This window comes from Anoplolepis gracilipes, chromosome 16 (genome assembly GCF_047496725.1).
Source record: "Anoplolepis gracilipes chromosome 16, ASM4749672v1, whole genome shotgun sequence".
Taxonomy (NCBI): Eukaryota; Metazoa; Arthropoda; class Insecta; order Hymenoptera; family Formicidae; genus Anoplolepis; species Anoplolepis gracilipes.
This window is the reverse complement of record NC_132985.1, coordinates 8,999,262-9,287,619: the sequence shown is the minus strand read 5'-3', so window position 1 is coordinate 9,287,619 and position 288,358 is coordinate 8,999,262. Positions and strand designations below refer to the sequence as shown.

Genomic DNA, 288,358 nt, shown 5'->3' with positions numbered 1-288,358 from the left:
TTTCACCTCCTCATCATCTCCTCTAACCCTCTCTCTTCTTTCCTGTCCGGAGATCTAGCCGTTTTTCTACTTTTAACAAATATCTGCTCCTCATTTCTCTCCCACTCCTCTCTTTTCCTCTTTATCCAATCCTCCATATTCCCCTCGCTCCCTCTTCTCTCCTTTCCCAGCTTCCCGATTCTCCCTATACCTTCCGCCATTGATGCTTTCTTTTTCTCGCGCCTTTCTATTTTCTCCTAACGCCCCCTACGTTCACGCCTTATCCCCTTATGATCCGTCTTATCCCTCTGTCTACTCCTTCCTCTATGCCTGAGCTCTCTATGCCTCCTTCCTCTTGCCCACTTACCCTTCTTCACTATTCTATTCTCTATACCTAATTGTCACTATTTTCCTTGCCTGTTGATCCTCTCTTCCTCCCTATATCTCGCTCCCTCTGCTCTCTTCACATTCACCCGTCACCCTCACTCTTCGTCTTTCACCCTCACACACTCTCAGCCCTCCTCTCTTACTATAACCTTTGTACACTTCACTTGAAGAAATCTCTCACTCGCCACGTATCACCATTGAACGCACCGGAAGCGGAAGTCCCAAACGGCCAAATGTATTTTCTATTTTATCATATACTCTAAAATAGCTATATAATTTTAAAGTATTTAGATTACTACTTTTTTTCTAAAAGTAGTAATTGGCATGTTTCACATGTATGCTTTATAAAACAGCGTTTTAATAAGTATCCACAAATATACGTAAATGCATTTTCTTCCGTTATTGGCATAGAGCGATATTCATAGTTATCTATTTCTAGATTAACAGAAGAAGCATTGTTATCAATAGCTGTCTGAATTTCCAACATATCTGTTTCATCAAGTTTGTACATTTAAGTAATATTTCATCTTTATCAATGTCACAGTTTCCTGTATTAACCTGACAATAATTTATACAAAATAATTTTTTAGTAATAATTAATATTGCCAGTGATGAAATGATTCGGAAGGTTTGATATTTAAGCGACCAAACTGGCAGAAATAAGCTAAATTCATTTATTCAAAGTTAGAACAAGCTTTTTATGATGACAACGTTTCGATCTTTGGTTTAGGTTCTTTTTAAGTCTAAAACGTAAAAATCAACAATTTGCATAAGAATTGACATAATACAGTATTAAATAACTTTAATAATTATTAAGTTATGTTTGTTAACATTTATCTTACTCTAACAACAGAGCTCGCAAATGAAACGTATCTTTCAAGACGTTAAAAAATTAAAGCGTTGTAAGTTAAACATCACACGTACACGTCAAAAAGTAGACTAAGCATATCTTCGAAAACAGTGACAAACAAAACGCGCCTGAGATCAAAGTTCTTTAAAAATAACTGAGAATGTTATTATATAAATCGGGTTTAAATTTTTAATGTCTTTTTTTTAAATTAATTGTTATCATAAAACTTAATAAAAAACATTTCTGCAATTTCTCTTTTTTTAATATGCTTTTCACAATGCAATATTGTCGGTGTTGACCAGTTAAAATTATGCATGAAATCTGTCCTATGTTTGCTAATGACCGAATGATTGCTAGCGTGCATTTTTATGTTATTTCTGTGTTCTTTTATCCGTGTGTTTAAATGTTTTTTAGTTTGTCCGATGTACGTTGCGTCACAGTCATTGCAGTCAATTTTGTAAACAATCTCAGTCCTATCAAGTAAATTCTGTCTATCTTGTAGCGCGCGAAGTTGGTTGAGCGGGTATAACACGGCGGTGTGAAATAAAATAAGGCGGCATTACATAGATATAAAAAAAAGAAAATAATAAATGGACGTTATACAATTTAAAAAATATAAAAGATTCTTATAAAATTTGAGTTGTGTTTATTTGCTACAAATTCAGAAGTGGGATATAAGAATCTAGTACTGCTATGTGCGTACGAGACGAATACTGCTGTGTGCATATTAGCATTGCTGTGTGCGTGCAAAAGGAAGAATTTATTGAAACAAGTATTGCTGTATGCATACAAGGAAAATCTATTGTACTAGTTGTGACAAAATGGATGCAAATGCGCTTAGTGTGATACAATTAAAAGATATTTTACGACAACATCAATTGTCTACGTCAAGATGTAAGGCTGAACTGATTGCAAGGATACATTAGGCAGATCCTTCTGGGGCCTGGATTGGGGACTGAAGTAATTCAACAGCAAATATTTGAAGATAACTCTGAGGATGGCGATCAAGAGGAGACTGTACGAGCAAGAGAGATCATTCCGGAAGGTGATAATTTTTTTCAACGAGAAATTGAATTATTATCAAGAGAACGTGAAATAATGCAAAGAGAGATCGAACTATTACGTCGGGAAAATGATTTATTACGAGCGTCACTAAGAAATAGCCCAAGAAATAGTTTGTCTACAGTTTCCCGAACTACATTGAATATCAAGAATGTCAGCAATCTTCTCAGTGAATACAATGATTCAGGCGATGATTTTGAACGTTGGAGAGCTCAAATTAATTTACTGAGAGATACATATGAGCTTGATGAAAATGCTGCAAAAATATTGGTTGGGTCGAAATTGCATGGGAAAGCAGCCGATTGGTATTTTTCTCTAGTTGAACATTTGTCGATGAAGGTGGATAGACTTTTGGAGAAAATAAACACGATGTTTAACCAACTTTTAAACAGATTAGAAAGAAAATCGAATGTGGGAAAAAAATGAATTATTTAGCGACTACTGCCACGATAAAATGATTAAAGGAAATAAAGTTCCAATTGCAGAAGAAGAAATAGTTGATTATATAATCGAAGGAATACCATCGAAGACATTAAAAAATCAAGCGAAGATGCAATCTTTCAAAAGCATTTCAGCGAATTAATTTAAAAGATATCTTTCAAACTCATCGTAAAAATTCTAAGAACTTCAAGTCTAATACTGCTTCGAAAACAGTCTCAAAAGACAGTCCAAAATTAAATGCTAGAGGCATTATAAAATGTTATCAGTGTGGAGGCAGGCCATTACGCGAAAGACTGTTCTGCAAGAAATAAGAAAATCAAGGAATCGAGTTAAAAAAAAATTTAATTCGACTAATCGAAAGGTCGACGGACAAGTAGGACTAATTAAAGAAGATAAACAATCGGTGTCAGAGGAAAGCAAATCCGACAATTACGAACATTCCGAAGAGAACGACGAGGATGACGAATTCATTTCGTGAATGTGCACGGAGAGCATCGAGATGAATTTCAGAGAGTGACTGATTTACAGGTTCAAGGAGGCATATCATTTTCATGTATCGCTCAGATCGACACAGGATGTCCAATTACTCTGATTCAGGAAAGTTTAATAAATAATAAAAATTTGCAAATTCCAGGACCGAAATGGAGTAGATATCATGGTATTAACAATTCTAAACTAAAGGTAAAAGGAATAATTAAAGCTGATATAACGATGGATAGATATAATAAAACTATTGGTGTAGCGTCGGATAACACGATGTCTGTTACATTATTAATAGGTAGAAATGCATTAAAATCTTTTAATTATCGTTTGACTAATAATCCAGATTTTGATAAAGCAGTAAGCGAAATATTACTTATTTGGAATGAATCAGAGTACAATAATATCAATGTAAGTTGTGATATTTCGGCAAGTACTCGTAAATTATTTGAAAATATCTTTCGCGACTATTATGTAAAACCTGTTAGACCAGAAATTCCTGATGTTAAAATAGAAGCAACTTTAATTTTGAAAGATGATAAACCGGTGCAATTTGGCACTCAAAGATTAGGTTTTTCAGAAAAAGAAAAAGTTCAGTAAATTTTAGATGATTTATTGCATTTATTATATAGAAATATAATAAGAAAAAGTATTTCAGAGTATGCTTCCCCAATTACGTTAACTCGGAAAAAATCAGGAGATATTAGGATGTGCGTAAATTATCGCGCGCTAAATAAGATTCTGGTACGCGACAATTATCCATTACCCTTGATTGATGACCAGTTGGATGCATTACGGGGCAAACGATTTTATAGTTCAATGGACCTTAAAGACGGTTTTTACCATATTGCAATGGCGTCAGAATCGATAAGGTATACATCATTTGTAACTCCATTAAGTCAGTTCGAGTATTTACGAATGCCTTTCGGCCTTAAGATTGGACCACAATTGTTTCAACGGTTTGTAAATGAAGTCATGTCATAATTAATAAAAGATATGGCAATGTTGTAATTTATATAGATGATATTTTAGTTGACTGAGACATTGGAATTACATCTTGAGATTTAAAAAAAAGTTTTTACAGTTTTAATTAATAATAAACTCGAATTGAAACTGGAGAAGTGTGCTTTTTTATACTCGGAGGTGAAATATTTAGATTATAAGGTATCGAAAGAGGGAAAACAACTTACAGATAGGGGTGTTATAGCAGTACAGAATTTCCCTGAACCCAAGATAATTAAAGAAGTCCATTCTTTTGTTGGATTAGCTTCATATTTTCGAAGATTAATTAAAGATTTTTTTATTATTGCGCGACCATTATATCACCTTCTAAAAAAGAATATTACGTTTAAAATTGAAGAATGTGAACAAAACGCATTTGTAATGTTAAAAAATAAATTAGTAGAAGCGCCAATTTTAGCTGTATATAATCCAAAAGCTAATACGGAATTACACTGTGATGTATTCATGGGTTCGGAGCAATTCTGATGCAAAAGCAGAATGACAATAAAATGAATCCCGTATTTTATTTTAGTCGAAGAACTACTGAAGCTGAAACACGATATTGTTACATCAAGCGGGGTCGCGGCTCCAGAGAGTGCTCGGACCTTTCACCTGATCAGTCGCTTATTTCAGAAGCTAAACTTCTGGGGATTCCCCGCGACTAAGGCTATCCGAACGATGAATGTTTCACCTCTTGAAGGCGATGTATTAGGAGGTGTGATGGTGCGATGCGTTGTGTTTTTTTTTATTGTCGGCGGTGGTGTTACCAGATGTCGTATATGTAGTGATACGGCAGTGGCGAAAACGGCGATTAACGATTAAGAGAAGTCTTGCAATGTGAATCTCTCAAGAATAGTTTCACTAACGAATACTTTAATCGGGTCCGCTAACGAATAGTAGGAGATATTTCTATTTCTAAACCTCTGAGGAAGTCGGCGTAGGCGTTGACACACAGTTTGCAGTCGAATGGGAAAAACTCCGCTAGGTTACGGAGACAGGCCATGCAATATACACCAGTATAGCGCGTGCTGTCGATGGCGAGGTGTACGTTAAAGTATGCGTAAGAGTCCCTCTCGATATTATCTGAATTCACGAAGCAAGACGCGCAATACGGAGTAAGTTCTGATTTATGAGCAAATCCTGAGATGTAGGTGCAATGAACGTTCTCTAATCGGTGCGTTTCGACGGCTGGAGGGGAGGGGTGGCCCTCCTGAGCGGGGCGCAGTCGTCCGTAACACATGTAGATGTGTTGTTAATAGGTTATAGTTAGTTATTATTATTATTCGTATAAAACGTTATTGTTAGTCGCAGTCGAGGACAGGGGAAGGGGTAGCTAGGACTACGAATAATCAAATAATGAAAAGTAGGTTTCTTGTATTTATTTATCAGGTTTAAATGCTGGTTGTTTACAATTTGTCGGATAGAACAAGCGCGCGTTATATATTATTTGAAACGAATATTATTTTGAAGCCAAATATTCTTTTCGGGAAGACCTGGTCGAGATCGAGACTGGTCAACGCAAAACACAGCAAAAAAAAAGGTCAATCGTAAAACGAACTCAGCAACGCGAAGGAAAAATACTATTTTGAAAGGGTTCGGTCAGGAGTGAGCTGGCCCAAGTGAAACGCAGAAAGCAAAAAAAAGGGTCGGTCGTAAAAGGTATCTCTCGTCGGCACGAGAAAATGTGCACGTTTCCAAGTTTTCGTGTTTTACGTAGTTCTATTACAGGATATTGTTACGTTTCGTTCCGTGTAATATTAATCTAATATTATTGGCTGTTCCGCGGAACCCCAATGCTCGGGGGTGGAATACATAGTTCAAGTATAAAATCTCGTCGCGTATCTGGAGGTAACGCGTCCTCCTTGGGTCTCCCGGCACGTAATTCGGAGGCGGCAGAGGGGGGAACAGTCGCTGCGTGTCTAACAGTGTTAGCTTGCACGGCCACCGAAAATATCCTATGGATTTTATGCGGATGTCTTTCCTCAGAGGTTTGGCCTCCTTCGCTCGAAAGGCGGTGTTGAAGTACGCCTCGTACTCTGTGTCGAAATAGAGGCGTTCTGTCCCGAGGAACTCGCTATCCGCTTCAAACGCCGCGCGTGATATTTGTGTCCGCCTCTTCTTATTTTTGGCATCTACGAAAAAGATCGAATTAATTTCGCGTACTTATTGGGTTCGACCATTGGTTTTGAGATAGGGAGGGGGCATGTGCAGAATCTTAGCACGATGCTATCGGGAGTAGGTGTAAACTTTGGTCTTAGAATAGAAGTGTTGTATGTGCAGAATATTAGCACGATGTTAGCAGGATAGGAATAGTAATGAGCGTGCAATCGTCCGCACCGCTGTGTTGTTGGTCTTTGTTAATGGTCGAAACCAGGTTTTATCGGGGAATCGGAGTAGCACTTAATATGACGCCGAACGTAGATGCGAACTGGCTTTAGGTACGTTTCAGTTATTAGTACATAATGAAATTTCATAAATATATGTATATTTTTAGCTACACTTACATTGAATGGTTTACAGAGGTAACGCGTGAATAAAATCTGAGAGCTATCGGCGCGGAGAGTTGGTGTTGAGTGTACAGATGCAGTATAATGAAATAATAGTATGGAGTACGCTCGTGTGAGGTAGAATAGTGTTGAGGTGGAACTGTGTGAAATAGGATCGCGTACTGAAATAGAAACGAATATGGATATGGAAAAATGTGTTGGAGTGGAATAGTATTTGGAAATGGAATCGCAAGAATGAGGAGCACTTCTAGAGAAAGAAGTGCATCGCTCAAAGTCTTGAGTTAAAGTGTCGAATTTCGAGACTGTTCCGTTCTTTAGTTTGTGCGGGTCAAGGTTGAAGAGTGGGGTGGATGCGTAGAAAGGGTTATCTAAGGGTTCGGAATAGCGGGGGAGTCTCATGGTGGGAAGGCGGCTATTTACGATTAGCGTTTTTGAACTATCGGCTAGAGTCGGTAACAAATATAATAAATAACTTATATAATGAGTAACTTATCGGCTAAGATGTAGTCGGTAACTTATTACTTAGACTTAGATTATAGGTTTGGTGTTTTCTTAAAGCTAATGAAAAAATTTTTGGTGCTGGGACGTAACAATATGATAGTTTTGAGTTGGAAACTTTAGTTATTGTGCATGTTTACGTAGATTTCGCATTTATTTACAAGACATACCTTTTGTAATTATTTCTTTTGTAGTTATAGCTTTATTAATACGAAGCTTTGTTTTAAAGTGACTAGGCCAAATACATGTAAACGTATCTGCGTTGTACCATGTAGCAGGTATTAGCTGCAGACCATCATTAAATTCCGCAATGATATATTTTTCGTTATCCATTTCTGTGTTGCGCAAAATAAACGAAGATCATGTAGAAATTATGTATACATATTTTATTATAAAAATATGTATATTATGTTACGCACAAAATTATATTTCATGACATGGTGATTTATATAAATCTTTTACATATTTCAATTTTGTACCAATAACACAAATTTCTTTATTTTTTGTGTAACATTTATAATCAGAATATATTTACCGTTTTATAATAAGCAGCAATTATTAGAAAAATTTTTACAATTAATAGTAAATTTTTCATTTAATATTTTGAGATACTACAATTCAACATCAACGTTATCAAGTATTGGACCGTTCTTGTGTAAATTTGTACATGAATATATCTTATTATTATTATTATTATTATTATATTCTACAAATAAGAAATTACAATTTTCAATTTCATTATACCTTTTAATCAACTGTTGCAATGGCTTTTCATTTTTCCGTAACTGTCTTTTTATAAATGTCATAAAATTTTCGAAATTGAACGCACTAAAATTATCAAGTGGACCATACAGTCTTACATCAGAACATATACGTAAAAGATTATGCACATTATGCGATATGTACTGTTTATCGTATAATATTTCAATCGACTCACAAAATAATGAAGCAAAGCTTCAGCAAAATTTTTAATTCTTCTTGACATAAATTTCGACGTGTAAGAATTGTTACAGCTACATGTAATGTGAGAAAATGAGTATATATTTTTTCTTGTAATATATTTCTTAATACAACAGGATTGATTATAATAGAAAATTTCTAAATTCTGCTGCTTTCCACTGCTTAACGTCTCTTATTGATCTAGGTCTTCTAACAAAATCAACCGGTGTAGTATTTCTAAGTAAAATCTGTAAATGTGATATTTTATTAATAACTCTTGCATTTAAACATATAGAAGTTGGACCTTTCGTCCACAGTAGTATCATTTTATCATAACTCCTAAACAGATCAAATGCATATAATCTAACGGAGTGTTAGTTATAGGTAAAAAATTGAGAACATTATGTAGAATAGAAACACTAATTTGAAAATCTTTATAGGTATTAATCACAAATAACTCATCTGTTCTTAAAGTATTGTTTTCTTTTTACATGGAAAGCAGAGTCTATTATTTATATATTTGCCCTTGATTAAACCACTGTTAAACCCGGTATGACTTTTTATAGATAATGTAAAAGATTTGACAGGTGCATCGCTTTATTAAAGCAAATAATGAGACTTTAATAATGTCTTCGTTATAAATATAACCATTAATAATTAAGTCGTTAACTTAAAGGTGCAAAAAAAGAAAAAAAACATTAGCATTATTAAGTTTCTGATATCCAAAGTATGCACCAACAAGATACTGTCACATTTACAGTTAATGTGTGATGCCGTTCCCACGAATGGGAAAGGCCCGTGCTACCTCGCCCTTTCAGGCATACGCCACATTTTTACATCCACTGTCTATCGGAACCGCCCCGAGACGGGCGATGGAAAAATCCAGTAGCGCCTGCTGGTTCGTGTGTGCAGGATGGACAGTTTGGCCACGACGAATAAGCCCATCCTTCCTTCCTTAGGGTGACATAAACTCCGCCGGCTGGCATTCGCCACTATCCGACTCCTTCACCCCGCTATCTTATCCGTCGTGCCCACGGGGACCACGAGGAGGCCTGTCCATTTGCATCCCGACCTGGATGAACGCTTCTGACCCTGTCGGGCGAAGGGAATAGTGGGATAGGTGGGCGTAATAAGGTAAATGGAGTCCTACCTAATTTTATCTAACGCGACGCGAACGCTGCTCGAGAGCGTGGTTGTCCCGAGAAGATTACGGGCTCACACCCCCATACCCGAAGGCTCCGACCTCTTCGGTTGAACAACGCGCCTACCTAATATTTAATCTACGTTTTGTATCCCTTCAGCCAGAGGGATTCTCGGCAAAAATCGGTGAATACGGAAAGGGCCTCTGGGTTTGACACGAAGAAGCGTGCCACATCCGGCCACTGCCATTCACCTTCCGGTACGACGCTTCGCAGTATCTCTCTCTGCGCGTCAAAGAGGGGACATTCCAGCAAGAAGTGCTGGACTGAATCAATTCCGCCTCCGCAAATGTCACATTTACAGTATATTTTGAAAGAGCATCCGCATTAGTATTTTGTTTCCCTTCTTTATGTAGAACTTCGTAATCGTATTCTTCCAGTTTTAATCGCCAACGCATTAAACGAGATGACGGATCTTTAACATTAAAAAAGCCAAACTAATGGTATATGGTCAGTAATTATTTTAAATTTTTTACCATATAAGTATGGTCGAAAATGCTTTGTTACCCATACGATGGCTAAGAGTTCTTTTTTCGTAGTGTCGTAATTACGTTCTGCTTTATTGAGCGTTCTAGAAGCATAGACGGTTGGAAGATCATTTCCTATCTTTCCTTGTGATAAAATTGCACCGATTCCTTCATCACTAGCATCCGTAGTTAATATAAATTCTTTATTAAGATCTGGATATTGCAAAATAGGCTCACTTGACAATAATTGTTTAATTTTTTCAAAATTTATTTGCTATCGCATTTCCCATTTAAATGGTATATTTTTCTTAAGAAGTGACGTAAATGGATGAGTAAGCGAGCTAAAATTTTTGATAAAACGTCGATAATAAGAGAATTGTCTAAGTTCTTTATGATTTCTTGGAACGGGATATTGTTTTACTGCTTGCACCTTTTCTGGATTAGGTTTTACCCCTTTGTCTGAAATTATATGGCCTAAATAAATCAATTCCTTTTTGAAAAATTCGCATTTATCTGGTTGCAAGCTAAGACCGGCTTCTCTTAATCGTTCAAAAAGTTGATTAAGTGTTTATGTTCTTCTAAAGATTTCGCATAAATGACGATATCGTCTAAATTGTTATAGCCCCAGAAAAGGCTATATATTTAATTAATGAATATATATATATATATATATATATATATACATATAATTATAAAGATGCAGGAATGCATCGCGACCGAAGCGATAATCGCGCGAGTCGCTGACGCAGCGAGCCACGCGCACCCGAGACCGAGCGCGAACGCGAGACCGGAAAGCGCTCTCGGAGACGCACCGGAAAAATGTCGCCGAATTGCAAAAAGTACAAGCGAGGAAATTTGATTTTGAACTTCCTCGCCTGCACTAAAACGCGAATTCAGCAACATAACCATATTTGGTCATGTTGCTAAGGGACCCTCTCCGAAAAACCATGCAGTTCGGAGAAAAGAACAGCACCCGCCGCGATGAAGCGACGGGCAGTCGTAAAAGAGATTCTAACGAGTAATAATCGTCACGAGCAGCTGTTGACCAGATTCAACAGAGTCATACGCGAATAACTAAGAGATATACGCGCGTCGGAGATAAGTCATCGCGTATCAGACTACCTGTGCGACAGAGCATACGAGAGATACCGCTCTCTCACTTTAACCGATAATAAACGCGAGTGACATAACGTTCGCTGGGAGCAGTGACTTAATATCATACCAGAGAAATATCACACTATAGACAATAAAAATGTTATTTATTATATATAAATAAAGAGGATACACGATATTGCAAAGGAAGAGAGATTAAAATAAAAAGAGGCCACTGCCCGCCGTATCCCCGGCCTTCCCTGAACGAATCCTGAAAAAACTCTGTGCCCCCTCACGGAGGCACAACAAAATAAACAAAACAAACATTTCCTTGTAAACCTGCTAAAACATAATCCATTAAACGTTGGAATGTTGCAGGGGCATTCTTTAATCCAAAGGGTATCTTTTTATATTCAAAATGACCGTTAGGTGTGCTAAAAGCTGTTTTTATTGAATCTTGCGGACTCATCGGAATTTGGTGAAAATCCGACGCTAAATCGAAACACGAAAAATATCTTTTCCCAATTGATCTAAAATGTCTGTTATATTAGGCAAAGAATAAGCATCGCCGATAGTTTTATCATTTAATTTACGAAAATCTATCACTAATCTCCATATTTTGTTACCATTAGCATCCGCTTTCTTAGGTACCAACCATAATGGTGAATTAAATGATGAAAGAGACGGTTGAATAATATCTTGTTCAAGTAATTTGTTAATTTGTTGTTTAATCTCTTCCTTGTGAATAGGTGGGTATCTATATTGTTTAACGGCTATAGGAGCGTTATCCGTAGTAGGGATAGAATGTGCGATTCGATTTGTTCCTTTTAATTTATCTCCCGGTAAATGAAATATGTCGTTATAATTTTCTATCGTAGGTAATATAGAAAGTTGTTCTTCATTTAGGTGATTTAATTTTAGATTTTCCTTCAATAGTATTAATCTATCTGTTAGATTATTTGAGATCACCAAATTAATTACGCACGCAAGGCTGTCCCTCGGGCTCGTGTTGATTAACACTGGCTCTACGTCAATTATGGGTGTCTCGATATTCAATTCTTTTTTTGTCGTGTTAATTACATATGTATGTATATTACCGTTAATTACTTTTACGATGCTATCTATAAGAAATACGCCGTTTGATATTTCTTGTCGATTTATTAATCCGTCATTAATATTATTTTTTTTTAGCTTTAATTATACATGGGCATATGCTTCTAGTCGATAATGTTGACATATTACTATATTCTAATAAATATACTTTATTATTTCGTATAGTAACCGTTTGTTTTTCAAAGTCTATTTTTGCATTTTCAAGACGTAAAAAGGTTGATCCGATAATTCCTTGTTCTGTCAATGGAAATTTACTCGGTACTACGTGAAATTCATGATTGCCGTTTTCTGAATTTAGATGTACAGTTCCGAGAATTTGTTGTTTTTCTTTCGTTATGCCCTGTATTTCGACTTTTCTATCTTGATATACTAATGTGTCTCGGAGCAAGGCATTCGCTTTAATAATGTTTATGTCAGCACCCGTATCTAATAAGAATTTGTCCGTTAGATTTCTGAGCTCGCCGAAAGGGATTGAGATGACGCTTTGGGAATTTGTTCGGATTGTGTATGTTCGAGCTCTGTTTTGATCAGGTGGATCGGATTTGCACGGCTCAATGACCCTAGCGTTGCACGCCTGTCGCTTGGCCTTGATAGTTTAAATTATTGTTAGGTTGATTATTACTATTATTATATTATGGCGATAATTATTTGAATTACCTGAACTATACCGATTATCGTTATTTTGCTCGTTATTTATTTGGTGTCTATTGGTTTGTACATTAAATCTATTTCCAGAATTATTGTCGAAATTTTGCACAGGATTAAATTCACGTCTATTATAATTATATTGAAAATTTGGATTTGAATTTCCGTTTTGGTTCTGTGTATGAAAAATTTTTCTCCTGCATTCATTTTTAGAATGCCCAATTTTTTTACAATAATTACAAGTTATAGTTTGAACATTAGATTTATTAACTTTAAATCTTTCTGCGTGATATTGTGATTTTCGTATGAATCTAACTGCACTTTCTATTGCTTCTTCTAATGTATTAAATTTCTGTGCTAAGAGATGTTGTCCGATATGTTTGTGTAATCCGCAGAAAAAGTTATCTATTAATTTATTAATAGCAAAAACTCTTAATCCTGTTCTTGCTGCTGGATCAGGATAATTAGAAATTGCAATAATCATTTCAGAATTTAATTTCCTTACTTTGGTAATATAATTTTCAATGGATTCATCTCTATTTTGCCTGAGATTATTTATTTCGAGTTCCCAATGATCAAAAGTTTTGCTATTGCTGAATTCTTTTTCCAACGCGCTACATAATTCGTCGAGATTCGTTATCGTATATAAGGATCTAACTAGTACGGCTTTGCCTGTTAATTTTGTTTGAAGGATTGCTCTGAAAAAGAAGGTTCTTTCGACCAGTTCGACTAATTCGAGAATTTCTTTACAGTCGGATATAAATTGATATGTTGGGATATTTTTGCCGTTAAAAACTGGTAAAAGTGTTAAATTATTCCGAACAGAAAAATAACTATTATTTGACGAAACAGAGGATCTACGACTGTGGCTCGTCTCGTCTTGATTTTGCGTAAAATCTGCCGCTTGATCGTTTATGATTATCGATTTTACCTTAATGTAAATTTAAATTCTAAGCTGCTGTGTTTCTTAAACTACTATTTTCTAAACTACCTTCTTCGGAACTATCTGTATTATAATGCGTTTTAGGATTTCTTGTAGTTCATTAGCTTACAGTAATACGGCGTATAAAATCATTGCTGGGGACTGAGGAATGTTTGATGCTGCTCCAAGATGCTGTTGACTCGAAGTCCGATGAAGTAGCCCTTTTACGTGTCGGCTATCCACGGAGTTTCGTTGTCGTTCTCTCGGAAAGGTTCCGGGATGCTTCGTCTTCTTCTTTGCTCGTTGTATTGTATTTCCGCAGCGTCTGCCTGACCTTATACCTTGTATATTAAGCAGTTATTTGCCAAGGTTTTATTGGTGAGTAGATTTCGAAATTATTGCACCTATTGCTGCACTTGTTAAACAGGAACAGTTAGCGTTAGTCTTCGGTCTTCTACCTCAATGTTGCGCTGTACGGCTTGTAAGGTTTTCTTGAATTCAGACTTCTCCGCTCGTATTCTTCTTTCGTGCTTTATTTCGACTTCATACTTTATGTAAATAACGAAGTGAAAATGTTGGTAACGATTTGTCTTCTGGATAACTGGGTACCGCTGCCACCAATTGTTACGTGCTGAACGTGTAATGAATAAAAAGGTATAGTTATCTAGTTACAAGACTTTATTTGGCGCAATGCTACAAGTCGAAGGTGTTTTCTCAGAGAGAGACGACTTAGAACTGACTACTTTTATATCGCTGGACCTTCATTCTCGGAGGTCCCCACATGCAGATAAAGTCGTGTGGCATCTCAAAGTGATGCGCTTATCGCTTAACCGAAAGAGATATCTCGCGAAAAAATATTAAGAGTGTCCTGTGGCTTATGCACATCTAGCGTGAGAAACTGCTGTCTCTTAACAAGATATCTATTCGTGAAATATTTGCGTGGGAAAGTTGCGGTACGTAACACTTTCCATATGAAAAGAAAACAATACTTTAAGAACAGATGATTTATTTGCGATTAATGCCTATAAAGATTTTCAAATTAGTGTTTCTATTCTACATAATGTTCTCAATTTTTTACCTATAACTAACACTCCGTTAGATTATATGCATTTGATCTGTTTAGGAGTTATGATAAAATGATACTACTGTGGACGAAAGGTCCAACTTCTATATGTTTAAACGCAAGAGTTATTAATAAAATATCACATTTACAGATTTTATTTAGAAATACTACACCGGTTGATTTTGTTAGAAGACCTAGATCAATAAGAGACGTTAAGCAGTGGAAAGCAGCAGAATTTAGAAATTTTCTATTATAATCAGTCCTGTTGTATTAAGAAATATATATTACAAGAAAAAATATATACTCATTTTCTCACATTACATGTAGCTGTAACAATTCTTACACGTCGAAATTTATGTCAAGAAGAATTAAAAATTTTGCTGAAGCTTTGCTTCATTATTTTGTTAAGTCGATTGAAATATTATACGATAAACATAAATACATATCGCATAATGTGCATAATCTTTTACGTATATGTTCTGATGTAAGACTGTATGGTCCACTCGATAATTTTTGTGCGTTCAGTTTCGAAAATTTTATGACATTTATAAAAAGACAGTTACGGAAAAATGAAAAGCCATTGCAACAGTTGATTAAAAGGTATAATGAAATTGAAAATTGTAATTTTAATTATTTGTAGAACATGATAATAATAATAATAAGATATATTCATGTACAAATTTACACAAGAATGGCCCAATACTTGATAACGTTGATGTTGAATCGTAGTATCTCAGAATATCAAATGGAAAATTTATTAATAATTGTAAAAATTCTTCTAATAATTGCTGCTTATTATGAAATGGTAATAATATTCTGATTATATAAATGTTACACAAAAAATAAAGAAATTTGTGTTATTGGTACAAAATTGAAATATGTAAGATTTATATAAATCACCATGTCATGAAATATAATTTTGTGCGTAACATAATATACATATTTTTATAATAAAATATGTATACATAATTTCTACATGATCTTCGTTCATTTTGCGCAACACAGAAATGGATAACGAAAAATATATCATTGCGAAATTTAATGATAGTTTGCAGCTAATACCTGCTACATGGTACAACGCAGATACGTTTACATGTATTTGGCCTTGTCACTTTAAAACAAAGTTTCGTATTAATAAAGCTATAACGGCAAGAGAGATACTATGAGAAAAGTCAGATTGAAAGGAGTTACCAGTAAAAATTTTTGGCATTGCGAGTAAGTGAATAATATAAAACATAAATTTGTATATATTATTAGTTACATGTAATATTGCATATATTATTAATAATTTTTATAACTTCTTTTACACTTTTATTTTATATTATTCAGATACTTACGAAGAAGGTATACAAAAATTAATTTTGGCAGAAGATACATCAAATAATGATACAGGTCTCGCTTCAAATGAATTACAAGAACGAGAAAAAAAGAAGACGTATAAGAACCAAAAAAAATATTTATCTTTCTCTTCTGAAAAAAGATGTAGATTTCTTTAAAGAAAAATAGTGTTACGCAAGAAAAAATTCTGCCAGCTCTTCCACAGAAACAAAATTTTGTGTTGTATGACAAAGAGTTACAGAGTACATCTAAACATATTGGAAGAAATATATTAGACGAAAACATATTGTTTAATGTAGAAGCAAAAACGATGAGCATTAGCTACAATTTATTAACGTTATATGATATTTGTAAAAAAAATACTAATACTTAGTTTCTTTTCAGATATTAATAATAACAACAAAATTGTTACAGATAGTACATCTTTTATAAAAATAAAATTCTGCTTTACGTGTAGAAAATGAAAATCTATGTTTTTATGGTAAGTTTAAAAAATACTAATATTTTTATATATTTTTTATAAATAAAGAAGTATGCAAAAATATATTTGTTGCATAATATAGAAAACACAGGAATTATATTCATATTCTATAAACTAAATAATATTAATTTATTTTAGAATTTAAGGAACTAATCTTAGGAAAGTTAAATAGAATATTATTTAAATTGGACGATTGAAAATAAATTCGAATCTACTATGCATTGTGTGCAATAAACATATAAAAATTGCGCTTTACAAAATGTATTCAAAATATTCAATTGGTGGTCGAAGCATTATTATAAAGGTTTGATCAATCCATATTTATAATAAACTATTGTCAAAATACATATGCGTATATCTTTTTTTATCCTCTCCTTATAGCAAGTATTATATACCTTATCCTTGTATACATCTGTGTGGTGAATATTATATTACAGTACGTGATGCATTTTTCTGTTAGTTTGCATTTTTAGCAGACAATAGATGTGGAATATTTAACATCTTTAAACAAGTAGTCGATCAATGACAGCTGATTACGAACCGATCATAGTTCGTTTTAATGTTGATCGAGGTTTGTTTGATGTTGATCGACGTTCGTTTGATATATGATAGTGGTTCAAACATGGTTGAATCGATGTTTCAATCGATGTTGATCAATGTTCGATACAATGTCTGTTTAATGTTTATTTGATTGTGTCGTGATTCAATAATCGTTTTATTATAATTATCTGTATGAATACTGTGTAGAGCGACAGTTGTCTTTTTTATTACTGATTTTTATTATTTCTTTCTTCGCCTATTCTTTATAAAATGTATTCTGTGTATAGTTGGATCTACATTCATTCTGCTAAAGATGTTGAAAAATGCTGATTTAGATGAAACGTAATACTCGAGTTAGAAGAAGAACGGAGATGTGAGATTAAAATATATATTTGGGAGGAGTGTGTATCATAGGAGAGTTTGCGATCATCCTTGTGATAATCTTGTCATATCTGGTGAAGAAAACGAGAGCTTACGATCATCCTTGTGACATTCTTGTTATATCTGATAAAGAAAACTTTGCGCTCATGGATGACTTGATGAACATTTCGTCCGATTCGTCTGAATCGGATATAGAATCCTTATCAAATAATGCCATGTAATTTTTGCCCGTTTTGTACGAAAGATTAATGTATGAAATAAAACTATTAGTGGTGATCTATGAAGGAACGTGTATAACCATCCTTAATACGATCTTGTTATAGCTGATAAAGAAAATTTCGCGTTATGACTGTTGCACAAACTAAGATCTGTGTCTGAAAAATAAACTATTATTTTGCATGTGTGGTGATAAATATTTGAACTTATTATTTTTATAGACATTTCTTATGACTGTTTTTGTCAAAGACAGAAGAACAATATTACTTACAATGGGGCCTTTCATAAGAAAACTCGAAAAACATGTGAAGGAGACATGTAATCACTCTTGTTCGAGACGATGACAGTGAAACGAAGACTTTTTCACGAATATCGATACCAAAATTTATTCACGATCGAGAAGTAGGCATGCAAAATGTAGATGTGCAACATTTCACCCGCCAAGCTGAAGCTGTTGACTGTGTATGATTGCGATTATACAGAATGACCGGTCGATTTACAAAGAAAAATTTTCCGTCAAATTTGTAATAATTATAAATCACCTCTCGAGTATCCTAACAATGAACTTTATTCCAATGAACGCAGTTTTACTCGATTTGTGGATTCAGAAGATTGTTGGATAGATCAGTGTATCATACGGATGAAATATACAAAGCGAATAAGGGAATACGGATGTGGAACCAGTAGACGTTATCAATGTACAGAATTCAATTATGGTTGGGTAGCTGAATGTATCCGCGCTTGTACATATCTGCCGTGTGTGTATATATGTATCCCAACACGTATAAACAATAAGTGTTTAGAATTTATACTTTCGATGGCTTTTTACCATAATATTGAGACTGATTTTCCTGTCATTCATTGCATAATTCACCAAGAAGCATTATGTGAGAAAGTTGTAAAACTACGTACCGCAATGAAAATTGTAACAAAAATTGTTAATACAATTAAAGGCGGTCACAAATTTCTTTCTCATCGTAAGTTTCAACACTTTCTCGAAGAGCATAATGCAACTTATACAGATATACCTCTGTATTGTGAAGTTGGGTGGCTTAGCGCAGAAAAATGTTTAGAAAAATTCTTTGCAATAAGAAAAGAAATCTTCCTTTTCTTACAAGAAGAATTTCCTGCAAAATTTGATGAACTTAAATTTTTTCCGAAGATTTAGATCCTCTTTGTGAACTTGCTTTTATAACTGACATGACAAATCATTTAAATATTTTAAATTTGAAGCTGCAAAAGACCAATCAAATAATTTCGCAATTAGTTATGTCGATTTTTTTCGCAAAAAGCTGCAATTATTTAAAAATCATTTAGAAAATAATATTTTTCATTTTTTTCCATATCGAATTCTATCTATCACTTTTAAAGACATTTTATCTTAATTTTCATTCGCAGTAAATTTATCTCTATCAACAATGTAAGCGTTATATCTTTTCTTCTCCAGACAATCAGATTATTATTAATGCCGCCTATCTAATATCGTTTAAGCGTCCGAAACCTGTCCGCGCGTGAAATTATAGTCAAAGAAAAGTTCTATTAACTAATGTTATAATCCTAATAATATTGTAGATCCACATTTTCGTATACAACCGCGTGGCAGTGTGTTCCCCAGTGGTTCCTGTAACACATAATAATTTAGTGAAGTGAGAACGTTGTCGTTATTATTAAGATATATTCATGTGATCATTAATCATATTGTGTACGTGTAATTTACTCGAAATATACATACCTGTGTCAGTTCGCGGCCCCTGTCCATTCCGGGCGTCGGTCATCTTCTCGGTGTCAATTCTTCTCGCCATTAATCTCTCGTGTCCACACACCTGTAAATATAGAGACAAGCTTTCTATTCTAATTTTAATACTGAAATTATCGGGCTAATTAGTGCTACTTATCTGATGAGGTCATCCTTCCTTCACGCCTACATCGGGCTCTCTCTTTCTTCCTGTGGCGACGCGCGCCTCTCCCAGGGCGTTCCGGTTATCCTGCGTCGGTGCGCGCCTCCTCCAGGGCGTTCTTGTATTCCTTATAGCTTCTTCTTTTATTTTTTTTCTCTTTTCTTTTTCCTTATCCGCTCACCTGTGGCAAGGTCCGCGATGTCCGCCTTGACATACCCAGAGCCTTAGATATCTGTAACATATAATTGAAGAGATTAATATTTTATTCGGACGTCTTCGTAGGGAGTGTCGTTAGACAGAGAGCGATAACCATCCTTACCTAAGTCCTTACCTAGTCTCGATTCGGTCGAGAATCCCTCCATCCTGCGGGTTAGGAAAGGGTTCGCGGAGAACTCGCGGGGAAGGATCGGTCGACAACGAAAACCCTCGTCGGAGGCGGCTCACTTTCCACCCCGAGACTTGATTGTCTCCCGTGTTCTGGATGATCTGGATACGGGGGAATTTACTTGCGGCAGTGGCGATCGTCGAGAACGCTCGACCGAAGCGGAGTACTCTCCACTCGCAGATCGTTCCTGCTACCAGAATAATAATAATACACATGTATTGTAACAATAGTTTATTATAAATATGGATTGATCGAACCTTTATGATGATGATTCGACCACCAATTGAATAATTTAAATACATTTTGTAAAGCACAATTTCGTACATGTCTATCACAACGCAGAGTAGCATCTAATTTATCTAAAGCAGGAACGTCATCATAGTCGTTATCCAATGTCTCGATAATAAGATCGATTCTCTCATCGTCTTCCAGTAAATTTGCCAACCATTCTCGTTTTTCATGTCCTTTGACATACACTCGAGAAGATGCATCTTTCAACGTCACGGCGTCGGTGATTAAACTTTTGGCCCTGTAGTACGGAATGTTTCCATTTTCCCATTGCAGATTGTGATGTTTTCCAATCAACCATGCAACTTGAAATCTCTCAGATCTCTTGAGCAAACGGAATGGTGTAAGACTCGTAAAAATATAATGAGAGAATACAGAACCCTTTGTCAGAATCGCAATTTCTTTCACAATAAACTTTCCTCCAACGATAAATCCTTGCAGATCCATAAACGTTGGCACAACCATAATGAAAGGATATTGGCGAGAACTACGACGGACGACTAATGTCGATCATCGAGTATCGCTAATTTTATAATGTTATAATGTTATAACATTGGAGGGGATTATTCCTGATTCATGTAATTTTGCGGACAACATTTGTCAACGGGTTACATTCGACAATGTGATCGTATAAGATGAGGCAATATGCGGTAATATTTGCGGGTACGTCTAGCTTACATTCAAATTCTATTCTTACGTCCACGGTAGCATTTTTGACAGACTCATTTTGTCGCGAGCAGTCAATGACCGTGAGAGGACCGCACTCTAGAAATTTTGCCATGGTAAATAATACATTATCGTTATTGCATCCGTAATAAGATTTACGAAAACTCGCGTACATGTCGAATAGGATAACGTATCTCTTTTTATCAAAATCCAAATTTAAATCATCATACAGATAAAAATCAAAGTTAGATAGAGTTTAACGTTTGTCAATTTGCAGTCGTCGAATTTGGTAATATCTTTCGACGCGACATTTTTTCTATCAGTCTGTAATGCAAAGATTACGTATCGCGGTTTCTCCAGCTGAGAGGCAGTTTTCACAGTCCACGAATGCTTGGTCGTACTGTGTAGCAAAGGAAATTCGTATAGCTCCCACAAGCGGAAACTCATGTTCAAGTATTTACCGCTCTCCAACGCTCGTAGCAAGGACAGTTTACTAATTTCGTTCAATATTACGTGAGGCATACGCCATTGTATTTTGTGTAATTCAATCTCAGCTTCAGCAGCCTGAGCTCCAAATAGACAATTGTTGTCGTTGCGTGAACGTATTAGAATCAATTCATGACGAGCGTTAATCACAACGCGCTTATAAGCCTCGCAAAATCCAAGCAACAGGTTGAGCGGCACGCAAAAATTGATGTAACCTTCACCATTATTTGCAACTATATTCCACGCAGCATTGTGCAAGATTTTACTTGTCTTGTGTGTAAGGGAAATGTAGTTTTTAATCGTGCAAATTATTCCAACGTTTCTGTTGCGATCAATTTCCACACCGTTGAGTTCATATCGAAGTTCATCAAACATGAATGCAACACAATTATTTCCCAATATCATTAGTTCATCCTTTTTCCCTTATCGTCAATTTTCCTTCGACGTAAAGGAAACTCTCGCACGGCAACGTGTACAAATCCTGATGCTGTATAGGTATCCGTATCTCATCGCTATATCCAAGTGTTGTATTTGCGTATGGATTGTACGTATGAGTTTCAATTTTTACTATATGGTCGTCAAAGATCGGTTCGTTTCCAATGTTCAAAATGTCAATCATTCTTTCAATTATTTCGTACGACAAATCCCAAAGACTTTAAAAATTCACGATTCAACGCTGAGCTTCTTTTTAGCGTAACCAGACATCTGATTATTGTCACCAGACACTGCTCGCCTCCTCGCAAAAGTATTGTCCCTCGTAAAAATATTGTCTCTCGCGTGCTCCGTTTCATTCAACACGAGCATACTATTTTTGACGTTGTCGTACGTGCAATCGTACGGTAATTTCCTCTCCTCGAAAATCGAGCAATCGACCCTCCTGATCCACAACACGTATCGTTAAATCAGTAATGTTTCGCACGACGATCGGTAGATAAATAATTTGCGCGGGCGTTTCCGATATCTTATATCCTGGTGGTACGCTCGGAGAAAATTCATGTATCGTGTGTACACGCTTACTATTGCTATATGCACCAGCGGTCACACTGCATTCTATACGAATAATCTTTACGTTAATAATATTTATCGGCTGATTCGTACTACTTCCGCGGCTGCAATACACGATTGGAGAATCCCAACAACGATCCTATGTTGTTAGGCTTATTAAAATTTATTCTGTATATACATTTAATTTCACTTTTCAACGTATTATGATTAGCGCAAATCACTATTGGATATTTCTCATCATTGTTATTAACAATGTTGTGGGAATCGTATTGTAAAATTGCATGCGTTAGATATTCATTTATACCATGCAATTCGTACGATCCTTCGGGAATCGTAATTTCCGTGTCGTCGTTGTCAAAGTAAAATTTATTATTCGAGGAATTCACGTTCGGTATCGTATGATAAGTTTCAAAATCCGTTAAACCAAGTTCGTAATCATCATCGTTCAAATCTATGGCTGGAAAGTAGCTTACGGCAAGAATGCTACTCTTACCAGTCAACGTAAGTGTCAGTGACATGTCGAATACTGAGTCACGACAGTAGAATGTTAGGCTTTAAATTTAATCGTTTGAAGAAATTGTAGACACAATTGTCCGCAAATACTCTGATTATAATTTTGATAAGACGCATGATTGTATTCAATTTTTGTTACATTCTGTCCAAAATATTGCACCAATTCTTCGGGCGGTTGAAGATTTCCAAAACTGTCAAAATACACAACATTATCTCCCCTCTTTGCATATGCTACCCAATGAGTACCAGGAGCCTCAACGTCGTCTAAATTGACAATGTAGCTCTCGTTTCGTCGCACGCCGCTTATCGGTAAATTATTGCGCATGAAAACACCTCTAAAGAAAGGAATGCGCATACGTCTTATAAGTTGTTCCAATTGTACGTTAGTTGTTACACCCGCAGGCATTTTTAACGTTTTTTTAACGTTTTTTTTCTTAGCAGTCGTTGAGAACCACCGTCCACGCTTGTACGGAGCGAGATAAAGTCCACGACCTTCCATAGCACGATTGTGACGTTGCATTTCTTCGAATTGGCGTTGCGCGGCCTTGCTATCGTTTACAGCCTTTGCGATTCCCGCTGCTCCACCAGCCAAAGAACCGACTACTCCCAACAATGGTAAAATCGGTAAAATACCACCACGCTTTGCTATTGGAAGTATTCGTTTTTTCAACATTTTTTTCTTTTTGAATGATTTTTTCATCTTCATTCCCATACCAAATTTCGTTTTTGCCTTCATGGCCGTCCAAACAGTCGTAGCAGCCGCTCTTTCACCAAGAGTCGAATCCCTCGCGGTAATACGTTCCCGCGCCTTCACAGCTAGTATACGATCCGCAACGTGTCGTTCGCCGAGGTCGTTGCTTCGCGAGTAAGCTATATCGTGGTCGCGACACGCAGCGTCCAATGGATTGATACCTCGATCGCCTCTAGCCAATTTTTCTTTTAAACGACTTCCCGGTCCGCAAAACTGATATCCAGGAATATGTAATTCGATAGGAAGCGCGTTTATCGCACGATTCAATAGACCACTACCTCTTATAATTCTCGCTGACATTCGTAGCAGTCTTTAATAAATGGTGCTGGACCGTCGATATGTGTTTACTGCCACGGTAAATTATAATGTCGCAAACATCTACGATATCATTGTACTTCAGAATCAGCCTTTATATGTTCGGGAAGTTTGTCCCACAGACGTTCCACGTAGCGGCTAAACTGTCTCAATAAAATAATCTTTGGTATATATTGCAACTGTTCAGAGGTAAGCTCGAAAATATGACTGTCGTCCGACAGATGAAAAAACATTTTCAATACTGAGCGATTTCGATTCGATGCACATCTATAAATAGGTCTCATGACTCATTCTCAAAATGCGGTTTGTGCGGCAAGCGACGATAATCAAAGTTATAAACTTTGATAATAGACTAATGCTTGAAAAAGAAATACGCAAGCATGGAAACATGTTATCAATTACTATACGAGGTATTATTTGCGGTCCTTCAAATTGTGGTAAGACTAATGTATTGATAAGTCTAATTGAAAGTCCGTACGGTGTTCGCTTTGAGAACCTGTTATTCAAAATCGCTTCAACAACCGAAAAATCAATATTTATTGACACCGATAGATGAAATTGGTTATTCCACATTTTCTAATAATAGTGAAGTCGTTGCTCTAAGCGAGGCGCTTCCGAATTCCATTTTTATCTTTGATGACGTGGCGTGCGATAAACAAGATACGATAAGAGAGTACTTTGCAATGGGTCGACACTCGAGCGTCGACTGTTTCTATCTTTGTCAAACGTATGCCAAGATATCCAAGCATCTTATACGCGACAATGCGAATCTGTTGATTTTATTTCAACAGAATAGTACAAACCTGAAACATGTGTACAACGATCATGTAAATACTGACATGTCATACGACGATTTTCACGCATTATGCCAGAAATGCTGGCAGCACAAGTATGGATTCGTAGTTATTGATAAAGACAGCTCGCTGACCAATGGACGATATAGAAAAGGATTTAATGAATTTGCAATACCGTAGAGGTTAGTCGCTGTCGACACATCAATCTAACAACGTCTACAAAATATCCATCATGATAAACAACAATGATGCTGATGATGAACGTGAAAAGATTGTGAGAGATTGCAAAAACGAGCGAATCAATTTGCAAAAAATATCACGCTTTAAAAACTGGTAAAATTGAGGAAGACGTCGCTTTGGAAACATTTTAAGTCGATCACTGAACCTCTAAAACAAATTATTGAGAATACCATCGATGTAGAATCTGATGCATCGAAAGTGGAGTCGTTTGGTATACCCAGAGAAGAAGAAGAGAGCATAAAGCAGAAACGATCAAACACTGACTTATGAAAAAAAATCAAATGGAGGACAAAAACGATCAAACGATTCATTGATAACTTCTACACCAAATCAATCAAAGCGAATGAAACAATCGACTCCGATAAAAGCTGTACAACAACCTCAAATAATCTTGTCTCCTTCCATCGAAGAAATTTTTGAGACCACACCCGAAACGGTTGTGACGTCGGTTCAACGTCAATTACAAACATCCGAGAGTCAGAATGTTGTGAGAACATCTTGTTTTGCTCGGACAAAGATATATCGGAGCAATTTTGGGTCAAGATGTAAATAACGAGATGGATTACGTATATGGTGTTAAATTTTCCGACAAAGGAATGATACTCGGCGATAAACATTTCGAAATGGATAAGAATGATAATATAATTATCAATGGAGTAAAATATGCGGGGACGCCGGGTCTCTACGAATTAATTTTCAAGAGAATTCCCGACGATGCTGTATATACAGAGAACGATATGCATAAATATAAAAGTATATTACTGGCGACAAACGCGCATAGACGTGATAGCAGTGTGCATAATCCAGTATTAGGTAACAAAGGATACAAATATAAATATATAATCGCTTCATTATTTCCTATCAAAAGAAAAATTGGAAAAGGTATAAACCTACCACGCACTATGACACTGAGTGAGAATAATATTGAATACGTGCATTGAAACGATCCCAACGAATTGGTAGATCGTTTGCGGCTGCTGGAAGCTTCACGTCGAGCAGCTAACAATGCTCATGGCAATGAAATTATGTCAATTATCCAAGAGTTTTGCGAGGCAGGTCTTATTATAAATTAAACATGTTGACGATACTAGTCATTCTGTCAAAACATTTCGTATTGAAATGTCAATTAATAAATTTGGAGTATCGCTCGGTACGTCGAATAATGCATACTATGAATGGAACGGATTACTAAGAACGTATGTGCGAGATAACACTCTGTGTCTGATTAGCGCCGGTTTTGACGCAAGGTTGCGCAAGATACGATGTGTAGCGCAACCGGAAGATGACAACGATGCTGCTAACAAACGGTACGTTGAAATGAGTGTTGAACTTTTGAGTAATAGACAGAAAGAAATTGAGGAAACAATTATTGCGCTCGAAACGCGCGTGCAAACGCTTCAGATAATGATGCATGAAATGCCGAAAATGCTTCAGACACATGTGCAAACTACATCCGACTCAGGAAAAGATACATAAAAAATTATACATGAACTTTTACATTATTATGAAATATGCCACGATCAAATATACAAGAAAAGAAAAACAACTCTGAAAAGCGAAACTCGTGGAAGAATTGCACGCTCCGAGAAAAAATTTTCTGCGTAGACGCGTCATAGTACGCGGATTCGATGATCTGTGGCAGGCAGACCTGGTTGAGATGCGTCTTTATGCACGAGTCAACAAAGGTTTCAATTACATACTTACTGTTATCGATGTGTTGAGCAAGTATGCGTGGGCCATATTGCTCAAAAGTAAGAGCGGAAACAAAATGTCTGAAACGATTGCGAAACTAATTCGAGATGGTGGAAGATGTCCGAAAAATTTTCAAACAGACAGAGGAAAGGAATTTTATAATGCAAATGTGCAAAAACTCATGAAAAAACATAACATTAATCATTATTCAACGTATTCCATCATGAAAGCCTCGATCGTGGAACGATTCAACCGCACTTTAAAGAACAATATGTGGAAATTGTTTACGCTAAATGGTAATTACAAGTGGATCGACGCTTTATCCCAACTCGTTGCAGAATATAACGCGCGAAAACATCACACTATCAATATGAGACCTATCGATGTCACTCCAACAATCGCTGATAGACTTTTAAATACAGTATACAACAATGTAAAAATTGCTGCTCCAGCGAGATTCAAAGTGGGTGATTCAATACGTGTGAGTAAATTCAAGACCATTTTTGATAAAGATTACACACCAAATTGGTCAGCCGAAGTGTTTAAAATTGTCAAAATACAAAATACTAATCCCGCGACATATCTACTCGAAGATTCGCGCAGAAATCCAGTAGCCGGAGGATTCTACGAATACGAACTACAACGTGTTGCTAATCCCGACGTGTATCTCGTGGAAAAGGTGATACGCAAAAAAGGCGATGAAGTTTTTGTGAAATGGCTGGGACTTGATAAATCGCACAACTCTTGGATACATAAAAATAATTTATTATAAACATATAACATAATAAAAATATACATAAATTTACATGAATGAATATATATATATATATATATATATATATATATATATATATATAAATATATCTTAAAAATAAAACTGATAAATAAAAAATAAAATTAGCTGTATTTTATTTTATTTGTGCATATATTAACACGTGTGGCACTATCATATATTTCGTTGAAGACACTTGTGTTCTCTTTAATTTTAAGTTGTCATATTCATACTACGAGACATTAGTAAATAATAAAACTGTAATGTTGTGCATGATTTATGTAATTGACGACTCCTCTTAATGCGTATTTGTTATCACGTATTATAATGTTTTTTGCAATACTATGTAAACTATAGCTTTTAGGTTCTAATTCTATATTTTTTAAATAATTTTTGTCTATTAAAATACTTGTATCTATTATAATCTGCGGACCATATCTTTCTGCAATGTAGCATGAATTATTATATTTTATGCAAGTTTGTTTCGACATAATTACGTCATCAATGGCATCTTGGATATCTTCAAGCCCTTTATGTAATAAGACATCCACGTTAATACTTATAGTCGCGAAGTTTCTCTCATTGGAGTAATTACAAATTTCCCATTTTTTGCTTCTGCAAAGACTGGGTTACAAGGCGAAAGTATATTCGGCTAGGTGAGCAGCGTTACACATAGCGTCTAACGATTGGAAATGTCTAGTGTACTTTGTTTGTTGGAATAATAACAAATTATTGAGGATGGATGCTCTTTCAGTGTACTCGTTTTTAGTTATTTTTCCTTTAAATACAATTTTTGTTGCTAACTGCATGAAAGAATCATCCATATCTTGTACAATACGTTTGTACTCTGTATGACACCTATCATGTGTGCAGTTATATGTAAAAGAGAGTTAAAAGCGTATGTATTTTGTATCATTATAGTGTCTTTGTAATTTAACTGGCTGGCATAAATTACCATTTTTCATTATTGGGATAAAAATCTGTTGATTCGATACTTTCCCACTCGGGACATTTGTTCAAGTATGATTTTTTTAATGTTGGTAAATTTATCTTTGTTTTTTAAACCCCTCCAATTTTCTTAAAAATTTAATGGATTACAGTGTCGTCAGAAATGGAGCATATCGATGCTTCTGAATGATTCTTTTGTATATCGTAAAAACTGTCTGTAATAGGAGCGTCCGAAATGGCCACGGTTAAATTTGATCACGTTCGAAACGACCACATTCGGCATGACCACGGAAAATATTGCACGGAGTTCAATTTACCCACGTTCAAAATGGACACGTCCGATTTGGCCACGTTCGAAACGGCCACGTTCGAAACGGCCACGTTCGAAACGGTCACGTTCGGAACGGCCACATTTGGAATGGCCATGTCCAAAATGGTCATGTTCGAAATGGCCACAGGAAATATTGAATAAAATTTGATTTGATCACGTTCGTGATGGCCACGTTTGAAACGGCCACGTTCGAAATGGTCACGTTCGGAATAGCCACGTTCGAAATGGCGACAGTCCCGATTGATCACGTTAATATTGACGTACGTGCAATGTACGTTGCAAGACAAAGCAAAGTTTACATGGGTTGCAACTTTCTACGCGAAGCGAGGTGGGCGGGGTGGGTGTAGGAGAGAGAGAGGGCCGGAGGCCCCCCTTGCACCTCCCCTCGTGTGTGTGTATGTGTGGTCAATATTTACGTGGTCAATTGGGACCGTGGTCAATATTTACGTGGTCAATTGAGACCGTGGTCAATATTATTGTGGTTAATATTAACGTAGTCAATCAGGACCGTGGTCACTTCGAACGTGGCTATTTCGAACGTGACCAAATCGAACTTTGTGCAATATTTTTTGTGGTCATTTCGAACGTGGCCATTTCGAACGTGGTTAGGTTATTCTAAACGTGATTATTTCGAACGTGTCCGTTTCGAACGTGGCCATTACGAACGTAGTCGAATCGAACTTCATTCAATATTTCCCGTGGCCATTCCGAACGTGGTCATTTCGAACATGACCATTTTGGACGTGGGAAAATTGAACTCCATGCAATATTTTCCGTGGTCATTCCGAACATGGTCGTTTCGAACGTGGCTGTTTCGAATGTGGTCAAATTTAATCGTGGCCATTTCGAACATGGGCAAATTATATCCACTCTCTAATAGAATTTACGCTGTTTGCAATAGTGTTATCATTAATGTTAGAAATCGATGTTGAATTAAAATGCGACTTACTGGAAAAGTCGGAATATTTATCATCCTCAGATTTACAATTTATTTGTGTCGATCATTATTTCGGGGATGTTTTGCATTCTTGTTCTGCAGAAAAAGTATTTGCAGCATTATCCAAACATAATCTGCCGTCGAGATAATCCAGAAGACTGGCTACAAATTTATCGACCCTCATCGGTATGCATCCTTTGAAAACTCGTGTCTTATATTCAGCAAAAAGCGATTCGATTGAAGAAGACGTTGCAATTTCAGTGCCAGTTTTAAAATGTAACAGAGTGTCTTCAGAATTGAAATAATCTAAATAATTCTGATGTATCTTTAAGATCTTGAGGATTAAAATCCTCAACATGTACACCTTTAACACAATTATTTACAGATCGTAAGCATGTCTCAGCTGGAACAGACAGCCATCAGTGTAACCAACGTCTTCGCTCAAAGCTACAACAAGTACGGAGGTTAAAAAAGAACATAATTCGTCCAAAGATTGCATTTGGTATGCTTGAGCAATGCATCTCAGAAAAACTGACGTACTTTATTAGGCAAATGTCGTAAATATTCCCAACTACTTATTATTTTTATTACATGACTAACATCCAACCTTAAATATGAGGCTGGTAGAGCCACATCTTTATTATTTACAGCGATTTCATAACAACGCTATAAATAATGTTTAAGGTCAGTACTATCCGCAAATGCACGTGCTAAAGTAACTAGTATTGCGCGACTAAAATTTGTTATTATTACAAACGGCACTGTAGCACCCGCTCTCCGAATTTCCAGTAGAAAGTAAATTAAAAGAGATGCATCTTGTTTTGCAGATATTATTTAGAAAACTGGGATACCACGTTTGTCTTTCGGCACAATTACACATTGGTATAGAAAAAGATGGGCAGATTTTGTGCTATCAGGCATTGACAATTTTTGCGCTATATTGCCTGTAGCGTCCATGGTAAAATATGTATTTTTTTAACGATTAATTATTTTGTATAGAGTCATTTGCTCTTCAGACCAATACGTAATATAAAATGGATCTAAGCCTATTTCCATGTATTGATGAACCGGGTCTTTTAGTGTATTTATATATTTGTAAATTTCCTATTGGATTACAATCAGTAATACCTAAACGATTGTCTAATTCATTTTGCTTGGCTTTACGTAAAACACGAAGTGAAAATAAAACTGGTGGCTTTTGATCACCAAATTTCATAATTTTATTTGCCTCTTCTAAACGCCATATTGTTGCTGGTTTTCTTGCATCTATTAAATGGCCAGCTATTTTTTGCCGAAGAGAACTTTTTAATTGTTTCTCTAACCATTATATTCTTGCAGATGTACAATCCCTATTACAGTTAGGCCACAATTTTAATTTACCTGAGAACAACACAAACAAACTAATAATTAAGTACATAAAAGATATAGAAAACAATTTAAAAAAACTCTCTGTAGAAAAAAGAATGTTAGTTAGAAATAAAGCTAGGAAAACAATAGTTAAACTTAACAATTACCAGGCGGCCGTCCTCTGTTTCGATATGCTTCTTGTGTTGGACGCCATTGTGTTATCTTCTTTGTCCACCTGCCATCCGTCATTCTGGCGACATGTCCTGCCCAGTTCCACTTTGAATGCAAAATAGCCTCGACAGCATCTCTCACTTTTGTCTTGAGTCTTATAGTTGTATTCGAGACTCTCGAAAAGTGATTCCTAACATTGATCTTTCCATCCGTTGCATCACTTGTATTTTTTTGATGTTCCTCTTTGTCATTGTTAGTGTTTCTGCGCCGTATGTCAATACGGGAAGGACGCATTGATTAAACACTTTTTTTTCAAGCATGTTGCGAGATTGGACCGAAATACTGATTTTAATTTTCCAAATGCTGCCCAAGTCAGACTCACTCGGCGCTGAATTTTGTGTGTCTGATTGTCTCGCCCGATACTGATCTTATGTCCTAAATATTTGTGTATAGATGTGTCTGTTCTATATTTTTGTTGTTAATTTTAAGGGGGTTGCTTAGGACCAGATTTGTCATATATTGTGTCTTTGACAAATTTATTTCCAGGCCTACCTTTTCTGCCGCTTTATGTAGTTTTGTAACATTGTTTGTGCCTTAGTTATATCGTCTGTTATTAGGACGATGTCATCGAAAAAACAAAGGACTTAAATTTTCTCCATCGATATTAATTCCCATGTCATCCCAGTTTATTTTGTTCAGCATACTTTGCAGCAGAGTAACGAACAATTTAGGGGAAAGCGCGTCGCCTTGTCTCAGTCCTCTCTCGATTTTGAACCTGTCAATTATTGATTGTCCGTTATCTTTACGTGTGCTGTGGATGTCATGTATATGTAGTTGATAGCTGTGGAGTAACGGTGATCGATTCGACATTCGGCGAGTGCCTCCAATATTTTCTGTTGGTCCACTGTGTCGAACGCCTTTTTAAAATCTATAAAAATTAACATGAATGGTTTATTATACTCTATGCATTTTTCGATCAACAGTCTTATTGTAAATAAGTGATCATTGATACTGTATTTTGTTCGGAAGCCCGCTTGTTCTCTTGAAAAAAAGAATTCGAGCTTATTCGTTAGTCGTTATAATCTTTGTATAGAGTTTGTATATGTGACTGAGAAGACTGATTGGTCTATAGTTTTCGAGGTTGGTGTTATCCCCTTTTTTGTGTATAATGACAATTTATGCGCTCTCCCATTGAGATGGTGTTGTTCTTTCGATAAGGCATTTGTTAAATAGGATTTTAAGGGCTTTAATGATGTTTCGTCCACCCATTTTGAGGCTTTCTATCAGGAGGCCGTCTTCGCCAGGTGCTTTATTGTTTTTTATATCTTTTAAAGCTGATGTAATTTCTTCCTCACTGATTTCTTGAAGATCTTTTGAGCCTTGATTTAGAATTTTCGGGATACTGACATTTGGTTTTTTATTCGGTGTTGAGTATAACTGTCTATAAAAAACTTCTATGGCTTGTGTTATGTCTTTTTTGTTCGTTACCGTGCTACCATTGTTTTTGACTCTATATTGCTTCTCCCTATCGCGTTTTTTCTTGCTAAGACTTTTAAACTTTTATTTTCTTCTATTGTAATTTTTATGGTTTCTGTATTCTTTTCTCTTTTGTTTTTTCTTATTTCTTTAGTTATTTCCCTATTGATATTTCTATATTCTTCGGTAGTCTTGTCTGTCATTTCTCTTCTCTGTTTTATTAAAGATTTTGTCCTTATATTTAGTTTTTGATCTTTGTCTCTGCTTTTGCAGCATTTTTCGATTGCTGTATTTACGCTTCCTGTAATGTTTTCATATATTGTGTCTATAGTCGTATTGTTATTTACGTTTAGGGACTTAGATATTTGTTCTTCATATTTGTGCATTCAGGAGCATTGTGTTTTTAGAAGCACTCCACATTTTGCGATTCTTTTTAAGGACTATATTTTTTTCTTTCTTTTCTTATATTTAATTCTACTTTGGCTATTACGATGCGATGAACTCTGCCTGTCGAGAATCTATTCAGGACATCCACGTCGCTGACAGTATCTTTCCTGTTGCTACATATGAAGTCAATAGCGTTTTTAGTTTTACCGTCTGGGCTTGCCCATGTTCCACTTTATGTTGTCATTTTTTTGAAAGAAGGTGTTCATTGCGTAGAGGTTGTTACTGTGTAAAAAATCTATTAAAGTGTTTCCTCTTTCATTTCTCTCGCCCAATCCATGTTGTCCTACCGCGGTTTCAGCTTCATCAATTTTACTTCCGATTTTAGCATTAAAATCTCCAATTAATAAGGTGTAGTGTGATTTTCTGTCTTGTATAGCTATGGCTATATCTTCGTAGAAGCATTCGATCTCTGAGTGATCGTTTGTAAGTATGCGTAGGTTTAAATAACTTTCAGAGAGTATTTTTTGTTGAGTTGAATGGTCATGTATATAACTCGGGGGCTTATTCTTTTGATGTCTGCAATTCTTGTGACGTGTCTTTTATGGACTAAAAATCTTATCCCTCTTACTGCCTTTTCTTCTCCTGCATAGTAGAGGATATTCCCGTTATTTAAGGTGACTTGGTTTTCTCCTATGCGCTGGACTTCGCTTAAGACTAGTATGTCCCATTTGATATTTGAAAGTTCTTCTTCTAGTTTCAGTAATTTGTCATCTGTTGAAAGTGTTCTAGCATTGTATGTTGCTACATATATTAGGTGTTTTTTATGATGGTACGGTTTGGTATCTTTATGGTAAAGGCGACTTTTTGCCTCCCCCAGAATCCTTGAGGCAGACCCTTTTCGAGGTGTGGGATTTATCATTCTTTGATCCACCCACCTAGGGTATGTTTCCTTTTCTTTTTAAAATCGCCATATTGAGAGGTTTTTAGCCAGTTTTCTTCCACGTTGGCCGGACGGGTTGGAAGAGTGGTTTGTGATGGGTAGGGATGTATGTGGTGGTTTGGAGGAAGGGAGGTTGGGACATGACTTCCCTCACGAGGTATTTGGTGTTGTGAGGAAAACCATGGCTCGCATAGACAGGGGCGTGTCCCTAAAGCAGATCTACTCTCTACCAGGACCGTAGAGGAGTATCTGCCTGCTATCTGCCTCATTGCCTCTAATTCCTCGTAAATCCTGCTCATCACCGCCAACATTTCCACCATACACTCTCTCATCTCTTTCACCTCGTTCTTCATCTGTCTTAATTCCTCCATCTCTCTTTGACCTTTTCCTCTTTCTTTCCACTTCCCTTCTTCTTTCTTTTACTCTGCTCTCCCACTCTTATCCTTCCTTCTCTTTTCCTTAACCACTTTCTCTCCTAACCTGCACCTGTTACCACGTGCACCTCCTTATTACGCTTGCTCGCCCCTATCAAATCGATATCTCGGCCAGCCTCTTTTTCCGATATTGATCTATCAGTTATCTTCTTCGACGATACGCCTTCCATCTCCCACCTGCCGCCATCTGTCACCCTGAACTCCTTTCTCTCTGCCGCCCGCTCCAGCACACCGCTCTCGGCGTACCGACCGCTCTCTGCCATCCACTCCACTCTCTTCGTCACCCCGTTCCTCCACTTATTTCCTTTATCACATCATTCACTATTTTTTTCTCTTCCTTTCTTCACTGCCTCTTTCCTCTATTCTCTTCTTCACTATCGTCCCTCCGCCTTCTGATCCCCGTCTCTCTCCTCGCCCTACTAGCTTTCTCATTCTTCCCGTCACCAATTCTCCCACGTCATCCTCTCCCATCTTTTCATTCCAAATTTCCAGACCTTATCTTGCTCATCTCCGTTCACCCTCCTCCTCCACTCCACTTTTTCACATGACACTGGCCCTCCACTTTCCCTTCCACCCTTTCTTTCCACTCACAACTTTCCCTTTCCTCTTAAAACACTCCAAATTTTCTCCACTCTCTCACTATCGCTCACGCTCTCTACCCGTCATCTTTCCTTCCCCACCTTTATATATGAAAATACGCGTTTTTCGGGTATAATAATTAATTAAAAAATTATCCAAACATTTTAAATGTCAGAACTCTTTGAAAAGGCATTGTACAAGCCCAGAACTATATGAGAACTATTTTATATTGAGCAGAACTCTTGATAATCCACCGGCATCTCATTTTTATATATGAAATTATGCGTTTTTCGGATAAAATAATTAATAAAAAAATTATCTAATTATTTTAAATGTCAGAACTCTTTGAAAAGGCATTGTACAAGCCCATAATTATATGAGAACTGTTTTATATTGAGCAGAACTCTTAATAATCGACCAACGTTTCACCTCGATATCTGTATCTATGGGACTTGTTTTTTATTTTTATTTTATCTTTCAATTTTTTATAATTACTGATAGCGAAAATGTCGTAGGACAAAGTGAGATGCTGCGTGAAGTTGGCATCTCAGTTTGTCCGAAGGCATTTTTTTTGCTTTAATTGCCAGGACTATTTGTTTAAACTATCAGGAACTCTAGAACTATTGAAAATAAAGTCAGAACTTTTAATTATTTATGAGTTTCCACGAAATAATACGCCAGCTTTATACACACGTGTTTCCTTCATTCTATGAGCAAAATTTTCACACATAAAAGAATTGTATCATAAAGAATGTAATCAATTACTTAAGTTAGCACCTAAATTGAATTTTAAAACTATTTTTCCAAGTACATTAGAACGATAAAAAGTAAATTTAGTAAATAATGTATTTCATGAAACTACACTTGCTGCGATCAATCAAAAATATGGTTTTGAATCAGCAAAATTTTTGGAAATTATATTAAAGTGGTGGACAATAGTGAATGTTAATACCCAATAAGCGCATGATGGTATATTAAGCGTTTATTAAACATAAAGTTAGTATAAAAATGGTATAGGTATATTAGATAAACGTTAAAATTTTTATGGTTTTTATACTATTGTATAATATACGACAATGATATATATTTATATTACGTTTATATAATACAAAACGGAATTTATACGTTGAAAAATAGTATACGTATATACGAAAAAAAACCTTAACTTTGTACACTGAATCTACGCCTATTTTATTTCTTAAAATCGTATATATGTAATTTAAAAAACGTTTATTGAAAACGTATATAATTTATAAAAAAATTTTATTTATAAACGTTTAAAAAATACTATTATACAAATGGTATAATTTATGTTTTTAAAACGTTAATGAATTGCCGTTTTATAAATATAAATTATACCATTATCGGTTTTTATTATGTTTATATATAATACAAAACGGATTTTATGCGTTGAAAAACAGTATACAAGTATACGAAAAAAAATTTAATTTCTAGACTGAATCTACGTCTATTTTACTTCTTAAAATCGTATATTTATGTAATCGTATATTTATGTAATGAAAAAACGTTTAAAAACATATGTAATTTATAAAAAAAATTTTTAACGCATACAAGCGAGAACAATAATGCACAGAACAGTTTGTCGCTAGGCGCCATATACGCGGCGTACGCAGTTTGCTGTGTGCGTTATTCTCTTGTCTCTTCCATATCACAACGGCAATGGTATTAGCACGGCGGCTTTGCGTTGTAAAGGTAGAGCTCAGAATCTCTGCATCGAAGTGTTCCTAAAGCCTAAAATTTTGCTGGATTTTATATTTTATTTTGTTTAACTGTGTCGTATAAGTGTATTTGTGCATTTTGGCATTTTCCATTAATATTCGTGAAGTGAATTGAGAGTGAAGAAATCGTTTTAAGCCTATTAACCTATTAAGACAAGGAACGAGTGAGTTTGCAGCCATTGTATTTGTTGGAGATTCGTACGATTCTCAAAAATCAGAGTGATTGAGTTTCAACAGCAGTTCCAAAGGTAAAAACTTATTATATTTTTATATTTAGAGTTTGGAGGGGGGACGTGTTGCTTTGCTCGAGTTCGGACGTGTCCAAGCTCGTCATGCGTACATCCAATGTTTTAAGTTCATTCCTCCTTGAAAGAATTTCTTAGCATTTTATATTATTATATCTTCTATTATTATCTATTATTCTTTATCATCTTACTCTAACGTCATTTATTTAATGAGCATTATTATTCATAATGGACGCATAGAATGGATTGACCCGAGCCAATAATGTAAAAAAAGAAAAAGTAATTCGATATATTTTGCTTTGCTTCTTTATTTTTCATTTTCTGTAACCACAGTGAAAGTGTTTATATATTACAATATTTCATATTAGCCTAATTAACGGTTCTAAAGTTTGTTTTATTACGTAAGAGATTTTTTATGATTTCTTTTTCAAATTATTTGAAGATTTCTTAATTGAAAAGACTGTTTATTATGTACGCATCCCAAGTGTAATTAAATTTTAAACATTACAAGTTCTCGTGCAATGACTTTTCTTCATTTTAATATTATCATTGCTTACAAATAATACGTAAATTAATTTTATATTATTTAATATTTGCTTTGTCTAAAGTCTCTTACATATATTCGATCTTTTATGATCTCATCATTGATACAAAATGTACAATTCGGATGGGAGCTGACAGGCGCAGATAGGAGATGCATGTGATGAGAGGTTATGAGGAGCGGTAGTGTGAGAGAAAGGGTGAGAGGGAAAGAGGAGAGAAGGGAGGGGAGAAGGGAAGGGATAGAGAAACGATAGAGAAAGGGTGGGCCGAAGGGAGGGAGAGGGGATCAGTATGTAAGGTCGAAAAAGGGCCAAACACGGAGAGGAAAGGGGCGTAATTATGGTTTATAATGGGCAAGATAGGTGAACGTGAGGATGAGCTAGGGTAAGAGGGAGAAAAAGTGAGAGAATGTGGAAGAGAGTGAGAGAGAGAAGGAGAGAGAGGAAAAGGAGTGAGAGAGGGTGAGAGAGAGAGAGAGAGAGAGAGAGAGAGAGAGAGAGAGAGAGAGAGAGAGAGAGAGAGAGAGAGAGAGAGAGAGAGGGAGAGAGAGGAGGAAGATGGGATATGAGAGAGAGGTTTTCTAGAGAGAAGCGGGTAATGCAGGGGGAGAGGGTAGAGAGAGGGCCGAAGAGCGAGAGGAACAGAACGGGAGTAGAGAGAGGGGTTTTCAAAATGTGAGGTCGCTCAAGGCCAGGACCGCGTGGGGAGATTTTAAACGTATGTATGTATGCAGGAGTGGGCGGCTAGACATAAGAAAGTATGAGAGAGAAGGTAAGAAGAGGGAGGGTATATAGTGAGAGGGGATGAGGTGCGAGGGGGATTTATGAGAAATAGAATTATACATAGATGTAAATAGGACGAGGAAATGTATAGAAGGGAGAATAAGAAGGAGGTTGTAAGGGGTTGGTGTTCCCCAGAAAACACACATGTAAAGTTGTATGAGTTGGAAACCCCAAGGGGACCCAAATAAGCGTCTACTACTAACTACTACTACTATTATATGCTTATAACAGATGACCTTCAGTATACTATTGGGACGTTGAATAAGTTCTCGCTGTTTTCCAACTGATGGCGTTACCAGAACTGCTTGCGTGTAGTTTAAGATGGTGACGCATCTATATAGAAGTACTAAAAGCAAGCTTGAAATTCAGTGTATGTCATCAGTGATGCCAGAAGTCCGACGAGAACAACGCACAACCACAAGCGAAAACAGCGTACGTGTGAGCTCGGCGCTTCGGCTAGCTTCGGATCGTAGAAGAAGACAGATATATCGTTTTCTATCTCCTTCTTACCAAGCCGACACGAAAGCGACGGGCGACGCGCGAAGGCTTGGTAAGAAGGAGATAGAAAACGATATATCTATCTTCTTCTACGATCCGAAGCTAGCCGAAGCGCCGAGCTCACACGTACGCTGTTTTCGCTTGTAGTTGTGCATTGTTCTCGTCGGACTTCTGGCATCACTGTATGTCATTTCGCCAAAGTGTAAACAACTTTGTTTTTCATAGTGTTAAACATGTAAAATTTCGTGCCAAAAAAAGAGTATTTGCGGTGAACTTTACTGCACTATTTTATTAAAAGAAAATCTGCAGTTGAAGCACACAGAATTCTTGTTGAGACTTACGGCGACCATGCTCTGTCGGAAACAACATGCAGAGATTGGTTTAGATACTTCAAAAATAATGATTTTGATGTTGAACATAAAGAACGCTCTGGCGCACCGAAAAAGTTTGAAGACGAAGAATTGGAGGCATTACTTCATGAAGACTCATGTCAGACGCTAGCTGAACTTGCAGAATCATTAGGAGTTGATCACACAACAGTTTCTAAACGTTTGAAAGCATTAGGAATGCTTCAAAAGCAAGGTCATTGGGTGCCGTACCAGTTGAAGCCGAGAGACGTCGAACGGCGTCTTTTCACGTGTAAACAGCTGCTTCAACGGCAGAAAAGGAAAGGATTTTTGCATCGTATCGTGTGTTACGTCCTGGATCGCGAGCGAGGTGCGGTTGCGGTGGTTGGTGTACGCGGATCGCGGTGGCCGAGCGGTAAACCTGTCACGATCAGCGTTGCACCGGAAGCTAGCGGTCGGGACGTAATGGGTAAGGATGGTGAGGAGGATGTGATGTGAGTAGACAATGAGTACAGATTGTTTACGTATACTAATTTAGATGTATTTATCATTATTTTATACTAAACATACATGTACAGTTATATTTTCTTATATTTTACAAGACGAATAAACAACTAAATCACGGGCGAATATCGGGAGGCGAACCGATAGGTGCTTCAGCGGTTCCGAAATCTATCAACGGCGGGGACACGGGCCACGGACGGTATTCAATAGGCGGTAAGGGCCTATATGAGAAAGCGACGCTTTGGCCCCGCTACTGGATGCCGGTGGAGTGACAGCGTCATGGAACGAGTCAGGAGCTGAGGACTCCACTGTATGGTTTCCCAATGGAGGGTATGTGAAGTACCCGACGGATGCTGGGTTCTGGCTATCTGGTAGAGACGCGGCCGGTCGGACCGTTAAATAGGAGCCGCCTTGGTATAGTGACCGGTTGAGGCGCTTCAGTTGATGAGCACGCCCTGCTCGACGTGACCGACCCATGACGCAGCTAAGGAGGTAAGCGAAATTATAATCAACGCCATGGTTGAATACGCGGAGGGATATAGACAGGGATTAGCAATAGTAACGCGAGTGATGAAAAAGGAAAAAGAACGAAAAAAAAACATATACGCGTTAACGTAAATTGCTAAACGAGTTGACTTGACCTTATCTGACGGGTTGCGGGGACAGGGTGAGCCTTAGTGAGTTTACTTTAATTTAATATTTATTTTATATTTCAGACCAAGAAGAGCGATCGGAGGAATTGTGAGAGACGCCCTGAGAGAGGCGCGGTGCACGCTAGGAGGCGGAATGCCCTGAAAGAGGCGCTCCTCAGAGATGAGAGTCGTTCGCCCTGAGAGAGGCGTGCGACGTAGATAGAGGTAGTCCAGCCCTGAAGGAGGCGCACTACGAGGGATGAAGACAGAACAGCCCTGAAAGAGGCGCACTGCTAGAAGGGACGTAGAGTCGCCCTGAAAGAGGCGCACTACGTAGGAAGGATGTAGATCGCCCTGGAGGAGGCGCACTACGGTGTAGGTAAGGATGGTTATCGCTCTCTGTTTAATGACACACCCTATGAAGACGTCCGAATAAAATATTAATCTCTTCAATTATATGTTACAGATATTTGAGACTCTGAGTATGTCAAGGCGGACGTCGCGGACCTTGCCACTGGTGAGCGGATATGGAAAAAGAAAGAAAAAAAAATTAAAGAAGAAGCTATAAGGAATACAAGAACTCTCTGGAGGAGGCGCGCACCGACGCAAGATAACCGGAACGCCCTGGGAGAGGCGCGCGTCGCCGCAGGATGAAAGAGAGAGCCCGACGTAGGCGTGAAGGAAGGATGACCTCGTCAGATAAGTAGCACTAATTTGCCCGATAATTTCAGTATTAAAATTAGAATAGAAAGCTTGTCTCTATATTTACAGGTGTGGACACGAGAGATTAACGGCGAGAAAAATTCACACCGAGAAGATGACCGACGCCCGGAATGGACAGGGGCCGCGAACTGACACAGGTATGTATATTTCGAGTAAATTACACGTAAACAATATGATTAATGATCACACGAATATATCTTAATAATAACGACAACGTACTCACTTCACTAAATTATTATGTGTTACAGGAACCACTGGGGAACACACTGTCACGCGGGTGTATACGAGAAGGTGGATCTACAATAATGTTAGGGTTACAACATCAGTTAATAGAACCTTCCTTTGACTATAATTTCACGCGTGGACAGGTTTCGGACGCTTAAACGATATTATAGATAGGCAGCATTAATAATAATCTGATTGTCTGGAGAAGAAAAGATATAACGCTTATATTGTTGATAGAGATAATTTACTGCGAATGAAAATTAAGATAAAACGTCTTTGAAAGTGATAGATAGAATTCGATATGTATTGTGAGCGCCGTGAAAATCGAAAAAGAGAAAGGAAATATAATAGTGACAGTGGAAACAATTAATCAAGAATAAATTTATACGACAGTAAACGCAAGAAACTGAAAGCTAATTAATAGTATTTGCGATATGCTAGTCTCGAGGTCTCTCTGAGTTAATGATTTTGTGTGAATAATACCGAGTAATAAACTAGAAACACTGATTCGAAGACATAATATTAATTACACTGTGTGAAAATTTGCAAGAGCGTATGTACGATCGAATGCTATTAAGATAACCGATTATTAAATCGTATGAATGACTGTCTGTACGTACAGTGAATTTACTGAGTACTGTATGAATCGAGTATGAATACTGGGTAAACTGATCGAATATTGACTGCTGATCGAATACTGACTGAGCGAAAACTGAATTGTCAGAACGAACCGTACAAACTGATTTTACTGTCGGGGCAAAAGCCGAATACTCAATGTTGAGCGCACGGTGCTCTCGTTTATATAGCCGTGGTCGCTGAGGGTTCCCACCTTCTGAATTGTAGCGCGCGCAACGTGGTCTGATCCTGGTCACGCTTGTTTGTCACGGATATCACGCGCCAGGCAATAGTAAGCGATCACGGTGTTTGTCCGAAATTTTCACGTGATCCGGCGGTTCCTGAATGTTCTAGAAGCTTCGGGACTAGCATTATAATATAATATTTACATCGTTATTTCTAGATATATCGCAATTATTACTAGCGTTACGATAACTTATCTGATTAATTACTTATCGCCGCATTGTATTATAGCGTTGTACTTAAATAATTGTAGAGATATGAGAGCATTTCGCTAATTAACTTATTAATTAACAATTATCTATGATGTCGCATAATGTTATTCGTGGATTACAAGGTCTAAATTAGTCTACAGACGTTAAACTCGCTATTATATAACTATATGTATGTATATCATTATAACTAGTAGTAAAAGTTTATATATATATATATATATATATATATATAATATATATATATATATATATATATATATATATATATATATATATACATATATATGTAAGTAATAGTGGTATAAATGCACATGTAATATGCCGGGATATATTTACAATGAATGGATGAGGAGTGTGTAAGTGTGTATAAATGCATAAATTTATGACAAGTTTATATTGTGAGAGATTGAGTGTGTAATTTAAATAATGCGTATGGAATATGTATGAATTAGCTATAAGATCCGGAAATATTGTGTTACCGTGTATATGATATGTTGATTATGCGTATGTTAATATATGAGTATGCCTGTAATAAGTTTATAATAGGTTTATTGAGAATGCGTCGTTTGTGCGTACTAATGCGTCACTATGTATATAAATTATTTATAGGGTGTGTGTATTTGCGTGTTACTGGGTGGATAATATGTCTATAATAGTCAGATACTGATTAAACATTGTGTAGATGATAAGTTTATAACGCGCGTATTTTTGTATCACCGGGTATATTAGGTGCCAATTGTTATATAATTTTATGGTGTGTTTATTAAGGAGCGTGTATCTATGTAATTATTTCTGGGTGTTCATTATGTGTTTATACTTGGTTTATGTAGTGTATGATGTGTGTATTATTGTACCACCGTATATATATAGGTATGGTCATTTTGTTTATTATGCATATGTATACTGTAATTATCATTCATCCTCAATAAAATGATAAAGAAGTTTTGAGAATATTATCACGTTCAAGTTATTTCAGACACCTTGTATAAGTAAGAGTTAATTAAGTAATTGTATATATTTGAGTGTGACTGTCTAACTTTCGTTATCTTCCAGAGTTTTATTCGTTTTAAACTCTTTATGGGATGTTTATATTGTTTTCACTATAATATGTATATATATATATATATATATATATATATATATATATATATATATGATATGTGTATGCACCGAGTTATCTTCATGGTTGATATATGAAATAATTATAAATGATAGCTGACCGGATTTTTATTGGCAAACCAAATTGGATTCATGGTAAGGAATTATTATGCAGATGATGGGTTTAATCGAATCTTTTATTGTTGTTAAAATTTGAATTTACTGAAATCACTGTGCTGCGGTGGAGTATGAGTAAAATTGACAAGTTATTATATTTGGGTGACAGAATCATTAGATATGTACGTTACTGTGGTATTAATTCGGCTTTGGGATATTAAACTGCATTTAATAGTGAAGGCATAATTATATATTGGAGGTGCGGATTAAAATAAATGAATTATTAAAGTTGAAAATATGAGGTGTTCCTGGAGTAAAATGGGTCTACAACAATGTGCGCTTAACTTTTTATGGCGGGGCTGTAGCCCTATAAGTTGCTACTTTTTTTGGTTCTTTATGAGTCAAGGCGCCAGGAAATAATTAATTAAGGTCACTGGGCGGGTTTTTTATGTGATGTTTAAACCGTTAAAAATTGGGTGCTTTTCGATGTTGCGACAACTTTTGATATATTGAGAAAAGTGATTTAGACTGTGCATAGGAAGTTACAATTGCACATACGAGTTACTTGGCTTGCTCAGTTTTAATAATTAATGAAAGTTCATATATAGGGTGTCCCAAAAGTACCGATCGGAGTTTATTATATGAAGCTTATGGAATTTAACCAAATGAATCGGTCGGTTGTTAAACACTATTTTATACTAATGTTTGGATAATATGACAATGTTAGTTTATATACCGGGTGTCAATTTATTAAGGTGAACATATGTCGGGAGTTGTATTTCCGCTTATTAGTTGTGATCTCTTTCCTTGCGTGATTTTAGCTTGTTATATAGGTTTTCTTTATATTTTTGTTATACCGGGTGGTGGTTAATTTTCGATGCGTGTGTCTATGGTGATGTGTACGTATATGTTTGTGTTTAGTAAGAGTGATGACGGCGAGGTGGAGTGAACATTGACTTATATTATCGCTATTACTTAATTTATGCTATTCTATTGACGCGTACTTAATATTATGTTTCCTTTTTATTTTTCAGGTACTTCAACTAGAGTGACAAAACTAAATGGGTAATTATAATAAAATTAAGATGTTCGACCAATTTGGTAGGCCGTTTCTCTTTCCTTTTTCAGTTGCTGAGGATGCGAACCAGAAGGTGATATACCAGGTGGCCGGAAAATAGGTAAGAATTTTCATTGGACAACTAATTAATTATTTTCCTTTATTTTTAGGTAGGTAATAGGGGAGAACCAGTGATGGGGATAAAACAAGAAAGAAAGAAAAAAAAATGTTTTAGCCGGAAACATAATAAAAAGGTATTTATCGGCTTAATCTATTTTTGATAATAACTATATGTATATATATAAAAAGAAAAAAAAAAAATTTTATAGGTGCTTAACGTTTACTATGTCTACTTAACAGGTGACGTATGGAGTCAACGGACGGCGACTGGTGTCAAGCGGAGGCGATGGACGTGACACAATGAAAAATGGATACACTACGATAATTCTAAGAAAATCGTGGGGTAAGCCTGACCATGCATCAACATCGTCGGCAAAGCCGAATATCCAAGCTTCTGCTCTGCATTTGGTGGGATCAGCTGGGTGCAGTTTACTATGAACTGCTCAAACCGAATGAAACCATCACGGAAGATCGCTTCCGACTACAATTGATGCGTTTGAGCCGAGCATTGAAGGGAAAACGGCTACTATACGAGCAGAGACACGACAAAGTGATTTTGCAGCATGACAACGCTCGGCCATATGTTGCAAAACCGGTGAAAATCTAATTGGAAACGCTTAAATGGGAAGTCCTACCCCACCCGCCGTATTCACCGGACATTGCCCCTTCCGACTACCACTTGTTCCGATCGATGGCACATGGCCTGGCTGAGCAGCACTTCTATTCTTATGAAGATGCCAAAAAATGGGTCGACTCTTGGATAACCTCAAAAGACGTATCGTTTTTCCGACGTGGAATTCAAATGCTGCCAGAAAGATGGGAAAAAGTAGTGGCTAACGATGGACAATACTTTCAGTGACAGGTCTTTTACTGATTTTTTTAAATAAAGCAATAATTTTCACGAAAAAACAGCGAGAACTTATTCAACATCCCAATACAAAAAATTAAATGTTGGAATAATTATTTAATTTTTATATCAAAATGTTGAGTAAAAATTTCTGACTTTATATATATATGTTCATAAAATAACTGACAATTACTTTAATATAAGAAAAAGAAAATTAGAGTTATAAAAACAACTCACATGCTAAAATATTATATGCTTATAACAAATAACCTTCAGTATACTACAAAACATTAAATGTCGGAATAATTATTTAATTTTTATATCAAAATGTAGAGTAAAAATTCTTGACTTTATACATATACATATATATATTTATAAAATTATTAACGGTTTCCCTGCTAATACAAAAAGAAAATTAGCGTTATAAAAGAAATCATGTATTAAATATTATAAGGCCTTAGTGCGAGAAAAGGTATCAGGTTACATGCTGCACGAGCATTATCTTGCGAGATTGATTAGACGGCGGCATCCCTTTGTAAGCTGCCGCGCTTAGTCCTAAGAATTACCTCTGCACATACCGAGGGGCCTACAAGCTCGCGACCCTCCGATCCCCGCGGCCTACACTTCATCTGAATATAAGGCGTGTCCGCGGACGGCCAGAGCATTCAGTCGGCAAATTTTGAACAAGGAACAACTAGGAAGAACATTCAGTTGACAGCAACTAAGGAAGAAACACCTAGCCAGAACATTCAGTTAAAAATTTTCAAGACAGCAACAACTAACCAGCAGCAGTAGAACTCTCTTAGCAGCTAAATACTTGTAAGTAAAATTGTACTAAGTATTATACTGAATAAAGACTTATAAAATTTTCATATTTCGAACTTAGAAATATTTTGATACTCTTCGGACTTAGAAATATTTTATACTCTTCGGACTTAGAATATTTTCATACATGCTAATAGTTATACTGTTTTATGCCACTGAATCCATTGAATCTTATACTTATACTATTTGACTGACTCCTTTGATAAAATAATTCTGAGATAGAATTATTTCATGAATAATACTTTAATTTTATAGATTCAATGTTACATTTTTACGATTAATACTTGTATTTTATACCGATACTTATATTATTTTATTCTTTACATCATACATGATAATATTTCAGCCTTCACTGATCTTCAGTCGATACTTGTATCCTATACTCTTATCCTATATTACCATCTACCTTATAACATAATATCACCTTCTTTTCTTTTCAGTCGTTATAACATAATTTCAAATTATTCTGGTTTACTTTAAATTATTTCTCAGTTGAATATAACTCAACCTTTGAATTATTAAATTATTTCAATGATATCCTGTCTTAAGGTCACTTCTGTGCGTCCGTTCATTGTATATATGATATTTGTCATGGTGTTATGGAGTTCCTAGAACTTCCTCAGCTTCTCGTTAGTGCCAAGTGAATTGTATTCTGACCACCCTATATCAAACATACAAAAACGAGATTTGATTCAGCGTGTCGCATCCACATAAGCAATAAAAAGGTGTAGAGTAAGCTCCTACAGTGGCGTTGCGCCTGCAGGCCTTCGAGATACTAGTTCCTGAATCGTTACTGACTAGCAGTGACTTACGCTTTTCCTCATAGGGTCATCTTCTCTATTTGGTGATAACAGAGATTTATTGCAATACCGAATGACAGTGATTTTTCTTTTCTAAATTCTATTATTATAACACGTACTTATCAAATAATTGAATATTTGATTTATACTTATACGAACTTATCCAACTCGTTCAAGATTAACTAAAATCATTTGACTAGATTTGCGCAGTAAGTTTAGATGCTGAATAAGGATACACATCCAGGCCGCACGATCTCACGGCATATTCAGCCTTAACTAGATAACAACATTAAACCGGATTTGCGTAGTGAGTTTAGATGCTGGATAAGGACATACGTTCAGGCCGCACGATCTCACGACGGAAGCAAGCTTCAATCAAATAGTTGAACTTGTGAAAGCACATAATCTCCGGTGATAGAATTCGATTTGTGATCGCCAAAGCAACTTCGTATATAGAGATTAGCGGAAGCAACATAAACCAAAATTAGAATAAATAATTGCAACAGAATATTCAATCCCTAAATTCTTTCAATCTACCCAGTTCATTCAGCTTATTGAATCAAATGTATTCAGCAATAATAAACCGGATTTGTGTAGTGAGTTCAGATGCTGGATAAGGACATACGTCCAGGCCGCACGATCTTACGACACACAATCCCCGGTGTTAAATTCAGATTGTCTGCCGAAGCGAATCTCATACTAAAGACTCGTGAAAGCAACACCATTAAAAGTAGTTATGCCAAAAACCCGACGTGCTGGTAGGAAAACATTTAATGCAAAGAATAATCGCTCAATATTTTAATACTAAACAAGATTCTGAACAAACTCCCCTTATCGAATCTTCCTCTTCTAATCAAGATTATCCTTCTTATATAATAGATTGTAAAGACAATTCCATACATCCTATCGATACCGATATAGGTCCCCGTTCCTTAGTAATAAATCCTGCTACCATCAGAGAATTAATAAATAAAAGATTTATAGCCAACCCCTCCAGAGATGCCAATTCTTGGCTGATTGCCTTCAAGCGGGCCGCGTGGTAGGGCCACACACACAACAAAAGAGTCGTGTACGTGTGTCGCCCGGCGCTTGGCAAACTTCGAGAAGTAGGAAAGGACAGACATACGATCTGTCCTTTTCTCTCTCTCTCGAGAGAGAGCTATAGCTAATGTCTCTAGAATGATGTTAGCAGTAGCGGCTAGTGGCTCGAGATTCGAGAATTTATACATGTACATACATACACATATTATTATATTCACATAATTTGAAAAAATATATTGTATTATTATCATAATAAATAATGTAATAAAATTATTTTTTATTGATATAATAAAATACAGAAAATATTTTTTACCTTTTATACTTTTTCTTTAGACATTTTTAAAATTTATGTAATTGAAACTAAGATTTATTAAATATGAGATTTTGATAATTCTAAGTTAATTAATTATAATGAAATGTTACTTTGAACAATGTTTTTGCCCTCCCAAAGTAAATTTTTCAACTATAATTAATTAAACTAGAATTAATAAAGTCTCAATTATAAAAAATTATTTTTAATTATATATATAATAATAGAAAAATTAGTTTCACTTATGCAATATCTTATATTTATCAAAGTTTTAATTGTATAAAGATTATAAATAAATATGTCTGAAGAAAGAGTATCACGATAAAAAAAATGTTTTCCGTATTTAATATATATTGTGACGTGACGTTTTCTTTCGTCCATCACAAGAGTCGAAAGGCCCGATCGGGAAGGATTTTCGCGGGATCTGCGTCCTCGAATAATAGAGAGAGCGCCCTGCGAGATTTACTTTTTATTTTCGCGCGTTATTTGCGAGTTTGGCGACAACAACCTCTAGTCGACAGCTACGCGGGTCCGAGGAGCCTGGTTATGACGGCGAGTGGAGGTGAAGGAATGCGGAGAGATCACGCCCGGTAAGGACCGTACATTTTATCTGATAATTCATAAATCGGCGGAAACATCGACTGCCGTTAAAAGGTTTAAATCTGCAGGAGCATACCGAGAGCGAAGGACCGGGAAAGGCACGGTCAAGGGGATGGCCACTCCCGATATGTTGAACATCGGAGCCTCGACTATGGAGCTAGAAGGTTGGACTCAACCATGGGGTCCGGGGAAGCCAAGGGCACCGGACCGAGCCGACCGGAAGCTACTGGTAAGCCGCACCGAGAAGTTGTCTCGCGGAGACCGAAGGATCACAAGGTCGATAACCCGAATCGAACGGGCCGCGATAAGGAGCGGCCGCGATTGGCCCTAAGGACCACGATAGCGCCGCAGGTGGCCTGATTACGTACGAGGTCACCGGCGTGTCTCCCGCAAGCCTCACGCTCGTCACTGTTCGGCGAGCGATCGAGGACGACAGGCCTATCGACCCGACTACCCAAGATCATCGTGCGAGACCGGATGACGGAGAAGAAGAAGGATTGAAAGACCGCCAAACCGGTAGCTCGTACGATTCGGACGAAAGCGCCCTGTTATAATTATCGTAATTTTAGTTGTCGCGATTCACGGGGAGATTTTATTCTGCCGTCGCGTATTTGTTGCCGTATCGTTGTTGAGATTTGTGAGGGCCGCATTTCGTCCGAGTCGTAAAAGGGCATAACGTCTCTCTCAATAGTCGCCGCCGATAGTCATTATTGTGTTACCGTATTACGTATCGTTTAGTTGTCGAAATTTGTTACCGCATGATAAATTGTATCCGTCGGGAAGCGAGCTCGTATACCGCGTGTCGCGTGCGACTTTACGTTCCGCGCCATTTATCGACTTGTGATCCGGGAACAATACACGTAACGTAATTTCGTCGAGTATAATTTTGTGTACAAGGACATCGAATCTGCATCCCGCTTATTGGGAGAATTTCCCACGCCGTATAACACATGCTATAAGTACCGTGGTGATCGATGGCGGAGGTCGATGCGTGCCGACCGCGCATGTTTACGTATGTTCCCGAAGTTTTAGCGTAAATCGATTAGCGCGATTAGAGGGCGATTCGTGGTCGAGATCTGCCGCATATTATTGAATAATGTATCTTTACGATCGCCACGACCTTAACAAGTCGCGAGCGATCTGTGAAGAAGTCTAAATTCCTCTGAAATCACGCATAATTCGATACCTCGGTCGCGACATCGCGCCGTCACGCGCCCTTCGTATGCGACGAGCGTGCGACGTACATGTCTAGTTGTCGCATTTATAATAATTTCTCCGGAAGGCTTTCTTGTTCCACACCGAGAGTTTTCTTGTATACTATATTTACTTCCCGAATGCTTGTCAAATATATTTATTCTTAAATTTAATAATTGTGTCTGTTTTCCGGGAGATTTCCTTGCTTACTAAATATCGATTCTCGATCCCGTTCAGCTCCTACGCAACCCCCCCCCCCTCTGCCGCTTAAGTATCGACTAGCCACTTTAGTTACCGTCGCGATCGTAATTGCTTCACGATTTTGAGTTACCTGCCAATATTGTCTTAATTGGAGACGGCGCGAATTTTCGCGCCTGGCGCCCAAACATTATCGTTCCGATAGAGCCGAACTACGATCAATTAAGCGATCGCGCCGAAGGTGTGCCGTAGGCCAGTCGGCCAAAAATTGTATCAAGGAGCGTACGCGGTAATTAACCGAAAAAGTCTACACGGTCACAATATATATAATAATATATATATATATATATATATATATATATATATATGTACATACATATATATAAAAGAAAGATGTAAGTTAAAGAATAAGAGATTAAATTTAAAAAAAAATTTAATAATAAAAATCCACTCTTGGCCAACATATACGTTTTTTTCTTGTAAAAAATTATTTACAAATAATATTAATAAAAAAATAATATTAATAATAAATAATCTTAATAATTTCAATAACAAAATTTTTCTAATAATATCTATCAATTTTATATGGGCAACAACGTATGTATATGTTGTTGCTCAACGGAAACCGCGAGAAGGTGGTGGTTTTCTCCGTCAAGAAGAAATGTAAAAAAATGTTTCCTTCAATATTATATTAAATATAATAAAATTACACACACACATACACGCACGCCCGCCCGCCCGTGTTTTTCAGATATGTGTCGATACTCGTCGAAAAATTAGAAAAACATTTTAAAGCTTGAAATTTCAGTTTTAATGTGCTATCGATAGTTTTTAAAAATTTTTTAATCTTTTTAGTATTTATATACTGTTAACAAAATAAGAAATACGAAAAATTTAAGGGTGCCTAATAATTTTATCAATAGCTGTATATATATATATACTAGCTTTTCGGACCGCGCTTGGCGCGGTCCTCAAAGCCTTTTTATTTGGACCGCGCAAAGCGTATAATATTTCTCTCTATATTATATATTTTTATTATATTACTATACTATATTATATTATTACTATATTATATTATATTATTATATATTTCTCTCTATATAACATATTTTTTAAAACATTTTTCACTTGCTTTAATTAGTACAATTTTTTTTAATTTCTCAATTTACAAAATTTCTCTGTATCTTATATTTTTTGTAAAACATTTTTCACTTCCTTCAATTAGATGTCCTTGATTACTCAATTCATCAATCTTAATTTTTACACTTCCCTATTGGTTGCTCTAGAAAATGCCACATAAAATTGACCATGAGCAAATACAGGATGTGGTAAATAAATTCCAACTTTTTCTAAACTTTGTCCTTGGGATTTATTTATTGTCATAGCAAATGATAATCGAATAGGAAACTGTCTTCGTTTAAATTTAAATGGCAGTTCAAAATCATTTGTAATTCAATCTATCCTTGGAATGATAACAATCTGTTCTCGAGCAGGACCTGTTAAAACTTCCGCATAAATTAAATTATTTTTCAGATTAGTAACAATGAATCTTTGTTCCATTACATAATCCTTTTTTAATATTTAAATTCCTTAATAAGATTATTGTAACACCGATTTTTATTTTAAGCCGATGAATTGGCATTCCAGAAGGTGTCAGAGTTTAAAAATTCAGTTGAAAAATTTAATTGTTTCTGTGGATCATCACTTACAATAGAGTCAATTGATAAATATTCTTTTTTTCTTCTTCCATTAGACAAAGAATTTCGTCATTAATTATGAAAGTATCTTCATTCTTAGGACAAAGAATTGCTCGATCTGGATTTTCTCTAATACGCTCCATGGTGATTCTATCACCAAAAATCTCAGTACTAAGAGATTCTTTTGATATAAAATCCTGGAGTATTTCAATTGTATCGAGATCTAGTCCATCAATATTTGATAATTTACCATCTCCGAGTTGCATTAGCCAATATGCAAAATCTTTTTCTTCTCCAGTTCTCTGCTCTCCATATTCTGCTCTAATTTAATCTCAGTTACATTCCTCCATATAGGATTGTATTTTACAGATTCAATTATAACTGCTTTTTGTGCATGTGGCACTACGGGAAGATTTTGTCTGAAATCTCCTGCAAATAAAATTACTTTTCCTCCAAATGGTCTTTGATTCTTCATTAGATCCTTCAAGAGTTTATCAACTGCTGTTAAGGCATGTCCAACAGTCATATTCACTTCATCCCATATGATGAGTTTTGCAGAGATCAATTTTCGTGCAGCCTGAGTGTTTCCTCTGATATTTGATTTAGCTCCATCATCAATTGGAATTGAAAGTTTAAACAGAGAATGATAAGTTCTTCCTCCTTTAAGAAGTGCAGCAATGACAGTTGAAGCACATGGAATAATCATCTCGTTTTTTCCTCGAATAACACTCAAAAATGTGTTAAATAGATAAGTTTTTCCACTTCCTGCAAACCCGTCAATATAAAATAACCGCTGAGGTTCGTTCTCATTGTAAATTGCTCTAATGACTATATCATATACGTGTTTTTGTTCATCATTTAATGTTGATAATAAATAATCACCACGTCTTTTTTCTTCATCCACATTATATTCTGTTTCGTAAATATTCACTGGAATTGGATTTGGCAATTCAAAGTTTTCACAACTACTTCCATTATTTTTCAGAATTTCTTGTATATGATTTAAAGCCATATTATCAGGGTCGACAACATTGTTGTTTACAATCCTCCTCATTCATTTGATCTTTGTATTTATTCCAAAAAGTTGGTACATCTGTTGGATTTCCAAATATGCAAATATAGGTAAATAGCTCTCGAATTTGTGCAGGCATTTTTTATTCTGTTGCTTCTTCTAATGTTTGTGCCCATAGATCGTCAGTTTCTATTAAATTCTTCGCAATTGCTGCATCTTTAAATGTTTTATATATAACTCTGTTTACAGTTCTTAAATCTTCAAAACATTTAGCTCCACTCACATGTAGGAGAAGGAGACGTAGATAAAATCTTTCATTATTTTTTATGCTCACTGTATATAGCCTTGAAATTATTTTCTCACCACCTTTTTTGTGTGGCTTCCACTTAGTAATTTTCTTGTCATAAACATAATAATAAAGAATATCTGTGTAAAGAAAATGCATTGCATTTTCATCATATTGATTCAGTTTGAACCATGCAGTCAATGTAGTATCTCGATTGAGCTCTCTTTGAACAGCTTATTCCTCATTTCCTGCTCGGAAATAAACTATTTGGCGATCAGGCAAATGAACTGCCAATCTTATTACTGTGTGAGACTTCATGAATAGATCGTATCCGTTAAATCTCCACATTGCTTCTGAAGCAACATATCTTGCATCCAGGAATGAGTTAACCTCATCTATTCTAATGAATCTTGTACCATCTCGTGCTTGCACCTCAATTGCAGCACAATCAAATCCTTTATGAATATATTTATATAGATATTTTACGCTCTTCACTGATGAACATATTTTTAAATTGATATGTCGATTATATTTCATGATTAAATATGGTGAATATGGCACCACTCATCGATTATCAATCTCTTTATTTCTAACGATGTATTTTTTTCTAGTATTCCTACGTTGATACATAGGATATCCATTTACATTTACATTAGTTTCATCACAAAATTCTTTTGGAAAACCGTTAGAACATTTTCCATCATCCCCAGTGCAAGGATATCTCCTCGAGGGATCTCCACATGGACCATGAATCATGTGTTCCAAAAGTTTTTTATTAAGTTTTCGATATTTTTTTTCGTTAGGAATTTCAGCCCATATCATCAGTCGATGACCTCTTGAAGTCAAGGTTTATCTTCATCGCTTAACATTGCAAGTAAATGCAAATGTGGAAGTCCTCTTTTTTAAAATTTAATCACACCTGCATAAGCTATAATTTTTCCAAAAATTTTATTTTGAATTAAATCTTTTAAAACCTTTTTTACATTCAAATTAAATGTTTTAACGATTAAATCAGGTCGAAACTCTATTAGACATCCATCAAGGTTATCCTTAATTTCGGGACATTGAGGATTGCAAGTCATGGTTAGAAAAATGTCTGGTTTATCAAACTTTCTCACCAAAGACATGGCATCTTGGTAACTTTCTTGCATGTTCCTTGCCATGACTACCCATAAATGAAGATAATAATATTACAAGTACACCAATTTTAATTCCCTCATTTTCTGCTCGATTATCAAGGCAATCCATTAATCCTGAATAAAGTTCTGTTCTTAATTGAGGTTGATTTAATTTAATATAATTAAGTCTATTGGCTTCAGTTTTCATATAGGCATCAAGTATAAATTGATACCTCAACTTCCTGCTTTTTTAAATGATTAAATTGACTAAATTCAGCTTTTGGTGCTAACAGGTGAGCATAATAATCGATTTGAGTTAAATTCTGGATATTTAGGATTATATGATTTAAGTTCTGAATACCATCCGTATGGATACAACAACGGATAACCTAACCTAACCTAACCTAACACATTGGATCACATCTTTTATCCAAAATTGATATTTGTTGAACATCGTTCGAATTTTTATTATAAATCCGAATGTCTCTTTCAAATGGAGGCTCACCATCTACATTCTGAAAAACTACAGCTATTTCATTAACTTGTGAAGCATTGTATCTTTTTTGATTATTTTGAGGATTTTTCGAAAGGACAACATTAAATTTATTAAATAAATAAATTCAGTGCTCTCTTAAATATAAACTAAAGTATAAAATGTAAACGGCGATAGAGAGCAAAAATGTGTCCTGACTAAGGTAAATACACTCAATCTATGATAAAATAAATAACAAAGTTTGAGTATAATGGATTATTTATCCACTAATCTTACATATATCGTAACATGTTCAAGTATTAAATCACTTACAAAAAATTTTTTGAAAAATCAGTTATTCTGTGCATAAAAGTATTAGAGTAAGATAATCAAAAAATGAATATTTTATGAGATATCTTGTATTTTATGTCAAAATACTGCAACTTTGAAGCCTTATAACTCAAAAAATACTTAATGAAAAATACTTTGTCATAAATGTTTTGGAAAGCTCTCGAGATGAGCTACAAGAATATGTAAAAATATATAGGGCGTTCCATTTAAAAAACTTAAAGTGACCTTTACATGACCTTCAAATGACTTTTCAAGGTCAAACCAATGGTACCATCTTATGGTCCCCTCGAAACCACACAACTTTTGTCTGAAACATTTTTCTCTCCCAAGCTTGGTTTTCGAGATATTCGACTGGATGGATTAAAATGGTCCACCCTGTATATATATATATATATATATATATATATATATATATATATATATATATATCACATTTTAATTTTTATTCTAATTTTTATTGTTATAAAAGTCATTTACCATTTTTATATTCGTCTATTTCTTTTTGCTTTCTATTTATTTCTGAATGATTTTCATCCTCAGGTACTAAAATTTTAAAGAATAAAAATTATTATAGATTTAAAATAATAATTATTAATAGTTATTAATAACAATTAATAATAGTTTACCTTTTTTTTCATCCACTTCTTTCCCATGTTGTCCATTTATTTCTTTTTTATTAATCATACCGTTTTCCATTTTATTTGACTATTCACTTCCATATGACAGTTAGTATTGAAATTATCAACTGATATTTACTGTCTGAATTTATCAACTTGTATATATACACTTTGTGTATATACACTTATATATACATATAATTATTTATGAAATTACTAATCAATAACTGATATCATCTATATATACAGACGTTATTTTGTGCCTTAAATTTGTGAGTGCTTAGAAAAAATTTTTTTACAGCCTCCTATAATTAAAAAAATTAAATAAAAAATTATATATATGAAAATGTGATATATCTCGATATTTCGAAACATTTTAAACACATCTGCACAAAAATCTTTAAAAAAATTAAATAAAAAATTTTTTTTGAGGAAAACATAAATATGGAAGTAGTTCGTGGATGCGCGGGTAAAATGAAAATTAAAAAAAAAAACCACATAGCAACCTTCTAAAAATTTGCAAAATTTTGGTACCGATTTCGTACAAATCGGTAACATAAATGCGCGCTCGCTCGGTCCATAAATATGCGAGCGTAGGTGGATGTGTGGGTGAACGCGTGGGTTGGATGAAAATTAAAAAAAAACACACAGCAACTTTCTTCAAAAAATTTGCGAAATTTTGGTACCAAATTCGCGAAAATCGGTCCATAAATGCGCATAGGTGGATGCGTGAGTGGACGCGTGGGTGGAATGAAAATTAAAAAAAACCACATCGTCATAATCCCAGAAGAATTAGGAACATTTTGACACCTGTTTCGTGGAGATCGGTCCACAAATGTGGAAGTAGTTCGCGGTCATACAGACAGACAGACAGACGGCACTTACATATATAATATGTGCGTGCGTGTGTGCGTGCGTGCGTGCGTGTGTGTGTAATTTTATTAGATTTAATATAATAATGAAAGGAATTTTTTTTATATTTCTTCTTGACGGAGGAAACCACCACCTTCTCGCGGTTTCCGTTGAGCAACAACATATACATACGTTGTTGCCCATATAAAATTGATAGATATTATTAGAAAAGTTTTGTTATTAAAATTATTAAGAGTATTTATTATTAATATTATTTTTTTATTAATATTATTTGTAAATAATTTTTTACAAGAAAAAAACGTGTATATTGGCCAAGAGTGGATTTTTATTATTAAATTTTTTTTAAATTTAATCTCTTATTCTTCAACTTACATCTTTCTTTTATATACAGGATGTCCCGAAATGACCGATAAATATTCTAACGGCAGGTTTTTTAGAACATTTTAAAACGAAAAGTTTAATACAAAAATGTCGAGGCTATAATAGTTTTCAATATAGAAAGATTTAAAGATTACGAATGACAGGAGTGCTTCTATGAATATATCTAATTTATCTAATTCTTTTATCACTTGTTATTTTGCCGTACCTGAGCGCACGAAATTCTAGTCCTGTCATTCGTGATCTTTAAATCTTTTTAATTTGAAAACTATTGTAGCCTCGACATTTTTGTATTAAATTTTTCGCCTTAAAATGTTCTAAAGAACCTGCCATTAAAATATATTACCGACATTTTCGGGACACCCTGTATATGTATGTCACGTCCAGCGCCTCCGCTTGACACCAGTCGCTGTCCGTTGACTCCATATGCCACCTGTTAAGTAGACATAGTAAGCGTTAAGCACCTATAAAAATTTTTTTTCTTTTTCTTCTTATATATATATACATATAGTTATTATCAAAATTAGATTAAGCCGATAAATACCTTTTTATTATGTTTCCGGCTAGAACATTTTTTTTTCTTTTTCTTGTTTTATCCCCATCACTGGTTCTCCCCTATCACCTACCTAAAAATAAAGGAAAATAATTAATTAGTTGTCTAATGAAAATTCTCACCTATTTTCCGGCCACCCGGTATATCACCTTCTAGTCCGCATCCTCAGCACCTGAAAAAGGGAAGAGAAACGGCCTGCCAAATCGGTCGAACATCTTAATTTTATTATAATTACCCATTTAGTTTTGTCACTCTAGTTGCAGTACGTGAAAAATAAAAAGGAAACATAATATTAAGTACGCGTCAATAGAATAGCATAAATTAAGTAATAGCGATAATATAAGTCAATGTTCACTCCACCTCGCCGTCATCACTCTTACTAAACACAAACATACACGTACACGCACCGGCATAAATGGTGTCCGTCGGTAAATGTGTATGTACGTACGTGTATGACAACCGAGAGCGTTACATACACATGCAGCGCGTACGTACGTGTCACTTGAAGCGCGGCAGAGTTCATGCAGCGGAGGAGAAAAAAGTGGGAGGCAATTCGATGTTGCATCCTTAGCGCAAGCCGCACGATCGAGAGAGAAAGCATGACAAGACGTGATGCCGATTAGTGGTGTCCTGTAGCACTGCCTCACTCACTCTACGCTTGAATGCAGGAGGAATGAGCGAGAGAGCTATAGGACACCGCGTTGTCTCTATATGCGTCTCGTTCGCTCTCGCGCTTATATCATGCTTTCTTTTTTATTCTTTCAAGAAACGTGGCTGAACTCTGCGCATCGAATGCCGGCATTCGTAAAATTATAATTATATTATATTAAAATATTAGAAGTTCGGTTTCACATATATCAAAAAAATATGATTATTCTAATTAAATATTAATTTATTTATGATTGCGTATTTTTTTTTCTATTTATGTAAAAAAATTTGCTAAAAAATATATATATACATGTATCATTATGAGTAATTTTGAGATTCACTAGAACAGTAATTGTAAACTTGCATCCGTTTGTAATTAAATTTATAATTACTTATAAATAAACGTGTAGAAATGATAATTCGTGATATAAAATATTTTTCGTAATTGTATTATTACAAAACTCAAATTTTAAATTCTCGATAAAAAATTTCTTATGTATAGTTATACAGAATTGAATATTATTATACAGGATTCAACACAATTGTGTAAAAATATGTATAATTATTATAGATGACACCGTATAAAACGTTACGTATATTTATATATAAATGGATTGATAGCTACAATTAGAATTATGTATATGTAAGCTTATACATACTTATACACAATGCCTGCAACATTTTATTTATAATTATTAATAATTATATATAATCATATATAAAATGGACAAATTTCGTATATAAATTTGTATAATTAGATACGACTATTTTTGTCTGATTATATATACAAATTTTTTACCGGGTTTATAACACAATATCGATATCTGATCGAATTCATGGTTTGTCACAAATGAACCAACGAGCATTTAACTGTAAATTTACAATACTTATATAAAAATGTAACTAATTTAGGAAAGATAACGTTATGCTGCGTAATATTACAAAAATTCAGATATCTTCATAAAAAAGTTTTTTAAATATTAATGATTAAATTATACATATATTAATATTAAATATTAATTTAAAGTAAATTAAAAACTCTATTTATTTTCTCTCTTTTTTTATTTATTTTCATACATATATATATATATTTTTACATATAATTATATATAAAATATAAAATAAAAAAAAAAATATATATATATATATAGAGAGAGAGAGAGAGAGAATTTATATATAAAAAATATTATATATATATATAATTATATAGAATTATATATACTGTTACGTCCGTGTCAGCTGTGAGGTAATCGATATATCGATCGGTCAAAAGTTTGAAAAAAAACGAGCATCGCAAGAAGACGAGTCTGCTTTCGGACGTAACACTATATATATATATATATATATATACATAGAGCATATACATATATATATATACTCTATATATATATATATACATATATATGTATATATACAGAGCATATATATATATATATATATATATATACAGAGCATATACATATATATATACTCTATATATATATATATACAGAGCATATACATATATATATACTCTATATATATATATATATATATATATATATACAGAGCATATACATATATATATATATATATGCTCTGTATATATATACAGAGTATACGCGTCCTATAGGCGTCTCACTCGTTCGTATACTCTGTATATATATATATATATATATATGCTTATAACTCAAAAACTAAGCGTATATATATATATATATACAGAGTATACAAACGAGTGAGACGCCTAGAGTCCATACTTCACATGAAACACGGGCATGGTTTCGGGATCATCCGGAGATTCAATTGGTCAACTGGCCTGCACGTTCACCAGATCTAAATTTAATCGAAAATGTCTGGGCACAAATGGTTCAACGATGGGAACCAAGACGGGAGAGGACGGTAGCAGCGTTAGTCAACCATGCGAGAGAAGTCTGGGAAGGGCTTCGGCATCGACCAGACTTTCTCGCAAACTTGATTGATTCGATACCAAATCGACTCAATCAAGTTATTGACCGGGACGGATACTGGACAAATTACTAATGAAATGCAGCTTCCGCGCTTGTCCCACGATCGGCCCTTTTCAGGGCCAATAAAACTTTCACACCGCGAGGAGAAGCGTCTATAGGCGTCTCACTCGTTCGTATACTCTGTATATATATATATATATATATACAGAGCATATACATATATATATACTCTATATATATATATATATATATATATATATATATATATATATATATATATATATACAGAGTATACGAACGAGTGAGACGCCTATAGACGCTTCTCCTCGCGGTGTGAAAGTTTTATTGGCCCTGAAAAGGGCCGATCGTGGGACAAGCGCGGAAGCTGCATTTCATTAGTAATTTGTCCAGTATCCGTCCCGGTCAATAACTTGATTGAGTCGATTTGGTATCGAATCAATCAAGTTTGCGAGAAAGTCTGGTCGATGCCGAAGCCCTTCCCAGACTTCTCTCGCATGGTTGACTAACGCTGCTACCGTCCTCTCCCGTCTTGGTTCCCATCGTTGAACCATTTGTGCCCAGACATTTTCGATTAAATTTAGATCTGGTGAACGTGCAGGCCAGTTGACCAATTGAATCTCCGGATGATCCCGAAACCATGCCCGTGTTTCATGTGAAGTATGGACTCCGGAGTTATCCTGCACTAACCGGATAACTGGTACATCCTCTGCGGGATAAATTGCGCGTACTGAAGGAAGAAGAACATCCTCCAGTATGCGAATATAGTCCGCAGAGTTCATCCGCGAGGGAATTTGCACCAATTCGCCGATTGCAGTTCCCGAAATCCAGCCCCACATTCCACACGAAATCCTTTCACTTTTGTGAAGAGGCACAACATGGTTCGGATGCAACCTTTGATCTCTTGGTCGCCATACATGAGGTGTGCGGTCGACAGATGATACAAAGACCTTTTCATCGGTCCAGATCACAGCCTCCCACTCCTCACGGCTCGTCACCAGGTTCTCCAAAGCGAACGCGATGCGCTGCTCCCGATGAACAGGAGTCAGCGGAATTTTGTGGGCTGGACGGTAACAATGTAACCCAGCTTCGTTCAGACATCGCCGGGCGGTCCGATCCGATACTTGGACGTTTGCCGCGTTGAGAGCCTCTTGGACAGCGCCGAAGGGCTGCTCAACTGCTGCGGCAACGATAGCCTCATCTTCTTCCGCCCTGGTTTTACGAGGCCTACGATTATGCTGACGATGATCATGCAAAGCATGATCACCACCATCGGCAAATCGTTGTATCCATCGTCGAACAGTTTTGTCAGAGCACGGAATCGCAGCAGCGATTTCCGCTACTGTTCTTCCGGCCTGCCACTGTCCGACGATGCGACCTCGTATCTCAGGACACAAGTTTTGAGGCATCGTAACACTTATCGCGATAATTAATGCGTTCTTCGCTATGGCACCACGATAAATAATTTAATAAAACAAAAATAGAAAGGAAATAAAAAGTTGAAAAACGCGGTCTCCTAGTAATGCATCAATAAAGAAAGAATAAATAAAAAGAAAAGAGAAACGGCATTGTTCGTATGAGTGAGACAAATATAAAGACCTATTTATATATATATATATATATATATATATATAATATTACAAAAATTTAGATATTATCATAAAATTTTTTTAAATATTAATGATTAAATTATACATATATTAATATTAAATATTAATTTAAAGTAAATTAAAAACTCTATTTATTTTCTTTCTTTTTTATTTTCATAAATACATATATATATTTTTATATATAATTATATATAAAATATAAAATAAAAAAAATATATATATATATATATATATATATATATATATATATATATATATATATATATATATATATATACAAGGTGGACCATTTTAATCCATCCAGTCGAATATCTCGAAAACCAAGCCCGGGAGAGAAAAATGTTTCAGACAAAAGTTGTATGGTTTCGAGGGGGCCATAAGATGGTATCATTGGTTTGACCTTGAAAAGTGATTTGAAGGTCACGTAAAGGTCACTTCAAGTTTTTTAAATGGAACACCCTATATATTTTTACATATTCTTATAGCTCATCTCGAGAGCTTTCCAAAACACTTATGACAAAGTATTTTTCATTAAGTATTTTTTGAGTTATAAGGCTTCAAAGTTGCAGTATTTTGACATAAAATACAAGATATCTCGTAAAATATTCATTTTTTTATTATCTTACTCTAATACTTTTATGCACAGAATAATGAGACGAATCAATTGGTGTAAAGAAAACACATAATTATGTTAAAGTAAAAATGTGTAACTGTAGTTGCAAATTCAGATTTTTACTTTAACATAATTATGTGTTTTAATTATGCCAATTGATTCGTCTCGTTATTCTGTGTATAAAAGTATTAGAGTAAAATAATAAAAAAATGAATATTTTACGAGATATCTTGTATTTTATGTCAAAATACTGCAACTTTGAAGCCTTATAACTCAAAAAATACTTAATGAAAAATACTTTGTCATAAGTGTTTTGGAAAGCTCTCGAGATGAGCTACAAGAATATGTAAAAATATATAGGGTGTTCCATTTAAAAAACTTGAAGACCTTTACGTGACCTTTAAATCACTTTTCAAGGTCAAACCAATAATACCATCTTATGGCCCCTTCGAAACCATACAACTTTTTTTTTTTTTTCAAACTTTTGACCGATCGATATATCGATTTCCTCACAGCTGACATGGACGTAACAGTATATATAATTCTATATAGTTATATATATATATATAATATTTTTTATATATAAATTCTCTCTCTCTCTCTCTATATATATATATATATATTTTTTTTTTTATTTTATATTTTATATATAATTATATGTAAAAATATATATATATATGTATTTATGGAAATAAATAAAAAAAGAGAGAAAATAAATAGAGTTTTTAATTTACTTTAAATTAATATTTAATATTAATATATGTATAATTTAATCATTAATATTTAAAAAACTTTTTTATGAAGATATCTGAATTTTTGTAATATTACGCAGCATAACGTTATCTTCCCTAAATTAGTTACATTTTTATATAAGTATTGTAAATTTACAGTTAAATGCTCGTTAGTTCATTTGTGACAAACCATGAATTCGATCAGATATCGATATTGTGTTATAAACCCGGTAAAAAATTTGTATATATAATCAGACAAAAATAGTCGTATCTAATTATACAAATTTATATACGAAATTTGTCCATTTTATATATGATTATATATAATTATTAATAATTATAAATAAAATGTTGCAGGCATTGTGTATAAGTATGTATAAGCTTACATATACATAATTCTAATTGTAGCTATCAATCCATTTATATATAAATATACGTAACGTTTTATACGGTGTCATCTATAATAATTATACATATTTTTACACAATTGTGTTGAATCCTGTATAATAATATTCAATTCTGTATAACTATACATAAGAAATTTTTTATCGAGAATTTAAAATTTGAGTTTTGTAATAATACAATTACGAAAAATATTTTATATCACGAATTATCATTTCTACACGTTTATTTATAAGTAATTATAAATTTAATTACAAACGGATGCAAGTTTACAATTACTGTTCTAGTGAATCTCAAAATTACTCATAATGATACATGTATATATATATTTTTTAGCAAATTTTTTTACATAAATAGAAAAAAAAATACGCAATCATAAATAAATTAATATTTAATTAGAATAATCATATTTTTTTGATATATGTGAAACCGAACTTCTAATATTTTAATATAATATAATTATAATTTTACGAATGCCGGCATTCGATGCGCAGAGTTCAGCCACGTTTCTTGAAAGAATAAAAAAGAAAGCATGATATAAGCGCGAGAGCGAACGAGACGCATATAGAGACAACGCGGTGTCCTATAGCTCTCTCGCTCATTCCTCCTGCATTCAAGCGTAGAGTGAGTGAGGCAGTGCTACAGGACACCATTAATCGGCATCACGTCTTGTCATGCTTTCTCTCTCGATCGTGCGGCTTGCGCTAAGGATGCAACATCGAATTGCCTCCCACTTTTTTCTCCTCCGCTGCATGAACTCCGCCGCGCTTCAAGTGACACGTACGTACGCGCTGCATGTGTATGTAACGCTCTCGGTTGTCATACACGTACGTACATACACATTTACTGACGGACACCATTTATGCCGGTGCGTGTACGTATTGAGTATATTGTAGATATTGAAATTTTAAATTTCTATAAAATCAATGATTCTTAGACACCCGGTATATAAGATGTGTATATAGAGTGGCTTTAAAGTAGGATTTTGTCTTTATTATTTAGTAATGACTGTTAAGAATTATCCTAACTTATTATTTAAGAAATTTTATAACTCTTATAATTAATTCATTTAATTAATTATTATAGGGACTGATTTGGAGAGGCGAGATTAAGGACAGATTATCACCAGTTCAAGTCTTTTATAATGGAATTAGTCTGGTCTTCTCAGGATGAACCAGTAAGAACAAGATGGCTGACGTCTTATAAGCAAATAGAAATATTTGGTAACCGATTAGGGGTGAGTTTACGAAATTTTGGTTATAAGATCTACAGGGAATACTGCATAAAATAAACTAGTTAAAGTTGTACCCTTACAGGTGCAAAATTGTGATCTATTGAATAGCAAAATTCTAAAGTTGTCTTTGTTACGTCCTGGATCGCGAGCGAGGTGCGGTTGCGGTGGTTGGTGTACGCGGATCGCGGTGGCCGAGCGGTAAACCTGTCACGATCAGCGTAGCGGTGCACCGAAAGCTAGCGGTCGGGAATAATGGGTAATGGGGAGGATGTGAAGTGAGTAGACAATGAGTACAGATTGTTTACGTATACTAATTTTTATGTATTTATCATTATTTTATACTAAACATATATGTACAGTGATAATTTATTATATTTTACAAGACGATTAGACAACTAAATCACGGACGAGTATCGGGAGGCGAATTGATAGGTGCTTCAGCGGCCGGCAGGATGCATACTCGCCCGAAGAAAGGCCGGAAGGAAATGATCCTCGGTTGCGTAATCCCGAAGTCTATCAACGGCGGGGGTACGGGCCACGGACGGTATTCGATAGGCAGTAAGGGCCTATGTGAGGAAGCGATGGCCCCGCTACTGGATGCCGGTGGAGTGACAGCGTCGTGGAACGGGTCAGGAGCTGACGACTCCGATGTATGGTTTCCCGATGGAGGGTATGTGAAGTACCCGACGGATGCTGGGCTCTGACTATCTGGTAGAGACGCAGCCGTTCGGACCGTTAGATAGGAGCCGCCTTGGTATAATGACCGGATGAGGCGCTTCAATTGATGAGCACGCCCTGCTCGACGTGACCTACCCATGACGCAGCTAAAGAGGTAAGCGAAATTATAATCAACGCCATAGTTGAATACGCGGAGGGATATAGACAGGGGTTAGCAATAGTAACGCGAGTGATGAAAAAGAAAAAAGAAAGAAAAAAGAAAAAAAAAACATATAGGCGTTAACGTAAATTGCTAAACGAGTTGACCTTATCTGACGGGTTGCGGGGACAGGGTGAGCCTTAATGAGTTTACTTTAATGTAATATTTATTTTATATTTTAGACCGAGAAGAGCGATCAGAGGAATTGTGAGAGACGCCCTGAGAGAGGCGCGCTGCACGCTAGGAAGCGGAATGCCCTGAAAGAGGCGCTCCTCGGAGATAAGAGTCGTTCGCCCTGAGAGAGGCGTGCGACGTAGATAGAGGTAGTCCGGCCCTGAAGGAGGCGCACTACGAAAGATGAAGGCAGAACCGCCCTGAAAGAGGCGCACTGCTAGAAGGGACGTAGAGTCGCCCTGAAAGAGGCGCACTACGTAGGAAGGATGTAGATCGCCTGGAGGAGGCGCCCTACGGTGTAGGTAAGGATGGTTATCGCTCTCTGTCTAATGACACTCCCTATGAAGACGTCGATTGCTCGGTATCCGATCCCGAGCATGTCTTTCGATTTTGCTTTGGCATCCATCATCTTCGACGTACTCTTAGCACCCTTTGGGATCACCCGGGGGTGGATCTTAAGACTCGACAACCACATCGGGATCTCCCTCCAGGTGAGCCCCCTCCACCACATCAAGGTGGTGCGTCGTCAGAGGGGTCGCACACCCAACTTAACCTTGCAACCGACAGGTGGTCGCAGCCCGGATTGGCGGAAATCGCCGAGAGATCCCGATCCAGAAACATATTCTTATAGCTTACCTCAAAAGCTTTCCAAAACGCTACAATAAAATATTTTTTTATTAAATACTTTCCGAGTTATAAAGATTCAAAGTTGCAGTATTTTGACGTAAAATACAAGATATCTCGTAAAATATTCATTTTTCGATTAACTTACCTTCCCAGATAGCAAAATCTGTTCTAACAGACGTCTGTTATAAATTTTTGTCGGCAGAAAGATTGCAGATTTAATACAGAACCTGTTATATCAGACACTGATAACAGAATGTCAGCAGAAAAATTATAAAACCTGCTGACATAATTGATAACAAATTAGTAGCAGAAACCGAGCAGAATTTGTACAAAATTATAAGAGCCAATTTGTTAGCAAAAAGAGGATAAGATATGCATAATTTAAATTAAGATAAGATATGCATAACACAGATTTGATGTCAGATTGTCACCAAAAATCGAGCAAGATCTGCGCGCGCGTAATTTGACGTCAAATTGGCAGCAGAAACCGAGCAAGATCTGCTAACATGATTTGATTTCAAATTGTTACCAAAAATCGAGCAAGATCTGCGCGCGCGTAATCTGACGGCAGACTGGCAGCAGAAACCGAGCAGAATCTGCTGCTTTAGACCATTTATAAAAATGGGACATTTAAATATATTTAAAGGGTTATCCTCTAGATTATTTTTTTTTATTTAAATTAAGATAAAATGCAAAAAATTAAAAATTTATTACAATATTTTTATTAATAATTTTTATAATATATTTTACTATTATATATTCTACTGCGCTCTCTCTATTTATCTATCTAATTTTACTAAATTATAACTATATTTACAAAAGAGATTATACAATATAATAAATATAAAATTCTCACGTACAATTAAAATTAATATTAATTAAAGTAAAATATAATCTAATTAATCTAATTAATCTATAATTGAAATTAAATCTAATTTTAATTGTTTTAGTGTTTAAAGAACGGGAAAATTGTTTATGTGTATTGAATGCTTATGTGCTATTTATATATAGCAAATTCGGTTGGATTGCACTAGTGCGCACTGATACACACAAAGATTATCATACAAAAATTTACATTAACAATAAGTAATTAAAAAAACAAAACAATTTTTACAACTATTATTATTATTATTATTACCCAATACTAATAAGAAAAATATGTATACTACTACAATTATCTTAATGTATTTTAATTATTTATATTTATATTGTAAATTTGTGTACGATAATGCTTTAATGTGTACCAGTGCGCACTAGTGCATCCAACCAAATTTGTTCTAATTTAAGTGTATATGCAGAGACGATGTGTGACAGCCGGATTGTTGGATTTTCCGATGAGCGCATTTTGATAAACCTAAACAGAACAGAAAATTAAAAATTAATACGGTACACAATTCACATAATTTCACGCTGTAATATTTTTTTTATCGCGCGTGTCAATATTTTCAAATAAATGAGTATATATTTAAAAAAAAAACTATACTTATTTATTTGTATTTGCGACACACGATATAAAATATATACGAGAAAACTTTGATAATATTAATATTATAGTCGTAGAACACTATGAAGAGCGTTACGATTATAATATTAATATCGAGAAAAGAAAAGTGTCTAGCACTAAAAAGTACCGATTTATATATGTGGGAGATAGTTCCTGTTAAAATTTTTGCGCTGAAAAGTGCCGATTATTGCGAAATCTGGATGATCCAACTTGGATAAATAAAAAAGGTACTGAAAAGTACCGTTTGCTCTTCTTGGGAGAGATGTGACCTACTCAACGACACACACACATATATATATATATATATATATATATATATATATATATATATATATATATATATATATATATAGACTAAGAATTCTATCCAGCAAGTGAAACCGAATAAAACTGAGATAGATAGTTGTTTTATAAGTGGAATGAACACATAAAACAGCTATTTATTTTAATCATATCCGGCTTCACTTTTTTACCGTATAGAAAATATAGAAATGTTATATATAATATATGCCGTTGAATCCACTAGTCACGTAAAGAATATATTAATAGGTCTTCAATTGCATCTTCTTCGTTCTTCTTTCCTTTTCGATCTTATTTTTTCTATTTGCGTTCGATTTGATGCTACAAGTGTTTTTGAAAGCGCTTCAATTAGTTAAAATAAAGTCAGTTAAAATAAAAGGAAAATTCAAATAAGAAATTCATAAAAAAATAAAATGCAAATAAAAAAATTCATGAAAATAAAATTTAAAATAAAAAATAAGTAAAGCTTACGTAAGTAAATATAAAAAAGAGAATTATTTATTTTAAATAAAAAAATCAAACGCTTTCCAGCACTTGTAGGACCAAGTCAAACCTATATCCTCGATCCTTCGTATGACAGCATCTTGTTTCAGTTTCTGTATTATCTAAAGATGTACATAAAAAGTTATATAAAATTATGACAAAATTGCAAGAGAATTAAAATAAATAAGGACACCGACATTATTTTAGATTTAAGCGAGAATTAAACATGTGTCTATCTTTATCTTTCTTTCTAAATAAATAAAGACAGACATATTTAAGTCTCGTTTAAAGCCAAAATAACGTTGGTGCCATCGGACCTAAGAAATAAATAAATCAAAGTTATTACATACTTTTTCTAATCGTTTAAAGGTTCTTGATCCGTATTTTCTTCGTTCGACCACTCGTCGTTCCATAGGTTTCGTCGGTCCCGCTGATTCTTTGCGCCGCCGTCACGTGCAACAATATTCTTGCGTGATCTGCTCCTATGTCTCTCCTTCGACATTCTCAGCGCCTCCCGCATTTGCGCTTGAAATTCAGAACGCGTTGGCTTCTCAAAATGTTTGTTTTGGCACACACCCTCTAAAAAAATAAACACAAATTGCATCGTTAACGACATGCAAAGTAATACCAACAACTATGCGGAAATAAATATCTTAATCGATTTCGTACTCGTACCATAAATCGCCATGATAAGACGAGTATCATATAACGACCGGTGTCCTGCACGTCTCCACCAAATAAAAGACGGCGTAATGGAATCCTTTAAACTTTCCTTCAGACAGACGTTCACAGCTTCTCTCAAATTGAAAAACCACCGATGTAGCAGAAATAATTTACCTATGTATCGAAGAAGATAAATGCAGTTGTATATAAAAATAAGTACAATTTCTCTTTTCACTTACGGCGTTGGAATATCCATCTTCATCGATCCTTTCAAAAGCATCCATGTTCGGAGTGATGCTATGGGGAAGATGGCCGGTTTCCGTGGTGCGCAATGACGATCTTGGACGCATCTTAAGATTTTGTCTAGATTAGAATTCACTCGTCTGTAAATAAAATGTGAAAACAAATCAGTATACGCATGCGCGCACGCACGCACATACAATGAAAATGTCACTGTATGCCAGTGTATTAATAAATATGATATTAACATCTTGACAGCATACATACCCAAAAGACGGCCTCTGTGAAGTTGGCATCGCATTTTTTAAAATCGTAAATTTCAGCGAGAGTTCCGTTTGCACCCCAAGTAGTTCTACAGTTCTTGATAGGTTTTAGAAATAGTTCCGGCGAAATACCATAAAAAATAGCATTTTGAAAATATGAGGTGGTGCTAACTTCTCGTGGCACCGCAACATGCGAAAAATAGCATTTAAATCATGCTATCTTATAATTCTCGAAGAGTTCTATAGTTCCTGATACTTTTTAACAGTGGTTCTGACCGTTAAATATTAAAAAAAATTTTTTTTTAACTCGAAAACGGCACCTCATTTTTCGATAAAAGTGGTCAAAACTTTTTTGTTCTTGGTTCTACAGATTCGAGCCTTAATAACTTTCGAGAGAACTCGTCGGGGTGCAAACGGAACTGTCATCAGAACGCCAGAAATGCGAAAAAAATTTCACCCCCTTAGGGACTTAGAAATTTTCGGACGCGTATAACTAAAAATGGTCATAACTTTTTTGTTCTTGGTTCTACAGCTTCGAGCCTTCATAACTTTCGAGAGAACTCGTCGGGGTGCAAACGGAACTCTCATCAGAACGCCGGAATTGCGAAAAAAATTTTACTCCTCCAGGAACGTAGGAAATTTTTGCCAATCTTAGGTACTACATTTAAAAAATAAACTAAAATCTATCTTTAAATCTTAAAAATAATATATATCAAAATAATGAAAATAAAAATTTTTAACTAAGAGATAACATAGTTATAATCTAATATATTGCGTACTACTCTTACATGCTAATTTAAAATATTAAAATTTATTTATCTAATCTTTGGTATTAAATTTAAGAACTAATCTATCGTAAATAACTAAAAATCTATCGTAAATTCTTTAAATCTTAAAAATAATATTAGTTAAAATATAATAGAAATAGGAGTTAATACTAATTATGAAATTTTTTTAATTTTTTTTAGAATTTTGAATATTATAAAAAATTTTTTTTAAATTTTATGTTTGATTGGTATCTATACCTACTGAAATATTATGGTTTTAAAATTAAATAAAACTTAAATTCTGCAATTTTAAACAATCAAAATAATAAAATAAAATCGTAAATATTTAGTCACATCTCACATATAGAATCACATGAGGATTTATTATCTGGGTAGATTTTGCAATCATGCGCTTCTTTTGCAGATCATCATATTCGTACCATCGCGTACCTGCAAGTGCAAAAGCGCTATAATGTCCATTTTTATCACTGTATTGTATGTAGTTTACTATACCTATCAAAATATAATTTATGTTATTCAAAACAATAGTTTTCGCTAATGAATTTAGATCATGCCTAATGTCCAGTCGTCGATTAGTATATTTATGATTTGTAAATATGGATGTGTCAATTATTATATGTTTTCCGTAGGTAATATTATATTCTGCTGCGGCATTACATGTACGACATTTTGATTTCAAATCTTTTGCGTCGTCAATAGCTTTTTGTATATATTGTAAACCTTCTTGTAAGAGTACGTCTACGTTGATACTGCACGTAATTGTCTGACGAGTATTTACAACATTGCAAGAGCAAGATTTGTTGTAAGTACAACTCGGTTCGTTATTGAACAGATATTCTGCTAAATGAGCAGCGTTACAATTTGCATTTAATCGTTTAATACCACGAGTGTACGTCGTTAAAGCATCGTTAAAGAGAGATAAATGTTGTAAAATTGTAGCGCGTTAATTATAACGTATCGATAATAATCTGCCATGTTCCAATATAGATTTTGCGAATTGGAAAATATCATTCGAGGATGAATTAATTGTATCGCGATATGTTGCATGGGTTACGATTCCACTGATAACAAGTTGTAAAATGGAATCGAAAGCACATGTTTCTTGAAGATTAATAATTAATTTTCCTTGTTTTACAGGCTTACACTTGCTGTCGTTAATAATAAGTGGTAGATTTAAAGGAAGACTTACTGTTTTTTATGAAATCCCATTCAGAACATTTGTCTAAATAAAACGGTTTGGTCCGTTTCTTTGGAACATTTTGTTGCGAACATTCGACAATATTAGATGAGCTTGTCAAACCGTGCCAGTTCTCACATACATTCCAAACATCATCCTTTTCATTTAAATTATTTAATTTACTGAGATTTATTTCAGATAAACTCAGGCTTGTCTCGTGTAAATCTGCGACGTATTCAGTGTCAATACTTTTTACTGAAATTTCTGATGTACTTTTAAAACTGTCAATTATGTCTGAAATATTTTGTAAAGGTGGTTCTTTATATTTATTATTTTCATCTTCAGATTTTTTTGTATTCTTTGTCTATGCTAAGTGTACTTGAATTAGTTATATCATTTTTACTAAAATCGTCATGTGTGATGTTTTGCTCACTTGACGTGAGTAATGTGTTATTTGATATATTTATATTTGATATATCTTTTTTATTAGAGGCTAAGGTAATTTTTGCATCCAGAAGATCCAAATGTTGTATGACAAATTTGTCGACTCTCATGGGAAGTTGACCCTTAAACCCTCGACTTTTCATATCTGAGAATTCTGCCTCGATTGCAGAAGAAGTAGCAATTTCGCCAGATCTTTTAAAAAATGGTCGCATTACACCGATCCATACAGGTATATATGGCAATAAACGTATTTTCATTTGTTTCGCAAATTCTGGGTTGTAACACGCATTTATAATATTGCCATATGCCGATTCTTCGGCGATTTTTTATGCAAATTTTAAAACAGAATCACTCCAATGTGTCCAATCAGTAATATCGGAGTTTCTTTCGTAGTTATTAAAATTATTGATAGAAGGTTCAGAAACTTCTTCGTTTGTATCATTATTTACAATTGTTTCTATTTTAATATTCATATCATTTCAAAAATGTTACAGTGTAATCACAGGTAACATCAATGTACTTCCATCTTGTTACATCAGACTAGATGTTAGTCATCTAGTTCATATGGTAGCAAGGTGGAAATGCCTCAAGGGCAGAGAAAAAATAATGGTGCGAGCATTTAATCTCCGCTGCATTAGTCAAGTGTATCAAATGAATACTTTTACAGAAATAGAATATGCAATAACATCATTATTATGCGTAGCACTCAGTAAAACTGTAGGTTGTTGCACAATAAATGAAAAACAATTAAAATCTGATATCTGCATGCAATACTTTGATAAAAAGTAATATTACAAATGATATGAATATTATATATGAAAATACGTTTATTGCCACATATACCTGTATGGATCGGTGTAATGCGACCATTTTTTAAAAGATCTGGCGAAATTGCTACTTCTTCTGCAATCGAGGCAGAATTCTCAGATATGAAAAGTCGAGGGTTTAAGGGTCAACTTCCCATGAGAGTCGACAAATTTGTCATACAACATTTGGATCTTCTGGATGCAAAAATTACCTTAGCCTCTAATAAAAAAGATATATCAAATATAAATATATCAAATAACACATTACTCACGTCAAGTGAGCAAAACATCACACATGACGATTTTAGTAAAAATGATATAACTAATTCAAGTACACTTAGCATAGACAAAGAATACAAAAAAATCTGAAGATGAAAATAATAAATATAAAGAACCACCTTTACAAAATATTTCAGACATAATTGACAGTTTTAAAAGTACATCAGAAATTTCAGTAAAAAGTATTGACACTGAATACGTCGCAGATTTACACGAGACAAGCCTGAGTTTATCTGAAATAAATCTCAGTAAATTAAATAATTTAAATGAAAAGGATGATGTTTGGAATGTATGTGAGAACTGGCACGGTTTGACAAGCTCATCTAATATTGTCGAATGTTCGCAACAAAATGTTCCAAAGAAACGGACCAAACCGTTTTATTTAGACAAATGTTCTGAATGGGATTTCATAAAAAACAGTAAGTCTTCCTTTAAATCTACCACTTATTATTAACGACAGCAAGTGTAAGCCTGTAAAACAAGGAAAATTAATTATTAATCTTCAAGAAACATGTGCTTTCGATTCCATTTTACAACTTGTTATCAGTGGAATCGTAACCCATGCAACATATCGCGATACAATTAATTCATCCTCGAATGATATTTTCCAATTCGCAAAATCTATATTGGAACATGGCAGATTATTATCGATACGTTATAATTAACGCGCTACAATTTTACAACATTTATCTCTCTTTAACGATGCTTTAACGACGTACACTCGTGGTATTAAACGATTAAATGCAAATTGTAACGCTGCTCATTTAGCAGAATATCTGTTCAATAACGAACCGAGTTGTACTTACAACAAATCTTGCTCTTGCAATGTTGTAAATACTCGTCAGACAATTACGTGCAGTATCAACGTAGACGTACTCTTACAAGAAGGTTTACAATATATACAAAAAGCTATTGACGACGCAAAAGATTTGAAATCAAAATGTCGTACATGTAATGCCGCAGCAGAATATAATATTACCTACGGAAAACATATAATAATTGACACATCCATATTTACAAATCATAAATATACTAATCGACGACTGGACATTAGGCATGATCTAAATTCATTAGCGAAAACTATTGTTTTGAATAACATAAATTATATTTTGATAGGTATAGTAAACTACATACAATACAGTGATAAAAATGGACATTATAGCGCTTTTGCACTTGCAGGTACGCGATGGTACGAATATGATGATCTGCAAAAGAAGCGCATGATTGCAAAATCTACCCAGATAATAAATCCTCATGTGATTCTATATGTGAGATGTGACTAAATATTTACGATTTTATTTTATTATTTTGATTGTTTAAAATTGCAGAATTTAAGTTTTATTTAATTTTAAAACCATAATATTTCAGTAGGTATAGATACCAATCAAACATAAAATTTAAAAAAAATTTTTTATAATATTCAAAATTCTAAAAAAAATTAAAAAAATTTCATAATTAGTATTAACTCCTATTTCTATTATATTTTAACTAATATTATTTTTAAGATTTAAAGAATTTACGATAGATTTTTAGTTATTTACGATAGATTAGTTCTTAAATTTAATACCAAAGATTAGATAAATAAATTTTAATATTTTAAATTAGCATGTAAGAGTAGTACGCAATATATTAGATTATAACTATGTTATCTCTTAGTTAAAAATTTTTATTTTCATTATTTTGATATATATTATTTTTAAGATTTAAAGATAGATTTTAGTTTATTTTTTAAATGTAGTACCTAAGATTGGCAAAAATTTCCTACGTTCCTGGAGGAGTAAAATTTTTTTCGCAATTCCGGCGTTCTGATGAGAGTTCCGTTTGCACCCCGACGAGTTCTCTCGAAAGTTATGAAGGCTCGAAGCTGTAGAACCAAGAACAAAAAAGTTATGACCATTTTTAGTTATACGCGTCCGAAAATTTCTAAGTCCCTAAGGGGGTGAAATTTTTTTCGCATTTCTGGCGTTCTGATGACAGTTCCGTTTGCACCCCGACGAGTTCTCTCGAAAGTTATTAAGGCTCGAATCTGTAGAACCAAGAACAAAAAAGTTTTGACCACTTTTATCGAAAAATGAGGTGCCGTTTTCGAGTTAAAAAAAAATTTTTTTTAATATTTAACGGTCAGAACCACTGTTAAAAAGTATCAGGAACTATAGAACTCTTCGAGAATTATAAGATAGCATGATTTAAATGCTATTTTTCGCATGTTGCGGTGCCACGAGAAGTTAGCACCACCTCATATTTTCAAAATGCTATTTTTTATGGTATTTCGCCGGAACTATTTCTAAAACCTATCAAGAACTGTAGAACTACTTGGGGTGCAAACGGAACTCTCGCTGAAATTTACGATTTTAAAAAATGCGATGCCAACTTCACAGAGGTCAAAAGACGTTCAGAGGACATTCTAAAGACGTCTTCTCATTCAAAGACATTTTCGGGATGTTCTCTGAATATCTTTTGGATATGCATGTCTGGCTAGATATGATTCTTACTTCATTTCTGCTTCTACGCGATCTAAACGTTCGTGTATTTTCCTGTAAATATTAAGTAATATTTAGTAGTAAGTAGTTTAGTAGATTATTCATGCTTCTATAAAGATATGCAATTTATATATGCCTTATAATATATATTTTTTCACTATGAATGTATTTTTAAGTTATTTTAATTAGTTATTTTAATTTATAGTAACAAGTAGATATATATAGAGAATTAATCTAATACAGGGATCTGAGGGAGGTGAGGTAAGCGGGGGAAACCGTTTAACTCACCTCCCGGTACTGATATTTCCGGGGAGGGGTACCAAAAACCCCCTGATTGAGGGGGGGTATACATATGGTTCCGCACGTTGAGGAAGTGTCCTCTCCGACTGATTGCGGAGGTCTGATGGTGAGAGAGAGGAATGTTAACTGTTATAGATATAAAATATTCATCCCACTCTGTTTATCCGTAATGTATATTTGCAATAAATAATTAGATTAATATTAATAAATTTTTATATCCCCATGGTAACGACGCGATAGACGTTCGCAACGCGGTAGAGAGAGACGGTGCTATAGACGTTCGCAACGCGGTAGAGGGAGACGGTGTTATAGGCGTTCGCAACGCGTTAGAGGGAGACGGTGCTATAGGCGTTCTATATAGCGTAGAACAAGGAGAGTATGATGGTAGGAAAAAGGAGAGCATGATGGTAGGAAAAGGAGATATGGGTGCGAGAGAAAGAATAGAGAGAAAGGAGGATAGCGAGAAGGAGAGCGTGTTATGGGGTGCGAGAGAAAGAATAGAGAGAAAGGAGGATAGCGAGAAGGAGAGCGTGTTATAGGGTGCGAGAGAAAGAATAGAGAGGAAGGAGGATAGCGGAGGCTAAGGCGTACGCAAGAAAAAGATAATTTTTGTATGTAGTTAAGTTTTTTTTAGAATGTTAAATGTTATCTTATTATATATCTTATTATCTAATTATATCTAAAACAGTGGTAGAAGGATGGGATAGATGATGAAGGTGGAAATAAGTAATAAATATATATAAGTTTAACATACATTTTTATTTAAAAAGTGTGTATGTGTATACATAAAAAGTGTGTGTGTGTGTGTGTGTGTGATTTAAAATTAAATATTTAAAAAGATATAAAAATTTTTAAAAATATAAAAGATATAAAAATTTTAAAAAACTAAGTTTGTTGGGGCGAGGCGCCAGGGGCGCTCCCAGTAGTTGCGTCTGTAACAGGAAAGAACATTTTTTATTAGTATTTTTAAAAATATTTAAAATTTGCGCATACTTACATTACGAGGGGCTCCTCTTCGAATAGCATGCGGAGGCCGAATATATCCACGTATAAATGCTGATACTCCACGTCGAGATCTCAGACCCCGGAACATCATCACGCACCCATGCGTAACAATAATAGTTTTTGATGTTTTCACACATAAGTCCTCGGTGTATGTGCGACACTTACACAATAATAGTTTTTGTAGTATTCACACACAAGTCTTAAGTTATACAAATGGGACACATATTACAAGGTAATATTTGATATAATGGATTTCGACACTCGCTACAAAATAGTCCGAGAATTAATGAAAAAATATTAATTGAGTGTTCCCGCACAGCACGAATCTCATCAAAAAGTTCCGCCACTCATAAAACATGATGCGCAGAAGTATGTGCCATCTATAGTTGCACAATAAAAATATATGCAACACATCCTTTTTAGTCCATCATATGAATTAATTTCCGGTAAGTCTATATCACGATAGATTCTTTCCTCACAAAGTGAAAGTGACAAAAACACTTTCGTCACTCTCATAATCACTGTCCTCTAAGGGTGGCACTTCAATGTCCAATCCCTCTTCGTCAGAATTGTCCATATTATTATCATTATTTTCAATATCATCTAAACCGATATTTCCAATATTGTCATTATTTTCATCATCATCACTAGATAGTTCTAAGAGTGGCACTTCAATGTCCGATTCCTCTTCGTCAGAAATGATCATTAAATAATCATCACCATTATTTTCATCCATATTCGGAAGACACAAGCACAATGCACAGATTTACTCGCGACACGAGCACAATGCATAGATTTACTCGCGACACGAACACGTAATAAACTTTTTCTTAGAGAAAAAACTAACCACGCGCCACGCGCATTTATCTCAAATATATAACACGAGATCTCATATCTCATCTCTTTCTAAATAGAGTATCTCTTTCTAAATAGACTATGCATATGATCCAATGAAAGGTATACGTCTTTGTTTGACTGAGACTAAGATAGCGCGAGGAGGAGGAAGAGTCGTAGAAGAATAAAATAGTGTGAAGAGAAACATTAATGTTAATAATTTTTTATTTTTTTATTTGTTACAAGTATCATAAAGTATATCATTTATAGCACACGCCAACAATTCGCAATCTACGAGTGATCCACTATCGAACGCGTCACTCTCGCGAATCGCTTTCACAGTATCATTTACATTAGTAATATTGTTACGTTGCAAAACGTTACAAAATTGTTTAAACTTTTCATTCACGAGATGTGTATTTTGACACAACCATGAATGCATATGATCGATACAATCTTCAAAATCGAATAAATGTAATAATGTTTGAGGTTGCATGTACAAAGACTTATTAGATAATGTTAATTTAATAATCCTCGATCCGTTTAATTTAATCATTTGAATAGATAGATCGCAGATCCATAATGGTTGACTTTCAGTTGATTGTACATGTCGTTCAATGTCTGTACGTTTCTGCATCAATGAGTGCCAGAGTACGATAGGCAATACTAATCGATTGCCTCGGTTGTCACCAAGTATCAATTCCACATAAGACATAGCTCCAACGCTTATTCCAATCTCCAAATATTTGTAAGATTTCGGGGTTAAGGTATACCTTCTCCCAAGTATGCAAACCGCACGACGAGATGAAACGCTATATAAAATATTAAAATATATTAAAAAATAATATTTAGAAAATAATATTTAGAAAATAAATGAAACTTACATTTTCTTTGATTGAATTTCACCGTTCTCAATCGGAATGTAAAAATTCATCTTGTTGGTTTCTTTTGTGTACATTTTTTTTAGCACAACCTTATGCATGAACAACTGATGCGATACTAAACTATTCAAAGTACTGCGAGCAATTTGTAATATCGCAAAACGTAATGAGGAGGAAGTATTTGTGACGTAATTTTGCAAGCGCCAATGTAAGACTGCGAGTAATATCGCAAAACGTAATGAGGAGGGAAGTATTTCTGACGTAATTTTGCAAGTGCCAATGTAAAGCTGCTAGTAATATCGCAAAACGTAATGAGGAGAAGAGTATTTCTGACGTAATTTTGCAAGCACCAATGTAAGGCTTCTAAAAATCGCGTCCCCACGTGCTTTCTTGAGCGCCGTGTGTGGCTGCCGTATGATGAAATCGATTCAAATATTCAAATGTATATGATGATTGAAATATTCGGTTACAAATGTATACGACAAAGCGTGAGATAAAATTTTTGCTAAATGATAACATAAACAGAACGTCGACAGTACGGATGTTTGCGCTAAAGAATAACGCGCCTACAGTACGAATGTTTGCGCTAAAGAATAACGCGCCGACAGTACGAATGTTTCCGCTAAAGAATAACGTTTCGCATAGTGGCTGGGCATTATCATGTATATTTGACTATAAATATAAATAATAAATATAACCCTATGCGTACAGGATGTCATATTATATTACATTACCATGAAATATGTGTGAGATAAAGAGATATGATATTATAGAAATGACGTATGTTTACACGAAAGAATAACGTTTCGCAACGCGAAAAGAATATAACGATTAGATATAAATCAGAACAGAGAGTCACATCTCGCCATTATTGTCGAAGCTTGCGCGAGTGTACCTTATATGTAAAAAATGGAGCAGGTTTTAACACATCAATCCACCTTGATAAATTCGGTGGAGGAGTACTTTGCGTGGGAGGTGCGATGCGATGATTATATCAAGTCGTTGAAAGAACAGAGTCGAATTAAACGACCGCGAATATCGATCGGATATCAACAATTGTTGATCGCAAAGATCGCGCGACTCGAAGGACTGAAAAATGCGTTGCGCAAACGTTTCGTACACGTGGGTGCCGGACACAGCGCGCATCAAGCTGCACTATTTTGGCGAGAAATTGATACAGCGTTCGAGAACCGTATATCGACTGGTGCGATAATCAATATCAATTATATCGAACCTCGCCAGTTTCTCGAAGACGCGAGTGATATCGTGCTCGAACATGTGCGAGACGCAATCAAAACACACTGCAGTGTGAAAGTGAATACTGTGTTTAACGGTGAGTTTGTGGCGGGTGAAAAGCACGACAATAAAAGTGTAAGTACAAAAAACTGTGAACTCTTTCGTACATCTGATTTACGCGAATGGTACGAGCAACGTGTTATCGAGCCCACTTTAGCATCTCTCGAAGAATTTCAAGAACGTGATAGTGGGTGGGCATTATCGCGTATACTTAATTTGACTGTAAATATAAATAAATATAATCCTATGCGTGCGGGATTTCATATTATATTACTGCGAAAGATAATGATGAAATGAGCGGTAGTTAACGTGCGATCCAAAGACAATGCATGTTTTGCATGGACAGTGACTGCTGCTATGTACCCCGCTGAAAGAATCGTTGAACGAGAATTATCGTACCCGCGTTATACATATATGCTAAATCTTCGAGACATTGAGTTTCCAGTGACTCTTAATCAAATTAAAAAGTTTGAAATTAACAACAATATTTCAATCAATGTGTATACCATCGAAAACGAAAATATTGTTCCTGTTCGTCTTTCGGAGCAAAAGAGGGACAAGCACGCCAATTTGCTCTACATTCAAGATGCGCAAGATATCGGACATTTCGCGTGGATCAAGAATTTATCCCGACTCGTGAGTTCGCAACTCAATGGACAAAAATATATCTGCGATCGGTATGTATATTTACTATTATTGATTTTTTTCAAAATAAATATATAATTATTATTCCTATTTTATAGACGTTAAAATATATATATAATTATTATTTTTATTTTTTATAGTTGTCTACATTATTTTTATTCGAATGAGAAACTACAGTTACATACTGTAGACTGTGGGAAGATGAATAACTGTGCTATTCGATTACCGAGCGATAAAGATAAGTGATTAGCTTTTAACAACTATAACAGGAAGGAGCAGGTTCCTTTCGTCGTGTATGCCGACCTGGAATGTGTTTTGAGAAAGACGGACAAAGAAGAAGCAGAAAAAAATTTATACCAGCATCATCAAGTGTTTAGTATCGCTTATTATGTACATTGCTCGTACAAATCGTTATCCGCGTATCATTCATGTCGGGATAATAATTGCATTGCATGGTTTGCTGAAGAATTTAAAAATTTAGCAACGCGCGTGAAAACAATTTTATCTACAAATCTTCCCATGATAAATTTGACGCGTGAAGAATTGGAAAAGTTTAACAGCGCTACTCAATGTCATATATGTGAGAAACCATTCGTGGAAGACGATACGCGTGTACACGATCATTGTCACCTCACTGGGCGGTACAGAGGTCCCGCGCATTCAAATTGCAATCTAAATTATAAGGAATCCTTTTATATTCCAATTATTTTCCACAATTTATCCGGTTACGATTCACATTTTATCATCGAGGAAATAGCCACAGCGTTCGAAGGAAGAATCGATCTACTTCCGATAACTAAAGAAAAATACATTTCATTTACGAAAGATGTTAAACTTACGGAAGACAATTCGCGAAATCACATTAAATTACGTTTCATCGATTTTTTTAAATTTCTCACAACAAGTCTCAACAAATTAGCATCTTTTCTCAGTAAAGATAAATTAAAAATTTTACAATCTGAATATGAAAATTTGCGTGTAGAAGACTTTGATTTGTTAACGCGAAAAGGTGTCTTTCCGTACGAATATATCGATTGTGTAGATAAATTGCACGATACATGTTTACCTCCGCGCGAATTATTTTACAGTTTCTTGACCGATAACAGTATCCGAGAACGATTACGCGCACGCCGAGACTGTTTGGAACCGATTCTCCATTAGAACGCTAGGCGAATATAGCGATCTATATTTAAAAATTGTCTTGTTAGTCGATGTTTTTGAAAATTTTCGTGACAATTGTATCAAGAGTTGCTCGATCCTGCGCATTACTATACTCTTCCCGGATACACGTGGGATGCCATGTTGAAGCATACAAACATTAAGTTTGAATTGCTCACTGACATCGATATGAAAATGTTTATAGAACGAGATATACGTGGTGGTTTGAGTCAATGTTCCAACAGATACGCGCATGCTAATAACAAGCACATGCAGTCATACGACCCATTGAAACCGTCATCGTATCTAATGTATTTCGATGTAAATAATTTATACGGATGGGCAATGTGTCAACCTTTGCCTTACGCTAATTTTCAATGGGTCGACAATATATCCAATTTTGATCTATCATCGATCGCGTCCAATTCGCCTACAGGCTATATCCTCGAAGTCGATCTCGAGTACCCGCAACATCTTCACGACGCACATACTTACTTACCGTTTTGTCCGACACGTAACAAACCACCCGGCAGGCGAGAGAACAAGTTGCTCGCAACCTTATACGATAAGAAACGATACGTAATACACTACCGCAATCTGCAGCAATGTATGCGACACGGTCTTCGCGTTACAAAAATTCATCGCATATTACAATTCGCGCAATCTCCATGGTTACGTACATATATTGAATTAAACACGCAATTTAGAACAATGGCGAAAAATGATTTTGAAAAGAATTTATACAAATTAATGAATAATGCAGTTTTCGGCAAAACGATGGAAAATGTGCGCAATCGCGTAGATGTTAAACTTATAACAAAATGGGACGATAGGCGCAGAGGCGATGATCGCGAAACCAAATTTTAATAGCAGGAGTGTTTTTTCGGAAAATTTAATCGCTGTGGAATTGCGTAGACTCGAGGTGAAGTTTTACAAACCAAATCTATGTAGGTATGTGTATACTTGATGTATCCAAGATGTGTTTGTACGAATTTTATCACGATTACATGATTCCAATGTATAAAGAAAAATGTAAAGTCATGTACACCGACACGGATAGTTTCATATATCACATTGAGTGCGAAGACGTGTACGAGAATATGAAACGCGACATCGGCAAGTTCGACACGAGCGACTATGCGATAGACAATGCGTACGGTATACCGCTCGTGAATAAAAAGGTACCGGGTCTGATGAAGGATGAAAACAACGGTATGATAATGACAGAATTTGTCGGGCTTAGAGCAAAAATATATGCGCTAAAAGTAGATGGTAAAAAGAATACGTAAAAGGTAAAAGGTGTCAAGAATAACGTTGTCGCGAAAACGATAACATTTGACGATTACATGCAGTGTCTGAACGAAGGAATTAAAATGACGCGACAGCAATCGACTATAAGATCAAAAATGCATAAAGTATATACCACGCGGCAGAAAAAAATTGCTTTAAGTCCACACGATGATAAATGGTATTTAATACCTAAAAATATCGATACGCTACCATGGGGGCATTACAGAATACCGTTGTAAAAAGAAAAAAGTGTATATAAGTAGATAGGATAAGAGAGTTCTAATCCAGGGATCTGAGGGGGGTGAGGTAAGCGGGGAGGAGACGAGGCGAGGTACCTCGCCTCCCGTACTGACCGGGGGGGAGGCCAAATGTCCCCCTAGACTGAGGGGAAGGGGGAGGTACCAAATGTCCCCCCCAGATTGAGGGGGAAAGGTTGGTACCAAACACCCCCCTGATTGAGAGGGGGAGGGGGGAAGGCATACATATGGTTCCGCACGTGGAGGGGAGTGTCCTCTCCGACTGACTGCGGAGGTCTGATGGTGAGAGAGGAATGTCAACTGTTATAGATAAAATAATCACCCCACTCTGTTTATCCATAATGTATATTTGCAATAAATAATTACGTTCGCAACGTGGTAGAGGGAGACGGTGCGATAGACGTTCGCAACGCGGTAGAGGGAGAAGGTGCGATAGACGTTCGCAACGCGGTAGAGGGAGAAGGTGCTATAGGCGTTCGCAACGCGTTAGAGGGAGACGGTGATATAGGCGTTCTATATAGCGTAGGACAAGGAGAGTATGACGTGGTGTGAGAAGGAAAGCGCTGTATGTGTATGACAAGAGAGTGCATGATGATAGGAAAAGGAGGGCATGATGGTAAGAAAAGGAGAGCATGATGGTAGGAAATGGAGATATGGGTGCGAGAGAAAAGAATAGAGAAGAAGAAGGATAGCGAGAAGGAGAGCGTGTTATGGGGTGCGAGAGAAAGAATAGAGAGGAAGGAGGATAGCGGAGGCGCGATAAGACGGAGGCTAAGGCGTACGCGAGAAAAAAGATAATTTTTGCATGTTAAGTTTTTTATAATGTTAAATGTTATCTTATTATCTAATTATATCTAATACAGAGGAAGAAGGATGGGATAGATGATGAAGGTGGATAAGTAATAAATATATATAAGTTTAACATAAATTTTATTTAAAAAGTGTGTATGTGTATACATATAAAGTGTGTGTGTGTGTGTGTTTTAAAATTAAAAAAGAATAGAAATTGTAATAGAAAATTTGCAAAATTAAAATAGTTATATGTTTAAATATAAAAATATAAAAAAGAATTAAAATTATAGTAGAAAATTTAAAAAATTAAAAATCTGTAGGGGCGATGCGCCATGGGAACTCGTCATAGCTGCGTCTGTAACAGGAAAAAAAAACATTTTTATTAGTACTTTAAAAATATTTTCTAAAATGATAAAAATTATAAATACTCACAATCTATTCGGAGTCTCTCTCATCTGACGACCTGGAGTCCTCCTGCAGAATTTCGGGGAGCCACGGTTCCTCTGTCTCCCACACCTCATACGGAAGCTCACCAAAGAGTTTCCGCAAACAAAGACGATAGATAAAAGATCCTTTGAGCCTTTTTCAGTTTTTTTTCAACACATGTGTGTGTGTATTAAATGAGTTATGTACAAGTCGCTTTCTTCTTTCTTCTAAAAAGTCTATCCTTCTTTCTTTTTTTATCTGTAGCAGCCTCTCTTTTCGAAGATACTTTATTTCCACAACAACAGGATCTTCAAATTGCATAAGTTCTATATCGGTATTTTCATCGACCACATCACATAAAAAATCTATATCGTCACGGATCTCGAAAAACAGTTTTAACGATCTTGCATAAGTCTTTGGTAAACCAATTTTACGATTTTGTAAAAATTGCACTACAGAATTCATGGCACTACCGAAGGCGTTGTAGTTTATGCGATACTAAACTATTCAAAAATTATAGCACCGTGTGTGCGGCTGTCGTATGATGAAATCGAATCAAATGTATACGACGATTGAAATATTCGGTTACAAATGTATACGACAAAGCGTAAGATAAAATTTTTGGCTAAATGATAACATAAACAGACCGTCGACAGTACGGATGTTTGCGCTAAAAAATAACGCGCCGACAGTACGAATGTTTGCGCTAAAGAATAACGTGTCGCATAGTGGGTGGACATTATCATGTATATTTGACTATAAATATAAATAATAAATATAATTAGGCGTTCTATAGTACGATGTGGTGTATGTGTAGGACAAGGAGTGCATGACGATAAGAAAAGGAGAGCATGATGGCAGGAAAAGGAGATATGGGTGCGAGAGAAAGAATTAGAGAGGAAGAACAGCGCGCATGGTGAGAGAAAGAATAGAGAAGAAGGAGAGCGCGCATGGTGAGAAAAGGACAGCGCTATAGAAGTAGGACAAGGAGAGTATGATGTGTAAGGAAAGGAGAGAGCATGATGGTAAGGAAAGAAGGTGACAGTAAAAGAAATATAAATGTATAAAAATTCCAAATTTATTTAAAATTAAAAAAATTTAATTACAGAATATAGAAAATAATACTTGAACTATAGTTTTTAATGTAAATATGGGTTGATTAAACCTTCATGATGATGATTCGATCACCAATTGAATATTTTAAATACATTTTGTAAAGCGCAATTTCTTACATGTTTATCGTAGTGCAGAGTAACATTAAATTTATCTAAAGGAGGAACGTCTTCATAGTCGTTATCCAATGTCTCGATAATAAGGCCGATTCTCGCATCATCTGCCAGTAAATTTGCCAACCATTCTCGTTTTTCATGCCCCTTAACATACACTCGAGAAGCTGCATCTTTCAACGTCACAGTTTCAGTGATTAAACGTTTAGCCATGTAGTATGGAATGTTTCCATCTTCCCATTGCAGATTGTGATGTTTTCCAATCGAAAACGAATAAAACGAGCGTTTCTGCTCGGTTTAAGAGCGCCTTATAACTTCATATAATATTCGGCGTACAATTTTGGTTGTAGGATAGATTTTTCTTGTATCGCAAGTTTTAACATTGGAAGGGATAATTGCTGATTCATGTAATTTTACGTACTACGTTCGTTAGAGGATTGTCACATTAAAGAATAGGCGAAGAAAGAAATAATAAAAATCAGTAATGAAAAAGACAACTGCCTCTCCACACAGCATTCATACAGATAATTATAATAAAACAATTATTGAATCACGACACAATCAAATAAACATTAAACAGACATGTATCGAACATTGATCAACATCAATTGAAACATCGATCCAACCATGTTCGAACCACAATCATACATCAAATAAACATCAAACAAACATCTATCGAACCGCGATGAACATCGATCCAACCATGTTTGAACCACTATCGTACATCAAACGAACGTCAATCAACATAAAATGTATCATGATCAATTATAATAAACAAAAATCAACTATTTGTACTGTTTAAGAGACGTTAATTATTTTAATATCGTGAATCGAAATGTAGTACCAGATGCAACTGCATCACGTACTGAAATATAATACGATATAATACTACAGAGATGGACAAGAAAAAACTCTTATTTTCTTCTAACTCGAGTATCACGTCTCATCTACATAAGTATTTTTCAGCATCTTTAGCAGAATGAATTTAGATCCAACTATACACAGGATACGTTTTATAAAGAATAGGCGAAGAAAGAAATAATAAAAATCAGTAATAAAAAAGACAACTGTCGCTCCACACAGTGTTCATACAGATAATTATAATAAAACGATTATTGAATCACGACACAATCAAATAAACATTAAACAAACATGTAACGAACATTGATCAACATCGATTGAAACATCGATTCAACCATGTTTGAACCACTATCATACATCAAACGAACGTCGATCTCAACATCAAATAAACCTCAATCAACATTAAAAACGAACCATGATCAGTTCGTAATCAACTGTCATTGATCGACTACTTGTTTAAAGATGTTAAATATTCCACGTCTATTGTCTGCTGAAAATGCAAACTAACAGAAAAATGCATCACGTACTGTAATATATTATTCACCACACAGATGTATACAAGGATAAGGTATATAATACTTGCTATAAGGAGAGGATAGAAAAAAAGATAATAACGCATATGTATTTTGACAATAGTTTATTATAAATATGGATTGATCAAACCTTTATAATAATGCTTCGACCACCAATTGAATATTTTGAATACATTTTGTAAAGCACAATTTTTATATGTTTATTGCAATGCATAGTATATTCGATTTTATTTTCTATTTCCACTTCTTCAGCATCCATTTCTTCATCGATCTCTTCTTCATCGTCCATATCTTCATCACTGTTTTCGATGATAATCACATCTTCGTTGTTGTCTTCGATGATAATCGCATCTTCTGCTTCTATTCATTTTGCACTTAACAGAACGACGAACTCGACGACTGCTGAATACGTTTTAACGCGGAGACAGATTCACAAATTCGAGCAGTCGAACGTTGGCGCTGATGCGTTGCATTCTTTCCTTAATAATTAGGGAAGATGTTTCGCTCTTTTATGGGAAATTTTCCACGAGGGCACAACAGCTACCGAACGTCGGCGCTTTTGCACCTATAAAAAGACCCCCCGAGTTCACACCCCGTGGGTGAGAGGAGGGGGAAGACTAAGTCTTACCCTCACCTGCTCCCCCACATGACCGTCATCCTCCTTTCATGGAGGATGACGGAGAGAGAGGTTTCTTCCACCTCTTTCTGCCTACCGCCCTGGGGAGGATGGAGCACAACTCTCCCCCACTCAGGGTGTGACCGTCATCGACCCCCAGGTCCCCACAAAGGGGGCAACTGGGTGCCGATCTGCATCCCGCTCTGGAGTAGCCCGGTGTACCACAACGGTAACACTTGTCACCGCGGTCTACTCCAGAGCAGCAGGAGGTGCTCAGGTGCCCGATGGCCAGGCACCTGAAGCATCTCAGGGGCGGTCTTTAGGATCTTAGATCCCACCACCCTTTTTCCTCTCCTTTCCACCCTTTGTGCTCCCGGTTTTATCCGGCCGAGCTTCTCCCTTTCCCTTCCCTGACTTTCTCTTTTTCACCACACCCCATTCCTTCTCCTGTCCCTTTCTCTCCTTAAGCTCCTTTCCTTCTCTCTCCATTGGAACCCTAGTAGAATCCTCACATCCTGAATGACTCGGACTCTCATAGAGAGCCCGAGCCACCTCTTCTCTAATGAGAGTGCGTAAAGCACTCAAGTCAGGGAAGGGTGTGGGCGGGGGTGTAACTTGCACCCCCGTATCCACACCTCTCTCTGGAGTGTGAGGAGCTTCCAGACATGTTCGTCGCAGCGTCGGCCAAAAATTTCTATCCTTTTCCCACGACATCCTAATCATAAAATGTTCATAAAAATAAGAAACATTATTCTAATGGATTCTAGAGCACCTATTTATATATTCGAGCAACCGAACGTTGGCGCAGTTGAATTCTTCCTTAAAAAAAATAATAAGGAAGATGTCTCGCTCCCGTTTTATGGGAGATTTTCCGCGAGGGTGCAAAGCTGCCGAACGTCGGCGCGTAAATCGTAATGATAAAATGGTCATAAAAATTAGAAAAAAGAAAATTTTATGGCCTCTAAAGTACTCCGGAAAATGATCATAAAAATTGGAAAAAGAAACATCTGTTTTCGAATGTAAGTAGGACCCCTTTCCCCTTCCTGTAACGTCAGACCCCTCGCGCCACCGAGATCCCCTCCCCCACCCCGCACTCCCCTCAAGCTCCTGAGTTAGAACTCCCCCTATATCACTACTTGCGCACTGCGTCTCCGCTTTGGCCCGGTCTTTATTCACCGGGCCGCGGACTTCCGACGGATGTTCAGTCGGGTACTTAGTAACGGAGGGGGGGGGGGGTGTCTCGTTGCACTATTTAGCAAATGACTTTATCATAAATGCATAATACATAAAATATTTTTTTGTACATAAAATATAAAACAAGTTTGTGGATGCCATTTTTAATAGTTACAACAATTTAGAGAGAATTTTACTCATTAAGAAACTTAATTAACTTTATTTAATTTTTCACGTTTATACCATTCAATAAGAGTTATACATATATGTTAGGTTTTCGTAAGATGTTATATGAAAAATCAATTTCCGAAATTGAAGTTTATTCTTAATTTTTATAATTTTACCATTGATTATATTGTTTTGATTTAAAAATATTATTATTTATTAGCAGCTTTAAATAATTTTTTTTTACATTTATAAAAGTAAAAAATTAGAGGTATATTCTATACAGTTTATAACATTACATATACATACGTCATATTATTTTTTTATTTACGATAGTTCATACATATATTAAGATTTCATCATGTCTTTCAAGCAATCGTATAGCTACAAATTTGATATATTTATAAAGGTTAGAGAGAGAGAGAGAGAGAGAGAGAGTCATAATTTAAGAGATCATTATAATTTAATACAATTATATCGTTACACTCTTACGTTAATATGTCTCTGACGTTTCGACGCGTCGGCAGCGGCAGATATTCGTGGTTTATCATTCTTCTTTTTACGAATTAAAGCGAGAATTTTTCTTTTTTCTCTATTTTGACGAAGCGCGTACTTCTTTGATTTGCTGCTCGTCCATCGCAACAGTCTTCTTCTGTGTTCTTGCTCATATTCAGATATATGTTTCCAGTTATGACTAACCATCGCAACATGTTGGAGAGATCTCGAGTCTAGCATCGCCATTATGATACACGATATTTCGAGAGGTAATTCTGTTATGAAATCTTTTTTACTTTCGTCGTACAAGCCGAAAGTAAAATCGTAACACAACAGATTCACCAGCAATTTTCCCAAAGTCTCCATTTTTTTCTATTAGGTAACGTTTCATGGCTAATACTAGCTTTATATAAACTTTAAAAATGGTTTTTTACTTTCGAGTAAGATTTCTGGCATGTAGCCATCTAGCGGTGCAAGCGCGTATTAATCAGGTGAGTGTTCTAATATTAATTGTGTAAGTATTATTAATATACTTACAGATAGATAAGTAAATACTTCGTACTTCCTTTTTTGGTTTTGGAAGGTGGTTTTACAAAAACTTTACAATTATAGTAGTGTCGCACGACAATATATAAGTTTTATATAACAATATCTCTTACTTTCATTAATCTTTATCTTGTAATTTGATATGATAGTTAACTTTCTGTAATAATTACACTAGAATTAAATTATTTCTAAGTCTTTAACTTTAAACTTATATTATTTCTTTTCTAAGTATATTTTCTTTGCTTTTTTTCTCTTTCCTTGCTCTTACAATTGTAATCTATTATTTGAAACTCCTCGTCCGTTGTGCTGTCGAAGAGGTAGCTAAGTATACCCTTAGTTTTCTACAAAATCTTTCGTTCTTTTAAAATTACTAAGCCACTTATTTACATTCATTTATGTACATCCTTGAGATTCATCAATGCATTACTCTGTTTCTTTCCTAAATTCCGATTTTCTGTTCTTTGCGAATACCTGCGTGTTTTTGCAGAATCAGTATTTCACATACTGATACAAAAATACGCATATAGATAATACTCTCAAAATCCTGATTTTTTTCTCTCCTTTTCTTTTCTTTCAAATAATATAGCGATTTATTAAAATCTCAATATCCTCTTCCCTTTCCATTCTCTATTATAGAATATCAAGATAATTAATAAAGAATTGCTCGAAGAATATATAAAATTATCAATATAAACAAATAAATTTAATGGCTCGGGCTTGGTGAATATTATTTTTTTTATATTTAATTATTATTCAGATGCATGTTTTAGTTATCCCATATATTTCAAACACTTAATTTTAATTTAACGTACATGCGAGCGGTGAATAGACTTCTGACCATTATCAGTATACACTTTTACATTTAGTCACTTCTACGTTTTGATATTACTTTAATTTTTTCTTATTGTATTAATTATACCATTATAATGTCCAGTCAGAACCTAAGATTTAACGTTAGAATTTCTTCCGCATTTTTCTGACTGATGATTTTCGAATTTTTATAACACCCGTGTTTAAAATTAAATAAGAGCTAGAGAATAACCCATCCCTAAAAGCATATTCTTTGTATGTTATCACAAAGAAACACGCAGGCATAGACCGACGCGAGCGCTAAAGTAGTTCCGGCCGGCGTAGGAATACATAAGTTAATATAAGGAAGCGACGCTATCACGCAGCAGGCAGTATCAAACGGGATATCTCCCTGTGAAGTTTGTCAAAGTAAAGTTCGTAGTGACGCGTAATTATAACGTTCTTTTGTTCATCTCGGTTTCTTAATTACGGTATAAGGTCCGATAACAGTTTAAGGGACATAAGAGTCCCAGTCACATACAGTACCTTACAGAATCAAACAGAAAAAGGACATTATCCATAAGGGATTATCGGCGGCCGCCATAAAGGCGAGCATTATAAGGACCCCTCACCCGTATTATCATCCCAGAGCGTATTAGGCATCTATAACCGACTCTTACTATGTAAAGTATTAATAATATTTATATTAACCATAATTGTGAGATCTACAGGAGATCGGTGAGTTTCTTATGTACTTATCATTTAATTGATTATCCGTAGCATAATTTATATGATGCAAATTATTATGATATTAGTATATTATATGCATTTTTCAAGGGCTTAATTTCTAAAGTGATTAACATATATGATATATTACATTATCTATTTTTTTTTTGATTATAATTTTTTTCATTTAAAGTTTATTTCTCAAGTAATTTCTGGCCTTATTTATATTATTTTATAACAATAGCGGTTGCAATACGTAGTACTTTGAACAAAAGCACAGATAAATTACACGATTGATTTGTATTTTGCAATCTATCGTTCAATCGTTAATGACGTCATTACAACAGGGTGATCCACAAGTATAATATTAAATATTAATTAGTTATTATAGTTTAAGATTATTCTTTTGAGTTCTATACATTTGGTGTAGTTCTCAGATTAGTTATTATAGTTTAAAATTATTCTTTTGAGTTCTATGCATTTGGTGTAGTTTTCAGATTATTAATTAGTTATTATAGTTTAAGATTATTCTTTTGAGTTCTATGCATTTGGTATAGTTCTCAGATTATTAATCAGTTATTATAGTTTAAGATTATTCTTTTGAGTTCTATGCATTGGGTAAAGTTCTCAGATTTTGATATATGTATGTATTGTTTCTTTATATATTTCTCTGTTTATATGTCTTGTATTTTTATATGTATATGTTTATATTGATTTATATTGTGTTTTTATGTTATACGTTAATCGCACCATTTCTGCGATTCTATTTATGTTATATATATATTATGTACATTTTCTTGCTACTATAATTATTTCTGTTCGACAACATTTATTTGTTTGTAAGCATACGTTTCAAGTAATACTTTTGTGTACAATCATTTATACTGGTTTATTTGATTACTTATTATTGGGATAAATATTTGCTTGATTCAAAGTTCTTATATCTTTCTTTAAATTAAAGATACAGTCCAATAATTGTTACAACTATTTCTCTTATTCCTTTTTGTCCATATTTTATTGTCGTATGCTATTGTCGTGATATTTCTTATGTTGTCATTTTATTAGTGTTGTTTTATATTTTTCAGTCGTTGTCGTTAAATACTTTGTAGTTATTATTGAATCGATTAACTAGGTATTCGATTATACCTTATATCCAAAGCCAGCACCTTCGAAACCTTTTTATACAACCCGTGATAATAATTACAAATACAACCACCAGTAGTAGTACTTACAATATATGTATTCGTCTTTATGTTACCGCAGATAATAATGTTAAGTTCTGTATGTTTGACTTTCTTTATTTTCTTAAATTTTTTATGATAAATTATAATGTTTAATTTTAATAATTCATTTAATTAATTAACCTCATTCCTATGTCCTTAATTCGAAATCGCACAACGTCCCATCTTGTGTAACAGAGATTTAATTCCCGTACCGAACAAGGTCCAACGAACGAACGGCCTAGTAAAAGAAAGCTTGGAAATCTGTGCCAAGTTAAGGCCTCTGTATAGTTCGTTCTAGTCGAAAGAAGCGTTCATAAGAAGCGCGTTTCGACACGAGTAATTCGTGTCCTTTCATTGACTCATCCTTTTTCGAGTCTAGACGTAACAATATATAATATATACAGAGTTGGGAAGTAACGTCGTTACCGTTACAGTTGATTTTTTCGGTAACTGTAATGGTAACAGCGTTACAAATTTTGTTTGTAATGGAAAAAGTAACTTTGTTACATTTTTCGATAACGAGTAACAAAATTAAGAGTTACTTTTATCGTTACTTTCCAGACAGCACATATCTTTAAAAAAATGCTTAAAAGACAACTTAAAGACGTCTTATTATCTTTTAAATATCTTTAAGATGTCTTTTGACCTTTCTGTGCAGTCTAGGATTTTTTTCAACTTTATATTTGAATATACTATACTTTTTTCGAATATAATTTTTAAATAAAGAAACAGATATTTTTCGTTTTATATGCGCGCATTTTATATGGTACATGTAACATATACTATAGATACATGTACACATATGCGTGAAATGGAACTTAAGATTGATAAGAGTATTGAAACGCAGTATCACATACTTACAGTATCAGAAACTATTGGCATCTCTTTCTAGTATCTGTCTACTTTGTAAAAAATCATTTAAGTAGACAGATAATTCAATAATTAGTCAAGAATTCGGGATTTCCGCTTCCGGTGCATTGAGTAGTGACACGTGGAGAGAAAGAGGCTATGAAAAGTGAGGTGAACGGGTGGATAAAGTGAAAGAGGAGGTCTGAGAGTGTGTGAGGGCAATTGAAGGAGAGCGAGAGTGACGAACGTGTGTGGAGAGAGTGGAAAGAGGGAAATATAGGGAGGAAAGAGGGACAGAGAGGTTGAGGGAAAAAGTGACAGTCAGGGCATAGAAAGTAAAGATATTAAGAAGGGCAAGTAGACAGGATTTAGGCATAGAGGAAGAAGCATAGAGAAAGGCAAGTGGATAGCAAATGGATAAGGAGCGAATAAGGCATAGACGTAGAGGGCGTAATTGAAAAGAGAGAAATTTAGAATGGCAGAGAGATTAGGGAAGAGCACGAGGTTTGGGAAGGAGAGAAGAGGAAGTGAAGGGAATATGGAAGAATGGATAAAGAGGAAAAGAGAGGACTGGGAGGGAAACGAAAAGGGTATATTTTTAAAAAGTAGGAAGATGGTTAGATCACCAGATAGAAAAAAGAAGAGAGGATGAGAGGAGATGATGAGGAAATGGAGGGTTGAGATGGAGGGGGTGATGAAAGAGGGAATGAAGGGGTGGATTGAGGAGATGAGAAAAGAATTTAGAAAGATGGAAGAGAGGTGGAAGGAGGAAAGGGAGGAGTTGAAGAATTGTATTAAGGGATTAGACAGGAGGGTGATGGAGCTGGAGGGAGAAAGGGGAAGGAGGAGATAGAGGAAAGGGAAGAGAGGAGGGAGGGGACATAGAGAGAAGGATAAAAGAGAATGGAAAGAAGAATGGAGATGGAGGATAGAGAGAAAAGAAGGAGGAATATAATAATAAGAGGAGTAGAAGTTAAAGAAGGAAAAAGAAAAGAGGTGGTAGAGAGGATAATAAGAGATATAGGGGCAGAGGCGAGGGTTAAAGAGGTGAAAAGGCTAGGGGGAGACAGGGAGAAAGGCAGGGAAATGGTGTTAATGAGGTTGCAGGATAAGGAGCAGAGAAGGGAGATATAAAGGAAGAAGAGTGGGCTGAGGGAGGAGAGAAGGAGAGAATATTAGATGATTGGACATGGAAGGAAAGGAGGATGAGGTGGAAATTGGAGGAGATTGCGAGAAAAGAGGAGAATGCGGGGAAGAGGATAAGATTGGGATATGGGAGGATAATGATAGAAGACAGGTGGTGGAGATGGGAAGAGGAGAAGGAAAGGTTGGTAGATGAGGAGGGGAAGAGCAGAAGGGAGGATCAATTAGAGGGAAAATTAGGGTGCAGGGTAGATAAGGAGGGGAACGGGAGAGGGAAGGAAGGGGAGAGGAGGGAGAAGGGAAAGGGAGAGAAAGAGAGGAGGGGGATGGAGAGCGGTGTTTTAGAATGTGGTTGGATTGAGAAAGAAAGGCGAGGATTTCTGGAGAGGTTTGAGAGTATGGGATGTAGTAGTGTCATCAGAAACATGGGTAGACGAGAAGGGCTGGGAGAGGGTGAAAAGGAAATTGCCAAGAGAGTTAAAATGGGAGATACAAGTAGCGAAGAAGGAGGAGAAAAGAGGAAAACCAAAGGGGGGTATGTTGATGGGTATAAGGAGAGAGTGCCTAGAGAAAGGATATAAGATAGAGGGGGGAACGGAAGGTATGATGGTGGGCAGGTTGAGGTGGGGGGAACAGAAATGGAGGGTGATAGGAGTGGGGGAGGGCGTGGGGAAGATGACAGGGGAATTGGAAAAGTGGACAAGAAAGGAAGAAGAGGGAGTGAAAACACTAATAGAGGGGGATTTCTGCGAGGACAGCAGAGGAGGGAGGAAGAGTGGACGGAGGAGGGGAGGAGGAGAGGGGAAGGCGATCGAAAGATAAGAAGAGAAATAGGAAAGGCAGACAGTTGATAGAGTTTCTGGAAGAATGGGGAATGGGAACACTTAACGGGATGGTGAGAGGGGATGAGAGAGGGGAGTTTACATTTACCGGGGGAAAGGGGGATACAGTAATTGATTACGTGATAGGGGACGGGGAGGAAAAGTGAGGAAGTTAAAAGTGGGGGATAAGATAGATTCTGACCATCATCCTTCAGAAGTATGGATAAGAGGAGAAGAAAGACGAAAGGAAGGGAAAAAGAAAGAGGGAGGAGCGGGAAGGGGATATGGGATGAAGAGGGAAGGAACAGGTTTAGAGAAGCGTTGGAAAGGTCGGGGGAATTAGAATAGGAAGAAAGGAGAGAAGGATGGGAGAAATAAAAGGGAGAATAAAAGAGGCGATAAGAGAAACGGAGGAAGGAAGAAGAAGAAAGAAGAGAAAGCAGAAAGGATGGTGGGATGAGGAATGTAAGAAGAAGAAAAATGAGATGAGAAAAGAGTTGAGGGAGTGGCGTAGGGAAGGGGGCGAGGGAGTATAATGAGTTGTGTAAGAGGAAAAAGAGGGAAGAGAATGAAAGATGGGAGAAGAAGGCAAGAAAGGTTAAGAAAGAAGAGGAGGTGTAAGAGCTAGTGAATATGGAGAGGAAGAGAGGAAGAGAGGAAAGAGGAGAGTGAATAAGGAGATTGGAGGAATGGAGGGAGTATTATGAAATTGCAAGGAGGGGTAGAGAGTAAAGTGATCAGGGGGTACTGGGCTAGGAGGGAGGGGGAGGGGGATGAGGAAAAGATTGGAATAGAAGAGATTAGGGGGGTGATAAAGAGAATAAAAAATGGAAAAGCGGCAGGGATAGATGGGATACCAGGGGAAGTGTGGAAGTACGGGGGACGAGAATTAGAGAGGTGGGCATGGAGATTCTGTAATAAGATGTGGGGAGGGGAGGGATGGCCAGAGGGATGGAGAGAGGGGGTAGTGATACCAATTGTAAAGGAGGGGGAGGGAGAGAGGGTGGGGGACTACAGGGGAGTAACCTTGATGCCAATACTATATAAAGTCTATGCGACAGTGTTGACGGAAAGGTTAAGGGAAGAGGTAGAGGAGAAGGGGATAGTGCCGCCAAATCAGACGGGGTTTAGGAAGGGGATGGGAACGATGGACAATGTGTATGTGGTAAATTATTTGATAGGAAGGCAACTGGAAGGAAGGAAGGGAGGAATGGTGGCATTATTTGTAGATTTAAAGGCGGCGTTAGATTCAGTGGATAGGGAGGTTTTGTTGGAGTCGATGAGAGGACGAGGGGTGAGGGAGGGACTGGCAAGGAGAATAGAGGAGATAATAGGGGAGACAAAGAGCAGAATAAGAGTGGGACAGGAGATGGGGGAGAGTTTTTGGACTGGGAAGGGGGTAAGACAGGGATGCCCTCTGAGTACAATGCTGTTTAACATCTTGATTGCGGACTTGGAAGAAGAAATGGAGAAAGTTAAATGGGGAGGAGTGATGCTAGGGGGGAAGAGGGTGTACACATTAGCATATGTGGACGATTTAGTGTTGATTGCGGAGGAGGAGGAAGGGATGAGAAGTATGATGGATAGGCTGGAAAGATACATGGATAGAAAGGGGCTGGAGGTGAACATAGGGAAGACGAAAGTTATGAGATTTAGGAGAGGGAGGGGAGGAAGAATGACAAAGATAAGCTGGAGGTGGAGGAGGTAAAAGAGTACAAATATTTAGGGTACACACTACAGAAAAACGGTGGTCAGGAGGCACAGGTGAGAGATAGAGTTAGGAGGGCGGCTGCGTTAATGGGACAGATATGGGGAATAGGAAAGAGAAGGTTTGGAGGAGATTGGGGAAAGAGGTTATAGCTTTTCGATAGGTTGATCTGGGTAGTGCTAGGGTATGGGGCGGAGATATGGGGATGGAAAGAGAGGGAGGGAATGGAGAGGATAGAAGAGATATATCTAAGATGGGTTCTGGGAGTAGATGTCAGGACGCCGGGTTATATGGTGAGAGAAGAATTACAGAGGGAGAAATTAAGGGTGAGAGCGAGAAGAAGAGTATGAGCTTTTGAGAAGAGGTTGAGGGAGGGAAAGGAAGGGGAGTTGGCAAGGAGATGCATGGAGGAGATGAGGGATAGGAGTAAGACAGGGGAAGTGAGCTCGAAATGAGAAGAGGAAAGAGAGGGTTTTTTCAAGGATAGAGGGATAAGAGTGGAAGAAATGGTGGAGAGAGAGGAGAGAGGAGAGGATTGGTATAAGGGAATAGAGGATAGGGATAGAGAGGAACAGAGGAAGGAAAGAAGGGGAAAGATGGAGGAGGCGAAATTCAATAGATAGTACAAGGAGGTGAAGGGGGAAGAGATACCGAGGTATCTGAAAAAGGGATGGGGAGAGCAGATGGAGAAAGGTGGCGAAGTTTAGATTGGGGAGCGAGATGAGGGAGAGTAAATACTGGGAAGAAGAGGAGAAAAGACGGTGCAGAATATACGGAGGGGAGACGGAGACATGGGAGCATGTGTGGGAGGGATGCAGGGAGTGGAAGATGGGAAGGGGAAGTTGGATAACGTGAGATAGGTTTTAGGAGAGGAAAGAGAGGGAGAGAGATGGATGAGCGAAATTGAAAGGGAGAGGGGTATAGAGGAGGATGATGAAATGAAAAAGAATGAAAGAGAGGGAGAGAGTGAGAATGAATGGTAGAGGAGGAGAGAGAGTGGTTCGAGGGGTTGAGAATAGTCAAAAAGAAAGATGAAAGAAACAAGCAAGAGGAAGCGGAAGTCCGGTGGGGGGAGATGTGTGTGTGTGTGTATAAGGAGGGTGCGAGCGTAGGGGGAGCCAAGGGGGTTGCCCACGGTCGCAGACTCCCAGGAGATAGGTTAAGTTAGTGGTTAGGTTAAGCTAGTTTTTAAGAATAATTGTAAGAGTTGAAATCCCTAAGGGGAATCAAATAAATATTCTATTCTATTCTATTCTAGTCAAGAATTCGATGTTATGAAAATTATCGCACCGTGATATAATTTTAAAATAAAAAATTGAAGAGACATAAAGAAATCGATTTTAACTATATTTACAAATCTATTGAAAGTAAACTAGCAATAAAAAAATTATTTTATTTAGATTTACAGAATCTAAATATGTTAAGAAAACTTGTTTACACTTTTTTCAAAAGTTTCTCTTATTTAAAATAATTTATTATTATTAAAATTATTACACATTTTATATCAATATCAATATCACTACTACTCAAAAAATTACATCATTTTGATTACTTTACTGTAAAATAATGTTCAAAAATTTTTAGTGCTTAGTGTAAAAATTTGATCTTTATTAAGAAAATTTTAATGTAAAGTTTGTCCCGGAAAACTGTCTCACTAATCTGAGGTAAATGCTAGTGATTAGCTATTTTAGACTATATTGAATATCTAGGTAGATATGTTATTATTACTAGCTAGATTTTCGACATATTTTTTACTTTAAATGTTTAGTTAGTGACTACCTAGTTATTTGGAGTTAACTGTGACATTGTATTCAGCTATAAAAATTATATGGTTATTAAATTGTTATTGGCTGGTTATCACTAGTTTTGAATAAAAAAAACAATATTAGTTTCTCGTAATATGAATCTAATTTCTATCTACACATTGTCTAATTATTTTGAGCTATAAATGGCGTTAAATTATATAAAATTTATCTTGTTGTCATCTCATATTTGGCTAACAAAAAGCTGTAATGAAACATATATACATATTAGGGTTGGGGAAGTTAATTTTTTTTTAACTAAGTTAAGTTGAAAGTTAGTTAGCAATAAATTAAATAAGTTAACATTTAAAGTTAAAAACAAAAACTAACTTAGTTAAAAGTTAAGTTAAAAAGTTAAAAGTTAACGTTAATTATATAAAACTACATTTTTTGCATAATTAATCTTTTAATTGATATTTTAGTTTAGGCTATAATAAAAAAATATATAAAAAAGTAGAAAATATATTTTTCTTTCTTATAAACTATAAAAGATTATCTTTTTTATTATTTTTTATTTTTCTTTATTATTAATTATAAGAAGTACAAGAGTCTACTGATAATGAATATGTAAATAATGGTAATGAAGAAAATGTGGGAGAACATAATGAAGTTTATGAGTCTATCGAGTCTACTGATAATGACGATGATGATAATAAAATCATTGAAAATGATCACAACAGTGATTGCAACGATGATGAAGAAAATATAGACAATAATGATACTAAAGAAAATTATGATATTGAAGAACTCCATGACATAATTGAAAATGAAAATAAAGTTCCTGAAATTGCTGAACTACGTTCTTAGGCAGTAACATGTAATATTTCACTAAAACATATAGATATGTTATTAAATATTCTACGAAAAAGACTTTTACTTCAACTACCAAATAATGGAAAAACATTTTTGGAGACTACTAAAGCATCATACAATATACGACCTATGTAGGCGGCAGATATACTATTGGAGAGTTTGTTTACATAGGATTTGAACAACATCTTATTAAGAATTGCATTAATGTCGACATTCATTCATCCAATATTATACATTTGCAAGCAAATGTTGATGGTGCATCTCCATATGACTGTGGTAGTAAACAATTGTGGCCAATTTTGTGCAAAGTTATTTTTAAACCAGATATATATATCAACCATTTATTGTCGCTCTATATAACGGAAACTCAACACCTCGTGATATTAAGGAATTCATGAATGATTTCATTGAAAAAATAAATATTCTGTACCGAGATGGAATTAATATTATGAATTAACATTTTTCAATAGTAGTGTGTTATAGGGAGTTCTAACACAGGTGCTCGAAGGGGGTGCGAGGGCGGGGAGGAGAACCGCAGGCGCGGGGGGGATGACGTCACGCAGGTCCGAGGCGCGATTTGTAGACGAGGGGTATGCGGAGAGAGGGAGAGGTTCGTGACACAGCTGTAGGTCCGCAACGCGGTTTGTAGACGAGGGGTACGCGAAGAGGGGGAGAAGTCCGCGACACAGCCGCAGGTCCGCGACGTGGTTTGTAGACGAGGGGTACGCGGAGAGGGGAAGAGGTCCGCGGCGCGGTTTGTAGACGAGGGGTTTGCGGAGAGGGAAGAGAGGTTCACGGTGTAACCGATGGGTCCGCGAGTAAGGAGATGGATAGAGAGAGACGGGTCGATAGACGTTCGCAACGCGGTAGAGAGAGACGGCGCGTTAGGCGTTCGCAACGCGGTAGACGGAGACGCGTGGTATAGGATAGGATAAGGAGAGCGCTATGTGCATTGTACATAGCGTAGGACAATGAGAGCATGATGTGGTGGGAAAAGGAGGAGAGCACAATAGAATGTAATTAATGTGAGAGAGAAAGAAGGAAGGTGCGAAGAAAGGATAACGGGAGCGCGATAAGACGGAGGCTAAGGCGTACGCGAGAATGCAGATTAAATTTTTTATATATTATATATATATTATATATATATATATATTATATATATATTAAATATTATCTAATTAAATCTAATTATATCTTATTATATATATATTAAATATTATCTAATTAATCCTAAGAGGAGGAAAAAGGATGGGATAGATAAAGAAGGCGCAAAACACAATACACATATTTATCATAAACATAATTTTTATTCAGAAAAGTGTGTATGTGTGTACATATAAAGTGTGTGTGTGTGTTTGTTTTTTTAAAAATGAAAATATAAAATATAAAATATAAAGAACTAAACCTAACGAAATATATAAATATAAAATATAAAAAGATATAAAAAATCTAAGATCTACAATATAAAAGATGAAATTATAAAATATAAAATATAAAAATATTTAAAAAAAACTAAAAATCGGTGGAAGAGAGACGGAGGGGCAACTCGCGACGGCTGCTTCTGTAACAGAAAAGAAAATGAACATTTTTATTAGTATTTTAAAAGAAATATTTAAAATTTGAGCATACTTACAATAGGGCTGCTCTCCGAACAGCCTGCGGAGACAGAAAATGTCTACGTACATTTTTGGGTAGACCTCGTCTAACATTCGGGAGCGGGGGCCATCGCCCCACAAATTCTCCCATTCCGCGCACTCCTTTTTGTAGGCTCGCATCCAGCGCACCTCTTCCATATGCGCTACGCTTATATATCCAGGCACATGATAAGCACCTATTTCGAAAATCTATAAGAAAACATATAAATATATTATAAATATATTATAAATAAAAAAAGCGTATAAAAATAATAATAAAAACTACTTACATTTTCAAACAGGACCTCCAGTAGCGCCTAGAATAGGGCGCGGGCCAAATTTCGCGCTCTTTGAAGTGCGCGGCGGCGATGGTACCGGCGATGGTCGATCTATTCCGGAAGCCGTAGGAGGCGGTATCCCGTCTCAAACATCGCTTGCATGAATGCGAGTACTTTCGACATTTTTTTTTACTATAGATAATTAACTCCACTCACTCGTCAACAGTCAGATACTTTATGCCAGCTCCAGCGAGAGCTAGGTAACGTCTCGGTGAAAAAATGAGTAGGGGATGAGCATGACATAAGAGTTAGTACGAATGCTTACTCTTCACAGCTGATAAAAAAATTAAAAGCTGACGCGAACTGTCGCTCAACACAGCATTCATACAGATAATTCTAATTGAATAGCATAAAAAATATAAAATATACAATATAAAATAAATAATATAAAAAATAAAAAAAATTAAAATAAGGGGAGGAAGAGAGAGCGCACCGCAGCGGCTTCTGAAAAAAAACATTATTAATATCTTTATAATTTTATAAAAATTATAAATACATACACAAATCATGCAGAACTTCTTTGTTTATCACATGCGTGTATTAATGGTGTGAGAGGCAAGTCGCTTTCTTCTCTTTTCTAAAATGTCTATCCTTCTTTCTCTTTTCATCTGTAGCAGCTTTTCTCTTCGGAGATGCTTCATTTCCGTGACAACAGGATCCTCAAATTGTAAAAGTTCTACTTCAGTATCCTCATTGATCACATCACATAAAAAGTCTATATCATCACGAATCTCGAAAAACAGTTTTAACGATCTCGTATGAGTCTTTGGCAAACCAATTTCACGATTTCGCAAAAACTGCACCACAGAAGTCACAGAGCCACCGAGGGCGTCGGAGCGTTCTCTCCACTGCATCTTATCGCGACACTTACACAATAATAGTTTTATTTTTCATGCATTAGTCTTCTTTCATATAAAACGGACAAAAATTGCACGGTATTAATTGATACAGCGGTCTCAGACATCCACCGCATTCATGTAAATTATGGATCTGTTGATAAACTTCACTTTGATGTGTGCGCACCACATCACTCCCAATCTGTGACCTCTCCGGCAATCGCATGAAACACGATATACAGTGTTTAACGGAAATCCCAGGTTTATAATAAAAAGATATAATGCACAGTCGTTTCATTTCATTGTATGTACGAACTTGTACATCATCTAACGTATGAATAATAGGTTCCACAACATCACTGAAATCACTAGAATTACCGTCAAGAACACTATCGTGTAAGGATTCTACATCCGAATCAGAATGCTCGGATGAAAAGTTCATCGAATCGGACGACTCGGCAAATTCGAACGAATCGGACGAATCGGATGAATCGGATGAAATGTTCATCAAGAGTGAATCAGGCGACTCGGAAGAATCGGACGACTCGAACGAATCGGATGAAATGTCCATCAAGTCATCCATAAGCACAAAGTTTTTTTTTTATCAGATATAACAAAAAAAATGTCACAAGGATGACCGTAAACTCGCGTTTTCTTTCAAATTCGCTTTATCAGATGCGACAAGATTGTCACAAGGATGGTCGCAAACTCTTTTATGGTACACGCTCCTCCCAAATATATATATTTTAATCTCACATCTCTCATCTCCGTCTAACTCGAGTATCACGTCTCATCTCCCTCTAACTCGAGTATCACGTCTCATCTACATCAGCATTTTCAACATCTTTGGCAGAATGAATGTAGATACAACTATATACATTATACATTTTATAAAAAATAGGTGAAGAAAGAAATAATAAAAATCAGTAATAAAAACGGTAATTTATTTATTGCAAACATCATAGAATAAATTATTTGCAGTACATGTTAACAATTCACAATCTACGAGTGATTTGCCGTGAAACGCATCACTCTCACGTATCACTTTTACCGCATCGTAAACGTTAGTGATAATGTTGCGTTGCAAAACGCTAACAAATTGTTTAAACTTTTCATTTACAATATATGTATTCTGACACAGCCAGAAATGCATATGATCGATACAGTGTTCAAAATCGAATAAATGCACCAATGTTTGCGGATGCATATACAAAGAATTATTAGATAATGTTAATTTAACAATCTTGGAATCAGTTAATGTAATCATTTGGATAGATAGATCGCAGATCCATAATAGCTCACTTTCAGTCGATTGTACATGTCGTTCAATATCGGCACGTTTCTGCATCAATGAGTGCCAGGTAACGATAGGCAATATTATTTGATTGCCTCGGTTATCACCAACAAGTAATTCTACATATGACATAGCTCCGACGCTTATTCCAATCTCCAAGTATTTGTATGATGTTGGGGTTAGAGCATACTTTCTTCCGAAGATACGACCCGCGCGACGAGACTCGGATGAAATGCTACAAAATTTTAGAAAAATGTTATTAAAAAATAATATTAATATATATATAAATATTAAAAATATTATTTAAAACTAATATAAATAATAAAAATATTATTTAAAAAAAAATAAAACTAACTCTTTCTTTGGCAGAGTGTCCGTAATCGGGACGTAATAATTCATGTTGCTTTCTTTGGCGGAGACCACAAACGATTAACACGATACTAAATTATTTTAAGTATTAAAACACAATTCAGCACTACACACTGCAATGTGGAGGGGGTTATTGTTCACAATTTAGCACTACAAATTGTAATGTGGAGGGAGTGATTGTTGATACAGCAAGCTTTTTTCTCCAAGCGCCTATATACAGCTGCTAATTAATAATTACATCCCCAAAGATTTTAGCTGAATACGCTTAAAATTTTCCATGCGCCGAGGTGCGACAACATTTTCTGATGAAATCACACCTGAATATTCTAAATATATGTGACAAATTATCAAAAAGTAACTCGCAGCTGCATGTAATTTGAAACTACAAATTATCCATGCGCTAACGAATCTTACTAAAATGTTTAAAGTGTGCGTGACAAATCGCGAAATGCAACTATATGTAATTTAAAGCCGCGGATCTTCCGAACGCCGATATACGGCTGCTAATATTCAAAATATGACAAATCTTTGAGATGACGTCACCCATAGGTGACAATCCAATGAGATATGACAAATCCGCAGCTGCATGTAACTTGAAACTGCAAAACTTTCGAGCGCCAATGTGCAGCTGCTAATATTTGAAATACAGCAAAAAAAAATTTTTCGACATAACGTCATCGTTAGATGACAAATCGCGACATGCGTGATAGAAACGTCTATGAATCGCGATATAAAATCGCTGCAAAGAGGTGCACCTCCATTATTTTCGAGTCGTGCATCTTGTTGTCGGTCTGAAAAACATGGCGGAGCAAATTGTGTGGGAGCAATCCACCCGGATAAATTCAGTGGAGAGTACATTGCGTGGGAGGCTCAATGTAACAAATGTATCGAGTCGTTGGAAGAACAAAGTCGAATTAAACGACCACGATTATCGATCGGAAATTGACAATCGCTGATTGCTCGAATCGCGCAACTCGAAGGATTGAAAAATGTGTTGCGCAGGCGTTTCGTACACGCGGGTGCAGGATGCAGTTCACGAGAAAATGGATTGATTTGGCGAGAGATCGATACGGCATTCGAAGGTCGTATCATGACTGGTGCGGTTATAAATTATAATCACATCGAACCTCGTCAATTTTTGGAAGATGCGAGTGACATTGTGCTCGAGCATGTGCGAGACGTTATGCAAAAACACAACAGTGTGAAAGTGAATACAGTGTTTAACGGCGAGTTTGTGGCGGGCGATAAGCGCGCCAATAAATCAATCAATACGAGAAACTTTGAACTCTTTCGTACATCCGATTTACGCGAGTGGTATGAACGGCGAGTCGTCGAGCCCATCCTTGCATCGCTCGAAGAATTTCAGGAACGCGATAGTGGATGGGCATTATCTATACTAAATTTGACAGTAAATATAAATAAATATAATCTTATGCGCGCCGAATGTTGCGTGCAATTACCGTGAAAGATAATAATGAAACGAGCAGTGGTTAACGTACAATCTCAAGACAATGCATGTTTTGCGTGGGCGGTGGTGGCTGCTCTGTATCCAGTTGAAAGACACACAGACCGACAATCGTCGTACCGGCATTATACAACAGTACTGAATCTCCAAGATATTGAGTTTCCAGTCACTCTTAATCAAATTAAAAAATTTGAAATTTATAATGACATTTTAATCAATGTGTATACCATCGAGAATGAAAACATTATCCCGTTACGTCTTACGGAGCAAAAGAAGGACAAGCACGTCAACTTGCTCTACGTGTAAAATGCGCGAGATATCAGACATTTCACGTGGATCAAGAATTTATCCAGGCTCGTGAATTCGCAACTCAGCAAACACAATGGTCAAAAATATATCTGCGATCGGTATGTATATTTAATAAAACTGTCTAAAAATATTTAAAACAGGGATATAAAAATTTTAACTTTTATTTTACAGATGCATGCACCATTTTCACTCGGACGAGAAACTACAGTCGCATACAGTAGACTGTGTAAAGATGAACGACTGCGCTATCCGGTTACCAAGCGATAAGGACTGGCGGCTCGCATTCGCCAACTACAATAGGAAGGAGTGACTACCTTTCGTCGTGTATGCCGATCTGAAGTGCGTTTTGGTGAAAAAGGAAGAAGAAAATTTTTATCAACATCACCAAGTATTTAGTATCGCTTATTATGTACATTGCTCGTACGATAATTCGTTATCGAAGCCAATTGCTTTGCGTGGTTCGCTGATGAACTTAAAAATTTGGCGCTACGTGTAGAAAATATTTTAACAACCAATGTCCCCATGTTAAATTTAACGCAAGATGAATGGAAAGAATTTCGAAGCGCGACTCAGTGCCATATATGTGAGAAACCATTCGTGGAAGATGATGATACGCGCGTACGCGATCATTGTCATTTGACCGGACGGTACAGATGTCCCGCGCATTCAAATTGCAATCTAAATTAGAAAGAATCTTTTTGCATTCTAATAGTATTTCACAATTTATCCGGTTATGATTCTCACTTTATAATCGAGGAAATAGCCACAGCGTTCGAAGGGGGAATCGATTTACTTCCGATAACAAAAGAAAAATATATTTCATTTACAAAATATGTTAAGGGTACGAAAGACAAATTGGGAAATCACATTAAATTACGTTTCATAGATTCATATAAATTTCTCACAACAAGTCTCGACAAATTGGCATCTTTTCTGAGCAAGGATAAACTCAAAATTTTACAAATGGAATTTAAAAATTTATACGCCGAGGATTTCAATTTACTGACAAGAAAAGGTGTCTTCCCGTACGAGTACATTGACTGCGTAGATAAATTGCATGATGCGTGTCTATCTTTGCGAGAATTTTACAGCTCCTTGACAGGTAACGCAGTATCCGAGAGCAATTACACGCACGCTGAGATTGTGTGGAAGCGATTCTCAATTCGAACGCTAGGCGAATATAGCGATTTATACCTCAAAACTGACGTCTTGTTACTAGCCGACATTTTTGAAAATTTCCGCGAGAGTTGTATCAAGAGTTATGGGCTCGACCCTGCGTATTACTATACTCTTCCCGACTACACGTGGGACGCCATGTTAAAGCATACGAAAATTATATTTGAATTACTCACAGACATTGACATGGTTATGTTTATCGAACGAGGTATACGCGGTGATCTGAGTCAATGTTCCAACAGGTACGCGCGTGCTAATAACAAGTACATGCAGTCGTTTGACTCATCGAAACCATCAACGTACTTGATGTATTTCGATGTTAATAATTTATACAATGGGCAATGTGTCAACCATTACCCTATGCCGATTTTCAGTGGGTCGATAATGTTTCCAATTTTGATGTATCATCGATCGCGCTCGATTCGTCTACAGGCTACATCCTCGAAGTCGACCTTGAGTATTCGCAACATCTTCACGATTCGCACACTGACCTACCGTTTTGTCCGACACGCGACAAACCACCTGGCAAGCGCGAGGACAAGCTTCTCGCAACCTTATACGATAAGAAGCGTTACGTGATACACTACTGCAACCTGCAGCAATGTTCCCGTCACGGTCTTCGTGTTGCAAAAATTCATCGTATATTACAATTCACTCAATCTCCGTGGCTCCGTACTTATATAGAACTCAACACAAAATTTAGAACACTGGCGAAAAATGAATTTGAAAAAAATTTGTACAAACTAATGAATAATGCCGTGTTTGGCAAAACGATGGAAAATGTGCGCAATCGCGTAGATGTTAAACTTTTAACAAAATGGTACGAAAGGTACGGCGCAGAGGCATTGATTGCAAAACCAAATTTTCATAGCAGGAGCGTTTTTTCGGAAAATCTAATCGCTGTGGAATTACGTAAACTCGAGGTGAAATTCTACAAACCAATTTACGTGGGTATGTGTATTCTTATGATATATTCAAGACATATTTGTACGAATTTCACCACGATTATATGGTACCAATGTATCGGGAGAGATGCAAAGTTATGTACACTGACACGGATAGTCTTATATATCACATTGAGTGCGACGATGTGTACGAGAATATGAAACGTGATATCAGCAGATTTGATACGAGCGACTATGCGATAGATAATGCATATGGTATACCGTTCGTGAATAAAAAGGTACCGGGTCTAATGAAGGATGAAAACAACGGTACCATAATGACTGAATTTGTCGGGCTTAGAGCAAAAATGTATGCGTTGCGCGTGGATGCTAAGAAGGATACGAAAAAGGTAAAAGGCGTCAAGAGTAACGTTGTCGCAAGAACGATAATGTTTGACGATTACACGCGGTGTTTGAACGAAGAGATTGAAATGACGCGTAGTCAATCGTGTATAAGATCAAAATTGCACAAGGTATACACCATTCGCGAAACAAAAATTGCTCTAGTCCGTACGACGACAAGCGGTATGTCGTACCTACAACTACTGATACGTTACCGTGGGGACATTATAAAATACCATTGTAAATAATTGTATTTATTTATTGTAAATAACTGTATTTATTTATTGTAAATATAAATTATATATATATATATATATATATATATATTCATTCATGTAAATTTATGTATATCTTTATTATGTTATATGTTTATAATAAATTATTTTTATGTATCCAAGAGTTGTTTTTATCAAGTCGATTTATCAAGTCCCAGCCATTTCACAAAAACTTCATCTCCTTTTTTACGTATCACCTTTTTCACGAGATACACGTCGGGGTTAGCAACGTTATGTAGCTCGTATACGTAAAATCCTCCGGCTACTGGATTTCCGCGCGAATCTTTTAATATATATGTCGCGGGATTAGTATTCTGTATTTTGACAATTTTAAACACTTCGGCCGACCAATTTGGTGTGTAACCTTTATCAAAAATGGTCTTGAATTTACTCACACGTATCGAATCACCTACTTTGAATCTCGCTGGAGCAGCAATTTTTACATTGTTGTATACTGTATTTAAAAGTCTATCAGCGATTGTAGGACATCGATAGGTCTCATATTGATAGTGCGATGTTTTCGCGCGTTATATTCTGCAACGAGTTGGGATAAAGCGTCGATCCACTTGTAATTACCATTTAGCGTAAACAATTTCCACATATTGTTCTTTAAAGTGCGGTTGAATCGTTCCACGATCGAGGCTTTCATGATGGAATACGTTGATTAATGTTATGTTTCTTCATGAGTTTTTGCACATTTGCATTATAAAATTCCTTTCCTCTGTTTGTTTGAAAATTTTTCGAATCGGATGTACCAAAAAATATTATTAACGTAAACATTATTTGTATAGAATGCAGTGTGACCGCTGGTGCATATAGCAATAGCAAGCGCGTACACACGATACATGAATTTTCTCCGAGCGTACCACCGAGATATAAGATATCGGAAACACCCACGCAAATCATTTATCTACCGATCGCATTACTGATTTAACGATACGTGTTGTGGATCAGGAGGGTCGATTGCTCGATTTTCGAGGAGAGGAAATTACCGTACGATTGCACGTTTACGACGACGTCAAAAATAGTATGCTCATGTTGAATGAAACGGAGCACGCGAGAGACAATATCTTTACGAGGGACAATACTTTTGCGAGGAGGCGAGCGGTGTCTGGTGACAACAATCAGGTGTCTGGTTACGCTAAAAAGAAGCTCAGCGCGTTAAATCGTGAATTTTTAAAGTCTATGGGATTTGTCGTACGAAATAATTGAAAGAATGATTGACATTTTGAACATTGGAAGCGAACGATCTTTGACGACCGTATAGTAAAGATTGAAACTCATACGTACAATCCATACGCAAATACAACACTTGGATATAGCGATGAGATACGGATAGCTATACAGCATCAGGATTTGTACACGTTGCCGTGCAAAAGCTTCCTTTACGTCGAAGGAAAATTGACGATAAGAAAAAAGGATGAACTAATGCTATTGGGAAATAATTGTGTTGCGTTCATGTTTGATGAACTTCGATATAAACTCAACGGTGTGGAAATTGATCGCAACAGAAACGTTGGAATAACTTGCACGATTAAAAACTACATTTCGCTTACACACGAGAGAAGTAAAATCTTGCACAATGCTGCTTGGAATATAGTTGCAAATAATGGTGGCGAAGGTTACTTCAATTTTTGCGTGCCGCTCAACATGTTGCTTGGATTTTGCGAGGATTATAAGCGCGTTGTGATTAACGCTCGCATGAATTGATTCTAATACGTTCACGCAACGACAACAATTGTCTGTTTGGAGCTCAGGCTGCTGAAGCTGAGATTGAATTGCACAAAATACAATGGCGTATGCCTCACGTAATATTGAACGAAATTAGTAAACTGTCCTTGCTACGAGCGTTGGAGAGCGGTAGATACTTGAACATGAGTTTTCGCTCTATATGGAATCTATACGAATTTCCTTTGCTACACAGTACGACCAAGCATTCGTGGACTGTGAAAACTGCCTCTCAGCTGGAGAAACCGCGATACATAATCTTTGCACTACAGACTGATAGAAAAAATGTCGCGTCGAAAGATATTACCAAATTCGACGACTGCAAATTGACAAACGTTAAACTCTATCTAAATTCTGATTTTTATCCGTATGATGATTTAAATTTGGATTTTGATAAAAAGAGATACGCTATCCTATTCGACATGTATGCGCGTTTTCGTAAATCTTATTACGGATGCAATAATGATAATGTATTATTTACCATGGCAAAATTTCTAGAGTGCGGTCTTTTCACGATCATTGACTGCTCGCGACAAAACGAGTCTGTCAAAAATGCTACCGTGGACGTAAGAATAGAATTTGAATGTAAGCTAGACGTACCCGCAAATACTACCGCATATTGCCTCATCTTGCACGATCGCATTGTCGAATATAACCCGTTGACAAATGTTGTCCGCAAAATTACATGAATCAGAAATAATCCCCTCCAATGTTCTAACATTATAACATTATAACATTATAAAACTAGCGATACTCGATGATCGACATTAGTCGTCCGTCGTAGTTTTCGCCAATATCATTTCATTATGGTTGTGCCAACGTTTGTAGATCTGCAAGGATTTATTGTTGGAGGAAAGTTTATCGTGAAAGAAATTGCGATTCTGACAAAGGGCTCTGTCCTCTCTCATTATATTTTTACGAGTCTTACACCATTCTATTTGCTCACGAGATCTGAGAAATCTCAAGTTGCATGGTTGATTGGAAAACATCACAATCTGCAATGGGAAGATGGAAACATTCCGTACTACAGGGCCAAACGTTTAATCACTGACGCCGTGACGTTGAAAGATGCATCTTCTCGAGTGTATGTCAAAGGACAAAAACGAGAATGGTTGGCAAATTTACTGAAAAACGATAAGAGAATCGGTCTTATTATCGAGACATTAGATAACGACTATGATGACGTTCCTGCTTTAGATAAATTAGATGCTACTCTGCGTTGCGATAAGCATGTACGAAATTGTGCTTTACAAAATGTATTTAAATTATTCAATTGGTGGTCGAATCATCATCATAAAGATTTGATCAATCCATATTTATAATAAACTATTGTTACAATACATGTGTGTTATTATTATTATCTTTTTTTATCCTCTTCTTGTAGCATGTATTATATTACAGTACGTAATGCATTTTTCTATTAGTCTGCATTTCAGCAAACAATAGACGTGGAATATTTGACATCTTTAAACGCGAAAAAAAAATCAAAATTCATGTCGTTCATGGTTCGTTTGATGTTGATCGACGTTCGTTTGATGTTGATTGACGTTCGTTTGATGTTGATCGACGTTCGTTTAATGTTGATCGACGTTCGTTTGATGTACGATAGTGGTTCAAACATGGTTTGATAGATGTTCATCGCGGTTCGATAGATGTTCATTTGATGTACGATAGTGATTCAAACATGGTTCGATAGGTGTTTGTTTGATATATGATAGTGGTTGGATCAATCTGTAGCAAGTATTATATCTCTTAGCCATGTATACATCTGTGTGGTTAATATTACATTTCATGGTGCAGCTGCATCTGGTATTATATTTCAAGTCATGATATTAAGATATTTATTTGATGTACAGTACTGGCCAAAAATATATCACCTTTAGGATTTTTAAGCATAAATTTAATTTAATTTACTTACTTATAAAATTAATTTTTTATATTATTAAAATTAAATTTTTATATTATTTTATGAAAAATATTTTATTTAGTAAGTTGTATTTACTATCAAAACATATATTATGATATTATAAATATCCATGCACTTTAAATAAAATTATACTCAAAAATACTAACGGTAATATATTTTTGGTCGGTACTGTATAATATGATTCAAACATGTTTAGATCGATGTTGATCAATGTTTAGATCGATGTTGATCAATGTTTAGATCCATGTTGATCAATGTTTCAATAGATGTCTGATGCTTATTTGATTGTGTCGCTATTTAATTAGAATTATCTGTATAAATGCTGTGTGGAGCGACAGTTCGCATCAGCTTTTAATTCTTTATCAGTTATAAAGAGTAAGCATTTGTTGCTAACTCTTATGTCATGCACATCCCCTACCCATTTTTTTTTACCGAGACGTTACCTAGCCCTCGCTGGAACTGACATAAGGTGTCTGTCAGTGATCCAGTGAAGTAAAGTTCTTTTGTGAAGATGTTAAAATGTCGAGCATATTGTCTTTTCTCGACGCTATGTTCGAAACGGGCTATCGTCGCGTGGAACTTCGCTGGGTCAAGAATTTGGCCCACGCTCTGTTCCGAGCGTTGGTGAATGTGCTATTCGAGGATGTAAGTAGTTTTTCATTATGTTATACGCTCTCATTTATAATATATTTATATTTATATTTATATTTATATTTATACGCTTTTATCTTTTACAGCATTACTAATATCGTTACTTCCACGTCCCAATTGGTGATGTAAGTAATTTTATTATTATTTTATACGCTTTTTTATTTATAATATATTTATATGTTTTTTTCTTTTACAGGAATATCAATGTTACCACAACCTCATCCCAGGATATATTAATATTGCGCACATGAAAGAGGTGCGTCGGTGGTGGACCTTCAACCGCGATTATACTGAATTTGAGGATTTGTGGGGCGACGGCCCTCGTGCTCGCTTCTTAGACGAGTTCTTCCCATATTTGTACGTGGATGTATTTTGCCTCCGCAGATTGTTCGGAGAGAAGCCCCTCGTACTGTGAGTATGCCCAAATTTTAAATATTTCTTTTAAAATACTAATAAAAATGTTCATTTTCTTTTCTGTTACAGAAGCAGCCGTCGCGAGTTCCCCCTCCGTCTCTCTTCCACCGATTTTTAGTTTTTTTTAAATATTTTTATATTTTATATTTTATAATTTCATCTTTTATATTGTAGATCTTAGATTTTTTATATCTTTTTATATTTTATATTTATATATCTCGTTAGATTTAGTTTTTTATATTTTATATTTTCATTTTTAAAAACACACACACACACACTTTATATGCACACACATACACACTTTTCTGAATAAAAATTATGTTTATGATAAATATGTGTATTGTGTTTTGCGCCTTCTTTATCTATCCCATCCTTCTTCCTCCTCTTAGGATTAATTAGATAATATTTAATATATATATAATAAGATATAATTAGATTTAATTAGATAATATTTAATATATATATAATAATATATATATAATAATATATAAAAAATTTAATCTGCGTTCTCGCGTACGCCTTAGCCTCCGTCTTCTCGCGCTCCCGCTATCCTTTCTCCGCACCCTCCTTCTTTCTCTCTCACACTAATTACATTCTATTGTGCTTTCCTCCTTTTCCCACCACATCATGCTCTCATTGTCCTACGCTATGTACAATGCACATAGCGCTCTCCTTATCCTATCCTATACCACGCGTCTCCGTCTACCGCGTTGCGAACGTCTATCGCACCGTCTCTCTCTATCCATCTCTCTACTCGCGGACCCATCGGTTACACCGCGGACCTCTCTCTCCTCTCTGCTGTCCCCTCGTCTACAAACAGCGCCGCAGACCTCTTTCCCTCTCCGCGTACCCCTCGTCTGCAAACCGCGCTGCGGATCTACAACTGTGTCGCGGACCTCTCCCCCTCTCCACGTACCCCACGTCTACAAATCGCGCCTCGGATCTGCGTGACGTCATCCCCCCCGCGCTCGCGGTTTCCCCCCCGCCCCCGCACCTCCCTCGAGCATCTAGGTTAGAACTCCCTACAACACTATTTTCAATGGTTTTAGAACACATTATATGTGATATTCCAGCTCGAAAATTTTTGAAACAGATAAAAGGTCATGGAGGTTTTGCAGCTTGTGAAAGATGTGAAATATATGGAAGATTTGTCACAATAAGAAAGAATTCAAGACGTGTTATTTATCCTGAAGCAGATTCTAATAAACGATCCGACGAATCATTTCGAATACAACAGCAGAAAGAACATCATACCGGATTTTTTCCACTACTACGTATTCAACCACCAATTAATATGATTACTAATTTTACCTTGGATTATATGCATCTTTGCTGTTTAGGTGTGACTAAAAAATTATATATATTAAATTTGATATTTAACAAAAGTCGAGTAAAACTCAATGCACAAAATCAGGCAAAATTATTTGAAAGAATTGTATATTTAAAATCTTTTATTCCTGACGAATTTCAAAGAAAAATTCGTATTCCAGTGCCTAACTTAAAAGCATCAGAGTTACGTTTTATTTTACTATATGCAGGTCCCATCTTATTTAAAGGAATATTGAGTTCAAAATTATATGATCATTTTTTACTTTTTCATACGGCATTCCGAATATTATGTACTGAAGGTTTAGCTCAAACATTTAATGAACTTGCAAGTTCCTATCTAAAAATTTTTTTCTTACTGTTACCCGAATATTACGGAGAAGAATCGCAAACTCTTAATACACATTATCTCCTTCATCTGGCAGATGATGTCAAAAATAATAACTATACATTAAATAATATCTCGGCATTTCCATTCGAAAGTAAACTAGGGTCAATAAGACGAATACTGCAAATAAGCCACTTGCTCAGATCTGTCGGCGAATGTATGAACAAAATTATGTACTTAATCAATCAGTTATTCCCAAGCAGTTTGAAATTATAAAGACGAGCAAAACAAATAATAATGAATGTTTTATCATTAAATTAAAATATAAGAACATTGTTTTAATTATAAAGCAACCAAACGATATAATAATGTTGAGTGATGGTACTATTGTAAAATTAACAAATTTAGGATACGCAAATGAAAATGAAGACAAAATACAACTCAATAGTTTGAAATGGATACCTAAAAAATCAATTTTTAACTATTCTACTAGTTCTGCCCATTTATGTATGTGGCAATTAAACACAAATATATCAACTGACATTATTCAATTCAAATTACAACATATATTTAAAAAAATGATTTTGATGCGTATATCATATGAGAAAAAAAATTGTAAATATGAAAAAATTTATGTAATGCCTTTTGTACATTAATACATTTACATTTATTATTATAATATTATTATATAAATGTATACATTTTATTGTATACAATACCAATTATTAAAATAAAAAATTTCAACTTTTAAAAATATTGCTTTTTAATACATAGCAGATATATTACGTTTGATTATCCTTCATTTTCCAAATCGTCTGTTTCAATATTACCCACGGCATCATTTTCTTTCGTATCATTAAGATATCGTCTTTCCAGTCTTTTGAATTTGTAAGAACAGGACCAAAGATCTTATCAAAAGCTTTCTCGCATAAATTCGATTTACGAATTTTGCCATTACGACTTTTAGTAAAAAAAAGATCTAAAATTAATAATCGTTAATAAATAAAAAGGCAGATTAAGCAATTACTTGCGTTATTTAATAATAAAGTTTTACTCTTGATACAGTCATAAAATAGTGGTGGCTTTAATGTTAGCTTATTTTCAATCTTTTTTACGCAAGTGTATTTCATAGCCAGATCTCAGTGAAAAAATTTTCGTATTAAAACTAATACATTTCTAGATAAAGTTGTTTTAGCGTCTATTGCGTTATCCATAACTATTATCTAACAAAAATAATATTTAGTAATATTAAGAAAAAACTCCAAAATTACAATAATAAAGGAAAGTTCTTTCCATTCATATCAATCACTGTTGTATTAACCAACGGTTTTTAATGGTAATTTAGGTGTTTCATCATTTAAATCTGTTGTATATACATAATACTCATTTTGTTTTAATTCATTAATTTTTTTAATGCTTCAGTGTAAGAGTCTATTAGAATAATTAAAAATAATAATTATATTTTATAAAATTATCAATTAATTAATATAAAAATATTATATAATTAATTATATTAATAATAATATAAAAATTATAATAAAATATTGTATAATTAATTAATATAAAAATATTGTATAAAAGTATTGTATAAATATATAAAGTATAAATGAATAATTAATATAATTATAAATTAATAATTAATAAAAAAATTATTTATCATACCTGCTTCGTCAATTAAAATAATGCCATAAGTAGGCCAACTGTCTTCTGGATATGTTGCGGCTTCCACTAATTTGTGAAAATCTTTACAAGCTTGTTTGGTATAAGGGGGTGACATAAATTTTGTGACAAGCTGAAAACTTTCAGAATTTAATGATATCCAAATTAATGGTACACAATCAATTGAATTATCTACGATAAATTGCACAATCTGATACGACTTCTTTCTTTGTAAAGTTATCATCTAAAACAGTCATAATTGTTTATTAATTCAAACACATGCAGTGAAAATAAAACAATATGTAAATATATGTATACTTAATATACAGGACATACCTTCGACATTATTGCACTTTTAATTACAGTAATTATTAATTATTACAAAAATTATTAAATAATTATTAATTATTTTTATCAATGTACACACAATAAAAGTTTCTGTTTTTACGTCACATACACTTTCACAGTTTATACTTGAAAAAGAACCATGGAACTGTTCCAACCACAAACGTTGTATATATATATACACGTCTCGAGTGTCTCGACGTCTGTAGTCTGGAGTCTAGGCTTATTGAAACAATGGAGTGTTATTTGTTACCCGAAGCAAAGCACACTGTTAGTAAAAGAAAAATTTTCATATATAAAGAACAAATTTATCTAATACATCGATTCGAGTTTGGCTTAGTGAGGAACGTCCACAGATCGTAATGCAAGGGTTTCAGGATCGAATCTCCCCGGGTACCAAGGATTTTTTCAGAGGAAAAAAAGTAAATAAAAATAAAAAAAAATATTTATATACGATATTATAAAAATATTAATATACGATATTATAGATAAATTACAGTAATAATCGGAGATGCCAGTAAAATAAAATGACAGTACACTTAAAATTAAAAAAAATAAAATAAAATAAAAAAAATTTCTTTTTTAAAATAATTTTTACTAGCCAGCCATGAGCTTATTTTAGTTATCTAGCTGTGAGCTAGTAATATTAGCTAGTACGTACATGTACTTTTTTGTATTACGATTAAAATGTATAATAGCATTACTAACTATGTATCATCTATAAATTCTATCTAGTAGCGACACTTTTTTCCTTAACGAATAATTACCTAATACTTACAACATCATTATTCACATGTAAAAGCGTTACATTTTTATCTGACTATTAGCTAATAAAGCTAATAAAGTAAAGACAGTGACGAGTTAAAATTTTAAATAACTACATAGTCACAGGACATTGATGACTTGGATTTTCCACACGGGGTATTGTATAGAAAAAAACTAACGGAAATTGTAACAAACACCCATGTCCGGCGACCACCTGTGTCAAGTGGAATGACATTCGTTTGTCGTGAGACCTATTCGTCCATTCATCTAGAACAGGTCCCATGGCCCCGGCGACTCTCCTTCCTGATTCCGTTGGAGGAATGGAGGTTAAATAGGAGTGGGAGTCATTTGACCACGTTGTTATTGACCACAGATACTTTTGACCACGTTGCATTTGACCACGTTACTTTTGACCACGTAGCTTTTGACCACATTACGATTGACCACACGTCGCAATTGACCACGTTGCAATTGACTACGTGTCACAATTGACCACGTTGCGATTGACCACGTCGCGATGGACCACGTAAATATTGACCACACACACATACAGGGGCGGTGCAAGGGGGGACCTCCGGCCCTCCTCCTCCCGCACCCACCCCGTTCACCTCGTTTCGCGTAGAAAGTTGCAAACCCACGTGGTCAATTGCGACGCATGGTCAACTGCAACGTGGTCAATTGCGACGCGTGGTCAATCGCAACATGGTCAAACGCAACGCGTGGTCAATTGTAACGTGGTCAAATGCAACGTGGTCAAAAGTAATGTGGTCAATAACAACGTGGTCAAATGAGACGTTCCGCTCAGCATCTCTTACATTTGTTGATTGACTTCCGTCTTATGCTTTTCGGGCAGTCGTACGTTAACCGGTGCGCTATCTGCTCGTGTTGCAATTTGATGTGTCACCGCGTTTGTACATATAAGTGACTCTCCGTCTGTGTGGAACGTCGCTGTATTCTTCGCAGATATCTTTTATCGCCCTTTCCTCTTCCTTAGTTAGGTGTCCGGTGCGGAGCTCTTGTAATATTTTCTCGGTGTGTCGTAGGCTTTTCTCTTCCGTTTTCGAGTGTGTAACATTTATCTCCGTTGTTTCTTCGACTTCAATTTTCTCAATTGATAGTTGTGGCATCGTAATTTTGACTTCATTTTCATTGGTATTCATTACGCTCGCGGGACATAAAAAGTTTTCGGGATTTATTAGGCAATTTCCTATAAATACGCTTGGTATTATTTCCTCTGCTCGGGTTACTCCCATCATGTTGATTGTTGTTGCCACTTGTACTATCGTCTCGCTCCGAGGCTGTAACGTGATCTTTTGATAAGGATATAGTCTCAGTATATTTCGTCCGATTCTCAGCTGTTGCGTTGAATAGTTGCATATCGCTTCTTGTTTTTTAACACTATTTCTACCACGATTTTGTGTATACCTATTTCGACCAACAGGTGTCTTTTGACACCTTTGCGTTTGAATACAAATAATTGCCAAAACTGTCGGGATTTCAAATTATCAGTTAAATATAGATAATAATCAAACATGTTTTACCTCAACAGGAACAATAATTTAAAAGTATTATCTTCTTCATTTTTTTATTTTTATTAGAAAGATAATCAAACATTGTAATATTATTAACTTAACAGACTTTCAGTCTCATGTATAAAAATTCAATCTCTGTAACAAAAAAAAAACAGTAATCATAAAAACATTGTAATAAAATTCTTTCCTTATTCAATACCACAGTTTTTACAAATCAATGGTTGCTTACTAAGCACTTTCCACACGTATACTTTTCACACTGCAAGCAGGTTCCCATTGCTATTATTTGAGCAATACTTTATTTGGCACTTTTTTGTCTACTTGGAAAGGATGTGGTTTTACTTGAGACTGATGAACGTTCTAGACGTTTTTTATATTCCGCTGCAAGTTCTTCTCCTAACTGGAATAAAAAATCTTTACGTGAAATATTTTCACTTGTCGTTTCTTTGTACAGAACCCATGCGTTTATTCCGGCTAAATCGAGGATGTTGTAAAATACATGCATAGGCCATCTACGGCATTTACATTTCACACTATACTTTCTCGCCATTTAATCGATTTTTATTTTCTCGTGGAGCTTGGTTTCATTTCATACGATTAGGTTGATCTTTATACGGTCGTCCGTGTAATAGCCAACATTCTTCTTGCTTATGTTCGGTCTTTCTGCAGTAGTTGCAATATTTATCAACGGTATTTACGTGCGAGGGTCGTTCCGGTTTCGGTAACGAAAATCGTGTCGTGTATCGACTCGTACGGAATTCTCGTCCGTAATGCCCCATTTTTCCGCATTTTTGACATTATGCGGTCCTTTTACTATCGGGATTATACGCGGGCGTTGCAGCGTTCCTTGGTCGCGCGCCGGCACATGTCGATCCCTTGACCTTCTCTTCCGCGCTTGCGGTTGATATCGCTTCTTGCAGTGTTATATATCCTCGAGAACGTACTACGGTTTTAATGTCGTCGTGTAATCCGATTTGAAAATTCTCTAAGGCTTGCTGCTGTATAATTTTAAAGATTATTCGCTTGTGCTCCGCAGTGTAGTTTTATCCATCTAACATTGATTTGTATAATTCTATGGCAAGCTTGTCCGTTCGAAGACTGTATACTCTCGCGCTTTCGCCGGTTTTTTGTTTTAGCGTGTTGAATTCTATTTATAGGTGTGTCGTGCTCTTTCTACTAACACGCTTCTAATTCTTGCTTCAATTGCACAAAATTTCGGATCTTTTGCGTCTGAAAATCTAGCATCGCTCTGCCTTTTAATTTCGTGCATAGTACGGCACTTAACAGGGTGACTTCGTCTAATAGGTGAATATTTTCGACCGCATGTAGTGGCGCTTAAAAATTCTTGTAACTTATTTGGCGATCCATCGAATTCTGGTATTAGGCTGCTTCTTGCGTGCCTCTTTTAAAAGTAAATTTCCGCGTCCTCGACGATGTCATACATCGTCGGGCGAGTAGTCTTCCGCCGTTTCACGTCTAGGATTTACTGGCGTTAGGCGTCCATTATTGCGCGTTTCTTGTCTTTCTCTAATGTAATCTATTTCGAGGTGCAAGTCCCGAATTTCCTGCATCAGCATTTGTATCATATCTCGACATATTCTCGTTCATACCGCTTGTTCCGGGTCTCGGTTCGACGTGTCTCTGTGCACGTGGTTCCGCCGATTCTTCGCCTATCTCGTTCTGTAATCGTTCGATTTCTCTTTCTACTGCGTCAGCAGTGACGTTCGGTTGAGCTACCGGAGGTGTTCGGATCATGTTTCCTCTCTCGCGGTATTCTATTTCCGGATTAAAAATACTCGAGTCGTAGGACGTTAATGAAAATTCACGTCGGTGTGTTACACGGCTTGGTGTGCTTATCGCTGACTTGGCGTCGGATGACTGATCGTCTTGATCCGCGATTACGCTACGATCTATTTCGTCGACCGAGAGTTCGCGTTCTGCTATTACGTTCGCTCCGAGTTCGCTTTCGGGAGAACTTTTGCTCAAGTAATATTCCTCTAAATGTCTGATGATGCACTCTATTACTAATGTCTCTAAGCGCGGTTTTTGCTATTCTTTGCGAGCTTATTAGACTATTGGTTATTGCCGTTCCCGCCGATCCGCTATGTAGCCACGATGTGTTTGCGCTACTATTTGGTCGTTCGCTTTGTCCTTCCGACATTCATGCGTTACAATAATTAATTTCGTTCAACTTACATTAATACGATGAACAGCATTTTATTTGATCGCTCGCTCTCGCTGTTGTCTGTAGTTGAGGTAGCTCGATGCCTTATCGGGTTGTAGTCTGGTTGTCGTCTTGGCGTACCGGGTGTTCGGGAAGTTCCTGGTTGTCTTCTCGTTGTAGTGGATGTGTTTGGTCACGACGTCTTTTATTTCTTTTGCGTCACTTGTGCTGGCAAATCCCACCGCTGCCACCAATTAATGTTGTGCCTGTGCCGTGAGGATAGGATCTCCTGGGATATTCACCCAAAGAGTGGAAACTTAGGCAGCAAATGAATGCACTCCGTATTTGTAGTCAAAGAATATATTTCGGTCGTACTGTAATACTTGTCTTACACGCTTTAATTTGAGGGGGGGGGAAGATGAGGTTTTCCGGGCCAGAGTGCGGTACGTGCTCCGTGCTCGTAATGCTTACTCAACTTGACCGTGACTTGCTTTCTTTTGGTCACGTTTTATTTTTCTTTCTTAATCTTTCTATTTGATTCTTATTTAATTTTCTTTACTTATTTCTTTTTAATGTTTTTTATTATTTGCCTTGCTTAATTTTAGTTTTTTATTCTTTTCTCTTTTCAGGTAAATATGTCGGGTTACGACAAACATAATTTAAAACATAATTTAAAACTTTTATTTTACATAATAATAAAGGAGTATCACATATTTTTAAATAAATTTAATTTAACAAATTATATACATTTGAACAAACTTAATTTAAAAGTAGCAGTAATTATTTATAGTCGTTGAACCAAGAATTCGACAAAGCTAATTAAAAAAACTACTTCTATTTGTTACAGTTTAAATAATTTATCTCCACCATCTCTTCCTCCTCATGAATTGCGTTTAAGACATAATTGTATCGTTATGTTGATTAGAAATCTAAATATCAATGAAGGTCTTTATAATGGTAGATTAATAGTTATGGATCTTGCAAATCATTTATTAAAATATAAGATTTTAACAGGAGACAAAGCAGCGGTGTTGTTGTCTGATAAATTGCGTTTTAACTAATAGAATATAAATTGAATGTCAAAGACTTATCGCCCAAGGCATTTATACAGGGTGTTTGGTCGCGACCGCCCCATAGTTCAAGGACAGATAGAGGAGGTGAAACCGAATAGAAAAGTCCTGTACCATTTTGCGATTTTCGTGATAATTACTGAGAAATTAATTAACAAAGATCAACAAACTGGGCGCGAGTATCAGCCCGCCGCAAAAAAGATGGCGAGAAGGACGGCCCACCGCTAGGCCGGTCGCTAAATAATAATCGCTAATTTATTGTTCTTATCAACGCTTCTCATCTATGCCCCTGGTTTGTAAATTAATTTCTCAATAATTATTCTGAAAATCGCAAAATGGTATAAGACTTTTCTATTCAGTTTGATCTCCTCTATCTGCCCTTGAGCTATGGGGCGGTCGCGACTGGACACCCTGTATACTATATAATCTATGGCGAGTAAAAATATACTTTGGTACATATCTCAATTTTTTCAATGTGAATGATATTATATAGTCTTCTAATGCATTCAGATATTTATCATGTTTATTTATAATCAATTTTGTAAAAATTGATTATTTTTATTCTTATATGTTTATCACAATTACGAAAAAACTGTGAATTAATTTCTCAATTATACGTATACCTAATATACAAATTTTTTTTAATGTAAATAAATTTGTAGGAATAATAAAAAGTAATTTTTTAAATTAATGTGCAAAACTTTATGTGTTTCTAAAAGTAATGCTTCTATAATTATATGATTTTAAATAAATAAAAATTATTGTAGTAATAATGTATAGTTTGCATTTAATATCGAAACATGTCATTTTATGTCATGTTATAAAAACTATAGTAGGAAAGTTCGAATATGTTGAGAGAAGATAAATAATATAATTCTGTATGATTTTATTTGTTAACTATAAATTTTATACTTTTAATTAGATTTTATAAGATGTAGAATATAATGTAACAGATTTCATACAGTATAAGTTTTTTAAATGATATTTTATATAATTAATATTAAATAAAAATCATTTTCTCGCAGTTTGAAAAATTGCGGGTAATATTACTCTGTACCAACTTACATTAAAATAATTTTTGCTTTTTACAAAATGACTAATATAAATATTATTAATTTAAATGAAAGAATGAGCAATAATATTGTTATATTACAAATATATTGTGATTGTCTTACTATAATTCTTTCAAATTTCATTATATAAAATATTATGTTAATATTATTAATAAAGATTATCTTGTTGAAATATTATCTTTGTTATTAACATGTTATATATAAAACGTTATTAATTAATACTGAAAGTAACATTTCAACAAGATATTTTTTATAGTATTAACATACTATTTTAAGTTATGACAATTCTTCAAAATATAAAACTTTAAAAATATGAAACTTTTGTTGAAAAAATTTTTTGATAGTTATATAATACATAACAGACAGATAATATAGATTATAATTAATTAAGTGCCTATCCCTGTATATGTGTGCATCTTAATGTGAACATTAGAAACAAATTCAATTCATACGTGGATTACTACGGAATCGATTTCTCGCAATCTACTAACGTGACGTATTTTTTATTATTTTTATAATTTCGCTATATTAATTGTTATGTGAATAAATAAAAAAAAACGGATTGAAAAATCAATATTGATTTTTATTATAAGTTCGCGAAAAACGAAAGAGTAAAAACGTAAAAAATCTCCAATTAAAGAAGAATTTTATATAAGGTATTGATCTCTTATATTTTCTTTCTACAATAATTATTACACAAAAGAATTTCTTACATTTTATTTATTAAATGTTTTATACATATTTATATTTTGTAACATATGATATACATTCTTTGTATAATAACACAAAGAATATTTCATAAATTTTATTTTAAATAATTACACAATTAATTACGTTTAATTATATTATGTAATTTTATTAGAAATTTTCGTAAAATAATCTTTATTAAATTAAACATTATTTTTTATTAAATTTCATATTATATATTTTTTGACATATTTTTACAGTAACTTTTTTGTTCTTTTTTTCTGTTTTCTATTAATTTAAATAATTTTTTTAAATATTCATAATTTGTAGAAATTATTGTATTTATAAGGTAATAGTAGTGTATTAAGGCCTGTTCTATCCCAGGGCTCGAGGGGAATGCGGGGGGGGGACCGCGGGCGCGGGGGATGACGTCACGCAGGTCCGCGGCGCAACCGAAAGGCGAGGGGACAGCGGAGAGGGCGGGAGAGGTCCGCGGTGCGGTTGGTGGACGAGGGTATAGCGGAGAGAGGAGAGAGGTCCGCGGCGTAACCGATGGGTCCGCGAGTAGGAAGAGGGATGGAGAGAGACGGCGCGATAGGCGTTCGCAACGCGATAGAGAGAGACGGCACGACAGGCGTTCGCATGGCAGACGGAGACGGAGCGATAAACGTGTGGTATAGGATAGCATAAGGAGAGCGCTATGTGCATTGTACATAGCGTAGGACAAGGAGATCGCACGTGGTAGGAAAAGGAGAAGATTACAATAGAAAGATAGTGTGAGAGAGAAAGAATGAGGGTGAGGAGAAAGGATAGCGGAAGTGCGATAAGATGGAGGCTAAGGCGTACGCGCGGAAATAAATTTTTTTTTATATTAAATTTTTTTTATATAAATATTAAATATTAACTTATTATATATATATATGCGAGATAGCGCCGTAACGCAGGGAAGAGAGCAAGCGATCACAAACGATTAAGTGCAGCGTTCACTTTATTTTTTTTTTTAATAAAGTCACAGTGAGCAAGATAATTATAATTTTCTGTCCGGGTCTTAATTCCCTTCAATCGTCCGAAATATAATCACTGGCGGCAAGACGCGTGTTTTCGAGAACGTGGATTTAGCGGGCTTGATTCACCGAGCGGTTGGTCCAGCGCAAATTTAAACGCGTGTCCCTTGAAAGGGCTACTTTATTATATAGCGATTCGCGAGCAACGAATCTCAGAGGAAAGCACGTTCTTTTGAGGTTTTTACGATAACTTAAAAGCAGCGGAGTAACACACTATCAACAACGAGGCTCGAGATCAAGTGCGCTGAAACGGTCGCGCGAGGGAAGTTTTATAGACGCAAAGTTTTGAGAAGATGCTTGACTTTTCTCGGTTATTATTTTTGTTATTAATTTTAGTACTCAACGTCATCTTTTGTTAAATTCGCTCGGCAATTATTGTTGTTTGTCACCCCGTCGTGTGACCGTTTTAAGATAAGAGATTTTGATTCTCCAGTCGAGTTGGAGGAATTCGATTGGTGGATTTTGGATTACTCCGAGCTGGCGTATTTGTCGGCTGGAAGCGCGCGGCAAGGCGGCGGCGCGACGATTATGAATTAAAGTTTTCTTCCTTGTTTATTCGTGAACAGTATATATATATATATTAAATATATATTAACTTATTATATTTTTAATATATATATATTTAATATATATAATATATTAAATATATATTAACTTATTATATATATATATATATATATATATATATATATATATATATATATATATTAAATATTAAAAGAATGAAGTGTGACTATATGCCTAGTAAACACAAAACAACAGTAATATTACATTGTTATATTTTTTCACGCAACAATATAAATGTTATATACAAAGCATGTTATATTGCAATTACATTGTTGAGTGGAAAATTATAACATTGATGTTACATTACTATTGCTTTGTGTTTACTGGGTGTATATGTGTGTGTGTATATGTATATATATATATATATATATATATATATATATATATATATATACACATATACACATATAGTTAAACTTCATTTTTCTTAGAAAAGCATATAACTAATATAAGTAATATTGCGAAATTGTGTTGAAATATATAAAGATAGAAAAATGCTATAAAGGCAGATACACATCTATTTTTCTATTATCTATTCGCTGAGATATGTTTAAATAAACATGTACAAGACGAGTAAAAATGTTAAATGTTATCTGATTATTGAAAACAATAGCAGAAATCGCTATTATATGTATAAAGATTTAGTCGATAACGATGGAATTGAAATTATCGGTATTATCGATTCAGTCGGTATTACCGATAATTTTAGTTCCGCTTAAATGAGGACGCTATCCCGTCAAAGTTCGACATTCACTGTTGGATCCCCTTAATTGGTTTGGTCACCGTAACAATCGAAGAATCGTCAGAGTTTGGCTCAAGCGTATCAACAGTATCGGCAATTAAAGTACTATCTGATAAAGTTTCGTCTAAATCAAAATCGATTTGTCTAGGTGTTGTTTTTGAATATGTAATTGGTGTAGGTGTATGAGGTTCGGTTAAAGGTAACGTAGCTTTAAATTTAGGTTTATTCTGTTTTTCTATAACAGACTTATACAGAGTATCTATTTTATCTTTATCAGTTTTACTTCTAATATCTTAACTCATTCCCGTTCTAATAGATCGCACAAATCATCCCGGACGAGCCCCCAAAATTTATGGATATGTTACGTCCAGACTCGGAAAAAGGAATGAGATAACGGAACTTACTCTTGTCGAAACGCGTTAAATCTTAACGCTTGCGACTCGAAGGAACCGTGCAAGGCCGGACCTGGTCAAAAACCTCGAGGGTCTCTTTTACTAGGTCAGTAGGCCGTTCGTTCGGTGATCCCTTTTCGGTAAGGGAATTTAATCCCTGTTACGCGGGACGGGACCTTGTGCGATCTGGGAGTCAGGGAATGTATTTTTGAAAGGGTTAATAAATTATAATAATCGATTAAGATTTTAATTTTATGCATTTATTAAAATAAATTGAAAATATATATATGAGATTTATAAATTTGTTAACATTATAATTGGATTAATTTAACTTATTAATGAGTTGAGTGTGTGAGTGTGTGTGTGTGTGGGAATTCGCAGGTGTTACATTAATTCGGAGGGACGTCAGTCAGATAAATTGGAAGTGGAGATTAAAAAAAAGGACTTATTACCTGACTGGTATTTATACAATAATACTTAAAATTTTAAAGGAATGGGCAGAAAAGGAATTATAATTCCTCAAAAGTAATCATGGAAGGGGGAAATTTCTTCCAGAGAGCATCTATTGCAAGGGGATATCTATGACCACCAGGGAGGAACCACGGGATAACGGATCCCGCAGGATTGTATGTAAGGACGGAGTACAATGTTTCTAATCAACAGCCGTCTGGGAGGGGATGTCGGGATCCTTGGGAGGTTATTGATTAAATATTGGAGAGGATCCAGAGGCGGGAGACGAGGAGGTTCTTGGTATTTGGGGAATTATTGGGTTGTTCCCTTTCGGAACTTGCGTTTTCTTTCTCGAGGTTGACGACGACCTCGAAGGGTCTCCCAAATTTCATCCGATTCTTCTTGAGAATTAGGTAAATTGTGGAAGGAAGATGGGGGTGAATCACCCAAGACGATGGTAAAAGCTGCTGAGGGTGGACGTGGAGGGGGTTCAAAGGTAGAGGGAGTTTCGTTGGAAGGGCCCGGTAAATCGAGAGGAGGTGGGGAGGAGTATACGTGAGAGGATGATACTACGGGATGTGAAGGGGGAGGGGAATCGACTGAGGTGCGAAGAAAAGGGGCAGGTGAGCGGGATGGTTCCGGGTCTCTTGAAGGGGGAGGAGGAGGAGGAGGAATGTCTATTAAAATAGGAGGTTTCAGTGCTATTTTGTGAGTTTGTTTGCTTAGCTATAAGTGAATTAAATAACTCTACATTTACTTTTGAAAAATCTACTACAAAATTTTTATCTACTAAAGCCCTAGCCGCGACTCTGACTGTTCGATGGTTACGACGCCGTTTCTTTACTCTGGCGCTCGACTTAATTTTCTTGAGAGTGGCAGGATCCACTAAGAAACCCCCACGAGGAAACGTTAATACTTTATTTTTATTTGGGGAAACGGTTCTTGGTTAATTTATATGTTAAATTACAAAACTAATAAGAATGAGAAAAACGAGAATAAAATGATATGGAATGTTATCGATAATAAATGCAATAGTATTAAAGTAATAGGTGTTCGATTGGTTGTAGTAACAGTACGACTGTAGAAATTAACAAGGGTTTATCGTAGGTATTAGGGGAAACGAGGAAGGGATAGAAGTTCCTTTAACTATTTTTAGTAACCTGAGCGTTAACCTCGGTACACATAAATACAGTTATGAAGAGAAAAATAGAAGAATTACTTTTAAATGAATTTAGTAACTTGGCGTGTGGATGCCGGTACACATAAAACTACGGATAAAGAGAGAAATAAGAGGTTACTTTTAATTGTACTCAGTAACCAGACGTGTGAATATCGATACACATAAATACAGTGGTAAAGAGAGAAATAAAAAGTTTTACCTTTAACTGTACTTAGTAACCGGATGTGTGAACATCGGTACACGTAGATACAGTGATAAAGAGAGAAATAAAAAGTTTACCTTTAACTGTACTCAGTAACCGGATGTGCGAATATCGGTATACGAAAATACAGTGGTAAAGAGAGAAATAAAAATGAGAGTAAAGCAGAGGCGAGGAAGAGGGGACATAGGCAAACAAAAATTAAAATATTAATACTTAAATTATTTACTGATAGACCAAGAACTGTTTCAATGATTTTAAGTCTGAGAGGGGTAGCAATCATATAAAATTATTTGTTAAAGGCTCACTACTTGTTGAGGGCGTTGGTCGGTTTTAAAAGCTGTTGAGGATCTCGGCAGCGGATTTAGCGGCGTCGGTCTGAATTTGGCAAGAACCCTGGTTAGCGGTCGAATCCTTCGTGTTGGATAACACAACCACTTACAATGATTGACACTGGTTATCGTTTTGAACTTTTAATTTGCACGCAACCACTTCACAAAGAGTCTGGGTTTATTATGAGCCGAAACGCACATCGCGGATTCGAAAGTATTAATACTCGAAAGTGTTAACACCCGATTAAATACTGAGATGGAGTATCAATTCCGCGTTTCGAAGCGAGGTCGAAGAAAATAGTTCGTACCGGACGAGATATAGAACAGTAGTCGTGATCGCGGCATATTTCTTCGCATTAAATACTAAAATTCGTACCTTCTCTCCATTGGACAATTGGACGAATTAGAATTTTAATTAACGCCCTCATATGCTTAGGGGGTTTTCTTTCGACTTCGAGTCTCAGAAATTTCTTCTCTATTGGTTCAAGAGATTTTTTCGTTTAGCCAATGAGGAGTTTGGTACCGTCAGAGTCGCTTATCGCTATTTAAAAATTTATTATAAACAGCTGTCACTTTAGGTGGTCCGTCAGGCGAGCTCTCTTATCGAATACTTCTTAAGTTTTCGTCGCCGTTTCAAATTTATGATTGCAGTTCTAAACAACTGCTTCGAGTTACGGTGACTCTGTTTTATTTAAAATTCTTTTGGAGTTTAGAGAGCCGTTCAAGTGTTTATACTTTATTCGAGTTCTAAGACTTCTTTGGTTGTTTTATTTAGAGTTGGTCTCGCCTTACGGAGGTTTGTTAAAAATTTTATTATCCACGTAACGTAATATTCGTGGAGTGTGACTAAAGTGACTAAAGTGACAGCTCTCACGGTTTGATATTTCGCCGTTAAGCGTTCTTAGAATCATTATCTCTAAATGTTTATGCATTCCTTTCGAAAAGAAAGAATCGTGAAGTCTATAGAACGTAACAGTCCTATAATATTATTTCCCTGAATTAACGAAACAATAGTTGCACAATTGGAAACAAAGAATTAAATATAAATATCAAAATACTCACTTTTGTGGAACATACAGACGAGACATAAAACGATGAATAGCTCTACTTTGTGGTGTCAATAAATCCTCATAGGACACATCATCTTTTCCTGAACTTGATAGTTCTTGCTAGTTTTTAAGTGCCATTATTTCTCGCCTTGAACGATCATACATATTTTGCAATGTTTCCCATCTGTGCTTCGCTTGTGGTCCTATAGAGAATGTAAAATAGAATATGACTACAAATGACAAATAATGTTGTACACATAATCTACACCAAAAAATTATAACTCACCACTTATTGGATATTTCATGGCTTTTCCGATTAAAATCCATGCCATGTCTTTTTCTTGTGTATTGCGGTATTGCGGTAACCCGCTTTTCCTTTCATGTAAAGTTTAGGATTACCTTCTACGAGTGCAATCAAATCCAAGTCTTCTTGAATTTTATCTCGTACACTATATTCCAGCTCTGCTACTGGAATTTTGTCTAAGAAATTTTCATCTTCATCTTCAGGCATAAGCATATCTTCATTTTGCACATCGTATTCATCTAAATCGATTTTTTATAACTTCAAAGCCTTTCTATGAATATTGAAAGAACTGATTTTCGTTCTTGCTACTTCGTGTCACGCATGTATAAGGTATAGACAGAGAGATGCTTTCTGTATTTCTCTGTCTATCCTTATACATGAGCATTCTCTTATACACGACACTCCTTTTTCTGATTGGTTTTTCGCAATATCATGGTCACTAGATAGGAATTGAACCAACTCGAGCGACTGCGACTATTAGTATTCTACAACCAAAAATAATCTTTCAAGCGATAATTTATAACGATTGTACGATCATATTTAAGACTTTAAAACTCCATTGTAGAGGAGGCTTTAGTAAAGGCAATTTAGTTTTGGTTATTTCCTTTTTACTTAAATTGCTTGGATTATTCGAAGTTGTAATTGAGCCATTCCAATCATTGTTGCCTGAATGAAGCTTTTCGTAGAATTTAACGTCGCGTGATTTTATTATTGTCTTCGTTTCTGGTTTCCATAATCTGTATGCTTTGGCTTCATGAGTATCCAATTAAAACACATTCATCTCCCTTTTGGATGAATTTTCCGCGTTTAGGGCCTTTATTTAGTGCAATTACCTTGCTTCCAAAGATACGAAAGAAGCCCACGTATGGTTTATCATCCTTCCATACCTCAAACGGTGTTTTATCATTTAAACATTTTGTGGGGCATCTATTCCTTATGAACGTCGCAGTGTTCACCGCCTCGGCCCACAGAGATTGTGGTAATCCGGATTGTAACATGCTTCTCGCCATTTCGACTAACGTCCTATTTGCACGTTCCGCGACGCCATTCTGTTGTGGTGTATATTTAGGGTTGGGTAGCAACTAGTTAAATAGTTAAAAGTTAAGTTAAAAAGTTAAATAAAACAATAAATAATAAAGTCAGTGCTCTCTTAAATATAAATTATTAAATAAGTTAAAAACGGCAATAGAGAACAAAAATTAAGTCGTGTTAAACGAGTTAGGTCTTAATTAAACATTCATATAGTAATTAAAACACAATAATAAGGTATATTATAGATAATATCAAAAATGATAATAATTATTACATATGTCGCATAATCTTCAATAATAAAATTACTATTAGCGGTGTTCTATATCGCATTATCATAACGCAAATCAATCCTCATATCAAAAATTACAAATGTTAAGAGAATCTTTATATCGCATTTACGTAACTCTACTCATACGAAGATATTAAACCGACAAATGTTAACAAGAATTTACAATTCAATAATATAATTATTTGGATGCGTACGTTTCGAGCTCAATCTTTGAGTCTTCATCAGCGCAAAAATTAAATCACAAATATAAAAATTTTTAAATTAAAACGAGAATATTTACTAATGTGTTATGAGTATAAATGTAAAACGCTATTGTCTTAGTTGTGTGAACCTACTCCGATAGATGTTTATTACAGACGAACATAGTCAACAATAAAAGAAACCACTGACCTGATAATATTGTGTGTGAATATCAATGTTCGTTGATATCTGTAAGAATGGGTGATGTTTTTAATATAATTAATTAAATTATGTATTGATGATCACTGTTCAAAAACTGTTATGAAGTTCACTCACGCTTTAACAATATTAGTGACGGTTGGTGACCAAATTGTTGACTCGTGTACTGTGGAATTCGATCGTAAATGTCAAGGTATACTACAAATTATATGTTTATATGTAATGTTTTCCCACCACTAAATTTTAGGAAGAGCACCAACAATATCATGATAGACAGCTGGTAAATTATCCGTATCAATTTGTAAATTAACCTTTCTTTTGTCTTTTGATAAATAGCATCTCAGAGATTAGCCTTTTAGTATAATATGGAATCTCATCAAGTATTTTGGCGTTATCCCAGTCAAAATCATGGTTAAGCTCCCTTCTATGATTAGTAATTATAGAATTTGTGTTAGTATTGTGGTGTATATGTCTTTTACGCTCTGTGATTCTAGTTTTTAACTTTCGGGATGTTTGACCAACATATGAGGCCTCACATTGGTTGCAATTAATTTTACGACGTATACGACGTTCGTTTTTAATTCAGATGGAATGGTGTCTTTGTGAGTTCTAATTATTTTATTTAATTTGTTTATGCTATAATATGCGAGTTTCACTCTCGAATTTTTAGTTATACCCCTGAATTTATCTGTTATTCCCCGTATATATGGAATCGTGAAATAAACCGGTTTCACAGCATTTGGTGTGTCACTAATAAGAATCTTATTGTTAATAATAGAATTTAAACTGGATGACATTAAAATTAGTTTTAATGGATAATTGTTGTTTAACAGGATTCTGACGATTAAATCGAAATTTTTGCTGTTGTTACGTCCTGTCGGCTCCACGTTTTTCCTCCCACGAAAATGAAGCAATAATCGCCCGACTAATCATAAAAGGGATCGCACGACGAAAAATATTTTTAAACATTGAAATCGATGTTCAAAGGAAACGACCGGAAAGGATCGATAGTGAGATCCTCTAAATGAATAAATCAACAAACACAGCTACATAATCCTAAGAAAGAAACAAATAATGCCGCTACGCACTGTCGGCTCCACGTCTTTACCTTCTATAAAGATAAAGCAATAATTGCCCGACCAGTCATAAGAGGGCCGCGGAATGAAAAATGTCTTAAACATTGAAATTGATGTTCAAAGAAATGACCGAAAAATACCGAAAGCAAGATCCCCTAAATAAATAATGGATAAAAACAGCCGCATAATCCCAGGAAATAACCAAATGAAGAATCTCCAAATTTCCTAAGAGGCCGTACAGAGCCCACCAATCAGCAACAATAAAAAATAAGGAGGAGAAGGATCTCACCGAACGACAGCTTTTACACGTCAAAATCTCAAAAATACTCCCGCCCAAATTGTTAACACGCCCTCAAGATTTAATATAAAAAGGGAAGACTCGCGCATTACGCGATCATTCCAAAATTTAAAATCAGTTGACAGTACATCAGATTCATTTCGGTCGCTCGCTGACTCAAGCAATTCATCTACACTGGGAGTTCCGTTTACGTCTCAAAAACTATTAGAGTCAGTGCTCAACAAGACGACCCGCCGAGTAAGACCACAACTACACCAGCAGCTAAAACGCAGCCAATCTGCCTAAGTAGTAAGTTTAATTTCTTTCTCTTTATTTGTTTTCTTTTTTTCTCTCATCGTCTCCTTTCCCCTTTATTCAACCTTATTCTTTATTTAAAGTGCCTAAAATCGCGCCGACCCGCCGATTCTCGCGAGCAAATCGAGACAATAGATCGGACGACATAACCGAGAACGAAATCAACAGTTTAGATTCCCCCTTTTCTTCACCGCAGTATTCGCGCTGCTCCACCCCGTTAAAAACCCTTTTCCCATCTACTCATAGTTACCCTGAAGTAGATTTTCCTTCCCCATCGTATTCCCCCGTACCCCTTTCACCTTCAGTCATCGATATATCTGATGACTCACCGCCGTCGTCTCCTCTAACATTTTCCGATTCCTTAATCCTCTCGGATAATTCATCGAACCACACGATAGAATTACCCGACTCCTCTTTGGAATACTCTCCAGCAGACTCCGACACCTCTGCGCTCCCCTCTTTAGAATCAAAACTTGCATCCATATCCGATTCCGCTCTCCTCAGCATTTTAGATAGCGTCTTCGAAGACATCGACATCGCGCCGTAACACACATAACACCGTTCCCAAATTATTATTATTATTATTTTTTCTTTTCTTTTTTTTTCTTATTATAAACTATTGTACAAGTACCAATCAGAATAAAATCTTTAGACTCGCACTCGTTCCCCTTCTTTTCTGGTTGATGACCTCCGTATTTTTGTAACACCCGCGATCCACACACATAAACACATACACACTCTTACAAATAATATTAAGGCGGATATCAATAAAGTTATATGTATAATGGTAGAGACCAATTGAATAAATGTTAATTTAAAATTTAAATGATCGGTAAACTTATTTAACTCCCTCACTCCCTCCATGAGAAAGATCACACAAGGTAAAAGAGATTCGATTCTCTTACCAAAAAGGGACCACCGAGAAAGAACGTTCGCATAACAGAGTAATAACGACACCCGTCGTTTACCTGTTTGCTAACCTGCAGCTCGCTCGACCGAGTCACTCGTCGATAAGACTTTTGACATCGGAACAGTTCCTGTTACGCCCTTCCTCTGACCCATCCTTTCTACGGGCCTGGACGTAACACTGTGATATTTGGGATTTGAGAGAAAGACTGTTCTGTCCACTAAACCAATAATTGTACCCTTTTTTTATTGGAGTGGGTGCTGTGAGAAATAGTTTAGATATTTTCCTGAATATGTGGGTTTATGATACCAGTCAAATATTAAAATATTGTTTTCAGTCATGAATGTTAAGTCAAGGAAATTAATTCTATTATCCTTCTCTATTTCTGTAGTAAATTGTAATCTGTCATGTTGAGAATTAAAACTATTAAGTGTGTAATGTATAGAGTCAGAGGGTACAGCCATGATTATGTCATCAACAAATCTAAAATAAAACTGGGGATTGAAATATAACGTGTTCAAAGCTTTTGTCTCTAAGTCTTGCATAACTATGTCAGCTATAATGGGTGATAATGGTGAGCCCATGGGAGTTCCGAATGTTTGTCTATATGTGACTTTATTAAATGTAAAATACGTACAGTTTAAGATCATCCTGATCCCATTTAAAAACTCTGCTTCGGTAAAGTCACAGTTATTGCTTAAAAATTGCCATCTATTTGAAATGCTGTCAAGCGTCAGATTTAAAGGAATATTAGTGAAAAGTGAAACCAAATCTAACGAAATAAATTTCATATCCTCATCTATGTGGGTCTTATTCAACCTATTAACAATGTCATAGCTATTCTTCACAAAACTAGGAGGCTTCGGAAAATTATTAACCATGAGCTTATGTAAAAAAACGGCTAACGAGTGTAGTGGGCTTTATGGAAAATACTATTAGTCTGTATGGTGTGTTTGGTTTATGGATTTTTGGCAACCCATAAGCCCGTGGTAATGTGTCATCTGTGAATAATAGGGATTTATATGTGGCATTGGAGATGTATCGGCAGTTCTTCCATCTAACTAATAGTTCCTTAAGATTAGAGATTAATTTATTTGTCGGATCTTTCTTCACTGTTGTGTATGTCGTTTTGTCTGTAAGTAAAGTTTCTACTTTGTTGATATAATCATTTTTGTCGAGGACTACTGTCACGTTTCCTTTATCAGCTCTAGTAAGAATTACATTGTTATTGTTTTTCAGAAATTGTATTGTAGCAGAATGTGTATTATTTAACCAATCATCTGCTTCATTTTTTGGGTATGTGTGAGAAGGAATAGTTTTTATGATGTCTCTAGAAGAACCTCTCATGTGTAATCTCTCATCTGTAGGAAGTTTGTTAATGCTATTCTCTACATTTTTTATAAGCTCAATCGTTAATGACGTTTTATTGGAAGAAGGAAGACTAAAATTACCTCTCAGCTGTAGAAAACATTGGATATCGTGAGGTATAGGTGTTCCTGAAAGATTGATAAACCATCTATCTCTAATCTTATTTAAATCAGGGTGTATATTTTCATAAATTGCGGATTCAATGTGGACTTTCGTGGTATTATTTGTCAGAGTATTGTTTTGAGTCTTATTATGCGAAGAAAGGATATATCCGGTTCGAGTTTTTTGACAAACATTGGTGACTTTGTGGTTATAATAACAAAAATAGCGTATGGGTTTAATAATGTCATTAGTCCTCTGTTTTGTCAACATAAACTTAAACTTATTATCAAATCTTTTTGTTTCTTTTTTAAAATATGAAAATAACGGTCGACTCTGTTTATTGAAAAAATTATTACAAATATGTAGTGGTAAGGCCTCATATATTTTCACTGATATATGGAAGATATTATCATATATGACCGAACTCCACAGTACACGAGTCAACAATTTGGTCACCAACCGTCACTAATATTGTTAAAGAGTGAGTGAACTTCATAACAGTTTTTGAACAGTGATCATCAATACATAATTTAATTAATTATATTAAAAACATCACCCATTCTTACAGATATCAACGAACATTGATATTCACACACAATATTATCAGGTCAGTGGTTTCTTTTATTGTTGACTATGTTCGTCTGTAATAAACATCTATCGGAGTAGGTTCACACAACTAAGACAATAGCGTTTTACATTTATACTCATAACACATTAGTAAATATTCTCGTTTTAATTTAAAAATTTTTATATTTGTGATTTAATTTTTGCGCTGATGAAGACTCAAAGATTGAGCTCGAAACGTACGCATCCAAATAATTATATTATTGAATTGTAAATTCTTGTTAACATTTGTCGGTTTAATATCTTCGTATGAGTAGAGTTACGTAAATGCGATATAAAGATTCTCTTAACATTTGTAATTTTTGATATGAGGATTGATTTGCGTTATGATAATGCGATATAGAACACCGCTAATAGTAATTTTATTATTGAAGATTATGCGACATATGTAATAATTATTATCATTTTTGATATTATCTATAATATACCTTATTATTGTGTTTTAATTACTATATGAATGTTTAATTAAGACCTAACTCGTTTAACACGACTTAATTTTTGCTCTCTATTGCCGTTTTTAATTTATTTAATAATTTAAAAAGTTAAAAAGTTAATAACTTTTAACCTAATTTAGTTAATTTTAAATGCCATAAACTTTAAACTTTACACTAGTTAATTTTAACTTATTAACTTTTCTTTATATCAGTTAATAAATAATTTATTAATATCAAAGTCATATGAAAATTGATGATCGTAATATATAAAAAAAATATATATATATATACAGGGTGTCCCAGAACAACCTTCCGTCCGTAAAATGACGTATTCCTGACACAATTTTAAGACAATTTTTCCTTTACCAAAATTTGATTTGAAGCTTAGTTTTTGAGTTATAAGCAAAAATAGTTAGCAAATCACACGTCGAGTACAGAAGGTAGATAGGAACAGCGCGGCACACCGCGAGCGCGGGCGCAGCTGACCTTTCGACGAGTGATTACCGCCGCATGAGTCGCTAACTATTTTATCTTATAACATAAAATTATGCTTTAAATAAAATTTTGGTAAAGAAGAAAATGTCTTATAATTACGTCAGGAATAAGTGTTCCTTAAAATAACGTTGGACACTGCGATCAGCTGATTGCTACACGCGATGTGTCTCTCAGCTGAGCCGGAAAATCAATATATTGATCAGTCTGAAGTTGTTGACGACAATGTCGATGACAATCGAAAGAGCGTCGCCGTCGCGAAGGCGGTTATTTCTCTTTTTCTCTTTCTTTCACTCACTCTGTCCCTTCCTTTTACGCACACACTCAGGCATACACACATCGCGTGTAGCAATCAGTTGATCGCAGCGTCCGACGGCCGGCGATTCGGAACAACTTTTGGTCATTAAAGTAATGTTATTTTAAGGAACACGTATTCCTGACGTAATTATAAGACATTTTCTTCTTTACCAAAATTTTATTTAAAACATAATTTTATGCTATAAGATAAAATAGTTAGCGACTCATGCGGCGGTAATCACCCGTCGGACGGTCAGCTGCGCCTGCGCTCGCGGTGTGCCGCGCCGCTCCTGCCTGCCTTCTATACTCGACGCGTGATTTGCTAACTATTTTTGCTTATAACACAAAAACTACGCTTTAAATCAAATTTTGGTAAAGGAAAAATTGTCTTAGAATTGTGTCAGAAATACGTCATTTTACGGACGGAAGGTTGTTCTGGGACACCTTGTATATATATATATTAAAGCTATTTTATTTGTTTATATGTCGATTTGTTATTAGATAAAGAATTATTAGAGTGTTTGGGAAAGAAATAAATTAAGGACTTTAGAAGAACTCTATTTAAAATTCTAATTAATAATATATAAAAAAAAATAAAAAATAATAAAAAGATAGTCTTTTATAATTTATAAGAGAAATATATTTTCTACTTTTTTATATATCTTTTTATTATAGCCTAAATTAAAATATCAATTAAAAGATTAATTATGCAAAAAATGTAGTTTTATATAATTAACGTTAACTTTTAACTTTAATTTTTAACTTTTAACTAAGTTAGTTTTTGTTTTTAACTTTAAATGTTAACTTATTTAATTTATTGCCAATTAACTTTCAACTTAACTTAGTTAAAAAAAAATTAACTTTCCCAACCCTGTGTATATTCCACTGAGAGTTGTCGAGCGATGCCTCCTTCCTCCAAGAATTTCTTAAAGTTATTGGACAAGTATTCTTTTCCATTATCCGTACGCAATTTTTTTATGTGTCGTCCTGTTTGATTTTCTACTCTTCTTTTATATTTCCTGAAAGCTTGAAAGACATCAGATCGTTTGCGAAGCATAACTGTTTCAGTATATCTTGAGAAGTCATCAATAAATGTAACGAAATATCTTGATCCGCCCAATGATTCTACATTTATCGGGCCACAGATGTCAGAGTGCACCAAATTCAGTACCCCGATTTCTCTACTTTTTGATGACTTAAATGGCTGGGTATGTATTTCGTTCTGATCACAGATTTTGCATTGAAATTTGTCTGCTTTCGTGAAATTAATGCCTTTAACTATTTCCTTTACCTTTAAGCTTTTTAGATCTGAAATATTTAAGTGTCCATACCTTTGATGCCATCGAGCTATTGAATCATCGCTGATATCACGGGTATTCATTGCATGGTTATTTATTTCGTCAACTACGTAGAGTTGATTTCTCTTCGTTGCTGTTAAAACTGTAGATCCGTCCCTTCGTTTTATCATTGCACGATATTTATCGAACACCACTTTGTATCCATTGTCCGTGATTGTGGAGACCGACATCAGGTTATTTCGTAATGCTGGAACAAACATTGTATCTTTTAATTTTACATTATTTTTTGAACCGCGATTTTTCACCTCCAGGTTAATTTCCCCGGCACTTGATGAGTCTATGCAATGTTCTGCAGCCGTATATACTTTCGATCGTTGTGTATCATCTAACACTGTGAATTTTTGACTGTCATTGCACATATGACGCGTCGCTCCACTATCGAGAAACCAGTCGCTAGGCTTTGTCACTTCGGTATTACACACTATTGCAGTTATCGCATCATTTTTGTTAGTTTCACCGCGTTTTATTTTTGTCCGACAGTCACCGCTTTTATGTTCTATTTTGCCGCTATTAAAACATTTTCCGGTGAATTTCTTCGAATTATATTTTGGATTTTTATCTGTTGAATTTACGCGTTTATGTTTATCATGTGTTCGAGAAATTAATGCGTCGTTCTGTCTTTTTTCGGGATCGTTTCTTCGTTTTGACGCGCTTCTTCTTCTAGTAACTTAACCTTTAACCCTCTTGCGGCTCTATTTAATGACAGAAATTGTATCAAAATGGTTAAATTTTTCCTGCGAAGAAAAATATTTACTTTCAGGTGATATAATAGGTTTTGATGGTGCTATTACGTCCAGACTCGAAAAAAAAAAAAAAAAAAAAAGAAAAGAAAGAGATAATGAAAGGACAGAACTTACCCTTATCGAAACGCGTAAAACCTTAACGCTCTCGACTCGAACGAACTGTACAAGGCCGGACCTGGTCAAAGACCTCGAGGGTCTCTTTTACTAGGTCAGTAGGCCGTTCGTTTGGTGGTCCCTTTTTGGTAAAGGAAGTTAATCTCTGTTACGCGGGACGGAACCTTGTGCGATCTGGGAGTCAGGGAATATGTTAGAAAGGATTAATAAATTTGATTAGAATTTTTAATATTTTAAATTTTTAGTCATTTATTAAGTAAAAATCAAATATATATATATGTATAAGATTCAAAAAATTGGCATTTTAATTAAATTAATTAATCTTATTAATTACTTAAGTGTGTGTGTGTGTGTGTGTGTGTTTTCGCGGGTATTACATTAGTTCGAGGGACATCAGTCAGGTAAATTGGAAATGGAAAAATAAAAGGACTTGTTACCTGACTGGTATTTATACAATAGTATTTAAATTCTAAGGGAAGGGGCAGGAAAAGAATTATGCTTTCTCGAAAGTAATCGTGGAAGGAGGGAATTTCTTCCAGAGAGCCTCTATCGGAACGGCGAGGGGATATCTAAGACCGGGGAGGAACCATGGGATAACGGATCCCGACGGGTTGGTTGCAAGGATGGAGTACAATGTTGTCAAATCAACAGGACCAGGCCCGATTGTATACGAGCCTTTTGGGAGGGGATGTCGGATCCTTGGGAGATTATTTATTAAATATTGGATAGGATCTTGAGGCGGAGGACGAGGAGGTTGTTGGTGTTTAGAATTTTCAACGTGACTCGCGTTTTCTCTCTCGAGGTCTACGACGACCTCGGCAATGTCACGAAGGGCTTCCCAAATTTATCCGATTCCTCTTGAGAATCAGGTGAATTGCGGGGGGAAGATGGGGATGAATCTCCCAGGACGATGGTAGAGGTTGGTGAGGGTGGACGCGGAGGGGGTTCGGAAGTAGAGCGAGTTTTGTTAGAAGGCCCCGGTAAATTGAGAGACGATGGGGAGGGTTGCTTGTGCGAGGTTGATACTACTGGATGTGAAAGGGGAGGGGGGTCGATGGGGGTGCGAGGAGAAGGGTCAGGTGAGAGGGGTGGTTTCAGCTCTCTTGAATGAGGAAGGGGGGGTGGGACTCTGCGTGTGCGTGTGATGATTGTTCGCGGAAAATTTGACCCTTTAATTCTATCTTAAGATTAGAAATATTGTTCTTAGAATTATAATTTGCTGTCGCCTGAGTTAAAACTCTTCGGGCACGTCGGTTCTTACGGTTGCGGAGACGTTTCGCTTTAGCCTTTAGGCGTTTCGGATGAACGGGCTCCACTATGAACCCACGCAAATGTTTCAGAAAACTTATCGTTTATTTTCGGCGAGACAGTTCTAATTAGTACAATTTATAATGTTCTTAATATAATTTAAGTCAGGAAATTATATTATTTAAAATGCATAATATAGAGAGGAGAGAGGAGGGAAAAGGAGAAAGAAATGGAGAGAAAAGAAGGAAAGAAAGGAAATAAATAAAAAATAAAAAAAAGGAATAGCACAAAAAGAAAGAGGTAATGAGTAAATTGTAATAAATAATTAAAGGACCAGAGGAAAAATGGAATTCAGGAAAAATTTGTTTCCGTAGAGAAAATTGAAGGAATTTGCAGGTTCTGTCTAATTATATTTTGCACCAGTACACGAGATACCGGTTCCGCAAAATACACAGGAACTCGCAGAGAAAATAGAAAGAGTTTGCAAGTTCGACCTAATTATATTTCGTACCAGTACTCGAGATACCGGTTCCGCGAAATACACAGGTATTTACAGAGAAAATAAAAAGAATTTGCAAGTTCGACCTAGTTATATTCTGTACCAGTACACGAGATACCGGTTCCGCAAAATACACAGGTACTTGCAGAGAAATTAAAAGGAATTTGCAAGTTCGACCTAGTTATATTCCGTACCAGTACACGAGATACCGGTTCCGCGAAATACACAGGTACTTGCAGAGAAATTAAAAGGAATTTGCAAGTTCGACCTAGTTATATTCTGTACCAGTACGCGAGATACCGGTTCCGCGAAATACACAGGTACTTGCAGAGAAAATAAAAGGAATTTGCAAGTTCGACCTAGTTATATTCCGTACCAATACACGAGATACCGGTTCCGCGAAATACACAGGTACTTGCAGAGAAAATTGAAAGGCTACGTGAAAATGAAGAGGACGGGAAATAAACATAAACAACGAAAAGGGGAGTTAATTATAATGACAAAGGTAAAATGAGAAGTATCTGGTCAAATAGTAATAATAAAATGAAGAACAACAAAAATAAAGAACCGTCTCACTATAATTACTATAACCGAATTTTAAATGGAAGAGGTGAAATTAACAGAATAGGTTATTTGGTCGGTACTCACTACTTATTGCGTACGCTGTTGGCTTTAAAAGGACCTCGGCAGTGGATTTAGCGGCGTCGGGTTGAATTTCACAGATGCCCCTGGTTAGCGATAGAATTTTTCGTGTTGAATGGCACAATCACTTACAATGTTCAACACTCTTTATTGTTTTAAACTTTTAATTCGCACGCAATCACTTACAATGTTTGACGTCTTTTATTGTTTAAATTTTTAATTCGCACTACACAGAGAGTCTGTGTTAAATATTAAGCAAACCACTCGTCGCGGAATCGGAAGTATTAATATTCGAACTTGTTAACACCCGAAGGGTTAAACGTTGAGATCGAGGATCGATTCCGCGTCTCGAAGCCGAGGTAGAAGAAAATAGTTTGTACCGTACGAGTAATAGTGATGGAGATGATGATGAATATACTGATACTGATTCTGATACCGAAAAGAACTGAAAAAACTGATGTCGCGGCGCATTGCTTCCGCATTATATACTAGAATTCGTACCTCCTCTCCATTGGACAATTGGACGAATTAGAATTTTAATTAACGCCCCCTTATGCTTAGGGGGTGTTTCTTTCGACTTCGAGTCTCAAAAATTTCTTCTCTATTGGTTCAAGAGATTTTTCCATTTGGCCAATGAGGAGTTTGGTACCGTCAGAGTCGCTTATCGCTATTTAGAAATTTATAATAAACAGCTGTCACTTTAAGTGGTCCGTCAGGCGAGCTCTCTTATCAAATGCTTCTTAAGTTTTCGTCGCCGTTTCAAATTTATGATTGCAGTTCTAAACAACTGCCTCGAGTTACGGCGACTCTGTTTTATTTAAAATTCTTTTGGAGTTTAGAGAGCCGTTCGAATGTTTATTTTTTATTTGATTTCTAAGACTTCTTTGGTTATCTTATTTATAGTTGGTCTCGCCTTACGGAGGTTTGTTAAAATTTTTATTATCCACGTAACGTAATATTCGTGGAGTGCGACTAAAGTGACAGCTCGCACGGTTTGATATTTCCCGTAGAGAGTTCTTAGAATCATTATCTCTGATTGTTTATAGATTCCTCTCGAAAAGAAAGAATCGTGAAGTGTACCGGACGTAACAGTACTAATTTTAAATTTGTGATTAAAACTACAAAAATTCAAAATGGCGGACTTAAAAGTAATAAATCTTAAAATACGTGTCTATTTGCGTGAAACTCAGTTTTGGTAGGTTTCTATAAATTTTTGAGAATGATTACTATCTATTCGGCCAATAAATAAATAAATTGAATTATATGTTCGCGAAAATAATAATATTTATTGTTCTAAATTACATCGTAGTAAACAGTATAGCGTGGAGTCTGTTGGAAGTGAGATGTCTCTTCTAATAAGAAAGCGTTTTAACAATGCAATGAACACACAAGTAAGTTTTAGAGGGGAATAAAAAAATTAAAAAATGGTAATTAATTGATTATTTTCGAGATTTTAACTTCATATAATAACGTCAACGTAATTTTAATATTTTTATAGAATTTGCAACTTTATGCATCCAAATACGTACAGATCGTTGTTGGTGAATAATTGTAATTTCTCGCTCTCAACCGAAGAAAGAATAGTTACTTACTAATAACTTGCGATGTTGGAAAAATATTGTAATTCTTGCGTAGGAATTGACGTTGCTCAGACAATTGACTGTTAAATTTATAGTTTTATAATTTTTTGATGACAAAAAGAAAATGATCCACATGCTTTCTGACATTACTTGTTAAATTATTTTATTTATCGCTACACCATTTTGAATTTTGCAGCAACAAATTTTGCCACAAATTTAAAATTAAATACTCAAAAACTTCCAAAATATCATTCTTAGTTAATATATGTAACTAATAACTGCTTTTTTACATTTTTTTATACCTTTCAAAAATTCATATTTTTTCACAATTTTTAGATGAGCACAACTTTGCAAATAGTAATTTTTATCATTAGTATAACTAATTACTAAAAAGTACAATTCTTTAGCTTTATTTTGCACCTTGGTTTATGTTCCTACGATGTCTGGTTCTTAAGTTATGAAAGAAAATGTTACCCCGAATCTGACTCGGGGTTAACCGTTTGGGCACAGTCCGCTTACCCCGAATCAGATTTGGGTTAAACCGCAGGGGGATTAAGCTGTCGATATTCGGAATTTCGTCGCAAGACTCTATCGCTATACTAAAATTTTCGAAATCATCAGGTAACGAAGATAGCAACATTATTGACAGGAGATCGTCCAATATCTTGATTCCGGCTTCGGTTAACTGACTTTGTTAATAAAATTATTTATGTACGCGTTCATAATAATTTCTGAGTTTTTTCTCATTCGATATAACTGTTTATAGAGCGTGGCTTTTCTCACCGGACCTTTGGATTCATGAACATGCTTGAGTTCGGTCCACGCGTCTCCCGATGTTTCGGCTCTTTTTACATGGTTTAACTGTCCACGCGACACGCTTAATACTATTAATGCTAGTGCTTTCTGGTCTTTCACTGTCCACATCGCTGCATTTTTGTCAGTTTTTATTATGGTGCCATTAACGTAGCCCCACAAATCATTGCAAACTAACACGCTTCGCATTTGTATTTTCCACGATTCGAAATTTTCTTCAATCAGTTTTTCGATCGTTTGTATCCCATGTGCTGCCGCGGCCATGTCGGATTTTGTCCTTTTTCTTTTATACAATACAGAAATGAAATGTTTAAGCAAGACTTGGGCTCATAACCTGTTGGAAATTCAGGCGAATAGTGGGCAATAACTGCACAAAGTGGTGTATACTATTTAATATTAGAAAACTGGTTTGTATACACAAAAAGAGTGTTTAGATGCAGAAACTTGCGTAACGCACGTGTACCTTACAGAGAGCCACGATAAAAGCAAAAGTATATGAAAAAGATAAGATGTGAAGCAAACAAAAAATATGCACATAAACGCCACTAGCGCCATCATGCTAATGCATGTAGCACTCAATCTACGATTCTATCTCCAACACACTTGTTGTGCCTCCGTGAGGGGCACGGGATTGAGATCGTTGGGAAGCGTATTGCTTCCGGTGCCGGGATCGGGTGTTCCGGGCGGAAGCGACAGTGTCCGGAGTATTCGCTCCGGGTGAGGTGGCGGATGGCTGTCGCACCGTCGAACGGGTCGTGGCCGTGCCGCCGGAGCAGCTTCTCCATTGGCGGTGGTGTCTTGGCATAAGAAAAATTATGGATTCCTTGGAGTACGAGGAGCTGGTGACGCGAGGGCTTCTCTTCACGGCTGAGGAGCTGGAGAAAAAGTTCCATTGAGGTGATTTCTTCCGGTGAGTAAAATTTTGGTAACGATTTTGTGAGTCGCTATTTTTCTTGTGGGGTTCTTCTCTCTCTCTCTCTTTTGCACCGTTTTTTATTGTTCTATAAACAGTTTTAATTTATTCGTGTGCATACATGTTGTTGTCCGTCCCTTTTTGACTGTGTAGTTAACGTCGGAATTTTTTTCGATTATGACGTACGGTCCGGTCCACAGCGCTTCTAATTTTTTCGAGCGTCCGCGTCGTAACATCTCGTCGTATATTAGTACTTTGTCTCCGACTTTGAATTTTTTTTCTTTCGCGTTTTTATCATATTATCGTTTTGCTTTTTCCTTTTCTTCTTTAAAATTTTCCTTTGCAATTTGGTTTGTAGCTCGTAATCGTTCTCGTAATTCCAGTGCGTAATCATCGTAACTATATGTTAATTTCGGCGGTTTCGTTAGTACCATTGGTAGTTCCGCTTGATGACCGTAAAGTAATTCGAAGGGTGTGTACCCCGTCGCCGTGTGCGGTGTAGTATTGTATGTGAATATCGCGTAAGAGATCCATTCGTTTCAGTCGGTCTGATCGTTATTAATATAATGTCGTAAATATTCGGCTAACGTTCAATGCGATCTCTCTAACGCGCCATTGCTTTGCGGGTGATACGCGGTCGTTTGTATTTTCTCGATCTTTAGTAATTTACAAGTATTTTTAAATATCTTGCTTAAAAAGTTCGTGCCTTGGTCCGTTAGCACTTTATCCGGTAGTCCGTGTTCCAGGATTATTTTTGTTACGAATTTTTTGCTTACGGTGTTCGCGTCTTGCGTAGCTATCGGAATTGCTTTGCTAAATTTTGTGAGGCTGTCTTGGAATGTCAATAAATATTTGTTTCCGTTGGTTGTAACCGTTAATGGCCCGACAATATTTAGCGCGCATTTTTCGAACGGTCGTTTCGGTGTATCGCTAATAACGAGAGGCATTTTAATTTTTCGCGAAAGTTTATTTTTTTGGCATGACTCGCATTTTTTAATATAATTTTCAACGTCTCGCGTTAATCCTGGCCAGTTATATTTTAATTGGATTCGCTTTATTGTTCGTTCAATTCCTTGATGCCCTCCGGTTGGTGCATCCTAGTATTCGTATATTATTTGTTGTTTTTTTCCGTGTATGCCTTGGCTCTATCGCTATCGCTGTCTTCTTTTATTCCGTTGTCTCTGTTTTCTTCGTTCGCGACGGCTAGTACTTCTCGTTCTCTCCTTGTCTCGCTTGCTTCGCGCATCACGTTGCGGCTTAGAGCGTCGGCGTTCGCGTTTGCTCATCCGGCCTTGTGTATGATCTCGTAGTCATACTCCTATAATTTTAATCATCACCGAATCAATCATGATCCGGGATCGTTAATGTTAAATAACCATATTAAGGGTTTATAGTCGGTTATTATTTTAAATTTTGTTCTGTAAACATACGGCCTGAAATGTTTTACGGCCCATACAATCGCTAATAATTCTTTCTCGGTCGTGTTATAATTTTGCTCGGCGCGATTTAATACACGGCTTGCGTACGCTATGGGACGGTCATTCCCCACCGGTCTCTGCGATAACACGGCTCCGATTGCATAGTCGGACGCGTCGGTTGTTATAAATTCTTGTGAGAAATCTGAGTATCTCAGTACCAGGGCGGTTATTAATTTTTCCTTTAGTATGTTGAACACATTTTCTTATTCGTTTGTCCACGCAAACTTTTCCGCTTTTTTCGTTAATTTTGTTAACGGTTTAGCTATTTTTGAGAAATCTTTGATAAACTTTCTATAATATCCGGTTAAACCGATAAATGATTGGACGTTCTTGATTTTCCGCGGTGTCGGAAAATTCTTTACTGTCGTTAATTTTGACGGGTCCGGGGATATCTCGTTTTCTGAAATAATGTGACCTAAGTACATTACTTCCTTTCTCATAAATTCGCATTTTTCCGGCTGTAATTTTAGATTTGTTTCTCGCAACTTTCTCAATTTTTCTTCTAATTGTTTATTATGGTTTACTAGGCTCGATCCGTAAATTACTATATTGTCGAGATATACTAAGCATTTGAGCCCTTGTAATCCGGTCAAAACGGAATTCATTAGACGTTGGAATGTCGCGGGCGCATTTTTTTAACCCGAAGAGGCCTATGCAGGTGATGCCAAATTATTTTAACGTGTTATTGCCAAAAGAGACTCGTACAAAGAAAGAAACATGTGACTGTTATATAGATATATAGATATCAACAACACGTTAAAATAATTTGGCATCACCTGCATAGGCCTCTTAAAAAGATTTTTTTCGGCATCAAGCAGCGTGAGATAACAAGTTCTACATATTGCTAATGGGAATTGTTCATTATTAACGTCATAATCAGAATTTATAAATTTTTTAATTAAATTTTACGTAACATTATTTACAAGAAATTTTTCTGGCTTAATTTTCCCAAACTTAATTTTTTAACCGCATGGAGCACATACTTTTTTTCTATTTTCACCATGAGTACATTTATCCCGAGGCATTTTTATCAATGACAGGTTTGTGTAGTTTTCCAGAGTAGTAAAATTTTGCTAGTCCCCGTCTGCTTTATATCTTTCAAAAGTAGCAACTTCTCTTGCGATTCTCTTGCTATTCGCGCCACCTATCGGCGCATCGAAAGTACTATATGAGCACGAAATTTCAAACAATTAATTTATAATATTTTGTTTAATATTATTTTGTCCTAATACGATGCAGACAAAAATTTGCTTTGCTCAAGTTACGGATAACATAAAAATTACATAAAAATCGAATATCTCATAAAGGGGAGCAGCTAGGATTTCGTGCTTTTCGAATTTAACCTATAGATATGCTAGAGACTTTCTGTGAAACTCATTTTTGGATCCATTTTTATCAAACTTTTTTCACCTTCAGGACCACTGTGAATTGTTTGGCTTCGCGGTTTCAAAGTAATTTTATTAAATGGGTGCAATTTTAAAACAGCGTTTCCTATTTTTAATTCCGCTCGTTGGTAATCGCAAGAGATTGAATGTTGTCAAAGGAAATCGATTCCTAAGATACTTTCGTGTTCGATCGGGAAATCGTCTTTCACCACATATATTGCATGTCGAATTGTTTGATCTATCTTAATTGTTGCGTACATTTTCCCGATGGTATGTATCCTGTGTCCGGTTTCTCCGGTGAGAGCGATTTTATTTTCATAGACAGGTGTGTCGTTTTTTAAATGTTTTAATTTAATTAGCGAGATGGTCGATCCTGAATCATATAACATTCGCGCGTGTCGGCGTTTAGCCTCCCGCACGGATAAATTAATTAGTAGTAGTTCGGTCTTTAGCCGCGTACGTGTCGTATCTTTAATGTGTGTGACGCGGTAATCAGAGGCCGGCCGCGGCGTCTTTTGTCGCGCCTCCTCTCGTTCTTCCTCGCTGCTATTGAGAACGGACATGATGACGTCAGCTGACCAATATGGCGGAACTGAGCCAGCTCGTAAACGCGTGGAACATATGTGTGCTCACTCAGTTTTGTCCAGTTTTGAAACCATAAATCAGTGTAGTGAAAGTGAATAATGTTTTTAATATTGTTAGAAATTTGCCGATATGCAGAGTCAACTTTGTTATCTCGGAATATCGTGGATGGAGAGAAATTATTATAAGTTGGACATCTCGTATTTTGTGGTCGTTTACCACAAGGCAAAGAAGAAACAATACAATTAATTGCAAGATATTTGCAAACATCCAGCTTAAAAAGCGGAATCCCTCACAAAATTGAAAGAAGTATCACAACAAATGGAGAAATTGTTAAAATGCGTTGCTCCTGCAAAGCAGGAAACAGCGGACGATGTAAACATGTTATCGCAGCACTTATGTTTTGTCAAAGGTATGTATGTTTTTATGTAAGTTGAATCCCATAATTTTTTATAATAATAAACTGTTGTATGAAATACATATAGTGCAAGTAATGTTTATAGTATACTTGTGACTTTGACAACTAATATTTTTTCTAACCTCAATGAACAGAAGTTTTAAAATATAATCAGTTTAGCGCATATATAACTGTAAATTTGCATGCAATTTAAAAAATTATTCTAAGATGATTAATTAATGCATCATTAAGTTTTTTCTATTATAACGTTTCATTTATTTTTACATTTTAGAGTCGAATTTTCAAAGCTTGACGAGCTGTCATGCACTGATGTCGAATGCTCCTGGGCAAAAAAAACCAAAGAAGCGTTGCAACAGTATGAACCGATGACTTTACTGGATCACTCTTGCATGCAAAAAATAAAAGCAAATGTGGTTAATGTATCTGAGGAAAAAAGAGAAGGGATTAATAAAAATTGGCTTTTATTCTTATCAAGTGCAATCAAAAAGCATCTGTAAGTTGATATAGAGTTGTTATCATTGTGTACACAATTTTTTTGTCAATTTATTTTTATACATTTGATTATACAGGGTGTCCCCGAATTGGCGGATCAACTCTCGTCGGTAGATAGAGCATGTTAAATTGAAGAAAAAAATCTTATATCATTTTGCTAAATTTGCAATAATTAATAAGATATAAATTAATAAAGATCGGCCAATCCGTGCCAGTATAAGCGTGCGGCGCGAAGAAACCTCCCAGTTGTTACTTGATACTAGGCGCGCGGCAAGACGTAAACGCAGAACGCACTGTACGTGTCTCTTTAAGTACGCCCTTTGTACGTCCTTTACATGTCCTTTGTAGACCGCTCCGCCTACTGTCTCGCCGCGCGCCTAGTATCAAGTAACAAGTAGGAGGCTTCTTCGTGCCGCGCGCTTATCCTGGCACGTATTGGCCGATCTTTATTAATTTATATCTCATTAATTATTGCGAATTTAGCAAAATGATATAAGATTTTTCTCTTCAGTTTAACACGTTCTATCTACCCACGAGAGTTGATCCGCCAATTCGGGGACACCCTGTATATATTCATGTATGAATGAATTTACTATATATACATATATGTGAATGAATTTCAATCAATCATGGACTGTACATCTGCAGAATTAACACGTAATTATACACATTTTTACAATTTTTGTAAAATGAACTGTTTACTTTTATAATAGGCTTGTTTTCTATTCCTGCACTGATGAACTCATGCAATAAGTTAGAGCGAGACAATATATACTTGTCTCATTCTAACTTATTGCACCAGTGTGCACTAGTTCATCAGTGCAGGAATAAAAAACAAGCTTAATGATACAATAGAACCGTAATAAATAATTTTTACAAGTCTAATGTTTTTCAGTGGATTATTTTCAATTATTTATGAATATCATGTGCGTAATATTATTTTTTATACATTGCTATTATTTATTTCTTTTCTGTTTAATTAGGTGTGGAAGACATGATGTAATAAAACATGATAACAGTGTCTCCCACGATTGCGTGAATAATATTGATGTAATTATAAACCGGGCAAATACTTCAGAATTAATGAAAAAATTATCAAATTTAGATGTAGGGACCCTTAAAGAGTGCTGTCAAAGCACAACATATAGATTACGTGGAGATTACAGACATATTTGCATAGATAGTACAAAATCACTTGCTACGTGGAAAGAAGAGCGTATATTTAGAATCACAAGTTCCAGATGTTATGAGTTGTACACATACACGAATAATAAGAAACCCAACTGGGAAAGGAAAAGTTTAAATTATTTTTATCCAAAAGAGCACTTCAATAAATATGTACGACACGAAATACAAAACGAACCAATTGCTCGTGAAATATATGAAAATCATTTTCAATTGAAAGTGCATCAATGTAGCTTGATAATTTCTAATAATAATCCGTGGTTGGCATGTTCGCCAGATGGTTATTTTGAATGAAAATGAAAATGTATTAAAATTAATTGAAAAAAAATGTCCCTTTCATGAAAAAGATCATAACATTTGCGATATGATTCCAAAGTTAAAATATCTCGATAAAAATTGTACTTTAAAAAAACGTCACATGTACTACGCGCAAGTTCAATTATGTATGGCTATAATGAATGTTAAAGTCACTGATTTCATGATTTTTGCACCCTCCGACAATACTTTTTTAGTCATTCCTATTCCATTTGACGAAGAATATGTAACTGATTTAATATATACCTTAAAATGTGTTTATTTTCAGCAAATGCTGCAATTTTGTGTGTTCGAAAAAAATAATAAATGATTCTTGTTTCAAACATTTGTATTTATTTTTTTGTAGTATGTACAAATTGATTTTTACACAAGAAACTTATGGTTAAAAATAGGTGAGGATATGTTTACAAGACCACAAATAATTATAAAAATATCTTCACAAAGAAATATCAAACCAATAGGAAACCTGCCTTTCAATATACTTTTAGCCTTTGATTACTGCGTTCAATATGAACTCTCGCTTTTGCTATTTGTTGGCTTAACAGTGCTTCTTCTGCTGATAACTGATTCTTATTTTTTAAAAATGGAGGCCTAACGATTTGAATATCATGTTCTTTGCACTTTGAATCTATAAAAAATCCTCTATCAATCATTATTTTATCACCTTTTTCTAGCAAACTGAATAAGTTACTTTGTTCAAAAATTGCTTTGTCTGAAAATCGACCTCCATAGCAACGACTTACCAATGAAATTGTTCTAGCTGGTGTAACACCTGTCATGAACTTTAAAGTATAATTTGATTTATAATTGAAGTATGTTATCGCTTGACAGCATACAGATTTAGGTTTTTGCAAAAGTATTTCCGTACAATCTAATATTATGCGAATATCTGGAAATGGAAGGAAACAGTTTGGAATATTTTGAAGGATCTCCTGTTTTGAAGGCCAACGTATACAATCATTGAAACATGCACGTAGTATGTTAATCATGTTTACAAAAATCCTTCGACAAGTTTTTACAGAATAGCAATTAAACAAAGTAACCAAAAAAGCAAATGAAATATTTTGTTTCAATTTAATAAATGTCAACGTTACTTTTTCCTTTACTGATAATTTATTCTTATTGTTAACTTTAAAGTCTCTGAACGATTCATTCTTAGCTTTGTTATACAGTTTTTTGACATTAGTCAATATTACATGAAATATTTCAAAATTAGGAATTCCTGTAACTGTACTTAGTCCGCGATCGCTTTTAATTTGATTGTAGTATGATGTATATAAATCCGTTTGAATATCGATGTCCCTCACTTTAGTTTCCTTCTCATCTGAGATTAGTAATGTCTCATTGTTTCCCGTGCTGTCATCTCCAACCTCATTGATATCAATGGCAACAGTCTCTATATTTATCATTTGTTTATCGTTTGTTTTCTTTTCATTTCTTTTTAGCTTCTCGGTTTGCAACTCGATCAGTCCTGGCTTGTGCAGCAATAGAAATCATGTTTTGCATAGGAAGTCGCAGTTTTGGAACAGCAGATTTTTTTAGCTTTGACTTTTTACATTCCACCTCTAATTGTAAGAAAAATTAATACAAACATTTAAAATTTTAATTACATTTTTATATATTTATATAAACTATGTAAACAAAATTGAATAGAAAGTAATTATTTTACTTGATAATATATAGTCGCTAGCATTAAAATGCAAGGAGCATATTAATATTTTCTTTAGAAATTCGATTTTGATTCTTTTAAAGTCATACACAGAATCACAATTATAGAACGCAACATCAAATTTATTCAACAATCTATCTAAGTACGCTGGGAATACTCGGTGACAATGGCAATTGCGCAGGAATCTCAAATAGAGTTTATTAACAATAATGTTCTTTCGTATTTTTGTCCAAAACTTAAGAAATCTTACGGATAGGAAACCATAACGTGACCTAATATAGTTAAAAAATGATGGGTTCATTGATTGACATATCTTTCAGCCTCGCGTATTAAATCAAATCTAAGAGAGCTCCCTATAAAATCAAGATTGGTGATCGTAGGCAATGGAGAGCTGGTATGTTTGTTAAACAAAAAACTAAAGGATAAAAATATAATTTGAAGAAACCATAATTAAGGTATTTAATAATATAAAGAAAACATTCTAAATTTTTTTACATATAATATGAGAAATTTAACATTGACAAAAATTACAGTACGTACGTTTCGGCTTGTTTTCAAGCCATCTTCAGCGTTAAACATTACAAAGTGATTTGAAAAAGATGCAAAACTTTGAAAGTCATGCACAGAAACAAACAAATATATTAGAACTGTTCGTGTTTTCTACTATTTACAAGTCAACCGTAACGGCGACAAGACGAGCTATTTATATTGACATCACTTCTGGCGAGACCCCCTAAAAAATTGTAAGTTATTTTAATGTATAATAATTTAGATTATTACAACCAATGCAAACTTAATGCGAATTGTTTAGACTCACGGACTACATCTTAACTCTTTGACATTTAATGACTCATAATTCTCAATTATTATTTATAATTTTAACACATAACACTTAATTTTATTAATATGACTCACACTCTCATTTCGACATGATCGTTACATAATGATACCACTAATTTATAATCAACGTTCTAAAAATTGTTCTTTTCTTTCTCATATCCATTGTTTGAGAAAGATCGTTGACTTGAAACACGCGTCCTTGATGTACATCAAATATTATTACAATAATCAACTGATTCAACATGTACGCAACATTTACACCGATTGTTTGGATGGTGAAATTTATAGATACAAATCCATGGAAATAATCCCAATTGCACCAACATCCTAGCGTGGACTCCCAAATCGACAAACGAACAATGGACCACAATATTCAAAAATTAACGGTGAGCGTACCACACCCAACAAAAATAAAAACAAATACGATACGCGTCCCATAATAGATCTGAACTATTAGATTAAAAACACGAATATGTACTGTCCAATACATACTTTAGTTAATAAAAGAAATCTTTTTCAAATCACTTTGTAATGTTTAACGCTGAAGATGGTTTGAAAACAAGCCGAAACGTACGTAATTTTTGTCAATCAATGTTAAATTTCTCATATTATATGTAAAAAAACTTAGAATATTTTCTTTATATTATTAAATACCTTAATTATGGTTTCTTCAAATTATATTTTTATCCTTTAGTTTTTTGTTTAACAAACAGCTCTCCATTGCCTACGATCACCACTCTTGATATTACTTTCATTTTGTCCCGATGTTTTTATAGTCTACACTAATATTCAGACACTCCGAGAGGACTTTTTTATACGCATGTTTTAGGTATTTTTACAATTTTATTGTGAAAACTGAATGAGCATACATATGTTCCACGCGTTTACGAGCCGGCTTAGTTCCGCCATATTGGTCAGCTGACGTCATCATGCCCATTCCTAATTGCTACTGGCGGAGCTGTCGCGCTTCTTTCTTTGTACATGTGCTATCCTTTTTCCCGATGCATTTTCTACGCGTGCTTGCGTAACGGTTTTATGTGTCGGGAGTGTTTGTCTTTGGTCGCCCATTTAATTTCCAACATTCGTCGCGTTTATATCCGCGTTTTTTGCAATGTGTACAGAATTTATCGATAGTATTTACGCATGGTTTTTCCAGCTTGGGCAATGAGAATCGGTCCGCGTAGCGACTACTGCGACAATCCTTACCGTAGTGTCCGGGTTTCTCGCACTTAAAGCATTAAGGAGCACTTTTATTTTCGCGATTAGAATTTGTCGGCGCGCTGTATCTCTGTCGCGTGCCGCTCGGCCCGATAAGCTTTTCTTCCGAGCTCGCGCCGTTGACCGCTTCTTGCAGCGTTGCAAACTTTTGCGACCGTACTAGTAACTTTAAATCGTCGCGTAGTCCGATTTGATAATTTGTCAACGCTTGTTTGTATCGTTTGTTGGATAATACTCTTGTGCTCGGGGAGTAAATCTTCTCCCTCTGTCATTGAATCGTATAGTTTCATTGCTAACAGATCGACATGTTGTCCGTAAGCTTTTGCGGTCTCGTTCAGCTTTTGTTTCAGCGTATTAAATTCTATCTGCAAATGTGTCGTGCTCTGCCTGGTTTGATAGCATGCTTCTAACTCGTATTTTAGTTCGGCGAAGGTATTTATTGCGTGTCTCGAAATCCTGTCGCGCCTTGCCTTTTAGTTTAGTATATAAAATTGCCTGTATAAGCGATTCTTCATCGTCGGGATCAATATTCTGCATTGCGTACGTACATGTGTTTAAAAAGTCTTGCATTTTATGTCGCGATATCCCGTCGAATTCCGGTATCATCATTCGTGCTTCCTTGAGCGATATATACCGGAGCGCTCTACTACGGCGATACCGGATGTCGTGCTCTGTCCTTCTGTAGTTTTCGCTATAGCGTTCGGGTGCTCGAGTTGATGGATCACGCGTTTCTCCGCGGTTTCTTGTCATTGCTCCCTCGAGTTGCTGTTGTCGCATCTCCATTAATTCTAAATTCATTCTCCGGATTTCTCCCATCATGGTGTACATAAGATTACGATCAAAATTTAGGGTGGCAATGTTGGGTCAGTCGCGTCAGGCACGTTCGGTTACGGAGCCTGCCCCTCTTTTAACTCGTCTGATGTTTCTGTACTGTTTCGGATCTCGTTTTCTTTTCTACCTTGTCTCCATGTGGAGGCTCCCACATTAACATCGCGATTTGCGTCGGTCGGGTTTTGGTTACTCATTTTCACGTCTAGTATGAGTTTTCTAATTAAATCGCAAAGGCTCGAGTCATGGGACGTGGTCGACAATACGTTTGTCTCCCTTTCTATGCTGAAGGTGTAATCGATACTCGGTTCGCGCGTTTGATTTTCCGTGGGGTCAGTAACGTCAGTTTCGTTCCGGATTAGGCTCTCGTCGAAACTTGTAAACGGAAATATATGCTCGGTAACTACGTATCTATCTAGCAAGTCGGGTTCGTCGTCGCTCGTATACTCGAATCTCCGACGGATTCTATCACGTTCCTGCGGGGTTGGTGCTACAAACGTGCCCGCGGAAATTTCCCGTAATCACTCGACCGAAGGTCGTTCGCTTTCGCTATGTGCGGACGGGGGAATCGCTACCGGTGTCGGTGTACAATTTTCTTCCGACATTCACGCGGTTTCCACTCGCGAAAAAAAGAATAAAATATGTTTTTGGACTTACATTAATACAAGGACTTGCATGTTCGCTCGCTCGGTTATTTGGCGTTGACTCGGGGTCGCAGGTCGTTGTCCGGCATTGCGTTGCGTTGTCCGTGGATGTGCGGTGCTGCGTTACGTTGTCCGTCGGTGATATGCCTCCCGACGGTGACGTGCTGTCCGTGTGTCGTAGGTCGTGGTGCCTGCCAGCGCTCCTACTTCGGTATCAGCTGCTCGCCGTGACTCTTGTCGTCCGTTGTGCGCGTATGTTTTGTGTGATTAGATGCTCACACGTGAATACCTTTTTATTTTCTTCTTGTACTCTTTCACGCTTATGTTTATCCGCTTTTAATTTTATTGGCTCTTCCTGATATAATTTTTACACTATATCACACTTGGAAAAAATATATTTATATTTTCTCTCCTTTTTTTGTGTTGTTACAGCGGCTGATTCACTTCAAGGGTCCTCCAGATCTCTGGGTGGCTATCCCACTACTGCCACCAGGTTATGTTGTGCCTCCGTGAGGGGCACGGGATTGAGATCGTTGCCGATCGGGATCCGGAGATGATTTTGAAGGAGTATTGTTGAAGGAGGGATATTGAGAATAAATCCGGCGTTTTAGTCTATTTGTTGTTGCATTTTATTGCACTGTTGCCCTCCTGATTTACAGAGATTATAATAACTATGCGTCTTATGTACCAGGTCACTCGCGAGAGCGATAGGTTCTTTTCGATCGTTAATTACTGCCCGCGTTTTTAGGCAGTATGTCACTTTTTATCTCCTCCGGTTCTGGACGGATTTCGGAGAGGGTCGCTTAGCGACACGACCGAAAATGGTCGTGTTATACGATCACAAGTGGCGTGATCGGGGTGAGAGTTAAGGAAGTTCGAAGTCCGAATTCCTTCCTCGCACCTTTTTGCAATTCGACAGAACCGAGATTTCCGGTCTTCTGCGCTTTCGCCCTGACCTTGGCGCGTGTCTCTGCTGTCAGCAGCGCATTCTCATCGCGGTGCGTTCTGTTCGCTCGCTTCTAATGATTAAATTCTTATACCGTATTTATTAACCTATAATATATATCTGTGTCTAGCCTCTCGGGCTATGACACACTCAAAAAATATATCATGCATTATAAAAATACATTACTAATGAACGGATACCCATTAAAACTCATTTTTGATACCATTAATGTTTGCTTAAAATACTTGCTTCATAAAAGAAATAGCCTTAATAACAATATTTGTAAAGAGGAAAAAAATTCTTCTTTTTTCACGATTCCATTTTTACCCCATTTAACGGATAAATTCAATAATATTTAAAATACGTTAAAGACACCGGCACCATAGTCTCTTATTTAAGTCTCAACAAACTCAACAAACATATTAAAGTACATAAGGATTAAGATACCAAAGTATTCTAATACCTACGTGGTGTATAAAATTAAATGTAATGATTGTGACGCATCTTATGTAGGACAGACCTCTAGGAAACTTAATACTAGAATTAAGGAACACAGACAACATATTAATCGGAACACTAACACAAAATCCGTCATAACTGACCATAGGATCAATTTAAACCACGATTTTAACTGGAACGAGACCGAAATCTTAGACATAGAACCTCATTATAATAAGCGACTGGTTTCTGAAATGCATATTAAAAAACAGTACAACAGCCTCAATTTGCGGACGGATACCGAATATCTACCCGACATCTATAATAACATTATAAAGAAACTCTCTGCCCCGCCACGCCGTTACTAACAGGTATAAATAGCGTGCGTACAGTTGAACAGCAACATTTGTTTGCCGGTTTTTAGCATTGTTGTACTACCAGGACTACGGTCACTCATACTTTATATAAGTTATTCAGTATGTAAGTTGAGTTAATTTTAAATTATTTTATTTTAATTCAATTTCATTAATTTATTACATTATCATATTCTAATGCTTTTTTATTTATTTTTAATTATACTCAATTTTATTAATTTATTAATTTTTAATATTTAAAATTCTGACTTTTGAATTTCGAGTTTTAACTTGTAAATGATTGTTGCTATCCTACTTAAATTTTATATCACATATTTAAATTAGCGCTTAGTTTTACGGAATTCCAACTTTTTCAGACTTGTACATCTATTAATTTAATTTGGTACGTCCATTCTTTACTGTACTATTACAAGATGCTTACTGCACGTTGTCACAATATTATACACCGCGCATACCGTCGGAATAAGAAGGAGAATTTTGATACTCAGTTTTTATCATTATTTAAAAACTTTTTATACCTTTGACTACTCTGTGTAAAAAATTTTGACTATGTATTTTATTTATTATTGCGTCTACTTTCCGCTTATTCTTTGCGCTGAAGAGGGCCTGAAAAATCAAGCCGAAACGTTCGTATTAATTTAACCTATTATTGTTCATTAATACTGTACTTCTAATATTTGATTTTAAAGATTTCCGTTGCGCCCGTTTATTTATTATACCGAATCTATATATTGCTCATTGATGTAACAATAAATTATTTAATTATTTATTTCAAATAATTAATTAGTTATTTCAAATTTACATTGTTATATTCGGCTCTTTCACGCCTCTAGTATTAAGTTATTATTTATATTATAATAATAAAATTGACTTTAAATGTTTCGTAGACAAAGTTTTTGCAAAGATTATTTTTATGTGCAACAGCATATAATGTGTATCCATAAAAAACATTAATATACTTTTTGTGCTCACATAATGCCTGTGAGATTCAGCTCTGCATCTGCTATACTCTTTCTAAGAGCTACGATATTTTCGAGACAAAGTTTAAATTTTGGTCTAGCATTTACAGCATCCCAGCACGCATCATTAACTGATACAATGAAGCTGGACAGTTGAGAGGCATTTGCAACCTGCCTCCTGTGGGTACATAATTCATCACTTCCAAATTTGTCTTGCCAAAGTAGGGTTGTTCACCCAACGATGTAATCTCCCACATTAGTACTCCGAATGATCAAATGTCGCTTTTAGAAGTAAATATTCCGACCTTTAAAGACTCCGGTGCCATCCAGCGAACAGGAAGCGCACCTGTTCCTTTCTAAAATATGATTTTAATAAAGTTAATTCTTTAATTCAAATCATTAATTTATGAAATAAGTGAGCTTAAGCAAAAAACAGTTATTCATTTTTTGTTTTATATAAATAAAATAATTTATTTTTTCTAAATTCTATTTAAAGTAAAAATGTACAATATTATGACGTAAAAATAAAACATTTTATTTGTTTAAATAATTGTATTTACCTTACGGTAATAATCATTCTCGTAAATATCTCTAGCTAGTCCAAAATCGCCAATTTTTACGACACGGTTTGCGCGGTCTCTTGCTGATATTAAGCAGTTCCGGCACGCGAGGTCTCTATGCACGAAACGCAGTTCTTCCAGATAGCAACAGCCTCGCGCAACATCTTCACACATGGCAAGCAAATCTTGCAAACGCAGAGCATGCGAATTTGACAATTCTAATGTTCGACTCTCCCTCAAATATTTCAGCAGATCAGTTTCCATTAATTCCAACACAAGTAACGGAGGACCTTTGTCTAAACAGACACCTAACAATTTTAATACATGTTCATGTCGAAAGTGATTCATAAGCCTGGCTTCTTGCAAAAATTCCTTTTTTTCTTGCGAGGAAGCACATTCTTCTAACATTTTTATAGCAACGGGTGTCTTTTTGCCTGGTTCTTCTAAATCCTCAACAATTCCATAATACATCTACAGAATATTTGAAATTAAGTTAAATACAATTAACTAATTTTATGTGTGTGAAAAAAGACATATACATATATAGAGTTGATCTTAAACCTTAAGAAAAGGGGACCCATTTCCTATAACCTTGACCTTCACATATGTTGTCAAGGTCATCACCGTAAGTAACATCCAAAAGGTTTTAGCCATCGGTCGTTGTTTATAAAAAAGTTTCATAAATAAGATAAAATTTACTCACATCATGTATATTTAATATGAAGCGTATTTTTAATGGATCTATTTATTTAAATGTGATTCATTGAATGCGTGGGCGAAGAAGAGGCGAAGCCCTTGTACCTCCACCGCAACTAAAAAACTAACCCAACCCAATCTGTGTTACGAACACTGAACTCTAATAATACTGGAATACGCACCAGCTATCTAAGCTTTTGTTTGAGAACGAACCGAGAGAGAGTATAATATCTATTATTGTCTTTGTTCCTTGTACTTTGTGCGCTTGCTCAGTTCCCCTTAATTCCCCTTGAGTATCATTTAGTCAAAAATAAATTTTTACATTGACTTTCTTTGAAGGTTATTAAGCCGTAAATTGTGTTACCAATTTTTTATGAGACTTTACAGCAGCTATCTCTCACGGCGAGCGATAGTGCTGCTGGCGCCTATTCCAGTATTACTATAGTTCAGTAGTTACAAAACAAAATCTATTACATGTCTCAGACATAAAAGTATAGATCATGGACTAAGAAATAAGAGGACAGAGCACAAGCTCTAGCGGGATAAACAACATGAGGGGAAGGCGATGAGGTAAACTATGCCTATTTTTGATTGGCTACTATTTGACGTAAGCACAGTAATACATAAATATATATAACATCATGTACGATGCATGTATATGTAACATCAAGAAGGTTATGTAAAAAGAATAAGATCGTTGTAATATTATATTTTTATTTTAAGAATATAAATTGTAAAAAACGTTGTTTTTTTTTAGTTTTCCCAAAGATCAAACCACTCTCAAATTATGATTAGTCATTTTAGGAATGAGTCCATCATTTGTTCCCCACCAACAGGCAAAAGTTATGTAAATATTTGAAAAACGTTATTCGTTTGTTATTCTACCAAATAGTTTGTTTTTCTAACGATAAGAACGTCACGTATAGAACAGTAAAGTCTAAAGACGCCGATATACGTTTCAAAAACGTTCACATTCGAATCTTTCCTTGAGTAGAGGGAGTAGAGTAGCTTAGGACTTGTAAGACCAATTAGAAGCTTAGACACGCATAACCAATCAAAATGTTTGCGACGCTACGACTAAAGGCACAATTTCACGCAGCGAGTAAAAGCTGGCGTTTTACCCCCTCTCCATCAATTTTCACCAGAATGGCGAATCCAGCGAATAAATGCTCAAAGTTCGACACAGTCCAACTTTTAGCGAATTGAAGCAACGCTGAAGTTTAAATTATTGGGTTGAGTAAAAAGTCATTGCGTATTTTTGCAACAGATAGCATTAGTTCAGTTTTGGCACTATTAGAGTCATTCACACATATGTTTATCATATATCGTTTAACAACTGACGGTTTAAGCGTCATTCTAAAAAAAAAATTGAGCGACTTGGTTAAGTTTTGAAGATTTGACAATAAGTTGAAGATGGAAGACCAAACTGTGCATTTTCGCCATATTTTACTGTTTTACTTTCGTAAAGAGAAGAACGCGCGTCAAGTATGCGAAAAATTGCGTAAAATTTAAGGTGACGATGCTCTTACAAGAACGTCAGTGCCAAAACTGGTTCAAGAAATTCCGCGCTGGTGATTTTGATCTCAAAGATGCTCCTCGGTCAGGAAGGCCTACCGAGGTTGATGACGACAAAATAAAGGCATTGATCAAGTCAAACCCACGTTACACGACACGAGAGATTGCAGAAACATTGAAGATCAGTCAAAAAAGTGTTCATGTCCACCTAAAGAAGCTGGGATACGTAAGCAAGCTCGATATTTGGATTCCTCATGAACTCAAAGAAGTTCATTTGACGGTGCGTATAAACATCTGCGATATGCTCATGAAACGTGAAGAAAACGATCCTTTTTTGAAACGAATGATAACTGGTGATGAGAAGTGGATTGTTTACAACAATGTGGAACGCAAACGATCTTGATCCCGGCGTGATGATTCGCCTCAAACGAGTTCAAAAGCAGAACTTCATCCGAGAAAGGTTATGCTCTGAGTGTGGTGGGATTGGAAAGGTGTGATGTTTTTTGAGCTTCTACCAAGGAACCGAACAATCACTTCGGATGTGTACTGTCGGCAATTGGACAGATTGAACGAATCTGTCATCCAGAAACGTCCGGAGCTCGTCAATCGTAAAGGAGTTGTGTTCCATCACGACAACGCGAGACCACACACATCTTTGGTGACTCGTCAAAAATTATTGGATGGGATGTGTTGCCCCACCCAGCATACTCACCTAACCTTGCGCCGTCAGACTTCCATTTGTTTCACTCTCTTCAAAATTCCTTGCGTGGAATAACGTTAAATTCAGATGAGGCGGTAAATCAGCACCTTGTTCAGTTTTTCGCCAATAAAGACAGGTCCTTCTACAAACGGGGAATTATGAAGCTCACCGAAAGATGGCAAAAGGTCATCGAACAAAACGGAAAATATATCATTGATTGACCTTTGTTCTTTATATTAAAAAAATGATTTTGAAAAACATACAAAAAATACGCAATGACTTTTTCCTCAACCCAATATTTTAATTAAAAGTGTATGAAAGAAGAAATTATGGCTGAAGGGTTTAATCAATTGACAGCACCCGAAAATATGAAAGAAGTTAGTATATATTATATACATACAGTATTTTTTAATTTATGTACATACAGTAAACATACTTATAGGTTAGACTGCTCTTTGTTTCTTATTTATTTATGTTAGATTAATTTTGTTATATTGTGTTAATAATTGTGTTTCTTATATTTTAGGAAATTCTGTTGCCCTCATACACTTGTGGTGTGTGCGAAACTATTTGTACTAAAGACGAAATATATTCTCATTCATCTTGTTTGGAGGGATATGACAAATTCTGTGTAGATGATAATTTATATTTTTATCCTCAAATCGGTGAACATTAGTAGCATTTTCATTATTATATATTTTATAAGTAAAATTACAAGTAACATGAATACTTAATGTGTAAAAGACGGACATATAATATGTAAAAGTTTAATAGACGGTGAGGAGGTGATCCTAACAGATACCATTCAGGTTTCAAACCAAGAGGCCAAGAGCAATTGGCGAAATAGTAAAATTTTGGAAGAGGAACAGCTCATCGAAGAAATACATAAACGTCCCCCACTGTGGAATTTCAAGCTTCCTCTTAGTGAACGAACTATGCAAGCCAAAAAAAAGTTGTGGGAAGAGATAAAAATAGCGATAAACAGTAATATTCTGTACTCATAATTGGGGTAAGATTAAGTAGAGAGCCATTAAACATATTTTTGTATATTTTCTAGATACAATGGACATTGCGACTATGAAGAAAAAATGGAAGTCATTGTGCGATACTTATAGGACGTATGAAAATAAGCAGCAGAAATCAAGCGGTTCAGCAGGGTTTTCACAAAAGAAATGGATGCACTTTGAACGAATGAAGTTTCTTAACGATATGCAGCCCGAAATCGAGTACGTATTTATGAAATAACGAGTGTACAAACATATCTTAATGCAGTAGTACATATTTGTTTATACTCATTGCATGTAAAATTAAACTGTATGTTACAGAACTGTAACCAATATCGCGACATTTCTCAGCGAAGAGTCTAATGATACTATAACTTTTGATGAACGCAGCAGCAGTGGTCATGGATCATGTATGTTAACTTATTAATTATTTTCTTATAAAAAGTACTGAAAGGAAATGAAAAATTAAAATTAATATTTGTGAAATTTTACTTTTTAATGAGATTTAAACATTTTTATGTTTTGTTTTCAATTTTTCGCTACTCAATTTAATCTACAAATATAATTAAAATAAAAGTAAAAAGAATGCAATTTCTAAATGATCGTAGGTAATCACAAACGTAGATGCAGTAGCATAGATAGCGAAGATGGTTCCAATTTTGACCGATTAATTGATGCTATAAACCGATTAACATACCATCGTTTGTGCCTCTTACGCCACCACCCTCTAACAAAGCAGCTTTGTATGGTAACCTTGTTGCTGCTCAATTACGAGATATCAATCCTCAAGTTATGGATAACACGATGCTGCAAATTGCAATGCTTAATAATGTTAAGAAAAAAAATCCTTATTAAGTCACCGCCGTTTATTTTCTCTACCGACTGACAAAGCAACTTTATTTAGTTCTACAAGTATTAAATAAAAAATAAAGTTTATAATAATTAAGTTTATAATATATATGGAAACTTTTTATATTTTTTTTTATAGAAAAAAGAAGTTTTTGTAATAAAAAATTATTTGTAATAAAAAAATGTTTATATTTATTAGTATTTTATCTATTATATAATGTTATATAAATTACATTATAAAAATCATTTTTTAAATTTTATTTAGTTCTATTATGTTGCCATAGTACTGCTCCTTCATTATTAAAATAATGGCAAAATTTATTACGAATTTCTATATTTTCTCTTGAACTCGTGTTTGATCTGCAGTTTGAGATTTCTCTGAAAGCACATCCATCTTCTGTGAGAGTTCGCCAAGACCCTGGTTGAAAGCCATTTGGATAATCATCGACATCGACCACAGATGGAGGAACATACATGTTTATATCATTGTCCTGACGACGAAGCTAATTATGGAGACAAATAGTTGCCTGAACTATTAGCTTTTCAGGACTGGCAATAATTGGTTTTCTATATATTCTCTATTGACTGGCGATTATACCGAATGTGTTTTCTATTATTCGTCTTGCACGACTCAAACGATAATTGTATATATCTTGTTCTGGTGTAAATCCACTTCTTCCCGGATACGGAAGAAGTAAGTATGATTTTAAAGAAAAGGCTTCGTCTCCTACAAGACAATACGGTAAAATTGGTCCCCCTTCCTTAATCGCTGCTGGCTGTGGGATATTCATTCGATCATCGAACGTTTTTCCTATAGCACTGTCCTTAAAAATACCACCATCACTTCTTCGGCCATAAGCCCCAATATCCACAAATCAAATAATGTAATTTGCGTCGCAGATGGCCATGAGTACTATACTGTGACTATTTTTATAATTGAAAAACTGATCCAGCATTATCGGGACACTAAAAATAGGATTATTTTTAATTGTACTTCATTTTAAATTATATTAGACACTAACAATGAATTTACACTTGAATAATAACGTGCTTGCCATCTATAGCTCCAATACAGTGAATAAAATTCCATTTTTCATTAAAATGATTGGCGATATCTAATCAGTCTTTTTCTTCAAACTGGTTTGGAAGAACGTAAGGGTTCAAATAATCCCAAATTGCCTTGCACGTTTCATGTATTATAGTATTCGCTGTTGTCACTTCCACAAGATATTGGTAAGATATTGATGTCATAGAATCTCCGGAAGCAAGATATCTACAATATTTTATATAATAATATTTGCATATATGCATTAAGTAAAAATTTTTAACATTAGGTTTGTTTGTGTCATAGGCTCCAATATACTTCTATTCCAATGTGCTCTAATACGTTTATTACAAACAAATCTATTGCTTCATACATGCACTTAAAAAATACTAAATTAAAAAATTTAATTTTGTTGAGCTAAACAAACCTCAAAGTTAATGCCAATCGTTCTGGTGGTGAAATAGATTGTCGAATAAAATCCTGCTTCTGCAATGTGTATCCGATTATTCCTAATAAGTCCTCCAATTGAGTTGTAGTCATTTGGAAGTAATTGTGAAATCGTATGTCTTCAAATATCAATTTAGAAACCGATGCAAAAAAAACTGTGTTCATTACGATTTTTAAAAATCGGAGCTACCCAAAATCTTTTCTTCTTATATTTATTTCTTTTTTTTTAATAAACACATCGCAGCAACTGCAGCAGCTATACGCCGTCTTCTAATTTCAGCTATAACCGCTACTGTATGTCTATATTTTATGTACTCGACGTATTGATTATATTCTAACTCCATTTTTGCGGTTATGTCATCAATTGTCGCTTTTTAACGCTGCTTTGCGTGGCGGTGGAGTGGGGGTAAAACGCCAGCTTTTACTCGCTGCGTGAAATTGTGCCTTTCGTTTACTAACCTTACATTCTTCTTGCATCAACTGATGAATTGAGAAATTAAGTATTTTCGATCGTATGGAAATCGCTTTTGATGTTAAATATCTTTGAAAAAATTATGAAGAAGTCTCGATAATGAATAGTAAACATATATTATCTTTCATATTATATAGTATATTATATATTATATATTGAACAAAATTATAGTAACAAAAGTTTATACCACAATTTCACGTAACTTCAAATAATCACAACTCCAAAAATTGACGTATTTAAATTTTTTTTTATTTTGTAGGTTAAAGTCTCTATTTTAAGAAGCATTTGTCAGTTTTTGAATTTTTTTCTCCCCCCCTCCAGCCTTCTTCTCAAAAGTAAGGACGTGTTTTGTCTCGGAAAAATTTGCACAGTTTGACGCACTCCACGGAGTGGAATCAATTTTTTTCATAAGTATCATAATAATCATTATAAATTGTGAATTAAGAGGCTCTGTATTATTAATAAAATGAGAGAAATTAGGCAATAGGAGCCAAACTCAGTAATTGGTGAGCAAATTCTTATTTGTACATTACTTTAATTGTGTTGGAATATAAAATACATCAGTTATCGCCGATGATTCGATTAATAATAAAATGTAAATCAATATATATAAGCGTGTACATCAATTTTTACAAACGCGTATGACAATCTGTACAAATTGCGAACGTTTCGGCCAATCTTTTGGCTTTCCAAAGCGCAAAAATTAATATCTAATAATAATTATAAATAATCGCAAATAGTCGTGGAATTAACTAGATGTGTGAGGACTCAGTAAAACGATACTAATAATCATGATCGCAATAAATATGTTGTCTCCTCTTTTAGTTTGTAGGCCAGGAGGTATGATTCTGCATATCTGTTATGAAAATTTTTAGATTAATGTAAAATTACCTGAATATGTTTATTTGAATGTTGTGGTCGTTCTATCTTAAAGAAACATATATTTTCCATCGATCCATGGCTACCAGGTACAATATTAAAGGCTATAGCCGAATAAGATAGTGAAAATGCCCCTCGTTTCAAATGGTGGAAAAGTATAAAAATTATGATAATCTCTTTGAAAAAACATTTTTGACAAGATTTTTACCCTCCCTGCCCCTATCCTTCTATCTGCAGAATAAAAAATCTGTTTTTTTGAATTTTATTTTATTTCTCAGCAAGTTGTTATCGCACTTAAATGTAGCTTTGGGAAATTTTAGAGACAAATAAGGTTATTTGACACAATTTTTGTTTTAATTTATTGACGCCAAATTCAAGCTGAAAAAAATTGTTTAATATTTCAAAAAAATTTTTCCCTATTTTCTAATAAAGGTGACGTCTTAAAAAAATTCTCAATTGTAGAGATAGAAATGCTGAATATTTCAAAATTTTTTCAGATTTTTTTGAGTGGTGCGCCTTATTGAAAAAAATTAAATATCTTATTTTTTAGCTATTTTTTACATATAAAAGCATGTAAACCTTCATTTATATGTACAAATTCGTTTAAATATATATCTTTTAATTTTTGTGTTTCTAATTTATTGTTTAAACTAGAATTTTTATATTGGTTATAATTATTACACTGTTTTAATTACATAATAGTTAATTTTGATCATCAAATATAAGCTATTCGTGATTATATATATTCTTTCATGATTTGATTTTAGTTTATCACTACTTATGACAGTAGTGATAATAGTTTAAAAAGTAAACAGAAATCTTTTAGTAAACGGAAGTAACTAAAAGTAAAAAGAAAGCGTTATAGTAGAACTGAAAGTGTGTATGTGTATTTTATCACTGTTAACACTAAGCATTAAATAATAGAACATTAGGATTCTAAAATTCAAGTTTCTTATAAAGAAAACTCGTTATGATTACTTTTGTTTTGTCTTGAGGTTATGTTCTGCTCGCAATAGAATGAAAAAGATAAGTTGATATAAAAATATATTTTTCTCTTGTATCATCTTGTTATCTTTTTCATTCGGCAAATATAATATTATATAACATAATCTTAACGTAAAACAAAGGTATACAAGTACTTTAAATTAAAAAAATGATATTTTTGATGATGAAAATGAGATCTTTTTAAAGAGAAATTAAAGCTTAAACATTATTATTTAATACATTATCCACGAATAATAATGATAATGGGTCCTTTGAAAAATCTGTTTTGTATGCGTTTCGAAGCTAGACGCAAAGAAATAAAACAAAATGCTAAAGTAGTAACATCGCGGTGAAATCCTTTATATACTTTAACATTGAAGTATCAATTAGAATTAACATATCAATTCATTCAAAATAAAGGCTTTGAAAATCGTTTCTTTGTTGTTCTAAAAAATACACTGACATAGTTACACAATTAGGACGGAAGGAAAAAGATGATGGACGGAGAAGTTGGGTGATGTGTGAGCTCCGAGAATTTTTGGGTGAATTGGTGAGGATAGGAAGGCCGTGAGCGGAAAGGATGGTCAAGGGAGAAAGTGGAGGGCCATAGTAACAAGGTGAAGTGGGGTGAATGAGAAGGACAAAGCCAGAGGAGAGTTACAAGGGAATGAAAAGTGGACAGGGAAGATGGAAGAGATGATGTGGAAGATTCGGAGAAGTGAAGGAGAGATGGGCAGAGAGGAGTGAAGAGGAATGGGATAGGCAGCGGAAGAAGGAAGAAGGACAAAGAGGAGGTCAGGAAGGGCGGAGGGGAAGGAAAGGGAGAAAAGAGGAAGAGAAGATGAGAAGATGGGCAAAGAAGACGAGTGAAGGAAAGAGGTGGAAAGAGAGAGAAGTGAAAGAGGAGGAAGGCAGAAGAAGATCGGTACAGAGAAGAGGAGAGTGGAGCGGTGAGACGAGGGAAGGAGAGAAGAGTATGGATGGCGATCAGCAGATGGCGGCAGGAGGCGGTATGGGCAGCGTGGCATGGAGAAACAGGCGGATAGATCGATGCGGGAAGAGGCAGATCGATATATCGATCGGATAGAGAGGAACAGAGTAGATGGTACGGCATGTGATGAGAGTGACAGGAGGTTAGGTGCGAGCTGCGATTAGACAGACAGAGGAGAAAGCAAGGGTGTGGAGTGTGGAGGAAGGAGAGGGGAAGGATGAAGAGGAGTAGTAAGGAGCCGGAAGCAGCGAGGGAGAGTAAGGAGGAGAAGAAGAGGGCAACGAGAAAGGAGGGGGGAAAAAGGAGAGAGAAGAATGAGGAGAGGAAGGATTGTAGAAGATGAGAGAAAAGGAACAAGAAAACGGAGAGAGAAGAAGGATGGAAAGGAATACAAAAGAAGAGTGAGGAGAGTAAAGAGTGGGTAGTCGGTGACAGGTGGAGGTTAGATGTGGTTATCGGATAGGCAGAGAGAAGGGAAATCAAGTGAGGAGGAGCGCAGAGGAAAGATAGAAGAGAGGAGGTGTAATGGAGGAAGAAGAGGAGGGAGGGGTGGTGTAGTAAGGGTGATAAGACAGAATGAAGAGAGGAATAAACGGAAGAAGGAAGCTATGATGGAGAGAAATGTGGGCGATGACAGATGGAGGTTACGTGCGGCTACTAAGGGGGCAGAGAGAAGGGATACAAGTGAGGAGGAATGAGGAGAAAGGAGAGAAGACAAAAAGATGACAGACGAGGACAGAAAAGAAGGAGAAGGAACGCGGAGAAAGGAGAGAAGAGAGGAAGGTGATGGAGGAAGAAGAGAGAGGATAGAAGAAAGAAAAAGAAGATGGTTGAGAGGAAGAGGAAAGAATAAAGAGCTAGAGGTGAAGGGGTAGCGAGAGGGAAGAGAGAGGGCGAGATTTAGAATGTGAGGTTGTATAAGGCCAGGTACGTATGGGGAGAGCTGTGAACATATTTGTATGAATGTAGGAGTGATAGTGGAGGAGAGATGAGGTCTTGTGAGGTAGTAGGCAAATTGCGATTATGTAAGAGAGCGATATGTAAGGGGCTAGAGGGAAGAGAGGGAGAGAGGGGAAGAGGGAAAGAGAGAGTTAGAATGAGTGAGAGAGAGAGTGAGAGAGAAGAGTGGAGGAATGTGTTATATTAGTAAAAGACTATGTATAGCATAAGAGTGCGGAGGAGATGGTAGGGGAATTAGAGAAAAGGAAGGTTAAAGAGGAAGAGGAGGTAACGAAGGATAAAGGGTCAGAGATGAGATGGAGATGGGTGAAGGAGGAAAGGAGATAGAAGACAGAGGAGGAGAAGAACAGAAGAAGAAGAGAGTGAGAGAGGAGAGAAAGAGAGAGAGAGGAGAGAAAGGGAAAACGAGAGAAAGAGTGAGAGTAGGTGTGAGGGGGTGAGAGTGGAGAAGGTAAACGAAGAGAGACGAGGGGCTGGCAAGAGAAACGATGTTAGACTGTAAGGGGTGGTGGAAACACTTGTCAGTCAATTGGTGAGGTATGGGGAAAGAGAGAGAGGGGGAGGGAGAGAGGGAGAGAGAGGGAGAGGGAAGGAAAGGGAGAGAAAGGGAGAGGGAGGGAGAAGGGGAGGGAGGGAGGGGGAGAGAGGGGAAAGGGGGAGAGAGGGAGAGGGAAGGAAAGGGTGAGAAAGGGAGAGGCAGAGAGAGGGGGAGGGAGAGGGAGGGCGGAAGAGAAAGGGAGAGGGAGGGAGAAGGGGGAGGGAGGGGGAGAGAGGGAAAATAGGAGAGAGGAAGAGGGAAGGAAAGGAAGAGAAGGGGGAGAGGGAGGGAGGGAGGGAGGGAGGGAGGGAGAGAGAGAGAGAGAGAGAGAGAGAGAGAGAGAGAGAGAGAGAGAGAGAGAGAGAGAGAGAGAGAGAGAGAGAGAAGGGGGAAGGGAGTATGAAGGTTAGGGTTAGATGTGGGAAATGAAGGGAGCGCGGGGACTATAGGAGGATGAGGACGGTATGAGAGATGTGAGAGAGTAAGAGAGAGAGAGAGAGGGACAGAAAGGATTAGAGCAGGTTACGAGAGAGAGCAGTCTGAATGAAGAAGAGGTAAAAAGTTTGTAAGGCCATGAATGTGGCCAGGGGCGCTAGGAAAGAGAAACGAGGGTATGTAGTAAGAGGAGGCGAGAAACGAAGGGGGTATGTGAGAAAAAGGTGAAATGTGAATTGTTGATGATAAGAAAGTGTAAGTAGGTAATTATGTGTATATGTAGAAGAGAAGAGGAAGGAGATTGTAAGGAGTTGGTGTTCCCCAGAAAACACATGTATTGAGTTGGTAACCGCAAGAGGATCCAAATAAACCATTATCTATCTATCTATCTATCTAGTTACACAATTATAACACTTTTAAAAATGCATTATCTAAAGATATCAATGAGGATTATTTTCCTGTATCATGGATAAATATTAATGGAATCATATATAAACCTGGCATGATTGTAGAAATAGACATATGGTATATTTCGTTTCTTTGGTTACATTCAATACATTATAATGGTAAATATTCACATAAGGTCACCTCTCTCAGAAGTCAATGACCTTAACATATGTTGTCAAGATCACTGTCCTGAGTAACGCTTAAAAAGTTTTAGCCGTCGCTTGTTGTTTACTAAAAAGTTATAAAAATTTTTTAAAATTGACGTTTTTTGCAATTATTTTATCAAATACGGTCTTTATCGTTGTTTTTCTCAAAAACTATCACTCGTATAATAAAAATGGATAGGATATAAAACGTGTATTTTGAAGAGACTTACAACTTTTATTTGAAACATTTTTTTAAATTTTCAGTATTTCATAAAATAATTGGAAAAACGTCAATTTTTAACAATTTTTGTATGTAACTTTTTAGTAAACAACGAGCGACGGCTAAAACCTTTTAAGCGTTACTGAGAGTGATGACCTTGACAACATATGTCAAGGTCATTGATTTCTGAAAGAGATGACCTTATGTGAATATTTACCCATTATAATAAATAATGATCAATATGTTTATTACATTTATCAATATGTACAAACATTAGCATTTTTGCATATACATGCATTTCAAGTCTCACGTACAGAAGAATGGGATTGTATTGCTCATAAAAAATTAATTTCTTTGATTCCTCATAATATACATGTTATTACAGATGGAAATGTTACATAGTTGTTACATAGTCTTGTACATAGTTCTTATACTTTTTTCTCTCTTTGCGTTATATATATTATTCAAATAATATTAAAATACATATATGTGTGAGAATTAGATTTGTAAACGTATGCTACATTGTAAAGGTTTTTATTTTGTGTCTTATGTATATACATGATCTCTCGAAATTGAAGAATAACAGAAGATTATAATATAGAAGTTCATGAAAAATTGCGTAATAAAAGTCCATTTTTTATTATGTAAATAATAATTTTCGGAATAAGAAAAATTGGAAGATAACCAATCACGGACTATGTTTAGAAGTCGTCTGTTTCTGAGTTAGTAACGTTCAAATGAAGTGGAACATCGTCTAAAACATAGCTTGTGACTGATCAACTTTAAATTCCTATGTTTCAAAATTATTGTTCTGAATAAAAAGTTGCAAATTTTTATTATACTTAATTTTTTGACAAACTTTTATTCTACAATTCTTTTCTTTAATATTGAGACATTTCGTATGTATCTATTATTATAAGATTATTTATGTTATATTATTATTATATTTTAGTATTAAGTTACGAAACTGTTATATATAAATGATAACTAGATCTATAAACATATATATAACAGATCTTTTATTTATTTATAATTAATAAAAAAATAATTTAATTTTTAATTTTTTAATAAAAAACACATGTACCTATATATATGAATTAATATTATGTCCATGTAATTTGATATTTTTTTAAAGGAAAATAGGAGGATTATTTAATTTAATTAAATGAATGTATACATATATATGTTTATATATATATATATATATATTTATTATTTATTACATATATATTTCCTCATATACCTACAAAACATTAGCGAATAGTAACAACGTCAATGTTATAGTTTCCCACTCCACAATATAACATTTTTGAGTGTGAAATTATAACATTGACGTTATGTTATTATTTGCTAATGTTTTGTAGATATATAAGAAAATATATACGTAATAAATAATAAATATATATATTAAGTAAACATATATATATTCATTTAATTAAAAGAAATAAACCTCCTATTTTTTTTTTAAATATCAAATTATATAGACATAATATTAGTTTATTTAAAATAAATATCTGATTAACGTCAATAATTCCACAGTTTATTCAGCCTGTGACCGCCGCATTTAGTTAGATAAAAAAAAATGTGTTGATTCAACTTTTTTTTTTCCTCAGTGTACACACTTATATATATTGATTTACATTTTGTTATTAATCGAATCATCGACGATAACTGATGTATTTTATATTTCAACACAATTAAAGTAATGTACAAATAAGAATTTGCTCACCAATTACTGAGCTTGACTCTTATTGCCCAATTTCTCTTATTCTATTAATCATTGTAAACTTTGGACTTTTCCTTGCAAATTAAAAAAAAATAAGATTGATACGATTTTTTTCACGGACTTATGACGTATCAAAGTGACCTATACATTTTTGGGCCTATTACCGCGAACATTAGCATTAGCCAATGCGCATCACGGGAAGGTTGTTGGACGGAATTTGCGCATCATGTGTATGTTTGTATACGTGCGTGCGTGCGTGCGTATGCGTGTATGTGTGCCGAAGACGAGGCGGAAATGCACACTTTTAAAATAATGTTGGCGGTAATAGGCATAAAAATGTATAGGTCACTTTGATACGACATAAATCCGCAAAAAACATCGTATCGATCTCAAGTTTTTTTAATTTGCAAGGAAAAGTCTAAATTTTATAATGATTATCATGATACTTGTGAAAAAAATTTATTCCACTCCGTGAAGTGCATCAAACTGTACAAATTTTCCGAGACAAAACACGTCCTTACTTTTGAGAAAAAGGCGGGAGAGAGGAAGGACAAATTCAAAATCTGACAAATGCTTCTTAATGTAGAGGCTTTAACCTACAAAATAAAAATTAAATTTTAAATACAATTTTTCGTGGAGTTGTGATTATCTGAAGTTATGTGAAATTTTGGTATAAATTTTTGTTGCGATAATTTTGTTGCCTAGTGTATATTCGTAAATTGTTTTTATGTTTTTGATGCAATATGTGTTACAATTATATATTATTTTTTTCAAGTTAACTCTTAAAATAATATTATAAAGAAAATTTATATTTTATCTCTGACATTCTCTGATTAAAAATTTATCTGTTATCTGACTAAAAAAATATACATACATTCTCAATTATTTATATTCATAATTTATCTATCACACTCGTTAAAAAAATTATGATGGTTTGCTTCAATTTTCTTATTATAGATTTCTAAAAGTGATTATATTTGTCATATATTTCATGAATTATTAAATTAAAATATTGTTTAAACATATTGATTAGCTATAATAGAAAAGAAAATTTGAGTCTAGATAATATTCTGTTTTTTAACAAATCAATTATATATGTTTGTCATACAATAATGGGTCTAAAAGTTCTAATTTCACATTATAATTTTTTTAGACATTTTTATATAATATTTTCTTGTTCAAGATATATTCGAAGTATTTTTAATTAAATAAAAACTTTAATATTATTTCAATTTTATTTTTTACTTTGAACTTCACTCTGAATTCTTGTTATTTAACATAATATATCGTTTTTTAAATTTTTTTTTAAAAGTGAAATATCAAATTTCTTTGAACAGAATTTTGTTTTACAAAATGAGTGATGCACATAAACGATCTGTTGGAGAGCGAAGGCTGAAGAGATGCGCCAAAGCTGAAGCTGAGAAGGCATTCGCTCAGAGGTCTGATCAAAAAGTTTTTAGACTTTTTGAATTTTCCGCACTATACATATCCAATTTGAATTATTTTTCTTCCTGATGTTTGTACACATGTCCATAACATATGTTTCAATTTTCAGTCACATACGATTGGTAATTTGTTTTTGACAGGCAAATAAATTGCAACGAACAAAGAATTTGCATTAAATTTTGTGTTAAAAATAAAATTAAGTGCAGTGACGTGTTGCAAATGTTGAAGAATGTTTTTGGCGAATCTGCTATGAGTAAACCAAATGTTTATAATTGGTATAAACGTTTCGAAAAGGGGCAAGAAAACGTTAAAGATGACGAGAGAGTTGAACGTCCGAGCACGTCAACTACCGATGAAAACGTGGAAAAAATTGAGAAAATTGTTCTCGCCGAATTACAGTTAGGGAGGTTGCTGAAGAAGTTGGTATCTCATATGGCTCATGTGAAACAATTATTACTAACGTTTTGGGGATGAAACAAGTTTCAGCTAAATTGGTTCCGTACTTCGGAACTGTTTCCATACTTGTTTGTGAATTTTTATCAAAAAACCAAAATGTAGTAATGCCTCAGCCGCCGTATTCGTCAGACCCCCTGTGACTTTTTTCTGTTTCCAAAGATAAAGAAAACCATGAGAGGGCAACATTTGCGACCATAGAGAAGATAAAGGCAAAATAGCTGAAGAAGCTGAAAGCTATACCCAAAAGTGCGTTTCAGAAGTGTTTTGAGGATTGGAAGAAACGGTGGCATAAGTGCATTATATACGATGGAGACTACTTTGAAAGGGACCATATCAATATTAAACAATAAATAAATATTTTTTGAAAAAAATGAAAAGTCTCAGAACTTTTTGATTGACTTAAATAACAAGAATTTAGAGTGAAGTTCAAAGTAAAAAATAAAATTGAAATAATATTAAAGTTTTTATTTAATTAAAAATACTTTGAATATATCTTGAACAAGAAAATATATAAAAATGTCTTAAAAAAATATTAGAAGATGACATTTTAAAAGCGATTACAACAGATAATATTATGAATTGTTTATTTAAAGATCAAGATATCTCTCAAGATTCTACGAATAACATTAGTGAATCTGCAGATGAAGATTTACAGCTTTCAAGACCAATAAATGATGATAAAAATAGTAAATATATTTATATGAGATGTGATTTGATAGCAAGTATTGAATCAGATAGAAACTCAAGTGATGAAGATGAAGAAGACAATGATGAAGATGAGCAGGTGAAATTCAGACAATGGCTAAGAGAATGGAACTTGAAACATAATATTACAGTAGAAGTCTGCAGAGAACTTCTCACAAAACTGAAATCATATCATCAAGACTTGTCCTTAGATTCGCGCACTCTCAATAAGACGTTTAGAGTTATAACATCAATTGTGGAATTCAGCAATGGTTCCTATGTGCATGTTGGATTAATTTCAGGACTTGAAAGGCGCCTAGAAAGTTGTGGATTGAAAAATTTTAGCAGAATAAAATAGGATTAAATGTTAACATTGATGGAATAAATTTGACAAAAAGTTGTGTTACTGATGTTTGGCCCATTTTGTGCAGATCTTTTTAGATCTTGTTTAGATCTAATTGATGACAGACCGTTTGTTGTCGGAATTTGTGTAGGATAGGTGTTCACAACGGGCAAGCGAGGGGAGCGTAGGACAATAGAAGTAGAGGTAACGAGAATAAACGCTAGATAAGTTTATTGGTTTAACAAGTCTTCTATTTAAAACACAAACACAACGAATGATTATATGTACACTAACTACAGGTTGATAATCGACGTGGCACAAGTCCGAGAAGAATACTAAAAAAAATTAGAATCAAGGGAGATCGTTAAATCCGCGAGCTAGAGAGATTAACGCTGCGAGAAAGGAATTTCTCCGTCACGATCGACGAAAAGAGCGAGCTGGCGCAATTTCCTTCCGCCAAAATGGTGTTTTATCGATTTATTTGATTTGGAGAGACACAGAGATCACGCACGAGACTAATTCGCAAATGTCGTCTCGATTTCAGTGCGGGGAGGTTTTATAGCAGCGGCCCCATATCGAAAGTTCTCGAATTTTATGTATTATTTGTTATTTTTCGAATTTTCTAGATGGGTGTAAACTGCCGTTAGTTGTTTGTTTGTAAGCCGCGCTATTGTTGTATCGGCTCAAAATTAATTGCGTCCGGTGGCGCCCTGCGATTGGGCGCCCGGAGCGCATTGCGCTTAAAGCGCGATGTGCGCGCGCAGAGCGATTAAATTTGAAGGCGTGCGCTACTTCTATGTTATCTCGAACAATAGGGTAAATCAAACAGTGTACATAAATATTTACAAGACTTTATTTTAGAAGTATTACAATTGAAGTGATGGTCTAATTTTAAATGGTGTGAGACATGAAGTTTATATCAAATGTTTTATTTGTGATGCTCCGGCCAGACAGTATTTAAAGTGTATTGTAGGTCATAATGCGTATCATGTATGTGAAAGATGTACTCAATCTGGAGAATGTGAATTTAATAGTATGTGTCATTCCACTGAAATCCACACACTACGTAGTGATGAAGATTTTGTAAAACAGTCGGACTCTGAGCACCACATTGGAATATCCTCCCTTTTAACTCTATCTCTAAGAATGGTGACACAATTTGTTCTCGATTCTTTTCATTTGGTGTTAGAAAGTATCACGAAAACATTTATGAGATTTGTTTTAAAAAGAATAAAATCAGGAACACGTCTTACAGCAACGGAGATTACTGAAATTGCTGAAAGAATGAAGAACTTGCGTGTTCATATTCCATCAGAATTTGCTCGCAAACCAAGAAAAATGACTAAACGAACTTGGAAAATAGAAGAGAACAGAATCGAGATTATTTCTTCTCTACATTGGCTGCATCGTTCTCAAAGATATATTACCTGCCATCCTCTATAATTTATTTTTAATGTTTCAATGCGGAATGATTATTTTATTTATACCATGCTTTATCAAAAAAGAGTCATATATAAATTTTACTTAGGATCTGATAAATAACTTCGTTAAAATTTGTATACATAGAGGAGTGTTTGATAAAAAATTTGGGTAAATACTCATATATGTTAAGGTCAACCCTTTCAGAAGTCAATGACCTTGACATATGTTAAGATCATCATTCTCAGTAACGCTTAAAAGGTTTTAGCCGTCGCTCGTTGTTACTAAAAAGTTACATACAAAAATTGTTAAAAATTGAAGTTTTTTCCAATTATTTTATCAAATACTGGAAATTTAAAAAAATGTTTCAAATAAAAGTTGTAAGTCTCTTCAAAATACACGTTTTATATCTTATCCATTTTTATTATACGAGTGATAGTTTTCGAGAAAAATAACGATAAAGACTACAAACCTCATACAATATTAATTATAATATTATGTATAATATAGTCCCACTGTATCCGCGCATACACTTTCCTACCCACACAACAAATGGGTTGGGTTAGATTATTTTTTTTGGAAGTGGAGCCCCCCGTAGAAAGTCTATGCGCGGGCATAGTGGGTTCCGCCCCCCTGCGGGGGGCTCTACTTCCAATAAAAAAAACCTAACCTAACCCATTTGTTGTGTGGGTAGGAAAGTATATATGTAGAAAGTGTATGCGCGGATGCAGTGGGACTATATTATATATTATGTTATAATTAATATTGTATAAGGTTTAGAGTCTTTATCATTGTTTTTCTCGAAAACTATTACTCGTATAATAAAAATGGATAGGATATAAAACGTGTATTTTGAAGAGACTTACAACTTTTAATTAAAACATTTTTTTTAATTTCCAGTATTTGATAAAATAATTGCAAAAAATGTCAATTTTAAAAAATTTTTATAACTTTTTAGTAAACAACGAGCGACGGCTAAAACCTTTTAAGCGTTATTCAGGACAGTGATCTTGACAACATATGTCAAGGTCATTGACTTCTGAAAGAAGTGACCTTATGTGAATATTTACCAAATATAATATTGTAAATGTAACATTTTTACCATATTATATAAATACTTACTGATTTTTTTAACACTGATTTATCTATTTATTTACAATCCTTTCTTTATATTTTTATATAAAAATACATAAATATATTATACATTTAAATAAATGAATAAATAAATATATAAATAAATAAAAATAAATCTATTTATACATAAATATATTATACATTATTATAAATTATTATTTCTTGAGTCTTTTACTATTTATTTATTTATTCTCTGATTTTTTTTAATGATTTTATTAAAAGCGAAGGATATATATGATTGATTTGTCAATGTATGTATATGTATGTACACACACGATGCTTGTGTGTGTCAGCAAATGGCACGCATGCGCACTTTCGAGCAGTAACTCACGAGAGAGAGGCAACTACGATTTTTTTCTCACTTCCTCCGGACACTTTTCAGTCTGCCATTCCCCTTCCATTTTTATATGTTCTAAAGCCATAGCAGCTCTAGCTGCACCTCCACTGTGTCCCCGGCATCGATGCTATCGATACGCGGGTCTTTGGAACACAAAATGGGAGGATGCCGGGTTTGGAAGCGATGCTCGCTCTGTGTGGACTTCCGAGTCCCGGCGGATCACGTCCTCGCAGAAGGGAGTCTGTGCTCCTCAACCGAAGGCATGGTCGACGAAGAGGAAGAGCGAGGGGATAGATCCCCTCCTCGAGGAGGAGGAATAAAGGGGAGTCAATTAGGACCTCAAAAGACGCACTACGCTAAGAAGGGCGTTGGATGACGTCAACGGGGAGTCAGGGTGACGGAGTCAAGGTGTAACCTGCTCCCGTCCGACACCCCTTTCCTCCTCAAGACATTCGACCGGGGCCTTGAACTTGGGAAGTCTTACAAAACTCCTCTCCCAACCCGGCCATCAGTCCCGATTGCCATCTCGAAGGGGCGGGAATAACATCCTCGCCCCCCTCCGGGGCAAGAGAGTGTGAGCGTCCCCACGCTCACTCTTTATTGCACCTTGATCCCAAGGAGATGGCGGCGTTGCGGGACCACCACGCAACGCCGTCAACAATGTGCCGTTGAATCATCGTTCAACGGCTCATTGCTGGTAGGAGGCGCCCCTTCCTTCAATTCATTGAAGGACAGAGTGCTCGGCGGGGGTGGGTCCTGGTTGAATGCTAAAAGTGATCCCAGGGCCTACCCACTTGAAACCGCCGAGGCAGGACCACTATGAGGTTTTAGCCGGTGAAAATTTGACATAACCCGCTTTTCTCCTCGAAAGGGCGGGTATGCATAATGCATTTCCTCACGTAAAAAAAAAGAAGGAGAGGTCAAAGCCCTTCTCCCGCCCACGCATTTAATGTATGTTTAAATAAATGAATTTGCTAATCATATTTATTTTTATAACAAATTTATTTACTTAAATGTTAAGTGTTAAAAATTCATATAAATCCGTTATTCTTACGTAATACAATACTATACAAACGTATACTTCAAAAGTCTAAAGCAGACTGCGGAACAAATGTATAGAATGTAGAGAATATTAAGACGTACAACACAAACAGGGAACTCGCAATAACGGTTCTGTTTACATACCAAAGCGATCACTTTAAGAAAAAATTTATATTATTAGGATTGATATTACCAAGATTGGTATTATCATAAGTAAAGGTGATTGTAAATGAATTGAATGCGTTTAATGTATCAGGTATTAAATAAATAGATACGTTAAGAATACCTTTTCTGAAATGTATATGATACCAAAAATTATATACAGGGTGTCCCATTTTAACTTGGACAGTAAAATATCTCGAAAACTGAGCCCAGCAGACAAAAATGTTTCAGACAAAAATTGTATGATTTCGAGGGGGCCATAAGATGGTACCATTAGTTTGACCTTGAATAATCGTTTGAAGGTCATATAAAGGTCGCCTTGAATTTTTTAAATGGGACACCCTATAAGTTCTTATACATTATTAAGCTCTACAAAATAATATAAAAATTATTTAAGAAAAATGTTTCTCAAATTTAAATTTTGAAGACAAATATCTCAGTAAAAATGCATTATAGAAAAAAATTTTATAGGAACTTATGGGGTTATTTATCTGCTTTTTATATGCCCACGAGAGATTGCTCACCTTTACCAGGAGATACCCTGTACACATTTATATATATTATTTATAAAATATGTATATAATATATACATATAAATAAAATTAGGACTTTTATAAAGAAAATTTTTAACAATTATTACAAAGTAATGTAACAAGAAGTCGACTGTCATTATTTGTTACAGTTTCTTGGTTATTATGGTCGATGTTTACATATTTTCTTATATTGTAATAACAACTTAAAAATAAAAAACAATTTTATTAACAAAATGTTTGACAAATATTTTACTTTACACCTACTCTTATAAGTATAATACGAAAATAATAGTTCAAATTATCGTTTATTAATTATTACGATGTAAAAAGACAGAATCGTTAAATGCTTTTTCGCAGTGAAGTTATCTATTAACAGCTCTAAAAAATATCTATCTACATAAAATTTAAAATGTGTAAATTTTTATTAATTATTATTTTGCAAAATTTTGAAACTGTTTATACTTATTGCTATATATGCATATATTATGTTTTATCAATGACAGATTTTATAATCTCAATTTCTAACCTCATTTTTAATGATTTATTTCTGACTCTTGCGGACAAAAAACAATACACTTTATTGCTTTTCGTCAAAGTGAAAGTTAATTAATTTACCCTCTTATGCAGCAAATATTGTTATATTTTTTAAAAAGTAATATCGGGAAAATTAACGAGATTCTTGTTTTGTATATGTGTAACTTACAAATACTCACCAAAATAAATGTTGCGATATTTCTCGAAATTAAAGTAAAAATTATAATATTTACTTTTATTACATGTCGACAATAATAACCAAGAAGTAAACAGTGACAGTCGACTATTGTTATATTACTTTTGTTTCACAGAGCGGCGCTTGCGCTTGAGCAGATGTCGATTGTGTGGGCCAACATAACCTATAAAAAGTGAGCAATCTTATCCAAATTATGACTGAAAGATGGCCATAGTATTTATAAGAAAATAAAGAAAACGAAAATAAAAATTATAGGTCATATAACAATTTACATATCTTTATAATATGTCTAACATTGATTACAACAGCTTAACTGTAATTTATTCGATGTTATAGGAGTTTTTAGTGGACATATGAGGAACTTTGCAGGTAGTCGAAAGTAAAACATAGTATAAGATTCATAATATTGTTATTTCAAATAATGTAGGCACATAACCTATTGTAAATATTGATTATCTTTGATAATGATTAAAAAAGCTCACTATGTAGCGATTATTCGAAAAATTACAGCCTATGACCATCTTTTCCGTATGGCCATTATATCCTACTTTACCTTTTATTAAAAACTATTCGTCCAAATTAATATTAACATATGAAAGACCTATTTTTTATAAAATATAATTTATTACCTTTAAATCTTAGAAAGCAAACGAAAAGAAAAAAAATTTCCATTTTTATAGTATGAAATTATCTTAGCTATCTTATTAAAATAGCATTGTTCTAATATCTTCATTCCATGTTTACTGTGAGTAAAGGGTTAATGTAGAAATTTACTTCTATAAGTATTATTTTGAAATTCATTATCAAATAACAGATAATCCCAATGTAACATATTGCCATATATATCAGTTCCTCCTACATATGTGTAATTTTTATTTTTTAAACATCTTTTATATTATATAATGTCTTTTAAAAAGTTTATTTTTATAATTGTCTTTATTAAGAAATATGTATTTGTCTTACTTTATTATTTAAAAATTAAACTGTGACTACGAAAAAATCGATTTTTACCATTCCGAATGCACCGCTGCCAACGAATTTTGATATCATGATTTGCTCACGTTTGATTCTGTTTAATACATATTCATCCGAATTATATTGCAACATAGGATTGTATAATATATTGAACTGAAGATTCCTGTTCGGTATCTCATGCCGAACAGCTAATTCGATGTTAGTCATTATCGGTGACAAATTTTGTTCGTTACTTTCTTTGCGTTGTCGATACACTGTCATAAAGTTACAATATATTTACACATTAGTGCATTGTAAAATTTACATTGCATTAACAAATAAATTAAATTTTTTCAAAAAACTTCTAAAAGATGCTACATTTAAAACAATCTACAATTAAAGATCGAAACGTGCATCAAATATACTTACAATAGTAAAAGTAGTAGATACAGATTACTGTAACTATAGCGACAAGGCTTAAAGTCAATGGTAGATAATATTGTTTAGCTAATGTTTCAGGAGTGTTCGAAATATCATCTATGTAAAGAAAAAATATAGCTTTAATATTTTTGTTTCATATTTAAAAACGGTAATTATACAGAATAACGGACCACCTCCCGATGTCAATGACCTTGACATATATTCTCAAGGTCATGACCCTGCGTAAGGTTCTGAAGATTTTAGCCAGCGCTCGTTATTTATTAAAAAGTTATTAACAAAAAAAGTTTGAAAAATGAAATGTAATTTTTCGTTCTTGTCGAAAGTGAAATAACATTTAACAATGTATAATAACTTTACAGTAAACACATAGGCAGCGGAGGGGCTCCGTCCCTCCCCCTGCACCCTCAAAATAATTAACCTAACCCAACCTGTGTTTACGAAGCAAAATCTATTATATACTTCAGACATAGGTTGGGTTGGATTAATTTTTTGTAGGTAGGGGTGCAGGGCGAAAGGGGGAGATAAGAAATTAAATTCCTGTCCCCCCTGGGGGTCAAAGGGGAGTGAGTGTGGGGACACTCACTCCCCATTGTACCTTGACCCCAAGGAGGTGGCGGTGTTGCGTGGTGATCCCGCAACTCCGCCAACAGTGCGCCGCTGAATTCATTCAGCGGCGTATTGCGAGAAGGAGGCATCCCCTCCTTCAATTCATTGAAGGACGAGGTGCCCAGCAGGGGTGGGCCTGGTAAAATGCGAAAAGCCACCCCAGAGTCCACCTATAGCAAACCGCCGAGGTAGGACCACTAAGGGGTTTTAGCCGATAGAAGTCCAGCTTAATCCATCCCTTTCTCCGGAGGGATGAGTGTCCATGATGGATTTCTCCTTGTCAAAAAAAAAAAACCAAAGGGGGAAATCCATCATGGACACCCATGGACGTCCACGCATTCAATATATCACATTTAAATTAATAAATCCATTAAAAGTACGATTCATTATTGTCTTTAAAAGAATTTCAAGTTTACAAGAAATGTCACAAATATAGAAGTAAAATTTCAGTTAAAAAAGATAAACTAAGATGACTTACTATTCTCAGCGATACAATATAACAATATAATACGAAAGCATGGACACACGGTCCGAAAATTATATATTGTTCATTACACATTTTTTTGTTAATAACTTTTTAATAAACAACGAGCGTCGGTGAAAACCTTCAGTACCTTACTCAAGGTCATGATCTTGATAATATATGTCAAGGTCATTGACATCGGGAGGTAGTCCGTTATTCTGTATAATTATCTTAAAAACTTACTTTGACTTATGTTGTTAATAAAAATTTTGGTAATTATTTATATATAGGAACGACTTTACAGATTTTAAAGACTTTGACAACATACATATATAGCTCTTAATGTAAATAATTACAAAAATTTCTAACTTTTTAAATTTTGTAAGCATTTTTATATCTGAACAACCGTATAATACTATAATATAACTTTATTAATAAAAATTTATATTATAAGTTAGAGATTAAAGTCGCTAGTATTTAATTATAAACAACGGGTTAATTAAAACGACCTGAATAGCCAAAATCATTCAATTTATTCACACGACGTTTCGACCATATGGTTGTGGTCCTTTTCAAGTGTAACTATAAAGAAAATATATAACGGATCAAAAAATTATATGGGTACAATTTATACCGAATTAAACGCAATAATTAAGTTCTACTTTTAAACATGTTCCATTGGATTCTTTCTTCTCTTTCTTAATTTACGTGTGAGTAGACTAGTTTTTTAACGACATTATATTGTATTGTTTACGTTTTAATTAACCCATTGTTTATAAAAATTTATACTTCTAAAAATTTTTAAAGTATATTTAAAAATAATTAAAATAAGGTTATAATATTGTAATATCTTCACTTGCTTACCACGTGTTGAAAAGGTAAATCTCTCATCAAACAGCCATATAAATTGTTCCTCGTACTCAAGGTATCTGAATATTAAACGAAACTTGTATAAAGTTCCTGCTTGTAAGTTTTCTATATAATATTTTACTTCTTTATTATAGTTGACTGTTATGTTATTTGTTGTTTGCCACTTTTCTGTCTCAACATTTGTATACTCTAACGCACAAAGAAACGTCAGATTGATGCTTGGGATCCAAGAGATGTTCATGCTGTTTGTGCTGACTCCGCTCAAAGTTATATTGTTCAGTTTCAAGTACATGTGAACAATCTGGCTTGAACTATTGTTGTGAAAATCTTTAAAATTAATTGGATACACACATACGTGTATCGAATATGTTTCTTCTGGTAACAACTGAATTTTTGTGAAAAACCTGCCATCTGCTGTACGTTTGGGCATATTAATAATTTGCGTGCCCTTTTGTCGCGTGTCGTTAATCGAAGAAAGTGATTTCCAATACACCTCATAGGTCACGGTCATACAGTTTAATTTCTTGGGCGGCATCCAATGAACTGCTACTATAGTAGGCGTCAGAATATAAACCGTTATGTTTTCCGGTGTTTCTCTGAGTTTGCCCGGGTTAGTCTTTAGTATCATGTCCGAGCCGAATAGTGGATTTATCGATAAATGATCAAAGTAAAAATTGCTCAGGCTTAGCTGTAACTTATACTCTGTAAACGGCGTTAAATTGTGAAACTCATAGTACTGCTTATATGTCTGCACGATAAACTTTTCAGACTTGTTAAAGTCATTGTCCAAACAATGACTTACGTATATAGTATATAAAGTGGCAGGTAAGTTGTATTTTTGGCATTCACTCTTGGGAACCGGCTCAGGAAGACTTATGTTAATACTGTTTGTCGTTATTATCGGTTTTTCAATATTATAAACATTTTCGTCAGGTGTCAGACATCTTGTCGGAGGATATAATTGCAAAGATTTACCGAAAGCATGAATTTCATGAATCCAGTAAGGCGTTTTTATTTTTTGCACGTATTCAAATGCATTGTCTTTACCTTCAAGAAGTATATACTTTTTCTTCAAAACAAAAACATAATCGTGGTAGTAAGTAAGCAAGTAAATGTTTGTCAATTGCAATTTGGTTGAAATATATTTCATTGCCAATGTTTTGGTGTCTAAAATTAATTTGCATATACAAACGTAAACGTCTGTCACAATCAAGAGATCACTCACTAACCAGTAAATTAGTGGTTTCTTAAGATTCATGTCGTCAATTTTTATAGCAGAAATCTCTGAAAAATTAAATGAGCAGGAGCATATGTTGGATGTGTTTTTTTGAATAATTTGTGCGTTTTTCCCATTCACATCCAATGACATTATCTTTGATTTTTCATTTGAATCTGGACCATAATCTTTCCAGTATAAAATTCTAGAAAATATATATATGCGTAATTAATAAATTAAATATAATATATAAGCTCTTTATAAGATATAAAATTCAATTAAAAAAATGGCGAGTAAGAGCAAAACGCTGTAGTTAGTGCGCAATAATTTTTTCTAACGATAAGTCACAATTTAATCTCTTCTTCTAACGAACGTTTCGGTCAATTTTATGACCTTTTTCAGCGCAAAAATACAAAAAACATATGAGAAATATTGGTTTTTTTGCTATATAACTGTATAATCACTTATCATTGAATGACGCCAGTACATCGTCATAAGGGAGTTTAAGAAAAGTTAAACATCATTATTTTGTCATATGCTTAAAATTGAACATGAAGATATTGTCAATACGATACGAAATTGTTGAGTTAATATGTTCCTCCTTTGGTTAGCAGGCCAAGAAGTGACACATAGGTTGACTCGTCACATTGTAAAACAAATTAGTCGGTTGGAAGCCTGTATTAAAATTATTAAAAATCAACCCACAATTTCACTAGTTAATAACAGAAACGTTTTTTTTATATAGAAGAGGCACTATGTTATGTTGAGTTGAAACATACATAATTGTTCCAAATTTTTTCACTATAACGTTGTTTAACGATGGACAAATCTTCTGATAATCATAAAAATGTCGACAGTTGTAGCTTTAAAATCATGAATAATGACAAATAAAGGTTGTTTAAACTTTCGGAAATTTGTCAATAATGTTTAGATACGTAGAATTTAAACATTCTATGTCTGTTTGCAAATTTATGCTGTTTATTTGTCTTTTTATGTATATCATCTGAGGTCAATCTTTTGTTATAAAAATTTTTTTTATCTAAAATTTTTACATCTTCCCAATCAAAATCATGATCATATTTTTGTGGATAGTAATAACCGATTTATTTTTATTGTTTAATATGTTAGACTTGTGTTCAGCAATCCTTGTTTTTAATTTCTTGTTTAAAACATAATAATATATATTATTAGTTACTACTGTTTCTTATAACATGTTTTATATATATATATATATATATATATATATATATATATATATATATAAAATTAAAGATAACAATAAAATACATGAAAATAGTAAATATGCATACAATATATATTTATTTTTAAAGAAGTTTTAATTTAATGTAATAAAAAAAATTATAAATGGAATAAATAATTATCACAGTTATGTAATTTCACATCTTATAATAAAATATGGTATGATAAATTTTTATTAAATAAAATATAAAATTTTATATATATATATACATATATATATTGTTACGTCCCTGGTTCGGCATCGGCTGAATGTCTTCGTTGGAGGATTGTTTATTGACAACCGCTTGGTTTTGTTTTCCGGTGAAATATTTAAAAAAAAAAAAGATTGATTTGGGTTGAGCCGTTGACGTGCGCGGATGTGCCGAATCTTTTGGCTTTGCATGCATACGTTTTTGTATTTAATTTGTGCATTATATTGGTATTAAAGATTATTTCTTATTTACGCGAGTCGATTTATTCTCGGCGCAAGTAAGAGTGAGTGTGTGTAAGTGTCTTCGCGCGACTACGCAAAGATTGAAGAAGGACGTAACATTTTGGGGGCTCGACCGGGATCGCAGAACAGATAATCAGTCAAGAAAGAAATGGCTTCTGGAGAAAGGAGTATGGAGACAGAAGTCGCTGGCCCGTCGAGTGGAAAGAGGTTGCGAGCCGTGACGTCCTTTACAGAGACGGAGACAACGGCATTACAAGCGGCAATGAAAGAAATCCACCAATTATGTCAGGAGCAGCGACAACAGAGGGCTGAATTTGAGAAGCTTTTACAACAACAACAGGCTGAATTCCAGGCGCAGCTTCAACGACAACAGACTCAACAGCTAAGTCCTACCAATAATAGAACTTTCGGAGACTCGGGATCGCATTTAGAAAATTTTAGAGAAAATCATGAGTATCGCGTTTGCACAGATTTAAGTTTTAAATTAAAACCAGATACGTTTGATGGTTCAGTATCCCTAAGAGAATATTTTTCACAATTCAATTTAATTACTCGGGCGAACGGGTGGGATGACTCGATGAAGACCGTTGCTCTTGCTTCATGTTTGAGAGGAAAAGCGCGTGCCGTTTTAGAGACAGTTCAGGATGTAACAAATTTAGAATTTGCGGAATTAAAATCAAAACTTGAGTTACGATTTGGGGACGAATATTTATCTCAAAACTTTTATGTTCAGTTCACAAATAGAAAGCAAAAATTCGGTGAAGATCTGGCTGCACTGGGTTTCGAATTAGACAGATTAGTTCGTCTCGCATATCCCGAGTGTCTGCATGAAGTCCGTGACAAAATTGCCTGCGCGCAATTTATTTCGGCAATTTTTGATAATTTTGTGAAACGAACGTTGCAATTGGAGAATATTACATCTCTCAGTGTTGCCAATAGAAAGGGCAAAGGCAATTAAAATGATTCAAGGGGAAGGATTTGAAAGGAAGAAAGGAAATTTTAATAAGAAAGTTATTGAAAGAAAGGACGTGGTGCAGAGTAGTATAACGGAAGGCAAGCGAGAGAGAAAAGAGGAGAAGAGGAATTGGCAAGGCAGCCGATTTGGCGCCGGCCGTAAGGAGTGTTGGACGTGTGGGAAAGTCGGACATTTCCGATCAGATTGTCCAGTGGAAAAGGAAAACTCGGCTTAGTCGAGCTGTGCGGGGGAGGTTCGGCTTGCGAAAGAGATTCCCCGGAAACTAATTTTAATGTTAGTAGTATAAGGACTACTTTAGGTCATTTTATTTATGAAGGAAAGAAGTGTTCTTTCAGGGTAGACACAGGCTCCGATGTGTCTATTGTATTGAGTAATAAAATTGTTGATGCAAAGAATGGAGTTTTTAAGGGAAATATTAATTTAAAATATCCCACTGGAGAGAAAGTTCCTGTTAAATTTCAAACAGAAATTAGAGTCGAATTGAGAAGATTTTCTTTGCAAATGCCCATAATTATTGCTGATATTAGTGACCAATGTTTGTTAGGAGTAGACTTTTTGAGAATGGTGAATTTAGAAAATGTGTTTGAATCAGTCTTTAGAGTTTCTAAAATAGAAAGAAAAATAGCTAGAATTGAAGAGCCTTTAAAGGGAGTTCCGGTTGCTTTGAAAGAACTCTTCGATAATAATTCTAAGAGATTGAATAATTTGGAAAGGGAGAATTTTATTGAATTTTTTAGGGAATTTGAAAATATATTTTCTGAGGATATTATTGCGGGAAATTGCAATTCAGTTGAACATGTTATAAATATGCAAGATTTCTCTCCCTATTAAACAGGTTCCCCGTAGAATTCCAATTCATTTGAGAGCAGAAGTGTATAGAAATATAGAGGAAATGAAAGCACGAGGAGTGATTGAGAAATCGCAGAGTCCATGGGTTTCTCCTGTTGTTATGGTGAAAAAGAAAGATGGTTCTATAAGATTTTGCGTTGATTATCGGAAGTTGAATGCGGTGACTATTAAAGATTCTTATCCCCTTCTCCGAATTGATGAAATTTTTGACCAATTAGCAGGTAATTCTTGGTTTTCTACCCTTGATCTTAAAAGCGGGTATTGGCAAATAAAGATTCGTCCTGAAGATAAAGAGAAAACGGCTTTTTCAATTGGTAAGAGACTTTGGCAATTTACAGTTATGCCTTTTGGTTTGTGTAACGCCCCTGCAACGTTTGAAAGATTAATGGAGAAAGTTTTGCGAAATTTGATATCGAAAATTTGTCTTGTTTATTTGGATGACGTAATAATTTTTGGAAAAACTTTTACTGAAATGATTAATAATCTTAAAATTGTATTTTCGAAATTAAGAGAAGCAAATTTAAAAATTAATCCAAAGAAATGTATTTTATTTGGAAATAAAGTAAAATATCTTGGTCATATTGTTTCTGCAGAGGGTGTTACTACAGATCCTGAAAAGATTATTGCCGTTAAAGATTGACCGATTCCCCATACCAGAAAACAATTGCGTAGTTTTCTCGGATTTTGTTCTTATTATAGGAAGTTTGTAAAAGGTTTCTCGTCTTTGGCCAAACCTCCTGTATACATTAACAGAGAATAAAGCCAAGTTTGTGTGGGAAGAAAAATGTCAAGAGGTGTTTGAAAAGTTAAAGTCATTGCTAAGTTCTTCTCCAATTCTTTCCTTTCCGAAGGAGGATGGTGAATTTATTCTAGATACAGACGCCTCGAATATAGGGATTGGAGCAGTCTTGTCACAAAAGCAAGATGGCAGTGAAAAAGTGATTGTGTATTTTAGTCGTGTGCTGAATAAATCAGAACGGAATTATTGTGTTACTCATCGGGAGCTTTTGTCGATAGTAGACTCTATTAAATTTTTTCGTCATTATCTTTTAGGACGAAAGTTTTTAATTCGTACGGACCATGTTTCGTTACGATGGCTTATGTCTTTTAGAGATCTAGAAGGGCAATTGGCTCGTTGGCTGGAGAGGCTCCAACAGTATAAATTTGAAATTATTTATCGGAAAGGGCTTTCTCATCAGAATACTGATGGATTATCCAGACGATTGTGTGAGTTAAGCGGCTGTGGATATTGTTCTAAAGTGGAAAAGAAGATGTCTGTCGCTCGAATTGTACTGGAAGACAAGAACCTTGGAGAGTGGCGTCATGCACAACGGACGGATTTGAGCATCTCATTTATATTGCAAGGAAAAGAAGCAGGACAGAGACCAGCTCGTTCGCAAATTCCTGTTGGAGATATCCCAGCACAGATTTATTGGTCATATTGGGACTTGTTGGTTTTAAAAGATGGAATTCTTTATAAAAGATGGGAAGCCTCGAATCTCAAATCCAGTTTTCTTCAATTGATAGTTCCTCGGAGTCGAGTGAAGGAGATTTTGGAGCAAGCACATGATTCTCCGTCGGGAGGTCATTTTGGGATAAATAAGACTTTAGGGAAGATTCGAAAACGATTCTTTTGGGGGACTTGTAAGTAGGATGTTGAAGAATGGTGTAGGACGTGTAAAATTTGTGTTTCGAGGAAAGGTCCTTTAGGAAAAGGGAAATCCCCTCTTCAGATTTATAACGTTGGTTCTCCAATGGAAAGGGTACAGATGGATATCCTTGGTCCTCTTCCATTAACGATATTAGGGAATAAGTATCTACTAGTCATTGTGGATTGCTTCACGAAGTGGGTAGAAGCCTACCCTATAAAGAATATTAGAGCTAAGACGGTGGCTGAGATTTTCGTTAGTCAATTTGTCTCCAGGCATGGGGTGCCATTGAGATTCATACAGATCAAGGAAAAAATTTCGAATCTCAATTATTCTCTGAATTAATGCATCTTCTTGGAATCAAGAAGACGAGAACAAATGCTCTGCACCCCCAATCTGATGGACAGGTTGAGCGTCAGCATCAGACAATAATAAATTATTTAGCTAAATATGTTTCAGAGAATCAGAAAGATTGAGCTCGATGGATTTCTATGTTTCTGTTAGCATACAGATCTTCAAAGCATGAGACCACTGGAGTGACCCCTGCAGAATTATATTTTGCTCGAGAGCTTAGATTACCTATGGATTTGTTACAGGGCAGTCCGAGATTTTATGAGGAGAGATTATCTCTGGAGAGAAGTTTTGTGAAAAATTTGAAAGAGAAGTTAGAAGAGATTCATTCCGGTGTTAGAGAACGTATGGTTTTAAGATCTTTACAAATGAAGGCTCGGTATGATCGAAAAGTTAGAGGAGTTCTTTTTGAAGAGAGAGAGAGAGTCTGGCTGTTTAATCCTTGCAGAAGTAAAGGAAAGGCTAAAAAATTACAAAACAATTGGGAGGGTCCGTATTTAATAGTGAAGAAATTAAACAAAGTAGTTTATTATATTCAAAAGACACCTCGGCACAGGAAGAAAATAGTGCATGCAGATTGATTAGCTTCTTTTCTCGAAAGAACCTTATAGTGAGGTAAATCGGAGCCCGGAATCTAATTTATGAATCGTTTGGTGTATAGTGCGTTAGGTAGAATGATTGCGTGTAGTATTAAGTAATATTAAGTTACTGCGTAATATCTTTTCTTTTCTTAGAGTCTTTGTCTTGGAAAGAGGATTGTCTTAAGGAAGGAATTCTTGACTGAAGCGGTTGAGCTGAACAGCGAGTTGAATTTAGGAAAAAAAGGGAAATTGTCATCCTAAGAAGACTGCCTCACTCACGGTTTTTGATCCGTGGTTTTCCCGTGGGTCATAGGACAAATGTCGAGGCAGCGACTTGGAGAGCCTCTTCGGGAACGTTGGGTCCACGGAGAATATCTCCCTCTTGTTCGAAGATTTCCTCACGGTCGCAGAGAAACCCGGACGTAGCGGAAAGAACTTCGGAAGTCGATTGGGTTCGAACAGCGAATTGCTCGGTAACCTGAGGCAGCAGCCCAGGGTAGGGCAGGATGGCTCGTCGATACCCTGGAGTCGACATGTGTGTACGTGCGACGGGATTCAATGTGGCGGATTGTACGGTAACCTGTGGCAGGAGCCCAGGGTAGTACAGGCATATTCGTCGGAGTTCTGAGGTCGACATCGGAGCACTCAGATCAAGAATAGCTTTAGATAGCCCTTTGTTTCTGATTGTCGGGACGACAATTTTGAAGAAGGAGGGCAAATGTTACGTTCCTGGTTTGGCATCCGCAGAATGTCTTCGTTGGAGGATTGTTTATTGACAACCGCTTGGTTTTGTTTTCCGGTGAAATATTTTAAAAAAATAACCTAACCCAACCCATTTGTGTGGGTAGGAAAGTGTATGCGCGGATACAGTGGGACTATATTATACAAAGTGTCCGGTAATAACCGCCTCACCGCTTATATACAGGTAGAGCAGGTCAAACTGGGTAGAAAAGTCCGCTACCATTTTTCGATTTTCGAAATAATAATCGAGAAATTAATTAAAAAAGATCGGCGAATCCGCGCGAGTTAAGCCCGCGCGGCGAGAAGGCCGTCCCACCGCTACGCGGTTACTAGGCGCGCTACTCATACGCATCCATTTCCAGTCGTAGACCGCTCTTCCTATCATTCAATGAGTGTCTAGCAGTAGGATGGGTCTTCTTGCCTGCCGCTTGTACTCGCCCAGATTTGTCAATCTTTGTTAATTAATTTCTCGATAATTATTTCGAAAATCGAAAAATGGTAGAAGACTTTTCTACTTAGTTTGAACTGCTCTACCTATGTATGAGCGGTGAGGCGGTTATTACCGGACACCCTGTATATGATATTATAATTAATATTGTATGAGGTTTATAGTCTTTATCATTGTTTTTCTCGAAAACTATCACTTGTATAATAAAAATGAATAGGATATAAAACGTGTATTTTGAAGAGACTTACAACTTTTATTTGAAACATTTTTTTAAATTTCTAGTATTTGATAAAATAATTGGAAAAAACGTCAATTTTTAACAATTTTTGTATGTAACTTTTTAGTAAACAACGAGCGACGGCTAAAACCTTTTAAGCGTTACTGAGGGTGATGAGCTTGACAACATATGTCAAGGTCATTGACTTCTGAAAGGGGTGACCTTATGTGAATATTTATCATGGTTTCTTCTAAATTTTTAAATTTAATTTTTTAATTAAAAAAATATGATTTCTCAATGTTTCGAAACATTTTGAACACATTGGCAGAGAAATCTGGAAAAACATTTTTTTTGCAAAAACATAACCTTTTATAATTAAAAAAAAATTTTCAAATTTAAAAAAACCAAATAGCAGCCATCCCAGAATAATTGCAACATTTTGGTACCAATTTCGTTGGAATCGGTCCACAAATGTGGAAGTAGTTCGCGGTCAGACAGACAGACGGACGATACTTATATATATAGATATTATTTAATGGACATTTATTATTTATTATTAAATTTACAATTACAAAACTGTGTGATTTTTTATTTCATTTTTAGCTTTTTCAACTAATTAAAACTTCTTAAAAATAAATGTACAACTATTTCATGCATTTGCGACTTTTATGTACTTTATTATTATCTTTAATTAATAAATATAGCACTTTTTGTTTTATAAACATTTCCTAATACATCTATATATTCAATATATTTAATATCATTTGAAATGTTTATGAAAGGCTTACAAAATATGTATGAAACAAACAGTTACTATGGGAGTATATACATATATATATATATATATATATATATATATATATATGGTGTGTGTGTGTGTGTGTGTATGTGTGTGTGTGTTTGTGTGTGTGCGTGTTTGTGTGTGTGCGTGTATATATATGTATGTATATGTATATATATGTATATATATATATATATATACATATAATAAGGGGGAGGGGGTAAAGATGGCAGACGGAGAGGATGGGCGAGTAAGAGTTCGAAGTGTTTTTCGAGGTTTTGACAAGGATAGAGAAAATGTAAAGTGAAGAGGAAGGACAGATGGGGAAGCAGCAGGAGAGTGTAGTGAAAGAAAGTGGAGCAGAGGGGAAGGTCAAGCAGAGAAGAGAGATATAAGGACGGGAAAGTTGGAACGGGATGACAGAGAAAGATGACGTGGAGGATCGGAGAAACGAAGAAAGGAGGGATACAGTGGAGCAAGGAGTGTTGCACCAAAAATTGATTAAGAGGAGGTCAAGAGGATACAGGAGAGAAGAGGTATAAGAGGAGAGGACAGGAAAGAGGGAAGATGGACAAGAAAGATAAAGGTTGGCAAGGGGGGAAGAGGAGAACGGTGTGAGAGAACGGAGTGACGGAGCAGGAAAGAGTAAGGAGTATCGAGGGCGAAGGACAGATGGCAGCAGGCAGCGGTTCGAACGGCACAGCACGGATAAGGCAGCGGACGGATCGATGCCGGTAGGAGGCGGCGGGTCGATAGGTCGATAGGGCAATGGCGTTTAGAAGTGATAAGGTGCAAGCGAAAGAGGTTAAGAGAGGAATACAGGCAGATAGAAAGTGTAAAGATACGAGTAAGAATAGAGGGAAGAACGTGAATAGAGAGGAAAGGAAGAAGAAATGGAGAGAAGTAAGAAGGAGCTAGGGAAGATGGAGGAGATAAGAGGGTTAAGGAAGGAGATAGGAGAAATGAAGGACTGTATGACGGAATTGCTGAGGGTGGTGAGGATGATATATAGTGAGTTAAAGAACAGGAAGGAGAACAAGGAGAGAAAGGCAGGAGACGAGAGGAGCGAAAAGGCGTCGGAAGAGGAAGAGAAGAGAGGAAGGATGGAGTGGCGAGAGGAGGAGAGGAAAAGCGAGGAGAAGGAGAGAGGGGTTGAAGTGAGCGACAAAGGGAATAAGAGAGAGGAGAAAGAGGGCAGGAAGAAGGTGAAAGAGGAAGAAAAGGAGAGAGGAGCGGCTATAGCACAAGGGGAAGAAAAAGGAGGAAAGAAGAGAGAGGAGAGAGGGTTGAGGGAGAAAGAGACAAGGAGAAGGTGGGAAAATGAGGGAATAGAAAGGGAAAGGAGAGAACGCTGAGAGCAGAGAAGAAGAGGAGAGGAGGACAGGGAGAGTGAGGCATGGTGGAAGATGGTAGAAGAGGACGAAGAGGAGGAGTGGGTGGAAGAGAAGGAAAAGGAGGAAAGAGAGAGGAAAGAAAAGCGGAAGAGCGTATGGAAGAGGATGGAGGGAAGAGCGGAGAGGACAAGAAAGGAGAAAGAACAGGGAGAGAAGAGAGAGAGCGGAAAGAGAGGAAGAGGAGAAAAGAAGGAAGAGAGAGAGAAGTGTGATATGGAGAGGAATAGAGGGGGCTGATCAGGAGGAGAGGAGATATATGGTGGAAGAGATCATTAGGAGAGAATTAGACAGGAAGTTGAGGATGAAATGGAGAGAAGAAAGAAGAAGGGAGGACGGGACATGGATGGTGTTAACGGAAATGGAGAGGAGAGAAGACGGGGAAGAGATATTAGAGAAAGAAGGAGAGATTAGAGGGAACTGGGGAGTGGGAGTGGACGAGGGTTTGACAATGGAGGAGAGGAAGATGAGATGAAGGATTGAGGAGGCAGCAAGAAGAGAAAGAGCGAGAGGCAGGAAAGTGATAGCAACAAGCAGGGAACTGAAGGTGGATGAGAAGAAGAGGAGATGGTTAGAAGAGGAGAAGAGATGGGAAGCAGAGGATGGAGAGGAGAGAAAAATGAGAAGTAAAAGGAAAGAAAAAGAGGACGAGTAGAAGAGAGCAGGCAGAGAGAAGAGATAAAGGGTCAGAGACAAAGGGATGGACGGAACGGAAGGTAAGATAGAGAAAAGTGGAAAAAAGAAAGAAGAGGAAGAAGGGTGAGATAAGGAAGGAAGGATAAAGGGTCAGAGGTAAAGGAGCGGTAAGAGCAGGAGGAGAGTCGGAGGAAAAAGGAGAGGAAAGAAAAGAGAGGAAACAGGAAGAAAGGGGAGAGGGGATGAGAGGAGGGATGGAGAGGGGAACAATTTGTAAGGTCGCACAATGGCCAGGCTCGCGGAGGAATGGGAAGGGGGGCATGTAACAAGAGGAGGTGAGGAACTAACGGGGATATAGGAGGGAAGGACAGGGGTATAATCTTGTTATTGTAACTTGTATATATGTAGATATGTATGTGTATGGGTACGTGGGAGATTGTAAGGGGTTTGGTGGTCCCCTGAAAACACCCCGGCAACCCGAGGGAGTCCGGAATAAATTATGTATATACATATAATAATTAATAATTAATATAGCTATAATAAGATTTAAGAAAGAGCTCCAAATTGTTAAATATAAATAGATGATTAAAAAAGAGGCATAGGAGCGGGGAGATATGCATGGAAATATAAGTTTTTTTGTAGATAGTGTGTCACAAATATATTAACGATTTTTTACATTGGTAAAATTCTATAAAATTCTATAAAAAGGCGGAAATTGTACAAAATAATGAACGTTTCGATTCACGTTTTTGAATCCTCTTCAACATAATATAGAAAAAGGAATGTATAATTATATATAATTTGAGATAGGATTAATAGAACGCATCATATAGATACAGCGCAAGCATTGTGTAACTAAAAATCATAATCGCATACGCTTGATTAGATAGATCGCTTTCTTGAGACCGCGTGTATAGTTGTACAATTACATCGTTCGTAAATATAAATGCCGTCTACAATATATATGTGATCGTAATTTTAGTGCTGTTTTTTATTGTAAATGATTGTTCTTTAGAATGTATATTCAAAACTGTTCGGCTCTTTAATCGTACGGTTTCCATATTAATCCCGTGAAGCAATTCTTCGAGGTTTCCAGACCACGAGAGATGATCAGTTAAGTTGGATGGATAAATCTATATTATAAAATTGAATGTGATAAATACCTGTTTATAGTGATGTTTTTACCGCTATTTTATGTGCACTGATTATAACTCAGAAAAATGCTTACAGGATGTATGTTCCGTTTACGTGTTTGTTGAATATATGGTATCTTTGTCTCGCAATGATGTATAACGTGTAGTTATGACGGAGGAATAGGTGGTAATGAGCTCAAGAGCGAAAAAGCATTTAAAATAGAAAGAGTTAGTTAGGTGATGACCTTAGATCTTTGGAAGTTTGTTTATTATATCATCATAAATAGCTGGCAAACATTCTGTATCTGTTTGTAGATTTATGATGTTTCTTACTCTTTAAATAAACCTCCTCTTTACGACGATAAAACTGACAAAAAAATTGAAATCTTACCAAAATTTGACAATCTTAATCAGAACAACATATTTGACCTAAAAGAGAATTAGTTTATAAACTTATCTTCTACGCACTTCTCTAAAGATATACAATGCTTTCTACAATTAGGCGATAATTTTAGCGTACCATCCAACTCTATATCCAAGACAACGACTGAATTCATCAAAAATTTTGAAAACAGTTTAAAAAAAGTTCCTGCGGAAAAAAGGATGTTGGTGAGAAGTCGAACACAGACCATCATAAAATCTCTTCCTACATCATCCGTTCCACACAATGAAACTATCAGACAACTAATCAAATTTACAATCTACCACTAACATCTTCTTAAAGGAAAACGCGAATCTCATCCTTACTAAAGCGGACAAGGGTAACGTAACTGTTGCTCTGGATAAAGATATATACACCCAAAAAATCGAAGATTTATTGTCGGATAATGACACTTATGTTTTATTAAACAAAAACCCAATTATCAAACTAATTTCAAATCTCCATGAGATACTTAAAAGGTGGAAAAAACATGAATACATTTCAACTACTGAATACCGAAAAATGTATTTTAGTGAAGGAAATTTACCACGAGCATACGGGTTACCCAAAATCCATAAGAACAACATCCCATACAGACTGATTGTATCATCTATCAATAGCCCATTATATAATTTAGCCAGTTGGTTACAGAAAATCTTGTATGATAGCTTTCCGAAACCGAAGAGCCACATTGCAAATAGTTTCGATTTGGTCAACAATTTATCTGATTTACATATTGACAGTGATTATGAGTTATTCTCGCTAGATGTAATTTCGCTGTTCATCTCGCTAACATCTCGATTAATTTAGCATTGGAAAGCATATCAAATAGATGGCATCATATTACACAAAATTGCAACATCCCTGAACCCGAATTTTTAACAGCAATAAACTTAGTTTTAAACTCGACATACTTCACTTTTAACAATAAATTTTACCGACAAACATTTGGCACACCAATGGGCTCCCCACTCTCCCCTATTATCGCCGACATAATCCTACAAGACATAGAGGAAAAAGCATTGACGTTATTGAATTTTACCCCCCCCCCATTTATTTTAGATTACGTTGACGACATACTAATATCTGTACCTCTAAAATTTATTGACCAAATAGTGAACATTTTCAACTCTTTTCACAATAGAGTACAGTTTACAGTGGAAAAAAATGTCCACAACAAAATTAATTTCTTAGATTTCACGATTATCTTAATTGATAACAATTTAAAATTTGACTGGTACCATAAGAACACGTTCTCGTAGATACCTCAATTTTCATTCCCAACACCCAAACAACCAAAAAAGAGGCACAATAATAGGCTTAACCGATAAAGTATTCGTATTATCATATCCTAGGTTCCATGAAAAGAATTTTAAATTTATAATAAAGATTTTATCAGACAACTCCTATCCAACTGAATTTATTTTCAAAACAATTAACAACCGTATAAAGCACTTAATTAACAACAGACCATTCAACAGAGAATCACCAACACTTAAAAACAATTCATACTTCACAATTTCATATTTACATGTGGTAACTGAAAAAATTAGGAATGCTTTAAAAGATGTTGACATTAAATTAGCCTGCTACAGTATAAATAAAAATAATAAATTTATTAAGACACATAAAGATCCTATCCCTATTCCCATGACAACAAACATTGTCTACAAAATTAATTGTTTAAACTGTGACGCTTCATATGTTGGCCAAACGGGTAGGAAACTAAACACTAGAGTTAAAGAACACAAGACCAACATAATGAGGTCCGCTAATAACAGATCAGTGATCACTGACCACCGCTTAACATACAATCATGACTTTGATTGGGATAATACACAAATACTAGACAATGAACCCTATTATACAAAAAGACTGATATCTGAAATGTTACATATTAAACGACAAAAAAACAGCATAAATCTACAAACAGATACAGAATGTTTGCCAGCTATTTATGATGATATAATAAACAAACTTCCGAAGATCTAAGGTCATCACCTAACTAACTCTTTCTATTTTAAATGCTTTTTCGCTCTTGAGCTCATTACCACCTATTCCTCCGTCATAACTACACGTTATACATCATTGCGAGACAAAGATACCATATATTCAACAAACACGTAAACGGAACATACATCTTGTAAGCATTTTTCTGAGTTATAATCAGTGCACATAAAATAGCGGTAAAAACATCACTATAAACAGGTATTTATCACATTCAATTTCATAATATAGATTTATCCATCCAACTTAACTGATCATCTCTCGTGGTCTGGAAACCTCGAAGAATTGCTTCACGGGATTAATATGGAAACCGTACGATTAAAGAGCCAAACAGTTTTGAATATACATTCTAAAGAACAATCATTTACAATAAAAAACAGCACTAAAATTACGATCACATATATATTGTAGACGGCATTTATATTTACGAACGATGTAATTGTACAACTATACACGCGATAAAATATGTACACGCGGTCTCAAGAAAGCGATCTATCTAATCAGGCGTATGCGATTATGATTTTTAGTTACATAATGCTTGCGCTTTATCTATATGATGCGTTCTATTAATCCTATCTCAAATTATATATAATTATACATTCCTTTTTCTATATTATGTTGAAGAGGATTCAAAAACGTGAATCGAAACGTTCATTATTTTGTACAATTTCCGCCTTTTTATAGAATTTTATAGAATTTTACCAATGTAAAAAATCGTTAATATATTTGTGACACACTATCTACAAAAAAACTTATATTTCTATGCATATCTCCCCGCTCCTATGCCTCTTTTTTAATCATCTATTAATATAGCTATAATTATTAGTTGATTTTGTTCTTTTTATTGTTCTTAATATCTAATATATTTAGGATTATTGTAGGAGCACATTCACTATATCGGCAGAGATCATCAAACGAGAAGAATCAGTCACAAATAGAAAGTCCTCGAAAAAGAAAATTGCGCATGAAGATTATGAAGTTAAAAGCGCAAAATAAAACGCTACGAGAAATTATTAGAAGACTTAGAATTGAGAAAAAGAAGCAAACAATAAGAAATACATCAAAAAAAGAAGAGGATAAATACGACATTTTAACGAAATTAGGCCGTAAGTTATTACCCACAAATTTTGCGAAATTGTTATCTGCGCAAATTGACCAACAAATTAAAAGCAAATATGGTGCAAGACATGATGCTGAATTTAAAAAATTTGCATTATCTATATATTTTTCAAATCCACAAAATTATAGACAATTAAAAGAATCACTCGCCTTGCCTTCCGTGTGTTTTTTGCAGTTATTACAAGTACATGGAATATTGTCCCCGGTATAAATGATAAAATTTTTAACGCTCTTGCAATAAAATTGAATTCGTTACCGATAATAGAACGCCATTGCATATTGTGTGCAGATAAAATGAGGTTAAAAGCTCATTTATTTTATAATGTGTCGCGAGATGAGATAATAGGTTTCGAAGATACCGGTAACTTTCAATCCTGCAAAAAGTGCCTTAGTTATAATGGCACGTAGTATTGCAGGTAATTGGAAAATCCCTGTTTGCTATTGTTTTGTTGAAACTGCATGTAGTAGTAAAATTTTGAAAAATTTAACTTTTAACATTATAATTAAGTTAAAAAATTGTGGTGCTAGAGTGCATGCTTTGGTGACAGATATGGGATCGAATTTCATGCTACTATCTCGCGAGTTAGGCATTTCTACACGAAATTCTACATTTTTGGTTGAGGAAGACAAAATAGCTTATATTTTTGATACTCCACATTTAATTAAAGCTACACGAAATAATTTATTACAACATAATTTAAAATTTAAAAACAAAATAGCTTCATGATCTCATATTGAAGAATTTTATAAGAGAGACAGTAAATAATGGATTAGAACAGCTCCTAAATTATCCAATTATCATATTGAACTTAATAATTTTTTAAGAATGAAAGTTAAATATGCCGTCCAAGTATTTAGTAATCGTGTAGCTGCGGGTATGTGCACACAAATGTCTTCCGGTTTTCTTGCAAGTGAAGCTGTGGGCACAATAAACTTAATTGATCATTTTGACAAATTATTTGATATCTTAAATTCTTCATCTTTGGTTACGCTTAAAGAGTATGCAAAAGTTTTCGCTACAAAAACAAATAGAATTTTTAAAAGAAATGTTGTTTATTAAAATTTATAAAAGTTATTAAAGAAAACGGCTCTAATGTAAAAGTTAAATGTTTTGAATGCTGACAGATCACAATTAAAAGTATAATAGAACCTTAGGAAATATTAAACAATTATCATTTTCCTTATCTTCGAACGCGTCGGTTAAACCAAGATTGTATTAAAAATTTTTTTGGCTCTATTCAACAACAAGGTGGCAATTCTTTAAATGCAACACCAATCAAATTTTCACGTGCTTTTAAAAAATTTTTTATATAATTAGTAAAACATATTTTAAACATTCAGATACACAATATTGTGCAGAAGACAAAATGCTTAATATATTCAAAGCATTATGTAATAATAATGTAGAATCTGTATTGGAATTTGTTCCATCGCCGACGCCTAAAATTATTTTAGATATTCCAATACATGATTATCGTTCGATAGATCTGCCAGAAGAAAATGCATTTATGTATGTATGCGGGTATTTAATTAAAAAATGTTCAGAAATACATTCGTGCGATACGTGTCTACAATACATAAATGAAAATAATGATATATTAGATAATTCCACCTTATATTGTTCTTTTAGAGCCTATAAAAATGAAACAAGTCTTTTTGGTAAATTTAAATATACCCAGCAATAGTTTTTGTTTTTATATTAAAAAATTAGAAGAAATATTTGTAAAAAATTTTAAAAATAATTGTTTTCAGAAAGGTATCGGTGGTTATTTATTTAAACTTGCACAAAATGTAACTTTTGAGTCACCGTGTCCCAATTTTCCTACAACTTTTCTTATGAAACTATTTTTACGCATGCGTATTTATTATACATTATCGCAGCATAATAAAATGTTTAAAGGAATTTCTAGAAAAAATAAGAAACTTGTAAATATTTTACATTTATAAACTTTCTCTAATATATTTGTTTTTTTTTATATAATTACAGTTTTATTTTTAAACGCATTTTTAATAATTTATACATGACTTACTAATGGAATCCGTGTTTTATAAATGCATTTGATGTAATCTCTTTTCTTAATGCAATTAATTGCATTTCATGCATTTATATTTTCTATTCACCAAGTGTGATTTTCTTTGTAACTGTCTTTATTGCATATTTTCTTTATTGCATATGTTCTTTTGTGTGCATTCCTACAATAATATATTTTGCGTTGTTTTATGATGATGAATTGATAATATTTTTAAATTTTTGCATCTTATTTATAGATATTTATGTATTATATGCATTATTTATTAAGCATTGGTTTTTAAGCATTTATGTGTTACATGCATTTATTTATAATGAGAATTTATTGTGTATTTTAAATTGTTTTTATTATATATATATATATATATAGATATATACAGTTATATATTTTTGTTTTTTATATATATTATATATATATATTTATTAAAAAATATAAAAATATTATATATATGTAGCTAATGTGCATGTGTATGTGTGTACATATGTGTGTATGTATGTATGTATAGAGTTACTGTTTGTTATGCGTAGGGTGTGGCACATATAGAGTTACTAATATAGATTATAAATTGTATTTATTCTAATTTATTTAATTTTTTTATTTAGATCTATATGTTTATCGTAGCTAGCTCGAATAGCGTAGCAGCATTAAAACGGATAAACGAAATTTACTAATTACAAAAAAATGTTGAACAAGATTTAAGAAATATAATGTTATAGTTAGTATCATCAAAAAATTAAATATTTTGTTAGTATACGTTTTTATTATAATTATTAAGAAAAACTTTCTGCTATTCTCTTTTGCTTTTTTCTTGTTTGTACCGAGGTGGATCGAGTAGCTGAGGTACAAATAAATAAAGGAGTTGAGAGGAAAGGAGAAAAATATTTACTAATATACATACATAATTTATAATAAATATAAGTCTATTATAATCTTGCAAATTATTATAAATATAATTAGATATAACTGAATGTAATTAGATGTAATCAGATTTAATTTAATAGTATTTAATAGTACTACTATAATATTATCATTTAAATTCTTATATTATATTACTTCTTATATTAGATAAATCTCTGTATCCATTTATATTAAATTATGTATAATATGATATTAATAAATGTTATTTTATTTCAAAAATATTACAATTTTACAGTAATTCTTTTTACCTTTAAGAAAATAATTTACTTATCTGCGTATATTGCAATATTAATTGTATACAGTTGTATATTAATAAAATTAATAAATTTAATATAATTATATTATAATTATATATAATTGTGATTTTTCTAACAATTATGATTAATTATGATTTTCTTTAGCACTACATTTAATATTTTAAAAATAATTTGTAATTTTCTCTTTCTTATGTTCTTGCTCTATTTTTACATATATTAATTATTTCACATATATTTCAATATAACAATTAATTATATTTCTGGTAAAAGTGCATAAAAGGTAACCTCACTGTTGGTATCAGTTTATAAAACCAAAGGAACAGCATGAAAAATATGAAACTTCATTTTGTTATATCTCCTAAACTAATGCCGTTCCCCACTTAATTCTTGCGGGGAATTACTCAGAACAACTCCCCGAACAATATATGTAAGTAGCAAGAAAATCGGAGAGGTATTACCTTTTATGCACTTTTACCATATTTCTTTTATATATCTTTTATTTTTGTAATTTTTTCTTTTGTAAATATATTATTAACAATTTATTTCTCTATATATTATTTATTAACATATATTATTTTGAGTTATTATATATTGCTACATGTATCAATGAGTAAGAGAGAGAACGAACAACAGTAGAAAACAAGAGTAAGCAAAAGAGAAGATTAGATGGCGTTACTGGCCAACTCTCTTATTTCGCGCATGCGCACTCCATTTTGGCCAACACTACATCAAAGGTGCCGACAGGGAGTTGCGCTACTATATATACTGTATACTATGGTATTGTAAAATAAAATCTTGTCAGCATTATTAAATTTTCTATTTAAAATTTGGTTATTTGTAATTAGAGCTTTCAGTCTGCAAGAAAAAATATTGAATATAAATTCTAATGGATAATTGTTATCCAAAAGAGTATTTATAGTCAAAGTGTGACATTCTAATAAGTCAGCAATAAGCGGAGACAACGGTGATCCCACAGGAGTGTCATATGTTTGTTTGTAGGTAATGCTGTTGAAGATAAAGAAAGTGGAATTTAATATTAATCTTATTCCTGTTAAAAATTCATCTGCAAGAATGTCACACTTGTCTGTGATATGTGAAATTCTTTTTTCAACACTGTCAATCAGTTTCTTAAATGTGACTTTGATTATAGAAAAATATAACCATATAATTTTTGACTGGTACCATAAGCCAACATTTTCAGGTAGGTACTTGAATTTTTATTCACAACACCCGATATGTCAAAAAAGAGGAATGATAATTGGTATCATTGATAGAATATTTTTTCTATCCCATCCATCTTTTCACAGTAAAAATACATTTTTTTCTATAAATACTCCTTTGGATAACAGTTATCCATTAGAGTTTATATTTAATACTATTTCTTGCAGACTGAAAGCTCTAATTACTAATAACCAAATTTTAAATAGAAAATTTAATAAAACTGACAAGATTAAGGATACATCTTATTTCACAATACTATATATTCCTGGAATAGCGGAACAATTTATGAATGTAGTTAAGAATAGTAATGTGTCACTCTCTCATATTATAGCATAAACTAAATAATTTTATCAAAGTACACAAAGACCTGGTATCTCCACCTTCACAATCGAATTTAGTTTATAAAATTAACTGTAAAAATTGCACAGCTTTATATGTAGGACAAACGGGAAGGAAATTAAAAACAAGGATTGCTGAACACAAGTCTAACATACTAAATAATAAAAATAATTCGGTTATTACTATTCACAGATTAGAATAAGATCATGATTTCGATTGAGAAGGTGTAAAAATTTTAGATAGAGAAAATTTTTATAACAAAAGGTTGACCTCAAAGATGATATACATGAAAAGACAAATAAACAGCATAAATTTGCAAACAGACACAGCATGTTTAAATTTTACGTATCTAAACATTATTGACAAATTGCCGAAAGTCTAAACAACCTGTATGACTTTATTTGTCATTATTCATGATTTTAAAGTTATAATTGTCGACATTTTTATACGTCTATTAAACTGACACAGCCACTTTAGCACAATCGAATAAAACTTATATATAAATTTAGTGCTTTTTTGTTGCTCAATTCCTGATTTTTTCCTCCAGCCGATTCGGAGAAAATAATGGTTGTGCTAATTTAAGATTAAAGTTGGCACAGCCATAAAAAAATTTTTTTAATTAAAAAACAGTACATTTGTTTAGACCTAACTTATGTATACCTAGTAATATATTTTAGAATATCATAAATAAGTAAAACAGTAAGATAAAGCTACAAAATAATAATTATTGTTATTTATATTTAATAATAATAGTAACTTGTAATGTTAGTTACTCCACAAAAAAAAACTTTAAAAGGTAAAAAAATACGCCAAAACAAAAAGATATTCAATCAATAGTCAACTAATCGCCAAATACTTCAAAGCAAATCAGTTTGTGAGGATTTGTTGAAATAGTACTTATCATAAAATTAATCTTGAAATTATAGAAATATTATAAGTATTCTCTTTATAAAATTAAAACATATTTAATTTTTATTATCAGAAGAACTCAATACTAAAAGAATTAAAGTTAAAATAATAGGCAAACAGATTTTGGCGTGACCAGATCACAGACTATTAAGACTTATATATTTTGATTAACATTGTGGAAATTATTGTGGAGATTATTGTGGAAATACGGAAATAAAATTTGCATGTGCAAATTTTCCCAGACAAAACATATTCTTACTTTTGAGAAGAAGGCGGGAGGAGGGAAGGAAAAATACAAAATCTGACAAATGCTTCTTAAAGTAGAGGCTTTAACTTACAAAATAAAAAAAAAATTTTAAATACGTCAATTTTTCGTGGAATTGTGATTATCTGAAGTTATGTGAAATTTTGGTATAAATTTTTATTGCGATAATTTTGTTGCCCAGTGTATATATAGGGTAAACTCGGGTAAGATGGCCATAGTTTTTTAAAATGTAAAAAATATACTTTTGTTACGTCCTGTCGGCTCCACGTTTTTCCCTCCCATGAAAACGATGCGATAATCAGTCATAAAAGAGTTGCGCGAGATTGAGTGAGATGTATAACGACAGAGAGATCGAAGTCGTGCACGACACATATATGCGTAAACACAGACATGCACACATGCATGTATATATACATACGATTGTATATATACGATATACACATGTATACACATATGCGTGCGTTTATACATATACGTACACAAATCGAACATAAAAGTCACCGCGGACCACGCGGCGTACAACAAAGGTATCCGTAGCCACTGTGATCCGAAATTGTATAGATCTCGCGGCGTCTTGTCTCTTATCGCGACTCGTTTGATGTAACGCGCGCCAATAGCAGACCAATATGTACGGGTGAATTAGCGAGCGGGGATCACGAATGTACCGGAAGATTTCTCTTCCCATGGGCATTCTCGTCCGCGACACAGAACAGTTAACATATTCTTAAGCGAGCGAGTTATACGAGTGATATTAATTCAATAAAGAAATACATATTACACCAGATACGAAGACGCAGTGTGTGAATTTCCTTCCTACGCACACTAGTATTACGGCACACGATGAATAAACCGTTCTTATCAAATAATATTTAAACATACTAAACACGATGTCCAAATAAATGCCGGAAGGGATCAATAACGAAATCCGCTAGAATAACGAAACCAAACTACACAGCTGCATAATCTTAAGAAATAAACAAATGATGCCGTTACGTCCTGTCGGCTCCACGTTTTCACTTCCTATAAAGATGAAGCAATAATCGTCCGACCAGTCATAAAAGGATCGCGCGACAAAAAAATGTTTTAAACATTAAAAACGATGCCCAAAGAAATGCTCGGAAGGGATCGATAGCGAGATTCTCTAAATAAATGAATAACAAACACAGCTGCATAATCTCAAAAGATAAACAAATGACGAATCTCCAAATTTCCTAAGAGGTCGTTCAGAGCTCACCAATCAGCAACAATCAAAAATAAGGAGGAGAAGGATCTCACCAAACGACAGCTTTTTACACGTCGAAATCTCAAAAGTATTCCCGCACAAAAATGTTAACACGCCCTCAGAATTCATTATAAAAAGGGAATACTCACGCACTACAGACACATTACACACACTCGATTCCATTCATTCAGTAATTCGGCATCTACATTCATTTTTTATCACCAGTTAATTCAGCACCGTTAAGTCTCGCTCAATTGTACTTTGACTCATTTCGGTCGTTCGCTGATTCTAACAATTCACTTCGCAAATAACATATATATCAAGAGTTCTGCATAAAAACCTAAATAATTAGAGTCAGTGCGAAATGTCGACCATCTGCCGAACCACGACTAAATCAAACAGTTGAACCACGACTAAATCCGCAGCCTAAATAGTAAGTCTACTCTAAATCGCGACGTAACACTCTTTACACTTTTTACCAAATTTATATTGTTTTCTGATAAACTGTTGTACTAAGATCCAACCAGAATAAAACTTTTAAAATCGCACTCATTCTCCTTCTCTTCTGATCTCGTCCTCCGTACCAATGTAACACCCACGATCCACACACACACTGACATACACACACGCACACACACTTAAAATCTAAGGCCATTATTAGAAAGATAATATAAAAGATCATATGCATAACGTTAGGATTTAAATGAATAAATCTAAATCGAAATATTAAATAATCAAATTTATTTAACTCCCTCACTTTCTCCGCGAAAGATCATACTTGGTCCCGTCCCGTATAAAAGAGATTCGATTCTCTGACCAAAAAGGGACCACCGAGCAAGCGTTCGCATAAACAGTGTAATAACAACTTCCCGTCGTTTACTTGCTTTGCTAACCTTCAGCTCGCTCGACCGAGTCACTGGTCGGAAAGACATTTGACATCAGAACAGTTCCTGTTACGCCCTTCCTCTGACCCATCCTTTCCATGGGCCTGGACATAACACTTTTATTTTTGTTATTTTTTAATAGTGTTTGGCATATTATCTTCACTGAAGCTTAAATTACGTAATATTATCGAAATTAAAAGGAAAATACTTAATAGAAATTTTATATTATCAAAATAGTACAATATAAGCATTGGCCATCTTACCCAACTTTTAAGGAAAAGATGACCATAGTGACGGAAAGATGTCTATAGTATTTATAAAAAAATAGCGAGAATAAAAATTATAGGTCATATAATTTACATATTTTTATAATATGTCTAACAATTACAATAGCTTAACTGTAATTTATTCGACGTTATAACAGTTTTTAGTGGACACATGAAAAACTTTGCAGGTAGTCAAAAGTAAAAATGTGATATAAGATTCACAATATCGTTATTTCGAATAATGTATGCACATAAAAATTACTGTAAATATCGATTATCTTTAATAATGACTAAAAAAGCGCACTATGTAGGGATTATTGAAAAAATTACAGCCTATGGCCATCTTTTCCGTATGGCCATCATACCCTAGTTTACTTTATATATTAAAATATTAAAATATTCAAAATATCTCAAAGTATACTACTGTTACGTCAAGCGGGGTCGCGGCTTTTAAGAGTGGTCGAACCTTTCGCCTGACCGGTCGCGTATTTCAGAAGCTAAGCTTCAGGGGATTCCTCGCGACTAGGCTTATTCGGACGATGGATGTTTTCCCTTACCAAAGGCGAAGTAATAGGGATATGGCGGTGGTGTTACCGTGTATATAATGTTGCGGCAGTATCAAACGAAAAGGGAAATGGCGATTACTGACTAAGGGAAGTCGCGTGATGTGAACTCCGTGGGGATGGTTCCGCTAACGAAGACTTTAATAGGGTCCGCTAACGAATAGTAATAGATGTTTCTATTTCTCAAATCTCTGAGGAAGTCGGCGTAGGTGTTAACGCACCGGTCGCAGTCGAACGGGAAAAACTCTGCTAGATTACGAGAGCAGACCGTGCAATACACGTCGGAATAGCGCGTGCTGTCGAGCGCGAGGTGTACGTTGAAGTACGCGCAAGAATCTCTATCAATGTCGTCGGAATTTACAAAGCAAGATGTGCAATACGGGGTAAGTTCTAATTTATGAGCAAATCCCGAGATGTAGGTGCAACGGACGTTTTCTAATCGGTGACGCGCTTCGACGGCGGGAGGGGAGGGGTGGCCCTCCTGTATGGGGCGCAGTTGTCCGTAACACATGTAGGTGTGTTGTCAATAGGTTATGGTTAAATACTATTATTGTTATTGCTTGCATAAAACGTTGTTATTAGTCGTGGTCAGAATAAGGAAGGAGTACAAATAATTGAATAATGAGAAATAGGTTTCTTATATTTATTCAGTTTAGATATTAATTGTTTACAAATTAATGAATAAAATAACACGCGCGTTATACAATATTTGAAACGAGTATTAATTTGGAAACAAGTATTGTCTTCGGGAAAATCTCGACAAAAGAGAGAATGGTCAACGCGAAATGCAGGAAATAAAAAAAAAAGGGTCGGTCATAAACCGGTCTCAGCAGCGCGGAGCGAAAATACTATTTTGGAAGGGTTTAGCGGAGGGCAAGCTGGCCCAAGCGAAACGCAGGAAGCAAAAAAAAAGAGTCGGTTGTAAAAGTGTAGGCACGAGAAAACTCTAGGTTTTCCAAGCTTCGTATTTTGAGTAACGCTGCTACGAAATATTGTTATATTTCGTTCCGCGTAATATTAATCTATTACTATCGGTTGTTCCGCGGAACCCCAGTGCTCGGGGGTGGAACACCCGTAATTTAGGTATAATATTTCGTCGCGTATCTGGAGGTAGCGGGTCCTCCTCGGATTTCCCAGTACGTAATTCGCGGGCGGCAGAGGGGGGAACAGTAGCTGTGTGTCCAACTGTATCAGTTTGCGCGGCCACGGAAAATATCCCATAGACTTTATGCGGATGTCCGTCCTCAGAGGTTTGACCTGCTTTGTTCGTAGCGTCGGGTTAAAGTACGCCTCGTACTCTAAGTCAAAATATAGACGATCCGTCTCGAGGAATTCACTATCCGCTTCACTGACGGGGGCGTATTTGTATTCGTAATATAAACGTCGCGCGTAGAATTTGTGTCCGCCTCTTCTTATTTTTGGCATCTACAAAAAGATCAAATTAATTTCGCGTGTTCGCTGGGTTCGACCATTGGTTTTGAGGTAGGGAGGTGGCATGTGCAGAATATTAGCACGATGCTTCCAGGAGAAGGTATAAGTTTGGTTTTAGGGTAGGAGTACCGTATGTGCAGAGTATTAGCACAATATCGGCTGGGAAGGGGTAGTAACGAGCGTGCAATTGTTTGCACCGCTACGTCGCTGGTTTGGTTAATGGTCGAAACCAGGTCTGTTAAGGGTCGGATTGAAATTTAATATGACGCCGAACGTAGAAAATGCGGACTGGGTTCAAGTACGTTTTGGTATTAATGCACAATGAGGTTTCGTAAATACGTGTATTTTTGACTAACCTTACATTGGATGGTTACAGTGGTGACGCGTGAATATGAATCGGAGAGCTATCGGCGCGGAGAACTGACGCAGGGTGTACGGACGTAGTATAATGAAGTAACGATATAACAGGCGCTCGCATGAGGTAGAATGACGTTGCAGAGGAACTGTATGGAATAGGATCGCGTACCGAAATGGAAACGAATGTGGATATGGAAAGCGTGCTGATTTGGAACAGTGTTTGGAAATGGAATCGCGTATAGAAATAGAATCGCAAGGATGAGGAGCACTTCTAGAGAGAGAAGTGCATCGCTCAGAGTCTCGAATTGATGTGTCGATTTTTGGGACTGTTTCGAGGTCCCTCGGTTTGTGCAGGTCAGGGTTGAAAAGTGGGGGTAGGAAGGGTTATCTAAGGGTTCGGAGTAGCGGGAGAGTCTTATGGTGGTGGGAGAGCAGCTATTTTATGATTAACGTTTCGTACTGTCAACTAGAGTCGGTAACGGTTATAATGGGTAACTTGTCTTAGTGAATAACTTATCGGCTAAAATGTAGTCGGTAACTTGTCGTTTGGCTTTATATTATAAGTTTAGTGTTTCTTAAAAGTAAATGAGAAAAATTTTGGTGCCGGGACGTAACACTACTGTCTTTAATATGTCTTTATGCAATAGTACATCCAATCAATTTTGCTATAGTTATTCTGATAAATTTGTCATAATCATTAATTATTTTTATGAAGTATATATTCAAATATATACTTCATAAAAATAATTAATGATTATAACAAATAGATTCTTTAATAAAACTTGAAAAAACAAAAACAAAAGTATGGAAATAATAATACATTTTCAATCTGAAAAAGTCAGTTACTTAATAACCAATCGCAGATGATTGTTCATCGGTATGTAATTTTTTTTTAATTGATTGATGCATAGGGCACGAAATTTTCTTGCTATATCAAGTATTATCATTAAAATCTCAATTCGAAATATTTTTCTCAATATTCTTTTTGCACTAACAAACATATATATTTATTATAAATCATACCAAATACGTAAATGTTTCTATACAATCTTTTTCAGATCCTATAGTATTTGACTTGTGTATATTAGACCACAATAAAAGCAGACCGATAAAATTAGATGTTAGGTATGATTATTATGAGAAACGAAATTAAAATTGCTAAATTTTGGTTACTTAATTTGCTAAATTAAGTTTATTAATTAATAATTAATAAGCTAAAATTGGATAGGCAATAGAAAGCCGACGCGGATGTAAGGCGTGAGGTAGTATAACCACTTCTTTTAATCCATTGTTTATTCGAAAATCATACGTTACGGACTCCTTTCGAGCCTTCTTCAGTGATATACATTAAAAATTATTAAAATCAAGATAGATATAATAGAGGAAGAAACATTAGCAGAGAGATAGACAGATCGTTATATCGATACATACGTATGTGCTATATTACTAATACGTAATCATCTCCACCGGTCTCACCGCATGTCCGATGTAAGGACCTTTTAAACAGTGCAAGGTGTAAGGAGAGGTGTATTAACAAACATATATATGCACATGTGAAACTTTTAAAAGATTGGATATATGTATTATTGAAATTGAGATAACTTACTCAGGCGGAAAATTAGGAACGGTAGAGATAACTACAAACATCGTCGTATGTCAAACAACATTTGACTGGTAATTAAATCAAATAGGCAATGTCACACATATATACAGACAATAATCACAAACATGTGCAAAACATCAACACATCAAATTTAAATTTTTGGAAGACCGTCGATGATTGGTAAACACGCCTCATTTAATTTAAATATGTCACTCTGGAGATTTAACGCGTTCTTTTGGCGCTTAATATGAATCATCTCGGACAGCAGTCTTTTCTCCAAGAAAAGTTCCTCATCCAAGATTTCAACCTTCTCCCAATTAAAATCGTGATTTAGCAGTTTATGATTCGCGATGATATATGTAAGATTCTTTTTATGTTCTTTAATTCTGGTATACAGTAAACGGCCCGTTTGTCCTACATATGAAGCGTTACAATTAATTTTGTATACTATATTGCTTTTTGCTCTTTTATGTAATCTGTCTTTTTCTACAGTTATAAATCCGCGTAAATTATTTACGGGCGAGTTTTGATGAGAGTTCAATCACACGAGAATTACATACGCAAAACAACGGAATAAAAGCCACCTCCTTTGTGCGACACAGACGAGTCAGTGGCGAAGAGGTGGTGCCCTCGAGCGGGCCGAAGAGACGGAGAGCCCTGAGAAGGACACGGCATGCGCGTGCAGCAGCGCAGAACCCCGCTGAATTCGAGAAGTGGAGGCGCAGATTTTAAACAGAAGACATCCCTAAAGAAATGGCGAATCCAATGGATGCAACCAATAATTTAAAGTTAATAGGCATTGTAGACTATAAAGCTCCACCAATGTCGACACGTTTCGAGGATCAGAAATGTTCCACATTATAGGTCATTACGCAGCAATAGTGCAGCGCATAGAGGATAACATTTGGATAGAGCATAATGATCTTATATCCACAGAAAAAAACTTTTAAAAACAACAAATGTAAACTCTCATTTATTAATGTATATAAAAAAATAGTTAAATAATAATTTTATTTTACAAAACATATTTATAAATCTTTTTAATAATTTATCAGAAAATTGAATTACTTGATTCTATCCATTTTACCCGCCCCACCTATGAATCATCAAATTAAAATTAAAAACAAATAATTTATGTTTCATTTTATAAACTTTATAAACTCACTTTATAAATATAGTTCTATGTTGTCAGCAAATTAAACTTAAATTAATTAAAATTTATTTTATAATAAAAAATCGAATAATAAAATCGAAAATATGCGTCAAAATATCTCATTAATTAATAGTATTAAGATGTGCTAATGTAGAGTAGTTAGGGGTGGTTTTCGAAGGTGAGAAGTGGAGCAAAATTGGATTTGTTACAAATGGCGAGCAACAAAATCCAAGAAGCGTTATCAATCGTGATATACTATAAGATAACTTTGGGGATGGTTTTCGAAGTTTAAAAATAAAGCAATAAATTCCGGAATAGAGCAACTAGAATTAGAAACAAATTAACTCTAAAGAAATGTAGTGTTTTTTTTTAATTGAAATTTTTTTTGTGGCTGTGCTAACTTTAATCTTAAGTTAGCATAGCCATTATTTTCTCCGAATCGGCTGGAGCAAAATAATCGAGAATTGAACAACAAATTAGCAACAAAAAAGCATTAAATTTATATATAAGTTTTATTCGATTGTGCTAAAGTGGCTGTGTCAGCTTAATAGATTTTTATCATTATCATAAGATCTGTCCATCTGTCTGTTAAACATGATTATAGTGAAAAAATTTGGAACAATTATGTATGTTTCAACTCAACATAACATAGTGCCTCTTCTATATAAAAAACGTTTCTGTTATTAACTAGTGAAATTGTGGGTTGATTTTTAATAATTTTAATACAGGCTTCCAACCGACTAATTTGTTTTACAATGTGACGAGTCAACCCATGTATCACTTCTTGGTCTACTAACCAAAGGAGGAATATATCAACTCAATAATTTCGTATCGTATTGACAATATCTTCATGTTCAATTTTAAGCGTATGACAAAATAATGATGTTTAACTTTTCTTAAACTCGCGTATAACGATGTACTGGCATCGTTTAATGGTAAGTGATTATACAGTTATATAGCAAATAAACCGGTATTTCTCATATGTTTTTTGTATTTTTGCGCTGAGAAAGATCATAAAATTGACCGAAACATTCGTTAGGAGAAGAGATTAAATTGTGACTTATCGTTAAAATAAATTATTGTACACTAACTACAGCGTTTTGCTCTACTCGCCAATTTTCCAATTGAATTTTATATATATATGCATTTTTTAATTATGGAACACAATTTTAACAATATTATTTCAATAATAACAGAAACTTATATATAAAATATTCAAAATGTGGATAATTGTGTTAAATTAAAAATTATAACATAACTTTTTTAAAACTTATGTTAATTATATATATATACATATATATATATATATATATATATATATATATATATATATATTATATATCATTAAGGAGGCTGCAAAGCGGCTGCAACGTGATGACACTTCAGTAACAATTCAACCAAACAAACATTGGATCACGTAAAAGACTCTCAAGGAACGGGACAATAAAGGAACGGAAAGAAATAAAGAGCAGGAGATTATTGACAGAAGGGGACAGTGACGAATAAAGGAAGTTGAGCAAAAAAATACAAAGTCAATGTAGACAAGACCAAAACAACTATATCAAGGAAGTATACAGGGAAATAGAGGAACATCATACCAAGGACACCAGAGACCTATACAAGAAAGTAAGAGAGTTAACACGGAAATTTAAACCAAAGATAATGACCATTGAAGACAAGAATGGGAAAGTCATATGGGAAGATCAGGAGGTTCTCAAACGGTGGAGACAATATTGCGAAGAACTACAGCGAGGAGACGGACATAACAAGTGAGCAATTAAAAGAGGACCTGCAACATGAAAAAGAACCCAACATTCTCTTGTCTGAAGTTATTGAAGCTGTAAGACATCTGAAGCTAAATAAGTCTTTGGGAGTAGACGGAACACAGCCGAGCTCATAAAAGAACTAGGAGACAACGGAACTGAAATATTGAAGGACATATGCAATAAAATCTAACAAAGTGGATACTGACCCAAAGATTGGGCCAAATCTGTTTTCAGCCCATTCCATAAAAAAAGGTTCTACGAGGAAATGCCAGAATTATCGAACGATATCCCTGATATCGCACGCAAGCAAGATCCTGCTGAAAATACTGGACCAAAGGCTGCAAGGATATTTAGATTGCCAAATTCCACCTAAACAGGCAGGCTTTGTCAAGGGAAAAGAACCAGAGATCAAATATTTAATATCCGACAACTTATTGAGAAAACCAGAGAACTCAATACGCCCATGCTTCTGTGCTTTATAGATTACAAGAAAGCTTTTGACTCTGTAAGATGGAGCAGTTTATGGATGGTGTTAAGGGAAATATGGGGGTCCCACATCATCTAGTGGCTCTCATCGGGAATCTGTATCAAGGAAATGAGGCTGTCGTCTCCTTTGACAAAAAATGCTCAGAAACATTCAAAATACAGAAAGGAGTACGTCAAGGATGCATCTTATCCCCAAGACTGTTTAACGTCTATGGAGAATACATAATGAGAAGAGCCCTAGAGAACTTTGAAAGTGGCGTGTCGATCAATGGAAGGAAGATAAACAAGAGAATGCGAACCAGAGATCAGGAAGCGGATAACACTGGCAAGAACAGCGATGTCGAACCTGCTCAAAATATGGTCAGACAAACAAATGTCAAGGAACACTAAGAAGGCCCTAGTGAACACGCTGGTCTTCTCCATATTCGCATATGGCTCCGAATCCTGAACCATGAAAAAGGCAGGCGCCGAATAGATGCTTTTGAAATGTGGTGCTGGAGGATGCTCCGTATACCCTGGACTGATCACAGGACCAACGATATTAAATGAGTTGAGAATTAAAGTTCGATTATCAACTATCTGCCGTCGGCGCATTTTACAGTTCTTTGAACATATTACCCGACGAGAAAATGATAACCTAGAGAGACTGATCATCCAAGGAAAAGTCATAGACAAAAGACCACGGGTAGATCCCCTAATAGATCAAATTAAAGAGATTATGGGAGAGTCGCTGAAGACAAATGTAAGAGCAGCAGAGGATAGACAGCACTGAAGGCAATCAATCAATCAGCATACATAGTCATGATGTCACGACTCTTCAGATATGAAGATACGACTGAGAAGAAGATATATGTGTATATATATACAGAGTGTCCCGAAATGACCGGTAAGAATTAGATAAATTAGATAAATTAGATAAATTCATAGAAGCACTTTTATCACTTGTTATTTTGCCGTGCCTGAGCGCGCAAAATTCTAGTCCTGTCATTCGTGATCTTTAAATCTTTCTAATTTGAAAACTATTATAGCCTCGACATTTTTGTATTAAACTTTTTGTTTTAAAATGTTCTAAAAAACCTGCCATTAGAATATTTACCGGCATTTTCGGGACACCCTGTATATATATACATATATAAGGGGCACTCCATACGAAATCGATCACTTTTTTCCGTGAATATTTTTTATTTGCTTCATTTTTTTTTATGTTTTTGCACTTATTGAAAGTAGTTTCCAAGATTCTTTTAAGATTTTTATCTCCATCCATACTCGAGTTATAAATTAAGAAAAGAAATTAATAAAAAAAAATTCAAATAGTTATTACTTTAAGAAGAATAAAGATATTGGCATTTATCAGGTGGTCATTTTATTTTGTTTTTGAATGTAGTTTTCGAAAAAAATATTGAAAAAATTTTTAAAAATAATTTGACATTGTTTTAGTCAATTTTAATCAAAATTATTTTTTTTTTCCTTAATGAGACTTCTTCGATTTTTTTCTAAAAAATTAATGACATTTTAGACTTAAATACAAAATTTTTGAGCCATGAGCGAAGAGAGGATTCAAATAACTTTGATTTTTTAAGACCATTTTTTGCAACTTTTTTTTTTTCGAAAATCACATTTTTTAGTTTTTGACATTACTCTGATAACAAAAAGAGTTTACAGACATAATAAATACTCATTCTAAAAAAAATTTTAATATTTTTTAAAACTATTTTTTTGCTGTTTTTCTAAAAAATAATGTTTATTAATTTCTTAGACGACTCCTATCGAAAAAGAAGCTTTGCAAATAAAAGATTAATTAAATAACATTAATTATATAAAACATATTTTATTAGAAATTATAACACAATAACATTTATTTTTTAATAATTTAAATAATTTATTAAAATAATTAATTAATTTTTTTTTCCTTTTTCTTTGTTTTTCTGTGTGTTTAAATATTTCATAAGATTTTACATTAGTAGATTGAGAAAATCTTTTAACATTAATAATTCCATAAATAATAAATAATAAATAATAAATTATTTAAATTATTAAAAAATAAATGTTATTTTGTTATAATTTCTAATAAAATATCTTTTATTTAATTAATTTTATTTAATTAATCTTTTATTTGCAAAGTTTCTTTTTCGATAGGAGTCGTCTAAGAAATTAATAAACATTATTTTTTAGAAAAACAGCAAAAAAATAGTTTTAAAAAATATTAAAATTTTTTTCTTTATTATTAATATTTTAGAATGAGTATTTATTATATATTTAATACGTAATCACACAGTACACATATACATATATTGTATATATAAATTTAAGATAAATTTTAAAAAATTTGTAAGTTAACACATAATTATTTTATTGATTTCTCGCAATATTCTGCGAGATATATATATATATATATATATATATATATATATATATATACATATATTTATATAAATATTTTAAGTGTTCGTAGTTTATGTTAAATTAGATCAAATTTAAGTATAAAATTTCTTGTAAACTATTTCATTTTTAGCCATCATACTCTTAAATATTTTTACACAGAATTTTGTCAGGAATCAATTTATGTACAAAAATTATAGTAAATATGCATAAGTACTACTCCAAAAAAAACTCAAATTTTTTTATTGTAATCAAAAAAACTAATGCGAAGATAGTATGTACAAGTGTTTTTACGAAGGCGCAAGTCTTTCTGAAGAAGTTATGACGATGGAAAATACTAGATACGATGTATTAATTGGAAACATAAAACTATGCATACTCAGGCCTTTACCTTTGTTTACAAACATATAGTTTCATAACACACACATACGGGGGTGCAGGGAGGGCCTTCGGTCCCTCTCCCGCACTTACCCCGTCCACCTCGTTTCACGTTAAAAGTTGCAAACCCATATAAACTTTGCTTTGTCTTGCAACGTACATGCGAAGCGTGGACGGGATGGGTGCGGGAGGGGGGGGTCGAAAGCCCCTTTTGCACCCTCGTGCGTGTGGGTGTGTGTGTATTATGAAACTAACTAATATACATGTTTTCTTTTCGTTTCTATCAACTTTTTTTGAAGATCTTATAAATAATGATGAATAAATTTATTTATGTAATTTTTTCATTTAAAATTTATAAAAAGACTTGAGCCTTCGTAAAAACACTTGTACGTACTATCTTCACACTAGTTTTCTTGATTACAATAAAAAAAATTTGAGTTTTCTTGGGAGTAGTACTTATGCATATTTACCAAAATTATGATAGTTTTATTTAAAAAAATGAAAATAACTTTCATAACTCAAAAAAGGTCACGAGTAAAAATAAAATTTTGTACATGCATTATGTAGCAAACTCAAAGCCATGCAAAGTCTTTTTGTAATTTCAATTAGTTGCAAGATATTTATGAGCAGACACTCTGTATATACATACACACACACACACACATACAGGGTGTCCCATTTTAAGTGTCCACCCCAAATATCTCTTTTAGTTTTGATTTTAGAGAAAAATGATTCAGACATGTGTTGTATGGTTTCGAGAGGGCCATAAGATGATATCATTGGTTTGACTTTGAAGAATCATTTGAAGGTCACCTCAATTTTTTTTAATGGAACACCCTATATATTATTGCATATTCTTGTAGCTTATCTCGAGAGCTTTCCAAAACACTATAATCAAATGTTTTTTCATTAAACATTTTTCAAGTTATAAGGCTTCAAAGTTGCAGTATTTTGACTTAAAATACAAGATATCTTGTAAAATATTCATTTTTCGATTATCTTACCTTAATACTTTTATGCACAGAATTGTAAGATAGCTTTTAATTAAAGCCAATCTGTTTATAAACTTGTCAAGATGTTTCTACGGGAGAAAGATATTATTGATAATGTTCCGTGAAATATATTTTGAACTTGTATAAAAATAACACTCACTATTATTTAGAATGTTAAACACAAGTATTTATTTATATATAAAAGAAAGTAAAAGTTAACACAACTTTCTTAAAATAATTATAGGACTTTAATCGATTAAAAAAACGGAAAGGATCTTAGACACAACCGATCACTCGCGCAGATATCGATAAAAGACGAATCTGCAGCGTGAAATGACGTGACGAACCCTCTTGTTATTTTGTTGTTAAACAACGTACTTAGAATATATAAATACTATTTAATTTTACCGTGTATACAGACGCATATTAGAGTAGCCAATAGGAGAATAGTAAGTAAATGCGAACATAGATATACAACATCATAGATGATATCTTATAGAATAATGAGACAAATCAATTGGCGTAATTAAAATACATAATTATGTTAAAGTAAAAATGTGTAACTGCTAAATGTAAATTCAGATTTTTTCTTAAAGATAACTATGTGTTTTCTTTACACTAATTGATTCGTCTCATTCATCTGTGCATAAAAGTATTAGGGTAAGATAATCGAAAAATGAATATTTGACGAGATATCTTGTATTTTATGTCAAAATATTGCAACTTTGAAGCCTTATAACTCGAAAAGTATTTAATGAAAAAATATTTTATTATAGTGTTTTGGAAAGCTTTTGAGGTAAGCTACAAGAATATGTAATGAAAAATAGTAGGTTTCATTTAAGAAATTAAAGATGACCTTTACGTGACCTTCAAATGACTCTTCAAGGTCAAACCAATGGTACCATCTTATGGCCCCCTTGAAACCATATAACACATGTCTGAACTATTTTTCTCGAAATCAAAAATAAGAGAGATATTTGGGGTGGACACTTAAAATGGGACACCCTGTGTGTGTGTATATATATATATACACACACACACAGGGTGTCCCATTATATATATATATATATATATATATATATATATATATATATATATAATATATATATATATTTATATATATATATATTTGTATATAATATATATATATATATATATTTGTGTGTGTGTGTGTGTGTACAAAGCCATATAAATACATATATTAAAAAATTTCAAATCACAGCACAATTAATGGAAAACTTATTTATTTATTTAGATAGATGAAAGTTAACATACCCCATAGACGGTAATACATTAATATTAAAGCCATCTATTCGAGAAATTTTATTTAATTTGATTATACCATTTTGCCACATTGTTAAGTCAAACTTTATAATGTAATTTCTAAATTTATAGTATTCTAGCCAATACAGATTTCTTGCTATCCAGTCAATGCAGAGACTAAATGCATCCCTTTTGAGACTAATTATTTTTGTAATATTATTTTTATTCATGTCTAATGTCATTAAAGCCCGGTCATAACTGTTCATAAAATAAATTTTATGCTCCGTTATTGAGTAAGCACTTTCCATTCCATTCTTAATAAGAATAACGATGGTATTTAAATCCAGATCCCATATTTCGATACCATTAATCGAATTTATCAATAATTTAGGTATTGGATTTTCGTTCGTAGTTGACACATTTATTAAATCTGTGTAAGGACTAGCACCAACTTTAGTACGCGCTCGTACTTGAAAGTAGTATGTCGTATTAGATTTTAAATTGTGCAGCGTGAACTCCATTATTGTGGCTGAGATACTTTTGTCATTACAGATTTGAATTTGTTTTAAATTCTCGATGAACCAACACTGCACTGTGTATCCTTGTATCACTTCGTCGGTAAATTCAGGTTGGTTCCATCTGTAAAAAAATTATTTTATATTATATTGTAGCTTTTTTATATTTTATGTGTATTAAAATAACAGAATTAACATTTTTATATGTATATAATGTGAAATTTAAAAAGATGAAGAATACAAGCTAAGAATTTTAGATTCTTTACCTGAATGTCACAGAAATGTCGTCTCTTTTATTTGTGAATCCGTTAGAGAATTCTACAAATGCTCTAGGAAATGTTGGTTCACTCAAAATGTTTTCTAGAAATTTTAAGATTGTATATATTGAATATTAAATATGTATAAGAGAGAATATTAAGTAAATTATCTCAGTAGCTAAAAAAAAGTAAAAAGATTTGAAGAAAAAAAAAAGAAAAATAAACGTAAATAACAATATATAAAAATTAACACAAGATTATCGATTTTTAAATTAATAAAATAATATAAAAATGGCTTTAAAAGATTTAGAAAAGTAATTGTTAATCCCAAGCAAAACGAAATAAAAAGTTTTTTTATAGTTTTAATAATGCTATAAACATTTTTTTAAGGTTTCTTGATTAAGAAATTAGAAATATAATATTTGTAATTTCATTGAAACAAAAAATACATGCAAATATAAGATTAGTAAATCCATAAACGATATTTCTTATTTTTCTGCAAAGCGTTACAGCTTTAATTCTCCTTTTTATCGTGTTTTGATATGAAAGTATACGGAGAAATGATGTTCATATACATAAAAGAAGTGAGCAGTGAGTATGATCTCGCGCCTCTGAGAAATGTGAATAAAAAAAAGTTAAAGACAAGATTTAACTTATATTTTTGTCTACTAATTTAAAAATAAAGGGATTTGACGAGATTTTTAAGTGTTAAGAAGATGAATCGCTTTTTGTCGAGTTGTGATACATTGCGATAAAATATCAGTTTCGTGTGACAACGACTATTCATCACAAACATTGGTAAGAACACCCATACAGCACCGAAACTTTCAGTTATATTGCAGCAACGTTGCAACATTGCAGTTTCAATGTAATATTGCATGGAGATTACAAAGACATACAATTGCAATATTTCATTGAAATGATCCAGCAATGTTGCAGAAACATTCTGCGTAAACGACGGCGCTAAATTTTATAATGTGCGTCGTCTGTTCAGTGTTCAGTGTTCAGTAGCGCACGCATATGTCAACGCGGTAAAGCCCAGACAGCACATAATACTAAAAGATGACGAGAGGATGTCTTTTTTTTAAAGTCATCTTTCTAACCAGGCTAAAAGATGTCTAAAAGAATATCTTTCTACCCACAAAAAAGTCATCTTTTGAAAGATGTTTAAAAGATGTCTTCTAAAAGTCATAATTAATTTTAGTCGACGAAAAGATGTCTTTTTGATCATTTTTTTAGTCATCTTTTCGACAAGACAAAAAAGATCTATTTTATAATATACGTGTTCCTTTGTTTGCGGCTACGTGTCGTGCTCTTAACTATAACTCGTATTCAAGTTTTCATAACATATAATATATAAAGACTACAAAGAATACAGGTATTACTAAATATGAAATATAAAGTATATTTTTTTTTATCAATTTATTTTCTGGTATAATCCAATAAGAGATACAAAATATGAAATATAATCTATAAGAATAACTTATAATTAAGACGTAAAAAACATTAGAAATGACTAAAAAGATGTCTAAAAGAAGCTATAAAGACGACTGAAAGATATCTACAATAGTCATCTTTTAGTCAACATATGGATAGGCTTATAAGAGACTGAATTCGGGTCATAAGACAGCTTTAAGTCAACTTTCCGTAGACTAAACGCTTCGACTAAAAGATGTCTTTGACAAAATTATGCTCAGTTTTAGTAATATTTTTAGTCGACTTTGTGCTGTCTGGGATGTTTCTGAGGTCACACATTTCAATGTTGCTATAATATTTTATTGCAATGTTTCTAAAAGCATACATTTCAATGTTGCTGCAATGTTTCATTGCAATATCTCCCAGGGCGGACATTTCAATGTTGCCGCAATCTTGCAACAACATTGCAGCGATATTTCGCAACTTCTATGCAATATTGCAATGTTTCAGTGTAATATCTATGCAATGTTTCTGCAACATTTCCGTGCTGTATGAGCAATATAGTTTGATGATAATAATTGCTTGCGACCATTTTAATTAATTAATTTTTTATTAATTATTACGATAATTGATCCTTGATTTAACTCGCTTTATCTGCACATAAAAGATAATGAAATTATTATCGGACATCTTATATATAACAGCATTTGAATATTCATTGTTTGGTGACGTGCAATCATTGGTGCTATACGTAGCTAACATTAAAGCATTAACTAACTTCTCCTCTCTCTAAATTATTTAAAAATTCTTTTTTCTCCTATTTTGAATATAATGATCTCCCTTTTTAACAAGTCGTTAAGTGGTTTGGCAATGAAATTAAAAAATTTTGTATAATTTTTCTTAAATTAGAGCAAATTCAAACATATAAATATTCTATACATTACAAAGTATTAGAAAACTTACTACCGCTTGCACACCACTTTTAAATGGACTTATACTTGCTTTAGTTACTAAATGTCCTAAATATTTAATGCTAGTAAACAACAATTTGCATTTATCAATGTTACGTCCAGGCCCGTGGAAAGGATGGGTCAGAGGAAGGACGTAACAGGAACTGTTCCGATATCAAATGTCTTATCAACGAGTGACTCGGCCGAGCGAGCTGAAGGTTAGCAAAACAGATAAACGACGGGATGTCATTATTACACTTTTTATGCGAACACTCGCTCGGTGGCCTTTTTTTGGTCAGAGAATCTAATCTCTTTTACACGGGACGGGACCAAGTGTGATCTGTCGCGGAGAGAGAGAGGGAATTAAATAAATTTGCTGATCATTTAATAATTCAATTATATTTATTTATTTTGGTGGAGGGTGGTAGAAGAAGATGAAGAGAAAAAGTGGGTGGAAGAGAAGGAAAAGGAGGAAAGAAAGAAGAAGAATAAGTGGGAGTATCTGGAAGAGGATGGAAAGAAGAGCGGAGAGTAAGAAAGGAGAAGAAATGTAAGGAGATGGAAAGAAGAGAGAGAGCGAGAAGGGAGGAAGAGGAAAGAAGGAAGAAAAGGGAGAGGAACGTAATATGGAGAGGAATAGAAGGAGAGGATCAGGAAGAGAGGAAGTGTATTGTGAAAGGTATTGTGGAGAGGGAAGTAGGCAAGAAGTTAAGGATGGAATGGATAGAGGAAAGAAGAAGAGAAGACGGAACGTGGATGATGCTGACAGAAATGAAGAAGAGAGGACAGGGATGAGGTGCTAGGGAAGGAAGGAGAAATTAGAGGAAACTGGGGAGTGGGAGTAAACGAGGACCTGACGTTGGAGAAGAGGAGGACGAGATGGAGGATCGGGGAGGCAGCAAAAAGAGAGAGAGCGAGAGACAGGAGAGTGGTGGCGACTTGCAGGGAACTAAGCGTGGATGGGAGGAGATGAAGATGGGTAGAAGAAGAGAGGAGATGGGAGACAGAGGAGGGAGAAGAGAAAAAGGAAAGAGACAAGAGGAAATAAGAAGAGGATGTCTGAGAGAAAGAAAGAAAGGATTGAGGGGTAGAGGGAAGGAGAGACGAGAAATGGATCAGAGAGAGGAGAGGGTGCTATTAGTTTGGAAGGAAAAAAGGAGGAAAAGGAGAGGGATACCATAGTCGAGAAGGAACGCAGAAGGGGAAGAGAGAGAAAGGAAGAGAGAAGAGGAAGATAACTGAGAGAAAGGGAGGAAGGACACAGGGTCAATTGTTAAAGAGCGGAGAGGATAGAGAAAATCTAGAGGAAGAAGAGAGAAGAAAGAGAAGGGAAGTAGGAAGAAAGGGGGGTGAGAAGGGTGAAGAAGGGGTGGAGAGAGCAGGAGTGTCAGAGGAAAGAAAAGAGAAAAGAGGAAAAGGGAAGAGGGCTCGGAAGAGAAAGGAGAGGAAGAGACAGGGGGAAAGTAAAAGGGAGGAAAGGAGGAATAGGGTTGAGAGAGTAAGGTGCGAGGGAGGGAGAGGGAAACAGTTTGTAAGGCTGTACAATGGCCAGGTTCGAGGAAGAAAAAGGGAGGGTTAGAGTGGAGGATAAGAGAAGGATTTGACAAAGATTCAGGGAGAATCTCGGGAGTATAATTATGTAAAGTGTAAATATGAAATGCTATATGTATGGGTAAGAGAAGGGAGATTGTAAAGGGTATAGTGTCCCTTGAAAACACCCCGGAAACTTGTAGGACCCGGAATAAACGTATCTATCTATCTACATTTATTTATTTAAATCCTAACGTTATACATATGTTTTCTTCATATAATTTTTCTTATAGCGGCCTTAGATTTAAGTGTGTGTGTGTATGTGTGTGTGTGTGTATGTGTGTGTTAATCGCGGATGTTACATTAATGCAGAGGTCATTACCCAGAATAATGAGGGAAAGAGTGAGAGTCTAAAATTTTATGTTCTGGGTAAAAAGTTACATTTTTTTTCTTGTTGTTGTTATAAAAGGACTGTGTGCATGTGTTACGGGTAGAACTGATTTTATCTAATTAAGCTCGACTTACTATTTTGGTGAAGTCTTATGTTCGGTGGTTTCATGGTGTTGTGCTGCAGCTGAGCGTCGAGAGTTGTGGTCATGGATCACGCACTGAATTTGCGTTATCAAATAAGAGGAGAGCCCGAACGAAAGTCAAGTTTCCGAAGGAAGTTACTTATACGACACTACTGACTGACACTATCAATTCCGAATTTCTGAGACTCTAAAAGTTCTAAGAGCTTGAGGAGTGTTAAGAATAATGTTTATAAGCGTTCTCGCAACTCTCCCTTTTTATATAATTTTCCTGAGGCGTGTTGGGCGGGACTACATATTGGTCCGAAGGTATCTTTTCTCCGCCTTGTTTTAATTGTTGCTGAGCTCATGAAAATTAGGAAATTTCAGAATTTACTTAGCTGTGTTTATTATTCAGTTACAGAAGAGATTGATAATTTGTCTTTGGTCCCTTCTGTACTCGTTTGGAAATTACGTCTAAATATTTAAGGTATGTAGCAAGAACGGTTCGTTTGTGGAGTGACTTTTCCTTATTACTAATTGAGCGATTATTATTTAATCCTATGTAGTGACGAACCGTAACGTATTTCATCATCGAGCCCTTCTGTATTCGTTGAGAAATCGTGTTGAAATGTTTAAAGTGTTGTGTGGCAAGAACGGTCCGTTTGTCGAATAACTTCTCGTTTATCGCTTATCAATTACTCCGCGTGAGAGGAAGAAACGTGGAGGCGATAGGACGTAACATCAACTTACAAGGGAATGGTCGGAAGTGTCCCTCACCGATTTTAATGAACTTTATATGGATAGGATATGTTTTAGAGCATAAAAAATATTAGACCCATATTTTTTTTAGCGGCGTATCTTAACGTTTAGGGGTTAAAATAACCCTTCGAAAAATAATGAATTTTTCATTTTTAGCGAATATCTTTGAAAATATAAGATATATAAAAAAATGTTTTGTACAAAAGTTTTATGATATTTTGTACTCTTTACAATAGTGTCATTATATTTTTTTAAAATGTCAAATTTTTTAATAATTTACCACCTCCACCTCTTATTTTGCAAAATTTTCTCTTGTAAAAAATCTAATAAGGCAAAATAAATTAAAGTATTAAAACGAAATAATAATTTTGTGTTTTGTGTATGTTGTGATGATAGGGAGACTACAATACAGAATATTGAAATAGGTATTCTAAAATTTGAAGTAACCAGAAAATAATTTTATAAACAGAAAATAATTTTATGGTTAGTGTAGATGCTTATAAAAAAATTCATTGAATCATTAATTATAACATTTCATTGCTGTAAAAAAATAATTTTTTTTATAAATACGGAATCGGAAAATAATATAAAAAGTGATAGAAAATGAATAACGATAGCAGAATTAAATACGTCATATTTATTTTTTATTATTAATAAGATTAAAATAAAAAGCAATACAGGCAATAGAGAGTAAATTATGTATCGTATAAACGGAATTAGGTAACAATTGAGAATAATTAAAACTGTAAATATAATAGAATGTTTAATGTAGTTACAAATTTAATATATTAACATTGAACGAAATCTACGCATGTGTCGTGAATTGGTATGATTTCAAAAACATCAAATCGCAAATATATATAAAATCGAACATTTCGAGCTCATTTTGAGTCTTCTTCAGCGTACATTAATAAATAGAATGTCGATCGCAGTATAAATTCATTAAGACTAATTGAAACTTAAATAAATGGAACAGTAACAGCATTTGACAGTCTTCAAAGAATATTTTTCAAGATGTTAAGCCAAGATGATAATTTTATAAATGTAGTTAATATTTTGAGAATAGTGACTCGATTACAGTGCCAGTTGAATCCTGGAAGTATTATAGGTGAAACCTCTTTATAAATTTTGTGTATTCTTTATAAATTTAAGATAGTCGCTAAAGAGCCGAATTTTGCATAATTTGACTCTCTAAAATTATAATAAATCAGCTTAAACTATTAGTATTATCTGAGTTTCTTATATTTCCTCAACGTTTGTAAAAATCGAACAATAACATTGAAATTAATTTATAGTAATATTATTTACAAATTCACTTAGTTTATCACTTTGTTCCTATACTAACAAAGTACATTTTTGAGTTCTGTGAAACAAGATGTTTTGAAGAATATATATATTCTAAAAATATATTATATATATATATCCAATGTTTAAGAAATATTGATTGGGAAGAAATTAAAGAATTTGATTAATAACGGATATTAATTAATAGTGATGTTAATAGTTAAAATATATATCAATGATTTTATAATAGCTATCATGACATTCGATTAACATATGTATTAATATGTGTATATTACAATGTATTTTTAGAGTATTAGTAGAGATACGTACATCTTATACTAAGAGTTGATAAATGCAAATTTTTGTTTACTTTAGCATTGAATAGTTAGGATATTTAGTAAGCAAGTATAAATCCATCTAAAAGTGGTGTGCAAGCGGTTGTAAATTTTCTAATACTTTGTAATGTATAGAATATATTTATATGTTTAGACTTTGCTCCTATTTCAGATAAATTATACAAAATTTTTCAATTTCATTGCCAAACCGCTCAACGATTTGTTAAAAAGGAAGAGTCTTATATTCAAAATAGGAAAAAAAAAGAATTTTTAAGTAATTTAAAGAGAGGAGAAGTTAGTTAGTGCTTCGGTGTTAGCCGACTTACGTATAGCACCAATGATTGCACTAATATACTTTTAGTTGCATCATCAAAAAACCTTAATTTGGTAATATTAATGCAAAAGAAGGCTAAACTTAAATTTTACTTTATTTTCTATTTTTCTAGGCATACATTAAGTTGTAGCGCTGGAAGTTAATATAATAATTTGAAAAGAAATCAGTAACCATTATCCATGCACTCAAGCGTATTCATAATTATCTCATTATTATAAATTTAAAATTATTACTTATTGTAATGCGTTGAAACTTTTACTTTAAAGCTTTAGGTAAAGAAGATTTAAATCTCAGAACAGCTTGAAGATGCTTATAGGCACTTGAGTTACAGAACATTGTCGAGTACGATAATAGAATATAAAGCATGTAAATGTTTTGATTAGTGGAATTATCAATGTATTAATAATTGAAGACAATTTATTTGATTTTAATTTATAATATTATCATGTAAAAATAAGAATGCTAATTTAATTAAAAGATTAAGTAAAATATTAAAAAATCTAAGGATAGTATTTTGAGAACAGATCAATATATAATTAAGAAGCCAGTTAAATATCTGTTAAGAAATATCAGTATATAAAAAAAACGGCGATTTGTTATTTTAAGTAACTTAAAGTTATACATTTTTCTAATAGTTTATTCTTTTACTTGTAAAATTATACGTAACTAAATCTAATGCTAATAATAAAAAAATTATTGTTTATTTGCTATAATATTTCGCCTATAATACCGTAAGCCTACCATAATTACTTCCATAGTACTTTTATCTCTAAAGAATTTGACAATTTCAAAGTAGAAAATGAAATAAAATGTAAAGAGATAACATCTGGCTGTCCAAAAGCCAAATGGTCAAACTGAACAAATAAATCGCGTTCTAATACCTACGCTAAACAAGATAATTGACAGTTTATCTGGTCAGCCAGTTGATATAAGAAGATGTTAGAATAAATATTACAATAAACAATATTGTATTAACTACTGCAGAGATATCTAGGAAATTGATATTTGAAATACCATACATGGTATAATTACCAATCGATATTAAAAGAATTTATTGATAATAATAGGTGATTTTTAGCTTGACTCTAATATAGCAACCAAAGTATACCGAACTGTACAAGAACGTTTTCGCGTGTCTGGTAATATGTGATAGAGGCGTGGCTAACTGTTTTGGTATCTAGGTAGTTGATACCATGTTATACCAAGCAATAAAGCAAGATACCTTTTGTAAATTTTATATAAGTGCAAATACGCGCCAAATATGAACACATAAATAATTAATTTTATATATTTATTGTGTTAGATTTATCTTATTTTGTTAGACTTGGTATTTTAATCAGTTATCCTACAAGCACAAATTTAAACTATTAATTTTAGATGCTTAGATTTACAAATTTCTATACTTATAGGTTAAGTTATTACTTTTACTACCCAGATAGCCAGTATGAGCACAAATTGTTTTCATATCGCTAAAAAAGATGTTAGTATCTTGCTACGAATCTACATATGTCGTCCATTGTGTTATTGTTTGCCAGCATTTGATGTCGGAAATAAAACATTTGCATGTTCCCAACATAATGTTAGCATTAAATGCTTTACCATATTATATCACTCTTGTTTAAAAATCTCAAACGTATTGCTAGCATCAGATGCTTGATCATATTACTACACCGAAAAAATCATATTCTCATCTTAAGAATATACCACTTATTTTTAGAATATTTTCCTCTAAAATAAGCGCCAAAAGGGTTTTCTTAACTAAAGACAAAAATCCTTTAAAAAAATAAAAAAGTATTAGATATTCTTAATATGTAAGAATATATACAAGGTGTCCCCGAATTGGCAGATCAACTCTCGTGGGTAGATAGAGCGTGTTAAACTGAAAAAAAATCTTATATCATTTTGCTAAATTCGCAATAATTAATAAGATATAAATTAATAAAGATCGGCCAATCCGTGCCAGTTTAAACGTGCGGCGCAAAGAAACCTCCCAGTTGTTACTTGATACTAGGCGCGTGGCAAGACATAAACACAGCACGCACTGTACGTGTCTCTTTCAGTACACCCTTTGTACGTCCTTTGTAGAGCGCTCCGCCTACTGTCTCGTCGCGCGCCTAGTATCAAGTAACAAGTAGGAGGCTTCTTCGCGCCGCGCGCTTATCCTGGCACGTATTGGCCGATCTTTATTAATTTAAATCTCATTAATTATTGCAAATTTAGCAAAATAATATAAGATTTTAGTACGGTTATAGGGGGAGTTCTAACCCAGGGGAGCTCGAGGGAAGTGCAGGGAGGGCGTGAGGGGTCTAACGTTACGGGGGGGAAAGACTCAGGGTTCGAAAACAGATGTTTATCTTTGTGATTGATTTATAGCCGGGGGGGGGGGAGAAACACTTTAGAAGCCATAAAACTGTTTTTTTTTTATTTTTATGACTATTTTATGACCATTTTATCATTAGGATTTTAAGCGTCGGCGTTCGGCAGCTTTGTACCCTCGCGGAAAATCTTATCTTTGTAATTGATTTATAGCCGGGGGCACTTTAGAAGCCATAAAACTGTTTCTTTTCTAATTTTTATGATTATTTTATGACCGTTTTATCATTAGGATTTTAAACGCCGGCGTTCGGCAGCTTTGTACCCTCGCCGAAAATCTCCTATAAAACGGGAGTGAGACATCTTCCTTATTATTTTTTAAGGAAGAATTGCAACTGCATCAACGTTCGGCTGCTCGAACATATAAGTGGGCGCTCTAGAGCTCATAAAACTGTTTCTTTTCTAGTTTTTATGATCATTAGGATATTATGGAAACAGAGATTTTAAGCGCCGACGTTTGGTAGCTTTGCACCCTCGCGGAAAATTTCCCATAAAACTGGAGCAAAACATCTTTCATAATTATTAAGGAAGAATTGCAACTGCGAGGTGTTTATTTTTGTGGTTGATTTATAGCCGGGAGCACTTTAGAATCCATTAGAACAATGTTTCTTATTTTTATGGACATTTTATGATTAGGATGTCGTAGGAAAAGAATAGAAATTTTTGGCCGACGCTGTGACGAACATGTCGGAACGTTTTTATAGGTGCAAAAGCGTTGACGTTTATTAGCATGTGTCTGACGTTCACGCATGCGTTTTGGTAACTTATATTAAAATTTTAAATAAATCCTTTTTAATTTTAATATGTAAATTCTTTTTATGTTGCTATGCAAGTTGCAAACCCATGTGGAATCGTATATGCATTGCAAAGTACATGCTTAGATGGGAGTGCATAGGGGGACGGGGCGAAGCCCCGTCCCCATAAAAGAGTATAACAAAACTTGAGAGCGTAGAAATTACCAAGGCTGACAGTACTGTGTGGAAGTTTCAATGCGATTTTTGTAAGCAAATGCTATTTGACTGAAGCGCTGCTAGGCAAATGGCTCAATGAATCGTGCATCGATGCATTCAGTATTTATTTTGTAAGATTATGAATAAAAAATTATAAATGTAGTGTAAGAGTTCGGACATAGATTGAATTAAGATTTTACATTGAAACTTCCACACAGTACTGTCAGCCTTGGTAGTTTCTACGCTCTCAAGTTTTGTTATACTTTCTTATGGGGACGGGGCTTTGCCCCGTCCCCCTATGCACTCCGATCTAAGCATGTACTTTGCAATGCATATACAATTCCACAGAGGTTTGCAACATGCATAACTACATTATTTAAAAAAATTTACATATTAAAATTTCGTGCACCGTGCTGTTAAGTTACTAAAACGCATGCGTGCGTGACCGCAGCGCATGCTCATATCGCTAGATTCAGTCAGCAAGATAGATTTCCTAACTGTGAAATCTGTCATTTTTAACAATTAAGATCTCTGTTCGCGGGGCTGAGCGACGATTATCTCTGCTAGATTCGTCCGTTTCGAGCCAAAACGCGTCGAATAAGCCTATTTTGATCGAAATCTGAGGTGAGGCAGCTCTTCTGAATAATTACCCCTGGCGTTCCAATGTACCGCACGTTGTCTATAGTAATGGAGTCATCTTTGTTCATGTCGAATCGCTTGTTGCCGAGTCGCATTTCATTCTTTCTGTCAAAATAGACTTCATACACATGATCAATCTCGTGATTTCTGTCGCCACTGAGCAAAGCGCCTATGTACTTTTGCCCAAGTGGTCCAAAGTACTCCCGCAACGTTTCTTGATCTTCCGGCGTTTGTAATTTGTTTCGAACAAACGATATTTCGAGCATGTTGCCCGAAGTTTCGAAAACACCTTCGTTTACGCTTGTTGGTGCGGCTAACGGCGTAGAAGCTATCGACGGTTCATACAGTAAAACGTCCGATCGTTTCCTTTTTTTCGGTATCGCATCTTCCTCTTTCTCTTCCTCCTCATCTTTATCCTCTTCTTTCTCATCCTCCTTGTATCGCTTGATGGGTAAGATTTTAATCTTTGCGCTACTCTCCGACTTATTTTTCACCGCGATCGAGTTGTCGACAATCTTTTGCAGCGGTTCGATAATAGGTTTAAAATGGGTCTTGACCGCGATATCGTCATCGATGTTACCGGTCTTCAAAGCGCGATGTTTCTTGCGGATCGATTCGCTCGTTTTTGCAATCTCCTTCGCCATCTTTTCACGCTCGCGAATATTATTGCTCCCAGCCATATCGATAGAGTGTTAAACGCTCGCGTTTCACACCTCACGACAGAATGTAAGCAACGACTAATCGTTTTGTGGTATCGCAAACACGTTAAATCCGTTTCTGTATCGCCCGTTTGTAAGCAAGCTATCCTTGTCTATCACGAGAAATCCATACTTTTGCTGCCAACAAGTACGACATAACTCACTGAAATCCTCGTATGACATGTCGGTATTCACGTGATCGTTGTACACGTGTTTCAAGTTGGGGCCATCCCGTTTAAACAAGATTAACAGGTTCGCGTTGTCGCGTAAAAGATGTTTCGGTATTCTCGCGTATGTTTGGTAGAGATAGAAGCAGTCGACGTTCGAGTGGCGTCCATTTGAAAAATATTCTCTTATCGTGTTTTGTTTATCGCACGCCACGTCATCAAAAACGAAAATCGAGTTTGGACGTGCTTCACTCGGTGGAATAACGTCACTGTTATTGGAGAATGTAAAATAGCCGATTTCATCGATCGACGTTAACAAATTCTCCAGATATTTTGGCTGTTGCAGTGACTTTGAATACACGTACACATTTTCAAAGTGGACGCTGTGCGGACTTTCTATTAAACTAATCCGCAAACGATTGCGCGTATAGTATTCGGCAGCATCGTACCGTGTCTACGCATCTCCGTGTTGTCCCTCATCGAGCGTAATCTGGCGTCGTAATTTGTCACGCGTATCGCGAAAGGTTATCGCACGAATTTCATTTTCCCACTTCCGATTCGAATCGCACGCCTGTCTATTTATAATTGCGCGGAACTACAAGGTGTTCAGTAACGAAAAAATGTTTGTCCTGCTATCAAGTCCTTACAATATTCTCGGTTTGAGTGCCGAACAGCTACAGTTTGTATCTAAAGCAGTTTTATTGCGAATGTGTGGCAATCACGTCCACTACGTGTGGAACAAACTTCCGGAATACATAAAGGCGGATTCGGAGGTTAAATAGGTTCAAACCTATCGTCGCTGTTTCGAACATTACAATCGACCGTGGCAACAAACGCACATTGACGGTCCAACGCCGATGATAAAAGATTGTCGTGAATGTCAACGCAAATAGGTAGAGGTCTATTAAATCGTGCGATAAACGCGCTTCCTATCGAATTGCATATTCCTGGATATCAGTTTTGCGGTCCGGGCACGCGGCTAGAAAAACGATTGGCTAGAGGCGATCGAGGTATTAACCCATTGGACGCGGCGTGTCGTGAACACGATATAGCGTACTTTCGAAGTAACGATCTTGCCGAAAGACACACGGCGGATAGGATACTCGCCAAGAAGGCGCAAACTCGCATCACTGCGAAAGATTCGTCTCTCGGTGAGAGAGCCGCAGCCACAGCTGGACAGTGATGAAAACCAAGACGAAGTTCGGTATGGGTCTAAAGACGAAAACGAAGAAAAAGACGGTGAAAATACGAATTTCCGGTAGCGATACGCGGGGGTGTATTACCGATTCTGCCAGTGTTGGGCTCTCGGATCTCTAATTGATAGAGCGGCTGGTGTAGCAAAGATGGTGAACGACGAAAAAGCTACACAACGTCAGTTTTAAGAGATGCTACGTCACAATCGCGCCATGGAAGGTCGCGGATTGTATCTCGCGCCATACAAATACGGACGAGGAGTCTCAATGAGAAAGAAGAAAAAAAAACGTCAAAGAGACATTAAAAATGCCAGAGGGTGCAACTACCAACATACAACTGCTGCAACTAGTAAAACGTATGCACATTCCGTATTTTAAAGGTGTTTTTATGCGTGACTCATTACCGATCGGTGGTATATATCGAAACGAGAGCGGCATCATAAATTTGGATTAAAGGCTCGGGTACTCACTGGGTAGCGTATGCAAAGAGGGGGAATCGCTATATATTTTGACAGTTTTGGCAATCTTCGACCGCCGAATGAATTGGTGCGATATTTAAATGTGACAAAAATAAAATATAATCACACATCTATCAAACTTATAAGCAAACCATCTACGGACAATTGTGCTTGCAGTTTCTCCGAGCGGTCGATGCACGCGAATTTAAAGACATACTTTGCACTATTTAACTTAGTATTCGTTAAACAGTTTGGTCAACATGTTTATGACATTCACGCTGACTGGAAAGAGCAGCGTTCTCGCGGCAAACTACTTACCCAACGTAGATTTAAGCGACAGTGAATACGACCTCGGTCTAGTGGATTTTGAAAGTTATCACACGATATCGAACATGAATTCCTCGAATAATAAATTTTACTTTGGCAAAAACGATGCGGAAATTACGATTCCCGAGAGATCGTACGATCTGCAAGCGATACATGAATTTTTGAAACATATAATTTCACGAAAACGTTTGCAACACACAGTTTGTGATGGTGATAAAAAACACACTGACGACGACGATGACTTTGAGGTTGGAGAATGGCCTATAGTGCTACGTGCTAATTACAATACGATGAGGAGCGAGATCAAATGCGCCTACAGAATAAATTTTAGCAAGCCTAACAACATTGGATCGTTACTAGGATTCTCGAACCGTATACTACAGCCGCGAAAATGGTACGAGTCGGACGTGCCGATTAACATTATCAATGTGAACAGTATCCGCGTCGAATGTAATGTGACCGCGGGTGCGTCCAACAACGGCAAACTCGTCCATACAATACACGAATTTTCACCGAGGGTACCACCAGGATATAAGATATTGGAAACACCGGCGCACATCATTTACCTACCGATTATCGTGCGGTGCATTACGGATTTAACGACCAGGAAGGACGTTACACAATTTTCAAGGAAAAGAGATCACGATTAGATTGCATGTACGGCGGCGGCGGTAAAATTAGCGTGTGATGCTTGTGTTAAACGGATTGAAAAATGTGAGAGAAAACACAATCTTTACGACGCCAGCGACAACAACATCGACATTTGCTAATATTTAATCATCCGGCACTAAGAAAAAGAAATTGCATCAAACGTTGCGTTTTTACAATCTTTGGGATTCGCGTTGTGAAATATTTGAACGATGATTGACATTCTCAACATCGCGGACGAGCCAATCTTTGACGATCGTCAAGATTGAGACTCACTCCTACAACCCATTCGCCAACACAACGTTCGGACACAGTGACGAAATAAGAATACCCATACAACAACAGGATCTATATACATTACCGTACGAGAGTTTCTTATACATCGAGGGAGAATTGAAAATAAACAAACCAACTGCCGAATCCAATGTGATACTGCAAACTAATTGCGTTGCATTCATGTTTGATGAGATTCGATACGAACTCGATGGCGTGGAGATTGATCGCAACAGAAACGTGGGAATAACAAGTATGCTCAAAAACTATGTAACAGTATCATTCGATAGAAGCGTAAGTATGAGAAATGCTGGCTGGAGTGAGCCAACTACTGTGGATGGACACTTTAATTTTTGCGTACCGCTCTACATGTTATTGGGATTTTGCGAGGATTACAGCATAGTAATTAACGCTCGTCACGAGTTGATCTTAATACGATCGCGCAATGATAACAATTGTCTGGTTGGAGCTTCGACGGTGGAGCCTGTGATCAACATATTCAAAATACAATAGCGAATGCCACATGTGTTGTTGAGTGAAATTAAGAAACTGTCTATGCTGCGCGTTCTGGAAAGCGGACGTTACCTCAGCATGGGTTTTCGCTCGTAGGATCTGTACGAGTTTCCGCTGTTGCAGCGTACAACCAAGTATTCGTGGGCCATTAAGACCGCGACTCAACTGGAGAAACCACGATACGTTATCTTTGCTCTACAGACAGGCCGGAAGAATGTTATGTCCGAGGATACGAGTAAATTCGACGATTGCAAATTAACAAACGTGAAACTCTATCTGAACTCGGAATGTTATCCGTACGACGACATGAATCTGGATTTCGATAAAAACAGATGGTCGATTCTGTACGACACATATGCGCGTTTCTGCAAAAACTATTACGGATACGAGTACCTCAAACCGAGTCTCACCGTCTCACTGTTTCTACATTACGGTCCGTTTGTGTCATTGATTGTTCTTGACAAAACGAATCGGTCAAGAGTGCAACCGTGGATGTGCGATTGGAATTTGAGTGTAAGGAGAATGTGTCTAATAATACGACTGCGTACTGTCTCATCATACACGATCGCGTGATCCAGTACAACCCGTTGACCAACGTTGTGCGCAAAATCACCTAAGTGTTTGCGACAATAATTTAGAGAGAGGAGAAGCAGGATATAAATTCAAGTATTACGAGATGGTTGTCATTCTTCTTAACTGACGAAGAGAGATCTCGTCATGTCTGTACCAACGTTTGTCGATCTGCAAAAATTTATCGTTTCGAATAAATTCATCGCAAAGAAGGTGGCGGTGCTGAGAAGAGGAACTATTCTCGCACACTACATTTTTCGGAGTCCTATACCATGGCATCTCCTTACAAAATTCGAAAAGTGTCAAGCTTCATGGTTGATGACGAATCATCATGGACTACAATGAGAGGATGGAATCGTTGCGTACAGCATCGCGAAACGATTGATTACAACAGCTGTAGTTGAAGAAGAAGATGATAAAATGTAGTGTATCGTATACGTTAAAAGACACCAGAAACGAGAATGGCTAGCTAATATGCGACGATGCGAGAGAAAATTTAATCCTCGAGACCTTGGATGCTGATTACGACGATATCGAATCTCTAAATAATCTAGATGTTAAAAATACTATGCGATGTGAAAATGTTAAAAATTGCGCATTACAAAATGTATTCAAAATATTTAACTGGTGGTCGCAACGTCAGAAAGAATTACAAGATTTGGAAAAGTAAAATATTTAAACATTAATATGTTTTATCTCTTATTCCCCCTCCTCATTCCCTCCCTCGCGAGTCATTTAAGAATTCTTTTTTATCCTAGTATCGTCTCTCCCTTCTCCTAAAATTTCAGAACGCTAAAGTATTCTAGAATCTCCCACCACATTTACCACTAATCTTCCCTCCCCCACTACTTTGAAAAACGGGTCACGTATATGATTCTTCATATGGTCAGTGTTGCGTTAATCGTTCGTGAAAGTGGTCCACTTTTGAAATCTGGAAATATGTACTACGTCGAAAGAAGCAGCGGCGGTCCCAGCAGAAGCGTGAATAATTACGTACCGAGTCGTTATGAACTCCATCGTTTGGGAACAAATGTGACAAAAGTTTTTGTTTAACTTCTTTTTATTTTTCACAAATTGTTTTTAAACTAATTTTTTTTAATTTTATTTTTCTACAGCATTTCGTTGAAGCGTCGTGCGATTCGTGTACTAAGTAGACGATACGCATTGACAACCACGGAATTCAAATTCCTTGAAACTGGTATCAACGTGGGTACACCGAGTTACGTGGAAATTGTCATAGGAGATCATCAAGGAAAGGAACTGGTATTATCTCTCGAAACGTGGAAGGGACTTTACGAGCAACGTCGCAATATTCACGATTTACTGCGAAAGGACTCTAAAGATACCTATAATTTTATAAGCGTTGGACCGCTAACAGTGCGAGTTCATACGATTAACGATACTAAACTTATAAGTCTCGAATCTTTAAACGTACGCATGATGATGATTGAACCGACGTTACACCATATGTTTGATCTCGATCAATGCATCGATGTAACCTTTGATCGATTAGTTAGAATCACAGTTTTCCAATATCGCGTCCACTGTAACGGATAATAAAGAAGTATCAAATGTAATACGCGCCAGCGACGCCTTCAATAAATATCAACTCGTCGATTGCGAACTGGCAGCTTTAGTTTTTAGTCACAATATATAATAATAATAAAAAAAATAAAAAAAAAATATAAAAGAGAAGAATAAAGTTTTTTAAATCTAAATCATGATATAATTTATTCGCACGCATTTCCCATCCGTGCTTCCTCCCACCCGTAAACAGTCCCAGTTCTCATACGTAGCTCGTTGCGGGGGATGACGTCATGCTGGGAAGGGAGAATGCGAAGCTAGGGACCGCGAGAGAGAGAAAGAGAGCCAACATCTAAAAGTTAGATAGCGCGAGGCGAAGGAGAGCGAGAGAGTAAGCGCTAGGAAAGAAAGAGATAGCTCTACATTAAGGCGAAGAAGATGACGCGAGAACGCAAACGGAGAATTTTTTTTTTATATTAAATATTAACTTATATATTAAATATTATCTTATTATATAATTTATGGAGGTAGAAGGATAGGATAGATAAAGGAGGCACAAGCAAGCAATATACGTATTTAGCATAAATATAATTTTTATTCAAAAAGTGTGTGTATGTATACATATAATGTGTGTGTGTGTGTGTGTGTGTATGTGTGTGTGCGTACGTGCGTGCGTGCATGCGTGCGTGCGTGCGTGCGTGCGTGCGTGCGTGTGCGTGTGTGTGGATAAAATAAAATTAAAATTAGGGGAGGGAGGGAGAACGCGCAGCATCTCTGAAACAGAAAAAGAAACATCTTATTAGTATTTTAAAATATATTTAAAATTTGAGCATATTATGTAGAGATACTTACAATACAAAGGGCTCCTCTCCGAATAAACTGCGGAGGTCAAATATGTCCACGTACATGTGGGGGTGCACCGCATCTAATTCGCGGGCACGGGAGCCCATCACACCATAAGTCCTCCCACTCTTCAGACTCCTTTCGACAGGCCCGCACCCAGCGCACCTCCTCCATGTGCGTAATATTTATATATCCAGGGATTGGATCGGTACTTATTTGAAAAATCTATAAAAATTTATAAATATAAATATAAATAAAAAGATAAAGCGTATAAAATAATAAAAATTACTTACATCTCCGAATAATACGTCCAGTAACGCCTGGAACAGGGTGCGGGCCAAATTCTTCACTCTTCGAAGTGAATGGCAATGGTACCGCCTATTAACTCCCTTGGGAAGCCGTAGGCGACGGAATCTCGTTTCGAACATTCAAAAACGCTAATAGTTGCGACATCTTTTTTTAACTTTTTTTTAATCACTTCACTCGTTAACAGACAGGCACTTTATGACAGCTCCAGCAAGAGCTGGGTAACGTCTCGGTAAAAAGGATAGGGAATGAGCATGGCATAAGAGCTAGTACGAATGCCTACTCTTCATAGCTAATAAAAAAAAATAAAAGTTGATGTGAATTTTATGGACTCTAAAGTGTCCCCGGCTATAAATCAATCATGCGTTTTTGCACCTTTAAATACGGTCCGACCTTCGTCGCAGCGTCAACCAAAAATTTCTATTCTTTTCCTACAACATCCTAATCATAAAATGTCCATAAAAATAAGAAACATTGTTCTAATGGGCTCTAGAGCGCCCACTTATATGTTCGAGCGGCCGAACGTTGGCGCAGTTGCAATTCTTCCTTAAAAAATAGTAAGGAAGATGTCTCACTCCCGTTTTATGGGAGATTTTCTGCGAGGGTACAAAGCTGCGGAACGCCGGCGCTTAAAATTCTAATGATAAAATGGTCATAAAATAGTCATAAAAATTAAAAAAAAACAGTTTTATGGCTTCTAAAGTACCCCCCCCCCCCCCTCCGACTATAAATCAATCACAAAGATAAACATCTGTTTTCGAACCCTGAGTAAGACTTTTCCCCCCGTAACGTAGACCCTGGGTTAGAACCCCCCCTATAACCGTACTGATTTTTCTCTTCAGTTTAACACGCTCTATCTACCCACGAGAGTTGATCCGCCAATTCGGGGACACCCTGTATACACTTCTAGTTTTGAGGCTTTCGCGACCATTAGTCTAAACTGGGGATTTCTGGGTGGATGCCGCGTGATTAAACATCGTAATCCTAAACGGTTCGCAAACGTTGCAATTTGCATCTTCAAAGCTAACAAAACCCGATACTGAGCTCTCTTGGGTTGAGGTCCTTATATCTTGCAAGAAGTTTTTCTATCTACGGGAAAAATATACCGTTTTGCCCTCTAGTGGTGCCAGCGCAAATTAAGGGCGGTATGCCAAATAGAAGATATTCTTAAATTTAAGAAGATATTCTTAAAATTATTACGTAAAGAAGGAAATATTTTTATTCGTTAAGAATATTTATTAAGGGGACTTGTTAAGTATATATTTCAAGAAAATCATTTTTTCGGTGTAGCATTGTGCTAACATTAATTGTTTAATTGTATCGCTGACGAAATATTATTAAGTCTAATCTATAATAGAGTCGTAAGTTATAAAAAATTAACTAATCAGAGCTGAATTGAAAAGAAAATATTGGATTATGTAATTGTGATTGGTTAATTTTTTATGACTCACGACTCTATTGTAGACTAGACCTTATTAAAGACAGTTTAGTTTTCATATATATGTATATATATATATATGGTGGACCATTTTAATCCATCCAGTCGAATATCTCGAAAACCCGGGAGAGAAAAATGTTTCAAACAAAAGTTGTATGGTTTCGAGGGGGCCATAAGATGGTATCATTAGTTTGACCTTAAAAAGTCATTTGAAGGTCACGTGAAGGTCACTTTAAGTTTTTTAATAGAACACCCTATATATTTTTACATATTCTTGTAGCTTATCTCGAGAGCTTTCCAAAACACTTATGATAAAGTACTTATGATAAAGTATTTTTCATTAAGTATTTTTTGAGTTATGAGACTTGAAAGTTGCAATATTTTGACATAAAATACAATAAGATATCTCGTAAAATATTCATTTTTTTATTATCTTACTCTAAGACTTTTATGCGCAGAATAATGAGACAAATCAATTGGTGTAAGAAAACACATAGTTGTCTTTAAGAAAAAATCTGAATTTGCGACTAGCAGTTACACATTTTTACTTTAACATAATTATGTGTTTTAATTTTATGTTTATCATCTAATTTTAAAATATTATTTGGATTGTTAAGATCTTATATTTGCTACCAGGCATCACTACATGGCTTTTGAATTTGTAGAAAATCTTTAAAATCTGTAACAATATATAGAGGAGGTGGACAAAATAATGTAAACACTTGAAAAATACACTATACTTGTTTATTAATAAAATGTTGGGCCACCATTTGCCTTTAATACAGCTTGAATTCTTCTTGGAATAGAATCATACAAGTTCTGAATAGTTTCCAGTGGAATGTTGTCCCATTCTTTAATCATAACATCTGCTAATTCCTTCAGAGATGTTGGAGAAGGAAATATGTTTCTCAGTCTCTTCTCTAAAACTGCCCATAATGGTTCAATGATATTTAAGTCAGGTGACTGTGCTAGCCAGGGAAGATACTGAAGTTTATTTTGATGTTCCTCAAACCAAGACTGAACTTTTCGTGCTGTGCGTATGGGCGCATTATCATCTTGAAAAATGGCATGGTATTCGGCTGGTTTTATTATTACCCTAAAAGATCGTATTAAACGAATATTTAGGAATTCTAGATGATGAACTTTATACTATGATCCATATATTTCCAAATAAAAATGCCATTTTTCAAGATGATAATGCGCCCATACACACAGCCCGAAAAATTTAGGCTTGGTTTGAAAAACATCAAAATAAACTTCAGCATCTTCTCTGGCCAGCACAGTCACCAAACTTAAATATCATCGAACCACTATGGGCAGTTTTAGAGAAGAGAATGAGAAAGAGATTTCGTTCTCCAATATCTCTGAAGGAATTAGCAGATGTTTTGATTAAAGAATGAGATAAAGTTCCGAAAAGCTGAAACCCCCGATTTTGCTGTCATCACATATACTTACGTATTTTGATGCGCTGATTACAAATAATACCGAAAATTACCGCAAATTTTTTCATGGTGAAAACCATAAAAAATCGTTAAAAATTGACATTTCTTAGGTTTATTTTATTAAATACTAAAAATTTCAAAAAATGTTTCAAACAAAAGTTGTAGATCTCTTCAAAAAACGCATTTTACGTTCTATTCATTTTTGCTGTACAAATAATAGTTTTCTAGAAAATCAGTTAAATATATGGTAAATATCCTAGGTAAATATGTATAAGTACTACTCCAAAGAAAACTCCGTTGTAACCTTAACACACACACACACACACGAGGGAGGCCTTCGGCCCCCCTCCCGCACCCACCCGTTCACCTCGCTTCGCGTGGAAAGTTGCAAACCCATGTGGAACTTCGCTTTTCCAGATTATTACAATCGCATTCATGTTTTTTTTCCTTTCTATCAACTTTTGAAGATTTTATGAATGATGACGAATAAATTTATTTATATAATTTTTTCATTTAAAACTTATAAAAAAGGCTTGCGCCTTCGTAAAAACACTTGTACATATTATCTTCGCACTAGTTTATTGATTACAATAAAAAAAATTTGAGTTTTCTTTGGAGTAGTACTTATGCATATTTACCATATCCTGTTTAGGGGAGGCAGCTCTAATGACCTTGACATCGACATATGTTATCAAAGTCATCACCCTGAGTAATCTTCAAAAGGTTTTAACCGTCGCTCGTTATTTGTTAGAAAGTTATAAACAAAAAAATTTTAAATAAATAACTATAGTTTTTACAGTTAATTGTTACAATTTTTGTGTAAGTGGAGAAGTGTATGCGAGCCCCCCACCTTGTGTAAATGGAGAAGTACATGCATGGATACAATGGGTTCCGGCCCCCTGCGGGGGCCTCCACTTCCAGAAAAAGTAACCTAACCCAAACCAAATTCCGATTTTGAGTGGTAATAGGTTTGTATTAAGTTATTTTTTCGGATATACAGGTAACAGGGTATATCTTTAACTTGGATTTTCTCGAAAACTGTCAGTCATACAGCAAAAATGAATACAACATAAAATGCGTATTTTGAAGAGATCTACAACTTTTGTTTGAAACATTTTTTGAAATTTTCAGTATTTAATCAAATAAACGCAAGAAGTGTCAATTTATAACGATTTTTTATGGTTTTTGCCATGAAAATAAAATTTGTGGTAATTTTCGGTATTATTTTCGTAATCAGCGCATCAAAATACGTAAGTGTACGTGATGACAGCAAAATCGGGGGTTTCAGCTTTTCGGAACTACATCCAAAGAATGGGACAACATTTCACTGGAAACTATTCAGAACTTGTATGATTCTATTCTAAGAAGAATTAAAGCTGTATTAAAGGCAAATGGTGGCCCAACACCTTATGAATAAACAAGTATAGTGTATTTTACAAGTATTCACATTATTTTGTCCACCTCCTGTATATATTGTTACAGATTTTAAAGATTTTCTACAAATTCAAAAGCCATATAGTGATGCCTGGTAGCAAATATAAGATCTTAACAATCCAAATAATATTTTAGACAACAAGTTAGATAATAAACATAAAATGTATAACTTTATATACATATGTAAACGTTCAATATTTATTATTTAAAAGATTCACACAGTTTTTATGAAAATTGGGATTAGATTAAATTGGCTGAAATAAATAGGTTATAAAAAATAATTGCTATAGTTAGCTCTGATTTATATTATGTCTATTTATTATTGTTCTCAATTGTCTCTTATTGTAAGAGCAAGAATCAATATAAATATCAACATATATAATTAAAGTTTTCTATGAAACCGATTACTTATTCATAAAAATTTCTGGAATCATACCAAGTAGAATAAATTAAATTAGAGATCCCATCTTTAAAATTCTAAAGAACTTATCTTCAATATTTTAATAAATGCGTAGACGGATTTAATTTCTACTCTCCCTTGAATTTGATTTATATTTATAATTTTTTGTCGTAGATTTTTTTGCTACCATTTTGAATATTTTTCAACTTACCAATAAATTCTGATTTCATAGATGTATTTGCAAATGGAATCTCATCGACTTCATTTCTCACAGTCACACTATCAGATTGATGGTCCGGTTTGATATTTCGTAAAATGTGATGACTGTTACTCTTGAACATCATATCCTTGATATTATAACATGCAAGAAAAATCATGTAAGCGTTATAGAACCGCATGCTCTTAATATAAATAAATAATATATACAAAAATAAATAAAGTTGCTAATAAATTTATTTTATAATATCGACTTGATATGTTTATTTATATTAAAATTAATAAATTCTAATTAATAATATATTTAATGCAGTATAGTTACATCTTTTAAAATTTATTTTCATTGTTCTCTTAAAACATCTTCTTGAATGTCAAACATGATTTATATATTAGAGAGAAAGTCTCGCAGAACAGATTAATAAAGATCAATAAGAATTTATAACCGATTCTTTAGAATAGAAAATAATACATAAAAGTGTAACTGTTTTCAATTCCTAAAGTAAGTTTGTCTAACAGTTTGGTTTTTCATACTGGATTAATTAACTTTTCTAAACAAGCGATTTTATTTTAACTTCCGGAGAAAAAAGTATTATAAATATTATATTTTTTACAGACATAAAAATTATATAAAATTCATATTTAAACTTTTGTCAAATTTCTTTTTGGTTATTATATTTTTTAATATATGTATTTCATTATGTTTTTTCATGTAAAGTAATTATAAAAAGCACAATGTTATAAACTTTTAATTAATATTATCTTGATAAAAATGTGTGCATATCTAAATATATGAATAAAATGTACAATACATATTGATTTAAATTCGAGTGAATAACAAATAAATCCTCCTATGTATGTTGATTTGACTATTGACCTTCAGAGTTAATTAATACAAATCATTCCATTATTTGATATTCAACTTTCTCTGTTTCAATGTTTAATAAATGTTCCGTTACATATATAACTTATCATTAACAAAAAATGATGCTTACTTTCTAAATCATTTTTGTTATATAAAGATTAAATTAGTATAAGCTAATTTAATATAAATCTTATTATAATAATATATAATGTTATAGTAAATATATAGAAAAAAATTTTAGGAATTCCAAAAACACATGAAAATTAATTCAAGTATTACGATATGTACCTCATTAATGTTAAAAATTCTTGTTAAGAAGCAAATACAGAAAAAGACAAAGCTAATATAGTCAAAGTTTAATATACTCTCAATTAAGTTTAATTTTGTACTGTACAATATCAAAATTGTAAACAAAATTTCCGAAATTTATACACACCTTTTTACAATTTTTTTCATAACATCATACACATTCTATAATTTTATGTTCTATACAGTTTTATTTTATTATTATACATATATATTATATATTATTATATATTTATCATTAAATGGTATATATTTATCATTATACGGTATATATTTTATTATCATACAGTATTAGTCATATAAATAAACTGTAAAAAATCAATTGTTTTTTAACCAAATGAAAAAATAGTTTACCTGAATGATATTTAAATCCTCCTGGAAGATGTCCGAAGCAGCATAATCGTTTGATGAAAGCGCGATAGCTGCTTGCACCAGTATTAAACTTTTCAATAAAACGCATAGTCTCGTTCTAATCATAGTAATTTTCTTTTTTTTCTGTGAACATTTACACTTAATCAGTTTTCGTTCAATCCTGAATCAGCGATTACTTTTCTCAATCTACTAGATAATATTTTAACTTGCTAATCGAATCGATGCTTACTTATGTTTTCGATAAATTCTTTATTTTCAAATAGCAAGTTATTATTTTTCAATATTACGTTTTAAAAATTTCTCTTTACGATCGATTACGATATGTATCTTATAATCAAATTAGGAAACTTTTAATAAATATAAATAATATTATGATTTTTTCGATAAAAGCCAATAACAACAAGAAGTGATTCATTCAATTATATTAAAAATACAAATGTAAAACAATAATAGAATTATTATCAGGCTTTTTTGTAATTTCTCCAATATTCCAATAGAGAAAAAATCTAGCAAAAAGATAATCAAACAAATTATAAACAATACTAAAATTATAAAAGTATGAACCTTCTATCACTTTTAGCGTTATGTAAAGTATTACCAAATATATGTAAATATTTGCTGTATTTTTGGTTTACTAAAATATAAAATGTAACAAATTACATCCTCTTATACGTATTATACTATACGTGCTTTCTCCACTATTTAAAAATTCACTATTCATGCACGTTATAAAGTTTATATAACGATTTGAATCAAGACGCACAATTCGGTTGTACTCTTTAGTAGCGATCACAATAGTAACTAACTCTGTCCATTCGATTTGATTGTCTTGTCATTTAAGCCATGTGCTATACAATCGTTTTTTTATGATTCATTCCGCGATAACATTTTCGGGCCTACTTACTTTAATAGACTTACATTACTAAACTGCATAGCAAAATTAATCAAACATTTTATATTTTATTATGATTTTATTATTTTTAATCTGATAAATATTAATCAGAGAAATTCTCATAAAATTTTTTTCCATACTGTGGCGACGCTGATGCCGATGCGACACCGACGCCAATGCGACGTGACGCGACAACAACAATCACACGGCATTGCCGAACATGATTGACGTGATTGTCCCATGTTGACCATGATTCTCATGGTAAATTCTAAGAGAAAATTCTCTCATCTATGTGCGTGAGTGTATTCGTTTAAGTCGGTATAATTTCTAATAAAAAAAAAAATCGTTTATTATTCGGTGTGTCACGGTGTGTCAACGTCTCGTTGCGAGTCAATTCCAGACGTATACAATTATCCAGCAGAAGACATCAAACATTTCTACAAGGTAAGAATAAGTGAGTGAGAGAGAGAGAGAGAGAGAGAGAGAGAGAGATAGAAAGAGAAAGAGAGAAAGAGAGAGAGAGTCGACATACACACGTACACACATACGCACACATCGCGTGTAGATAACAGCTGATCGCAGCGAGCGCCTCGCGTAATGAGCTCGCGTCGGATAATGAGTTGCGCCGCTTCTGCCTACCGCCTGTACGCGTGCCGTAATTCGCTACCTATTTTCTTTTATAATTTGAAAACTAAGCTTCGGATAAAATTTTGCCAAAGGAAAAATCGTCTCAGAATTTATTCAGGAATACGACATTTCAAGGACAAACGGTTGTTTTGAATCACCCTATATATAAATATATATTCATTCATGTAAATTTATGTATATTTTTATTTACTGTAAATATACATTATATATATTCATTCATTCATGTAAATTTATGTATATTTTTATTATATTATGTTATATGTTAATAATAAATTATTTTTATGTAGAGAATGTGAAATAACCAATTTCGTCTATCGATGTCAATAAATTTTCCAAATATTGATATTTCGATTGTTGAAGCAATTTTAAGTATACGTATAGGTTTTCAAAGTGAACACCGTATGGACTTTCAATTAGACTTATCAATACATTAGTCTTACCACATTTCGAAGGACCACAAATAATACCGCGTATAGTAATTGGTAACATGTTTCCACGCTTGCAAATTTCTTTTTCAAGCATTAGTCTATTGTCAAAATTTATAACTTTGATTATCGTCGCTTGCCGCACAAATCGCATTTTGAGAATAAATCATGGAAGGACCTATTTATAGATATGCACCGAATCGAAACCGCTCAGTATTGAAAATGTTTTTTCATCTGTCGGACGACAGTCATATTCTCGAGCTTACCTCTGAACAGTTGCAATATATACCAAAGATTATTTTATTGAGACACTTTAGCTGCTACGTGGAACAACTGTGAGACAAACTTCCCGAACATATAAAGGTTGATTCTGAAGTACGACAGTATCGTAGATGTTTGCGACATTATAATTTACCATGGCAGCAAACACATATCGATGGTCTAGCACCATTTATAAAAGATTGCTACGAATGTCAGCGAGAATTATAAGAGGTAGTGGGCTATTGAATCGTGCGATAAACGCGCTTCCTATCGAATTGCATATTCCTGGATATCAGTTTTGCGGACCGGGAACTCGTTTAAAAGAACGATTGGCTAGAGGCGATCGAGGTATCAATCCATTAGATGCTGCGTGTCGCGAGTACGATATAACTTACTCGCGAAGCAACGACCTCGGCGAACGACACGTTGCGGATCGTATACTAGCTGTGAAGGCGCGAAAACGTATTACCGCGAGGGATTCGACTCTTGGTGAAAGAGCGGCTGCTACAGCTGTTTGGACGACCATAAAGACAAAAACGAAATTTGGTATGGGAATGAAGATGAAAAAATCACTAAAAAAGAAAAAGATGTTGAAAAAACGAATACTTCCAGTAGCAAAGCGTGGTGGTATTTTACCGATTTTAACATTGTTGGGAGTAGTTGGTTCTTTAGCTGGTGGAGCAGCGGGAATCGCAAAAGCTATAAACGATAGCAAGACCGCGCAACGCCAATTCGAATGCAACGTCACAATCGTGCTATGGAAGGTCGTGGACTTTATCTCGCTCCGTACAAGCGTGGACGCGGGTTCTCAACGACTGCTAAAAAAAACGTAAAAAAACGTTAAAAATGCCTACGGGTGTAACAATCATGCGTCTTATCAAAATTATAATCAGAGTATTTGCGGACAATTGTGTTCAAACGATGCAATTTCTTCAAACGATTAAATTTAAAACCTAACACTCTACTATCATGACTCAGTATTCGACATGTCACTGACACTTACGTTGACTGGTAAGAGTAGCGTTCTTGCTGTAAACTACTTTCCAGCCATAGATTTGAACGGTGATGATTACGAACTTGGTTTAACGGATTTTCATACGATACCGAACGTGAATTCCTCGAATAATAAATTTTACTTGGACAACGACGACAAGGAAATTACGATTCCCGAAGGATCGTACGAATTGCATGATATAAATGAATATCTAACGCATGCAATTTTACAATACGATTCCCACAACATTGTTAACAATAATGAGAAATATCCAATAGTGATTCGCGCTAATCATAATACGTTGAAAAGTGAAATTAAATGCGCATACAGAATAAATTTTAATAAGCCCAACAACATAGGATCGTTGTTGGGATTCTCGAATCGTGTATTGCAGCCGCGGAAATGGTACGAATCGAATGTATCGATAAATATTATTAACGTAAACATTATTTGTATAGAATGCAGTGTGACCGCTGGTGCATATAGCAATAGCAAACGCGTACACACGATACATGAAATTTCTCCGAGCGTACCACCGGGATATAAGATATCGGAAACGCCCGCGCAAATCATTTATTTACCGATCGTCGTGCGAAGCATTACGTTAAATAACGATACATGTTGTGGATCAGGAGGGTCGATTGCTCGATTTTCGAGGAGAGGAAATTACCGTACGATTGTACGTATGACGACGTCAAAAATAGTATGCTCGTGTTGAACGAAACGGAGCATGCGAGAGACAATATCTTTATGAGGGACAATATTTTTGCGAGGAGGCGAGCGGTGTCTGGTGACAATAATCAAGTGTCTGGTTACGCTAAAAAGAAGCTCAGCGCGTTGAATCGTGAATTTTTAAAGTCTTTGGGATTTGTCGTACGAAATAATTGAAAAAATGATTGACATTTTGAACATTGGAAGCGAACCAATCTTTGATGACCGTATAGTAAAGATTGAAACTCATACGTACAATCCATACGCAAATACAACACTTGGATATAGCGATGAGATATGGATACCTATACAGCATCAGGATTTATACATGTTACCGTGCGAAAGCTTTCTTTACGTCGAGGGAAAATTGACGATAAGGAAAAAGGATGAACTAATGATATTGGGAAATAATTACATTGCATTCATGTTTGATTAACTTCGATATAAACTCAACAGTGTGGAAATTGATCGCAACAGAAACGTTGGAATAATTTGCACGATTAAAAACTATATTTCCCTTACACACGAGAGAAGTAAAATCTTGCACAACGCTGCGTGGAATATAGTTGCAAATAATGGTGGCGAAGGTTACTTCAATTTTTGCGTGCCACTCAACATGTTGCTTGGATTTTGTGGAGATTTTAAGCGCGTTGTGATTAACACTCGTCATGAATTGATTCTAATACGTTCGCGACGCTCGCAACGACAACAATTGTCTATTTGGAGCTCAGGCGGCTGAAGCTGAGATTAAATTACTCAAAATACAATGGCGTATGCCTCACGTAATATTGAACGAAATTAGTAAACTGTCTTTGCTACAAGCGTTGGAGAGCGGTAGATACTTGAGCATGAGTTTCCGTTCGTGGGATCTATACGAATTTCCTTTGCTACACAGTACGACCAAGCATTCGTGGACTGTGAAAATTGCCTCTCAGCTGGAGAAACCGCGATACGTAATCTTTGCACTATAGACTGATAGAAAAAATGTAGCGTCGAAAGATATTACCAAATTCGATGACTGCAAATTGGCAAACGTTAAACTTTATCTAAACTCTGAATTTTACCCGTATGATGATTTAAATTTGGATTTGAAAAAGAGATACGCTATTCTATTCGACATGTACGCGCTTTCGTAAATCTTATTACGGATGCAATAATGATAATGTATTATTTACCATGGCAAAATTTCTAGAGTGCGGTCCTCTCACGGTCATTGACTGCTCGCCACAAAATGAGTCTGTCAAAAATGCCACCGTGGACATAACGATAGAATTTGAATGTAAGCAAGACATACCCGCAAATACTACCGCATATTGTCTCATCTTGCACGATCGCATTGTCGAATATAACCCGTTGATAAATGTCCGCAAAATTACATGAATCAGGAATAAACCCCTCCAATGTTATAACATTATGAAACTAGCGATACTCGATGATCGACATCAGTCGTCCGTCGTAGTTCTCGTCCATATCATTTCATTATGGTTACCAACGTTTATGGATCTGCAAGGATTTATTGTTGGAGAAATATTTATCGTGAAAGAAATTGCGATTCTGACAAAGGGATCTATACTCTCTCATTATATTTTTACGAGTCTTACACCATTCCGATTGCTCACGAGATCTGAGAGATCTCAAGTTGCATGGTTGATTGGAAAACATCACAATCTGCAATGGGAAAATGGAAACATTCCGTACTACAAGGCCAAACGTTTAATCACTGTGTTATTAACGCGCGGAACGATTGCGAAAACCGGAACACCGCGACGACAATTGCGACAGGGTGCAAGCAAAGAATTCCGACATTTGGACTCGCTACGCTTATATCCGATGTAGGTTAAACGACCCGTACGAATTTTGCGCAAGTACACAGCACGATAAAAATCCGCCCGCACTTAGACGCGCGGGCAGTCGCGAAATTAAGTTAATATTATAAAGTGCCATACCGGACAACCGAAAACTGATCAGCCTAAGTGAATCAACAGTGAAAAAGCGAGTATCCGACAACCAAGCAGGGAAGCGAAGAGAGTCGTGTAACCCCACCTTGTAAAATTAAAGGACGCTTATTTGCTAAATCCGACTAAGTCATTCTACTTCACGTCTTGGAACTCCTCTGGTTCGTTCCTTCCGGCAAATCCCGAACCCGTGTCGCTCAACTAGCGGCACAACAAAATAGTAAAAATTAATATCATAGACTCTCAAGAATTATTCTTCCTACGAAAGGATAATTTAGCGTATTTTGTCGATACTCAAGGAAGACCTCTGGATTCCGGATCTTTAAAACTTTTCGAGCGCAAAGAGATCCCGAGCCTGGGCATTCTCGACTTAGGTAAAGCTAAGGCCATAAAATATAAACATCGTTACCATGTGGCTATGCCCATTAGTGAAGGACTACAAGAAGGCCCTACGGTTACTCTCAAACAAATTACCGAAACTATAAATAATATACGAGACATAGTCGACGACCTGAAATTGGAAACAATTAGCATCGCTAAAACTGACTTTGTTAACAATGTTCCATGGAGCAATATTAAAGCACAACTACAATTAAAATTTATTGACGTCTTTACTAAATTAATTATTTGTCACGAGCAGATTAAATATCCACCGAAAGATTTGAGATCTGCCATAATAAGTGAAATGCATTGTTTACTTACAGGCGAACACCGAGGAGTTACAAAAACGTATAACAGAATAAAGCATAATTATTATTGGGAAAATTTAAAATTAAACATACAAAAATACATACAACAGTGCTTGCAATGTCAATTGAAAAAACCTGTTCGAGTAAAAACAAAACAACCTATGATAATTACATACACACCGGGATCTTCGTTCGATAAAGTAGCTATGGACATAGTAGGTCCGCTACCAAAAACAGAAAGAGGCAACAAGTACATCTTAACATTACAAGATCAATTAACAAAATTTTGCATGGATATACCGTTACCAGATCAAACCGCCGAAACAATCGCAGAAGCTTTCGTAGATCGATTTATTTGCATACTAGAAACGCCGAAAGCCATTCTAACAGATCAAGGAAGAAATTTTATTAGTGATCTGATGAGAAAAATTGCTAAATTATTTAAAATTCGAAAATTCCGCACAACCGCTTTTCATCCGCAATCTAACGGATCCTTGGAAAGATTGCATCACGCTTTAGGCGAATATTTAAAACAATATGCGAATGAGCAAAACCAGTGGGATAGATGAATCGGTTTAGCAATGTTTAATTATAATACTAGCGTACATGACGCTACTAAACATACGCCCTATGAATTGGTCTTCGGAAAGATAGCAAGAATACCTTCGAACGAAATTTTGGCCTCCGAGGACAAATTGGCAAGTTACGACGAGTACTTAATAAATTTAGTAACACAGTTACATACAATGCAGGGGAACGCTCGTGGAAACGTGATTAAAGCGAAAAATAGATCCAAAGATTATTACGACAGAAAAATCAATCCTCAAAGCTTCAAACCGAGAGATCAAGTATTTCTATTAAAAGGGCCTAAGCCGGGAAAATTCGGAGACCATTATACAGGACCTCACGAAGTTTTAGAAATATTAAATAAAAATATATGTAATAATGTAAAAATCAAGATAAAGAAAAACAGTAGAATAAGATAATATCGTATAATAAGATAAGATCGTATAATAGATATACATCCTAACCGTTTACAAATTTCTCATATCAAACCCAACAATTAATATATAAATTATATATATACACATGTTACAATAAATAAATTTCAGATGGACTCCCAAACCGGAAGAATAATTACCATAATAATCTTAATAATGGGTTTATGTACGGCATACGGAATAATTGGATACGACTGTGGCTCAGCGTCAGCTAATCTCACTACTCTATCGTTATTGAATATAGAAGAATGTGATATACCTCAACAAAATGTGAATTCTAGTAGAATTTATGTACAACCCTTCAAATCAATAAAATTCAATCCGTAAAAGTAATACAATGTAAAGTCGAGGTTGATAGATTAATCCGTAAATGCGGGATGTTTTCGCATAACATGGGTGTATTTAATGGAAAGTATGCATATGTACAAGAAGTATCTCGCGAAGCATGTCAACGCATGCATGCCTACGGAACCTTTCAAATATCAAAAACATTTATAACTGGACTTAAACCCAATCAAACCGCCACCCGGCCCGTAATATTAGCTGGCCATGTAGAAACCGACGGATCATGTTTCGGAAGAACATACTCCGATTCTTACGGAACATGGGCGGATGCCATCGTATTAAGCAGCATAAAATTTACATTACAAAATTACATAGCCGACGTACGAATCAATATAAATAGAGTACAGCTAAGATCTGGCGTAAGCTGCGAATTCACTAATACTCACTGCTCAGATATCGAAGGAGGGGATATCTTCTGGGATCCTGTGCCGACATATGTAAATTCTCAAATTACGGCATACTTTATGAACGCCGACAAAGTACTCGACAATTTAAATCAACAGGCTCAAGTAGTTTATTCTTTAACTACACAAAATACAATATTCGCTTTAACTAGCAAAGGAAAATTTATAACCTGTGGATATACACTTACGCGTACAGAACACCCAAAATTGGTAATTTTTGAGACTTCACCTGGTGTTGCAATCTTTCAGAAACAATCACGCGTAACGAATTTTGATATTTTTACCTACATGAATTCTAAATTTGTGTATGTCGAAAAACATATTCGTACTCAGATAAACCAATTATATAGAAATATATTACTACAACAATGTAACCTAGAGCAGCAGATGTTACAAAATACACTAGCCATCGCTACACAATCTCCCGACATTTTCGCATATCATTTGATGAAAGGGCCCGGATATATGGCATTACTGGCGAGAGAAGTAATTCACATAGTAAAATGTGTCCCGGTCGAAGTAAGATTGGCCAGAGTAGAAGAATGCTACGATCAACTACCAGTTATCAGAAGAAACAAAACATTCTTTTTAACACAAACTCACATATTATTGCGACAAGGAGTTCAAACTGTGTGTAACGCCTTCGCTCCTTTCATGTATCTGTTAGGCGATTCATGGTACAAACTTACACCTAAACCAGTAGATACAATGCCGCCTACTATAATGAAATTCTAGACCCACATGGAAATATGTAAGCCCAGGGTCACTCGCAACCAGCGAGATATACTCAGAGGACGATCTGGAGGACCTAAGAGATCATATAATGTTCCCTGCTGAGCGGCCTGCTTTGCTTAACACGGTGGCAAGGGGAATAATGGGAAGGACGACGACCTTACAAGGCGGCTCAATTTCTAATTTACTAGACAAAAATGCGATAGAGAAAATAGCAATCTCAACGTGGCAAAATTCTGGAATAATTTTTTGATTTTTGGAAACATTAGCACCGGAATAATGAGAATATACCTGAGTATTTTCAAATTAGTACTGGATACGATAATACATGGTTATGCCTTGCATACGGTATATGGTTGGTTCGTATACCTCCTGGGAGCCTTATGAGACTCTCTTACTCAACTATTATTACACATAAAAACAAGAACTCCACTTACCACTAGACAACCTCCTCCGGTGGTTAGTTGTCAAAATCAACCTATCTGAAATCAAACAAGATTCAGATGGCATATATCCATCGGTCTCCACAGAGGAAACAACTATGTATACCTTGCAACTTTAACAATAATATTAAAATTACACATAAATATATATATATCACATATATATATATATATATATATATATATATATATATATATATATATGTAGGGATTTGAATCTTTCCGTTGTCTTCGGCGAGATCGACCGTGTAATAATATTATTGGTCGCGTAGGACTAACATGCGAGCAAGGAGAAAAGGAGACTGCGTACGAGACAGTCGAGACAAAGCCGCACGAGACGAAAACAAGACCGTTTACTCTCGATATCAGGTCGCGATTTTTGTCAGTTCGATAAATCACCTGTTGTACACTTGTAATACATTTTAATACTGCATTTTATTTAAAATAAAGACAGTCTATCTTATTTTACTACATATATGTATATAATAACATATAACAAAATAATGCATATATAACCATAATATTGATAATAATAAAAGAAAAGAGAAGCAAAAATCCATTATCTTTTCTTCTGGTGTTCTTTAGTTATCCATTTCTTTCTCCAAATTCAAACATATTCCTGTCATTGAAACCAACTTAAATTTTATAGAAAATGGAAGTAAAACCCATTGACACGAAACGCTTAACCCGCTCAAGACTGGAGGTCATAATAATCAAAGTAGTATCCCCGCTACTCTTCTGGGTCCAGCCATTAATTAGCCGAGAAGATCTTGAAGAGCTGGAGGAAGAATTAGAATTCCAGATGGCAAGAAGAGCCAAATTTTTAATGTACTGGTCAGACGACCTCAAAGAAGAAAATGACGTTGCAGTAAAAGAAAACAACAAATGGCGAAGAGGATGGATACGAGAGATCAACAACAATAACCGCATGGTGAAAATATGCCTGGAAGATTATGGAAGAGAGATATGGTGTCCTAAGGGAGAGATCTATCATCTCGAAGATCGATTCCGAGAGCTGCCTTGGCAAGCAATCGCCTGCGGTTTGGCCCACACCGGCCCCATAGAACGCACATACACATGGCGGAAGAAAACCATGGCTCTTTGCCGAATCTTAGCAGAAGGACAAAGGGGATGGATAAAAATTGTCCTGCCCCTTTGGAAAAGCGCTGCAGTCGTACATGCAACAATTAAGGGTGAAAATCGCAAGTCCTACAACCTCAGGGACACCCTCATTCAACTGGGACATGCAAGCCCGAAGATAACTGCAGACACCTTCCCGGCCGTCTAAATATAATACATATAAATAAAATATGTAATATATATAAAACATATTACTTCACAAAAATATTCATAACAAAATATAAATATATACAGGGTGTCCCATAATTCGCGAACCACCCGTTACGTGCAGGTAGAGTAGGTTAAACTGAGTAGAAAAGTTATGTGCCATTTTGCAATTTTCGCAATAGTTAATAAGATATTAATTATAAGAGATCAGCCAATCGACGCCCGGCAAGAGCGCGCCGCCGAAGCGGGCACGATGAAGCCTCCCACTGTCACTCGATACTAGGCGCGCCGGCGAAGCGGGAGGCGGAACGCTCTGCATTGACAATCTGAAGAGTCACACACATAGTGCGCGCTTCGTTTAATGGTGTCTGACTTTTTCAGTTGTCAGTATGTACGAGCGGCGTGTAAAAATGTTAGAAATAAATAAATAATAAATATTAAATAATGAAATAATGAATATTAGAGCAATAGAAATTATTTTAAAATAATAAAATCGAAAAGACTTTGTTATACAAATACAAATTCAAAATATGAAAGGCTGTTAATAAAAGTTTGAAAGCCCTTTATACCCGAATTTGTATTTGTATATCAGAGTCTTTCCAATTATTATTATAAAATAATTCTTAATTATAATATTTAACATTTATTCCTAGTTTTCTCTATTGTGCTCAGAGTCTAACGCTGAAGTTTTGCATCGAAAAATTATTTTCTCTCTCTCTCTCTTTCTCTCTCTTTCCCTCTCTCTCTCGTACGCGCACACGCAGCATAAAAAATGTGCTATCGTTTCCTCACCACCTTGCGGTAGATAGTAAGGCGCATTTTTTTTATAGTGGTATCCCCAATAGGTCTAATCCACTCATTATTTAAAGCTAAAATTGTTCGAAGTACCTTCCTCGTTCTCGTACACAGAGTTCGGCCCTTTGAATAATATTGCGCGTCGCGCGATACGCCATATCCGGCGTGATGGTATTAAAAGCTGCGAGAATTGCTTCTCGCATTTCCGCTTCTGTGCCATTACGCCGGTGTTCGACCAAATCTTTGATATATCCCCATACAAAATAATCTAATACATTTAGATCTGGCGATCGCGGCGGCTAGATGATTGGGCCACCTCGATCCATCCACCTGTCCGAATAATGCGCGTTTAAAAATTCGCGTGCCTGTCGCGAAAAATATGCAGGTGCCCCGTTGTGCTGGAAAATTAGTTGCGCTCTTGCGCGGAGGGGAATATTTTCCAAAAGTACAGGCAATTGATTTTGGAAGAAATTTGTATATGCTTCTCCATTTAAACGAGGCGGTAGAAAGTAGGGACCAATCTGAAAATTGCCGAAATAAATAATTTAGTGAAGCTGCAAGAAAAAATTTTTTTAGATTACTCTGTAAATTTATTACTTACGATTTCGTTCGCCGTTATTCCTGCCCATACATTAATTGCTCAACGATATTGAAAAGCGTGTTCTCGAATGGCGTGCGGATTTTTTTCCGCCCATAATAAAAAATTACGTCTATTAAAAATACCGTTGGGCGTGAAGGTGGCCTCATCGGTCCATAGAATGCGGTCGGGAAAAGAATCATCCCGCCGACATTGTGCAAGAAACCCCTGTGCATGTTTCGCCGACTATTAATATTTATTAAAAATAACAGGAAAATACATTAAATAAATAAATAAAAATACCTTCACAAAAATAGATGCGTGGTTCTCGGTCTCTCGGCAAAAGTTGCTATACTCGTTGAAAATGAAATGGATGTAATCCATTTTGGCGCAAGATACGATACACTATGTTTTGCGAGAGACCAAGCATCCTAGCCAAACAGCGCACACTAATCTGAGAATTATCCTCCACTGCTCCGAGAACCCTCTCCTCATCATTTACACCATACTGCATTGGTGTACCAGCAGTTTGGCGATTTGCTACCAAAACTCCCGTTTCTCGTGCGCGTTGTATACACCTTAAAATCACTAAGTGATTGGGATGTCGTTCACGCTCGGGAAATTGCTCCGCGTACAAACGCGCCACGGCACGTGCATTTTTCCCGGCTATTCCGTACGTGATAATCATATCCGTATATTCCACGGCAGTATAACTCATTGAACTCAAAATGAGTTATACTGCCGTGGAATGTACGGATATGATTATCACGTACGGAATGGCCGGGAAAAATGCACGTGCCATGGCGCGTTTGTACGCGGAGCAATTTCCCGAGCGTGAACGACATCCCAATCACTTAGTGATTTTAAGGTGTATACAACGCGCACGAGAAACGGGAGTTTTGGTAGCAAATCGCCAAACTGCTGGTACACCAATGCAGTATGGTGTAAATGATGAGGAGAGGGTTCTCGGAGCAGTGGAGGATAATTCTCAGATTAGTGTGCGCTGTTTGGCTAGGATGCTTGGTCTCTCGCAAAACATAGTGTATCGTATCTTGCGCCAAAATGGATTACATCCATTTCATTTTCAACGAGTATAGCAACTTTTGCCGAGAGACCGAGAACCACGCATCTATTTTTGTGAAGGTATTTTTATTTATTTATTTAATGTATTTTCCTGTTATTTTTAATAAATATTAATAGTCGGCGAAACATGCACAGGGGTTTCTTGCACAATGTCGGCGGGATGATTCTTTCCCCGACCGCATTCTATGGACCGATGAGGCCACCTTCACGCCCAACGGTATTTTTAATAGACGTAATTTTTTATTATGGGCGGAAAAAAATCCGCACGCCATTCGAGAACACGCTTTTCAATATCGTTGGGCAATTAATGTATGGGCAGGAATAACGGCGAACGAAATCGTAAGTAATAAATTTACACAGTAATCTAAAAAAATTTTTTCTTGCAGCTTCACTAAATTATTTATTTCGGCAATTTTCAGATTGGTCCCTACTTTCTACCGCCTCGTTTAAATGGAGAAGCATATACAAATTTCCTCCAAAATCAATTGCCTGTACTTTTGGAAAATATTCCCCTCCGCGCAAGAGCGCAACTAATTTTCCAGCACAACGGGGCACCTGCATATTTTTCGCGACAGGCACGCGAATTTTTAAACGCGCATTATCCGGACAGGTGGATGGATCGAGGTGGCCCAATCATCTAGCCGCCGCGATCGCCAGATCTAAATGTATTAGATTATTTTGTATGGGGATATATCAAAGATTTGGTCGAACACCGGCGTAATGGCACAGAAGCGGAAATGCGAGAAGCAATTCTCGCAGCTTTTAATACCATCACGCCGGATATGGCGTATCGCGCGACGCGCAATATTATTCAAAGGGCCGAACTCTGTGTACGAGAACGAGGAAGGCACTTCGAACAATTTTAGCTTTAAATAATGAGTGGATTAGACCTATTGGGGATACCACTATAAAAAAAATGCGCCTTACTATCTACCGCAAGGTGGTGAGGAAACGATAGCACATTTTTTATGCTGCGTGTGCGCGTACGAGAGAGAGAGGGAAAGAGAGAGAAAGAGAGAGAGAGAGAAAATAATTTTTCGATGCAAAACTTCAGCGTTAGACTCTGAGCACAATAGAGAAAACTAGGAATAAATGTTAAATATTATAATTAAGAATTATTTTATAATAATAATTGGAAAGACTCTGATATACAAATACAAATTCGGGTATAAAGGGCTTTCAAACTTTTATTAACAGCCTTTCATATTTTGAATTTGTATTTGTATAACAAAGTCTTTTCGATTTTATTATTTTAAAATAATTTCTATTGCTCTAATATTCATTATTTCATTATTTAATATTTATTATTTATTTATTTCTAACATTTTTACACGCCGCTCGTACATACTGACAACTGAAAAAGTCAGACACCATTAAACGAAGCGCGCACTATGTGTGTGACTCTTCAGATTGTCAATGCAGAGCGTTCCGCCTCCCGCTTCGCCGGCGCGCCTAGTATCGAGTGACAGTGGGAGGCTTCATCGTGCCCGCTTCGGCGGCGCGCTCTTGCCGGGCGTCGATTGGCTGATCTCTTATAATTAATATCTTATTAACTATTGCGAAAATTGCAAAATGGCACATAACTTTTCTACTCAGTTTAACCTACTCTACCTGCACGTAACGGGTGGTTCGCGAATTATGGGTCACCCTGTATATTATATTATCAATCTAACACATAAATACATGAATAACTCCGTCATATGAAAAGAGTAATAATAATAAAAAAAGTACATATCTTATATACATTAGAATGTACCCCAAAGACAAATAATAAATAAAATAACTATATGAATTTATACATATACGCATCTATTCTTTTACTTCCAAAAACCTTTCTTTTCTTTTACCTTATAACTAACATCATAATAACTACCCACATATACCTATTAAGTTAATAAACCTAATAATAATAAGTGACAGTCACCTATTATAGAGATGGAAATCACCTCAATCGACACCAGGCAATTAATTCAAGAACAGCTTCGAATAAAAATTATACATGTAGAATCACCACAACTTCTCTGAATACAACTGAAAGATAACGAAGAAAAATTAAAAGAACTTCAAGGATTTAACTCCTGGATGGAAGGACGCAACAATATTTGTCATAAGCCACAGGACATTAAAATAGGATTAACCGTCGCTGTAAAATATAAGAACCAATGGCAAAGAGGCCTAATAACCGATTGTAATAAAGAGAATGACATAATAGAAGTCGCTCTAAAAGATATTGGTTGCAAGATGTATCGGCCCATGAACAAAATATACAAACTGGAAGATAGATTTAGAGAAACACCTTGGTAAGCCATTGTCTGCGGATTGCCCTTCCTAAAGCCGTTAACTCCTTCCTTTTAATGGTCCGAAAAAGCAATAAAATTCTGTCGAGTTATCGGACAAAACGTAGAAGTCTCGATGGATATAATTTTGCCCTTGTGAAAAGGAGCTGCAATGGTTAAAATTACCATCACTGCGGAGCTTTTCAACAAAACGTACGACTTTAGAAAAGTATTGTTTCGTTTGAGGATCGCTCAACCCAGCGATAACGTCATCGAACACGTGATTCCTTCCCTCTAAAGATTAACACACTATTATATTCCATCATTATTTGCGGTAGTTTTAAGAGATTTTACGAAGAGCACGAACTTTGTACTAGTATCTAAGAACATATATATATATATATATATATATATATATATATATATATATATATATATAATCAAGTATAAGTAAAATACATATACATATATAAAAGTAGCATCATTTTTCTTTTAATTAAGTACTCATCAATTCCAGTAAAAACAAAGAGAGGAGAGTAAAATAAGAGGGTAGAAGAGAAGAAATAAGGAAGAAAATGCCAATACCTCAGTACTCATATTGTTCGAAATCATCATAAATGACCAAAGGATAACATCGCTCCCGCTAATCGCTCGTCAACAATTAAGAGTCTCCGAATTATCTCGCGCGCCTTCGGGCGCCCGATCTCAGGCCGCCACTCCGCTATTATTCGAGGCTCGAGATAACGAATACGGAGCCTCGAGCAATAACAAATAACAACATCAGGTGGAGTCCTTTTGGAAGATGCTGACAAACAATCCGACTACTTCAAAACAGGCAAAAACTGCCACCAATAGTGTCGTCAGAGTTAGAAAAGTCAAGAATCTTCTAGAAGGATCCAAGGATATAAAAGGTCGATCACCAAAACGATCCATGCCACTGCTTTCTAAGCATCGTTCGCAATAGGGTATCGCAAATTGTATTCACGTAGCTCGCGCGAATTAATAACAATTGCGACACCCGCAGCTCGCGTCGGTCTCGCGGCACGATTTATCTCCAGCAGGCCGCTCCCCTTTTTTGTCTCGTCGTAGCTCGCGACTGCCGGACTTTGATCGTCTCTAATCGAAATCTCGTGGATTGACCTATCTGTCTCGATTACTCTACTCAATCTGTAAATATTGTAAATATACCTGTGTTAATTTGAATCTTTTATTAAAGTGTGTGCAAATTACAAGTCGCATTCGTCACCCGTTTGCCCCAGAATACAGCCAGTGCTCTGATCCGACTCTCCTTCACTCCCAACAATCGCGGAACTCCCCTCACTCGCTAATTTAGCTGAACTTGCAAACATTTCTGGTCCTTCGAGCCGGATCTCAGTGTCCTGTGGGGGTTGTGAAATGCGGTGACGGAAAAGGTGATCTGCGACAAGGAAGGATGGTGGCTGAGGGTATAAATCCAGAGCCAGCGTGAATTACACGGACGCATCACTCGTTCCGTAGACAACCTAAAGAAGCTTGGGCAGTCCAACAATACGGCTGGCGTCGTGCAGGCTAGGTTGGTCACCTTGGATCGGAACTAGTCGACCTTCGAGACCCAGCACGTGCTCCTGCGCTCCGACTATAAGGAAGCTATTCGGAACCATGAGTACTTGAAGAAGGATTTTTTGCTACGGTGGAGGAAGCTTATCACCAAAACAAGGGCGTGCTTCTCGACTTCGCCGCGCATTTCTCCAAACCATCGCCTGCGCCCACTTCCTCGAGATTTGAGGCTTCCGCGGCCCATCGTACGACGCTTCCACAATTCTCTGGCAAGTACGACGAGTGGCCTTCGTTCAGGGACCTCTTCCAGTCCATCATTGGTAAGGATGATTCGACCGCTCCAGTCGAAAAGCTGCACTACCTGAAGTCATGCCTGAAAGGTGAAGCGGAGGTATTAATACGCAACCTTCCGACGACCGAAGAGAATTTCGCTCGAGCCTGGCAACTACTTACCGGCCATTACGAGAACAAGAGGCTGGTGCGCACCTATATTGTCCAGGTTACTTCGCTGCAAAAACTAAAGGGTGAGTCCACTTCTGAACTGCGAAATCTAACTAATCGCGTGCGAACCACCGTGAACTCGTTGGACAGCATCGGGCGACCCATAACGAGGAGTGAGGACCTTTTCGTACACACTATAGTCGAGCTCCTAGACCCACGAACACGCCGCGACTGGGAGACCTCCATTAGCGAGTCGACGGATCCACCGACCTACAAGGAGCTTCAGCAGTTTCTCGACCGACGCCTTAATACGCTCGGGGCGTTGTTACCGGTCAAAGGGGAGGCCAGCTCCTCCAAGTCGAGCGCCACGCGACAAACGCGATCTCTCCATGCTCGTAAAACGGAGAGCAAACTGGGTCGATGCTCGATGTGCCGCAAGGACCACTTCATCATGCTGTGTGATATGTACAAGTCCAAGACCGCCGAGGAAAGAAAGCACCCTGTGGAGACGAACAACTTGTGTCTCAACTGCTTGGGTAGACATAAGGTCAGCGAGTGCGCTTCACAAAGAACGTGTTCCACCTGTCAGGATCGACACCACATGTCACTTCACGACACGTTCCGAATCAGTTCCGGGGCTACGACGTCCCACCTTGCACGGTCGCCGCCAACCCTCTCTATGACTGTCCTGCTCGCGACCGCTCGCGTTCCCGTCGCCGATCGCTTCGGCAAGCTCCACCCGGTTCGTGCTCTGATCAATCAGGGGTCCGAGTCCTCGCTTATTTCGGAGTCTCTAGCTCAGCGATTGCGGCTACCTCGAACGCCTACGACGATCGCCGTGTTTGGCGGCATTCAGACGGGCCTAGCTCGGGGGCAAGTACACCTCACTCTGGCCCTGCGGGGAGAAGGGCCGTCTCTACATGCCTCCGCCTTGATCTTTCCTAAGCTCACAATCTACGAGAGCCGTATTAAGGCCGACCCAAGTGCCTGGACTCATCTGAAAGGGCTTGGGCTCGCCGATTCAGCGTACCTGGACGCTGATCCAGTGGACGTCTTGCTCGGAGCCGACGTCTATGCAGTCATCATCCAAGCCGGCCTGAAGAAGGGCGACTCTCGAGAACCGGTGGCACAGAAAACGTTCTTAGGATGGATACTTTCCGGCACGGCTCCGCCGACGCCGTTCAGACGACTGCCCATCACTGCCAAGTCGAAGAAAGCCTAGCTGCCGCTGTGCGCCGCTTCTGGCAACAAGACGAAGTGCCCGCTGCCTTGGCCGCGCTATCCCCTGACGATCAGGCTTGCGAGGACTTCTTTGTAAGGACCCACAGCCGTGCAGCCGACGGTCGCTACACGGAAGACTTCCTCGCGTCGAACCACTACCGGACTTCACGGCCACCCGCTCCACCGCGCTTCGCGTCCTGACCAGCTTGAAACGCGCCTCGGCAGAGACGAAAAGCTGAAAACCTTGTACACTGAATTCATGCATCAGTATGAAGAACTCGGACACATGACTCCCGTTCAACCGACGCCTCCATCTCGAACTCTTCTCAAATATTTACCTCACCACGGAGTTCTACGGGAGTCCAGCTTGGCGACCAAGCTCAGAGTCGTCTTCAACGGTTCCACCTCCGTCGCATCTGGAGAATCTCTGAACCAATTCCTCCGCGTTGGCTCTAACCTACTGCCGCCGCTCCCTGACATCCTTCTTTGATGGCGACTTCACCGGTACGTCCTCGGTACTCGACTCGGACGTGGAGAAAATGTACCGGTAGATCCTAGTGCACGCCGACAACCGTGACCTACAGCGAATACTATGGCGGACCAATCCAAGCGACAAGATCACTTCCAGCTCAACACGGTGACCTACGGGCTTGCCTGTGCTCCGTTTCTGGCTATGCGCACGATGAAACAGCTCGCTGATGACGAGCAGGAGCGCTACCCTCAGGGAGCGACCGCCCTTTGCCGGGACGTCTATATGGACGACATCCTCACTGGAATCGACTCCATCCAGGACGCTTTCAATCTTCAAGATCAACTTATTGGACTCTGCAAGGCGGGCGGCTTCTCTCTGCGCAAATGGGCAGCCAACGATCCCGCTCTGTTAGCCGACATTCCTGTCGAGCATCGGGTGAAGCACGATCTGCTATCCTGGCATCCTCAAGATACGCACTCCACGCTGGGCATTCAATGGCACCCCCAGCCAGACTGTTTTTCCTTCCGACCAGCCGCATAGCCATCACTGCCATCACGAAGAGAACAGTATTGTCGCTGACCGCCAAGCTGTTCGATCCTCTCGGCTGGCTTGCTCTCACCGTCGTGAAGGCCAAGATCGCCTTCCAAAGAACCTGGCTGCAAGGCCTCGGCTGGGCTGAGCTCCTGGATGAGACGTCCGCCAAATGCTGATGCAACTACCAAGAAGAGCTCCAAGAGCTTGAGATCCTTCGAGTCCCTCGGTGGATTGGTCTCCGCGACCAGTGGATCAGACTGGCAACTGCACGGATTCGCCGACGCCTCGGAGCGAGCGTACGCGGCGGTCGTCTACTTTAGGTCCAACCAGAAAGGCTCAACGATGGTCTCCTTGCTGGTAGCCAAAACAAAGGTCGCTCCTATCAAATCAGTGACCTTACCTCGTCTGGAGCTGTGCGCCGCCTCGCTGCTCACTCGCCTCCTGGTTCACACATTGGTAACACTTGATTGTTCGTCAGCACGAGTCCACTGCTGGAGCGACTCTTCCGTGACGCTTGACTAGATTCGAGGTCATGCGAACCGCTGGACAACCTTCGTCGCCAACCGTGTCGCTGACATTCAGACCTCTCTCCCGGAAACGATATGGCACCATGTACCAGGCCGGGACAACCCGGCTGACTGCGCTTCTTGGGGCTTATCGCCGGGTAAACTGGTGAGCCATGACCTGTGGTGGCAGGGTCCTTCCTGGCTGTACAAGGAGCCCCCGTTCTGGCCTTCAGCTTCCGGCCCGCTAAACGTTGAGGACCTTCCTGAGATGCGTGCGCAAGTCCACGCTGTCCGAAATCGCCCCCCCTCGTGGGCACACCTTGTCGTGGTGAGGGGGCCTAGTAACCGAAAGGTGAAGCCAACGTGCCCAAACAGCATTGCCACGAGTCGGTGTCAGCTTGCTGAACGAATGGCTCTTATGTGGCAAGCGCACTTCGTGCGTTGTTCAGACGGTCTACGGCCGTCCCCCCCGATTTTTTTTTTTTTTTTTTTTTTTTTTTTTTTTTTTTCCTCCCAATTTCATGCGGGTGCTCCCGCGGGATGAGGGTGCGGAGCGGTGGGTGCTCCTGCCGTGAAGCGTCCCTCAGTGGGGAAAAGTGGGAGCCGGTCGGGACCCTCGCCCGAAGGACTGGATGGGTGACTCAGTCACCCGCCGGGCCAGAGGCGGGGACCACCCCGATCTCAGTGACTCCCACGTGTGAGTGTGTGTGTGTGAGTGAGTGTGTTTATTAATTCCTTCTTTATTTTCAGGAATCTTATTTTCAGGTATCGGGTTAACGTCTAAAGACTAAGGTGTTAGGTACCGTGCTTAGGGTCTGCATGATCGCGTAGACGAAAAATGTCGCGGTCGCGAACGGTCCGTCCCGGGATACCTGCCGTCCTCCCGGAGTATCTAGGCTTGGCGGCGTAAAGGTGGCTCTACGTCGCTCGACCACCCCTTCCACCGTACTCGTGGGAACAGAATGGCGTTTAAAAATAAAATTTTCGACGTGGTGAGGAGGAGTGCCCGCCTGGCCGACCGCTTCCGGTCTGGCGCGGCCGCGAGTAGGGAAGCGCGGGGTGTCTCCGTCGTTGAGTCGCGGGTCTGCTCGACCGCGTGCTCGGTGGCAGCCTCCGCCTCCTCGAGAGCGCCTCACCGAGCGGGCGGGCCCGTGACACAATACGCGATGGCGCACAGCCCCGAGATTGCGGCCTTCCTGCCGCTAGAACCGCGTTAGTTAATCGCGAAGCAACCGGGATTAGATCCGCGTACGTCGTGTTAGAGCGTTGTCTCATTACTACGATTAGGTCGGCGTCGATCAATTTAGAGCGAGAATCGGAGACCGGCGTCAAGCAAATAGCGCGCGAGATAGAAAAGCCCGCGATTAGGCCCGCGATTAGACCCGCGCTTAGATCCGCGAACATTGCGACAACGGTGCGAAAGACGGTTAGATTCGCGGACCCAACCCCACCCCATACAGCGAGTGGCCCGGCGCCACAGGAATTAGGTAGGATAAGCTCTAGCTTAGGTAGTGCGTCCACGGGTGTTAGGATGCTGCAGCTGAACATGCGACGTTCGGCTGTAGTAACGGGTGAGGTACGTCAACTCGTAGTCGAAAAGCGACTTGACGTCTTAGTATTGCAGGAACCACACGTCGGGAAACAAGGTTCGGGTCACAAAGTCGTAGGATTAGGCATAGGGATGAGGGTTGCCGCAGTGCGCTCACAACGTCCGTGGGCAGCAGTGGTAATCTGCAATCCCAATTTAGATACGGTTTTCGTCTCGCAGCTTAGCACTACGCATTGTGTCTGCGTGGAAGTGCGGGCCCCCAGCTTCTCCTTCTACGTTGTCTCGTGCTACTTCCAGTACAGCGACGAGATTGAGAAGCACCTCAGCCACCTCGAAACGGTGCTTCGTTCACTGAGGGGGGAGAGACTTATTATAGGTGTAGACGCCAATGCTCGATCGTCACTCTGGGGTCCCCAAGAGACAGACGATAGAGGTGCCAGATTCGAGGACCTCATCAGGGCATTTGGCTTGTCAGTGGTCAACGATGCTGGACAGCCGCCCACCTTTTGGACGACAAGGGGTTCGTCATTCATCGACGTAACCCTGACGTCGCTCTCCATGAACAAGTTCATCTGTGACTGGAAGGTAAGGTGTGACTGGACCACCAGTGACCACAGGGCCGTGGACATAAGATTGAGATTGCCGAAAGAGTTAGGTGCCGATCAGGGCGCTGGGAACACGAGGTTCGACACAAGTCGAGCCGACTGGGAACGGTTCTCTGTCACCCTGACAGATCTTTCAAGATCGCAACTGGAGGCTATCGATCTGTGCTCCACAATAGACGTAGAGAAAATGGCAGAAACGCTCACAGTGGTGCTCACGGAGACCTGTGTCGCGTCAATGCCTAGGAAGCGCAAATTTAGGAAGTCCAACCCGTGGTGGACTAAAAAATTAACTATAACTAAGAAACAGGTATATAGGTTGCGTCGTGCCCTTCAGGGAGGGCGAGAGGACCCTACTTACCTCCGGGTGCTGCTGGAATATCGTTCTTCACAAAGGCAGTACTGTAGGGGGGTGAAGCGGACGAAACTCGCTAGCTGGCGGAAGTTCGTCACATCGCACGGCAACCGGGAGCCCTGGGGCTTCGTTTACAAGCAACAGGCGAGCAAACTCCAGGTTGAGAGGGTGCTAAGCACACTCCGGTGTGGCGAATATTCCACAAAGTCACTAGGGGAGACCGCTAGTTACCTCCTGGATGTGCACATCCCAGATGACCGGGAGATAGAAGACACGCTCGAACAGCGTGAAATTAGAAACGCATGCAGGGTCGCTCCCGATACAGCCGACGCCTCTTTCTTCACGGAGGCGGAAATGGCTCGCGCGATGAAAACTTTTAAAAACAATAAAGCTCCGGGTTTAGATCTAGTCGAGGTCGCCGTACTCAAGGCGGCCTGTAAAATAATCCCCGGTCAGTTAGTTAGGCTTTTCAACGGGTGTCTTCAGTGGGGCGTCTTTCCTTCTGTCTGGAAGGAGGGTTCACTCCGAATCCTGCTGAAAGGCGAAGACAAGGACGAGAGAGACCCGAAATCCTACAGACCCATATGTCTCCTCTCCGTAGTAGGAAAACTTTTCGAGAAGCTTATAAAAGCTCGTCTGCTAGACACGTCACTGGCACCGGGGAAGGTCTCCGATCGACAATTCGGGTTCATGCCCGGAAGGTCGACGGAGGAAGCTGTGGAGTTGCGACGGATGGTCTCTGCCTCCGAAAGGAGGTATGCCGTTGCGCTTCTCTTCGACATTTCCGGGGCTTTTGACAATGTCTGGTGGCCCCTTGTGTTAGATAGCCTTAAGAAACGAGATTGTCCGCGTAATATTTTCGAAGTACTCCGGAGTTACTTTAGCGATCAAAGTGTAAAAATTTCTCTTAGCTCCGCGGAGGTGTCCAAGCGGGCCGAGAGGGGATGCCCTCAGGGTTCCGTTCTGGGCCCGACCTGCTGGAACCTCATGTTTGATGGCCTATTGAGATTACTGGAAGACGTGATTCCAGATAGATTCGCCGCGTACGCGGACGACCTCGTGGTCGTCATAAACGGAAACTCGCGAAGAGAACTTGAAACAGAAGGCCAACGTGTAGTTAACATAATAACAGAATGGTGTAGGTCCGCGAAACTTCAGATTTCCGAGCGTAAAACTGAAGCCATCATTCTGAAATCCGACGCGATCGCGAGAAACCCGATAGGTAGACGGGGAGGAGCACGACCGGATAGGAAGCGAAAAACAAGCAAGAAAACCGTCGACTTCGATAACAGACCGCCAATTATTAAAATCGGTGAAACGAAAATAGGGTTTAAGCGAACGGTTAGGTATCTTGGCGTCTATTTAGATAGAAATTTAAAGGTCAGATCGCACTGCGAATATTTAAACAGCAAAGTCGGGCCGCTGTTCGAGAAGTTAGGTAGAGTAGCGAGAGCCCATTGGGGCCTGCGTTTTAGGACACTCTCCACAATCTACCGGGGCGTGTTCGCACCGACAGTGGCTTATGCCGCTGCGGGGTAGGCCGACCTGTGTACGGAGAGAGACATTAGAATTCTGAGAGCCTTGCAGCGTCGAGTCTTAATTTCAATGACTGGCGCATACCGCACGGCCTCGTGGGAGTCGTTTTGCGTCGTCGGAGGAGCGACTCCTGTAGATATAGTTCTTCGCGAAGGTGCCGCGCGTTATAATGTTAGGTCGGGAAAAGACGCCAAGATCGGTAACATTGAGATCCCCGCCGGAACCGAAAAAAAAACCGCGATTGTAGGAATTAAAAACGAGGCGATAAACATGTGGCAGACCCGATGGAACTCTTCAAACAAGGGTCGTACCACGTTCGCCTTCTTTAGGGACGTGCGAGATAGACTAGCCGCGCGTTCGCTAGAAATAAATCATTGGAGCACACAGGTTCTCACTGGACACGGAGATTTCAGGGAAAGACTCGCGTCGTTAGGTCTCGTGGAAAGTGACGTGTGCATTTGCGGAGGTGGAATCGATTCAGTCCAGCACTTCTTGCTGGAATGTCCCCTCTTTGACGCGCAGAGAGAGATTCTGCGAAGCGTCGTACCGGAAGGTGAATGGCAATGGCCGGATGTGGCACGCTTCTTCGTGTCAAGCCCAGAGGCCCTTTCCATGTTCATCGATTTTTGCCGAGAATCCCTCTGGCTGAAGGGATACGAAACGTAGATCATATATTAGGTAGGCGCGTTGTTCAACCGAAGAGGTCGGAGCCTTCGGGTATGGAGGTGTGACCCCGTAATCTTCTCGGGACAACCACGCTCTCGAGCAGCGTTCGCGTCGCGTTAGATAAAATTAGGTAGGACTCCATTTACCTTAAAACGCCCACCTATCCCACCATTCCCTTCGCCCGACAGAGTCAGAAGCGTTCATCCAGATCGGGATGCAAATGGACAGGCCTCCCCGTGGTCCCCGTGTGCACGACGGATAAGATAGCGGGGTGAAGGAGTCGGATAGTGGCGAATGCCAGCCGGCGGAGTTTATGTCACCCTAAGGAAGGAAGGATGGGCTTATTCGTCGTGGCCAAACTGTCCATCCTGCACACACGAACCAGCAGGCGCTACTGGATTTTTCCATCGCCCGTCTCGGGGCGGTTCCGATAGACAGTGGATGTAAAAATGTGGCGTATGCCTGAAAGGGCGAGGTAGCACGGGCCTTTCCCACTCGTGGGAACGGCTCACACATTAACTGTCCGAAATCGCCGAGCAACCCCTGATGAGCTTAAGGAACTACTGCGGTTCTCCTGGTTAAGCCAGCTGCTGCGAGTAACCGCGTGGTGTCGACGATGGCGAGCGCTCCAGCCTGTGCAAGGCTCGTCTGAGAACCCCGGGACGTCGACACCTGAGCACTGTCTGACCACGGACGAACTGGAAACCGCTCGCCTGACCTGGATCCGCCGAGTTCAAGCGGAAGCCTATCCTGAGGAGTTAGCCTCCCTCCAGCGAGGACACGCTCTTGCTAAAAGTTCCCCGCTGACACCTCTCTAACCTGTTTTAGATCCGCAGCGACTGATCCGAGTGGGAGGGCGGCTGAAACATGCCATCCTCGCCGTTGACAAACGCCATCCAATCATCTTGCCGAGTGGGTCACACCTCACCCGACTGGTCATCGAGGCATGCCATCAGCGCAGCCTTCACGGCGGAGCCCAGCTAACCCTGGGGGTGATCCGCCAATGCTACTGAATCCCTCGCGGCCGCTCCCTGGTGAAGCAAGTCATTCTCCGCTGCGTCACTTGTGTGCATTGGCGGACGGTCGCCCCGCACCAGATCATGGGCAACCTCCTTCGCGAAAGAGTGACGCCTGCCAAACCATTCCTTAACACCGGTGTGGACTACGCTGGTCCAATTCAACTTCGCACCCTCCGGGGCCGAGGGCATCGCTCATACAAGACCTTCGTAGCCGTCTTCATCTGCCTCGCCACTCGGGCGTTCCACTTGGAGATCGTATCGGACTACACCGCTGAGGCTTTCCTAGCAGCCTTCCGCCGCTTCACATCTCGACGGGGACCCTGCCGATCCGTGTGGAGCGACTGCGGCACCACGTTTGTCGGCCGATGCGCTACTTCGAGACCTCTTTGCCGCCGGCAGCCCTGAGCTCCAGACGGTCATCGGGCAATTGACCTCGGAGCAGATCCAGTGGAGGTTCAATCCGTCGTCGGCCCCACATTTTGGCGGCATTTGGGAAGCTGCCATAAAGTCTTTTAAACACTATCTGCGTCGAGTACTAGGAAACGCCACCCTCACGAAGAGATGGCCACTCTCCTCTGTCAGATCGAAGCCTGCCTAAACTCTCGTCCGTTACAAGCGCTCTCCGACGACCCGGACAACCTCGCTGCCCTCACGCTCGGTCATTTCCTCGTGGGATCCGCCTTGACGGCGGTGCCGGAGCCTTCCTTGGCTGAGCCGCCGCCTAACCACCTGACGCGCTGGCAACTCCTGCAGAGGATGCGGAACCACTTCTGAGAACGTTGGTCCAAGAAGTACTTGCACTCACTCTTCCACAGGCCCAAATGGCGCTCCCTGGAAGCCAACGTCGAGGTCGGTCGTCTCTGTCTCCTCCGGAACGAAAACATAATAATTTCAATAGAGTTTTTGTAAAAGGAAAACGAAAGAATGAAGGAAGGGGTTTTGGAGGTCGCCTTCTCTTTCCTCCTCCTTAAAAGAATTTTTTCTCTCACACATTAGAACTGTTCTCGAAAAGAAAGAATCAATAAATTTGCAAATGTTGTGCATCCCCAACATTTGTCTAAGGTGGGAGGTGTTACGTCCTATAGACTTCACGATCCTTTCTTCGAAAGGAATGCATAAACATTTAGAGATAATGATTTTAAGAACGCTCAACGGCGAAATATCAAACCGTGAGAGCTGTCACTTTCCACGAATATTACGTTACGTGGATAATAAAATTTTTAACAAACCTCCGTAAGGCGAGACCAACTCTAAATAAGACAACCAAAGAAGTCTTAGAAATCGAATAAAGTATAAACACTTGAACGGCTCTCTAAACTCCAAAAGAATTTTAAATAAAACAGAGTCACCGTAACTCGAAGCAGTTGTTTAGAACTGCAATCATATCGATAACATTCCATATCATTTTATTCTCGTTTTTCTCATATTCTTATTAGTTTTGTAATTTAACATATAAATTAACCAAGAACCGTTTGCCCAAATAAAAATAAAATATTAACATTTCCTCGTGGGGGTTTCTTAGTGGATCCTGCCACTCTCAAGAAAATTAAGTCGAGCGCCAGAGTAAAGAAACGGCGTCGTAACCATCGAACAGTCAGAGTCGCGGTCAGGGCCTTAGTAGATAAAAATTTCATAGTAGATTTTTCAAAAGTAAATGTAGAGTTATTTAATTCACTTATAGCTAAGCAAACAAACTCACAAAATAACACTGAAACCTCCCCTCCTATTTCAATAGACATTTCTCCTCCTCCTCCTCTTTCAAGAGAGCCGGAACCATCCTGCTCACTTGCTCCTTTTCTTCGCATCTCAGTCGATCCCCCTCCCCCTTCACATCCCGTAGTATCATCCTCTCACGTACACTCTTCCCCACCTTCTCTCGATTTACCGGGCCCTTCCAACGAAACTCCCTCTACCTTTGAATCCCCTCCACGTCTACCCTCAGCAGCTTCTACCATCATCTTGGATGATTCACCCCCATCTTCCCCCCACAATTTACCTGATTCTCAAGAAGAATCGGATGAAATTTGGAAGACCCTTCGTGACATTGCCGAGGTCGTCGTCAACCTCGAGAAAGAAAACGCAAGTTCCACCGAAAGGGAACAACCCAATAATTCTAAACACCAAGAATCTCCTCGTCCCCCGCCTCTGGATCCTCTCCAATATTTAATCAATAACCTCCCAAGGATCCGACATCCCCTCCCAGACGGCTCGTATACAATCGGGCCTGGTCCTGTTGATTTAGAAACATTGTACTCCGTCCTTACATACAACCCTGCAGGATCCGTTATCCCGTGGTTCCTCCCTGGTGGTCATAGATATCCCTTCGCCGTTCTAATAGATGCTCTCTGGAAGAAATTTCCCCCTTCCACGATTACTTTTGAGGAATTATAATTCCTTTCCTGCCCATTCCTTTAAAATTTTAAGTATTATTGTATAAATACCAGTCAGGTAATAAGTCCTTTTTTTTAATCTCCACTTCCAATTTATCTGACTGACGTCCCTCCGAATTAATGTAACACCCGCGAATTCTCACACACACATACACACTCACACACTCAACTCATTAATAAGTTAAATTAATCCAATTATAATGTTAACAAATTTATAAATCTCATATATATATTTTCAATTTATTTTAATAAATGCATAAAATTAAAATCTTAATCGATTAATATAATTTATTAACCCTTTCAAAAATACATTCCCTGACTCCCAGATCGCACAAAGTCCCGTCCGGCGTAACAGGGATTAAATTCCCTTACCGAAAAGGGATCACCGAACGAATTTTAGTAAAAGAGACCCTCGAGGTCTTTGACCAGGTCCGACCTTGCACGGTTCATTCGAGTCGAGAGCGTTAAGATTTAACGCGTTTCGACAAGGGTAAGTTCCGTTCTTCCGTTATCTCATTCCTTTTTTCTGAGTCTGGACGTAACAGGACATTCTCCAATTATAATTCTTCGTCATCAACATCATCCGCTTTATTGTCTTCTTCTGCTTCTGGAAACAAATTTTTTTCTAACCTTTACTCCAGATCGATGAAATAACCTTCACGATCTCTGATCTCAGCACCACAAATCAGATCATCATCAAACAGTTCGTCAATAGATTCAATTTGGCATCTTAATTCAGGTGATAGCGTTTCTGAAAGTAAGTTATATATAATGATTATTTGTTATAGCCCCAGAAAAGGCTACAGATTTGATAAATATATATATATATACATATAATTATATAGATGCAGGAATGCATCGCGAGCGAAGCGATAATCGCGCGAGCCGCTGACGCAGCGAGCCACGCGCGCCCGAGACCGAGCGCGAACGCGAAACCGGAAAGCGCTCTCGGAGACGCACCGGAAAGGTGTCGCTGAATCGTTAAAAGTACAAGCGAGGAAATTCGACTTTGAACGTCCTCGTCTGCACTAAAACGCGAATTCAGCAACATAACCATATTTGGTCATGTTGCTAAGGGACCCCCTCCGAAAAACCATGCAGTTCGGAGGGAAGCTCAGCACCCGCCGCGATGAAGCCACGGGCAGTCGTTAATTAGAACCGAACGAGTAATAATCGCCACGCGCAGCTACTGACCAGATTCAACAAAGTCATACTCGCATGACTGAGAGAGATACGCGCACCTGAGATAAGCCGACGCGTATCAGACTACCGGTACGACGGCGTATACGAGAGATACCGCTCTCTCACTCTAACCGACAGCAAGCGCAAGTGGTATAACGTTCGCTGGGAGCAGTGACAAAATAACACACCATTGATTTCAATTAAATTATCTTATATTTTTCCGAGAGGTAAACTGTACATGTCGTGAAGAAAAAGAATAAAACGAATTATAATTAAAAGAGAAGCCGAGTATAACAAAAAACAAAGGGGGAAAACGCCCGACGCATCCCCGACATTCCCGAAACGATCCCGACAATCCCGTGCCCCTTCGCGGAGGCACAACAATTTTGGTGGCAGCGGTGGGATCCAGGGAACACCCCCGGTGGATGTCGCGGAGTTGGCACCCCGACCGTCGTGCAAGACCTGCAATAAAATAAAAAGTGCTCAAACAGGCAGGCACGTCAGAAAGTTAGCAAACACTGACGGACATCAAGAAGCCAAGGAAAAACTACATGCAGAGCAGACGACTACGGACTACGAGATAAACAGAGCATCGCAGGATTGGAGCAAGGACGCGAGCCGCCAAGCCGCCCGACCTACGACAACTCCATCGACGACGCATCGCCGCCGGAACGCGACCGCCAGCCTTATCAGCCGCCGAGCGAAGGACGCAACGTCAGCGAGAACCGAGACAGCGAGCGAATATGCGAGCGATACTACTACTGTAAGTCCGAACCAAATTAATTTTAATTAAATTTGCGTGAATGTCGGAAGGAAGAAACGTACCGAAACCGATAGCAAATAAGTCGTGGTTGCTTAGCGAGCGAGCAGATCGAGCTATAAAATATTGCGAATTAAGTCCCGCGAGTGTAGCCGTAGAAGCGCTCCGAGACATACGCGATAGTGTCCGACGGAACCTCGAAACTCGATACTCGAGTGATAGTGACACAGAGCTACCGAGCAATGTTATAACAGAACGCGAATTTCCATTTACGAGTTTCGACGCGAGTCTTGTTGAAAATAATCCGACTGACCCCACTGACGATTTACACGACTCAACCAGACGAACGAGACCGTATCTTAGTCGAACTCCAAGCCAGGTATCACTTCGGCGAGAATTTTCATTGACATCTTACGAGAGCGAGATTTTTGATCCCGAAGAAATCTACGCACGAACGCGCGAGATGGCAGAAGCTCAAAATCCCCGCGCGTCTACGTCCGCAAACGTGTCTAATGACGCGGTAGACGACGAGATCGCACGATTGCGACGAACAATTAATCAACCGGTACAACCGCGAGAAGAATCGACAAACGACTCTACGTCCGCCATGTTAAGAGAAATGCGCTATGCAATACAATTCTTAACAGAGCAAGTAGCTCAACTACAGCAACGCGATCAAAATACAAGCCGTCGAGAAGAACTTTCCGAAAGCATATATTACGGACGGACCGATCGCGACGTTAGAAGCCGACGTAGTATGGCACCCAATTTCCTGACGTTAAAGGAAGCGAGGCAAATGATTCCGGAATTTGACGGAATGTCGCGACACAAGTTGCAAGATTTCGTGAATTCATGCACATACGCAATACAAAATACAAATCCGGCAGATGAAGAATCTCTTATGCAAGCGATATTATATACAAAGTTACGCGGAAGAGCGCGACAAGACTTTGAAACACGCGATATACGCACTTTCGATGAATTTCGGACGCAACTCGAAGCTTGTTATCAAACGAAACAAAGCACGACACACTTGCAAGTCGAATTTAATTCATTAAAACAAAAAACAAGCGAAACCGCCTACGCGTTCGGACAGCGTGTCGATCTAGTAGCTATGAAATTATATGACTCTATGACCGAAGGAAAAGAGCATACTCTAGAACAAAAACGCACGATTCAGCAAACTATCAGAGACCAAGCGTTAATTAATTATCAAATCGGACTACGCGACGACTTGAAAGTACTCGTACGGTCACAACGCTTCTCGACATTGCAAGAGGCGATAAACGGCGCGAGCTCGGAAGAAAAACTTATCAAGCCGATGGGAGCGAGAACAAATAGTTATCAAAATAAAAATAAACTCGACTCGAATTACTCGCGACCGCCTCGAGATACTAATGCAACGTGTTTTAAATGCGGCAAGATAGGACATTATGGACGAGATTGTCGAACGAGCAGATACGCTCTGCCGAAACCCGAAAGACCACGCGTCAATGTGGTAGAAAAATTTTGCAAGCATTGTAAAAAGCGCGGACATAATCGCGACGAGTGTTGGTCTTTAAACGGCCGACCGCAAGGAAAACCACTGGCTCGAAAAAATCCGAACAACGCGAATAAATCGAGCGATATTCAAATTAATTCAAAAGGAACGCGTTATAAGACGCGAAAAAAGAGTTCCGACTCCGAGCGTAGTAACGACGAAGAAGAAAGAAGCGATAGCAAGGCAAAGCGCGCGCTGGAATATCAGGTGACCCACGTACGACAGACGCGAGATAAACAAGGACTCGACGTCGTAACGATGCCCATACGCGAAACGAAGACAGGGCGCATAAACATGCTATACGATTCCGGTGCGACCATATCACTAATAAAAGTAAAGCATTTAAAAGGCGAAACATTGATATACAATAAAAAATTAGCGTTAATAGGAATAACCGGACACAAAGTATATACAATAGGGAAGATGCATGCAACAATTAATCTAACCGGACAAGACATTAAACATGCAATTTACGTAGTAAAGGACGACTTCCCCATGGAATACGACGGGATACTAGGAATCGATTTCCTAAGGAAGCAAAAGGTATCCTGCGATTACAAAAATAAAGAGTTAAAAATCGGTACGGATGTACTCAAGATGCGACCATATAATAAAATTATCTTGAAACCACGCAGTGAAACCATTGTGCAAGCCGCGACTAATCGAAACGAAACGGGAATAGTACGCGCGAAAGAAACAGCCCCTGGAATATATATAGGAAGATGTCTAGTAGAACCGAAAAACTTTCTCTGCCCAATCAGCGTTATCAACACAACAGACGAGACTATTGAGATACGTACACCTGTTGTAACAATAGACGACATCGATAAAGATAACCCGCACGGTATCTACACAATAGCCGTGGGGACGGACGATAAAAATACCCCACGTAACGAGCGCATCTGACAATTGTTGCGAACACAGCATCTCAACTCTGAAGAACGACAGGCACTCTCAAGGATATGTGATGAATATAGCGACATATTTCACCTGAATGGAGAACCACTGTCGTGCACTGCGACGGTAGCGCACGAGATAAATACGCGCGTAGACGCCTCAACGGTAAATGTAAGACCGTATCGCCTTCCGGAGAAACATAAGACGGAAGTAAATAAACAAGTGCAACAAATGTTGGAAGACGGAATAATTCGTACCAGCGCGAGTCAATGGAACGCTCCGCTATTGGTAGTACCAAAAAAGACCGACGTATCAGGTAAACCGAAACTTCGAATAGTTATAGACTTTCGAAAGCTCAACGACTTGACGATCGGCGATTCCTTCCCTCTGCCTAATATTACGGATATACTGGACCAGCTGGGAAACGCAAAATACTTCACAACATTAGACCTAGCATCCGGATATCATCAAATACCAATGGCCGAAAAGGATAAGTCTAAAACTGCCTTTTCAACTCCGTATGGACATTACGAGTTCAACAGAATGCCCTTTGGATTGAAAAACGCACCGGCGACATTTCAGAGATTAATGAACTCTGTATTGACAGGAGTACAAGGACTCAAATGCCTGGTCTATCTAGACGACATCGTCATTTACGGAGCAAGCCTCGAAGATCATAACAAGCGACTCAAGGAAGTGCTGCAACGACTTCGAACTAATAATTTAAAACTACAGCCGGATAAATGCGAATTCCTACGCAAAGAAGTAATGTACCTGGGCCATATAATATCGGAACATGGAATATCTCCTGACCCGTCTAAACTAACAGCGGTAAGAGATTTCCCGACGCCAAAAAAGGTGAAAGATATCCAATCATTTATAGGTCTAGCCGGTTACTATCGAAGATTCATAAAAGATTTCTCGAAAATAGCTAAACCATTAACGAAATTGACAAAGAAAACCGAAAAATTTGTGTGGACCGCAGAGCAACAAAATGCTTTCGAAGTACTTAAACATAAATTAATAACGGCTCCCGTATTAAAATATCCAGATTTCGCTGAACAATTTAATATAACTACAGACGCATCCGACTACGCGATCGGAGCGGTCTTATCGCAAGGAAAGATAGGCAGCGACCGACCGATAGCTTACGCCAGCCGAGTACTGAACCGCGCGGAACAAAACTATAGCACTACCGAAAAGGAACTATTAGCTATTGTATGGGCTGTAAAGCATTTCAGACCCTACGTGTACGGAACACAATTTAAGGTCATTACAGATCACAAACCTCTAATGTGGTTATTTAACGTGAACGATCCAGGATCACGATTAATTCGATGGCGAATAAAATTAGAAGAGTACGATTATGAGATCATACACAAGGCCGGACGTGCGAACGCGAACGCCGATGCGCTAAGCCGCAACGTAACACGAGACAACGACGAGCAAGAGAGAGAAAAGATTCTCACCGCCGAAGACGAAGAGATGGGCGATATCAGCGGCGAAGAAAGAGATAAAGAAGAGAACGAGAAAGATAGCAACGATGCGACACGTGCCTATAGCGCAGAAGAAAAGAAACAAATATTATATGAATATCATGATGCACCCACAGGAGGACACCAAGGTATCGAGAGGACGATAAACAGAATTCGCCTCACGCACAATTGGACCGAGTTAACGAAAGACGTCGAGCGATACATTAAAAAATGTGACACTTGCCAAAAAAATAAATTATCGCGACGATTTAAAGCACCTCTCGTTATCACCGACACACCGAGTAAACCGTTCGAAAAATGTGCATTAGATATAGTCGGTCCATTAACGATAACTAATACCGGAAATAAATACTTACTAACTTTTCAAGATAGTTTGACAAAATTTAGTAAAGCAATACCGATACCAAATCAAGAAGCGAACACCGTGAGTAAAGAATTTACCACGAAAATAATTTTAGAATACGGAATACCGGAAAAAATTTTAACCGATCAAGGCACAAATTTTTTAAGCGAAATCTTTAAAAATACGTGTAAATTATTAAAAATAAATAAAATTCAGACGACCGCGTATCATCCTGAAAGTAACGGCGCGTTAGAACGATCGCACAGAACATTAACAGAATATCTACGACATTATATTAATAATGATCAGACTGACTGGGACGAATGGATTCCGTTCGCGATGTTCACCTACAACACTACGCCACATACAGCTACAGGATACACGCCCTTCGAGCTAGTATACGGACACCAAGCCGAAATACCGACAGCATTAACGAAACCACCACAACCGACATACAACTATGACGATTACGCGCAAGAGCTAAAAGAAAGACTACGCGCCACGAATCAAGTTGCAAGAGATAGTCTCACAGAGAAAAAACTGAAATCGAAGGAACACTACGATCGAACCGCAAAAGAAACAAAGTTCAAAATCGGCGATAAAGTACTCATTTATGATGAAACGCTACGACGCGGAAGATCGAAAAAACTCGAATCTCTATGGATCGGACCATACATAATAATCGAAAAGCATTCGAATAACAACTACACGGTGAAGAAAGGAAGGAAAAACACCCGCTTACACGCAAACAAGCTTAAGCCATATATAGAAAACTAGTACTCACCTTCTGCAAGGATCCATGTCCTAGTCTTCCTCCTCCCCCCGGCGACATCTCAATTCGTAAAAATCAAATTGGTCATGGACCTTTCTCATCTCCAAGCGGACGGGATGCATCGGGTCCAAGGACGGCGTTCCGCGCCCGCACTACACGGTCCACAGGTGGCGGTAAGCCCACAACCGGTAGGCGCCCCCGCAAACACTCGCGGCAGATATCGGGATGAATACCATCCCGATATCCATCGCACTGGCGACAAATTGGCAGGCTCCATTGAAGCAAGAAGCGCAACATCTTTCTAATAAATCCGCTAGATCCACCTCAACCAAAAGTCGTTGAGAGACTAAACCCACATTATAATATTACCGGTGTATCACCCGCTGGATTAGCGCGAACCCCGCGAAGTCAGAGAAGACGAGCGACACCCAAGAGATAAAATATAATAAAATGAAATATAATATGATATTACAGGACATTCGCCTGCTGGATCAGCAAAGGTCACATGAAAGACGACGAAACGAATCTCTCATACCAGATACAAGAGTTTAAACATAACCCAGGATTATTCTTCGAAGAAATCGGACAAATCTACTACGCAAAAGAAAACTGGAAACTAGTAATAAAATTAGACTTATCACACTTAGACGAAAGATACGAGCAAATAAACGAATATTTAAAACAGACCGAAAGATTATGCGAAACTATGAAATTTCACGCCCATTATCTTCGAGATACATGTGTGAACCTAGACATTCTAACAAGAAGAGAAGCAAAATATTTAAAAAATGTCATAATACAAATTAAAACGATATACAAAAAACAGACAAATAAACGACGAGGACTCATAGACGGAATAGGTTCCTTATCAAAGTCTTTATTTGGCACAATGGACGTTAACGACGAAAAACGAATTAACGAACAACTTAACATATTAGAAAACAGTCAAAAAACAATACAGCATGCCGTACAAAATCAAATTAAAATAATAAATACGACTATCGGGCATATTGATAAAATCGAAAATACAATACAACGTAACGAATACCTCTTACAGAAACGAGTAACTGAGTATATCGAACGCAGCGAGATAAACGAACACTTTACCATAATTACCGCAGTAATAGCAGAATTAATACGCGACGCGGATAACATTATAGAATACCTAACATATACAAAAAACGGAGCAATGCATCCGAGATTAACACCGATAGATAGCATAATAACACACTTAAAGGAAGCAACACAGCAGTTGCCACAAGGACTGTACGTCCCTTTTCAAGTACACACCGAAGATTGGCTTACTATAGAAAAATACGCGAAAATAAGCGCATTCAGCGATAAAGCAATTATTTATACCATTCTAATCTTCCCATTAATTGCGCAACCGAGCTATACCATAATGAATGTAATTGCGTTACCTGTATTCAGTTATAACAATATATTCGCAGTAACAGAAATTAACAATAAAATAATTGCGATAGACAAAGAAAAACTAACATACGTTTTAGTAACAGAAAAAGATTTAAACGATTGTATTAACATTAACTCACAATACACATGTGAGCATGCGACACCGACATATAGAGTAAATTTAAATGCACCATGCGAAATACAAATTTATACACAGCAGCGTCAACGTAACTGTAAGACGAAATACATTATATCAATGCGTACCACATGGATCGCCTTACAACAGCCACAGACATGGCTCTACTCGACTGCTACAGAACAACAATTAACAATACAATACGACAAACGACAAGAATACAAAACAGTGATTAAAAACACTGGAAAAATTACGCTGAAGGGAAAATGCAAATTAATAACTCCAGACATGACTATACAAACAAAGCAGACAATCTATGAAACAGATATAGAAACGTACCTGCCTGAATATAACTTGACACTGATACGAGAACGCAACACGATAACACACGATAATGACACGATACAAGACATAGGTCAACACCGAATGGAACTGACAAAATTAAAATTACAACTAGAAGAAATAGACAACAATTTAAAAAGTAACGAACAAAATTTCTTCGCGAAAAAACAATTCGTATATCCAATGGCGACAAGCGGAACAATCACGATAACAATAATAATAATATTAATTGTACTTTACATAATCATACGAAACAAAAATAAAAGAAGGAAGCGACCATTAATTAGGATATACGACGAAGAGCGATCCGAACCGATCGATCGACTCCCAAAACCAATATTAAAACGTAGCCTAAGCACACGATTTTAGATAAGAAAAACGATTATATTTAAATATTGTAAACGCGAAAACAAACAAAATTGTAAACTAAAATAAGAAAATAATATAAAAGAAAATATATAGTATATATATATATAACTAAAACAGAAAACGTTGTACCTCCGTTTTCTTTTCCAACGGGGGAGGGGTGTTATAGCCCCAGAAAAGGCTACAGATTTGATAAATATATATATATATACATATAATTATATAGATGCAGGAATGCATCGCGAGCGAAGCGATAATCGCGCGAGCCGCTGACGCAGCGAGCCACGCGCGCCCGAGACCGAGCGCGAACGCGAAACCGGAAAGCGCTCTCGGAGACGCACCGGAAAGGTGTCGCTGAATCGTTAAAAGTACAAGCGAGGAAATTCGACTTTGAACGTCCTCGTCTGCACTAAAACGCGAATTCAGCAACATAACCATATTTGGTCATGTTGCTAAGGGACCCCCTCCGAAAAACCATGCAGTTCGGAGGGAAGCTCAGCACCCGCCGCGATGAAGCCACGGGCAGTCGTTAATTAGAACCGAACGAGTAATAATCGCCACGCGCAGCTACTGACCAGATTCAACAAAGTCATACTCGCATGACTGAGAGAGATACGCGCACCTGAGATAAGCCGACACGTATCAGACTACCGGTACGACGGCGTATACGAGAGATACCGCTCTCTCACTCTAACCGACAGCAAGCGCGAGTGGTATAACGTTCGCTGGGAGCAGTGACAAAATAACACACCATTGATTTCAATTAAATTATCTTATATTTTTCCGAGAGGTAAACTGTACATGTCGTGAAGAAAAAGAATAAAACGAATTATAATTAAAAGAGAAGCCGAGTATAACAAAAAACAAAGGGGGAAAACGCCCGACGCATCCCCGACATTCCCGAAACGATCCCGACAATCCCGTGCCCCTTCGCGGAGGCACAACATATTTTTTAAAAGAAATTTAACTGCTTTATTATGAATATTCCTAACATTTCTTGATAAAAATAAATAAATAATATGATATATATATATATATATATATTGTTGTGCCGCGGGACGGC

General features: G+C 36.1%; 6 protein-coding genes, 1 long non-coding RNA gene and 3 pseudogenes across 7 annotated transcripts; 7 read left to right on the top strand and 3 right to left on the bottom strand.

Moving 5' to 3' along the window:
- The first annotated feature begins 15,724 nt into the window (after nt 1–15,724).
- LOC140674823 (uncharacterized) lies at nt 15,725–16,683 on the top strand. Its single transcript, XR_012048283.1, has 3 exons — nt 15,725–15,861; nt 15,976–16,465; nt 16,604–16,683. It is a non-coding gene; the product is annotated as an uncharacterized lncRNA (long non-coding RNA).
- Nucleotides 16,684–52,434: 35,751 nt separating this feature from the next.
- Nucleotides 52,435–53,181, bottom strand: LOC140674421 (uncharacterized). The gene has a single exon (XM_072907926.1). It carries the CDS (start codon nt 53,179–53,181, stop codon nt 52,435–52,437), a length of 747 nt encoding a protein of 248 aa, XP_072764027.1.
- Nucleotides 53,182–105,701: 52,520 nt separating this feature from the next.
- LOC140674718 (uncharacterized) lies at nt 105,702–106,754 on the top strand (annotated as a pseudogene).
- Nucleotides 106,755–119,509: 12,755 nt separating this feature from the next.
- LOC140674717 (uncharacterized) lies at nt 119,510–122,330 on the bottom strand (annotated as a pseudogene).
- Nucleotides 122,331–150,419: 28,089 nt separating this feature from the next.
- Nucleotides 150,420–152,948, top strand: LOC140674634 (uncharacterized). Its single transcript, XM_072908314.1, has 3 exons — nt 150,420–150,821; nt 151,099–151,320; nt 152,303–152,948. Exons 1-3 carry the CDS (start codon nt 150,748–150,750, stop codon nt 152,796–152,798), a joined length of 792 nt encoding a protein of 263 aa, XP_072764415.1. The 5' UTR covers nt 150,420–150,747; the 3' UTR covers nt 152,799–152,948.
- Nucleotides 152,949–160,744: 7,796 nt separating this feature from the next.
- Nucleotides 160,745–249,819, bottom strand: LOC140674633 (proto-oncogene tyrosine-protein kinase ROS-like). Its single transcript, XM_072908313.1, is given in 10 exon segments — nt 160,745–160,857; nt 160,860–161,091; nt 161,296–161,766; nt 184,646–184,863; nt 185,018–185,125; nt 186,963–188,389; nt 223,872–224,498; nt 224,641–224,734; nt 248,159–248,294; nt 249,686–249,819. Coding segments are annotated over 10 exon segments (3,549 nt in total). The 5' UTR covers nt 249,809–249,819.
- Nucleotides 164,536–166,065, top strand: LOC140674716 (uncharacterized). The gene is made up of 6 exons (XM_072908487.1): nt 164,536–164,583; nt 164,733–164,871; nt 164,981–165,190; nt 165,264–165,432; nt 165,532–165,620; nt 165,890–166,065. The coding sequence occupies exons 1-6, from the start codon at nt 164,536–164,538 to the stop codon at nt 166,063–166,065; spliced, it is 831 nt and encodes a 276-aa protein (XP_072764588.1).
- Nucleotides 249,820–255,131: 5,312 nt separating the features above from the next.
- On the top strand, nt 255,132–259,246 carry LOC140674420 (uncharacterized; annotated as a pseudogene).
- Nucleotides 259,247–266,023: 6,777 nt separating this feature from the next.
- On the top strand, nt 266,024–268,420 carry LOC140674419 (uncharacterized). Its single transcript, XM_072907924.1, has 2 exons — nt 266,024–266,132; nt 266,877–268,420. Exons 1-2 carry the CDS (start codon nt 266,024–266,026, stop codon nt 268,418–268,420), a joined length of 1,653 nt encoding a protein of 550 aa, XP_072764025.1.
- Nucleotides 268,421–269,011: 591 nt separating this feature from the next.
- Nucleotides 269,012–269,431, top strand: LOC140674417 (uncharacterized). The gene has a single exon (XM_072907923.1). The coding sequence runs from the start codon at nt 269,012–269,014 to the stop codon at nt 269,429–269,431; it is 420 nt and encodes a 139-aa protein (XP_072764024.1).
- Nucleotides 269,432–288,358: the final 18,927 nt, after the last annotated feature.

Excerpts from the sequence above, each read along its gene's own strand:
- LOC140674419 (XM_072907924.1), top strand. The coding sequence starts at position 266,024 with ATGCTGACAAACAATCCGACTACTTCAAAACAGGCAAAAACTGCCACC. Across the intron at positions 266,133-266,876 it reads AGGATCCAAGGATATAAAAG|GATTTTTTGCTACGGTGGAG; the intron begins GTCGATCACCAA and ends TACTTGAAGAAG.
- LOC140674716 (XM_072908487.1), top strand. The coding sequence starts at position 164,536 with ATGGCTGAAGGGTTTAATCAATTGACAGCACCCGAAAATATGAAAGAA. Across the intron at positions 164,872-164,980 it reads ATATTTTTATCCTCAAATCG|ACGGTGAGGAGGTGATCCTA; the intron begins GTGAACATTAGT and ends AAAGTTTAATAG. Across the intron at positions 165,621-165,889 it reads CAGCAGTGGTCATGGATCAT|ATAAACCGATTAACATACCA; the intron begins GTATGTTAACTT and ends TTAATTGATGCT.
- LOC140674417 (XM_072907923.1), top strand. The coding sequence starts at position 269,012 with ATGGCGGACCAATCCAAGCGACAAGATCACTTCCAGCTCAACACGGTG.
- LOC140674634 (XM_072908314.1), top strand. The coding sequence starts at position 150,748 with ATGCGTTGCTCCTGCAAAGCAGGAAACAGCGGACGATGTAAACATGTT. Across the intron at positions 150,822-151,098 it reads GCACTTATGTTTTGTCAAAG|AGTCGAATTTTCAAAGCTTG; the intron begins GTATGTATGTTT and ends TTTACATTTTAG. Across the intron at positions 151,321-152,302 it reads AGTGCAATCAAAAAGCATCT|GTGTGGAAGACATGATGTAA; the intron begins GTAAGTTGATAT and ends CTGTTTAATTAG.
- LOC140674421 (XM_072907926.1), bottom strand. The coding sequence starts at position 53,181 with ATGGCTTTAAATCATATACAAGAAATTCTGAAAAATAATGGAAGTAGT.